Source organism: Eschrichtius robustus, chromosome X (assembly GCF_028021215.1).
Source record: "Eschrichtius robustus isolate mEscRob2 chromosome X, mEscRob2.pri, whole genome shotgun sequence".
Lineage (NCBI taxonomy): Eukaryota > Metazoa > Chordata > Mammalia > Artiodactyla > Eschrichtiidae > Eschrichtius > Eschrichtius robustus.
In genome coordinates, this window is record NC_090845.1 from 134,889,884 (window position 1) to 135,160,581 (window position 270,698).

Genomic DNA, 270,698 nt, shown 5'->3' on the forward strand with positions numbered 1-270,698 from the left:
GAGCTTGATGAATGGTGAGGCCCCCGCAGGTCATGGGTGCCTCGAGCCCCACTTGGTTACTCGGGGATCGGAGGGCTGGATGAACAGAGATAGTACAGGAAGAAGCTGCCCCCCACCCCCAGAGCCTGGGAAAAAGGGAGGGGGTTAACGTCATCTGCAGCCTAGAAGCCAGGATGAGGGGCCTTGAAGAACAGAGGCTGGATCTCTGAGGAGGGGCTGCTGCAGTCTCTCAGGGAAGGAGAGAGCAACAGCACCGGCTAAGAGGGGCAACGGGGCAGGAGGGGCAGGAGGGGCAGGAGGGGCAGGAGGGGCAGGAGGGGCAGGAGGGGATTTCCGAGGCACCACCTATCTTCCAGGTCACTGGTTCCTTCTTCGGTGGCATCCGATCTGTGGTTTGATTCATCTGTTGAGATTTTTATTTCAATGACTGTGGCTTTGTTTTTAACTTCTAAAGTTCTTTTTCAAATCGGCCTGGGCTTTTAAAATTAGTCTTATCTTTGTGATTCCTTCCTTGGTATCTTTGTTTTGTGTCTCGGAGGCTGTTGAAGACTTGGGGAGTTGGAGTAGCCTTCTGTCACAATAATGCAGACGATTTGTAAATACCCATGAGAACTGCTCTCTGATCTCAGGAGAATCCAAAGGTAATGTCAGTCTGTATTTCAAAGGCCCCCCTGATTAAGCCCAAGAGTAGAAGGCGTTTCTCTTTCTCACCCTCCTTCCTTTATGGGCTGGCCCAAGGCCGGGGCGGGGATAGTCACCAGGACTCACCTCCGATGCCTTCAGGGCAAGCTGATGTGCCACACGCACCACGGCCCAAGAGCCTCCCTGCGAGGGAGCGATCCAGGTGCAGCGCCTGGCCCGCAAAAGGAGGTCAGGCTTGGAGGCCAGTGTCCTTGATCCACACCTCGCCTCGGCCACCTGCTAGCTAGTGATTCAGAACAAGCTACTCAACCCTTCTGTGTCGTGCTGTCCTCATTGCTCATCTGGAGAATGGGGAGGACACGCTCCCAACTTCCTAGGGCCACCGCGAGGGTGGGATGGACGAGTCCAGGCACGGAGCAGACACTCGCAGCCCTCACCGAAAACTATATTATCTGGCCTCTGACCGGGATGCCCTGGGGACGGGACGTTGACAGGGCCAGTCTTCCGATGTTCCATGAGGGTGGGCGGTGTCTTCAATTTGAGATGGCAGACCCATCTTCGGCTGGGCCTCTGGGAGTCCCGAGGGGGAAGCCAGGGGTGAGGTGTCCCCGTCCAGGGAGCGACTGCTCTTCGGGGAGCCCAGCAGTACTACCACGATGGGGGGCGGTGGGCGTCCTCTCCCTCTCAGCCTGCGGTTCTCTGAAGCGCCTCTGTCTGCGGCAGTGGGGAGGGGAGGCAGCCCCAGCTTGTGGATGATGGGGCCAGGGGGCTCCTCTCCTGCTCACTCAGACCCATGCTGGGATGGACCCACTTCTTCTTACAGCCCTGTCCTTCCTTTTCACTGTGCAGGTGACCTTTCAAGAGCGCTGGTTTCAGGCGGATTCTCAGTTCCGCTCTCTCACCTTCTGCGGCCCATTAACTCTGAGCCCCTCGGAAAGCCCGCCCGCAGCTCCTCTCCCAGCCCCAGCCTCGGCCCCAGCCACCCCACTGATTCCACTTGTGGTTTCCCCCATGGATCTCCCTCGCTCCCCTGCGGGCCACCTATGCATTTAAATAATATAGCTAAACTCTTCTCGTTACACATTTGCTTGTCTTCTCCGCAACTGGACTGGCACCCCTGGAGGGCAGGGGCTGGGTGTCTGAGAGGCACTGCCCCCAGCCCCGGTCTACATAGCGTGGGGTCATGTGACAAACACCACCTTCCCCCCAATCTGCCCCCGCGCACGTGCGCGCGCGCGCACCCACACACACGCACACACATACACACACACACACACAGTGATGGGTCGGCAGGCCGACCCGCCAGCCAGGGTCAACGAGGAATTTGCTGTGGGGACTCAGAAATCCCCCCCGCCCCGCCCCCGGCAGTCGCATCACTCTCCTCACACGTGGGAGGAGGCCTTTGTGCCCAAGATACAAAACCCAGAAATCATCAACTGAGAGTTTAATAAATTTGGTCATATAAAATTGTATAGCTTCTTGACAGCCCAAACCAACTAGCCTAGTCTTTCAAGACAAGAGACAGACTGAGGGAAAATATTTACAACATATGGAACAAAGGACTAACAGCCCTAGTGTATGACAAGCAGGGTCTTTTGGGGAGGCAATTATGTAGTGTCCATTGAAACTGTAAATGCCCATAGGTTTTGACCTGGCAGGTCCACTTAGACGTAATTATTCTAGGGTGACACTGACACATGTTCAGAGCAGGTAGCAAAAACAAAGAAAAAGGAGAAGACGAAGAAGAAGAAGGGAAAAGGGAAAAGTTCATCAGTTGGGGATTTGTTATGTAAATTATAGGACGTGTACTCTATCAAATACCGCGTGGCCAGAGGAGAAGGAATGAGCTAGATGTTTCTGTACTGACATGGAAGAATTTCGAAGCTATATTATTGCTAGTTAAAAGAAAATCACAATTGAATGTACAGGGTTTGTGTTTTTTAAAACTGTGTGAGTAACTATGCTGCGGATTGCATACAAGAACATAGTTAGCAGTGAGAAACAGAACTGTTAACAGTCTTGCTTAAGATAATGTTTTGTAAAAATTTTCAGTTATGTGCTTTAAAAATATGCGGGTTGCTAACGTGTAAAATGGTCCAGCCACCGTGGAATGCAAATTGGCAGTTTCTTCCAAGGCTAAACTTCCACCTCCTTCGAACCCAGCAGTTGCACTGTTGGGCAGGCATGCCAAAGAAATGGAAACTTCTGACCACAGGAAAACCTGTACACGAACGTTCATAGCAGATTTATTTGTAGAAGCCTAAAAGTGGGAATCGGCAACATGTCCCTCAGTGGGTGAAGGCCCGAACAAACTGTGGCCGATCCACACCGAGGACGACAGCTAGCGATACAAAGGAACAACTAACTATTGATACCTGCAACCATTCCGATGGATGATGGATCTCAAGAGCAGTGTGTGAGTGAAAAAAAGCCCTGGTGGCTCGCGGGATCCTAGCTCCGGCCCGGAGCAGGGATGGAACCCCCGCCCTTGGCAGTGAGAGCGGGGACTCCTAACCACTGGACCGCCAGGGAAGTCCTTATGTAATGTCTTCAAATGACAAAATTACAGAGCTGAGAATAGAATCCGGTTGCCATGGGTTGGGAGGAGGAGGAGGAGGGAGGGGGCTGTGGCTATGAAAGGTCTACAGGAGGGGTCCTTGTGAGGGGACGGGCTGGATACTGATGGCAGTGGTGGTCACCTGAGTCCACACACACACACACACACACACACACACACACACACACAAACGGGGATAAAACCCGGAGCAGCTCTCCGCTGGCACCAATGCCCTTTCCTGGTGTGCGGTCCCACTAGCTGGGCAACAGGCTGACGCTGGGGGAACTGCGGGAGGTGCTCCGGCCTCTTGGACGTTTCCGTGTAACTTCCTGTGAACTTAATTCCTTCAGAATACAAGTTCACACCAAAAGCACACAAGCAGGGCTTAGAGTGTACACATCGGACCACTCGCGCGACTCTGCACGGACAGTCCCCGCTCTCCTGGTGGGGACACCTAGAGGCCGCAGCCGGCCCAGCCGGCGGCCGCGGAAAAACCGCGCGGGGGCAGAGCCGAGAGGAGCGCGCAAGGGGGGCTTCTTTTGATTGGGCAACGGAGGTGCCCGTCACACCAGAGGGGCCGGGCTTTCTGGGGGCGGGCCTCGTCACGAGTCGAGCTTGGTCATTGGCGAAGCCAGCCGGAAGGGGTGGGCAGGAAGGCGGTGCTCCGCGGCTTCCGGTGGGCGCGCTGAAGGGACGTGAGGAGGCCGGCGCGGTGGCGGTCAGGGCGGGGCTCGACGCGCCGGGACGGCGCCCCGGCCTTGTGGTCACCGCCCACCTTCCCCGGACTCCGCCCCCCGCCCCTCTGGTTCCTGGGCCTGGCCAGAGTCCCCGTTCCCCGAGTCCCCGGGAGCCTACGCCCTCTCCCGGGGAGAGGCCGAGGAGACGCCTCCATCGAGTCCAGGCCCCTGGAGACCTCGGGGGCTCCGTCGGGCGCCCCTCCCGCCGCTCCCGGCAGGATTCCCCGCACTGTCCTGAGGGCGTCTGGCGCTCGAGATGGCCAGGGACAGTGTGTTGGGGGTCCCCAGGGGCCTGGTGAGGGGGGGAAAGGAGGGCGGCGACCCCACCGGGATGGCAAAGGGCACGGTCACTCCGTCTGCGGCCCCCCCGCCCCAGTCCTGGCCTCTGAGGGCGGCCTTGGCTCCGCGCTCCTGAGAGCTTCCACCCTCCCGCCACCCCACCCCCTTGCCTGGCCCACTGTGTTCCAGCGCCCCTGAGTGTGATTCGGACGGTTCCCTGTGAAGCACGGCTCCTCCCCGCTCCACACACACGTGGTATCCAGGGAGAGGTGGGCAGAGCTGCGGCCGTGCCCGGAAACTTGGTGTCTGCCAGGGGTGTCTGTCCATGCTGCTGGAGGGGGGGACGGCACGAAGTAACAAAGTCTTCCCCATGTCACTTGACAGGTGTGGCCTGCTGGGAAGGAGTCCTGCCCAAGCGCGCCTGTCCTCCAGGACAACCTGTGGTTGCAGCCATCGGCCATCAGTGCCTGCCTGCCTGCCTCTCACCTGGGAGGTCAAGGTGAGCCCCGCAGAGAGAGAAAGCTCATGGCTTCTCTAGAAGAGGGTGCGATCAGGAACCGTCCATCCCGGTGGTGGTTCTCACGCTGAGAGGCGCGTAAGAACCCCTGGAGGGCGCGTTCAAACCTGGGTTGCAGGGCCCCACCCCAGAGGCTCCGATCTTGCACACCTGGGGCGGGGCCTGCGAATTTGCTAGTCCAGCAATCCTGGGGGGTGCTGCTGCTGCTGGCCCAGGGACCCCGCTGTGAGAAGCACTGCTCTAGAGGCCTGAGACTCCTAGGTGTGTGCCCCCTGCCCTACCCCACACTGGCTCCTCTGCAGGGTCCCCACGGGCCTGGGAAGCGCCAGGAGGGTGCTGGCTCTCGCGAGATCTGGGGCTTGCCGTTGAGCAGCCTTCACCCTTCCCTGCCTGAGGATGTGGTCCACAGCGCCCCGCTCCCCCTTCCTCCCCCCCCCACCCGCCCCGGCAGGATCAGGTGTCAGGTTCGTACACGTGCTCAGCAGTTCCCGGACTGGGGCTGATAACATCTGGACACTTAGGAGGGAGGGGCGGAGGCCTGGGCGTGGGGATGGGAAGAACTCTCTGATGAGGCAGAGGAAAAAGACCTGACCGCCTAGCTCAGAGATGGGAAAGGAACACGGGCCCTGAGACCAAGAGTGTGGATTTGGGGGAGCGTGGAGGCCAGAAAGGGGGTTGTCTGCCCGGGAACTGCCCTGACAGTTGTCTGGTCTGTGGGCGTGGCCAGCCCTCTCCAGCCGCCGCCGCCGCCTTTCCTGCCAAACGTTCCTCACCAAGAGGGTCTCCCAGCTCCTGGGTGACGCTGCCCAGACCTGCTCAACGCCCAGCGCCACCACCCACCGTTCTGGCCAGTCCTTGCGGTGGCTGCTCTTTGTTCGGCTCCAGGATGGCCCGCCTTCTAGTTGGAGCCGCAGAGCAAATGCAGTGCCAGTCACCAGCCCCCATGTGTGCCCGGAACCAGCAGCTCTGGGACCCCAACACCCGAGCACGTTCTGGCTGTGGGATCAGATGGGGGGGGGTAGCCTTTGGCTTGCATTTTCCGCGGCCCCCTCCTGCACCCCCTTTTCCTTTGCGTCGTTGGGCTTTCCTTGTTGACTGGTTCAAGCTCTCTATGCGTTAACGATATGAGCCCTGAGTCGCGTCTTGCTACTGTTTTTTTGCCCCGCTTTGTCACTTGTGTCTTGACTTTGTGGTTTGGGGTTTGTGTTTGGCCAGGCATACGATTTTAGTGTTTGTATCATCAGACTTTCCAGGCTTCTCCTAGTGGCTCCTGGGGCTTCTTGTCGGTTTGTTTGCTTCAGACTGACTTGGAGTGGTCTTCTCCATTTAAAATCATCGTGTATTAGTTACCCGTTGCTGCATAACAGATTACCCCAATCGTAGCACCTTAACGCAGCCAACCGTCGTACTCTCCTGCGTGTGTGAAGGACAGGATTCTAGAAGGCTTGGCTGGGGGCTTCTGGCTTGGGGTCCATCACAGGCTTCAGTCGAGGCCTCCGCTGGGGCCACAGCCCCCTGGTCTGCCTAGGGTGTGGGGGTGGGCGGGGGCAGCTCTGCTTCCAAGATGGCCTGCGTGGCTGTGGCCGGGCCTCGGGCCTCCCCCTCCCCCGGGCCTCTCCCTAGGGCGGCTCAGGGCGGGGCTTCGCCAGAGCCCACGACCTAGGACAGAGCAGCCCCGAGATCAAGGCCAAGGCCGCAGTGTTTCTCTAAGAACTTCAGCTCGAAGTGACACCCCCTCACCTCTGCTGTATTTTTATGGCTCACACGGGTCAACCCAGGAACAGCGGAGGAAGGGACGGTACCTGCTAGGGCGTAGCTTGTTTGCGTTCATGGCGGATGAGAAGGCTCCAAGGAGTGTCCTCGCTCCTGAATCTGGGTGCAGGACTCCTGGTCCGCACAGGCCCCTTGGGAATGCGTCCTTTGTCTGAGCGGGGGTGGCAGGTTCCAGCCCGGGACTGAGACAGGCAAGGCCTGTGTTTGTAAGGGCAGAGAGTGGCTTTTCACCTTTCAACGGTCGCAGACAAAACACACAAAAAGCCAGAGAAAGAGGGACTTCCCTGGTGGCGCAGTGGTTAAGAATCCGCCTGCCAAGGCCGGGGACACGGGTTCGAGCCCTGGTCCAGGAAGATCCCACATGCCGCGGAGCAACAATGCCCATGCGCCACAGCTACTGAGCCTGCGCTCTAGAGCCCGCGAGCCACAACTACTGAGCCTGCGAGCCACAACTACTGAGCCTGCAAGCCACAACTGCTGAGCCCGCGAGCCTGAACTACTGAAGCCCGCGCACCTAGAGCCCGTGCTCCGCAACGAGAGAAGCCACCGCAATGAGAAGCCGGCGCAGCGCAACTAGAGAAAGCCTGCCCGCAGCGACGAAGACCCACCTCAGCCAAAAATAAATAAAATTTTAAAAACAAAAGTTAAAAAAAAAAAGAGCCAGAGGAAAGAAAGAACATGTGACTGGACCCCAGCGTGGCCCACAAAGCCAGCGGTGCGTGCCCCCTGCCCAGGAGTTTGCAGCTCTGGTGGGAGTCCTGGCTAGTTGCGCTGCCGTGGGCGCGGGGGCCGGAAGCGCTTTCTCATCACAGCAGCCCATCCACTGCCAGGGCCATGCAAGTGCGCACCCAGGCCTGGGCCCCAGTGCTCTCCGACCTCCAAGGTCCCCACCCCCTCTCCTTCCCAGTGGGGTGGGGGCGGGGGCAGCTACCTTGCCTGAGGCTGGGGTGGCCTCTCTGTGCCCATAGGTGCAGGCCCTCCTCTCCCCGCTCCCCTCCCCACCCCACCAGCCTCCCACCGTGCAGCTGGGAAGTGGGTAGGGGCAGGGAGCAGAGAGGGGTGGGCCCCATTGTGAGGGTGCAGGCTGGCGAGCCCCTTGTCCTCAGTGACCATGCCAGGTAGCCCCGGGCTGGGTTGTGATGGCTCAGCAGTGGCAGGCGCCAGCCCGGGGTGGCAGCCGAGTGTCCCTTTGGTCCCAGGAAGGAGCTCCCACTGTGGCCAAGGGAGAGGTGCCCGCCGCATCCTTCTTGGCTGGGACTCAGACGTGACTCCCTGATGACACGCTTGGTGGCTCTGAATTTGTCACGCAGGTTCTGTGGGCGGTGAGTGCCTTTCCTGTTGGCTCTCGCTGCTGGGCAACGCCGGGGCCCTTGGCGACAGCTCCCCGGCCCCGTCCAAGGCCGCCATGCACTTCTTGAACCCCAGGACCGTGGGTGTCAGGAGAGCCGGGCTCTCTGTCTCCGTCCCATGAGCAGAGGCCAAGGCCGAGGCCGTGCTTGCTGGGCCCGGCCTCCTGGCTGTGGTGGTGGCTGCCAGGGACACCCTCCGGCCCGGATGGGGGGCCGCAGGGTCCTGGGGCTCCGGGAGATGCTCGGGCCCGCTGCAGCCCCACACTCCTGGGCCATCTGACTGTCCCCCTAAGTAGAGCCACCTTCCAGTCCCTCAGCCCTGGGCAGAAGGAACGACAAGGCGGGCCCGGCTTCCCTGCAGTCTTCCCTCTGAGGCGGCCTGCCCACGGGGGCCCAGGGCACTGCGTGGGCGCGGGTCCTGCCTTGCCCGGGGGAGCTCTTCCTAGCAGCCCGCTCTGTGGATGGGCATAATCAGGGCAGCAGCCAGGCCCTGTCCCCACCCAGCCGCTACCCCCCTGCAGTGCTCATCCTTGGCCCTCACCCTCTCTGCCCGCCCGAGGACCTGGGTGCCCCCCCCCCCCGCTGAGCATGGGCGTCTGTACCTGGCCCGTCCTCAGTAGGTGCGCCGACCCAAGGGCAGTCCCCCAGCCCTGCCCATTGTTTAGCGCTGTCCTCAGTCCTGCTCCCCTGGCTGCGGCCTCGCTGGGCTTGTGGGGACCTTCCAGACACACACACACACACACACACACACACTCCCATCACTGGCTTCATCGGGGTTCCTGGGGGGTGTGGAGGTGGCTGCCCTGGAGCGCCGTGGCCCTGTGCCCTGGAGTTGGGTGAGGCCGCCCGTGCTGGGGGCCTGCATGGGAATCCCAAGGGTCTCCAGACTAATGTCTCCCTTGTTGAAGTGCTGGGGCTCCCTCACTGTCGGGTGGGTGGCAGTCCCATCCTGAGGGGCCGGTGCTCCCCTTTCCTCAGCCGGGTCCCTCCCATCCTCCTGGGGGAGCGGGCAACAGGGAGGGTCGGGTGCAGAGGTGTGGCCAGAGCAGGGGTGGAGGCTGGCTGTGGGGTGTGGGTGGTCAGCTCCACCATCCCCCTGCCCTGCCTGGACTCAGGCCAGACAGGACCTGCAGGATGCGGGGCTGCTGCCAACTGGGGCGATCAGCCACCCCCTCCCCAGACTTAGTAGGTGAGATGGGGCCAGCCTGGGGGAAGGCGTGTGGCTGGGACCTCGTCTCTGCTCCTGGCACCTGCTGGTGAGCAGGGCTCGGGCGTGGGCGTGGGGCCTGTTGGAGCTGGGCCACCACCCCTGCTGGCTCTGGGTGGGTGGCCCGGGCTGGACACCCTGCGTGTGAACCTGGCTGAGGCCCAGGCCTCGCACTTCCCTGTCTCCTAGCGGCCGCGGTGTCCTCTGGGGGATTTGCTCAGTGGGGCCAGGTCCCAAGCCGTTTGCCCCCAGCAGGACGGGGTCTCGGTGGTCCTTTTCCTGGTGCCATCTGCCTGTTCCCCCCCGCCCCAGAAGCCCTGGCAGGGATGGCGCCCCAGTCTCGCTCCCTCCTGACCCCTGCCCGGGCAGGCCTCAGGCTCAGGCCTGGTCTGTCCCGTGGCCTCTGTCCTCAGGGCTGTCGTCAGGGTCCTGTTTCCCCCCATCCAGGGTGGCATCTTTTCCCCCGCTGCCGCCTAGCGTGCCTCATGGCTGCCTGGGTGTGATGTGGAGTCCGGGGCGGGGACGGAGCCTCCTGTTTAAGCTCAGCCTGGCTCTGGGGCCATTCTCCCATGGGGGCCCGTCCAGCAGGCGGGGTTCGGAAAGGACGGGAGACAGGACTGTCTCCTCCTGGCCGACTGGTACGGGGAGCAGGCAGGAGGCTCTGGGTGAGTCGGCGGGAGGGGTGCCTGGTGGGCCGAGGGGAGAAGGCGGTGCCCGGGGGGGACCACCTCTATCCCCCCCACTGGGGCTGGACTTCTCCAGCTGAGCAGCTTCCAGAAGCCTCCAGAGTGTGCCTGCCCCCCTCACCCCCCAGGCAGCAGGCATGGCCTGAGAAGTGGTGGGCCAGGGGGCGGGACCTGACTTTTTTCAGAGTCTCCAGCGATGGCCACCCTGAACTTAGGGCAACTGGCCAGCCCCCGGGGTAGTAACAGTGGCACTTTCCTGTCCTTTAGACCCTCGGGGCCTGGGGTGGTTCATCCTTGTGGATCCACAGGCTGTGCACCCCTTGGACTGTTCTCTTGGATGGACTGTCCTCTTCAGTGCGGGGACCCGCCCAGTAGCCACCCTCTCTAGCTCAAGCAGCCGGCTCCAGCACAGGGTGGGGGTCAAGGTAGGGGTGGACCTAGGTCTGCCCAACACTGTCTGCTGCTTATCCTGGACCTGACAGGGGGGTGGAGGTCAAGGGTGGGATCCTGAGCTAGGATTCCTGGCTCCACCCCCTGCCCCACCCACAGGGCCCTCCCTTCTGTGCTCCACCAGGGATGCGGCTCAGACCTCTGGTAGCAGCCACGCATCCAGCTCCATTGCAACCAGCTCCATTGCGTCATCCAGGCTCCTCCCTGCCTGGCAGGACCACCACCACCACCATTCTCTCCCCCCTCCGTTCTGCTGGCACCTACACAGCAGGGGAGGCACTGTCCCCTTAACCTTGGGCAGCTGCTACCCCCTGCTGTGTTCCCAGCACCACTGGAGCCCTTGGTGGGGGAAGGGAGGATGGCCTAAGCCCTGGGGAATGGAAATCCTCAGTTGCCCTGTGATGGAACTCCAGAGCCCTCGGGGGACTTTCAGGCAGCTGGGCCCCTCAGAGCTCTTGCTGGAGGTAGTCTCAGAGCCCTGGGAAGTGGGGCCACGCCTGAAGGGGAGTGCTGGGGGCCGTCCAGAGCCCTTGGGAGCTAGAACTCTTTGTGAGGGGGGTGTCTAAGAGCCCTGGGGCAGGAAGCTTGAAGCCACTCAGGAGCCAGCAGCAACCCTCCCTCTGGTGCATGGTGATCAATGGATGTGGTTGCCCTTGGGGAATAAATGAATGAGAACAGGAAGACTATGTCACTTGGGTGGGGACTCTCCTCTCTTCTATCAGACACCACAGTGGTTGCCAAGCACACCTAGCCTCCCCCTCTTTCCTGGAACAGATCAAGGACCTGAGGCCTGGAGAGGACCATTCCACCCAGAGGCCATGCCATCTCTCTCCCCTTCCTTGGGAGGGCCCAAGCCCAGCTCCCCTTGCTCCCATGCTGTCCCTTCTCTCCGCCCCAGCTACTCCACAGAGTATCAGCATGTCAACCTTACCACGTCCCTAGGCTCCTCTTGCCTCTCTGCCCAGACCTGGTGGGGCTCCAGCTGAACAGCAGTCCCAGGTAGTGTGAGCCTGTGGGGGAGCTGTATTCACAGGCTCGGTCCCTCTTCTCAACATACTTGATTTGGGATCCGTTGCTGAAGCAAGATGTCTCACCATGCCGCCCTGGAGTTCTGGTGCACTGGCAACCTGACTACCTCTTCTGCACCCCCACCCCCATTCAGGCTCACTGATCTGACCATCAGGCCTTATTGTCACCAATGAGGAGGCAGCACCCCCTGCCCATGCCCACCACCCACCATGAAGCAACCAAGTCTCATCTCAGCTCTTGCACTGGGATGGCAAGGGGCAGAAGCTGGAGACCTGGGGAGTCCATGCCACAGTTGGCTGGGTGCTGGGGGAGCCAGGTGGGAGGGGCTTGCAGCAAACAAAGGAGGCTGAGGCTGTGGGAGGGGTGAGAAAATTAGAAGCAATTTCTTTCATTCTTTTTTGTATATATTTTAAAATATTTTTAAAATATATATATTTTTTGGCTGCATCAGGTCTTAGTTGCGGTACAGAAGATCTTTCGTTGTGACGCTCGGGCTCTTCATTGCGGCGTGCGGGTTTTTCTCTCTCTAGTTGTGGCGTGGGCTCCAGGGCGCGTGGGCTGTCTCGTTGAGGTGCATAAGCTCAGTAGCTGTGGCACGTGGGCTTAGTTGCCCCACGGCATGTGGGATCTTAGTTCCCCCAGCAGGGATCGAACCCGTGTCCCCTTCATTGGAAGGTGGATTCTTTTTTTTTTTTTAATAAATTTATTTTTGGCTGTGTTGGGTCTTCATTGCTGCACGTGGGCTTCCTCTAGTTGCAGAGAGCGGGAGCTACTCTTTTGTTGCGGTGCGCGGGCTTCTCATTGCAGTGGCTTCTCTTGTTGTGGAGCACGGGCTCTAGGCTCACCGGCTCAGTAGCTGTGGCTCGTGGGCTCTAGAGCGCAGGCTCAGTAGTTGTGGCGCATGGGCTTAGTTGCTCCTCGGCATGTGGGATCTTCCTGGACCAGGGATCGAACCCATGTCCCTGCATTGGCAGGCGGATTCTTAACCACTGTGCCACCAGGGAAGTCCCAGAAGGTGGACTCTTTACCAGTGGACCACCAGGGAAGTCCCATCATTCTTTTTTGTTTATTTTAAATGCACAAAAAAGTATGTGTTATTTTTAAGAAAACACCCGCCCCCCCAGAAAAAAAAGTGGGGAGACTAGGATGCATCAGAAAGAAATGTCCAGGAGCTTTGGTAGGATGGTTCCAGCCCCAGCCCTGACCAAAGCTCACCACGCAGCCATAGACAGCCAAGAGCCCCCAAAGGCTCAAGAGCCCCCAAAGGCTCAGGATCTCATAGTGTACATGCAGGTGAGAGGCCAGGCCCTGCCAAGTCCTGCCACCTGTAGCAAGGAGCCGGTCAGAGGTGAGAGGGACTGATGCTAGGGCCCCACCCAACGAGGTAGCCCTTGTGGTGCCTGATTCCCACTTGTTTACACGGAGCCAGCCTCTCCACGCTTTACTGCCCTCTACTGGCAGTGCAGAGCCAGGACGCACAGCCTCTTGTGGCAGTCTACCCTTGGTTTCCTTCTTTGAAAATTATGAAATACCCACAGCAGAAAACCTGGCAATAAGAAAGAATATAGCCAGGTGAGGAACTGGTTTACCGAAAGGTGATGGAGCATTGCAGAGTACTGGGAGCCTTCCCCTGTAGCATTAAACAATCAGCTTTCCAGCAGAAATGGCCCACCAAGCAGACGCCTCGTTTCCTCTTCATCCCCCTACCCTTGAACACCAAGACTGGCGTCTGCTGGAAAGTTAAACACCCATAACTGACATCATGCAAGCAGCCTCACCTGCATTTCCAAGTGGGTTCTCCGTGTGACAGTTATTTTTATGAGTAGTTACAAGAGCTTTGGGTACGAGTCAGGGAGCAGACCCCAAAAGCAAAGCACAAATATGTCCATGGGTAGCATGTGATCCCTACCCCAAGCGCAAAGGAAGAAAAGAACCTCCAACAAAGCCAGATGGCAATTCTGGAGACCCAAGGCCTGGAGGGCCTTAGCAGGGGGCAGCCCAACCCCCCCCCACATTAAAGGCAAGAGCCCACACGTTAAAAATAAACAGTCTTTTTATTGTCCACGAAAACAAAGTCAGGGTGGCCTTTCGTTAATCCCCCCCAATGAGGTGACAATGAACAGGAGGCATGCAATGACGACAACCATGATCTCCTCTCCACGAGAAGGGTCTTGCCCTCCTAGGCCCTAAGGGTCAGAGGCAAGTAGGGCCAGGAGGCTCCAGAGGAACACCTGCCCAGGCCCACCATGCTGCAGAGGGCCCAGGCCTGCTGCCTCCTTGGCAGGACAAGGCAGGGGAAGCAAACATTGCCCCTGTCCCAGTACCCCCAAGCTAGAACACACAGAAAAGCCCCAACCCCCCTCCCCCAGAAAACACTGCTAAGGCAGTCAGCCAGGACTTCCAAGAGCAGCTGGCCCCAAGCCACCAAGCCAGACCCTCAGGGCCCCGCCCAGAAGGGGTTGCTATCCTCGGCCTGCATGGAGTAGTAAACAAAAAGCAGGAAGGCAGCAAAGACCAGGAACAGGAGCATCTGGCCCCAGAGTGGGACCTGGCGATCCTGGCCCAGACCAGCCCCAGGGGCCTGCTTTTCTGGCCGGATGGCACGGCGGGTGAGCCACGAAGGAGGAGGAGATGAAGATGAGGACACGGCAGAGGTGGAGGAGGTGGGGTAATAGGACAGGCCCAGGGAGCTTCTGGAGACGTTGGAAACAGGGCGGTAGTGTGCGATGCTCTGGTAGGCACTGTCCCGGCCATACACGGGGCGATCCCTAAAGCAAAGAGGAGAGCAGATAGGCCAGGAAGGCCTGAGCCCAGAATCAGCCCCAGTCCCTGGCCCTCCCTACTACTCACCTATCCTTGCCCTCCTCTTCAGAAGAGAAAAGATTGTCTTCGCGAACCTATAGAAGTGAATCAGGGTAAGAATACTGGCTGGCAGGGTCAGCGTGGCCCCGTCATACCCCTCAGTCCAAACTTCCCTGCCCAGCCTATTCTGAACACTGCTTCAAGGCCTGGGCCTTGCCACCCTCCAGCACCCTTCTTGATTCCCGGCCTTATGTCTGTGGGGCCTTGCCACTTGCTAAGTGACTGTCCCAGCTGCCTACACCCTACTTTCTGCCCCAGGATTCTCAGAAAGAGTTCAAACCTAGATCCCAGGCAAGGGTGCAGGGCATGTACCAGGCACTCTAGTCAAACAGTTCTGACAGCCCCTCCCCCCAAAAAAGGCACTGACCTGGCAGGTGTCTGCTGACCCCACCTCTCCCGGGAGGCTCTGGGAGCCACCATTTGCACCCAGTGGCCCCCTTGATTTATCCAAACCCCGCAATCACCCCCTCAGGTTGTACCCAAGTACAGGGTGCCCGACAGCCAGCTCACCTGGTGGTGAAAGGTGTCAGCATCTGAGAGTGAAGCCGAGGGCTGGCGGAAGCCCTTGGATGTGCCCACAGACTCAGGCTCCCCGTAAGTCCTGGTGGTCAAGTAACTCTCCTCATAGTAGTCATCATTATAGCCTTGGGAAGGGGGGGCAGCGGTAGCAGAGGGAGCAACGGTGTCCCCACCTGGCCAGACGGCCCTAATCTGAATCCCATTTTGGGGCCTGTGACTCGGTTTCTCCCCTCCAGGACTACTGTAGGACGGCGGGGGTTGAGATCTCAGGTTCTCCCTGACACTGGAACGAAGATGTCAGGGTGCCCACCCCACCCCTGCCTTACCCTTGCTCTGGTAAAGTAAGGCGTCCTCTTTCTTGGGCAGATCGTACATATCCGAGTCCACGGACGCTGAATCTAAGTCTGAATGGGGGAGGGGCCAGGGCCATTTGCCTCCAAGGCTCACCTCCCCTTTCCCCTGTGCCCCTCCCGGCCAGCGCCCCTGCCACACCATCGCGACCCCTTCCTCCCAAACCCTGTCCCCGAGGGCGGCCAGGTGGAGCCGTGGGGCGGGGGCCTCACCCGAGAACCGATAGGAGAAAGAGGATGTGGACGAGTTCGGGGGCGAGAGCCTCCGCCTCTGGGTCTCATACTCGAAGATTTTCTTTTCGTAGAGCTTGCGAGTGGAACCTGGCCAGACATGGGGCACAGGGCGGTCAGGGCGCGGGCCGCGAGACCGGGGGCGGCGCGGAGAGGGGTTAAGGAAGGGGGCGCGGGGCGAAGCGCGGGGAGGGGGCCCGCCGCCGCCGCGTACCCACGACGGGCCCGTGCGGGATGTTGTACTGGCGCAGCACGGCAGCCAGCTCGGCGTCCGACAGGACCGCGTAGTCGTCCATGGCGGGCGACGGGCAGCGGGCGGCAGAGGCGTGGAGGTGGCCCGGGCCTGGCGATACTGGCCGAGCTACGACTGCCTCAGAGCGCGGCAGGGGCAGCGCGAACGCCTCAGGAGCGGCTACGCCCGCGTCACGCCTGCGTCACGTTCGCGTCCAACCGCGGTCCCTGCGGGCCGCGCGCGCTGCGCGGGGCGGAGCCAGGACGCGGGGAGCCCCCGGCGCAGAGCGGTCGGGCCCTGGGAACGGGCGGGGCGGGGCTGGCGAGCCCATACGTCACAGGCTGACGGGATTGGCTAGAGGCGAAAGAGGGATGTAGGGCGCGCTAGAGCCGAAGAGCCGCGGACCGGTCGGGCCGTGGGAGAGGGCGGGGCTGTGCGTCCGGGAGGGGGCGGGGCCTGCGGGCCCAGAGACGTCACACGCTGGCGTGTTTGGGCTAGACGGGAACGAGGGGCGGGGCCTGCGCTCGAGGGGGACGAGCTTAGACCCGCCGGGACCTGGGAGCGGGGCGGGGTCGGCGAGCCAAGACGTCACCAGCTGGCCTGTTCGGGCCCGAAATGAAGAGGGGCAGGGCCTGTGGCCGTGGAACCGGCAGAAACCGGCCAGGACATAGAAGTGGGGCGGGGTCGCGCGCTGGCCGGGGCTCGCCCTCCCTGAGTCTCATGGACTCCGCTCGGTCCCCGCAGCCCCCCCTGCCGTCCACCCTCCGCTGAGCTCCGGCGCTTGGGGTTCCCTGGACGCGCCCCAGCCGGCCGCCCCGGCAGCAGCAGCAGCGGGAAGGGCCCCGATCTGAACGGCGAGACCTTGGAGAGCACGGGTCCGGGCCCGGACCCTAGGCCGCCCCCCCAGACCCCCAGACCCCCTGCCCCAGCCCGCCTTCCCGCTCTGCAGGGCCTGGCCTGCGCACCTGCGCCCCGCCGGTCCCCACCGCCTCCCTCCCTCCCCGCTCCACCCGGGAGGAAATGGGGCACTGGGCCAGGAGGCCACCGGCACTCCAGGAGCCAGCAGCCTTGGAAGGGGCCCGGGCGTGCCGATGCGCACTGGCACAGGGCGCCGTGTGATGCATGCAGAGACAGCGAGTGCCCGCCTCACCCACCCGCTGTCCACCTGGGGCGGGAGGGGCTTCCGCTCCTGTCGGAATGGCCCCTGAGCCCAGTGTGACCAGCGGCCGGGCAGCGGCGGGGGGGCGGGGGTGGGGGCTTCCAGACTCAGAGGGACCTGCTCCGGGGTTCCAGTAAGACTTGGTGGGCTCTGAGCACCCGGGTCTCGGTGGGCTTCGGGGCCGTGGTAGTGCAGAGCGGGCCCCCAGGACAGGGGGGCCAGGGGACCGAAGGGGGCAAACCACGGAAGGCTGCCAAGGCCTGCTGGGGAGCCGGGACTGTCACTAGGAGTTGGTGAGGGGCTTGGTCAGTAAAGAGCTGCCCTGTGGAAATTGGGAAGGAGATGACAGTCACGTTCTAAACGAAGGCAGCTGATGGAGTGTGGGGGCACTGAAGTGCTCCTCCCGGAACTGGGAGCCTGGGGAGGAGGTTCTCATAGATGACGGCTGGTACCTGGGGGAAGACAAGGCAGGAAGGCTGGCCCAGCTGGTGAGGGTCACAGACCAGTTCTGCATGGAGGTTCGTTCGTGGGGTGGAGAGAAGATAGGGCCCTGGTTTGACCACACACAAAGACCCTCAGAAAAGTTGCTGTAGGCTGGGTTTTAGAGTAAAGATGAGGCCTGCTCTGTCTCCCAAAATATGAGGGCCCCAGACATGCATGGCAGTACGAGGGGGCAGAGCCCTGGGCAGGGCAGGGTCTTGCTGCTTATCTCAGGGCAGGGAGGGAGATGGCGTTTGGGCTCTGGGCCGCTCAGAGTTGGCCTCATGGAATTTGGAGTTTTGGCAAGATCAGATTCCCCAGTACCTCTCCAAGCCTTCTGCAGTGCTGGCCCCTGTCCCAGAGGCTGTCCTCCCCATGCCACCCCTCCCCATACAGACCCAAGATGTTTCCTTATGAGGTCAAGGAATTCTAAGTTTGCCTTCTCCTCTAGGAACAGCCCCTCCCCCGGCACCTGCCCTGGCCCTCTGCCTTTTACTTCCCTCTCCCCCAGTTGCCCCGCTATGAGGTCCCACCATGGATGGCACCAGGAGTCTGACTTGCCTGCGCACAAGACCACCTGGAGCCCAAGTCCAGCCCCACTGCAGGCAGACCCGTCCCAGACCACCAGAAACCAAGCGAGCCCTTGACCATCAGAGCTGAGAGGCCCTCGGCACCACCCCGTCACATAGAGGAGGAATTGGGGACCCAGAGAGGGAGGAGACTTGTGCAAGGGCCCCGCGTGCAATTCATTCATGGATGTTCCCCCAGCCAGTACCTAGCCCGCGAGGTCCTAACCTGGACAGTGCGGCCCAGCGGGGGTTCTGAGTCAGCAGAGGACCTGTTAGGGGAGATCTGGGGCCTTGAGGGGAGTCTTGCTGGGAAGAGTGGGCTTGGAAGCCACCGATTCCAAGTCAAGAACAAGAAGACAGTTTCTCCTTTGAGAATGGGGAATGGATTCTAAGCAGTATATTCTATAACTTGTAATCCCAGCAACATCAAAAATTGTAAGGAAAAGTAATAACAACATGAATACATTTCTCAACAGTCAGGTCCAAGGAGACGATTATTCACTGAGCTATTAATGTTTTATTTAAGATAAGAACCTTAAGGGGACTTCCCTGGTGGTGCAGTGGTTAAGACTCTGCACTCCCAATGCAGGGGGCCCGGTTTCGATCTAGATCCCACATGCATGCCACAACTAAGGAGCCTGCCTGCTGCAAATAAGACCCGGTGCAACCAAATAAATAAAGTGTTACCAAATAAATAAAATAAATATTTTTTTAAAAAGATCAGAACCTTAATACTTTGGTACAATACAAAATTTAGTTTTTCTCTTCAAGGATGTTAAACATCCTGTGGGTTTTGCCTGGCAATCAAATACTTTAAAACATTGCTCAGATAGTAACAAAAGTCGTGAGATGGTGATTATTGTGAAAATTAACATGTGGAAGATTGTTCCAGTCAATATACAGCAGGGAATGGTTAGCTGACCAAAAGCCTCTCAATTAACACCTTGTGTTCCAGCCCTAGAACACATCCGTCCACCTTGGGACCGTTGGCACGACTAGCTGGAGAGTCAGCTTGCCTTGGCAGTGGGAATGGAGCCGGTTCTAGTGCTTTTCAGGAACCTTCAACACAAGGAGAAAAAGTCTTTATTATGGTCTCTACCAGGCAAGAGCTGGTGCTGTACAAACCTTCGTTCCCCCAGACCTGGAAGAAGTAGAGACCCCGAGATTTTTGTGTCTCAGGGGTGTGGGGGGAGGGGAGGGAGATAGTAGTGTAAAGAGAAAATTAAAATGAAGGTGTCTCCTTCCTGCTACCCCACCTCTTGTACCCCTGGCTCTGACTGCAATGCCTGTGGTAGGTGGGTTTCCCTCCTTGAAGGACAGCCTTGGCCATGAGCTCCAACACAGCCACCTCATGGATCTAAACTCAGGCGACTCATCTGTCAAGTGCGGATAACCCAGTGCTGTGGGGACGGGGTCCCAGTAGATGGAGAGACAAAGGCCAAGGCACTGCGAGGAGATCCCACCATGGGTCAAGGTGGAAAGGTCATTGCCAGCAGAGCCAGCATTTTAGCAGGTGTGACCAAACTTCTTCCTCCTTCCTCCCTCTTCCTTCCTTCTCCCTTTTTCCCTTCCTCCCTTCCTTCTTTTCTTTTTTTTTTAAAGGTATTTTTAAAAATTTATTTATTTATTTTTGGCCACGCTGGGTCTTCGTTGCTGCGCACGGGCTTTCTCTAGTTGCAGCGAGCGGGGGCTACTCTTCGTTGCGGTGCGCAGGCTTCTCGTTGCGGTGGCTTCTCTTGTTGCAGAGCACGGGCTGTAGGCGCACGGGCTCCAGTAGTTGTGGCACGCGGGCTCAGTAGTTGTGGCTCTCGGGCTCTAGAGCACAGGCTCAGTAGCTGTGGCGCACGGGTTTAGTTGCTCCTCGGCATGTGGGATCTTCCCGAACCAGGGCTCAAACCCGTGTCCTCTGCATTGGCAGGTGGATTCTTAACCACTGCACCACCAGGGAAGCCCCCTTCCTTCTTTTCTTTCTCTCTTTTTATGAAGTAGAATAGAATAGGAAATATCAGAGTGTTTTCAGGCAGTAAGGGAAAGTCTCATTTGGTGGAACGTTTGTTTCAGTTATTTGTGTCAATCTGTGTGTGCGTGCAGGTACTGGCTCAGGATGTAAAATGTAGTTCTTATTGAGGGTTGTGGGCAAAATATTAAGACACTGCTTTATGTGGCCTTCCCCAAGGAAGTAACATTTGAGCTGAATATGAAGCTACCAGGAAATGGGCACGTAGAAGAGGAAGAGGGAGCCTGGCAGTGCCAGGGCATGGCTGTGCCCACCCAGTTCACAGACACTTGGCTCCTCGGCGACACCCCACTGTACACGCCCAGAGCTCAGCACTGCACCTAATCATGCTCCTGAGAATTCAGAACATTTCTATTGCTCGCTCCCAGGCCAGGCCTGGCACCCATCAGAGGCCAACTCAGTGGCAGCCAGGACGCTGGCTCATCACGGGGCTCGGGTCCCTGCCCCAGTGCGGACTTCCGGGTGGTAGGCGCTCAGTGAGCACCTGCAAGCGCCTGTCGCCCCCCACCCCCAAGGGCAGAATCAAACTTGTCTGGACAGCCCAGGCTCGGGGCAAAGGCGGGGGGCCGTGACTGTGGGCGGCTCCCTGGAGGAGGTGGCCTTTGCTGCTGGGCTGAGACGCAGGCCCTGCAGACCCCTTGGGCGCGCCCCTCCCCTCGCTGGACGGTGAGCTCATCGGGGGTGGGGGGGCGTCGCCGGCGGCCCGGGCGCCTGAGCTCACGGCGCGCCCCCGCGGCGCCCCGCCACCCCCGCTCCTGGGCGATTTTACCAATTAAGGCTTTCTCGCCGGGCCGGGCCGGGCGCGGGGCGGGGGTGCGGCAAACAAGAAGGCGGGCGGCGGCGGCCCATTCGCGTGGAGGCGCGCGGCGCGCAGCGGACGCCAGCGGAGCCCCGAGGCGCTCGGCGCGGGCTGTAGGACCGGCCAGGCGCCACCCCGCGGTCGCCGGCCGCCCGCAGGGACAGCAGGTGAGGCCTCCGAGGCGGGCACCGAGTGGGACGGTCACCAAGCTGCTCGCGGAGCGGGAGCCCAGGGCCAGCTGCAGCCGGGTGCGTGAGCGCAGCCGCCTTCCCTGGTTTCCCTGGGAATCTATGTGTGTGCCCAGGAGTGTGGGAGCCGAAAGCCACGGGGGGTCCCTGAGAGAGAGGGTGTCTGAGCGTTTGGCAGGATATGGGCTCTCGTGGGTGCCCGTGAGCGGGTCACTGCATGACTGTCCAGGAAGGCAAGGCCCTGAAACCAGGACATTGTGTGGGCTGAGCGCGAGTGACCACCTGGAAGGACACTTCGCAGCCAGTATGCCCCCTGGGAGGGCGACAGTGGGTACCTCAGTGACACCAGTCCTCTGGGCACCAACTGCCTTGGGTACATGGGGGCTGGCTCCTGGGCTGCTGTGCTCCACGGGGACCCGGGTGGGAGGGTGGCCAGGCCAGATTCTCAGGCTGCGCCCTGTCCCAGGTTGGCTCTGAGCTAGATGTTCACACCAGCCAGGATGTGAGCGGCAGGGTCCCCAGATTCCCATGCCACCTGGTCCAGGAGAAGCAGGTGAAGTCCGCTGGCAGACCCACCTGCCTGTGCTCCAGGCAGCACTGTCGAAGTGGGAACTCAGGACTTGAGTGCTGTCACCTGCTGCACCTGGACTTGCCTGAGCAGCCCCTCCTGCCACTCTTCGGCTTTCTTCATCAGCCGAAGCACTCCTGTGGGAGGGCCTGGCCTGGAGTCTGAGGGCAGGAGTGGGGTGGGAGGCGGGGTGTGTCTAACATCCAAGAATCTACTCCAAATAAGGGAAAATATGAAAGAGCTGGATTTTGGCTTCCAAGGACTGCCCGATCTGGGGGCTTTGGGATGGGGCGCCACCTGGTGGTGATACTATGTCCCCTAGGGACAAGAACCCTCTACACCCCCATCACTTATCGCCCCCAAATAGGGAAACCCTAGGGCTGGAAGCCAGGGCACCCAGCTTCTGTCCCCCTTTCTGCTGGAGCCGGCTTCTGGTCGCTTACTCTGACTCAGTTTCCCTGCTCTCTGAAGATTAAGGAATGAACACAGACCCAATTGGATGGCAGTTATGGAGTGAAAATCAATTCTTGGTGTAATTCTGTCCTTGGGAACTTGCTTTCCAGTGGGGCAGGGGAATCAGAACAACTCTCACCCCCTCTTGAATGGGGCCTGGTAGGGAGGGATCCACACGGGTCCCCCTCTACAGCTCTCTCTCCCACCTCCATCCCAGTTCCCAGACACCGCAGTGTGGAGTTTTGTGCACGTGTGTCTGAAAGTGGTCAGGAGTGGACAGTGCACAGGAGGTGAGCCTCAGACTGAAAAACATCATTTGGACCCCATACCACCACCACTGGTGAGGAAAAACCAGTGGGGTGACAGGCAGCCCCTAAGCGAGCATGCTGGAGGGCAGGGGAGATGCCCGTGGGGACTGCAGCCCCACTGTGGGTGATGCAGATACCAGGGCTGTGCAAGAGTCAACCATATTTGGGCATGACGTGCTGGCTGACCCAGGGCCTCCTCTCCCACTGGTCTTCAGCAGATAACTTAATTACTGCTAGTCTGCGGGTCAATCTAAGAATCAAGCAGGAGGGACAGAGACATGCCTTTCTGGAAAAAAGATGTAAAGAAGGGAACATCCTGGAGAGGGGAGGTACACAGAACTGGGGCAAGTGAGTCCACTCTGGTGACAAAGCCATGAGTAAGCTGGCTTCTCTTCACTGAGAAGGGTGGCAGTGAATGTCCCAACAGGCCTCTTGCCCCTGTGCCTTTGCCGGTCAATGTCTCCCCACAGTGACCTCCCACGGTCTCCAGTTATCTACCAGAAAATTAATTTTGAGCAAATATCTCCCCATTGCCCTGGAGACACCATCCCGGCTCCCCAGCAGGCCTTGGCAGCCTTCCGTGGTTTGCCCCCTTCGGTCCCCTGGCCCCCCTGTCCTGGGGGCCCGCTCTGCACTACCACGGCCCCGAAGCCCACCGAGACCCGGGTGCTCAGAGCCCACCAAGTCTTACTGGAACCCCGGAGCAGGTCCCTCTGAGTCTGGAAGCCCCCACCCCCGCCCCCCCGCCGCTGCCCGGCCGCTGGTCACACTGGGCTCAGGGGCCATTCCGACAGGAGCGGAAGCCCCTCCCGCCCCAGGTGGACAGCGGGTGGGTGAGGCGGGCACTCGCTGTCTCTGCATGCATCACACGGCGCCCTGTGCCAGTGCGCATCGGCACGCCCGGGCCCCTTCCAAGGCTGCTGGCTCCTGGAGTGCCGGTGGCCTCCTGGCCCAGTGCCCCATTTCCTCCCGGGTGGAGCGGGGAGGGAGGGAGGCGGTGGGGACCGGCGGGGCGCAGGTGCGCAGGCCAGGCCCTGCAGAGTGGGAAGGCGGGCTGGGGCAGGGGGTCTGGGGGGGCGGCCTAGGGTTCGGGCGCTACGGGCTTCCCTGGCGTGGCGCACGCGCGCAAAGCGCTGCCAGCAGCGCCTGGCCCAGACCTGCGCTCTCCAAGGGCTCGCCCTTCAGATCGGGCCCCTTCCCGCTGCTGCTGCTGCTGCTGCTGCTGCTGCCGGGGCCGCCGGCTGGGGCGCGTCCAGGGAACCCCAAGCGCCGGAGCTCGGGGGAGAGGGGACGGCGGGGGGCTGTGGGGACCGAGCGGAGTCCACGTGACTCAGGGAGGGCGAGCCACCCCACCCCCCGCAGGGGCCTTGGGGAAGGAAAGTCCCTTGTATGGTGTGCCCGCTGGAAGCCAAGCGGTCCAGCGCCAGACTCTGCTAAGCCTTTCCTCGCTGCAGCGTTTCCTGCAGCGCAGGAGGGAGATCGCAGGACTTGAGCGCATCCTTGCCCGCTATGGGGCCCAACAACCCTTCCCGGAGCCTGGGGGTCGGGTCGAAATCGCCTAGGCGGGGGGACTCAGGGGGGCATTCCAACGGGTGGGGTGGGGCGGGGCGGGCACGGCCCGAAGCCCCACCCACGGCCACGCCCCAATGTGACTCCGCCTCCCAGCCCCGCCCCCGGCCGCATTTAAAGGGCTCGCTCTCTCCGCAGCGCAACCTCTGCTGTCTGCATCGCCCCGCGCTCGCTGAGGTGCCTGCGACTTTAATTAAAGGGCCGTCCCCTCGCTTGGGCTGCAGCACCGCCCCTCGGCTCCTCGCGCCTCAAAATGAGTAGCTCCCACTCCCGGGCGGGCCAGAGCGCTGCGGGCGCGGCTCCGGGAAGTGGCGCCGACACGCGAGACGCCGAGATGCCGGCCACCGAGAAGGACCTGGCGGAGGATGCGCCGTGGAAGAAGATCCAGCAGAACACATTCACGCGTTGGTGCAACGAGCACCTCAAGTGCGTGAGCAAGCGCATCGCCAACCTGCAGACGGACCTGAGCGACGGGCTGCGGCTTATCGCGCTGCTCGAGGTGCTCAGCCAGAAGAAGATGCACCGCAAGCACAACCAGAGGCCCACCTTCCGCCAGATGCAGCTCGAGAATGTGTCGGTGGCGCTCGAGTTCCTGGAGCGTGAGAGCATCAAGCTCGTGTCCATCGGTGAGGGCGCGGGCCGCCCGGTGGCGCTGGGAGGCGAGGGAGGGGGGCTCCGCGCGTCCTCCCATCTTCCCCGGGCTGACCCCTCGCAGACACCCCCCCCTAAGCTGTGGCGCTGCCCCGGGAGTCCCCGGGGCCGCCCAGCTCCGTGTGGGCCTCGAGAACAAAGGCTCGCAGGCCGGCGGTGCGTGCGGACCGCTACGCGCCCCCGCCCGCCGGTCCCCGGCTGGCCCACGCCCAGGCTGAGCTCACATCCTCCACAGGCCGCGCCCCCGCCGCTGCGCCCGCGGTGGGAGAGGGCCTGGGGGGGCGGGCACTGGCCAAGCTCTGGCCGTGCGCCTAGTGCCCCATCTCTAACGAGGGGGAGGCCGGGGCTCTCCACCCCCTACAGCAGTTTGGAGAGGGCCCTCTGGGCTTCAGGCACCCCTGTGGTTCCTTAAACAGGGGGTTGGAGCTTGTGGGTCCCATTGTCTAGTGCCCTCCAGTGAAGATGGCTCATACCCCAAGTTTAGATCTCCTTTCGGGAACTAGGGGGCCAGAGAGGGCCATAGCTAGCAAAACAGCACCTGAGATGGGTTTGGGCGCTGGCCAGTGAAGGGAGCTGGCTTGTAGTCACTTAGATACCCAGTTACTGTCGAGCTTGTGCCAAACGCTTGCCTCCATGTAGGACTTGCTTTCCTGCATCTAGAATATGCAGGAGTTGTTTGGGAGGTACTCCAGCATGTGCTGGGCTCGCTGCCAGCCCAGTGTTCGTGTCACCGGGCTGGTGAGGCTGGCCTTGATTGGGCCTACTGCATCATCCCAGGCACTTCGGAGATGAGAGCCACACAGGGACAGGCACCAGAGCTGGCGACTTCGGGGGGCGGGGAGACGCGACAGGGAGAGGAGGGGCATGAGCTTTCTTTCCTTCAGAATCGAAAGAGGCCTTCCAGTTGTCCCTACAGCCCTGGCCCGGTCCATGCTGAGCCTGAGAAAAGGAGGGACCGAGACTCAGGTGCCCCCAACCACTCAGGGCAGGTCTCAAGGGCCCCACCTCTTTCTCTGGAATGCAAGTCGAGGCCGAGGCCCACCCCCCAGTCCCAGCCTCAGTCTAGCCAAGCTGAGTCATCTCTGAGCCTTGGGTGGGGGGGCAACCGGATGTGGGGAGGCGGGCCACACCCCAATTGTCTGGGGGGGTCTCCTCCTCCCCCCCTCCCTCCTTCTCCTCCTCTTGTGAGCTGGCTGGAGCAGGCCTAGTTCCCAGAGCTTTGCCATATAAGGCAAAAAAATGTTGGAAAGCAGCAGTGATTAGGGGAGGGAGGGGGCAGGCTGGCCCCGGGGGCTGGGGAAAGGGGGTGGGATGGGGCGGGGCCATCCAACCAGTCAGTCTCTCAACTCTGAGCCCGGTCCTTCCCACCCTTTTTTGTGAGGTGGATGGGAGGGCCTAGGCCAGCCTCCTATGGACCGGGGGTGGGGGTGGGGGGGGGGAGGGCCCAGCCCCATGATGGCTGATGAGCTTGGCCTTGTGTTTCCCCTCGTGGGTCATAGTGGACCTCGGGCCTGCTGAGGGCTTGTGCTAGACTCAGGATTCTGCGGGAGGGAGCCTGGCGGGAAGGCCCGGCTGCCCCTGCGCCCTTGGTCTTGTCTGAACCTTCCCGTCACCCCTAGCCTGAAGCCCCCACTCCACCCTGCTACCTGCCATCTGGGGACAGTGCAAGGCAGTGGTGAGGGACCGGGACCAGCCCCAGTCTAGGAGCAGGAAGGCCGCTCTGCTTTGAGTGGCATTGAGCTGGTCCGCAAGGTGCTGCCCACTGGATTCAGAGGCTACCTGCCATTGATGGCCCTTTTGGTGGCGTCCATCCCCTTCTCCCCACCCCTAAGTTGACTCACTAGACAAGTATTTTCTACTGATTGTTGGGGAACGGTAGGTGGAACACGCCAGCAGGGATTCCAAAGATGAGCAGCCCTCCTGAGTTCTCAGAGAACCCCCCCGGCCCCCCCCATCGCTTGAGGAGGCTGAGACCCAGAAGGGCCTTGGGTGGGGCTCAGAGCCCAGAGGGATTGCCATGGTGATGGGGTGCAGGGTGCCCGCCCTAACCACTTCCCCTGTGGTGAGCTTGGCGGCCACCAGCCTGCAGCCCAGTGGCCCGTTAGGTGGCGAGGAGGGCGGGCAGCAGCTGAGCAGCCTCTGCTGAGGCAGCGGGACTTGGGGACCCCACCCATGACCTCTGCCACCCAGGCTCCCAAGCTGGGCCCTGAGCGCCCAACCCAGGCTCACTGGCTCCGCCCTCCCCCTTCGGGCTGGGTGAGGGGGCCCCTGGAATGTGTCCTGCCCGTCATCCTGGCTGGCAGGCCATCCCTGCCGGGCCCCAGTGAGTCAGGGCCATGCAGCCCAACCACTGGTTCCTTGGGGCTCCCAGCCCCTCCCCCTGCACCAGGGCTGCTGCCCAACTCCCAGCTTGGCTCTGTTGGGGGAGGGGGAGCACTAAGGCAGTGGGGGGGCGGGGCTCACACCCTCCACCCAAAGGGTCCTTACCCAACGCCTCCGCTTCCCCGGCCTCATGCCATCCACCCGCCCCTGCGACCCCAGGGCAGCAGCCGTATTTCCCAACCTCTCCGCCCGCCTGCCTTCCTCTTTCTCAGTGCCAGGTCAGGGGCCCTGGCGTGGCGTCAAGGGCCTGGGGCCCGGCTGCTCCTCCTACCCCTTTCCTGGAGATCCCTGGGGATGGGCGTTGGGCCCCTGCAAAGCACTCATCCCACTCACTCTCCAGAGCCACCTTTGGGGAAGGGCGCTCGTCCCCAGGCCTCCCCTGGCCCTGTCTGCTGCCTAGGTCTGTCTCCTGTCCTTCCTCTGGGTCCCCACGGCCCCAGGGCTTCCAGCAATGCCCCCTCATTGTGCTGTATTGTCACCATGTGTCTACAGGTGTTTGGCCTCTGAACCTCCTTCACACCCCCAAAGGGGCCCTGGGCAGAAAGGTCCCCGACCCACACCCCACCCTGCCCCACGGGGGCCTCCGCCTCCTCCCTGGGGCCTGCTGTGCTGCCACATTCCCCAGTGCCTGGGAGTGGCCTGACACCCTGAACGTGCACCACCCCCCAAAGCCACATGTGCGTGTGTGTGCGCGCACGCACGGGGACTCCCGGGTCGGCCCTGCCCACCCAGTGCTGCCACTCGTTCCCCTTACAGACAGCAAGGCCATCGTGGACGGGAACCTCAAGCTGATCTTGGGCCTCATCTGGACCCTGATCCTGCACTACTCCATCTCCATGCCCATGTGGGACGAGGAGGAGGACGAGGAGACCAAGAAACAGACACCCAAGCAGAGGCTCCTGGGCTGGATCCAGAACAAGCTGCCGCAGCTGCCCATCACCAACTTCAGCCGGGACTGGCAGAGTGGCAGGGCCCTGGGCGCCCTTGTTGACAGCTGTGCCCCGGGTGAGGGGCATCGGGGGGGCCGGGGCCGCCTGTAGGGGGGTGGAGGGGGTGGCCTGCAGCCGGTTCTTGTGGCCCCCCAGACTCATGGCCTTCCTTGCCTCGCAGGCCTGTGCCCTGACTGGGATTCCTGGGATGCCAGCAAGCCCGTGAACAATGCGAGGGAAGCCATGCAGCAGGCCGACGACTGGCTGGGCATCCCTCAGGTACGCTCCGCCGGGCCAACCGGGGCCGCCTGGGGGCCAAGGTCCCAGTGCGGGGAGGTGGTGCGTCCCAGGACCCTGAGGCTTGGAGGCCAACTGGCTGCTTTTTCTGCGCGTGACAGGTGATCACCCCTGAGGAGATCGTGGACCCCAATGTGGATGAGCACTCCGTCATGACCTACCTGTCCCAGTTCCCCAAGGCCAAGCTGAAACCAGGGGCTCCCCTGCGGCCCAAACTGAACCCGAAGAAAGCCCGAGCCTACGGGCCAGGTGAGAGAGCCGGGCGGGGGGTCCTCCTGCAAGGTGACCTCCTCCCTGAACGTGAGCTCCTGGGGAGTCTGCAGTCACGTGGCTGCCGGTTTATCAAATGCCCCCCGTGAGTCAGACAGGAGTGGGTCAGGGCTGGTCAAAACTGGCCACTGGCTCTGTGTTCCCCTCGCCACACCAGCCCGAGGCAAACTCAAGCCAGCGTTCTAGAAAACAGGCCCAGGCCTGTCCCACGGCAGGAGCGCAGCTGGGGCTGAAGGCCCGGTTCTGCGCGCTGGGGTGTACACCGAACTGACTCACCCCGTTCCGAACGGCCTGATGGGGCTGCGGTGGGGGTGTGTCAGCCCTCACAGCCAGCCTGTGGCTTCCCCCCCATCCCCGGGCAGGCATCGAGCCCACAGGCAACATGGTGAAGAAGCGGGCAGAGTTCACCGTGGAGACCAGAAGCGCTGGGCAGGGAGAGGTGCTGGTGTACGTGGAGGACCCAGCCGGGCACCAGGAGGAGGTAGGGCGGCCGGCAGGCAGGGCAGGGCGCTGCCGGGCCCCTGTGCGGAGGGGCCGCTCTGAGCAACAGCTCACGGACTCCTTCCCACCCTAGGCAAAGGTGACCGCCAATAACGACAAGAACCGTACCTTCTCTGTCTGGTATGTCCCCGAGGTGACGGGGACTCACAAGGTGAGCCCTCAGCCCAAGGGGAGGCCAGTGGCGAGGGCAGTGGCGAGAGCGCCCCAACCCTGCCCTCACGGTGCGCCCCTCCTGGGAACAGGTCACCGTGCTCTTTGCCGGCCAGCACATCGCCAAGAGCCCCTTCGAGGTGTATGTGGACAAGTCCCAGGGAGATGCCAGCAAAGTGACGGCCCAGGGCCCTGGCCTGGAGCCCAGCGGCAACATCGCCAACAAGACCACCTACTTTGAGATCTTCACGGCGGGTGAGGGGAGGGTGCCGAGGCCGGCAGGTCTGGGGAAAGAGCCGCGGGGGCGCGGGAGCGGCCTGGAGGCTCCAGGATCTGAGCCGATGCCTCCCGACAGGAGCGGGGACAGGCGAGGTGGAAGTGGTGATCCAGGACCCCGCAGGACGGAAGGGTACCGTGGAGCCTCAGCTGGAGGCCCGGGGCGACAGCACGTATCGCTGCAGCTACCAGCCCACCATGGAGGGCGTCCACACGGTGCATGTCACCTTCGCTGGTGTGCCCATCCCTCGCAGCCCCTACACTGTCACTGTTGGCCAAGGTAGGCCAGTCCCGGCCGCCCCCCGCTGGGCACGGCTCCAGCCCCGCGGTCTTGGAGGGGGGCAGCCGGGCAGGTCCCGTTCCAGCCCCCGCCCCGGCTCCCTGGGCTTCTGTACTTCCGCTGTGTGGGCGCACTCTTTCTGGCCCGGCTGGGACCCTCCTCCTCCTCCTCCTCCTCTCGCCCTCTCCATCTCTCTCTCTCCACGCTTTCACCTTCGGAAGAGCTCGCTCCAGCTGTCTAGAAACCTGCTGCTCTCTGCTCTGCCCACAGGGTCAACGGTACTTGGATCTGTCTTCCTAGGGGCGGGTGGGCGGGGGGCTGGGGGCTGGCGTGGCTGGAGCAGGTGGGAGGAGGCCTGCCATGTCCAGTTCTTTCTTACGCGTCCCTCACCGGCCCTGTGGGAGCAAGGGAGGGGTCGCCCGCGCCAGCTCCCCGCAGCTCAGCCAGCCCTCTGCCCACAGCTTGTAACCCAGGTGCCTGCCGCGCCGTCGGCCGAGGCCTCCAACCCAAGGGTGTGCGAGTGAAGGAGACTGCCGACTTCAAGGTGTACACGAAGGGCGCAGGCAGTGGGGAGCTGAAGGTCACCGTGAAGGGTCCCAGTAAGTTGGCCTGTGGCTGGGCTGGGGTGGGCGGTGCCAGTCCCCGGCCACCGCTGGGCAGGCCTGAGGCCCTCCGTTGTCTCCGGCAGAGGGCGAGGAGCGCGTGAAACAGAAGGACCTGGGGGATGGTGTCTATGGCTTCGAGTACTACCCCATGGTCCCCGGCACATACACTGTCACCATCACGTGGGGCGGCCAGAACATCGGGCGCAGGTGAGGCCCCGGGCTGAGCGCTCAGAGGTGGCGCGCTCCTCCCTCTGCTGGCTTCGGGCCGGCCCCCCTCCAAGATGGGGCCCCTTGGCACTCCCCTGGGTGGCTCTCTCCTTGCAGTCCCTTCGAGGTGAAGGTGGGCACCGAGTGTGGCAATCAGAAGGTGCGGGCTTGGGGCCCCGGGCTGGAGGGCGGCGTCGTTGGCAAGTCCGCAGACTTTGTGGTGGAGGCCATTGGGGACGACGTGGGCACCCTGGGTAAGTTGGAGGCTGCGATGTGGGCACCTGGGGGCAGAGGCTGGTGAGGGCCACCCTCCCGAGGCTCCAGGGCACTGACGGAGCTGGCGGCTGTTGTCAGGCTTCTCGGTGGAGGGCCCGTCGCAGGCCAAGATCGAATGTGATGACAAGGGCGATGGCTCCTGTGATGTGCGCTACTGGCCCCAGGAGGCTGGCGAGTATGCCGTGCACGTGCTGTGCAACAGTGAAGACATCCGTCTCAGCCCCTTCATGGCCGACATCCGCGAGGCGCCCCAGGATTTCCATCCTGACAGGGTAAAGGGCGCGGGCCGCTGGGCTGGGTCTCTGGGCTTTGGGGCCCTGGGCTGGCATTGCCGGCAGCGTGCTCCTGCCACTCTGTGTTTGGAGGCCAGCACTTGGTCCCCTGAGATCTGGGTGGCCCCCCATTAGGTGAAGGCACGTGGGCCTGGATTGGAGAAGACGGGCGTGGCCGTCAACAAGCCGGCAGAGTTCACGGTGGACGCCAAGCACGGTGGGAAGGCTCCTCTCAGGGTCCAAGTCCAGGTGGGGTGCCCGTCTGTGGGGGGGGGGCAGGGTGGGCAGGTGCCCAGACCCGGGCACTGACCAGGAGGCTGCCCGCGCCCGCCCACTTTCCAGGACAACGAGGGCTGCCCCGTGGAGGCGGTGGTCAAGGACAACGGCAACGGCACTTACAGCTGCTCCTACGTGCCCCGGAAGCCAGTGAAGCACACGGCCATGGTGTCCTGGGGAGGTGTCAGCATCCCCAGCAGCCCCTTCCGGGTGAGCCTGCCCTCTGCAGGCCTCAGACAGGCCTTTAGCCCACCTCCCTGGGCGCCTGCTTTGCTCTGGTACGGCCCTCTTCGATGAAACTCGCATACCGTACAGCCTACCCCTTTCAGTTAAACAACTCGCTGGTTGTGAGTAAGTTCAGAGTTGTGCGGCCATCACCACAGTCGAGGATGAGGACATTTTCACCGTCCCCCAGAGAAACTCCTCTACCCCCCAACTGCCCCCGGCCCGAAGCAGCCACTCACCCGCTTTCTGGCTGTGCGGTTTACCTTCTCTAGACATTTACTGGGGACGGACTCCCAGGCCCTGTGGCTTTTTGTGTCTGGCTGCTTTCACTCAACGTCGTGTTCACGTTAGTTCACCCGCAGCATAGCACGAGTCAGTGCCTCCTGCCTTTCCACGGCCGAATGGTGCTCCGTCGTACGGATAGACCACATGTTAGGCGTCCAGTCATTTGTTGATGGTCATTTGGGGTTTTTTCACCTTTTGGCTGTCGTGAGCAGTGCTGCCATGAACGCTCCAGTACAGGTGTTAGTGCAGACGAGCGATCTCATCGCTCTGGTTGGATAGGTAGCGAAGGGTGGCGGCATTGCAGCAGCGTGTGGTTGCTTTACACGTCACTGTTCACGCAGCCACCAGGCGACTCCCCAGGGTGGGCACGCCATTTTGCCCCTACTCCAGACTGGTTATGCCCCTGCACTTGCCCCCGTGCCCTGCAGGTAAATGTGGGAGCCGGCAGCCACCCAAACAAGGTCAAGGTGTACGGCCCAGGAGTGGCCAAGACGGGACTCAAGGCTCACGAGCCCACCTACTTCACTGTGGACTGCACGGAGGCCGGCCAGGGTAAGGCCCTGCCTCGAGAGCGCGGGTGGGCGAGTGGGCGAGGCGTCCCCGTGAGGCCCCAGCCTCCACTCCCTCCTCGCCCGCAGGTGACGTCAGCATCGGCATCAAGTGTGCCCCCGGCGTGGTGGGCCCCGCCGAGGCCGACATTGACTTCGACATCATCCGCAATGACAACGACACCTTCACGGTCAAGTACACACCCCGTGGGGCGGGCAGCTACACCATCATGGTCCTCTTTGCTGACCAGGTGGGTGCTGCCACTCCCGGCCCCTAACGCTGCTGGGTGTTGGGGTGCTGCTCTCCTCTCAGCCCTTCTCCTCCTGCCCCCTGCAGGCCACGCCCACCAGCCCCATCCGGGTCAAGGTGGACCCCTCCCATGACGCCAGCAAGGTGAAGGCCGAGGGCCCTGGCCTCAGTCGTACCGGTGAGGACAAGTACCCCATGGGGAGGTTGGGGAGCCCTGAGGGGCTGTGGGGCAAGCTGCCCCTACAGGGTAGCTGTGTCTCCTCAGGTGTCGAGCTTGGCAAACCCACACACTTCACGGTCAATGCCAAAGCTGCCGGCAAAGGCAAGCTGGATGTCCAGTTCTCGGGGCTGGCCAAGGGGGACGTGGTGCGTGATGTGGACCTCGTTGACCACCATGACAATACCTATACCGTCAAGTACACTCCTGTGCAGCAGGTAGCTACCTTGACCCCCTGTGGCCACGCCTGTCCATACACCTGCTGAGCCCGTGGGCCCCCTCACGTGGTGGGCTGGGTGGGCAGCTCCAGGGGGCTTCCCGCCCACTCTCGTTTTCCACCTGGGAGAGAGTGGGCATGGAAGTCCAGGGGGTGCAGTGGCAGAGAGAAGCCATTGTCTCTGAAGCCCCCTCCCCATGCCCAAGTTGGGAAGCCATGACCCACGACCCTGCCCTTCTGTACCCTTCCCAGGGCCCAGTGGGTGTCAGTGTCACTTATGGAGGGGATCCTATCCCCAAGAGCCCCTTCTCGGTGGCGGTGTCTCCAAGCCTGGACCTCAGCAAGATCAAGGTGTCCGGCCTGGGAGAGAGTAAGTAGTTGGGGCCTGTCACAGCCAGCCACTGAGCGTGCCCCGGGGCTGCCTGGGCCCGTGTCACAGTTCTCTCCTTCCTTTCATCGTGTCAACAGAGGTGGATGTTGGCAAAGACCAGGAGTTCACAGTCAAGTCGAAGGGTGCCGGTGGCCAAGGCAAAGTGGTGTCCAAGATTGTGGGCCCCTCGGGGACAGCGGTGCCCTGCAAGGTGGAGCCAGGCCTAGGGGCTGACAACAGCGTGGTGCGTTTTGTGCCCCGTGAGGAGGGGCCCTACGAGGTCGAGGTGACCTACGACGGCGTGCCTGTGCCTGGCAGCCCCTTTTCTCTCGAAGCTGTGCCCCCCACCAAGCCTAGCAAGGTAACTGGGGCGTAGGCGCCACCCCCTCTCTTCTCCAGACTCGCCCTCGCCCCTTCTCATTTTTGTCCTTTTGAGCGGTGGCCCTGCTCAGGCCTGCCTGCGCCCGTCTGGCGGGGGAGGGGAGCCAGAACGAGAGGAGGCAGGCGGAGTCAGGCTGGGGGTCTGAGGGTCGAGGGTCAGGGAGGTGGCGTGGCTTTGGCTCCTGACCTGCCCCTCCTCCCGCAGGTGAAAGCCTTTGGGCCGGGGCTGCAGGGGGGCAGCGCAGGCTCCCCTGCCCGCTTCACCATCGACACCAAGGGCGCCGGCACAGGCGGCCTGGGCCTGACAGTGGAGGGCCCCTGTGAGGCCCAGCTTGAGTGCCTGGACAACGGGGACGGCACGTGCTCTGTGTCCTACGTGCCTGCGGAGCCCGGGGACTACAACATCAACATCCTCTTCGCTGGCACCCACATCCCCGGCTCCCCGTTCAAGGCCCACGTGGTTCCCTGCTTTGACCCGTCCAAGGTCAAGTGCTCGGGCCCCGGGCTGGAGCGGGCCACCGCCGGCGAGGCGGGCCAGTTCCACGTGGACTGCTCGAGCGCGGGCAGCGCAGAGCTGACCATTGAGATCCGCTCCGAGGCGGGGCTGCCAGCCGAGGTGCACATCCAGGACCACGGCGATGGCACGCACACCATCACCTACATCCCCCTGTGCCCCGGGGCCTACACTGTCACCATCAAGTACGGCGGCCAGCCCGTGCCCAACTTCCCCAGCAAGCTGCAGGTGGAGCCCGCAGTGGACACCTCAGGCGTCCAGTGCTATGGTCCCGGGATCGAGGGCCAAGGTGAGAGGCCTCCCACCATAGGGCATGCGAGCAGGGAGAGCCGGGGCCCCTGGAGCCCCATTCTTCCTCTCCCTGCCCCCCTGCAGGCGTCTTCCGAGAAGCCACCACTGAGTTCAGTGTGGATGCCCGGGCTCTGACGCAGACCGGAGGGCCGCACGTCAAGGCTCGCGTGGCCAACCCCTCGGGCAACCTGACCGAGACCTACGTGCAGGACTGTGGTGACGGCACGTACAAAGTGGAGTACACGCCTTACGAGGAGGGTGCGTGCTGCGGCGCTGGAGGGATGGGCCGGGGGCGGAGGCAGGGCGACCTGGGCTCCTCCTGACCCAGCCTGCCCTCCTGCAGGACTCCACTCTGTGGACGTGACCTACGACGGCAGCCCTGTGCCCAGCAGCCCCTTCCAGGTGCCCGTGACCGAGGGCTGTGACCCCTCCCGAGTGCGCGTCCACGGGCCGGGCATCCAAAGCGGCACCACCAACAAGCCCAACAAGTTCACTGTGGAGACCAGGTGAGCGAGAGCCCCAGAGGCAGGGGCCGCAGTGGGCCTTGGAACCCAGGGGATAACGGGCTGTCTGTTTGGACCAGGGGAGCTGGCACAGGGGGCCTGGGCCTGGCCGTAGAGGGCCCCTCCGAGGCCAAGATGTCCTGCATGGACAACAAGGACGGCAGCTGCTCGGTCGAGTACGTGCCCTACGAGGCCGGCACCTACAGCCTGAACGTCACCTACGGCGGCCATCAAGTGCCAGGTGAGGAGGCAGGTCAGCTGGGGCCGGGCTGGGACCACCCGTCCGCCCTCCACTCTGTCTCACACAGCTGCCATCCCTCTGCCCGCCTCCAGGCAGTCCTTTCAAGGTCCCTGTGCACGATGTGACAGACGCGTCCAAGGTCAAGTGCTCTGGGCCTGGCCTGAGCCCAGGCATGGTCCGTGCCAACCTCCCTCAGTCCTTCCAGGTGGACACGAGCAAGGCCGGCGTGGCCCCGCTGCAGGTCAAAGTGCAGGGGCCCAAAGGTGAGTGTTCCTGTGCCTGGGAGCGGGGGTCAGGTCAGGAGAGTGTGGTCCTCTGAGGGAGGGGACCCAGCACACGGCGGGGGCGGGGGGCGGGGCCGGTGGGCAGGCAGTTGACGGAGGAGCCTCAGGTGACCCCAGAGCCAGTGCCCTGGGGCAGGGGACCAAAAGGAGGTAGAAGAGACAGGACTCGGCCACTGAGCAGATGTGGCAGGCGGGAGGCAGGTAGAGCGGGCAAGGGTCTGAGATGTCACAGGGGCTCAGGGCTGTTCTGGGGGCGGGCAGGTGAGGGCAAGTCGAGCCCCCCTGGGGTGAGGGCTGGGTGCGTGGCCCAGACTCGGCTTTCTAGTGTGGTGGGACTAGGGGCCCAGGGCACTGGCTAAGGCTCTGTCTGTGGGACTGGGGCCAGGCCTGGTGGAGCCAGTGGATGTGGTGGACAATGCCGATGGCACCCAGACCGTGAACTATGTGCCCAGCCGTGAGGGGCCCTACAGCATCTCAGTGCTGTATGGGGAAGAAGAGGTGCCCCGAAGGTAAGAGGCTGGGCCCTCTGCCTGTGGGGAGGGGCCTGGGCTGGGCACCAAGACCCTTCCTGACCGCTCACAGCATCCTGGCCCAACAGCCCCTTCAAGGTCAAGGTGCTGCCTACACATGATGCCAGCAAGGTAAAGGCCAGCGGCCCCGGGCTCAACACCACTGGCGTGCCCGCCAGCCTGCCTGTGGAGTTCACCATTGATGCAAAGGACGCGGGGGAGGGCCTGCTGGCGGTCCAGATCACGGTGAGCTGGCCGCGCGGGTGGCCGCCTGGTCCTGCTGTTTTGCAGCTCCGGGCACAGGGAAGGCGAGGGAGGGGAGGGGCCCAGGCTGGAGCGGGGTGCAGCGCGGGGTCCGCGGCCTGGGGCAGATGGGCCAGTCCGGCTCTCTGGTCTCCCTTAGGAGCCATGCCAGCCAGGGCAGGCCCCCCCGCCACACAGGCTTCCCCACGCACGCACTTGCTCACTTGTGATGTCACCAAAGCCCTTAGTGCCTCAGCTTTTCTGCCTGTAACATTCTCTGGGGCCAGGTATTAAGGCTAGGACTCTGAGATCTTCGGGGGAGCTCGTCCTAGTGCTGGGGCAGGCCCTGGGGTAGAGGATGGGAGCTGAGAGGTCCTCGTGGGGGTAAAGCAGGATGGGCGCCAAGTCCCTGGCCCTGCCTGGTATCACGCAGGGTGGGGAGGGGGGCACTGGGCATTTTGGCGCTTCCCTTCTGGACCTTGCCCGTGGGGAAGTAAAGGACAGTGGTGGATGCAGGCAGCCGTCTTGGGCCATGGTGGTTGAGCGGCTTGGAGGCTGCCCCTGCAGCAGTGGTGCTTGACGCTTGGTCCTTTGAGAGGGCCTGAGGGAACCCCGGGCCTGACTGGGCTTGGGCCAACTGCCTCCCCTGTGCTCTGCCACACAGGACCCTGAGGGCAAGCCCAAGAAGACGCACATCCAAGACAACCACGACGGCACGTACACGGTGGCCTACGTGCCAGACGTGACGGGCCGCTACACCATCCTCATCAAGTATGGTGGTGATGAGATCCCCTTCTCCCCGTACCGCGTTCGGGCCGTGCCCACTGGGGATGCCAGCAAGTGCACCGTCACAGGTGAGCCAGCCCGCCAGCGGCCACGGCGCTCAGCACGGGGCTTGGGTGTGCCTGTGTGCAAGGGCTCGCTGCTTGGGGCGGCGTGTGGGAGTGGGGGCCGCCCCCTTGAGTGACTCACCTGACCTTTCTCCTTGCTCTCTGCCCTCTCACCTCAGTGTCAATCGGAGGTCACGGGCTAGGTAAGCTGCTTGCTGGGGCCACTCCCAATGCCCCTCCTGCCCAGAGGGCAGCTTCCTTTCCTCTTCCGTGCTGATTCCCAGGACAGTTCCAGCTGCAGCTCTTGGCAGGGACAGAGGGGGGAGCTGGAGGGTTAGGGCCCAGGGGGGCCTCCGGAGCTGAGCATGAGCGCTCCGGCCCTCCCCCTCTCTGGGCCTCCGTTTCCCCATCTGAGAAGTCGGGTTGCAGCTGAGAGCTTTGGGGTGAGGTGCATCCTGAGAGGCACCCCCCTGGGGGCTCTGGGGTCTGGGGATCTTGGCTTCCCGGGGAAGTCCCGGGGGCGGGCAGCAGGCCCTTTCTTTTCACTTCCTCTTTCCTCGTCCAGGGCTCTCGCGTGGGGTCTCCCCCAAGCAGCGGGAGTCCCCGGCCCTGGCCGGATCCACAGACCCCCATCCCCACCTCCCGGGGGCCTCTGCGTCCCAGGCCGGGGGAGGTGCAGGCTGCATGAGTGGGTGGGGCTGGCTGGTAGTGCCGTAGCACCAGCGTTGACTGCTTGGGCGGCCAGCATGGCGGGGCCCGGCCCGGCCTCAGAGCCCCAAAGTGCACTCGGTGGCCCCCCTCCCCCCCTCCCTCCCCCTATTCCCCAAGCAGTGACGTTATTCAGATGGTCCCCAACCAGGCACGGAGGTTCTCCTGCTCAGGCATGGGAGGGGAGAGCCAGCCCCAGCCAGGGACACCAAGAAGAGGCAACGACTACACGGGAGCCTCTGAAGGCTGTCGGCCTGGACCTTGGCCGAGGCAGCCAGGGAGAAAGTTAGAGGGTGGCTGGGGCTCCACGGCAGGGGCTCGACGACTTTGGACAGCAGGCCTCGGGGTCTGAGATGCCAGCCCTGCGTGCCTAGGGCAGGGGGTAGGGCCTGGGGGGGCAGGGGCAGGGGCAGGACTGGGCTGAGGGAGTGGTCTCGGTTTACCTGGCCACCGTGTGCAGAATGGAGACAGGGCGCCCAGCTGGGGAACCGAAGTCACTTCTGGACCAGTCGGAGGGGTGGCTTGGGCTAGGCTGCTGGTGGTGGGGCTTGAGGGGGAGCCAAATTGGGGGGTTACTTTGAGGATGGAGCAGCTGAGGGGCTGGGCGCTGGGCAGGGAAAGCGGGGAGTCGGGGCTGACCGTGAGGTTGGGGCCCGAGCTACTAGCTAGGTGGCAGGTCCAGGTTCTGAGCCAGGGAGACCAGGTGTGGCTGTGTGCGAGGTGAGGCCTCCCAGGGCAGGGGGGGCAGCAGGGGGGGCCAGGTGTAGAGCTCAGGAGAGCCGCGGAAGGCCAGCATGGAGCCCAGCAAAGTGGGAGCCCTCGGCGGACAGGAGAGTTCAGTGGCAGGCTGGCCGGGGGACCCCCTTGCACTCAGCCCTCGAGCTGGTCCGGTGCTCCCAGCTGCTTCCCCGGCAGGGGCCGGGCTCCAGAAAGCACTCGCTGCCAGGCCTCACAGCCCACAGCCCCCCCGAGCCTCCACGGCTGAGCCCAGATCATAACGTCACTGTCCCTCCCCTCTCCTCGGGCACTCTGGGGCCCCGGAGGCTGCTCCGCTGCTCTGCTCTCGCCACCTCGCAGCCGCGGCTCTGGCTCGGGCCTCCTGCCCCCCTTCCCCCTGGGTGCTGCCACTGCCTGCTGCGCTGTGCTGCCTCCCTGCTTCCCTGCTCCCAGCTCCCTGCCTGCGCCGGGCCGCGCCCGGCCGCCCCTCTCTGCAAGCCTCCGGTCGAGCGAGCGTTCTCAGTTGTCAGGAAACTCCAACTTCACCTTCAGGCCCGGGGGGCGGGGGGCGAGTGTCACGTTCCCCACGCTGCAGCAGGACTCCGCCTCACCGCGTCCGCACACGGCACTGGGGGCCAGGGCCAGGCCGCGGGGGCGAAGGCAGCTGTGGGCCCAGCCGGAGCGCTGGCGCCGGTCAGCATGGTCCACGGCGCAGGCTGAAGCCAAGTGGGCGGGGGCGGTGGCAGCAAATGCTTGTGCCCTGATGGCGGCGGTGGCCTCGTGGGCTTCCTGGCCCTTCCTTCCTCTCAGACTCCTGGGTGCCACCCGTTGGGCCTTTCCCATGTGGGGGACTCCCCCGAGACAGGACTCCCAGGCTTGAGGTGGCTCGGGGGAACCTTTCCTGCCTTCTGAGAAATCACTCACCATCCCAGCTTGGGGGGGCGGGGGCGGGAGGCCTGGCTGTGCTTGGTGGTGGCAGTAAGAGGCCTGGGCGGGTGGCAGGTGGACAGGAGTGGCCCGAGCGCCAAGCTCATGCACTGGCCCCCCCTTTGGGGACCCACCCTGCCCCACCAGGCGCTGGCATCGGCCCCACCATCCAGATTGGGGAGGAGACGGTGATCACCGTGGACACCAAGGCGGCGGGTAAAGGCAAGGTGACCTGCACCGTGTGCACACCCGACGGCTCTGAGGTGGACGTGGACGTGGTAGAGAACGAGGACGGCACCTTTGACATCTTCTATACAGCCCCCCAGCCGGGCAAATATGTCATCTGCGTGCGCTTTGGCGGCGAACACGTGCCCAACAGCCCCTTCCAAGTGACGGTCAGGAGGGGTCAGGGGTGAGGCGTCCGGGCGGGACTCATCTGCGATGACAGAGTCTCCAGCTGTTGTGCGTTGCTCTGCAGGCTCTGGCTGGAGACCAGCCCACGGCACAGCCCCCGTTACGGCCTCAGCAGCTGGCCCCACCGTACACCTACGCCCAGGGCGGCCAGCAGACCTGGGTATGGCCTGGCCTACCTCCTCCCAGCCCTAGGGGACACTCGGGGACCAGCCAGCTGGGTGTCCCGTGAGGCCCTGTTCTGCCACCTGTTAGGAGGGACCCCAGATCCTCCCACGCGGGACTCCCTTCCCTCCTGCAGCTCCTCACTCAGGCCCTCTGTCTCCACTGCAGGCCCCAGAAAGACCCTTGGTGGGTGTCAACGGGCTGGATGTGACCAGCCTGAGGCCCTTCGACCTTGTCATCCCCTTCACCATCAAGAAGGGCGAGATCACTGGTGAGCGGGGGCGGGAAGGAGCTAGGGGGCCACAGAGGCCAGAGTGTGCCAACGGGCTGCCCTGACCCGGGCCCCACTGCCCTGCAGGGGAGGTGCGGATGCCCTCGGGCAAGGTGGCGCAGCCGGCCATCACCGACAACAAGGATGGCACCGTGACCGTGCGCTACGCACCCAGCGAGGCCGGCCTGCATGAGATGGACATCCGCTACGACAACATGCACATCCCAGGTGCGCCCCCCAGCATGCCACCACCACCTTACAGGGGCGTGGGGCTGGGGGAGGGGCTTGGGGGCAACACGAGGCCCCCATTCCACGTGGCCCCTCTTCCTGCCTCAGGAAGCCCCCTACAGTTCTATGTGGATTATGTGAACTGCGGCCACGTCACAGCCTACGGGCCTGGCCTCACCCACGGGGTGGTGAACAAGCCTGCTGTCTTCACCGTCAACACCAAGGATGCGGGAGAGGGTGAGCGGCAGCTCTCGTCTTGACCTGCCTGTGTGTCGCGGGCTACTGTCAGCCGGTGGGGGGCTGGACACTGGAGATGCTCCCCAGATGAGGCTCCCTGCCCCACCCCCGGCCTCTGCTTGCCCGTTGGGGCTTCTCCTCATTGGCGCAGTGTCCCTGGGCACAGTTCCCACCCTCACCCACAACTCTCTCCAGGGGGCTTGTCCCTGGCCATCGAGGGCCCATCCAAAGCAGAAATCAGCTGCACTGACAACCAGGACGGGACATGCAGCGTCTCCTACCTGCCCGTGCTGCCTGGTGACTACAGCATCCTGGTCAAGTACAATGAGCAGCACATCCCGGGCAGCCCCTTCACTGCCAGGGTCACAGGTAGGTGATACCCAGCGCAGTGACAAAAGGAGGCAGGTGGCAGGGTGGGTGCAGTCTCCCTCTGTGCCTGGACACACAGTGACCGTCCCCCGCCAGGTGACGACTCGATGCGCATGTCCCACCTGAAGGTGGGCTCTGCCGCTGACATCCCCATCAATATCTCGGAGACGGACCTCAGCCTGCTGACAGCCACGGTGGTGCCGCCCTCGGGCCGGGAGGAGCCCTGTCTGCTGAAGCGGCTGCGCAATGGCCACGTGGGTAAGAGGCTGGGGAGCAGGGCCTTCTGGGAAGGGGGGAGGCTGGGGGTGGGGGCATGCCTCTCCCCGGCTGACAGCCCCTCCCCGCGTCCAGGGATCTCATTCGTGCCCAAGGAGGCCGGGGAGCACCTGGTGCACGTGAAGAAGAGTGGCCAGCACGTGGCGAGCAGCCCCATTCCCGTGGTGATCAGCCAGTCGGAGATCGGGGACGCCAGCCGCGTGCGGGTCTCAGGCCGGGGCCTACACGAAGGCCACACCTTTGAGCCTGCAGAGTTTATCATCGACACCCGCGATGCAGGTAGGTGGTGGTGGTCTGGAAGCTGGGGTGAGCCCACTGTACTTGGCCCCCCGGCTCAGGGGTGTCCCTCCCGCAGGCTATGGTGGGCTCAGCCTGTCCATCGAGGGTCCCAGCAAGGTGGACATCAACACAGAGGACCTGGAGGATGGCACATGCAGGGTCACCTACTGCCCCACGGAGCCTGGAAACTATATCATCAACATCAAGTTCGCTGACCAGCACGTGCCTGGTGAGTGAGGCACCCACGCACCTTCCCCATGGCTGGGCAACCCTCCTTGCCATGCCCCGGGGTCCACCTGCAGAACGTAACTTGTGTGGGATGTGGGTTGTGCTTTCTTCCTGCAGGCAGCCCCTTCTCCGTGAAGGTGACAGGCGAGGGCCGGGTGAAAGAGAGCATCACACGCAGGCGACGGGCCCCTTCGGTGGCTAACGTTGGCAGTCATTGTGACCTCAGCCTGAAGATCCCTGGTAGGAGCTACAGGAGCCAGGGAGGGTCCCAGGGAGTCCTAGGTGCCAGCCCGAGGTGGTCCCAAACAGAGGGGTGGGCCCTCGGTCTCCTGCTCACCAGGCTGTCCCCCACCTACAGAAATTAGCATCCAGGACATGACAGCCCAGGTGACTAGCCCATCAGGCAAGAGCCATGAGGCCGAGATCGTGGAAGGGGAGAACCATACCTACTGCATCCGCTTCGTGCCCGCTGAGATGGGCATGCACACCGTCAGCGTCAAATACAAGGGCCAGCACGTGCCTGGCAGCCCTTTCCAGTTCACCGTAGGGCCCCTGGGGGAAGGGGGAGCCCACAAGGTCCGCGCCGGGGGCCCTGGCCTGGAAAGGGCTGAAGCTGGAGTGCCAGGTAGGCCCACTTCCCGCGGGGCTCTTGCCACTCCTGGGCGGGGGCTGGGGGGGAGGAGGGGGCTAGCAGCCATGCTTGGCGGGGGCCGATGCCAGGGGAGCAGCCCTCCGTGAGGACACACTGTACCTTCCTGCAGCTGAATTCAGCATTTGGACCAGGGAAGCTGGCGCCGGGGGCCTGGCCATTGCTGTCGAGGGCCCCAGCAAGGCCGAGATCTCCTTCGAGGACCGCAAGGATGGCTCCTGTGGCGTGGCCTATGTGGTCCAGGAGCCAGGTACTGAGATGTGGCTGGGGCTGGGAGGCAGCACCCGGGTTTGGGTGCTGGTCTGGGTCTACGCGGACAGCCCTGCCCGGCTCCCACCCTCCACCTTGAGGTCCCAGGGCCACTCAGGCTGTTTGTGGGAGGCGGCAGGCTCGAATGCTGACAGGTGGGGACCTCCCGGCACGCCCTCTGTTCTCTCTCCCTGCTCAGGTGACTACGAGGTCTCAGTCAAGTTCAACGAGGAGCACATCCCCGATAGCCCTTTTGTGGTGCCTGTGGCTTCTCCGTCTGGTGACGCCCGCCGCCTTACTGTTTCTAGTCTTCAGGTGAGGCACCGAGAGAAACCGCCCGCCTGGGGCTCCTGGGCCCGGCCAGACCAGAGCCGCCGCACAGAGCAGGCCTTGGCCCTGTGTCGAGTGACCCGCCCAGCCCAGCTCGGGGCGCCGGGCTTCTGCTCTGGCCGGGTGCAGCCCACGCTTGGGGTCGGAGGAAGTACCCCTGACCGTCGCGTGGAGTTTTTCTCGTGTCTCAGCTCTAAAGGCTTTGAACAGAAGCCTGTGCCCCTTGAGCACCAGGGCTGAGGTTTAAAGAGGGACAGCCTGCCAGGGCTGAGTGCTGCCCGCAGGGCGGGGCCACCCCCCTTCCTGCCGCCCGGTGTGTGACTGTAGAGCATGGGTCTGGGAGCGGGGGTGTGTGCCTGTAGCTTGCTGCCCCTCGAGAATCAATGGCTCTCCCTCTTTAAACCAAGCTGGACGCCAGATGGGTAAGTGCAACCCCGTGGGCCTCCTGCTTCTGGAGCCCTGCCTTCCCTTGCCCCGCCCCAGCCCCTAACCACATCTGCTGTGCTTCCAGGAGTCAGGGCTAAAGGTCAACCAGCCAGCCTCTTTTGCAGTCAGCCTGAACGGGGCCAAGGGGGCGATCGATGCCAAGGTGCACAGCCCCTCAGGAGCCCTGGAGGAGTGCTATGTCACAGAGATCGACCAAGGTGAGGCCCTGTCCCTTCCCGGCCACCCAGCCGTCTGCCCTGGCCCCACTGGGAGCAGTGGGCCTCCCCTGGGCTTGGCCCACTGGCTGGAAGCAGGCCGAGAGTACAAAGGGAAGGCACAGACTCCGGAAGCAGCTGAGACAGGGCCCAGAGGCCTGGGCTCCTTCAGCCGGGCTCCTTCAGCCTTCAACTTGTGACCCAAGCCCTTGGGGACCTGGCTCAGCAGCCATGCTGCTAGAAAGGAAAACGCCTTCTGCAGGCCGTATAGCGCAGTCTCTTGAGGGAGAGACCTGAAGTCCAGTGATGGGGGCTGCCCAGGCCCCTGGAACCTGGGGACAGGCCCAGGACAGCCCCGGGGGTGGGGGGAGCTGCTCAGCCCAGTTTCACTAGTTCACAGCCTAGTCCTGCCCCTTCCCAGCTGCGTGACCTCAAGCAAGTTCCTGCCTGTCTCTGGGCCCCAGTGAACACGTGGGGGATAAGGCACTCATGGTACCCTTTGGAGAAGGAGGCATCGAGGCGGGCGTTTTGCCTACAAAAGATTCCAGTCCGAATGAGTCCTATCAGTAGCTTGGGCATCTAAGCTTCACCCCTCAGGCTTCAGGACGTCTGTGCAGTGGGGTGTGGGTGCCCAGCACGGTCTCCAGAAAAAGCTGAGTGGGCCCCCTAGACCTGCTGGGCTCAACGCTGGCGGGCAAGGGAAGCCCCTCGCCGATGCCAGCTGCTCACTTTTGGAGGAGAGACCCCAGGCCCACAGCACGCTCCTCTGCTCCTCAGATAAGTACGCCGTGCGCTTCATCCCACGGGAGAATGGCATCTACCTGATTGATGTCAAGTTCAATGGCACCCACATCCCTGGAAGCCCCTTCAAGATCCGAGTTGGGGAGCCTGGGCATGGAGGGGACCCAGGCCTGGTGTCCGCTTACGGAGCTGGCCTGGAAGGCGGCGTTACAGGTAGGTCAGTGGGTGCAGCTTCCGGTGTGTGAACACAACTGCTCGGGTCCCTCCTCCGAGCTCTCAGTGACAACAGGAGACGTGCGGAGGTGACAAGGCTACACTGGGGGGCTGGGGTGGGGAAACAGGCCAGGCCAGCTCTGCCTAACCTCCCGTGCCCCCAGGGAGCCCAGCTGAGTTTATTGTGAACACAAGCAATGCGGGCGCGGGTGCCCTATCGGTCACAATCGACGGGCCCTCCAAGGTGAAGATGGATTGCCAGGAGTGCCCTGAGGGCTACCGCGTCACCTACACCCCCATGGCACCTGGCAGCTACCTCATCTCCATCAAGTACGGTGGCCCCTACCATATTGGGGGCAGCCCCTTCAAGGCCAGAGTTACAGGTGAGCCTTGTACCAGACTGCTGCTACCCAACCCAGTGCATGACACTCTGGCCACCTCTTAGCCCCACCTGCTCTGCCCTGCAGGTCACCGTCTGGTCAGCAACCACAGCCTCCATGAGACGTCATCAGTGTTTGTGGACTCCCTGACCAAGACTGCCAGTGCCCCCCAGCATGGGGCCCCAGGCCCAGGTCCCACCGACGCCAGCAAGGTGCTGGCCAAGGGCGTGGGGCTGAGCAAGGCCTACATGGGCCAGAAGAGCAGCTTCACGGTGGACTGCAGCAAAGCAGGTGGGCGTCCAGGCCGTAGCCCGCTTCCAGAAGATGAGGCTGGAAATAAGAGCAGACAGCCAGTGCCTGGGAATACGAGAAGGGGAGTGAGGGGGTGGGAATGCCTTTGGGAGCGGGCCACTTCCAGCCTTCTGGGCCTCCCTGCCGTCTCCTCTACCCTTCAGGAGAGTGCCCTGGAGGAGCTGGAGTTTCCTTTGCTGGTCTTGCCGGGCGGGTGCGGGGTGGGGGGTTGCTGGCAGCTCCTTAGGAAGGGCTGTCACCCCGAAACAGGTGACGAGGTGGGAAGGGGAGGAGACAGGACAGGAGAAGGGAGTCAGCGCAGTCACAGCTGAGGGGAGGGACTTGGGGCCTGGCACTGAGGCCCCTTCCCCCACCCCCAGGCAACAACATGCTGCTGGTGGGGGTACACGGGCCCCGGACACCCTGCGAGGAGATCCTGGTGAAGCACGTGGGCAGCAGGCTCTACAGCGTCTCCTACCTGCTCAAGGACAAGGGGGAATACACGCTGGTGGTCAAATGGGGCGACGAGCACATCCCAGGCAGCCCCTACCGCGTCCTGGTGCCCTGAGTTCTGTGTCCGTGCCAGCCAGCAGCTCCCAGGATGAGAAGTGCCCCTGCGCCCGCCCTCCGCCACCCAAGCAGCACCCGCCCCAGCCCTGGCCAGCCCTGGCCACCCTGTCACCGCAGCCGACCCTGCCCTGTGCTGCGCTCACCTGCCTCCACTTGGGCAAAGGAGAGAGGCGAGCAGAGGGAGGCTGCCTGTCTTCTTTGCTCCTGGGAGGGGTGAGGGGTGGGGGTCTTGTGCACAACTGCCCGCTAGTTCTCTTCTCTAGCCAAGAGGAATAAAGTTCTGCTTCCATTCTCCTGAGGGTGGCTCGAGCTCTCTGGCAAGGGTGCTGACACGGTAGACAGGCTGGACGGAGGCACGGGCCCAGACCACAGGCTGCTGGATCTCCAGGCCCGGCCCCCTCCCACTGCCCTGGCACCCAGCGGGTCCTGACTCGGGTCCCATCTGCACTGGCCTCCTCTCTGCCTCCCTGAGTCCAGACCAATGTGGGGCAGGGGGTGTGTCGTGCCTCCAGAACAGGGCCTGACGCTAGTGTGCTTATCCCAGACCCCACCAGCAACGATGCTGTCCCGGGGGAAGGCCAGGCCATGGCCAGGCTACAGGAGGTAAAATGCTGGGTGGGAGGACCAGATAAGCAGGACCTGAAGTCACAGCAAGCCCTGGCCATCCCGCAGACAGCTTAAACGCGCCACCATCCCCCGAGGAGGGACTGTCAGCAGGCCCCCCACCCGGGGGGCAGGCTGTGGGTCTCCAGGCCCCTCAGTGGGCAGGTGGCAGCAGGTGGACGCATTCCAGGCACTGGCCACAGAGTCCACCCCATCCCAACTCCAGCCTCAGGTGTCTGCGCCTGTCCTGCCCTACCTCCCTGGGTGGGCCCTGCCATGGCTCCCGCTTGCCATTGGTGCGCAGGGGCGATCCCAGCCACTCAGGCTCCTCTGCATCCCTGCTCAGAGCCTCCCTCACCTCTGTGCCCAGTGCCACAACCGTGCTTTTCCGCCCTCTGCACACAGCTCTGATGTCCCTCCCGCGGCCGCACAGCCACCCTGCTCCTCCCCTGGGCGGCGGCCAGCCTCGCCCCCTGGATGTAGGGAAGTGCCTTAAAGCCAGCCAAGGCTCAAGCTTTCAGGCCTCCTCTCCCAACTGGGCAGCTGGAAACATGCTGGCCATGCCCCCCTTCTGGAAGCACTTTCTGGGCCACCATGAGCCCAGATTCAGATCACAGTTGCTTCTCAGCCACAGCCCAGTAAAAAAAAAGCATGAGCTCAGGAAGGGAGAGGAAGAGGAGCAGGCAGGGGCCAGTGGCCAGCTCCCCAACACCCAGACCAAGGGCTCCACCCAGCCTCCAGCCCCGCCTCCCGAGCATGCAGGGAGCAGGCAGAGCAGGGGCAGTCACTGATCTGTAGGAAAGGGTCACGGTCCCCACTGCTACTGCCCCTGGGCTGGCCTGCGGCCAGTCCCTGGAGACTCTTCTTCTAGAAGCTGCTCAAGTGGAAAAGGGTCAGAGCCAGGCCCAGAGAAGTCCAGCCCCAGTGGGGGGGATAGAGGTGGTCCCCCCCGGGCACCGCCTTCTCCCCTCGGCCCACCAGGCACCCCTCCCGCCGACTCACCCAGAGCCTCCTGCCTGCTCCCCGTACCAGTCGGCCAGGAGGAGACAGTCCTGTCTCCCGTCCTTTCCGAACCCCGCCTGCTGGACGGGCCCCCATGGGAGAATGGCCCCAGAGCCAGGCTGAGCTTAAACAGGAGGCTCCGTCCCCGCCCCGGACTCCACATCACACCCAGGCAGCCATGAGGCACGCTAGGCGGCAGCGGGGGAAAAGATGCCACCCTGGATGGGGGGAAACAGGACCCTGACGACAGCCCTGAGGACAGAGGCCACGGGACAGACCAGGCCTGAGCCTGAGGCCTGCCCGGGCAGGGGTCAGGAGGGAGCGAGACTGGGGCGCCATCCCTGCCAGGGCTTCTGGGGCGGGGGGGAACAGGCAGATGGCACCAGGAAAAGGACCACCGAGACCCCGTCCTGCTGGGGGCAAACGGCTTGGGACCTGGCCCCACTGAGCAAATCCCCCAGAGGACACCGCGGCCGCTAGGAGACAGGGAAGTGCGAGGCCTGGGCCTCAGCCAGGTTCACACGCAGGGTGTCCAGCCCGGGCCACCCACCCAGAGCCAGCAGGGGTGGTGGCCCAGCTCCAACAGGCCCCACGCCCACGCCCGAGCCCTGCTCACCAGCAGGTGCCAGGAGCAGAGACGAGGTCCCAGCCACACGCCTTCCCCCAGGCTGGCCCCATCTCACCTACTAAGTCTGGGGAGGGGGTGGCTGATCGCCCCAGTTGGCAGCAGCCCCGCATCCTGCAGGTCCTGTCTGGCCTGAGTCCAGGCAGGGCAGGGGGATGGTGGAGCTGACCACCCACACCCCACAGCCAGCCTCCACCCCTGCTCTGGCCACACCTCTGCACCCGACCCTCCCTGTTGCCCGCTCCCCCAGGAGGATGGGAGGGACCCGGCTGAGGAAAGGGGAGCACCGGCCCCTCAGGATGGGACTGCCACCCACCCGACAGTGAGGGAGCCCCAGCACTTCAACAAGGGAGACATTAGTCTGGAGACCCTTGGGATTCCCATGCAGGCCCCCAGCACGGGCGGCCTCACCCAACTCCAGGGCACAGGGCCACGGCGCTCCAGGGCAGCCACCTCCACACCCCCCAGGAACCCCGATGAAGCCAGTGATGGGAGTGTGTGTGTGTGTGTGTGTGTGTGTGTCTGGAAGGTCCCCACAAGCCCAGCGAGGCCGCAGCCAGGGGAGCAGGACTGAGGACAGCGCTAAACAATGGGCAGGGCTGGGGGACTGCCCTTGGGTCGGCGCACCTACTGAGGACGGGCCAGGTACAGACGCCCATGCTCAGCGGGGGGGGGGGGCACCCAGGTCCTCGGGCGGGCAGAGAGGGTGAGGGCCAAGGATGAGCACTGCAGGGGGGTAGCGGCTGGGTGGGGACAGGGCCTGGCTGCTGCCCTGATTATGCCCATCCACAGAGCGGGCTGCTAGGAAGAGCTCCCCCGGGCAAGGCAGGACCCGCGCCCACGCAGTGCCCTGGGCCCCCGTGGGCAGGCCGCCTCAGAGGGAAGACTGCAGGGAAGCCGGGCCCGCCTTGTCGTTCCTTCTGCCCAGGGCTGAGGGACTGGAAGGTGGCTCTACTTAGGGGGACAGTCAGATGGCCCAGGAGTGTGGGGCTGCAGCGGGCCCGAGCATCTCCCGGAGCCCCAGGACCCTGCGGCCCCCCATCCGGGCCGGAGGGTGTCCCTGGCAGCCACCACCACAGCCAGGAGGCCGGGCCCAGCAAGCACGGCCTCGGCCTTGGCCTCTGCTCATGGGACGGAGACAGAGAGCCCGGCTCTCCTGACACCCACGGTCCTGGGGTTCAAGAAGTGCATGGCGGCCTTGGACGGGGCCGGGGAGCTGTCGCCAAGGGCCCCGGCGTTGCCCAGCAGCGAGAGCCAACAGGAAAGGCACTCACCGCCCACAGAACCTGCGTGACAAATTCAGAGCCACCAAGCGTGTCATCAGGGAGTCACGTCTGAGTCCCAGCCAAGAAGGATGCGGCGGGCACCTCTCCCTTGGCCACAGTGGGAGCTCCTTCCTGGGACCAAAGGGACACTCGGCTGCCACCCCGGGCTGGCGCCTGCCACTGCTGAGCCATCACAACCCAGCCCGGGGCTACCTGGCATGGTCACTGAGGACAAGGGGCTCGCCAGCCTGCACCCTCACAATGGGGCCCACCCCTCTCTGCTCCCTGCCCCTACCCACTTCCCAGCTGCACGGTGGGAGGCTGGTGGGGTGGGGAGGGGAGCGGGGAGAGGAGGGCCTGCACCTATGGGCACAGAGAGGCCACCCCAGCCTCAGGCAAGGTAGCTGCCCCCGCCCCCACCCCACTGGGAAGGAGAGGGGGTGGGGACCTTGGAGGTCGGAGAGCACTGGGGCCCAGGCCTGGGTGCGCACTTGCATGGCCCTGGCAGTGGATGGGCTGCTGTGATGAGAAAGCGCTTCCGGCCCCCGCGCCCACGGCAGCGCAACTAGCCAGGACTCCCACCAGAGCTGCAAACTCCTGGGCAGGGGGCACGCACCGCTGGCTTTGTGGGCCACGCTGGGGTCCAGTCACATGTTCTTTCTTTCCTCTGGCTCTTTTTTTTTTTAACTTTTGTTTTTAAAATTTTATTTATTTTTGGCTGAGGTGGGTCTTCGTCGCTGCGGGCAGGCTTTCTCTAGTTGCGCTGCGCCGGCTTCTCATTGCGGTGGCTTCTCTCGTTGCGGAGCACGGGCTCTAGGTGCGCGGGCTTCAGTAGTTCAGGCTCGCGGGCTCAGCAGTTGTGGCTTGCAGGCTCAGTAGTTGTGGCTCGCAGGCTCAGTAGTTGTGGCTCGCGGGCTCTAGAGCGCAGGCTCAGTAGCTGTGGCGCATGGGCATTGTTGCTCCGCGGCATGTGGGATCTTCCTGGACCAGGGCTCGAACCCGTGTCCCCGGCCTTGGCAGGCGGATTCTTAACCACTGCGCCACCAGGGAAGTCCCTCTTTCTCTGGCTTTTTGTGTGTTTTGTCTGCGACCGTTGAAAGGTGAAAAGCCACTCTCTGCCCTTACAAACACAGGCCTTGCCTGTCTCAGTCCCGGGCTGGAACCTGCCACCCCCGCTCAGACAAAGGACGCATTCCCAAGGGGCCTGTGCGGACCAGGAGTCCTGCACCCAGATTCAGGAGCGAGGACACTCCTTGGAGCCTTCTCATCCGCCATGAACGCGAACAAGCTACGCCCTAGCAGGTACCGTCCCTTCCTCCGCTGTTCCTGGGTTGACCCGTGTGAGCCATAAAAATACAGCAGAGGTGAGGGGGTGTCACTTCGAGCTGAAGTTCTTAGAGAAACACTGCGGCCTTGGCCTTGATCTCGGGGCTGCTCTGTCCTAGGTCGTGGGCTCTGGCGAAGCCCCGCCCTGAGCCGCCCTAGGGAGAGGCCCGGGGGAGGGGGAGGCCCGAGGCCCGGCCACAGCCACGCAGGCCATCTTGGAAGCAGAGCTGCCCCCGCCCACCCCCACACCCTAGGCAGACCAGGGGGCTGTGGCCCCAGCGGAGGCCTCGACTGAAGCCTGTGATGGACCCCAAGCCAGAAGCCCCCAGCCAAGCCTTCTAGAATCCTGTCCTTCACACACGCAGGAGAGTACGACGGTTGGCTGCGTTAAGGTGCTACGATTGGGGTAATCTGTTATGCAGCAACGGGTAACTAATACACGATGATTTTAAATGGAGAAGACCACTCCAAGTCAGTCTGAAGCAAACAAACCGACAAGAAGCCCCAGGAGCCACTAGGAGAAGCCTGGAAAGTCTGATGATACAAACACTAAAATCGTATGCCTGGCCAAACACAAACCCCAAACCACAAAGTCAAGACACAAGTGACAAAGCGGGGCAAAAAAACAGTAGCAAGACGCGACTCAGGGCTCATATCGTTAACGCATAGAGAGCTTGAACCAGTCAACAAGGAAAGCCCAACGACGCAAAGGAAAAGGGGGTGCAGGAGGGGGCCGCGGAAAATGCAAGCCAAAGGCTACCCCCCCCCATCTGATCCCACAGCCAGAACGTGCTCGGGTGTTGGGGTCCCAGAGCTGCTGGTTCCGGGCACACATGGGGGCTGGTGACTGGCACTGCATTTGCTCTGCGGCTCCAACTAGAAGGCGGGCCATCCTGGAGCCGAACAAAGAGCAGCCACCGCAAGGACTGGCCAGAACGGTGGGTGGTGGCGCTGGGCGTTGAGCAGGTCTGGGCAGCGTCACCCAGGAGCTGGGAGACCCTCTTGGTGAGGAACGTTTGGCAGGAAAGGCGGCGGCGGCGGCTGGAGAGGGCTGGCCACGCCCACAGACCAGACAACTGTCAGGGCAGTTCCCGGGCAGACAACCCCCTTTCTGGCCTCCACGCTCCCCCAAATCCACACTCTTGGTCTCAGGGCCCGTGTTCCTTTCCCATCTCTGAGCTAGGCGGTCAGGTCTTTTTCCTCTGCCTCATCAGAGAGTTCTTCCCATCCCCACGCCCAGGCCTCCGCCCCTCCCTCCTAAGTGTCCAGATGTTATCAGCCCCAGTCCGGGAACTGCTGAGCACGTGTACGAACCTGACACCTGATCCTGCCGGGGCGGGTGGGGGGGGGAGGAAGGGGGAGCGGGGCGCTGTGGACCACATCCTCAGGCAGGGAAGGGTGAAGGCTGCTCAACGGCAAGCCCCAGATCTCGCGAGAGCCAGCACCCTCCTGGCGCTTCCCAGGCCCGTGGGGACCCTGCAGAGGAGCCAGTGTGGGGTAGGGCAGGGGGCACACACCTAGGAGTCTCAGGCCTCTAGAGCAGTGCTTCTCACAGCGGGGTCCCTGGGCCAGCAGCAGCAGCACCCCCCAGGATTGCTGGACTAGCAAATTCGCAGGCCCCGCCCCAGGTGTGCAAGATCGGAGCCTCTGGGGTGGGGCCCTGCAACCCAGGTTTGAACGCGCCCTCCAGGGGTTCTTACGCGCCTCTCAGCGTGAGAACCACCACCGGGATGGACGGTTCCTGATCGCACCCTCTTCTAGAGAAGCCATGAGCTTTCTCTCTCTGCGGGGCTCACCTTGACCTCCCAGGTGAGAGGCAGGCAGGCAGGCACTGATGGCCGATGGCTGCAACCACAGGTTGTCCTGGAGGACAGGCGCGCTTGGGCAGGACTCCTTCCCAGCAGGCCACACCTGTCAAGTGACATGGGGAAGACTTTGTTACTTCGTGCCGTCCCCCCCTCCAGCAGCATGGACAGACACCCCTGGCAGACACCAAGTTTCCGGGCACGGCCGCAGCTCTGCCCACCTCTCCCTGGATACCACGTGTGTGTGGAGCGGGGAGGAGCCGTGCTTCACAGGGAACCGTCCGAATCACACTCAGGGGCGCTGGAACACAGTGGGCCAGGCAAGGGGGTGGGGTGGCGGGAGGGTGGAAGCTCTCAGGAGCGCGGAGCCAAGGCCGCCCTCAGAGGCCAGGACTGGGGCGGGGGGGCCGCAGACGGAGTGACCGTGCCCTTTGCCATCCCGGTGGGGTCGCCGCCCTCCTTTCCCCCCCTCACCAGGCCCCTGGGGACCCCCAACACACTGTCCCTGGCCATCTCGAGCGCCAGACGCCCTCAGGACAGTGCGGGGAATCCTGCCGGGAGCGGCGGGAGGGGCGCCCGACGGAGCCCCCGAGGTCTCCAGGGGCCTGGACTCGATGGAGGCGTCTCCTCGGCCTCTCCCCGGGAGAGGGCGTAGGCTCCCGGGGACTCGGGGAACGGGGACTCTGGCCAGGCCCAGGAACCAGAGGGGCGGGGGGCGGAGTCCGGGGAAGGTGGGCGGTGACCACAAGGCCGGGGCGCCGTCCCGGCGCGTCGAGCCCCGCCCTGACCGCCACCGCGCCGGCCTCCTCACGTCCCTTCAGCGCGCCCACCGGAAGCCGCGGAGCACCGCCTTCCTGCCCACCCCTTCCGGCTGGCTTCGCCAATGACCAAGCTCGACTCGTGACGAGGCCCGCCCCCAGAAAGCCCGGCCCCTCTGGTGTGACGGGCACCTCCGTTGCCCAATCAAAAGAAGCCCCCCTTGCGCGCTCCTCTCGGCTCTGCCCCCGCGCGGTTTTTCCGCGGCCGCCGGCTGGGCCGGCTGCGGCCTCTAGGTGTCCCCACCAGGAGAGCGGGGACTGTCCGTGCAGAGTCGCGCGAGTGGTCCGATGTGTACACTCTAAGCCCTGCTTGTGTGCTTTTGGTGTGAACTTGTATTCTGAAGGAATTAAGTTCACAGGAAGTTACACGGAAACGTCCAAGAGGCCGGAGCACCTCCCGCAGTTCCCCCAGCGTCAGCCTGTTGCCCAGCTAGTGGGACCGCACACCAGGAAAGGGCATTGGTGCCAGCGGAGAGCTGCTCCGGGTTTTATCCCCGTTTGTGTGTGTGTGTGTGTGTGTGTGTGTGTGTGTGTGTGTGGACTCAGGTGACCACCACTGCCATCAGTATCCAGCCCGTCCCCTCACAAGGACCCCTCCTGTAGACCTTTCATAGCCACAGCCCCCTCCCTCCTCCTCCTCCTCCCAACCCATGGCAACCGGATTCTATTCTCAGCTCTGTAATTTTGTCATTTGAAGACATTACATAAGGACTTCCCTGGCGGTCCAGTGGTTAGGAGTCCCCGCTCTCACTGCCAAGGGCGGGGGTTCCATCCCTGCTCCGGGCCGGAGCTAGGATCCCGCGAGCCACCAGGGCTTTTTTTCACTCACACACTGCTCTTGAGATCCATCATCCATCGGAATGGTTGCAGGTATCAATAGTTAGTTGTTCCTTTGTATCGCTAGCTGTCGTCCTCGGTGTGGATCGGCCACAGTTTGTTCGGGCCTTCACCCACTGAGGGACATGTTGCCGATTCCCACTTTTAGGCTTCTACAAATAAATCTGCTATGAACGTTCGTGTACAGGTTTTCCTGTGGTCAGAAGTTTCCATTTCTTTGGCATGCCTGCCCAACAGTGCAACTGCTGGGTTCGAAGGAGGTGGAAGTTTAGCCTTGGAAGAAACTGCCAATTTGCATTCCACGGTGGCTGGACCATTTTACACGTTAGCAACCCGCATATTTTTAAAGCACATAACTGAAAATTTTTACAAAACATTATCTTAAGCAAGACTGTTAACAGTTCTGTTTCTCACTGCTAACTATGTTCTTGTATGCAATCCGCAGCATAGTTACTCACACAGTTTTAAAAAACACAAACCCTGTACATTCAATTGTGATTTTCTTTTAACTAGCAATAATATAGCTTCGAAATTCTTCCATGTCAGTACAGAAACATCTAGCTCATTCCTTCTCCTCTGGCCACGCGGTATTTGATAGAGTACACGTCCTATAATTTACATAACAAATCCCCAACTGATGAACTTTTCCCTTTTCCCTTCTTCTTCTTCGTCTTCTCCTTTTTCTTTGTTTTTGCTACCTGCTCTGAACATGTGTCAGTGTCACCCTAGAATAATTACGTCTAAGTGGACCTGCCAGGTCAAAACCTATGGGCATTTACAGTTTCAATGGACACTACATAATTGCCTCCCCAAAAGACCCTGCTTGTCATACACTAGGGCTGTTAGTCCTTTGTTCCATATGTTGTAAATATTTTCCCTCAGTCTGTCTCTTGTCTTGAAAGACTAGGCTAGTTGGTTTGGGCTGTCAAGAAGCTATACAATTTTATATGACCAAATTTATTAAACTCTCAGTTGATGATTTCTGGGTTTTGTATCTTGGGCACAAAGGCCTCCTCCCACGTGTGAGGAGAGTGATGCGACTGCCGGGGGCGGGGCGGGGGGGATTTCTGAGTCCCCACAGCAAATTCCTCGTTGACCCTGGCTGGCGGGTCGGCCTGCCGACCCATCACTGTGTGTGTGTGTGTGTATGTGTGTGCGTGTGTGTGGGTGCGCGCGCGCGCACGTGCGCGGGGGCAGATTGGGGGGAAGGTGGTGTTTGTCACATGACCCCACGCTATGTAGACCGGGGCTGGGGGCAGTGCCTCTCAGACACCCAGCCCCTGCCCTCCAGGGGTGCCAGTCCAGTTGCGGAGAAGACAAGCAAATGTGTAACGAGAAGAGTTTAGCTATATTATTTAAATGCATAGGTGGCCCGCAGGGGAGCGAGGGAGATCCATGGGGGAAACCACAAGTGGAATCAGTGGGGTGGCTGGGGCCGAGGCTGGGGCTGGGAGAGGAGCTGCGGGCGGGCTTTCCGAGGGGCTCAGAGTTAATGGGCCGCAGAAGGTGAGAGAGCGGAACTGAGAATCCGCCTGAAACCAGCGCTCTTGAAAGGTCACCTGCACAGTGAAAAGGAAGGACAGGGCTGTAAGAAGAAGTGGGTCCATCCCAGCATGGGTCTGAGTGAGCAGGAGAGGAGCCCCCTGGCCCCATCATCCACAAGCTGGGGCTGCCTCCCCTCCCCACTGCCGCAGACAGAGGCGCTTCAGAGAACCGCAGGCTGAGAGGGAGAGGACGCCCACCGCCCCCCATCGTGGTAGTACTGCTGGGCTCCCCGAAGAGCAGTCGCTCCCTGGACGGGGACACCTCACCCCTGGCTTCCCCCTCGGGACTCCCAGAGGCCCAGCCGAAGATGGGTCTGCCATCTCAAATTGAAGACACCGCCCACCCTCATGGAACATCGGAAGACTGGCCCTGTCAACGTCCCGTCCCCAGGGCATCCCGGTCAGAGGCCAGATAATATAGTTTTCGGTGAGGGCTGCGAGTGTCTGCTCCGTGCCTGGACTCGTCCATCCCACCCTCGCGGTGGCCCTAGGAAGTTGGGAGCGTGTCCTCCCCATTCTCCAGATGAGCAATGAGGACAGCACGACACAGAAGGGTTGAGTAGCTTGTTCTGAATCACTAGCTAGCAGGTGGCCGAGGCGAGGTGTGGATCAAGGACACTGGCCTCCAAGCCTGACCTCCTTTTGCGGGCCAGGCGCTGCACCTGGATCGCTCCCTCGCAGGGAGGCTCTTGGGCCGTGGTGCGTGTGGCACATCAGCTTGCCCTGAAGGCATCGGAGGTGAGTCCTGGTGACTATCCCCGCCCCGGCCTTGGGCCAGCCCATAAAGGAAGGAGGGTGAGAAAGAGAAACGCCTTCTACTCTTGGGCTTAATCAGGGGGGCCTTTGAAATACAGACTGACATTACCTTTGGATTCTCCTGAGATCAGAGAGCAGTTCTCATGGGTATTTACAAATCGTCTGCATTATTGTGACAGAAGGCTACTCCAACTCCCCAAGTCTTCAACAGCCTCCGAGACACAAAACAAAGATACCAAGGAAGGAATCACAAAGATAAGACTAATTTTAAAAGCCCAGGCCGATTTGAAAAAGAACTTTAGAAGTTAAAAACAAAGCCACAGTCATTGAAATAAAAATCTCAACAGATGAATCAAACCACAGATCGGATGCCACCGAAGAAGGAACCAGTGACCTGGAAGATAGGTGGTGCCTCGGAAATCCCCTCCTGCCCCTCCTGCCCCTCCTGCCCCTCCTGCCCCTCCTGCCCCTCCTGCCCCGTTGCCCCTCTTAGCCGGTGCTGTTGCTCTCTCCTTCCCTGAGAGACTGCAGCAGCCCCTCCTCAGAGATCCAGCCTCTGTTCTTCAAGGCCCCTCATCCTGGCTTCTAGGCTGCAGATGACGTTAACCCCCTCCCTTTTTCCCAGGCTCTGGGGGTGGGGGGCAGCTTCTTCCTGTACTATCTCTGTTCATCCAGCCCTCCGATCCCCGAGTAACCAAGTGGGGCTCGAGGCACCCATGACCTGCGGGGGCCTCACCATTCATCAAGCTCTCCCCTGTGGTTGACTGGGAGGAAGGGCCAAGTGCAGCAAGTGCCCAGGGGAGCCGGACCGGCTGCTGCCCTGAACTGTCGTGGAGGGGACGCTGGGGAATCAAGGCTGTGCTGTGGGGTGACTCCAGAGTGTCCCCGGGAGGGCACAGAGAAAAAACTGACAAGGTCAGATTCCTTACCTCTCAGCTCAAGGCACAGTATGACAGCCAGAGCACTTCCATGGCAGCCCTAAAAATTCTCTTCCTCCTGTACCTGCAGGGCTGAGGGTGCTGGAAATCAAACACTACAAACACAAACAAAACCTGCATCATTGTGCAGAATCCCAAGGTCACCTGAATTCCCAGCCTCTCCATGTTTCTCGTGTGAAAGGTACGGCACTGGGTGGAGGAGTGGGACCTGAAACCTAGAATCGGGACATCTGGTTGCCCTCAGTGGGGGTTGACAGTCGGGAAGCCCGCAGTCCCCTTGAGCCTCCCTTGCGGGTGGAAGTAGCCTGCCCTCCCGTGTCTGGCAGGCTGGCGTTCTCTCCCTTGGGGACTGTGTCATCACCTCACCTGGCGCAGATGCCTTGCAAGGGGACACCCACTGTCCTCCACACCCTCTGCCACCACACCCTGTTGCCATTAGACCCGTAACTGGGGCCCAATCACAGCATGATCCAGGGGGACAGACCAAAGCCTGACCCTAGAGGAAACAGCTCATACGTCAATAAATATTTTCCATAAGGATATAAAAAAAATATTTTCCGGACTTCACCGATACCTACCAACTGAACTGTATTTGAACATTTGTGGTAGTAGGTTCTCAGGGTGTGCGACTCAGTAGGGGAGGTGGGCCGCTCGATGGGGTGGATTAACTGATAGTGTATTTACTAGAGGTTCCAGATTAAAAGTATTAGGACAGGGACTTCCCTGGTGGCACAGTGGTTAAGAATCTGCCTGCCTAGGGACTCCCCTGGTGGCGCAGTGGTTAAGAATCCGCCTGCCAATGCAGGGGACACGGGTTCGAGCCCTGGTTCGGGAAGATCCCACAGGCCGCGGAGCAACTAAGCCCGTGCGCCACAACTACTGAGCCTGCGCTCTAGAGCCCGCGAGCCACAACTACTGAGCCCGCGGGCCACAACTACCGAAGCCCGTGCACCTAGAGCCCGTGCTCCACAACAAGAGAAGCCACCGCAATGAGAGGCCCGTGCACCGCAACGAAGAGCAGCCCCCGCTCGCCGTAACTAGAGAAAGCCCGCACGCGGCTACGAAGACCCAATGCAGCCGAAAATAAATAAATAAATAAATTTAAAAATAAAAAAAGTATTAGGACATGCAGCTGGTGTGTAGTCTAGCACTCGCATGCTTGGCTTGGACCTACTACTGACCTGCATTTCATGGGTTTTGATGCCAGAAATGCCCTGACAGGAGGTGCAGGACAGAATCCATAAGCTTAGGGAGAGAGGAATTTGAGAGTAGATTCATCATATCCAGCCTGAACACTCCACCCCGCAACTGTGTTCCAGGGATAGGTCCAGAAGCAGCTCTTTTCAGCAAGGCGCTGAGAGAGCCATTAGAGCAGGAACACCAGCGTAAGGACTGAGGACCAGCCGGAGCCAAGGCCCCGACCCCAAGGAACAATCTGGCATGTTCCAGGAAAAGCAAGAATGGCGGGCTGGAGGCAAGCGAGCAAGGCGCAGAAAATGAGCCTCTAAGCAGGAAATAGTTGGGCAGCCTGCTACAGGATTGCTTGATGCGTATAACCCTAAACCCTCTAGTTCTGGGAGCAAAAACCTGACTTGAGTTGCCCCCGTGGAGAGTCACACCTTCTCACCCAGTTTCCAGACCCAGAGCCCCCCTGATGGAAGGGGAGGCCGTGTTCCCTGGGAGGGACCTTGTTGCAGCATTGCTGGAAGTGCACACCGCAAATCTTCCCAAGCCTCCCTAAAGGACCCATTCACTAAAGTGACAGGTCGTCCTGGAGAAGAACACGTGTGTCACACCTGTCAAGTGACATGGGGAAGACTTTGTTAACCTTCTTGCTGTCCCCACCTCTAGAAGCGTGGGCACCTCTGGCGGATACTTAGATCCCTGGTGGTATGGGTACTAGCTCTGGACACTTCTCTGGCAGCTATCCTTGGGCGGGCGGGGGAAGGACCCGCGCTTTATCTTAGAACATCTCAGAGGCACACTCAGGAGGCGCTGGAATTCAGTGGGCGGGGAGAGAACTGTGTGTGGGGGTGGGTGCCACATTCTGGGCCGTGGGAGGGTGGAAGCTCCCAGGAGTACAGATCAAGGCAGCTCTGAGAGGCCAGGACTGGGGCCCAGCCGGACAAGGAGTGACAGTGCTCGTTTGCCATCTGGGTGGGGTCGCCACCTTCCTCTTCCCCTTCTCCAAGTCACCCTGGGGAGCACAACGTCTCTTTTCTCTGCCGGGTCAGGGTGGGCCCAACGGTGCTCACGGGGTCTCCTGAGCCCTGGATCTTGGGGTCGGCTTTTTCTTGGCCTTTCTCGCGGGAGGGCGCAGACCCCACCCCGGGTCTCCAGGGAAGGAGGACTTCTCGTACAGCCCGCAAAGAAGAGGGCTCAGGACTCTTCGGTTATGGCGGGGGTTGGGGGGGGGGGTGCGGAGGCGGGGCCTATCTTTAATTTACCTGGCAGGTATTTTCTTCTTGTATTCCGGCCACATGGTTTACATGCTCAGAGCTAAATTAAGGAGTCAGCTCAGGGCTGGCTTTTCAGGCTGTATACTGTCCTCTAGTGGTGCATCTCCTGCCCAGTACCATTTCCAGGGCTTGTTAAGGGACATGGCTCTCTGCTGGTTTAGATAACAGCTCCTTCCTCATTTAGGATTTTGTCAAGGAGAAACCAAATTACACATACAAGGCACAAACGCAATAAAGCAGGTAGCCGGTTCTTAATTGCTTTATTAACATTAACTTTAACTAGCATGCTTAGCAGATGAGTACAGTTGAGATAACAGTTCGGGTTGGTCACTGGGCAAATGAGACACTTCTGAGATCTCACAGGAGAGTGCGGTGTGCAGACGAGAACAGGCTGTGTCCTCTCCGCGGAGCAGTCGCCACAAGCAGCACGGGACACACTAGGCGCAGCCTCCTCGCGGAAGAGAGGAGATGAAGGCAGACACCAGAGGAAGTTCCAGGGCAACCGCGCTGACACAGTACCTGGGAGGCTACAGGTAGGATGGCAGCAGGTGGACTGAGCTGGGACAGCGGTGCGCAGCATGGGGGTATAGCGCTGCCAAACCTGGGCAACTGCAGTCTACAATTCAATTCGCATTTTCTTTACTTATGACACACATTTAAGAAACTGTTACCTTATGTTGGTCCCCAGCCCAGTTATCTGTAGTCTCATCAGAAAATTTATTAGGTGGTTGTTTTGTTAGCTATTCTGTCACTTAAAACCTTGTCTTGTAACCCACATTTATGATTCAAAGGTGAAAGTTACTCTTGTATACGTAGTTATGGCTTAACAGGAAAGTAGTTAACTGGCTTTGCTTTTAAAAAGAATAAAGCGCAACAGTATAGATTTAAGTGATGGTTTGGCAATGAGCGTAAATGTAAGGTAAAGAGGCCAGTCTTCTAAGACCAAAGCCAACAGCTATTTTAATTCATTAAGACACACTTCACAGCCATTATGATGTGTCTGGCACTGATTCCAAACATACTGAGCAGCTCACTCGGCCTTCCGCTCCGAGGCACTCCTGACACTGCCAGCTGATGGACCAGGATGTCAGGCTCCATGGACACCGCTGCACAAACAGCCTCCCCGATGCCACCTGGGGAAGCAAGGGACATCAGGCTCTGTTCTGGAAACAGCTAGTCAGCCTTAAAACCCCATCACATAGACGCCTTTGAATTTGTGGTTCCCAGGGAAAGATATTTTTCACTGGCTGTTGATTCATAAACAACCATTCCCCGACTGACCAGAAGCGTTCTCGTTCAAAAGTGCGAGTCTCCAAATTGCTCCCAGCCTCACTTATGGCAGGGGCTCTTTCCACTGGGGCTCCACGGATGCAGGCGTCTGTGGAACTCAGATTCTCAAAGCTGTCAGGAACCTACGAACTGGATGCCGGCTTCGGAAGGGCCAGCTGGCAAGGCTGCCCCTGGGGTGGTGCCCGGGCAGTGGGCTGGTGCGAGTGCCCTGCATCGACGAGACACTTTCCCTACTGATAAGGGTGGTCCCTGTGCCTGGACTCTGGCACCACAGGGTGGTTTATGGGGCACACCTGCTTTCCCCTGGGAATCGGGAAGTTTGGCACGTGCCGGGCTGCGACCAGCCCTCAATGAAACCCGGGGCGCTGAGTCTCGAGTGGGCTCCCTGGGTCCCCAGGGCGGCATCTGTGACTGCCGGCGAAGGGAGAGTGCTCGGCTGGCCCCTCATGGGAGGGAGAGAGGAAGCCGAAGGGGTGGGGCTCTCCACCCCCGACCCGTGTCTTCTGTCCTTGGGGGTGCTGGCGTGTGCCCTTTCCCTGCCATCAACCTCAGCCGGGAGGGCGCTGGAGTGCTTTCCTGCAGATCACGGGGGTGCTCTTGGGGCCCCTGACACGCAAACACATGAAGCTCCCCACTCCCTCCTCTGCCCCACCTGACCTTCCCTGGCCAAACACTGCCCAGCCCCCTCTCCCTGGCCACACTTTTCCTGCATTTGCTGTGTTCTCTGCTTGCAAGGCACTATTGCCATTTTTCTGTGGGGGGCAAACTATTAATCATTCAATACTCAAGAGCAACTGTGAAGCTTCTTATGACGCCTCCCCTCACAATGCCAAGTTAGACACTCCTCTGCACTGCCACTGAGCCAGCTACCCGGCGACCAGGCACTGCACACTGCGCTGAGCACACACAAACGAGGATGGGCACGGCCCCACCCTTAGCCAGCCAGTGCAGGCGGGCAAGAGACCCTATACCCATACCGTCGCAAAGAGCAAGTAATACAGGTTGCTGGGTGAGTGGTTGGCTGGAGGTGCCGCCCACGATCATGGCACACCTCTGGTCAAGGAAAAGAAAAACACGCTGCACCAAAGCAGACTTTCAAAGTGGTCCCCAAGGCCTGCACACACCTTCTGAAGAGTGATCCTCCACTGTGATAATCTGGCCACCTGTGGCTTTTGCGTTGGAGATGATGGTGGCTGCATCCAGGGGTTTAACAGTAAACAGGTCGATGACGCGGATAGAAATATCTGGAGAACAGAGATAACCAGCTTGGTGTATGAAGCAGACTTAGAATAAAAGACAGATTGGGGCACACAGGCAGCCCAAGTCCTACCACTCCCAGCTTGAACTTCAGCATTCAGCAACAACCAACTGACCTTCTTGCTTAGAAAGATCATCGGCGGCTGCTAAGGCTTCATGCAAGGTCACTCCAGCTCCAACAACTGTGAGCTTGTCGTTGACACCGTTGCGGACGACCTGGTGTTGCACCCACAAAACAAAAATGCTGTGCTTACTACACACAGAGTGTGTCTCAAAGTGGAGGACACTCTGCTACACTGCTCTCCTGAGCCTACCAATTTCACTCCTTAATAGTTCACTATAAAAAAGGCCGAGTCAGCACACTGACCAACAAGGACATATTCTTTTTAATAAGCCCCACTTCATGTTTGTTTAACAAATTCACCTACTTTTCCTCATGATTCACGATGCCAAATTACTAAGTTCTTTTACAATACGTATGCAAAATGACCCTTTAGCAAAGCAGGTGCATTTCCAACTGGGATGTGAAAGGCTGAAGGCCAGAAGCGAGTTGTACAGCCCATCTGCTCCAGAGCACGGACTCACGCCCACCAAGGGGTCTGCAAAGGCGCCACCTCTGGGCTGCGTGAACATCTTGCTGGGGCACGCACACAGACTGGACTCCAATCACGAACACGCGAATGGGGACCATTTGGGGGCATTTTCGAGGTGCATGCCCAAGTGCCCTGTGAAGCCCATGCATTAGCGGGCCCCTTCTGTGGCTGTGGAAAGCAAATCTCAGAACAGGAGGAACTCGCCCAGGGCAGGGCTGAGACCAGCAGCCAGGCCCATCTGACTTCAAAGCCCATGCTCCCAACCACCCGCTATTCTGTAAGCAGACAGGGTTCTCTGCTCTTTTTTCCATCGTTTTGTTTCCTCCAAAGTCACCCAACCAAAGGCATCTGGAAGTCTGCATTGCATTCCTCTGTATAGCTTTTCCTGTGGCTTAAGAACCATTGCTGACTACAGATATTCAGGGCTTCAAACCACCCACCCCCATTCTTCGAGAATGTTCTAGTGTTTTCATACACACACACACACACACACACACACACAAATATACATGTATAGATACATACATATACACACATACATACACACACCTACGTCCCCCCTTGCAAATCCAGCCCTTGAATTATCCATGGCATGCATATTATCACACATGTTTTAACTCACATCAGGAAGTTTACTTCATTTTGTCAGGACAGGACAAACATCAGGGGGGGAAAAAAAAGAAGAGAGATATGAGAAAGCTTTGAAAACCATATAACTATCACCAAGACACACTCCCTACCACCCCCGGAGGCAAACATATGGCTTTGAGTTAAACGTGGGAGTCCAGGGAACAATAGTGTGAACGTGTAGTTCACACTGAAGTGAATAATACAGCTTTTCCATTCAGCAGAATGGAACTATGGGGGACTATTAACTGCTCTGGGTACACCTGCTCTACTGTGGCACTAAAGCCACCCAGCGCTCACTCACTCATTCTGAGCACTAGCCACTGTGAATTCTGGAGCAGCCTAGCCCTTAGCAATCAAGTTGGAAGTCACCTATTGCTCTTCAAGAGTGGCTATCAGTCTTTCACATACTTAAGGAGAGTATTAATGACGTTCTAAAAGGCTTATAAGATAAAGACAGGACATAAAACTTTCCTATGCAGTATGAGCTCAACTAAGATATACACATATATATACGTGTATATAGAAAAAGCCAGGAAGAAAACGCGGCCAAATGTCTGTAAGCCCTGCTCTCTAGGTGGTGGGCAGTCACTTATTTTCTCCACAGACGCTGCTGGTTTTCTGCACGCGCAGCTCGGACAGGCAGGCACACAGACGTCGAGCTGCCGTAGGGGCTTGAATCCTGGTCTTCCTGAACACCTTCTCTGGCCCTCATCTACAAAACATGGCTGGCTGCTAACAATCTGTGCTTCTAGGGCTTTCTCAAGGATACAGGAGATAGGAGGCACCTTGCAATGCCAGCCTTTATCAGCAGGCCTGGGGGCGAGGCCACAATCCATGTGCAAAACCAACCGCAGGGTCACACAATGGCCAGAGGCAAGATGGTTCATATTTGTTTGTTATATTCCTGGCCTTGGACCTGCAAAACCAGAACCTAACAGATATACTATTCATCTGAAATGGGTTCTATTATTTTGTTTAGCTTGAGGCTGTGATAAGGTACAGCAAAGCAACTCAAAAGCCTTCAAGTTGTTACCAGCTTATCTTTAAGGGCTCAACAAAGAGACTCCTTTCAGAAAGGAGAAAAGTTCAGTTCAGGCTGATATTGGCAGAATGTTCCTTCCTGAAGAAAAGCAGGCAAAGGTCATGAATTTTTTTTAAACTAGGGCAAAGAAAGAATGAAGCGTCAACTGTGGATGTCTCTAGCGCTGGCTTTAAGAACAGTGCTCTCCACGTGAACTGATGCTGGAAGACACTGGAGAACTTAAGGCCTTACCTTGGCCCGTCCAACCTCAAAGTTTTCGTATGCGGTGTAAATAACTGCAGTTGCTGGCCGACTGGTCCGAATGTAGCACATCCCCTAGGGTGTAAATGAACACCAGAGCCACAGTTTAGAAAATCAAACTAAATTTCCAACTAATAAACCTCAAAAAGAAGCGGGGGAGGACCTAACAATTCTTTGTACTAAAAACAAAATGTGCCTTCTGGAGTGAGGGCCAACTGTCACGGGGTCAGGTTACTACGAAGGACCCTGCTGGGTGCCCTGTGACGAGCTCTCCACACTGTCCTGCTCACCCGTTTAGGAAAGCTTTCTCAAATATAAATCGATCTGTTGTGTCTCCACAGAACATAAACGTGGAGCAGAAGCGCTGACTCACCTTGACTAGAAAGCCTAAAACACATGGGAAACAACTTTTGTCACAACAGCTTGTAATGAATGCTCCATCCTTAGAAGTACCTTAGACACCGGAATATAAAATGACTGTTTCTCCAATAAAAAGATGTAAATACGTTTTTTATCACCTTGAACATATAAACAGGAATGTAAATGAATACTCAAATGTCTAGTATTTGTTAATTTACATACATATTTAAATCGTACATGATAAACCCATACATTAATTTAGGAACACTGATTCCTTTTGTTCATTTACATGTTATGAACTAGTTCTATTCGGTGTATTTTTACAAGGTAAAATTTACTTAAGTGGAGCACGCCCCGAATTCTGATAAGTTATACACCATGTAACCATCTCCTGAGTCTGGACAGCATTTGCACCTGCCCAGAAAGTTCCCTCATGCCTCTCTCCTGTCACTCTCCCCACCCAAGAAGCAACCTCTATTCTGATTTCCGTCACCACAGCTTTGTCTCTTTTGAACTTCCCACAAATAAGATCCTGCAGCACACGAGATTGCACTGTACATGCAAGGACATAGAACAATGTCCCGGATATGGCACGTAGAAAAATCCAGAACAATGTGTGAGGCCACTTAGGTTTAAAGGAAAAAAGTAAAAGAAACTCATGTCTCTAACACGTTGGAAATGCTTGGAACGGAACTCGTACAACCCACCCCAACTGTGCCCAGGTTTGCCTGTGCAGGGGCATGGGTGCGTGCAGGCCTGGAGGGTGAGGTGAGTCTGGCGGCCGCTAGCTAGAATGGTTAGAAAGGTAAAGATTCTGTCCCCTAGCCTCTGCTGCGGCTGGGTTCTGGACAGGAGTTAGGTTGTGTCCATCTGATGCCCCTGGGTGAGACTTCAGGAGGGGCAGGCAGGGCAGAAGCCAGACCTGTAGCCTTCTAAGCTGTTTCTGAGGGCGGGACAGGGCTGGGGACCCCAGGGTTTGTCTGCAGTGGCCTCCCACTGGCAACTGTCCAGTTTTCTGATATCACGAGGTGGCAGCTGCACGGGCTGTGTCTAAGGCCAGCACATGATGGCTTGTCGCTGGGACCCACTTCCGTGGCCCTGCCAAGGGCTCCCTGTCTCAGAGCCCCAGAGCACCCCCTCTTCTTGACCCAAGTCCCACCCGATACAGGTCGTCAGGGGTTCGAAATTCTTCTGCACTGCTTTCTACAATGCAAACGTATTCATGTTCTTCGTGGTTCATCACCCTTTTCTGGGGCAATGGCTCTACTTTTAAAAGGAATCCCACAACCAAATTTCCTACAACGAATATCTATTTTCTTTATGCTGAGAAAAAAATGGGGAAAAAAAAATCAAGCCATCAGTACCAAAGCAGCATCAGAGCCCAGCAATGTTTTCTGTCGGCGCCAGTGCCCCCTTACGGATACCTCGGTGTTGGCCGCCAGGAGCACGGCGTGCTCCGTTGAGATGGCATCGCTCGGATAGAAAATCGTGCAGTTCGGAACCGCTCGGAACATGGCCAGATCCTCCAGGGCCATCTGGGAGGGGCCGTCTTCACCTGAGAAAGCAAAGCCACAGCCCAATGGAAAGGTGAGCCCTCCCCGTCAGCCAAGCACGCGTGCCACCGGGGTGGCCGCCAGCGCAGCGCAGGTCACTGCCACGCCCCGCCTGAGGCTCCCAACTGACGCTGCAAGCAACACGGCACAGGCCTCTTCTCGGCCCCAAGCCTCGCCAACCCCTGGCACACGGTCCTAGCGCTGCTGCCCTGAGCGACCCAACACTCGTCCCCGAGCACCAGGTCTCTGGCCCTGTGCACTTCTCCCTAGGAGGCCCCCTCAGACTCTGTCATTTCTTCTCTGCTCTTCTACCTTCTCCATCAAGAGACTAAAGTTTTCAGACTCAAATGGTCTCATTCATTTCTCATGGCCTTCAAAGTAGCTGAGAATCACAGAACATAGCCTTTGGGGTGCCCTCGGGGTGCTGCTGGAACTCAGAGGGCCTTCGTGTGGGGGGGAAAGAGACTCTGTGCAAAGAGAAAGCCCGATGTACACCAGGGCGGCCTAGCTCTTCCAGCTGGGAAGGGAACTGTCGCCGCGTACACCGCCTGGCCTGGGACCGCTGTCTCTCCTCAGAACCCCGGCTCCTCTGGGCTGGACCTAGAGCCACTTCTCCACTCAGCTGAGTCTAAAACTTACTCCTCACCCAGCCCGAGGCAGAGACCCCGGACCCCTGTCCAGGCCCTCCTCCCTCCTTGCTCTCTTCCCCTGCATCTGGCCATCCAGAGACTTCTTAGCCAGTCTTGCTCTCCCAGGAAGTCCCCAAGACGACACCCAAACACGCACGTCCAGCCCTCCCCTCCAGCATTCTGGCAGCAAGCGTAAGCTGCCACATCTACCTTGACCTGCCCCGCCACAGGAATGTCAGGTGCCCCGTCTCTCTAGACTCCCCATTTCTGTCATCCCGGACGTTTCCCAGGCAAGAAACCCCCGGGGACTGGGGTTCTGCTGTCCCTGCCGTCTGAGACTCCTCCTGTCAGCAACGCTGAAATCCTTCTTCAGGTTCTCACAGACTCGCCCGATTTTCTATCCACTGCTAACACACGCCTCGGTCCTCCTCCCGGCTCCCGTGTTTCCCCCAGCTTCCATGTAGCCCATCCACGGTTAATGCCCACGTGTTGGGCGCCTCGAGGTTTCCCATTCTGTCCAAGCAGGCTGCTCGGGCCGGGGGAGCCCTGGCAGGCTGTGCTGCTCACTCTGCTGTGCCCATGCAGCTTGTCCCCGCTTAGACTAAGGCGACCAGAGAGCAGTAAACAATTCGGTGATGCCAGGGTGACCCAATCTCTACCTAGTACGTGGCTTGACAAAGAAGAGGCACTCAGGACAGATAATTATTTCTCGATGACAGAAAAAATGGGCACTTTTCAGTAATACCAAGAGATCGGCTCAAAAGTTACCCAGAGTGTCTGGAACTTCTAACACATGACATGGCTTTTTTCAAAACGGAGGTTATGATAATCAAACATTATGGAACCTTAAGCACGCTGGCAGTTCAACCTCTTACAGGCTAATCTTTCTCTGTAAAGGAGGAAGGCGATTAAAATGACGGCATTGAGAACTCATATCTATGGATACCCCGCAGTGGGACCCAATGAGGTTGATGTTGCTTTGAGAGATGGCTCCCATCCGGATCTGATCAAATGCTCGGCTCAAAAAGGCAGCGAAGGTGCAAACAAAAGTAACAGTCCGACCACGGGTGGCGCATCCCAGAGCCACGCTCACCTGCAACACAAAGCAGGTGAATCAGAACACTCCCGGACACCACTGCCCCTTCCGTTCCCCAGCACAGAGTGTGGGGATCTCAGGGAAACCTCTACTCTGCACCCTCTCACCTTGCCACCCCTCCCCCAGGCACCTACCTGGGAAAACCCCAAACCTGGCAAATCCACGGTGTCCCCTGAATGCTGCCACAAAAGAGGAGCTGCAGTGCTGACCCTGCTCGTTCAAATCCAAGATGTGGAAGCTCGAGACACTCAAGGCTGCCCTGCAGTCACCGTGGGTCTCCTTCCTATTCTCTTCCCCTACCTTCTGTCCCCTCTCTCCCTGCCCCTTCACATGCTTCCCCTGCGCATTTCCTGGGGAAGAGAGGTAAACAACGGAGGCTCTCCCATCCCGTCCCCACGTCCCCGCCGTGTCAGTAGGAGACGGGGCAGACCGGTACCTACTTGAGGCCCACTTGCCCACCCTGCTGAACCTCAGCCTTCTCCTGCTTCCTCAAGGGCATCTCTGAATGGGCAATCATTCCCTCCCCTCCCACGTTCCCTCAGTTTCTCCCTCTCTGATCACTGAACTGTGTGCTACGATCTTCCATCTTCCCCCCTCACTTTCACCTTGTCTTCCCGCGCCAGATGCTGCCCTTCGTCTATGTTCTCCTTCACAGGAAACTTGGCACGCTTCCTAATTTCCCACTTTCTGCCCGTTTCCCTTCATCTAGGCTGCCATTCCGTGTGAGGGACCCAGAAGCTGCCAAACGGAGAGGACACCTGACCCTGCCTGCATCGAACCTGACCTCTCAGGAGCCTCCAGCACTACAGACCCCGTCTGCATCGTACCTGGCCTCTCAGGAGCCTCCAGCACTACAGACCATGCCTGCATCGTACCTGACCTCTCAGGAGCCAACAGCACTACAGATCCTGTATGCATCGTACCTGACCTCTCAGGAGCCTCCAGCACTACAGAACCTGTCTGCGTCGTACCTGACCTCTCAGGAGCCTCCAGCACTACAGACCCTGCCTGCGTCGTACCTGACCTCTCAGGAGCCTCCAGCACTACAGACCCTGCCTGCATCGTACCTGACCACTCAGGAGCCTCCAGCACTACAGACCCTGCCTGCATCGTACCTGACCTCGCAGGAGCCTCCAGCACTACAGACCATCCTTGCATCGTACCTGACCTCTCAGGAGCCTCCAGCACTACAGACACTGCCTGCATCGTACCTGACCTCTCAGGAGCCTACAGCACTACAGACCCTGTCTGCATCGTACCTGGCCTCTCAGGAGCCTCCAGCACTACAGACTCTATCTGCATCGTACCTAGCCTCTCAGGAGCCTCCAGCACTACAGACACTGCCTGCATCGTACCTGACCTCTCAGGAGCCTCCAGCTCTACAGACCCTGTCTGCATCGTACCTGACCTCTCAGGAGCCTCCAGCCCTACAGACCATGCCTGCATCGTACCTGACCTCTCAGGAGCCTCCAGCACTACAGACCATGCCTGCATCATACCTGGCCTCTCAGGAGCCTCCAGCACTACAGACCCTGCCTGCATCGTACCTGGCCTCTCTAGAGCCTCCAGCTCTACAGACCCTGTCTGCATCGTACCTGACCTCTCAGGAGCCTCCAGCACTACAGATCCTGTCTGCATCGTACCTGGCCTCTCAGGAGCCTCCAGCACTACAGACACTGCCTGCATCGTACCTGACCTCTCAGGAGCCTACAGCACTACAGACCCTGTCTGCATCGTACCTGGTCTCTCAGGAGCCTCCAGCACTACAGACTCTGTCTGCATCGTACCTGGCCTCTCAGGACCCTCCAGCACTACAGACACTGCCTGCATCGTACCTGACCTCTCAGGAGCCTCCAGCACTACAGACCATGCCTGCATCGTACCTGGCCTCTCAGGAGCCTCCAGCACTACAGACCCTGCCTGCAACGTACCTGACCTCTCAGGAGCCAACAGCACTACAGACCCTGTCTTCATCGTACCTGGCCTCTCAGGAGCCTCCAGCACTACAGACCCTGTCTGCATCGTACCTGACCTCTCAGGAGCCTCCAGCACTACAGTCCCTGTCTGCATCGTCCCTGACCTCTCAGGAGCCTCCAGCCCTACAGACCATGCCTGCATCATACCTGACCTCTCAGGAGCCTCCAGCACTACAGACCCTGTCTGCATCGTACCTGGCCTCTCAGGAGCCAACGGCACTACAGACCATGCCTGCATCGTACCTAACCTCTCAGGGGCCTCCAGCACTACAGACGCTGTCTGCATCGTACCTGGCCTATCAGGAGCCTCCAGCACTACAGACTCTGTCTGCATCGTACCTGGCCTCTCAGGAGCCTCCAGCACTACAGACTCTGTCTGCATCGTACCTGGCCTCTCAGGACCCTCCAGCACTACAGACACTGCCTGCATCGTACCTGACCTCTCAGGAGCCTCCAGCACTACAGACCATGCCTGCATCGTACCTGGCCTCTCAGGATCCTCCAGCACTACAGACCCTGCCTGCGTCGTACCTGACCTCTCAGGAGCCAACAGCACTACAGACCCTGCCTGCGTCGTACCTGGCCTCTCAGGAGCCTCCAGCACTACAGACCCTGCCTGCGTCGTACCTGACCTCTCAGGAGCCTCCAGCACTACAGACCCTGTCTGCATCGTACCTGACCACGCAGGAGCATCCAGCACTACAGACCCTGTCTGAATCTTACGTGACCTCTCAGAAGCCTCCAGCACTACAGACCCTGCCTGCATCGTACCTGGCCTCTCAGGATCCTCCAGCACTACAGACCCTGTCTGCATCGTACGTGGCCTCTCAGGAGCCTCCAGCACTACAGACCCTGCCTGCGTCGTACCTGACCTCTCAGGAGCCTCCAGCACTACAGACCCTGCCTGCGTCGTACCTGGCCTCTCAGGAGCCTCCAGCACTACAGACTCTGTCTGCATGGTACCTGGCCTCTCAGGACCCTCCAGCACTACAGACACTGCCTGCATCGTACCTGACCTCTCAGGAGCTTCCAGCACTACAGACCATGCCTGCATCGTACCTAGCCTCTCAGGAGCCTCCAGCACTACAGACCCTGCCTGCGTCGTACCTGGCCTCTCAGGAGCCTCCAGCACTACAGACTCTGTCTGCATCGTACATGACCTCTCAGGAGCCTCCAGCCCTACAGACCCTGCCTGCATCGTACCTGACCTCTCAGGAGCCTCCAGCACTACAGACCATGCCTGCATCGTACCTGACCTCTCAGGAGCCTCCAGCACTACAGACCCTGCCTGCATCGTACCTGACCTCTCAGGAGCCTGCAGCACTACAGACCATGCCTGCATCGTACCTGGCCTCTCAGGAGCCTCCAGCACTACAGACCCTGCCTGCATCGTACCTGGCCTCTCAGGAGCCTCCAGCACTACAGACCCTGTCTGCATCGTACCTGACCTCTCAGGAGCCTCCAGCACTACAGATCCTGTCTGCATCGTACCTGGCCTCTCAGGAGCCTCCAGCACTACAGACACTGCCTGCATCGTACCTGACCTCTCAGGAGCCTACAGCACTACAGACCCTGTCTGCATCGTACCTGGCCTCTCAGGAGCCTCCAGCACTACAGACTCTATCTGCATCGTACCTAGCCTCTCAGGAGCCTCCAGCACTACAGACACTGCCTGCATCGTACCTGACCTCTCAGGAGCCTCCAGCTCTACAGACCCTGTCTGCATCGTACCTGACCTCTCAGGAGCCTCCAGCCCTACAGACCATGCCTGCATCGTACCTGACCTCTCAGGAGCCTCCAGCACTACAGACCATGCCTGCATCATACCTGGCCTCTCAGGAGCCTCCAGCACTACAGACCCTGCCTGCATCGTACCTGGCCTCTCTAGAGCCTCCAGCTCTACAGACCCTGTCTGCATCGTACCTGACCTCTCAGGAGCCTCCAGCACTACAGATCCTGTCTGCATCGTACCTGGCCTCTCAGGAGCCTCCAGCACTACAGACACTGCCTGCATCGTACCTGACCTCTCAGGAGCCTACAGCACTACAGACCCTGTCTGCATCGTACCTGGTCTCTCAGGAGCCTCCAGCACTACAGACTCTGTCTGCATCGTACCTGGCCTCTCAGGACCCTCCAGCACTACAGACACTGCCTGCATCGTACCTGACCTCTCAGGAGCCTCCAGCACTACAGACCATGCCTGCATCGTACCTGGCCTCTCAGGAGCCTCCAGCACTACAGACCCTGCCTGCAACGTACCTGACCTCTCAGGAGCCAACAGCACTACAGACCCTGTCTTCATCGTACCTGGCCTCTCAGGAGCCTCCAGCACTACAGACCCTGTCTGCATCGTACCTGACCTCTCAGGAGCCTCCAGCACTACAGTCCCTGTCTGCATCGTCCCTGACCTCTCAGGAGCCTCCAGCCCTACAGACCATGCCTGCATCATACCTGACCTCTCAGGAGCCTCCAGCACTACAGACCCTGTCTGCATCGTACCTGGCCTCTCAGGAGCCAACGGCACTACAGACCATGCCTGCATCGTACCTAACCTCTCAGGGGCCTCCAGCACTACAGACGCTGTCTGCATCGTACCTGGCCTATCAGGAGCCTCCAGCACTACAGACTCTGTCTGCATCGTACCTGGCCTCTCAGGAGCCTCCAGCACTACAGACTCTGTCTGCATCGTACCTGGCCTCTCAGGACCCTCCAGCACTACAGACACTGCCTGCATCGTACCTGACCTCTCAGGAGCCTCCAGCACTACAGACCATGCCTGCATCGTACCTGGCCTCTCAGGATCCTCCAGCACTACAGACCCTGCCTGCAACGTACCTGACCTCTCAGGAGCCAACAGCACTACAGACCCTGTCTGCATCGTACCTGGCCTCTCAGGAGCCTCCAGCACTACAGACCCTGCCTGCGTCGTACCTGACCTCTCAGGAGCCTCCAGCACTACAGACCCTGCCTGCGTCGTACCTGGCCTCTCAGGAGCCTCCAGCACTACAGACCCTGCCTGCGTCGTACCTGACCTCTCAGGAGCCTCCAGCACTACAGACCCTGTCTGCATCGTACCTGACCACGCAGGAGCATCCAGCACTACAGACCCTGTCTGAATCTTACGTGACCTCTCAGAAGCCTCCAGCACTACAGACCCTGCCTGCATCGTACCTGGCCTCTCAGGATCCTCCAGCACTACAGACCCTGTCTGCATCGTACGTGGCCTCTCAGGAGCCTCCAGCACTACAGACCCTGCCTGCGTCGTACCTGACCTCTCAGGAGCCTCCAGCACTACAGACCCTGCCTGCGTCGTACCTGGCCTCTCAGGAGCCTCCAGCACTACAGACTCTGTCTGCATCGTACCTGGCCTCTCAGGACCCTCCAGCACTACAGACACTGCCTGCATCGTACCTGACCTCTCAGGAGCTTCCAGCACTACAGACCATGCCTGCATCGTACCTAGCCTCTCAGGAGCCTCCAGCACTACAGACCCTGCCTGCAACGTACCTGACCTCTCAGGAGCCAACAGCACTACAGACCCTGTCTTCATCGTACCTGGCCTCTCAGGAGCCTCCAGCACTACAGACCCTGTCTGCATCGTACCTGACCTCTCAGGAGCCTCCAGCACTACAGTCCCTGTCTGCATCGTCCCTGACCTCTCAGGAGCCTCCAGCCCTACAGACCATGCCTGCATCATACCTGACCTCTCAGGAGCCTCCAGCACTACAGACCCTGTCTGCATCGTACCTGGCCTCTCAAGAGCCAACGGCACTACAGACCATGCCTGCATCGTACCTAACCTCTCAGGGGCCTCCAGCACTACAGACGCTGTCTGCATCGTACCTGGCCTATCAGGAGCCTCCAGCACTACAGACCATGCCTGCATCGTACCTGGCCTCTCAGGAGCCTCCAGCACTACAGACTCTGTCTGCATCGTACCTGGCCTCTCAGGACCCTCCAGCACTACAGACACTGCCTGCATCGTACCTGACCTCTCAGGAGCCTCCAGCACTACAGACCATGCCTGCATCGTACCTGGCCTCTCAGGATCCTCCAGCACTACAGACCCTGCCTGCAACGTACCTGACCTCTCAGGAGCCAACAGCACTACAGACCCTGTCTGCATCGTACCTGGCCTCTCAGGAGCCTCCAGCACTACAGACCCTGCCTGCGTCGTACCTGACCTCTCAGGAGCCTCCAGCACTACAGACCCTGCCTGCGTCGTACCTGGCCTCTCAGGAGCCTCCAGCACTACAGACCCTGCCTGCGTCGTACCTGACCTCTCAGGAGCCTCCAGCACTACAGACCATGCCTGCATCGTACCTGACCTCTCAGGAGCCTCCAGCACTACAGACCCTGCCTGCATCGTACCTGACCACGCAGGAGCATCCAGCTCTACAGACCCTGTCTGAATCTTACGTGACCTCTCAGAAGCCTCCAGCACTACAGACCCTGCCTGCATCGTACCTGGCCTCTCAGGATCCTCCAGCACTACAGACCCTGCCTGCAACGTACCTGACCTCTCAGGAGCCAACAGCACTACAGACCCTGTCTGCATCGTACGTGGCCTCTCAGGAGCCTCCAGCACTACAGACCCTGTCTGCATCGTACCTGGCCTCTCAGGAGCCTCCAGCACTACAGACCCTGACTGCATCGTACCTGCCCTCTCAAGAGCCTCCAGCACTACAGACCCTGCCTGCATCGTACCTGAACTCTCAGGAGCCTCCAACACTACAGACCCTGCCTGCATCGTACCTGGCCTCTCAGGAGCCTCCAGCACTACAGACCCTGTCTGCATCTTACCTGACCTCTCAGGAGCCAACAGCACTACAGATCCTGTCTGTATCGTACCTGCCCTCTCAAGAGCCTCCAGCACTACAGACCCTGCCTGCATCGTACCTGAACTCTCAGGAGCCTCCAACACTACAGACCCTGCCTGCATCGTACCTGACCTCTCAGGAGCATCCAGCACTACAGACCCTGCCTGCATCGTACCTGACCTCTCAGGACCCTCCAGCACTACAGACCATACCTGCTTCGTACCTGACCTCTCAGGAGCCAACAGCACTACAGATCCTGTATGCATCGTACCTGACCTCTCAGGAGCCTCCAGCACTACAGACCCTGCCTGCATCGTACCTGACCTCGCAGGAGTCTCCAGCACTACAGACCATCCTTGCATCGTACCTGACCTCTCAGGAGCCTCCAGCACTACAGACCCTGCCTGCATCGTACCTGACCTCTCAGGAGCCTCCAGCCCTACAGACCCTGCCTGCATCATACCTGAACTCTCAGGAGCCTCCAACACTACAGACCCTGCCTGCATCGTACCTGACCTCTCAGGAGCCTCCAGCACTACAGACACTGCCTGCATGGTACCTGACCTCTCAGGAGCCTCCAGCATTACAGACCCTGTCTGCATCGTACGTGACCTCTCAGAAGCCTCCAGCACTACAGACCCTGCCTGCGTCGTACCTGACCTCTCAGGAGCCTCCAGCACTACAGACCCTGCCTGCATCGTACCTGACCTCTCAGGAGCCTCCAGCACTACAGACCCTGCCTGCATCGTACCTGACCTCTCAGGAGCCTCCAGCACTACAGTCCCTGTCTGCATCGTACCTGGCCTCTCAGGAGCCTCCAGCACTACAGACCCTGTCTGCATCGTACCTGGCCTCTCAGGAGCCTCCAGCACTACAGACCCTGTCTGCATCGTACCTGACCTCTCAGGAGCCTCCAGCTCTACAGACCCTGTCTGCATCGTACCTGACCTCTCAGGAGCCTCCAGCACTACAGACCATGCCTGCATCGTACCTGACCTCTCAGGAGCCTCCAGCACTACAGACCATGCCTGCATCGTACCTGGCCTCTCAGGAGCCTCCAGCACTACAGACCCTGCCTGCATCGTACCTGGCCTCTCAAGAGCCTCCAGCTCTACAGACCCTGTCTGCATCGTACCTGACCTCTCAGGAGCCTCCAGCACTACAGATCCTGTCTGCATCGTACCTGACCTCTCAGGAGCCTACAGCTCTACAGACCCTGTCTGCATCGTACCTGGCCTCTCAGGAGCCTCCAGCACTACAGACTCTGTCTGCATCGTACCTGGCCTCTCAGGACCCTCCAGCACTACAGACACTGCCTGCATCGTACCTGACCTCTCAGGAGCCTCCAGCACTACAGACGCTGCCTGCATCGTACCTGACCTCTCAGGACCCTCCAGCACTACAGACACTGCCTGCATCGTACCTGGCCTCTCAGGAGCCTCCAGCACTACAGACCTTGCCTGCAACGTACCTGACCTCTCAGGAGCCAACAGCACTACAGACCCTGTCTTCATCGTACCTGGCCTCTCAGGAGCCTCCAGCACTACAGACCCTGTCTGCATCGTACCTGACCTCTCAGGAGCCTCCAGCTCTACAGACCCTGTCTGCATCGTACCTGACCTCTCAGGAGCCTCCAGCCCTACAGACCATGCCTGCATCGTACCTGACCTCTCAGGAGCCTCCAGCACTACAGACCCTGTCTGCATCGTACCTGGCCTCTCAGGAGCCAACAGCACTACAGACCATGCCTGCATCGTACCTAACCTCTCAGGGGCCTCCAGCACTACAGACGCTGTCTGCATCGTACCTGGCCTATCAGGAGCCTCCAGCACTACAGACCATGCGTGCATCGTACCTGGCCTCTCAGGAGCCTCCAACACTACAGACTCTGTCTGCATCGTACCTGGCCTCTCAGGACCGTCCAGCATTACAGACACTGCCTGCATCGTACCTGACCTCTCAGGAGCCTCCAGCACTACAGACCATGCCTGCATCGTACCTGGCCTCTCAGGATCCTCCAGCACTACAGACCCTGCCTGCAACGTACCTGACCTCTCAGGAGCCAACAGCACTACAGACCCTGTCTGCATCGTACCTGGCCTCTCAGGAGCCTCCAGCACTACAGACCCTGTCTGCATCGTACCTGGCCTCTCAGGAGCCTCCAGCACTACAGACCCTGTCTGCATCGTTTCTGGCCTCTCAGGAGCCTCCAGCACTACAGACACTGCCTGCATCGTACCTGGCCTCTCAGGAGCCTCCAGCACTACAGACCCTGTCTGCATCGTACCTGGCCTCTCAGAAGACTCCAGCACTACAGACCCTGCCTGCATCGTACCTGACCTCTCAGGATCCTCCAGCACTACAGACCCTGTCTGCATCGTACCTGACCTCTCAGGAGCCTCCAGCACTACAGACCCTGTCTGCATCGTACCTGAAGTCTCAGGAGCCTACAGCACTACAGACCCTGTCTGCATCGTACCTGGCCTCTCAGGAGCCTCCAGCACTACAGACACTGCCTGCATCGTACCTGACCTCTCAGGGGCCTCCAGCACTACAGTCCCTGCCTGCATCGTACCTGGCTTCTCAGGAGCCTCCAGCACCACAGACACTGTCTGCATCGTACCTTACCTCTCTGGAGCCTCCATTACTACAGATACTGCCTGCATAGTACCTGACCTCTCAGGAGCCTCCAGCACTACAGACCCTGTCTGCATCTTACCTGGCCTCTCAGGAGCCTCCAGCATTACAGACCCTGCCTGCATCGTACCTGATCTCTCAGGAGCCCTCAGCACTACAGACCCTGCCTGCATCGTACCTGACCTCTCAGGAGCCTCCAGAAGTACAGACCCTGCCTGCATCGTACCTGACCTCTCAGGAGCCTCCGGCACTACAGACCCTGTCTGCATCGTACCTGGCCTCTCAGGTGCCTCCAGCACTACAGACCCTGTCTGCATCGTACCTGGCCTCTCAGGTGCCTCCAGCACTACAGACCCTGTCTGCATCGTACCTGGCCTCTCAGGTGCCTCCAGCACTACAGACCAGCCGTCTCACTGAACGCTGCTGACCCTGCCTAGGCCGCTTCTGCTGGGCGGCGCACCTAGACTGAGTCCTGGGCCTCGGGCCACACTCCTCCTCATCTGCCCCCTCTACAGGGAACCAGCATATGGTCCCACTGTGTCAGTCTGATGTGCTTGATGCTAACCACGCCTCTCTCTCTCTATTCTTCACCTCCGCTGGAAGGGCAGGCTCACATACCCTGGCAGGCTTCAAACTAGAAGATGAACATCTTGGGGTAAACAAAGACCGTCCAAGGGGCACATGGCTGTGGCTGGTCTCAACGTCAAGATCCTTGACTCCCATGTCCGTCTGCCAGCAAAAGGGCCCAGGGCCTACTTCCCGCTGTCTCCCTGATAATCGCCTCCCAGTCACTGACTGCCGAAAGGCGCTCTCTCACCCTCATCGGGTCCTTCAGTTGGGCAACACCCTGGAGTGTGAGAGCTCCGGATCAAAACAGAAAGGACAATTCGAAATAATCATAGCAGCCTTGAGAAACTACAGAACTCAAAAGATTGGATAACAAATTCTTTTTTAAGTCAGGGGTTTTCCAATTCTTTTAACAAAACTGAAAGAGAACCTAATGTAACTCTCAACCCTTTACAAATAATTTTCCACCAACAACTTAACATGAAAGATCACTGTGTGATTTTTGGCTTATAACTGGGAAGGAATTCAAATGAATTGAATGATGTTGCCACAACAAAACTCTTTCCCTTCCCATCACCTTATTTATGTAAACAAGGTTTCTTGGCACTTACATCATTAAAATACGAATAGATTTTGTTCTGAAACTTGTCTCATTCTAGCTTTAAGTGTACTTAACCAATGCTACACAAGCTAATAATTATAACTGTAGCTCAATCTAGAAGAAAACAAATTGTAATGCTCCAAGGCCTATGGACATAAGAAAATTTTTAAAAACTGTCAATGTATATGCATATTTTTATTGCAGAAAAGAACTGTCAACAAAAGGCTTTCATGCATAAATATATTTGGGGAAGCAGAACGGAAATAAGAATTCAAGTAGAAAAACGGATTTAATTTCTGACAAAGAGTGCCTTCATGTAATTGGATGATTTGAGTGTTAAAGTGTCACAAATGTCAATATACGGGAAATTATATCCTTTGCATCTACTTAAATCTGTGATGAAAAATTTAGATGTTAACTTAAAGCTAGGCAGAAAAAGATCTAGTTTAGAAAAACACATTCAGCAGTTTGGAAAGCAAACACATTTGGAGATAAATGATCTATCCTCTAAGCTACCTGGCACCCCCATCCCCAGTCTAACAGGTACCCTGACCCCCCTACCCCAGGGCCCAAAGAGAGCTCCTGACTGCGTTCCCAAAACCCATTCCTCCCCCAGTCTTGTCCATCTCAGGAAGCAACACTCCTCTGCTCCCAGGTGCTCTGGCCTCTGCCCTAGCGCCAGCCTTGGTTCCTGCCCTGACACCTACCCCATGGCATCCTGCCGACTCTCCCGGCAAAGCAGATTCTGGATGAGTCTGCTCCTCTCCAACCCCACAGCTGCTGCCCTGGTCCAAGTCGCCATCTCCTGTCACCTCCCCCGCTCCCCCCAGCAAGCTGTTCTCCACAGCGGCCCTCCCTTCTGCTCCCTGAACAGCTCAGATTTGGGCGTGCCACAGAGCTAGCTGGGCCCCCTGCTGGGAATACCGTCCCCCAAAGATCTGCGCATGACTGACTCCTTGTCACTTAAGTCTCAGCTTAAACGTCACGTCCTCTGAGACCTTGCTGCTGACTGGCCCTAGTCACGCTATCACTGTAGTCACCAGTTTCACCTGGTAGCCCTGGATGCTACCCACTTGCTGGCTGCTGCTTTATTCGTTGCCTTCAGTTGCTGACTGAAAGAATCAATGAGTTAGGAAGCAAGCTTTTTGATAGGTGGCTCAATTCAGAAAATTATGAATTGTATTTTTTTCCATTCAAAATGGAAACAGCTTAGCTTAATGAGACCCACAGAAAAATGTACATATTCTTACAATTGCAATGACCTACTTTACTGAACAGGGGGGCTTAAATTCCAACACTGACAGGGCCAGGGAAGCACCGTGAACAAATGAGCGGGCCAGCAGGACGCAGGGACATGGTGAGCTGGCTGTGGACCCCCATCTAAATGGGGCCCCTGCTTGGCTCCAGCTAACTGGTGGCAGGAAGGAAGGAATGTCGTCCCAATGTTGCCAGATCTTCCCATTCTTCAAGAGAATCCAGAAATTTGGATTCCATATAAAATTTCCTGACTTTTAAAAGCTGGCAACTGGGACTTCCCCGGCGGTCCAGTGGTTAAGACTCCGTGTTTCCAACACAGGGGGGCGCGGGTTCGATCCCTGGTCGGGGAACTAAGATCCCACATGCCACATGGTACAGGCAAAAAAAAAAAAAAGAAAGAAAGAAAGAAAGAAAAAAGCTGGCAACTAATTTAAAATATCTGTAAATACTACTTGTTCCAAATACAATCTCTCTGGTGGTCACGTAAGGCCTGCTGGCCCATAGATTTCTGGCCAGTGCTGTTTTTGGCCTCTACGATGTGAAGGTACATGTGCGCTGGCCTCTGCAGTGGCACAGAGCTTTACAAGTCAAGGCGTTTACTTGCACAAACTCCTTCCTCTCTCTCGAGGGGAGTGTGTGCGGATATGTGCATGCATAAGAGACTCCTGCGCTAATGTCATCCTGGGAAGAGACTGAAGCACAGATAAGCAGAACAGCTCTACCTAAGGCCACAGCACTACTGACATTCTTGAGGCTGCAATTAGGGCAACATTTGAATATCTAGGATATATTAGGCCCCATGCAACAAGGTGGAGAGAAAAACCACAGTCCCTTGTAGCTTTCAATCTATTGGCCTCTGGGATGTTGTAGGATTGCCTGGTTGTGGGATGGGCAGGGCAGGAAGAGTGGGGTCACCTAGAGCTACCAGGGAGCTGGGCATGCTTTAGGCCTGGAGACCTGAGGGCAGATGGCTGGAGCCCCTCCCTGCGGTCCTGGAAGTCACCCCTCAGACTCTGCCTGGCTGCTCTGTACTTGTTTCCCCCGACACTTTTTTCCTCCAGTTCCTTTGCTTTTATAAGTGGAAAGAAAAACTGTAACACAGCGCAGCCCTCCTATGTCTGGTGGGCCACTGTTTGTCAATGAGAAGACTCAAGATGGATGTCCCCAGCATACATACCATGTTTTGCTCAGCAATACAACACTCAACGAAGCGCTCAGGGTGTTCCTTCTTGAATATCTCAGAGAAGGTGGAGTTCTTGCTGTCACCGTCCAGCACAACGACTCTGTCATTTGCATGGCCCAGCTTAGCCAGAGCCAAACCACATGCTTTCCGAGTAGCTATCTGGAAGTTAAACAGTAGAGTTTCTTTTTTTTTTTTTTTTTTTAAAAAAACATAGTTTAAGTGATACTTTACAATACAAAAATAAGCATCCACAGAATGTTTATTTACTGTTTAAATTACTCCATATTTTCATATACCATGAACAAAAAATATTTTACCCCATACACAGTAACAGCAAACAAGTGCAATCTTTCAAACATTAAAATTTATAATCAAATCTGTACAACAGATAAATTTATACCTCTAACAATTAGCTTGTAACAAAACCAAAAACATACACTGCCCAAGGTCACCGGTTTACTTAAAATTCTACTTATGGTTATACATCTCAAACATAACTTGAATCTTTACTACACTGCACAAGTTTAGACTGATAAATATTTTTTTAAAAATAGGGGGGAGTAATCGGAAATACCAAAATGGTTATAAAGAGCTTCCAAACATTGGAAATAATATACAAAATTAATTAGATGGGGGAAAGCATATTCAATGGATCCACAGGGTAACTGGTATTACACTGGTATAGCTTAAAGAAAGGAAACAGGTGAATGTTTGGACTAGAAAGAAAATTTGGCCTTTTTATAAAAAGCTACAACAGTATCAATGACAAAACCCTGTCATGGAGCCTAGAACAACTTTGAGACAAAGTGTACAAAGATTTTAGGCTTATATACCTGAAAACCATAGTTAGGAAGAAAACTCATGTCAGGAAACATAACAATCAGAACATGAACACAGAAGACATACTGTTTGTCATTCCACATCATTGCACGTATAAGAAAACAATACTGCAGTCTTTCTTGAGTAAGAAAGTTTTCAACGAAATAGGAAGTTCCATGATGAATATAGGTGCATACAATTTTATTACCACAAATTTAGTAAATATCAAAACACTCAGTGGTGTCACTAAGCTAATTATCTGTATTTTTTTACTGGAAAGGTAATTATTTCCCTGCCTTCATATGTTAACTTAAAATCACTTATAAAAGGAAATACAGATCCAGTAGAAAAGACTTTTCACATGCAGTCCTATACAATGCACTCTGCTTCATCAATTTTCTTCAGTATTTCACATCGTATATGTACATTTCCAAAATATACAACCACACATGTTCAACAGATGTCACTGAGCTATCTTCTTGTCACACAAATTTTTATTTACATATACATTTGTATCTTCAGATAGATGCTGTTCTCCTCCAGGTAGACACAAAGTTAATCTGAAGAGTTTAAGGTTTTAGTATCCTAATGCCTTGATTTATCTTGAACAGATGATAAGATGAGGAGTCCACAAAAAAATGCAGCTATACATGCCAATCTTTTCAACAGAGATGAGTTATCTTTAGGAATAATAATCTGTGCAAGATCATTAGTGATCTGAGAAATTCCATGTGCCACACAAACAAATATGAAAGTGCTGACAATGATGTTGAGCATAGGGTTTCCAGGTATGAGTACCAAGATACCCCTTGTGTCTGCTGCCAGCCATATGTGATACTGGCAAATAAATAGCTCTAACGCAATTTTTCCAAACCAAGCAAAAAATGAACTGTAAACTGAACGGGCATATCCAGGGATATTCCTTATTAGGATGAAGGCTAAAATCTGTACCACAGAAACAGATGGGTGGAGTTCATTGCACTCTGCTTTGTTTTTACAACTGCTAGCCCAGATGGAATAGGTCAAGAAAGAAACTACTGAAATAAATAATAGAAAATTTGAAACTTTGTTCGAAAAAAGAGGTTCACCCTTTCCTTCAGAAAGTACTTGGTGCTTCTGTAAAGCCAGATAAATGAAAGCAAACAACATTCCGTGAAAGACTACGTAAGGGTCTAACCTCCATCTGAACCACCATTCATATACACTGCCTTTCAGTTCGAAACACTTGGACAATGGCCAAAGAGAAAAGATCTTCTCAAATGCACCCTGAGAATATGCCAGAAAACATATACATAACAGCAAGAATGCTAGTTTCAACAGTAAGCCAAAACGCCAGAAACAATTTCCGTTTGCTTTTTTTTGGATTATCTGTGGCCACAGTGCTAAAGTAACATATATGACCATGAACCATACAGTGACCAAGGGGACAAAGTAATAGAATTGATAAGGCCGATCCATTACTATACATAACACCACCACCAGGAAATTGAGACGAAATAAGACCTGACATACTCTATGGATTCCAAAGTCTCCTTTGATCCAAAAGTATGAGAAATGCCCATACCCTGTCTGAAATAGATACGCAGCAACCAGAACCCGAATGTGCATGTACACAGGCAAAAATGTACTTGCTCCAGAGATATGATAAATCAAAATCACAAGTTGCATCCAGCCTTTCCATTCATCTGTTTGTTCTCTATTTAACACTTTAGTCTCCTTAGTATTTTCATTGTAAAATACTCCCAAAACCAAGATGTAGATAATTGGAATAAAGAAAGTTGAATGTGTATAAAATTTGTTTTCCTTCATAAATAGATTTGCATGGTCACATATATAGAAATAAGCCATGATCAGGCCAAGTTTGCAGAAAGACTGTAAAAGTATTCCTAATGGAGACACTGGGGGATTGATAATATTTTTCTTTTCTTCTCCACTTTCCAAATCAGTACAAGGCTTATTCTTCCGATGAGCATTACGATGAATTATATAAAAAATTAAATATCCAATAATAGATAAAGTGAAAAAACAAGCAGCTAGCTTCTGTAGGAGAGTAAGAGGAGGCCGGGGTTGACAACAGGAACCATCTACAGGCTTCAAAATCTTATTGCAATACACGTTCGTAAGAATCATTGCACTAGTTTCTCTGCTTGATTCAGGAAGATGTAAGCCATCCAAAGATTCCATGATGGTTTCTTGAGCAATTAATTTGGAAACACTGAACATCTTAACATTCGATTTAGACTTTCTGGTGCTGCTATTCAAAATACTGATTGCAGCTTCATTGTAGGCATCTATCTTCTCATTAGTGATCATTTTCCTATTTTCACTTAATAGATCTTCATAAACAGGATTGTGGCAGCTCCTGCTACAACCACATGGGGCTTTGCAACAGAATCCTCAGTCCACACTTTGATACACTGTTTCATAGAACCATTAACCTCTGGATGCCACAGAAAATCCACTTTAACTGATGCAGTCTTGTCTTCAAAAGGAATGTTTTCATGCTTATTTCCTTCTTCTTTAAATTGGGGATTAATTATTTTTACAAAAGAATAAAACATTTGACGAATTCTGGAATCTCCAGTAAATGCAATATGTGTATCTACAAGGCAGTTCTTCGCTTCACTGATTTTGTACTTACGCATCATACAGCTGTGAGGTTGCCAAACTTTCTCTCCAAGAAATCTGCCACTTGAGAGAAGGTATTCACATGAGTCATTTCCTCGGTAGCGGCGAGAGGCGAGGTGGCACAGTGCGAGCAGCAGCACGGCCACCAGCGCCAGCACCTTGGCGCTCCTCACGCTGAAGTAGTGGTTGATCTCCCGCTTGCCCAGGTTGTAGGCCAGAGCCGCCATCTTGGTTCCTCCATGACAACAGCGCGCGGCGGAGCGGGGAAGGGGCGCCGCACAGGGGCAGCACTGGAGCTGCCGCCGCCGCAGCCAGGCGAGGAGCCGCCGCCAGCCCCCGCGGCCGCCACCCGCGCCGCCCGCCGGGGAGCCTGACCCCGCGGTGCCCCCGGCCTCTGCCTGCCCCTCCTCGGCCGCGACCGCCTCAGCGGCCTCCCCCCAGCCCCGCCGCCGCTCTACAGTAGAGTTTCTTAGAATGGGTTTAGAAGGAAGGTGAATTGGTAGAATTATAAACTGTCATCTACCTTAATGAAGAAAGCAAATTTGTGATTCACCAATAATCTCCTTTAGGGTCATAAAAAAGGACTGCTAGCCAATTTTAAATCCATACTTGGCTCACTGGGTATCAATTTCCCCCAAATAAATTTATTCTTCTGTCCCATTCCTATAGTTGATTTAAAAATTTACATTTCCCAAAATGCAAATGCCTCTGTGAGTGTTTAACTATAAAACTGATAATACTCACTGTAAATATTAAAATGTAGAACTTTAGAAACATAATACAAATAATAAACAATTCCATTAGGATATTGTTTGAGATTGGACTCAATCTATGGATTAATTTAGGGGAGAACTGACATCCTTACAATATTGAGTTTTTCTATTAAAAAAAACAAGGTTTGGCATTTCCTCAAAGAGTTAAACAGAATTACTACGACCCAGCAATTCTACTCCTAGGTATATACCCAAGAGAAAAATACATCTATACGAAAGGTTGTACACAAATGTTCATTGCAGCATTATTCACAATAGCCAAAAGGTAGAAACAACCCAAATGTCCAGCAACAGGTGAATGGATAAATAAAACATATGATATACCCATAAAATGGAGTACTGCCACCACACGGATGAACCTCGAGAACACAGTGCTAAGTGAAATAAGCCAGACTCAAAACTTTGCACATTATATGATCCCATTTACATGAAATGTCTGGAATAGGCAAATCCACAGACACAGAAAGTAGATTAGCAGTTACTAGGGGCTGGGTGGGAATAGAGAGTAACTGCTAATGGGTATAGGGTTTCTCTTTGGGATGACGGAAATGTTGTAAGATTGAGTGTGGTGATGGTTGCACAACTCTTGTCAGTATGCTAAAAACCATTGAATTGTACATTTCAAATGGGTAGATTATATAGAAATCTATAGCTTTATATAGCTTTATTATCTCAATAAAGCTGTTATTTTAAAAAAACAAGGTTTGCCTCCGCATTTGTCTTTGTTCATTCATCTAAACACTCCTAAAAATATTTTTTAAAACAGGCAATTCATGTAGATGAGTACAAAAGTCAGGTTATGAAAGGATATCGAGTGAAAAGGCCATCTTCCTCCTGCTCTCCCAGTTCCTCTCCCCAGAGGTAAGGGAAATGACAGGTTTGTGTGGCATCCTTTTGGCAATGGTCTACTCACAAATACTTGGTGAGCATCTCATGCATACAAGGCATGTGAGCTTCTTTTAGGGCTATAGTTTTATAAGTATCTTAACATAGACCTTATATACTTAAGTTTATTTTTAGTTATTTTCGTTTTTATTGCCATTGTAAAAGGGATAATCTCTCCATTTTATTAATATAAGAATCAATCTTTGTATATTAGTTTTGCTACAAGTTCTCGTTCTGGACTCCTCTTATTTCTAACCATTTTCTGTCGATTCTCTTGGGCTTTCCAGACATACAACTCTACCACCTGCAAATAGGCTTGCCTTTTCATCGTCAGGACTGAGTCTTTAATTGTTAATGATCATAATTTCCCCCCTCCTAATACTGGGGAATGATATGCATTACTAATTTGAACTTCACTGATTCATATACCTCTTTAAGGTACTGAGTTGAGACCAGCGAACATTTTATTTAGAATTTTTACATCAATATTCATAAGTGAGGTTGGCCTGTAGTTTTTTCCTTTGGGCTAGCATTATAACATTTCGGCTTCATAAATGGCTTTTTCCATATTCAAGAAGGTTTGAAACAGCCTAGGAATTAACCCATTCCTTGAAGGTTAAAATTAAGTCACTCTTGCAACTTAGTGAGCCTGGCACTTTGGAGGTACAACTCTTGGACAGTTTTCTCAAATTTTTCTATGGCTGTTGATCTACTTAAGTGTTTTGTGTCTTTTTAGTCAATTTTGGTATTTTATGTATTCCTAAAAGAGGTCCTTTTTTTTTTTTTTTTTTTTTTTTTTACAGGTTTTCATACCAATTAGCATAGTTTTCTCAAAATTCTGTTTTCCGCATCTGTGGTTATCTCCTCTAGTGACTAATTTTATTCATTTATGATTTTCATCTCTTTAAGTAGGCTAGATAATGGTTTGTCTACTGTATTAGTAATTCAAAGAGCCAACTCTTTGATTTGTGTATTAATGTGACTTCTTGTTCTTTAATTCATTAACTTTTTACGAACTGGCCTGTTTCCTTAATTTTTCCTATTAGTAAAATATATACACGTCTTTCAAAAAATGAAAAGCTCCCATAATCCCACCTACCTTCCAGACATAAACATTTCATCATAATCAATGCTGCAATTGACATTCATTCTATTCTGCACACTTGCACAGGTGTTCCTGTAGGATAAATTCCTGTGAGTTGCACTGCTAGTTTGAAGGGTGTGAACAGCTAAAGTGTTAACACGTATTACCAAAGTAGCCTCTGTTTATATGTACTTTTCCCTTATTAATAGCGTTCTTCTGCTTTTAAATTTGTTTTCTAATTTCTCAAATAGTCAATTCATTTATTTTAAACCCATATTACCAGGCTAAGACAACGTAAGTAACACTCAAAATGTCCCCAAATAAATAAGTACTTCCTTCCTCCCAGGCTCACCACCTTATTTCCTTAGGTTGTGAAGACCCTGCATACTTTGAATACAAAAATGGTAACAAAAAGCAGAAAGGTTTTATGTTCAGCCTTTAGTGCCTAATTTGTTTCCTTTTTGAAGAACTGGTCTTTGATGAATTGGTGTGTTTCCTTGTGTAATCCAGGGAATAAGCCCAACAGATCAATCCAGCCAGGCCCCCATCCTTTGAGTAGACACAGAAGCAAACAAAAGTTGCACAGCACTGGACACAAATAAGTAGTGACTGACTGGTAAGAAAATTCAGACCTGAGTTAAGTTTGAAATCAAAGAATAAATATCAGAAACAGTAAAAGAGAAGGTAAATCCATATTTATTGCTTATAATCTTTAGTTAAATACCACATCACCTAACAATTTGTTCATTCCTGGAGATCAGAGTAAACAGAGTCCTCTGTATTTAGGAAAAGCAGAGAAAAAAGCAGTTTGCCTACCATGTCACCAACATTGTAAGCAGGTGGAGAGATCATTTCTATATCTGTGATGTTGACTGGAGGCGAGTCTTCAACAGGGGGTTTTGGGTCAAGCTTCTTCTTGGTCTGTATCTGGCTCTCAATTAGTTTGATAATTGTATCCACTCTTTCTTTTGGCATTGGCCTTTCATGCCAATTTTCTGAATCCTCAACTTCTGCAACCCAATGGATAAAACACATTCATTCCCTAAGTATCTAATGAGCTCCTATTTGGTCATCTGAAAGACATCCAGATGGAAAAGATGTCAGCCACAGAGTAAAAAGCTGGCACAGGGGGCCTGACATGGTACTGCAGTCGCAGGAGACAGCCTTGACAAAGGCCGAGAGGCTCTTGAGGGGGCCACTGGCCCATGTGCTGGTGAATGGAGGGGAGAGTGAGGGAGATGAGGCTGGACAGGCAGAGCAGACCATGGAGGATCCTATGGGTATAAGGAGTCTGAGTTCTGTCCAAAGCAAGATGGGAAACCACTGACGGGTTTGGAAGGGGGATGGTGACTGATCAGATCCGTGTTGTAGAAAGATCACCACGGCAGTCATGTGGGGGCTGGCTTGGGGAGACTGCAGTTAGGGAGAGGTGACTGGGCCTGGGCAAGAGAGATGGAGAGGAGCGAACAGACTTGAGACGTACGTCAGGAGCAGAATCAATCAGAATCGATGAAAGACTGGGTATGTGTGTAGGGGGCACATAAGGGAGAGGTGGAGGCAAGGACAATACCCAGGTTTCTGCCAGGAGCAAACTGGTCCAGTCGTCATTTACTGAACGGGGGTACCAGAATAAGACTGTATTTTGAGAAGGAGTCATAGAAGAGTTTTATTCTAAAATGTCAACACGGGCTTCCCTGGTGGCGCAGTGGTTGAGAATCCGCCTGCTAATGCAGGGGACACGGGTTCGAGCCCTGGTCTGGGAAGATCCCACGTGCCGCGGAGCAACTGGGCCCGTGAGCCACAATTGCTGAGCCTGCGCGTCTGGAGCCTGTGCTCCGCAGGAAGAGAGGCCGCGATAGTGAGAGGCCCGCGCACCGCGATGGAGAGTGGCCCCCGCTTGCCGCAACTGGAGAGGGCCCTCGCACAGAAGCGAAGACCCAACACAGCCAAAAATAAATAAATAAATAAATAAATAAATAAATAAATAAATAATTCCCATTTAAAAAAATAAAAAAAATAAAATGTCAACACTAAAAACACACCAGGGATCACACCTACTGCAACTATTTGTACTTGAGATGAACAACTTCAGAGGTCCACTTTGAAATCTGCAAGAAGTTAAGACTTTCAAAACCCCCTCACTTCCCCGACCCTCAGTTCCACAGTTACCTTTCCCAGAGGCCCTGCTTTACTAGTGGCCTGTGTGTCCTCCCAGGTAGCGTGGGCACAGGCTAGGGCGCTCGCAGGCACGTACACTCATGTTTACGTATCTGCTCACGCTCAGCCCCCCTCTGGCTCTGCACTCCCGTGGAGATGGCTCCCTGCTGGTCCTCTAACTGAGGGACTATCCTCTCAGCCGCTCCCTTGCGCTCGCTTGCTGGGGGTCTGGGCTCCCTCCCCCTTGCCCTAACCAGATCTGCTATCTACAAGCATGAGAAAGAGCAAGAGCGCTGGGCGCACGTCACAGGCGTAATCACCGTGCGTGAAGTCAGCTGTCTGCCCAGCTAGCCTAAGCCTCCCTCCACCTCATATGCTAGGCAGAGGTTTTTGACAACCACAAGCAGAAAAGCAACACTTCCTTACGTGGCATGCCGTGGCCCCTGAAGGTCTTGGCAACTATAGCAGTGGGCTTGCTCTTCACTTGAGCCGCCTGCTGGAACACCTGGCACAGTGCCTCCACATCGCGGCCATCCACCACGAAAGTATTCCACCTGTCAACCGAGAAGTGGGCCAGGTTAGAAGGCGAAGGGGGGATGGGGCGGAAAGAAGGTGCCACAAAACAGGACAGTTACCCAAAGGCTTCACAGCGCTTCTGAAAGACGTCTGTGCAGTGCTTGAGGGGCAGGGTGCCGCTGTGGTACAGGCGATTCACGTCAAAGATGGCCACCAGGTTGTCCAGACTGTGGTGGGAAGCAAAGGCCATGGCCTCCCAGATGGAGCCATCCGAGGACTCGCCACCTCCAATGAGGCAGAACACCCGGTAGCTGGGGCAAGCCGAGAGACGTTAGGACCGTGCCTGGGGCTCCTCTGGGCAGCTCGAGCAAATATATTTCATGGAGAGAAACAAAGGAGGAGACAGAAGCAGCTGCTTCAGACCTAAGACAATTTTCCCTGTCAACGCTGCCCAAATTCCACAGCTGAGGAAACACAGCTTTAAAAGCTTGGGCCTCACGACATGGGCTGCACCTTTGGCTAGTCTTCTCATTCTAGCTGTAAAAGTAATTTCTACGTTCTTCTGCCACTTCCCTGGGCCCAACGAATAAGAGCGGATGGGGAGAAGGCAGCTCCCTTAAATGCCCAAACATTTACATATATGGTTTCTTGATAAGCTCCATGTTAAGCACTGCCACCTTCTATTTCTGATCTTACAAATTTATATACAATAATAACAATCAAAACATCCTACCTCAGGAGCGTATGTTCTGTTACAAATATTAAACTCCTCTGCAGCAGAAACATGAAATGTTTAAAGCACTAAAACACAACCCAGACCCCCAAAAAATGCTATAAATGAGGTATAAAAAAAGTGATTAACCACAGGATAGGGACTAACAGAGGCAACAGTGAGAGATGAAAAAGGTCAACAGTGGAGGAAGCACAACAAAGTGCCTCCAGAGGGGCCACCTGGGCTGGAACCTGGGACCGAGGGGCTGCAGACTCAGGCACCCTGGGTGAACCATGGGAGTAGAACATGCACACCATCATGGCCAACCCTGAGCCCCCCAGGATCCCCCATCTTGCTGCTCCTACATCAGCAGCACCTGGGCACACACCCCTGCAAGAAAGGCATGGATCTGCCTGTCTTCAGGAAGGTGGACCATTCCAGAAAAAGAGACCTTTGATTAACATGTAGGGGTCCCCAACGGAAAGGCAAATACACCATCTGTTCACTCTACAGTGAAGCTCACTGAGATATGGGAAACAGGAAGATGTCTCTCTTAGTAAAAACTTGAATCCTAGGACTTCCCTGGTGGTCCAGTGGGTAAGACTCCGCACTCCCAATGCAGGGGGCTCGGGTTTGATCCCTGGTCAGGGAACTAGATCCCACAATGCTGCAGCTAAGACCTTGCATACCACCACTGAAGATCTCGCATGCCGCAACTAAGACCCGGCGCAGCTAGCTAGCTAGCTAAATAAACAAACAAGTAAATAAATAAATGTTTAAAAAAAACTTAGACTTGAATCCTAATAAACTGTTTTCTTTCTTTTCAAAAATATTTATTTATTTATTTTGGCTGTGCCGGGTCTTAGTTGCAGCATGCGGGATCCTACAGTTGTGGCATGTGGGCTCATAGCTGCAGCATGCGGGCTTCTTACTTGCGGCATGCATGTGGGATCTAGTTATCTGAACAGGGATCGAACCTGGGCCCCCTGCATTGGGAGTGCGGAGTCTTACCCACTGGACCACCAGGGAAGTCCCTAATGAACTGATTTCTATACTGCAGGCAGCACTTAGAACCCAACAGGAGATGCTAGGACCGCTTCATGAAATATGATTTCTTTTTACTCCTTGAGTACTTGGTAACCTGAACTTTTAACACAATCACTGCCTTCCCAAACTAATAAGCGATAAATAAAGCCAAAGTGCTGGGGGTGGGGTGGGGTGGGAACAGTTAAGTGGTTTCCGGGTAAGCGCCTTACCTGGCCTTGTCAAAGTACTTGCCAGTATATGCCATCCCACACGCGACCCCCAGTCCTTCCCCCAGCCATCCAGTTGCCACATTAACAAACGACAGACTCTGTAAGAGAAAGCACCAAATGAATCTACACACCCTCATGCACCTCAAAGTGTCAGATCAACGTCACAAAGACAACAGAGTCACAGGTAATCCATGCAGCTGGTGAGGGCAACTGGAGCTCTGACAACATAGAAGTGGGAAGCTTCTGCACACAGCAGTCTAAACAGAGCCCAAGAGCAAAGCAGAAAAAAACATAAGCAGAAGTCTTGCCATTTCCACAAGACCTTTTATCTAGCTGTACACAGACCAGATGTTCAATGTTTTTGGAGAATATGGACTCTTAAACAGAAACTAGAAACACTGAAGATGATTTCAATTTCCCTGGTTTGTAAAACTCAAGTCAACTGAGATTTGGGAAGTGGTGATGTAGGAGGTTATGCTAGAAATAAGTCACTTTCTACCACCACTCCATTTATCCCCACTGACCTGCTTGTACGCACAGGCTATCACGGTCCCACGGAGAGAATGTGGCCCTCTGAGGGCCACAAGGTGGTGCCAGTGCCAAAGGTCTGCTGCACTGAGGCCTCACTCACTCCCAAGCTTCTGAAGAGATATCAAACTTATTCAACACTTCTGCTGCCACCATCTTGGCCTGGCCACAAACATCTCTTGCCTCTGTCAGAGCAGTGGCCTCCCTGCTTCCCTCCACAGTCGTTCTCAACACAGCCACCAGGCGGAGCACGATAAAACCGAAGCCCGCCCCTCAATCGCTGCGGAGAACTGTCCAAGGTCTTGTCATCTAACGTCAAGTAGAGCTCAAGTTCTTGCAGTGGCCTGTTCACTCCAGACCCCCATCACCTCCCACTGCTCCGGGTGCCTGGCCTCCTGGATGTCCTTTGAACACGCCACGCACATGCCTGCCTCAGGGCTTTAGCACGTGTGGCCCCCTCTCCCCCGAGTGCTCAGTGCTTGTGCCTAAATAAGGGCACAGCTCACTCCCTCACACCCTCCAAGTCTCTGCTCAAATGTCAACACCAAGGCTTTCCTGGACCATCTCTTTCACCTAGTACCTGCCCTCCACTTCCCTTGGATCTAGGATACTCAGCCCCATCTGACATGCTATTTCTGGGTTTGTTTCTTGTCTGCCCCCTTCCTCCATTCAGATGTCAGCTCCATTCAGAGACTGGTTTGTGTTGTCACTACCACGGATGAGTGGATGGTACCTGTTAGTCTCAGATCCCTCTCCTGTCTTGCTCCACCCTACTGTTCTGCTCTTCCTGGGGCTCTTGACCTTCCTTAACTTTCTCTACGTGCTTTGTGCCCTCACAGATTTGTTTTGCATCTCTAGCCCCGAGAACTGTCCCACTGAAGTCTCTCTTGACAACATCGCTAGCTTAGTCTTTCTCCCTACAGCTCCTATTTTACGCCTGTAACAAGCTCTGGCTCCCAGGTGCCTTACGTGCCCTTGGAGTGAGCCTGCGCTCTACACTCAGACCAACTCCACTTCCCCCCAGCTTTAACGCAGGGGACAAGTAAGCCCACTTCCATAAGGCTTTGCTCTCTGGGTACGATGGTGAGGAAAGCCCCGTTCAGGAAGCAAGAGGCTGTAGGATTAATTGAGAAGATTGGTGGGGCATCAGCATGATGTCTGGCATGGTGGAAGCACGCCCACATGGGTTCCCTTTCCTTTCCCAAGAATCCTTTCGCTGTGGGGGGGACACTCACAACTGAGGGGCCAAGAATAAAGATGCACACAAGCTGCTGAGGGCACCCAGGAAAGAAAGCTTTCTCTTCCAGGTGGTACTTCTCATCTTTGTTCTGACACAAAGTGTGCTTCAAGAACAAATTTACAAGAAGGCTTTTTGGTTACTTCCCAAGCCTCCTTGGCTAAAGAAAACAAAAGAGCTGATAAAACAAAAACTAAGGCCTGGGTGGTGGACGGAGAGATCATGAGCACCTCAGTCAGTGCCATGGCCAGGCCTTAGCAAGCGGCCTCCTCATGCAGCTGTCTACATAGACACTCCTGCCCCGGGAGCACGGATTATGGAGACCCTGGCTTCTCGGCCTCTAGCGAGTCCATTTACTCCATTCCCAACCAGAGCCAAGATGGACTATGCTCCTGAGTGTTTTTTTTTTTAAACTAAATTTATTTATTTTATTTATTTTTGGCTGCATTGGGTCTTCGTTGTTGCATGTGGGCTTTCTCTAGTTGCGGTGCACGGGCTTCTCATTGCAGCGGCTTCTCTTGTTGCGGAGCACGGGCTCTAGGCGCACGGGCTTCAGTAGTTGTGGCACGTGGGCTGAGTAGTTGTGGCTCGTGGGCTCTAGAGCGCAGGCTCAGTAGTTGTGGTGCACGGGCTTAGTTGCTCCGCAGCATGTGGGATCTTCCCGGACCACGGCTCGAACCCGTGTCCCCTGCATTGGCAGGCGGATTCTTTTATATATATATATATATTTTTTTTTAAATTAATTAATTAACTTATTTTTGGCTGTGTTGGGTCTTCGTTTCTGTGCGAGGGCTTTCTCTAGTTGTGGCAAGCGGGGGCCACTCTTCATCGCGGTGCATGGGCCTCTCGCTATCGCGGCCTCTCTTGCTGCGGAGCACAGGCTCCAGACGCGCAGGCTCAGTAGTTGTGGCACACGGGCTTCGTTGCTCCGCGGCATGTGGGATCCTCCCAGACCAGGGCTCGAACCCGTGTCCCCCTGTATTGGCAGGCAGATTCTCAACCACTGCGCCACCAGGGAAGCCCAGCAGGTGGATTCTTTACCACTTCGCCACCAGGGAAGTCCCCTGAGTGTTTTTTCTTGTCTTCAAACTTTATCTGCTGCGTAAGTCTGATGAACACACAAATCTGGCAAATGAGTAGAGCCCAGCCTGAGGCTACACGCCAGAAAGTCTCTCTATCCCTCTAAGGCCAATGACTCTGATTATATGATAGCAGCGGTTATGGGATAGTCTAGGCATCTTTTTTTTTTTTTTTTGGCTGTGCTGCGCGGCTTGCGGAATCTTGGTTCCCTGACCAGGGATTGAACCCAGGCTCCCAACAGTGAAAGCGTGGAGTCCTAACCACTGGACCACCAGGGAATTCCCACATCTTTCCCTTTTTTAAAGTAAAGCTCTAAACACCCATACTTTGTTTGTACACCTATAGTTATTCAGTTTTTATGATGAAGGAAATTCAAGCTTACAGAAAAGTTGTACGAATAGTACAATGCAGTTCCATATACTCTTTACCTAAATTTGTCAACTATTACTAATGGACTTCGTTTGCTTCATCTCTCTTCCTCTACACACACGTTTTATTTATCCTTTGCCAAACCTCATTTGAGATTATGTTTTAGACACCAAGGCAAGGATCATAACTACGGCTCCAGGTACTCTGCCTATACTCTGCCTTTGTCTTTACTTCCCGCTGCCCAGATTTGGGGTTTCTATTTGCACATGTCGTTCTACCAGTTGAGCTTTAAATGCTTTGCTCAGAACACAGCAAACTTTCAGACAGCATCAAAAGAGCTGCTTGTTCTTCTAGATCGACCTTGCTTTTAATATTTCTTTTCTTTCCTGTCCCCCAGTGTCATGAGGTTATCTCGTACTATAGCTAGCCTAATGAGAAACTCCTTATTGGTATCAGGTCAGATACGCAGAGAAATGGAAGAGAAAGCTGACTGACGGGTGGGACATCCCTCCAAATCAAGCTCAACGCTCCTCGAGCTCAACAAGTTGGATTCACTCATGTGGCCCTCCTCTACCCAGGTGGCAGAGGATCGGAGCAGCATGACCCTGACAAGGGGGGCTTTAGTGCTAGGTGGGGTAAAGTGAGGCACCATCAAAGGAAAAGAAGGACTGCCAGCTGCTGCAAGTCATCCTTCCCACCACGCAGTCCTCACTAGAACACCTTTTAGATCTTTATGAGGTGCCATGGTCTGAATGTTTGTGCCCCCTCCCCAAAATCCATTATGTTGAAAACCTAATGCCCAAGGTGATAGTATTAGGAGGTAGTGGTCTTTGGGCAGTGATTAGGTCATGAGGGCAGAACCCTGAAGAGTGGGGTTAATGCCCTTATAAAAGAGAGACCATTTCTCCTTACATCACACGAGGATACAGTGAGAAGTCTGCCACCAGGAACAGGGCCCTCACCAGAACATGACCATGCTGGTGCCTTGATCTTAGACTTCTAGCCTCCAGAACTGTGAGAAATAAATTTCTATTGTTTATAAGCCACCCAGTCTTTGATGTTTTATTATATCAGCCTGAACAGATGAAGACATGAGGCAAAGAGAGAAGCACCAAAAGGATAAACAGAGGCCATTTCAGGTCTTGTTGCCACATGGTGGCTTTTAAAATGAGTTCAGGAATCAAGTGTCTGAGCATGGGTTCCCATGCCAGCTTACCTTGGAGAGGACGAATCTGTCATTGTTCGGGTTCTCCGGGTCCATCTGTTTATACCTCATGATGTAGAAAAACAGCACAGACATGATCTCAGCAGCACTGCTGCACACTGTGGGGTGGCTGAAAGACATGGCACAGGTCGTTTCTCACAGGCAAGTGACTCACCAGGGACACACACAGTGCATGAGGAGGCCTTTCAGCACATGGTCTCCTCAAACTGGAAGCAGCAGTCATCTCTGCCAGTCCTGAAAGAATCCAGCCAAGGGAAAGGGATGCTGGGCCACTGCCCGCCAAGTTCACAGCTTGTAAGGATGCTTTCAGGCCCAGGAACCTCACAACTCCTCTCCCTGTAGGAAGCAAGACCTCACAGACCAGCCCCCTTCTATCAGTGGAGCACCGGCATACTTGGGGAAGTTCGCCTGGTGACTCTGTAAGCATTTGAGTGTCATTTCACTTGTCTGAATTCACCTGTGATATCATTAATCAGAAATTTCACAAAGCAGAAATAAACCCACACGTATGTGGTCAACTAATTTTTGATGAGGGAGCCAAGAATACTCAATGCAGAAAAAACAGTCTCTTCAACAAGTGATACAGGAAAAACTGGGTATTCACATGTAAAAAAATGAAACTGGACACCTACCTTATACCACTCACAGAAATTAACTTGAAATGGATTAAAACTTAAACGTAAGACCAGAAACCATAAAACTCCTAGAAGAAAAACATAGGCACTACGCTACTTGACCTGAGTCTTAGAGAGGGTTCTTTGAATCGGACACTAAAAGCAAAAGCAAAAAAAAAAGCAACAAAAACAACAAACAAAAACCAAGTGGGACTGAACCAAACTCTTCATGGCAGAAGAAACCATCAACAAAATGTAAAAGCAACCTACTGAATAGGAGAAAGTATTTGCAAATCACATATCTGATAATGTGTTTATATGGAAAATATATAAAGAACTCACATAATTCCATAACAAAACAACAAAAAATCCGCTTAAAAAATGGGCAAACGATCTGAATAGGCATTTTCCCAAAGAAGACATACAACAGGCACATGAAAAGGTGCTCAACACCATTGATCATCAGGGAAATTGCAAGTCAAAACCACAATGAGATATCCCCTCACACCTATCACAACGGCTGTCATCAAAAAGATGAGTTAACAAATCTGGCAAAGATGTGGAGAGAAGAGAACCCTTGTGCACTGTTGGTGGGAATGTAAATTAGAGGAGCCACTATGGAAAACAATATGGAGGATCTTAAAAAAAAACACCACCATATGATCCAGCAATTCCACTACTGGGAGTATATCTGAAGAAAATGAAAACACTATGTGGAAGAGATATCTGCACCCCTACGTTCACAGCAGCACTATTTACAATAGCCAAGCTATGGAAACAACCGAAGTGTCTGATAGATGAATGGACAAAGGAGATGTGGTACAGATATATAATGGAACATAATTCAGGCACAAAAAGGAAATTCTGCCATTTATGACAACATGGATGGGCCTTGAGAACATTATGCTAGATGAAGTAACTCACAGAAAAAGAAATACTGTATTATTACACTGTGGAATCTAAAAAAAAACCCAAACCCAAACTCACAGAAAAAGAGATCACCAGATTTGTGGTTACCAAAGGTGGGGGTTGAGGGGATGAGGAACTGGATGAAGGTGTCGAAAGTTACAAACTTCCAGATATGAAATAAATAAATACAGGGCTTCCCTGGTGGTGCAGTGGTTAAGAATCCGCCTGCCAATGCAGGGGACAGGGGTTCGAGCCCTGGTTCGGGAAGATCCCACAGGCCGCGGAGCAACTAAGCCCGTGCGCCACAACTACTGAGCCTGCGCTCTAGAGCCCGCGAGCCACAACTACTGAGCCCGCGGGCCACAACTACTGAAGCCCGTGCACCTAGAGCCCGTGCTCCACAACAAGAGAAGCCACCGCAATGAGAGGCCCGCGCACCGCAACGAAGAGCAGCCCCCGCTCGCCGTAACTAGAGAAAGCCCGCACGCGGCTACGAAGACCCAATGCAGCCAAAAATAAATAAATAAATAAATTTAAAAATAAAAAAAGTATTAGGACATGCAGCTGGTGTGTAGTCTAGCACTCGCATGCTTGGCTTGGACCTACTACTGACCTGCATTTCATGGGTTTTGATGCCAGAAATGCCCTGACAGGAGGTGCAGGACAGAATCCATAAGCTTAGGGAGAGAGGAATTTGAGAGTAGATTCATCATATCCAGCCTGAACACTCCACCCCCCAACTGTGTTCCAGGGATAGGTCCAGAAGCAGCTCTTTTCAGCAAGGCGCTGAGAGAGCCATTAGAGCAGGAACACCAGCGTAAGGACTGAGGACCAGCCGGAGCCAAGGCCCCGACCCCAAGGAACAATCTGGCATGTTCCAGGAAAAGCAAGAATGGCGGGCTGGAGGCAAGCGAGCAAGGCGCAGAAAATGAGCCTCTAAGCAGGAAATAGTTGGGCAGCCTGCTACAGGATTGCTTGATGCGTATAACCCTAAACCCTCTAGTTCTGGGAGCAAAAACCTGACTTGAGTTGCCCCCGTGGAGAGTCACACCTTCTCACCCAGTTTCCAGACCCAGAGCCCCCCTGATGGAAGGGGAGGCCGTGTTCCCTGGGAGGGACCTTGTTGCAGCATTGCTGGAAGTGCACACCGCAAATCTTCCTAAGCCTTCCTAAAGGACCCATTCACTAAAGTGACAGGTCGTCCTGGAGAAGAACACGTGTGTCACACCTGTCAAGTGACATGGGGAAGACTTTGTTACCTTCTTGCTGTCCCCACCTCTAGAAGCGTGGGCACCTCTGGCGGATACTTAGATCCCTGGTGGTATGGGTACTAGCTCTGGACACTTCTCTGGCAGCTATCCTTGGGCGGGCGGGGGAAGGACCCGCGCTTTATCTTAGAACATCTCAGAGGCACACTCAGGAGGCGCTGGAATTCAGTGGGCGGGGAGAGAACTGTGTGTGGGGGTGGGTGCCACATTCTGGGCCGTGGGAGGGTGGAAGCTCCCAGGAGTACAGATCAAGGCAGCTCTGAGAGGCCAGGACTGGGGCCCAGCCGGACAAGGAGTGACAGTGCTCGTTTGCCATCTGGGTGGGGTCGCCACCTTCCTCTTCCCCTTCTCCAAGTCACCCTGGGGAGCACAACGTCTCTTTTCTCTGCCGGGTCAGGGTGGGCCCAACGGTGCTCACGGGGTCTCCTGAGCCCTGGATCTTGGGGTCGGCTTTTTCTTGGCCTTCCTCGCGGGAGGGCGCAGACCGCCTGGAGCCGACGCAGGCCCCGCCCCGGGTCTCCAGGGAAGGAGGACTTGGCGTACAGCTCGCAAAGAGGGCTCAGGACTCTTCGGTTATGGCCGGGGGGCTGCGGAGGCGGGGCGAGGGCGGGCCTCCCGCTCCGGCCTCCCGGTCGACAAAGGAACGCGCGCAGAGCCTCCAGCAGGGCGCCTCCGTGTTGGGCTCTGGCGCGCAGGGGAATGTACAGAGGGCTTGTCCCAGGCTCCGCCATGCCCGAGAACACGCGCGCAGCCGCCGTAAGCCCCATTCGGCATTTTCCTTCTTTCAACTCTAGGAACATACGTCTTTCATAGTTACGGCAAAGCCTCGGGCAAGAGTACTACGCCCAAAATGGCCAGCCGGAAGCCGGCTTCTCTCGCCGATGTGGCGAAGCCCCATTCGCCAGCTGGCCGCCTGCGGCAGGGGACCCCCCCCGCCCCCCCCGCTCTGCGCTTGTCCCCAGCCACTCCCGCACGCAGGCGCAGAGCACCTCTGTGACTACGGTCCGGAAGTCTGATAGAGTGTCTATCCGCTCTCACCCGGACTCTATGGTTCCTACGCGTGAAGATAGACCGCCTATATAAGGCCTGCGCAGGCGTAAGAGTATCTCTTTCCGTTCGGCGCGGTGAGTAGTCGGTGTTTGCGGCTCGTGCGTTGCCCTTGCCATTTCTCTTTCCTAGTTTGAAGTCTGTCTTCGACTGGTCTTCCGACCTTGTATGTTTTGTTTCAGCCACTGAAGATCTTGGTGTCGCCATGGGCCGCCGCCCCGCCCGTTGGTGAGTGCCTGTTTCGCTGCTGGGGAAAGGGAGGGAGAATTGCATTTGGCTGCTAAAAGCAGTCGTGGGGTGGGGTCTCTCTAGTGCGGCTTTCCTGTCCTGGGAACGGACTCCGCGTATTCCCGAAGAACTTGCAGGTCGCTTTTGGTCTTAGTTTGTACCATTTGGTTTTAAAAATTCATGCTGGTGTTTACCGCTTCTCCCTTTTTGTTGGAGTGGCCGGTTGACCCAGGTCTGCATATGTTAGCTCCAGTTTAGGACTACAAGCGACGTACGCCTTGCGTCCCGCGTTCAGAGCTGAAAAGTCGCTTGCCTTTTAGGTTCGGTGCCCTCAGGGCCTTTGTGTCCCATTCCCGTTTTATTTCTAGGCGACGTGCCGTGTGGGCTCCTCGGACGCCAAGGGCAGTCCCAGAAAAGCGTGTTCAGCCGCCTCGTGTGCCCTGCAGGGGGCGCCCTTCACGAGGCTTGGAGGCCGACTTAATGCCACGTGCCCAAAGGTCTTTAGGTGGATGGCATGAAGTGTGTTACTCTTACGTGGTATTTAAATTGAGAAAGTCCGTTTCAGGATGTTAGCCTTATAGGAAGTTGAAAACACAACAGGGCATAGAGTGGTTTTTTTGTTTTTTTTACTTTTATAAGCTCCTAGCATAGGTATCCTAATTTCTGGCCACATCTTGTTTTAGCACCAATTTCCAGGAATGAAGACCAAGCTTAGAGATGACATGTGTCATCTCCCCCTCTCCCAACGCCCCTTTGGTCGTAGATTGAGGAAGCACTCAAAGTGCCTATTGTGGAGTTCTGCTAACTTGGGTTCCCCCCCTTCCCTGCAGTTACCGGTATTGTAAGAACAAGCCGTACCCAAAGTCTCGCTTCTGCCGAGGTGTCCCCGGTAAGTGGTGGGAAAGCTCCCAAACCGGTTTGGCTGCACTGACCCAGTTGCTATGGCACAGCCACACACTAACCAGTTTTTTTTCAGATGCTAAAATCCGCATCTTTGACCTGGGGCGGAAGAAGGCAAAAGTGGATGAGTTCCCTCTCTGTGGCCACATGGTGTCGGATGAGTACGAGCAGCTGTCCTCTGAAGGTGAGGCAGGTTTCCTTGTTAACCATTCCTGGGCCCTTGTATGTGCTCCCCCAGCCAGACCTAGAGCTCGCTGCACTGGAATTACCAGGTCATTAATCACGAGCACCCAATCATGAGCCTCTTTAACTAAACTCACGCAGCCACTACAGGTGTTCCCAGAGAACCATGGTAAGTGCTTCTGTGCCATTTTGTCTCACTCTGCTGCCTCCCCCACCCCAATAGCCCTGGAGGCTGCCCGTATTTGTGCCAACAAGTACATGGTGAAAAGCTGTGGCAAAGATGGTTTTCACATCCGAGTGCGGCTCCACCCGTTCCACGTCATCCGCATCAACAAGATGTTGTCCTGTGCTGGAGCTGATAGGTGAGCTGGGTCCTGAGACTCCTGGCCTTTTCAGATGTTTTCCCATATCTTAAAGCCTGGGCTTGATTATTTTTTCCATCAGTCAGGGCAAAGAGGTGGCCTCACAAAGACTCAACCACCCATAGCAAAGCCAGGCCAAAGAGCTAGCAAGTGGACTTCAGTGGACACTGAACAACCCAGAGTCCCAGAGACAAACACAAAAGGCGTCATGGCTCTGGGCAACAGGTAGAGGGAGCTGCTGCTGCGGGAGTAGCTCTTCTTTGAGCCTCATGACATAACCTGCAGGCAGGCAGGTTGCTGCCGTGGTCACAGGTTGGATGGCTTTCAGATGAGCCCAGTAGCACCTTGCAGGGACTCTAGCTAGTCTGTTTGGGGTACTCTGTGTCCTTTGCAGCCAGTTAAGCCGACCGTGCTCTTCTCCCCGTGGGGGCCCGGTGCGCAGTGGCTGCAGACAGCAGCCTCCTGGGTAGTGTATGCAGCCTGTTGCCTGTGTGGGTTGCCCTAAGGGACCTTGGAGACAGCCCTTTCCCGTGGACATTAATGACTGGCGTGCTGTCCCCAATCTAGGCTCCAGACAGGTATGCGCGGTGCCTTTGGAAAGCCCCAGGGCACAGTGGCCAGGGTCCACATTGGCCAGGTCATAATGTCCATCCGCACCAAGCTGCAGAATAAGGAGCATGTGATTGAGGCCCTCCGCAGGGCCAAGTTCAAGTTCCCTGGCCGCCAGAAGGTATGTAGTGCTGCAGCCTTGGTCTCACCTTTCCCTGCTCCTGTCTCCATGTCTCCTGACTCGGCTGTTTCTTTCTCTAGATCCACATCTCCAAGAAGTGGGGATTTACTAAGTTTAATGCAGATGAATTTGAAAACATGGTGGCAGAAAAGCGGCTCATCCCAGATGGCTGTGGGGTCAAGTACATCCCTAATCGTGGCCCCCTGGACAAATGGCGGGCCCTGCACTCGTGAGAGCCTTGGCGCTGCCCCCTGCCTACCCATGCCCACCAATAAACTCTATACTTTCTTGTCCCTGTCTTTGCATCTGGATTCATGGGGGGTGGGGAGCCTCTGGGAGCCCTAGGGTTGCTGTTCCTTCTCTTCAGAAAAAGGCTGACAACTAAGCTGGCCAGTTGGCACTTAGCAGGGCCAGCACCAGGACCAGCACTTGGACCTGCCTTAGATCCCAGGCAGTAGGATCACGAGTCCCCCTGCATGTGCATGGAGCACTTCCTTAGTAAAGCACCCACCCTGGGTGATGGAAAAGGGTCTCAGGCAGCTGTGGAAGCTCTTCCCCAAGGGTCCCAGACCAGGACAGGAACATTGTTGGACATGGGGAGGAAAGAACCAGACCAGACATGGTTCTGGCTGTATTTTCACCAGTTACTCCTGGAGTAAACATTTGTCCTGGGCCTAACCACATTTCCCTGTCCACAGAGTTGAGAAATCTCGTCACCCCGCCCCATCCTAAGCCTAACCCACTACCCCTCATAGGGCCTCACTCCCAGGGCCCTTTACTCCTGATATCAAGCTCCTATGGCTGAGATAGGGCTTGGTGACAAGAGACCTTTGGGCAAATAGTGTGCAGTGCCCTCTTTGGCCCAGGGGATCCTGGTGTGCTGTCTGACACCAACTGCCAGGGCCACCCTGCTGTAAGAGCAGCTGAGTCCCAGAGCTCTGCTCGGTGGGGGGGCGGCCTGAGGCTGTGAGCCCAGGAGAAGAGGACCCTAAAGGGATTCGGTTCCAGAGCCCAGCATAGTAGCCGGAGAGCCTTGCTGCAGTCTCGCTGTGACTGAATGCAGCACTCGGCCTCTCAGCCCCTGAGAGGCCTCTGGCATTTTGGAATCCTTAGTAACTGCCATTTCTAAAGTTTAAAACTACCTTTTAACCTAAAGTAGATGTTTCTAAATTATAAAAACATAACTTGCATTTAAAAAACGGCTCTGATGTCCTGCTAGCCATCTTTTTTTTATTTATGGCTGTGTTGGGTCTTCGTTTCTATGCGAGGGCTTTCTCCAGTTGTGGCAAGCGGGGGCCACTCTTCATCGCGGTGCGCGGGCCTCTCGCTATCGCGGCCTCTCGTTGCGGAGCACAGGCTCCAGACGCGCAGGCTCAGCAATTGTGGCTCACGGGCCCAGCCGCTCCGCGGCACGTGGGATCTTCCCAGACCAGGGCTCGAACCCGTGTCCCCTGCATTGGCAGGCGGATTGTCAACCACTGCGCCACCAGGGAAGCCCTCCTGCTAGCCGTCTTTAATGAGCTCTGTTCTCTGGGAAATGGAGCTGGGGAAGGAGGGGTTCTGTGATAACACTAAGTGGAGTCATTGTTACTTCAGCGTATGTTGTATCCTGTAGCCCTTTCCCCTGGGGGATCACATAGTCACATAGTAGCTATTATGGTTGCACAGTAACTTTTGTAGATACTATAACTGGTTTATGTAGCTACGTTGTGTGCACCTGTAGCCTTGGCAACCAGCCTCTTCCAGGCAGTGCCGACAGCATCCTGGGGGGTGGGGGCCAGACTGCATGGTGGTTCTGAACATGGACTTGAACAGAGGTGTCAGGGCAGCTAGCTGGGTTACAATGAACTTAAACATTTCCTGTTGACTAGTTACCGTGTGTGTGTGTGTGTAAACCGCTTATCTCCGTCCTTGTATCTAGTGGGGTCTTGATATTGTTGGTTCATATGAGTCCCATGTACGATAAAGATGACCCTTTGCCATGTCTGCTACACACACGTAATATCCCTGCAGTCTAGCTTTCTGTTCTCAGCGTGTATGGTCTTGTTATACAATAAATTTTTTTATTTCTTTGGCTGCATCGGGGTCTTAGTTGTGACACGTGGGATCTTCATTGCGGCATGGGGGATCTTAGTTCCCCAACCCCCGCCCCCCAAGCCCTGGAGCCTGCTTTTTGTCCTCACTCCTGACACTACCTGGGGGAAGAGTGGCACGGTTCCAGCCTCAGGGCCCCTGCCTTCCTCTTCCACATTCCGATGCCAAGCACAGGCCCAACCAAAGAACGTGAGGCAAAGCAAAGGCACACAGGAGTGGCAGGGCAGGATAGAAGGGGGCGGGGGTCTGAGCCCAGGAAACAGCACAGGCCTCACATCTGTGGGCAGCTGGTACGCCCTGGCTTCAGGCCACCAGGCCCAGCTGGGGGGACAGGAGTGGCAGGAGAAGCAGGAGTGACAGTGCCGGAGTGGCCAGGCTGACGGGCTGGACCCCGCGCACCGCACAGCTCAGCTCCACCTCCACCTCCACGGGGAAGTGATCGCTGACGTTGAGGGCCTGGGGGTGGGCAGCGGGACAAAGCATCAGTCTCAGGGCCTAGGGACTTCTCTGTGAGCCCATTCCTGCCTCAGCCCTTTACCTCCTCCTCGGTGAGCCCAAAGCTCCGGGGGAAGTCGAAGGCGGCTGTGCCGCGCAGCAGGCTCTGGAGATGCTCCCCGTGTAGCACTATGCGGTCGTAGGTGCAGCGGGTGCTGGCCCGCACCGTGGTGTCCACGCCATCAGCGATGGCCCAGTGGAAGGCAGCCTGAGTCCGAAGGACTAGGCCATCCAGGTGCTTTTTGGTCAGCGAAGCACAGTCAGCGTTGAAGTCCCCAAGCAGGATCACGTCCTGGAGAGGGAAGCAGCAGTCGGGCCTGGCCAGCTGGCCGTCCTGTCCCCTCCCTCCCGTACAATTGGCCCAGCCCTACCTCGCTCTGCCAGCGCTGGGAGGCGTCCAGAAACACGTGGTACAGGGCGTTCAGCTCCGTCTCTACGGCCTTCGGCGTGGTGTGCAGTGGGACCAGCACCAGGCTGGGAAGGACTGCAAGGCCCCAGGGACGGAGGGCTCCCAGCCACTCCTGGCCCTCCTCTGCCCAGCACCCCCCCCGGCCCCCCGTAGAACCCACCAGAGCCCCATTCCTGCTCCCTCATAACGGGCCACCCTTCATCCCTACCTACCCTTGCTGGGCAAAGAGAACCGGCACACAAAGGGCTCCCGGGCAAAGAGGTCATCCTGATCGTCGTACACGTAGGAATCCAGGACCTGCGTCTTGTGTGACCTGGTGGACCACAGGTTTCGGTTTGCAAGTGCCCACATCAGACCTGGCACTCAGGGAGGGGGCCCTCCACCAGCAGCTCCATTTCATGTAAGCACAGCCTGCCTAGCCTTTCTTTCTAGAACTTCTTTTAGATTGAGATATAATTTGCACATCGTAAAACTCACCTGTTTAAAATGCACAATTCAGTGGCGTTCAGTACATTCACAAGGTTGTGCAACCATCACCACAATCAATTTTAGAACATTCTTATCACCCCAAAGAAACCTCGCCCATGAGCAGTTCCCGATCCCCTCCCCGCCAGCCCCTGGCAGCCCCTGATCTGTCTTCTGTCTCTGTACATTCGCCTCTGCTGGACATTTCATGTGAATGGAATCCAATAATACAAAGTCTTCTGTGTCTGGTTCTTTCCCTTAGCACATGTGTTTCAGGTTCATCCAGGCTGCAGCCTGGCTCAGACTTCCTTCCTTCTTAGGCTGAATGATATTCCACTATGTGGAGAGACCGCCTTTTGTTTATCTGTTCATCAGCTGACGGACACTCGGATCATTTCCACTTTGAGATTGTTATGAGCGGTACTGCTGTATGGGCGTGTCTCTGTTCCCCCGTCATTTTGGAGTAAATTCTAGACATTATGTAATTTCATCTATGTATAGGAACAGGTCTCCTTCCCTGACTGCCACCCTTGCCCTCTCAATCCTGACCACCCCCCCCGCCCCGAGGCTATCCTCCCAGGGACTTAGGGCTGTTTCCGGAAACTGGGTCTGCCCAGGACCCACGACAGGCCCCTGGTAAGCCTCTTCCCAGAAGCTGCAACCAATCACTCCCAAAGAGGGAGCCAGCCTCACCCCGAGCCCCTGTGGCTTCCACAGGAGAGAGGCGGGGGGCCCCACTTCTGTGCTTGCAGAAGGCCACCTGCTGGAGGGACACATGGGCACTAAAGCTGTCTGGGGTAGAGGACAAGAAGACCCCAGGGTAAAACCACTGAGGAGAAAAAGTGTGATGCGGAGGTGAGGACCACCCTTGGGGCTATTGCGCCACCTCACACCGGGCCAAGTGTCCAGACCGCCCCGGTTACCATCTGCACTCACCGGTAGATATACACGTATTTCTCCTTGTACGTGCCACGCCCCAGCAGGAGGCTGCTCAGGAAGCTGTAGGGCCCAGAGTCATCAAATCTGCCAGGAAAGGGGAACCTCGGGTCAGCGGCCCTGAGGCTCGGTGGGGCCCCCAGTTTAGACCCCCAGAGCCCTCCTCACCGATTGAGTTCTCGAAGCAGGAGCGGGATGGCACTGCCAGTAGAGTCCACCACCTCCTGCAGCACTGTGATGTCACAGCGAGCCAGGATCTGCAGGACACCAGGAAGGCCAGCCCCACTCAGTGCCAGCCACCCTGGGAGAGGGGTGGTATCCCTGGGGACCTGGCACCAGCGCGGCCAAGAGTGTCATGACATGCTGGCTGCAGGCCAAACAGAGCAGCGAGGCTAGAAGGGACCCGGGAGAAGACTGAATGCCATCTCCACCAACACCACACCCACTTTATGGAGGAGGAGACTGAGGCCAGCGACAGGGAAGAACGGTGCTCCATGTCTCCACACCATGTCTCCTGATGTCCCCTCTTCTCTGGCACATGCCCCTGGTCAGGTAGGGCTAGGGGCTTTGGGTCATGGTCCTTAGGGGCACAGCTTCTCTGCAGTGATGAACCTACCCGAACTAAGGTGTCCAGCACAGGCTCCTTGGCCACCTTGTTGAGCGTCAGCCGCTGGGTGTTAAAAGCACAGATGTGAAAGGCCTCAGCCCCACCAGCCAGGAGGAGGAGCAGGAGCAGTGCATGGCCGTGTATGGGCTTCTGGAACCCTCCAGAGGAATCCAGGTTGCTCCAGGTTCAGGTCCCAGTCGGGCTCAATTCTAGTTCCAGAAGGACATGGTAATATGCGACAGAGAAAGTGATGCCATCCTGCTGCTGCCCAGCACCAGCCTCCCAGAGCTGCCAGCACCACACATTTCCTGCCTTTCTTCCTTGTGGACACCTTCCGACATCAGCATGTATGGTTCAATCTCATTCTTTTTAATTGCGGTCAAATACACATAGCATCAAGTTCACCATCTTAACCATTTTTAAGTTCAGTGGCATGAAGCACCTTCACATTGTTGTGCAACCATCCCCACCATCCATCCCCAGAACTTTTCCATCTTCCCAAACTGAAACTCTGTCCCCATTAGACACTAACCCCCACCCCCCTCCCCCAGCCCGTGGCCCCCCGTCCTGCTTTCTGTCTCTAGGAATCTGACGACTCTAAGCAGCTCATACAAGTGGAGTCATACAGTATCTGTCTGTTTGTGACCGTTTGATTTCACTGATCATAATGTGCTCATTTCATCCATGTCAGAATGTCCTTCCTTTTAAATTCTAAATAACATTCCACTGTATGGATGGACCACATTTTGTTCATCTATTCACCTATCCATGGACACTGGGTTGCTTCCACTTTCTGGCTACCGTCAATAGTGCTACTGTGAACGTGAGTGTACAAATATCTCTTCAAGTTCCTGCTTTCGATCCTTTTGGTTAGATACCTAGAAGTGAAATTGCTGGAACATATGGTAATTCTATATTTAATTTTTTTGAGGAACTGCCATACTATTTTCCACAGTGGCTGCCCCATCTTACATTCCCACCAGCAGTTCACAAGGGTTCAACCTTAGAGTTGATTCCAACTTTTCACCGCCATTAGCAACTAGAAGGACCATCTTCGTGCATCTCTGTCTCCTCACTTGGCAGACATTATGTTTAAGACAAACTCCCAGCAGTATAATTGCTGGATTCAAGGGCGTATGCATTTAGAATGATCTCGGATACAACAAATCACTACACTGCAGTGTGTGATGGAGCCCCTCTCCCCATCCCCTCTACCACTGGTGAGCCCTACTTGTTCATCTTACCAGCTGGAGCCCCCCTCTTCCTGAGTGTCTTTCTCAGTTTATCTTTCTCTCAGGCTCCCAGGCTTTGCCCTGTCCTTTGGGCTCAGGCCCTTGCTCAACTCCCTGTTGGTGTTGCCCTCATACAGCGACGTAAGTCCCTCTACTTCTGTCTGCCTGCTTTTCTCTGTTGCCTTGTCACCTTCCCCCTTGGTTTCACTTTCTGCCTGCCTGGGCTCCATGCCTGTTTCTCCCTAGCCACCTGCTCTGTCATTCATGCTAGTTTGGGTCCCCTGCCCTGGTATCTATTCTGGGATGTATGTAGGCCTTTAGGCAGCCCTGGGCTGGCGAGGGCAGGCTTGGAGGCTGTGGGGCCAGGGGCTCCCAGGTGGGCGGAGGAAAAGAACTAGAGAGTTCCTGGCCTCAGCCCAAAGTCGGTCCGGGCTCCCAACACCAGCCCTTAGCCCCAGCCCTGGGATTCCCTTCCCCTCTCGCCTTCCCTCACAGGCTGGGGGCAACTTCCTCCTTCCCTCTGGCCAGAGGGCTCCCATACCTGCACAGACCGGGTCGTCTCCACACCACCTTCCTGTGCTGTGAGCGGATCGCGACTCCCCACGGAATCACAGCGTCTGCCTGGGCAGAGACCGCAGACGAAAAAAGAGGTACAGGCTCTCAACTCTCCCCACCCGTCCGGGCTGGTTCGGCAGCCCCACCCTTCCCGGTGGGCGGGCCCGGCCCTGGCTCCGCCCCGGAGGCCGCAGGGAGGTTGGGCAGCTGGCCTGGCGCGGACCTGGCCGCCCACTTTCCCACCAGACCCAGCCTTCCCCGCCCGGGTGGGACAGGGCGCTAGCGGAGGCGAAGGCGGGGGAGGGTTTGAGCAGATGACCGAGCTGTGAGTCAGAGTTTTGCCTGGGCCCAGGGCGCGCGGCGAGGGGCTGCGGGCGCCCGAGCGCAGACTCCGTTCTGCGCTCTCCCAGGCCCGGCGCTCAGCCCCCGTCCCCGGCCGCCTGCAGGAAGGATACGGTGGGGAAGACTCCAGAGCTGGAGCGTGTGCCCGACAGAGGGAAGCCCCGCGGCGAGCCTGGGCACCCCCGAGGACAAGAGCCTTCTCTCCAAGTCCTCGGGCCGGGCCCGGTGTGGCTGCGCACTTCTGAGCGCTCTGAATACCCAAAGCGAGCGACAGTCGGCGCAGGAACTGGCCATGGTGGTGGAAGCCGAGGGCGGACTAAAAAACTGTACCTGAGAGATTAGAGCGCTGGCAGCTCAGTGCCCCGTGGGGGTCCTGCACTGTCGCTGCTGGGACAAGTGGGGGACTCAGGCGGTGTCTGCGGGCGGGCGATGGGTCCTTACTGGATGGTTGCAGTGCGGTCTTCGGGGCAATGTCCCCGTTGGCAGGACCTACGTGCTAATGGATTTGGGGTGGTGATGAGCCGAAGATTGGGAATTTTTTTATTTTTCCGCGTCTTGCTGGATCTTAGTTCCGGACCAGGGATTGAACCCAGGCCCTCCGCAGTGAGAGCACCGACTCCTAACCACTGGACCGCCAGGGAATTCCCGGGAAAAATATTTTTTAATCAATAAAATTATACTTTGCTTTAAAAATAAAAAATAGACTGCTTAACGACTACAGGGCTTTCTTTTTGGGGTGATGAACATGTTTGGACCTAGTTAGAGGTGGTGCTTGACAACACTGAGGGTGTACTAAACGATATAAAATACTGTAATATATATAGTATTTCCTATTGTATGTTATATGCCACTATATATTACATATTGCATCACATGTTACATTATATTACATACATACATTCGTATAGTACAATGCTGTAATATTGTGATTATATAAAATTGTAGGCCTTCCCTGGTGGCACAGTGGTTAAGAATCCGCCTGCCAATGCAGGGGACACGGGTTCGAGCCCTGGTCCGGGAAGATCCCACATGCCGCGGAGCAACTAAGCCATGTGCCACAACTACTGAGCCTGCGCTCTAGAGCCCACGAGCCACAACTACTGAAGCCCGCGTGCCACAATTACTGAAGCCCTCGTGCCTAGAGCCCACGCTCCGCAACAAGAGAAGCTGCCGCAGTGAGAAGCCCGCGCACCGCAACGGAAGAGTAGCCCCCGCTCCATGCAACTAGAGAAAGCCCACGCGCAGCAACGAAGACCCAATGCAGCCAAAAATAAATTAATTAATTTAAAAAATTAAATAAATTGTATGGGGACTTCCCTGGTGGCGCAGGGGTTAAGAACCCGCCTGCCAATGCAGGGGACATGGGTTCGAGCCCTGGGTCTGGGAAGATCCCACATGCCACGGAGCAACTAAGCTCGTGCGCCACAACTACTGAGCCTGCGCTCTAGAGCCCACGAGCCACAACTACTGAGCCTGCATTCTGCAACTACTGAAGCCCGTGCACCTAGAGCCCATGCTCCACAACAAGAGAAGCCGCCGCAATGAGAAGCCCGCGCACCACAACGAAGAGTAGCCCCCGCTCGCAGCAACTAGAGAAAGCCCGCGTGCAGCAACGAAGACCCAACGCAGCCAAAAATAAATAAATTAATAAATTAATTTTTTTAAAAAATAAATAAGTTGTATGTAGCTAATTATGTAAAATTACGTAATGTAACATATACAACATATAACATTACATATGTTACATACATAAAATAATGTATGAATATAAAATGCTATAAAATACTATAAAATGGTTAATTCCATGTTATATGAAATTAATGAAAACGAAGGGAGAAAAAAACTAAAGTAAAAGTGCTCCGCCAGTCCCGATCTTTTTTTTTTTTTTAAATAAATTTATTTTATTTATTTATTTTTGGCTGCATTGGGTCTTCGTTGCTGCGCGCAGTGCACGGGCTTCTCATTGCAGTGGCTTCTCTTGTTGTGGAGCACGGGCTCTAGGCGCGCGGGCTTCAATAGTTGTAGTACGTGGGCTTAGCTGCTCCGCGGCACGTGGGATCTTCCCTGACCAGGGCTCAAACCCGTGTCCCCCAGCATTGGCAAGCGGACTCCTAACCACTGCACCACCAGGGAAGCTAGCCCTGATCTTGCGTGGTGTCAGGTAATCGTGCTGCGCAGCCCGTGTTACTCACGGAGCCTTTACCAGGGAGGAACTAATCAGACAAAACGGACTTGCAGCCAGACGGCAGCCTCAAATCCGGACTGCTCCGGAGCGGGGCGGGGCCACGCGGCCCGCGGGCCCGCCCCCGCTGCCGTCAAGCGGCCCGGGCGCGTTTTGCGACAGACGGCGGTAGAGCCCGGCGCCGTCGCAGGCTCGCTTTCCGGCGGGTGCGGGGGCCTCGCGGCTGTTGCCCCCGTCCGCGCTAGGTCCTCAGTGCGCACCCCGTGTCCTGGCTCCAGGGCGGCTAGTGTGTGGCGAGAGATCGGGGCCGGGCCCGGTTCTGGCCTGACCCACTAGGTGACCTTGGTCGAGTCCCCTGTCGCGCCGAGCCGCGGCGCCCGTCTGTGGCGCGGGCCTGTTAGGGACCCATTCCCCGAGCGGTTGAGGACACAGACCTAGAGTAGCCCCACAGCCTGCCCCAGGGCAGGGGGAGCGCCGGGCCGCCGGGGGCGGTGGGGGAAGCTTGGTCGGGGGGGAGATGCCCCTACATGTGAAATGGCCGTTCCCCGCGGTGCCGCCGCTCACCTGGACCCTGGCCAGCAGCGTCGTCATGGGCTTGGTGGGCACCTACAGCTGCTTCTGGACCAGTGAGTGGACCCAAAGCCGAGGCAGGGTTGGCCACGGGTCTCCACGCCCAACCAGAGTTGGTGTTCGGGGTTGGGGGCGCTGGCAGGGGCTGGCTTGGCCGGGGGTGGGGGGAGCCCTGGGCTCCCCGGAAAGGAGGCCAAGATCCCGACCCTTCCCCTCTCCCGCCAGAGTGCATGAACCACCTCACCGTCCACAACAAGGAGGTGCTGTACGAGCTCATCGAGAACCGAGGCCCAGCCACGCCCCTCATCACGGTGTCCAATCACCAGTCCTGCATGGATGACCCTCATCTCTGGGGTACACGGGCCAGTGTGCTGGGTTTTGGGAAGCAAGGAGGGAACCTGGGACAGGGCCAAACACAAGCAGAACAAACTCACTCCTCACGGGCTGCTTTGCATAGCTCTGGCACTCCTGTTTCTGGGATGTCCTGCCCCAGGGATGAAAGTTTGATTTGTGGCCCCTTCAGCATCCTCCTAGGGAGTGTAATTTGGAAAGGGCCTCAGATATTTGGAGGGAATGGCTGCAGGGCAAGGTCTGACAGCTTCTTTACTCTGATGTATCAGGCCCAATGTGTCAGACCCTCCATTCTCTAAACTGTTGACGGTTCCAAAGAGCCTTGGGAATAAATCTGAGGACCACAGAGTGTCCTGTCAAGGCAACTCTGGGCTAGGGGCTGGAAGACCTGTGTCCTGTTTCCAGGTTTGCCCCAGGCTGGGTTTGTAGCCTTCCACCAGCCTCGTTTGGGAGCCGGCTTCCCCACCTAGAAGTTCCTGCTCTGCTGACTTCACAGGGAGTGGCTTGGCTCCAGTAACCCAGATGGCTGGTTACAGGGGTGCCCGGGGCTCCCACTGCTGAACTCAGGAGGTTATAGACTAGGAGGTAGAGCTCGTGGGGAGCCATTTGGTCAAATCAGAGCCTTTCATAGCTCACCCTTGCCGCCGGGCAGAGCATGGCCCGCAGGGTGCCACAGGCAGATTCCAGGAGACCAGGAAGGAGGCTCTAGAGCCATCCAGTAACCTGGACCAGGGGTGTGGCAGTGACAATGGGGGAATGGGTAGAAGAATAGGCAGCGTCAGAATGTATCGGGGAGGTAGGCAGACCAGCTGTGGTGACTAATAACACATAGGGGGTGAGAGAGAGGGAGGGTCCAGGGAGAACTTGGGGGTCCAGCCCAAGGGTCGGGAAGATGCCACTTTGGGCCGTAGGGAAATGGTAGTGCTGCTGTCCATGTCCCTCATTCCCCGAAACAGGGTGACAGAAATCGGCGCCCCCTAGGTACAAGGTAAGTTGGGGCATGAAGCCTTTCCTCTCCTTCTCCAGGGATCCTGAAACTCCGCCACATCTGGAACCTGAAGTTGATGCGTTGGTGAGGAGCAGTGGGCCCCTCGTGGTGGGCTGGCAGGCTTCACCCGTCTCTGCCCAGGTCTGCCCTCCCCCTACTGTGCCCAGGAGGAGCCTCCAGCAGTCCAGGCAGGGCACGGGGTGGGGCCCCGCAGGCCCCCCTGTGCCTCCATTCTGCACTGCCCACGATGTCAGGCCTCATGCTGGGAGCAGGGCAGAGAAGCAGGGTGCAGGGGAGGCCACGGTGACCGCGTCTGTCCCCGCTCCAGGACCCCCGCGGCCGCAGACATCTGCTTCACCAAGGAGCTGCACTCCCACTTCTTCAGCTTGGGCAAGTGCGTGCCCGTGTGCCGAGGTGAGGTGCTTCTGGGGGCTTCTCTGGCCTCCCTTGGGGCCGGGAGACTGGTGGCCTGTGCCTCTGGCTTGGCAGTGCTGGGAGTAGAGGGACCCTGCTGGGACAGGGAGCCGGGGGCCGCTGCCTCACTCGCGTGAGGCCCAGCTTCATCCTGCGGCGGGAGGGGTGGCGGTGGCTTCTTGGAGAGCACTCCATTCCCTGCGACTGCCTGAGGATTGTGTGCCCCCGGCTCCGGTGTTAGAAGTGGACGAGGCGTTATCCCCGGTTCCTTCTCTTGAGGACGTTGCTGAGAGAGACTCACTGACGGCAGTGTGGTGTCATCAGTGTGTGATGGTGGTGGCCTGTGCTGTAGGGTGAGGGGTGTGACGTTGAGTGATTACTCAGCACCTCTCAGCTTCCGGAGGTAGGACCCATTTTCATCCCCCTTCTCCAGACAAAGGGGCTCAGAGGGATGAAGGTGCTGGCCCAAGGTCACAGGGCAAGAGGTGGCAAAGCCAGGATTCAAGTCCAGGTTGCTTTTTCCTCTGGGGAAGCAGGGTTTTTCCAGGGAGAATATGAAAGGAAAGGCATCCTAGACACGGGAAGCATGTAGCAGACACTGGAGAGGTACGTGATAAAGGTAGAAAATGTGCGTTGCAGGCTGAAAGTGAAGGTTCTGGAACAATCATGTGAAGAATTTGGGCTCCGTTTTCTCATCAGGGTAGTGACGGGGCTTTCGAGTGTGGTTAGAGAGAGAGCCCCCGGCTGCAGTGTGCCTGGAGGGCAGAAGCGGGGTCGAGGATTGTAGCTGGGCCTCTGGCGGTCACCACGGAGAGCAGAGATGAGGCGGCTTTGGGATACGCTCTGGAGGCGGAGTGGACAGGACTTGATAGGTTGGGTGTAGGAGGGGGCGAGGAAAAGGAAATGCAAAGATGACACTAGGTGATGTCTGGAAACGGTGAGCCACTGGGAGGATGGGACTAGGGGAAGGCAGCATGGCGCTTGAGAGGGGCCTGTCACCTGAGGAGGCGAGCGGTCCAGAGACAGTGAGATGCGCAGCTCTGGAACTCAAAAGAACGCTTGGGAATAAAGATACCGGAACTCAACCGCAAACAAAGTCACAAACATACAACTGAGATCGTAGACGGGGAGAGCACGGAGAGAGCAGGGGCCCAGGACAGCACCTCAGCACAGAAGGAGACACGAGCCACCAAGACAGCAGAGAGCAGTGGCCAGAGAGGAAAGAAGCAAAGCAGGGCCCCTCGGTACTGTGGAAGCCTCCGGTGACCCTGGAGAAGCCATTTCTCTGGACTGACGGCCACAGGAGCTTTGGGGCGGGGCGCGGGGTGGACAGCGGGCTGGCCACTCCTCCCAGAGGTTGGGTTGTGAAGAGGAAGTAACCAAAGGGCGTTGGAGGTCAGGGAAATCTTACTTCTAGTAGATGGAAGTGAAACATGGTAAAATCCAATAAAGTAACCTCAAATAATAAACAAGGTTCTTTAACGAAAAGCTGCAGCGCCCACCCTCCAGATCCGCAGACCTGGTTACTCCCCAGAGATAGCCACCTGGAACACTTTCTCTTTTTGCTGCTTTTGGAGGCTGCTTCCTTTCACTAAAACACAAGCAGAGGCTACAACGTCATGGCAAGTGACCGTGGTGTTGTTTATCATGCACTGCTCTGAGAGGTGGCGACTCTGCTCGTGTACCCCATCCCTGAGTCTCAGTTCCTCCTTTCTGCGACCTCAGAGGCCTTCCATGTCCACTTCTAGTCTCATTCTTCTTTTTGACCCGCATCTAAGTTTTATTGCACAATAAAAGCAGCACGTGAAATCTTAATCCTAAGCGCCTTCTGGTGAGAGAAAGTGGGCAGGGACAAGCTGTTTCTCAAATGCGTTTGATATGCAGCAAAGATCTAACAACACGTATTGAAGCAAAGGAAGTATCTGGCATATGTTGCTTCTGTGTTCCAGAAAATTCCCCTTTCCCCCCAAGCATAGGCCTTGTGATAGGACGTGAAGTGTCAGAGTGATCTTGCACAAGCTATACAAGTGAGTAGAAGTAGCATTTGCAAAAGCTAAACATTATGAAGTGTTGCTCCCAAAGCACGGTATTTGTAAATTTTGATTCCAAGCTGGATGGCTCGGTTGCACCAGTGGGGTTTTGTAGAGCGGGAGCCTGCGCCCCTGCAGCCCACCCTTACCGGCTAATGCGAGCCCAGGTAGCGAAACTGCTGCTCTCAGCCGCGACGCCCTGAGAAACTGCAGTGGGTGACTGCTCCCCAGCTCCAGCCCCCGAGGGAGCTGCCGGGCCGGGTTCCCATTTGGGTTGGGTTGAGACTCCTGGATCCCTATCTAGCACCTTCCAAAGACTCCGCCTTGCACAGAACAGGTTGAAAGTCCATTTCTTAGTGCATTGGCCCAAATAGTCCCGGTGTCAGTCTGTCTGTCTGTCTCCCTCTTTGTGATGCGGCTCTCTACTCCTTGCTTGATAACATAAGGATATTTACCCCGCTTCTTCAACCTCCCCCCTCCTCTGTCTCCGTCCACTCTACGGACAAGGTTGACGAGTGAGGCTCTTACTGCGCGTGGGTACAGACTGCCCCCACGTGCCTCCAAGTCAAGAGCCAGCATGCGGCATTAGGCATTCATGTCTGTGTTGTTGCTGACCGCCGGGCCACCTGGGTCCAGTGTCGTGGTCTCAGGGCAACTTCAAGGCGAGTGTTGCTAGCATTGGGGGCGGCTCAACCCTGCTGTTTTCCATGTAGCAGGTTTGAGTTTTCCCCAGCTCTCAGTGACACTGTGTTCCGTCAAATGTTCTCCCGTGCCCGAGAGGCCTGGCTGAGGGTGAGTCTACTTTTCAGGGGGAGCCCTTCAAGGAAGGGGCCAGCAGGAGGCAGGGCCAGCAGAGGCTGAGGGCTCAGGAAGGGCTGGGGGGCCTGTGAGGAGTGGCTGCGGGAACTGGCCTGGCAGAGACCCCGGGGAAAGGGTCACTGTCCAGAATCTGGGGCCCACGTGAGGCTGGAAATCACGAACAGACTGGGCCAGAGGCAGCAAATGGTAGGCTCGCCCCAGGGGTGACTCATCCTAAAGCTCCAAGAGCCCAATCAGGGAGGCGGCTGAGCAGGCCCGAGAGGGACCGGCCTTGGAAGGTGTTCGTGTGGGCCGCCCGCTGGGGGATGGGGAGCTGCTGCTTTGCGCCCAGGGAGGGCGGAGGAGGGGCCCTGGAGGATGGAGACTGAAGGGAGGGACTGCCTCTTGGCAGGAGATGGCGTCTACCAGAAGGGAATGGATTTCATTTTGGAGAAGCTCAACCACGGGGACTGGGTGCACATCTTCCCGGAAGGTCAGTGGGGCTGGCAGGGCCGTGACCCTCAAGAATACGGGTGGGACTGCCCCCCCGCCACCGCCCGGCAGCCCCCAAGCCTCACCTCCATCCTGTCTCTCAACAGGGAAAGTGAACATGAGCTCCGAGTTCCTGCGCTTCAAGTGGGGTAAGAGCCACTGGCCCTCCCCGGCTGGGTTGGACTGTGGCAGCTGGGGCAGAGGAGCACGTTGGGGGCAGCGGGAAGGGCAGGCGCCGAGACGAGGGCTTGCCTTGCAGACGTGCTGGCCCAGGGCAGCTGCTGGGGGAGGGCAGGCGTGGCCCCGGCCGTAGGCTGGCACCGAAGCTCCGCTCATGCCACCATTCCTGCCTCTCCCTGGGGTAGGAATCGGACGCCTGATCGCTGAATGTCACCTCAATCCTGTCATTCTGCCGCTGTGGCATGTCGGTGAGCCAAGGCTGCGGCCCAGGGAGAGGGGCTTCGCTCGGTGGTGTTGGCGGGTGGGTCTCCTCTGGGTGGCAGAGAGGGGGTGCCCGGGCTGCCCTGCTCCACCCCACACCTGCTTCCCAGCCTTCTGTCTGCTGTGCTACAGGAATGAACGACGTCCTTCCTAACAGCCCGCCCTACTTCCCCCGCTTTGGACAGGTGGGTAGGGCTGCTGACCTTGTCTGTCTGTCTGCCATCTGCCCCGTGACTCCCACTCAGCACCACTGAGGCCAGATTCAGGAGGCTGCAGCAGGGGGAACGGAGTGAAGCGGGGTGGGGGGCTTCCTGGCACCAAGGCCGGGGCAGGGGCAGGCCTTGGGATTGGGACAGGACAGGATGGGATGACTAGGGCATGGACCCCGGCACTGCAATGGCCCTTGGATGTCACTGAGCCCAACTACCTCATTTTAGAGAGGTTAGAGTGGACCCGAGGGAGTACTCAGCAAGGTGGGGACAGGATTTGGCCTCTGGCTCCCCAGGGTGCTGGGGCTGTGGGCACCCCCCGCTCCTGTCACCCACCAGCAGCCCGTCTCCCCACAGAAAATCACCGTGCTGATTGGGAAGCCCTTCAGTGCCCTGCCTGTGCTTGAGCGGCTCCGGGCAGAGAACAAGTCAGCTGTGAGTTTCTCCCCCAGGCCATCCCAGAGCTGTCCTAGCCCATCCCAGTGCCCTTGGCCTCCCAGGGACCCTGGGCGAAGCTCCCTGAGGGCTGCAGGCCAGCCCCAGTCCTTCCCCTCAGGTGGAGATTCGCAAAGCCCTGACGGACTTCATCCAGGAGGAATTCCAGCGCCTGAAGAGCCAGGCCGAGCAGCTCCACAACCACCTGCAGGCCGGGAGATAGGCACCACCCCGCCCAGACCCTGCCCCGGCTTCCTCTTGGACTGGAGCGGGGGCGGGGAGGGGCGGCGAGGCCTGGGACAGAGGCAGCTCTGGGACCGAGTCCCAGCTGCCGGGCGATCGGTGCCGCCTTTGGGTTCTCGCCCTACACAGGGCTGGGCTGGGGGATGGACTGATGCTTTGAGCTCAGATACGGTTTTTTAGACAGATTTGTACAGAACCCTTAACGGGTGCCCTCTCCTAGTTGGTGAGCGTTCCAGCTCCTCTGTGGTTCTTCAGCTGAAAGAAGGGTCTCAGCTGCTCCTCCCACTTGGCCACGCAGGGAGGAAGACATTTAGGCAGGGGCCTCCTTCCTTCTTGCCTTCAAGGTGTTCTCTCCCAGGGCTGGGCACTGGAGGAGGGTAGTAGAAGCGGGGCGGTGGCCAGGCCTGGCTTCTACCCGCCTGCCCTGATCCAGGAGCTGCTCACCACTTCCTCAGGGATGGCCGTCAGCCACGTCTTCCTTCTGCCCGCGCTCCCCACAGGCGTGGGACCCTCGGGCAGGGCCCAGCCCTGGGCTGCAGGTAGAAGAGCTGCCCTTTCCCAGAAGTGGAGCCCAGCCAAGTGGAGCCTGCAGCAAGGGCCCAAGACCCGGCCCCTTGCCCCCATGCTGGGGCCCACCGACTTCAGACTTCTCCGTCCTTTCCGCCTCCCTGGCGTCACTTGAATCCCCTGGGGCCTGGGTTTTCATGTTTTATAAACAATAAAGCATCTGTGTTGTGCTCTTTTACATCTGGCCTCTCTGTAGGGGTGGGGGTGGGAGGTGACCCTCTGGACAGGAAGGCTGGACCTTAGAGCTCTGGGCACATCAAGAGCACTTGACCAGATGGGCTCTCAGTGTGTACCAGTCACCTAAGACTTCCGTCATTGTCTATAATCCCCATACAACCTTGCAAAAGTAGGGATTAATCTCATTCTGCAAAGGATGCAGAGCGAGGTTAATGGACTTGCTTCAAAACCCAAAGATTTGTAATACATGTAACCAATGCAGGGCTCACACCCAGCATAAATAAATAACTCCTATAAATCAGTAAAAGGATAAACAATCGGATAGAAAAACGGGAAGACTGATGTGAGCAGGCATTTCATAGAAGAGGAAACACAATGGCAGAGCTGAAAATACATGTACTGTATGAGTTTGCTGTAACTGCAGTAACAAAGCACCCTAAACCGGTAGGGTTAAGACAACAAAAGATTTATTCTCTCACAATTCTGGAGGTCAGAAGTCCAAGGTCAGGGTAACGGCAGGGTTGGCTCCTTCTGGGGGCTCTGAAGAGGGATCTGCCTCTCTCCTAGCTTCCAGTGGTGGCCAGCCATCCTTGGTGTTCCTTGGCTTGAAGACACAAGTTCACTCCAATCTCTGCTTCCAGCTTCGTATGGCCTCTTCTCTGTGTCTGTGTGTCTCTTTTTCTCTTCTTATAAGGACACCATTCGCTGGATTAGGGCTCACTACTCCACTATGACCTCATCTTAACTAATTATACTCACAAAGATCCTTTTTCCAAATAAAGTCACATCCTGAGGTTCCAGGTGGACATGAATTTGGGGGGACACTATTCAACCCAGTACATACACTCTATGACCTGATACATATACCCATTGAAATGCACGTATATGTGCACCACATACGTAAGTATTGGCAGCACCACTAGCCATGCTAGCTAAAGTGGGAAACCACTCAAATGTCTCTCAACACTGGAAGGGCTCAATGACTGGCAGAATATCTATCTAGGGGAATAGCCGTCATGTCACTGTTATGCAATGACTCACATTAACCTCCCAATTTTTTTTTAAATATTTATTTATTTTGGCTGCACCAGGTCTCAGTTGCAGCATGCAGGATCTTCGTTGTGGCATGCGGACTTCTTAGTTGCGGCTTGCGGGATCTAGTTTCCCGACCAGGGATCAAACCCAGGCCCCCTGCACTGGGAACGCGGAGTCTTACCCACTGGGCCGCCAGGGAAGTCCCTAACCTCCCAATTTTGAGCACAGAATCTAGATACAAAATGTAATACTGAATAATTCCATTTATATAAAGTCCGAAAACAGACAAAACAAAATCATCATATTGAGGGATGCCTGCTTATCTCGTGCGATGGCCTGGATGTTTGTGTCCCCTCCAAATTCACTGAAACCTAATCCCCTAATGGTATTAGGAGGTGGGGCCTGTGGGAGGTGCTTAGGTCATGAGGTCATGGGGGTGAGGTCCTCATGATGGGATTAGTGCCCTTATAAAAGAAGCTCCAGAGAGTTCCCTCACCCCTTCCACCAGTGAGGATACAATGAGAAGTCTGCAACCCGGAAGAGGGCCTTCCCCCACCCGGATGGCACCCTAATTTCTGACTTCCAGTCTCAGGAACTGTGAGCAATAAACTTCTGCTGTTTATAAACACCACAGTCTGTGGTACTTTGTCATAGCATCCTGGACGGACTGACACAATTGGTAAAATTATAAAAACCAAAGAGATTACCACAAAAATCAGGTTTGTGGTCACTTTGGTGGAAGGGAGAAGGAAGTGATGGGAGGGGGATGACGGGGTTTGGGGAGGTAGACATTTGAGTTCTTGACTTGGGTGATGCCAAGGGAGTGTTTGCCTTGCTAAGTCATTGTGCCGTACACCTGGATTTTGCAACTTTTCTTTTTTTGGCCAGCGTAGGGGTGGGGGGCAAGGAGTGTGTGGGGAAGGCAAGCCTGGGAGGGCTGAGCAGTGGTCTGGGTGAGCAGGCTCAGGGTGTGGACTCCACCTTGCCTGGGGACACACTCAAGATGATGTGGGATGCAGGGGTGAGGAGGTGGCGCCCTTCCCGCCCCTTCACCTGTCTCACACCCAGCATAGCATGGAGTTCAGGGTTTCAGCAGCAACGTTCCAGTGCCTAGTCACTTGCTGTGCAGGTGTTGTAACACAGGGCCCCTGGTGGTCTCCTGATCCCCGGATCCCAGCTACGGTGGGGTGCCCTGGAACCTGCCTCTTCCAGTGTGTCTCCTGGCTGGCGATGGGCAAGGAGGGGTGCTCCTAAGGGAAGGGGGAGACTGAATCACTGTGAACGACGGTGCCGCTTGCCACGGCCCCTGAGACATCTTGCGTTCGTAGGTCATGAAAAGCCTCCTGGCAAACAGGGCCAGTAGGGAGCACCAGCATCTGCCAAGGGGAGAGTGAAACCAGGGGTCGCGGAAGGCTCACCACCAGACTAGCAAGGATGGCACGATGCCACCCGCGTCCCCTGCGCAGGACTACGAGCAGGACGATGCCATTTCGTCAAGCTCAAGTATGAGCAGACTGAGCACTAGACTGTTTAGTGGTCAACCTGTAAGAGAAATAAAGAGAGAATGATAAACAGCAAATTCAGGGTAGCCATTACTTCTGGGCGTGGGGCAGGAAAAAGGGATTGGGGGAGACAGATTCTTGCCCAGGAACCGGCAGCGCTCTGTGAAGTCTGGGGTGGGTGATGAGGGCTCCTTTTATTGTATATTTCACATACAATAACGTATCACGTGTAACGTGTGTAAGACACAGGCCACACGTGTCTATGTAACATATGTGATCTATGTAGCACACAGATATTACACATATTTTGGGGTGTGTCCAATATTATATTAAAACAATTTAAGAAGACATGGAGATGATGAGGGCCCAGAAAGGTTTTAATGAAGAAATGCTTTTACTCTAAAAATGAAGCACCGGACAGAAGGTGCTTGTGGGCGCTATCAACATTTAGTGAGTGACTCAGCTTAGATGTCATCTTGTGGTCAAAGCAGACTCAGGTGGTGCCCCTCTTTGTGCCTCCCTCCCAGCCCTGTGTCTCCCCCTGTTGAACATCCATCACCCTGGGTTGTGACCCACTATTCTGCATCTCCTCCAGATCAGATTGTGAACTTGAGGGACAGGGTCCGAGTCTGACTCAGTGCCTGGCCCATAGCAACCGCTTCAGGAAGCCTCGAGGGTCACCACTCCAGGGACCTCCGGGAACTGAGGGAAGAAGAAAAGTAGCCACGGGACTTTCTCCCTTAAGGATGGTGAGCAAGAGACTGCTGGCCACCAAGGTCACACTTTTGAGAAAGTCTTTGCCTTGAAACTTTATTTAAATGGTGCCCTTTGTGTTCCTAAGTCTGCCCATGGCCATTGGCTCCTCTTTTTTTAAAAAATATTTATTTATTTATTTGGCTGCATCGGGTCTTAGTTGCGGCATGTGGGATCTTTAGTTGCAGCATGCGGGGTCTTTAGTTGTGGCATGTGGGATCGAGTTCCCTGACCGGGGTCGAACCTGGGCCCCCTGCATTGGGAGCGCAGAGCCTTAGCTACTGGACCACCACAGAAGTCCCATCAGCCCCTCTTGTCACCCTGTGTCACTGTTCTGATCCCTGGGGCCTCTGTCCCTTCCCTCGACAGCTTTCACTCCTGTGGCATCATTATAGAACTTTCCTCTCAAAATGTGTCCCTTGCCGGGTCTGTCCTGGGCCTGGAGGACTTTGACTTTACTGTGATGCCCCAATTGGGGGTCCTCATTTTTTCCCCCCCCAGGCGCTGGGCCGAGCAAGATTTCTAGGACTTTGGTGAGTGACGGAATGACAGACCGAGGGGATGCAACTGACCCCCAGGGCAGCGCGTGAGAGCAAGAGCAAGGCCAGGGAAGGACTTGAGCATGCGGGGATCTGGTTTCCCCACCCCCCGCTGGCTGCCCTGGCTTCGACCTCTCACTTCAGATGCTCCTGGGGCCCCTGCCCCACCATCATGCCACCTGGTCGAACCTCAGTCCCGCACCAACACTGAGGCAGCGACCTCTGCAGTCTCTTTCGCCTTCCCTCTCTGCCCCTCCATTACCCTGGCCAGGCCCCCATCATCTTTCTCCCAGACCATGGCGACAGCCTCCTCCTGGTTTCTGCTGGCACTCCCATCCCTATAATCTGCTCTGCTCCCACAGCCAGATCCGCCTTTTCAAATACAAATCAGATCGTGGCACTAGGACTTCCAACCTCTCCCAGGGTTCTGGGGACACAGCAAGCTCCAGCACAAACCCCTCCCCTCAGCTGGCCCGGACATGGCCAGTTGGGGGCCCCACAAACAACCCAAACTTAACTGTCCCCAACTGACCTCATCTCCCAGTCCCCAACTCAGAGACATCCAAGAGCCACCTTCAGCCACTGTCCTCCCCGACCATGGCAAGCCCACCTCCTGTCTTCAGCTCAACTGCCACTGTCTTAGTCCGAGCCACATGTGTGACAACCATGACTACAATCTCATAAGCAGTTTCTCAGACAAGTGCAGGTGATCAATGGTCTGTCAGCTCCGTGGGGCTGGGTGGGAGTCATTGTGTACACGGTGTGGCGGCTCCCAGCATCTAGTCCCCCTTCTGGTGTGCTTTCCTGTGCTGCATTGAGGGTTCCGCACGCAGATCGAATCCTGCCAAGGAGATGGTGTTTGAGGGGCAGGGGCAGCAGCAGCAGTGGCGGGGCACAGTGTCCCGGTGTCTAGTCACAAGTGCCCACATCTTTGCAAATACAAATGGCGCTGCAATGGATCTCTTTGTATGTGCATCTTGTGCTTGGCTGAGTATTTCTGCTGAATGGATCCCTAAGAGGGAGACTGCTTGGTTAAAGGTCATACACGTTTTAGTTTGTTAGATGCTGCCAAATTATCCTCCAAAAAAGTTCTACCAATTGATACTCTCACCACTGTGTAGGTGAGACTCTATTTCCTAACATCCTTGCCAGCAATGGGCCTGATTAAACTTTCATCTCTCTCTCTATATATATATATTTTTTAATAAATTTACTTATTTATTTATTTATCTTTGGCTGCGTTGGGTCTTTGTTGCTACGCGTGGGCTTTCTCTAGTTGTGGTGAGCGGGGGCTACTCTTCGTTGTGGTGCGCAGGCTTCTCATTGCGGTGGCTTCTCTTGTTGCGGAGCACAGGCTCTAGGTGCGTGGGCTTCAGTAGCTGTGGCACGTGGGCTCGGTAGTTGTGGCTTGTGGGCTCTAGAGCGCAGGCTCAGTAGTTGTGGCGCACGGGCTAAGTTGCTCCGCGGCATGTAGGATCTTCCCGGACCAGGGCTCGAACCCGTGTCCCCTGCATTGGCAGGCGGATTCCTAACCACTGCGCCACCAGGGAAGTCCCTCCCTATATGTTTTATTATGAAAAATATCAAACATATAGTGTGTTAGTTTCCCAGGGCTGCCATACAGATTACCACAAACTGGCAGGCTTAAACCAACAGAAATTTATTCTCTCCCAGTTCTGGAAGCTAGAAGTCCAAAGTCAACAGGGCTGTGCTCTCTCTGAAAGCTCTAGGGAAGAATCTTTCCTTGCCTCTTCCAGCTTCTGGTGGCTCCAGGAGTTCCTCAGTTGGCAGCTGCAAAACTCTGTCTCCATCATCAGTTGGCCTTCTTCCCTGTGTGTCTGTGTCTAAATTTCTCTCTTCTTGTAAGGACACTAGTCACTGGATTTAGGGCCCACCCTAATCCAGCATGACCTTATTTTGATCACATCTGCAAAGATCCTGTTTCCAAATAAAGTGACATTTACAAGTTCTGGATACACATGAATTTTAGGGGGATACTCTTCAACCCAGTACATGTATCAAGGTCAAAAAAAGCTTACAGTGAACACCCATATACTCACCCGCGAGATTTCAATGGTCACTAATATGAGAAACAAAAAATAGCACAGAAAGGGACTTCCCTGGTGGTGCAGTGGGTAAGACTCCATGCTCCCAATGCAGGGGGCTGGGGTTCGATCCCTGGTCAGGGAACTAGATCCCACATGCATGCCGCAACTAAGAGTTCACATGCCGCAGCTAAGGAGCACGCCTGTTACAACTAAGGCCTGGCGCAACCAAATAAATACATAAATCTTTTAAAATGGCACAGAAAAAGATGAAAGTCTCCCAATTTATTTGAGGTGGTATCTCTCATCTTCTGACTCTAGCTGTCGCTCTGTCTCTTTCCTCTCTTTAAGGCAAACTTCGAGAAAGGACAATCTATACCGTGTCTCCACTTCCTCACACTGACATCGCTCTCACCAAGCTGGTGTTGCTAAGTACAAGAAAGTTTTCTGTCCTCATCTTACCTGCTTCCTGGCAGCAGTCGAGAATGACGTTGTTAACCATGGTGTGCTCGAAACTTCCCTGGGTTTTCCCCTTCTCTGTGATGCCCCTTCTCCGAGCTCTCTTCTGGATCCTCCTCCTCCCTGCCCGTAGTAAGTGCTGGTGTTCCTCTGGACGCTATCCTGGGCGTCCTCTTCTCTCCTTACCTGTATAAAGGAGGGTCCATCTGCAGGAGAAGGTCCATCTGCAGGAGAAAGAAACCACTCTTGCTACTTTAAGCATTAAGAAGATTAAAACAGGGAAAGGGGAAGCTGTGCGTGTGGAAACCAGCAGAGCCCACTCCGCTCCGTTCCTTCTGCAGGGTTGGAACCCGCGGCGTCCGCAGAGGTGCAGGAGGCTGTGGGAGCCGGCGGAGCTCGGTTCCGCCCCCTTTCCTACTTGGAGCGTGCGCGCCTGGAGACACGTACAGCCAACCAGTGAAAAGGAGCGGCTGTGAGTGGCATCCACTTCGTCCAATCACCTGAGGGTATGGAAAGCGGTCTTGCGCCCGGGCCAATGGCGGCTCGAGGCGGAGCTCGGGCGGGGGCGACGGTCACCTGATCTGCGGCGGCCGCGGCGGGTCCAGGCAGTGGAGGCTGAGAGGTTATGATGGCGGCGACCGCGGTGGATCGAGTGCGGGCGGGGATACGGCGGGCCCCGGCGCTCTGGCAGATGCCATGGCTGCCGCTGGTGATGGTGGCGGCGGCGGCGGCGGCGTCGGAGCAGCAGGTGCCGCTGGTGCTGTGGTCGAGTGACCGGTGAGCGGGGCGGGCCGGGGCGGGCTGCGCTGCGCGCCGCGGCGGCTGAGGTGCCCTCGCCCGACTCCGGGGCTGTCCTTGGCGAGGGGCGGCGGGGCCCAGAGGGGGACTGTCCCTTGCTCGGCGGCTCCATAGCGAGTGGGCTGGGTCTGAGCTCTGGGCCCCACGCATCAAGCTGGGAGCCCGTGGGTTTCCGATCTCAAGCCATGAGCCCCCGCTTGACAGCACCTCTTCTATCCCCTGCCAGAGACCTCTGGGCTCCTGCGGCCGACACCCACGAGGGCCATATCACCAGCGACATGCAGCTCTCTACCTACTTAGACCCCGCCCTGGAGCTGGGCCCCCGCAACGTGCTGCTTTTCCTTCAGGACAAGGTGCGCCTGCCACAGCCCTCTCTCGGTCATCAGGAGGCAGGCAGGCCCCCCCCCCCAGGACACTGAGGCCCATTCCTCAAGAGAAGCTTCAGTGACCTTGTCCCAACTCTAGGGAGGTGTGGTTCCTCCCTTGGGAAGGCATGTAGGAGAACGTTCAGTGGGAATGGTGAGGGCCTTGAAATGGCACCCACTTGATTGGGGGAAGTAAAGGGTCAGAGGCCAGATGCCCAGTGAGTGCCAGACCCTTATCTGATCTACTCTACATGGTGGGGATGATGAACCCTCTTTACAGATCAGAAGAGTGATGCCCAAGGATGGCAAATGACTTACCCAAGGTCACACAGCTAATGGGTGGCAGAGTCGTGATTCTAACTGTAATCATCGTGAGGGAGAGAATCGCAGAATGATCACTTACTGAGTGCTTCATTCGCACTATGCTGAGCTGATGTCATTATCTTGGTTTTACTGCCAAGGAAGGATTGGCTGAAGTTGTGTGGCTTGTGCAAGCCACAGCTGGTTCCAGCCTGAGTCTGTTGGACACCCCTCCACCCCAGGTTTGTGCTCATATCCAGCACACTGTTTACCCTCCCATCTGGGTCTTTATGCTCCCAAAGCAGGCCTGTAGACCACAAGAAGGTTCGAGGGCAGTGTAGGATTGTCGTTTGGGAGGTTATCGAGCTTCTGCTTGTCTGTTCCTCATTGGTGGCCTGTATGGCTTATTCCCCTTTTGGTCTTGCTCTGTCGTTCTGTGGGCAGGTGGTGGTGGCTGTGCTGGCCTGTAGTCCTTCCAGGAGGTGGTAAATAATGTAGTTAGACTGGAACTCAGTTCTAGTTCTACTACTTACCGGCCTTTGGACACGTGAAATACTCTGCAAATGCCCCTTTCCGCATCTGTAAAATGAAGACACCACTGACATCAGAGGGCTGTGAGGAGCATTCCTCATAGGCCATGTAAAACGTTTAGCTGGCATCCCCACCCCGTCTTGTGGCATTCCTTCAATTCATTCATTTGTCAAATATGGACTACCTACTGTGTACCAGGTATTAAGTGTTGGGGACACAGCAGTGAGAATAACCCAAGCCCCTACCCTGGAGAAGCTGACACTCTCGTGAGGGTGACAGGTAGATGCTAAGTTGGTGTATGATACAATGTCAGTTCTGTAGTCCTTAGAGAAGGAAGCAGAGTAAGGGGACAGAGTGACTGGCAATGCTGTTTAAGATAAGGGTGACCAGGCAAGCGCTCGCTGGGGAGGTGATATCTGAGCAGAGACCTAAGTGGAGGGAGGGATGGAGCCGTGTGGCTGTGGGGGAAGGGCATTCCTGACAGAGGTAACAGCAGGTGCAAAGGCCCTGGGCAAGGAGCGCTCCTGGTGAGCCCGTGGAAGAGCTGGTGTGGCTGGAGAATAGTGAGCGAGAGAAAGGGGTAGGAGATGGTCAGCCAAGGAACCAGGAGACAAGGGGGGAAGACGTTGGTTGCAGTTCTAAATGTGGCAGGAAGCCTTGGGTGATTTCGAGCAGGGAGTGCCATGAGGACACAGCGGTGGTTCCTGGGCTTTCAGAATGAGAGCTTAGGTGGCCAGACAGGGTCAAGATTCCTGCCCAGAAGGGAGAGGAGGCCGGGCAAGTATGTATACTAAACAGGATGAGGTTAGGGAAGCTGATTAAGATCTCCTCTGGGCCTAACTGGGAAAAGCCAGAGGAAGCTGGGAGTTGGGATGGAGGAGCAGAGGTTGAAGGACACCTCTAGGTTGCAGAGGAAGAGGGACGGGCTTGGGGTTACTGTGGTCCAGAGAGCTCAGAAGACTGCAGTGCTTTCTCCAGCACGTTATGAGATCCTCACCTCTCTCTCGCCTTCCACCAAAACCAGGCAGGGAGGGGCACTTCTCCCCCTCCTTTGCAAAGGGTCTCATCCAGACCGGACGGACGCGGCTCTACCTGTGGCAGCTGGCGCGCAGGCTCTCCTTGTCTCTGACTTCTGCCCTGGGGGGCGTGCAGTCAGTGCTCCTGGCTGCCCCCCAGCTCCTCCCCACAGCTTCCCTCTTCCCTCCGCAGCTCCTCCTGTCTGCTTGCGGGGGGCGGCTGACTCTTACTCCCGAGGTTACCGTGAATCAGCTGCCCACAGACTTCCTTCCAACCCCGTGACCACCTTCCTTGTTCCCTCACCCTGCCAAGAGGGTGCCGGAGAAAAGAGAACCTTCCACCGCCCCACCCCACCCCTAAAATGTACCCTCGCTCACTCTTCGGAACAGATCAAATTTGACTCTAAATGAGATTTTGCTGGCCCTGCAAATGCACAGGGAAGGTGTCTGCCCCCTGCCCTGGCCCTAGCCCAGCGTTCTGAGGCCGTCTCCCTGCTTCCCTACTAGCTGAGCATCGAGGACTTCACAGCATACGGTGGCGTGTTTGGAAACAAGCAGGACAGTGCCTTCTCTAACCTGGAGGTAAGGGTCCTCTCCCAGCTGCAGGCCCTGGAGGCCATCCTGCTCCCCCTCTCCCAGCACAGTAAGAACCGTCCGCTCAGGAGCCAGAGATGCTGGCTGAAGGTAGAAAGGCCTTAGTGTCAGGGCCAGGGGTGTGGCGTGTTTTCTTTGCCACCTGGAATGAGAGCTGGTGTGGGTGTGGGCGTGGCTTCCCAGAGAGGTCTGGGAGGCTGGCCCGGGTCCCCTGGCCCCTTGCTAACTCATCCTCTCGCCTGCCCCTCTGTCCCCAGAATGCCCTGGACCTGGCCCCCTCCTCTCTGGTGCTTCCGGCCGTCGACTGGTACGCGGTCAGCACTCTGACCACTTACCTGCAGGAGAAGCTCGGGGCCAGCCCCCTGCACGTGGACCTGGCCACGCTTCGGGAGCTGAAGCTCAACGCCAGCCTCCCGGCCTTGCTGCTCCTCCGCCTGCCCTACACGGCCAGGTACGGCCCGGCCTCTAGCCTCAGGGCCCAGGCTCCGGTGGCGCAGCTCAGCCAAGGGGAGCAGTCCTCCCGTTAGCACCTTGAGGCCCTCCCAGAAGGTGCCTGTGTGGCCGGACGAGGCGGACGTGGGCCTTGCTGGCGGGGAGCCGGCCCGCCTAGCGGGGACCATACACGGGGCAGGTGGCAGGGACTTGAGCGGGACTCCGAAGCTGGGGGAGGAGGGCCGGGGGATTCCAGGCAGGGCTGTGAGGTGAGCAAAGGTGCCGGTGGTGGGAGTGAGCCCCCCCAGCTCGAGCGTGCTAGGTGGCGGGGCTACCAGGCAAGGACGGCGGCCCAGGGCGGCGGCGGCCATTTGGATTTGGGCGCCTCTAACGTTCTGTCTCTTCCCTAGCTCGGGTCTGATGGCGCCGAAGGAAGTGCTCACAGGCAATGGTGAGCGGGGGCGGGGCGGGGCGCGCTTTCTGTCCTCATCCCACCCTCGGCCGCAAGGAGCCCGCGCTCCTCAGCCCCTCCGCCCTCCCAGGGTGGCCCCCCTGCTTCTTGGCAGCAACCGGCCAGCTGAGCAGGGCCCCGCCGGTCCCCAGGCCTCGGCCCTCTCTGGCTGGGCCCAGCCTGGCAGAGCTGTTGGATGTCCAGGGGCCTTCTGCGTGCCGCCTGGAGCCAGTTTCCACTCAGGCGGCCTGAATCCTAGGGTTTGGGCTTGAATATACCAGCAACGTTTCAAAAAACAGTTCCGAGGACTGGTCTTCCTTTGGCCGTAAAGGACAGTCATTCCTCCTGGCAAAGTCACTGGACACTTTCCGGGGGTGGAGTTGGAGTTTTCTGTGTCTGTCTGTCTCTCCTCCTTCCGCTGAGTTAGGGTGTGGCATTAGGGACTCAGTGACTGGGGCCATGGTGGCCGGGGGAGGCTGGGGCTGGGGGGATGGTGAGAAGCGGCTGCTGGAAACAGCGAACACTAGTGAAGGTTGCGAGGGTCTCAGCGTCCCACCAGAGGACGTGCCGGGTGCTGGTGTGTGGGGACTGCGCAGGGCAGACGTCCGGTGCGCCCCACCTCGACACGGCGACCCCACTGAGCACCGTGCAGAGGCGGCGCCGAGGGGGTGCATGGAAGGGCCCAGCCTTGCCTCTGCCGCGCCACAGTCAGATGGGTTCTCGTGGGCAGGGGGAGCGTGGCCGTGAGTGGCCGCCTGCGACTTGCTTCTCTGCTCTCCCCGTTGCTCCTCAGATGAGGTCATCGGGCAGGTGCTGAGCATGCTCAAGTCGGAAGACGTTCCGTACACGGCGGCCCTCACGGCAGTCCGCCCTCCTAGGGTACGTGCCCTTGCCCGGGGCTCCGGGAGGTGTGGCCGGGGGCCTGGAGGGGGGCTGGCTTCTCCTCTGGGCAGATGTCGGGGCGGGGGGCGTGCATGAGCCGTGAAGTCCTGCTTCCTCCTTCCAGGCGGCCGCTGCCCATCTCACCCCAACAGCCTTACTGGCTGGCGTATTCGGACCATAAGTCCAAGTGTTCCTAAGGTGCAGAGACGAGAAACCTCACACAGGCTTAGGGGCCACCAGGGGAAAGCTTCCCAAAGGAAGCTTTGAGTGTGAGCGTGGCTGGTGGGACTTGCGATGGTGGAGAGAGTGCCCCGCGGGGACCGCGAGGGCAGGCCGCTTGGCTCAGGGCCTGCTGAGAGAACCAGGGCTGTTGAGAGAAGGCTTGTGGGCTCTTTCTGCAGGTGGCCCGCGATGTAGCCTTGGTGGCTGGGGGTCTGGGTCGCCAGCTGCTGCAAAGACAGTCGGCATCGCCTATGATCTTTTCCCCTGTGAGTTACAACGACACTGCTCCCCGGATCCTGTTCTGGGCCCAAAACTTCTCGGTGGCATATAGGGACCACTGGAAGGACCTGACCTCCCTCACCTTTGGGGATCAGGACCGCCTCAACCTGACCGGCTCCTTCTGGAATGACTCCGTTGCCAGGTAAGGGCGAAGTACATGCCACTGGGGGGGTATGTGTTGGGGGCTGTTCGCCGTGGGGATGCAGGTGGCATTGTGGCGGGGGGAGGCTGGCGGAGGGCTCCTGAGTGGGCGTTGTTCAGAGTTCTGCCTCCTCACGCCTTCTCGTCCTTGGCCCGACCTCGGTGCTTAACACCTTGGATCCTGCTGCTTCCCCCTTGAGCAGCCTCAGCAATCCCAAGGGGGAGCTGAAGGGAGTGGCCGTGGGTTCAGGGGAACCAGAGGGAGGAGCTCTCAGCTGGAGGTAGGGAACCTGTGTGCTGGCTGGTTCCTGACTTAGGGTGTGATGGGGCCTCAGTTTTCCTATCTGTCAAGTGGAGGCACTGCCTCTTCAGGTGGCTGTGAGGACCCCGTACAGCTTAGGTAGAAGGATACCTGAGGAACTTGCTCTAAGATGCTCAAGGCCATCCCAGAGCCTGATAACTCACCTCTTCCTCTGACTCCGCAGGCTTGTGCTGACCTACGAACAGCTCTTTGGTACCACGGTGACATTCAGGTGAGTCCGAGAGGCAGGTGCGGGTGGGCTCGTGCGGCTCCGGCCTCTCCAGCTGCCTGACACCTCCACGGCCTCCCCCAGGTTCATTCTGGCTAACCGCTTCTACCCGGTGTCCGCCCGACACTGGTTTACCCTGGAGCGCCTTGAAATCCACAGCAACGGCTCCGTCACCTACTTCAATGCGTCCCAGGTCACAGGGCCCAGCATCTATTCCTTCCACTGTGAGTACGTCAGCAGTCTGAACAAGAATGGCAATCTCCTCGTGCCCGGCACACAGCCCTCTCTCTGGCAGATGACTTTTCAGGACTTCCAGGTAGGAAGGGGGAGGGACCGCGCCTGGAGGTGGGGAGCCCAGGTTGGAGGTAGCCCAGTACTGGGAGGGGCTGGGGGAGCAGAGGCCTGAAGAGTCTCAGTGTCCTTTGGGTTGGGGTTAGGGCTTGGGAATGTAGTTGAGAGTCCTGTCCCCTTGGTGCTCCCACACCCTTACTGGGCCTCCCTGTGTGGGGCCACTCGGTGCTTTCTGCCCCTCAGATCCAGGCCTTCAACGTGACGGGTGAGCAGTTCTCCTACGCCAGTGACTGTGCAGGCTTCTTCTCCCCGGGCATCTGGATGGGGCTGCTCACCTCCCTGTTCATGCTCTTCATCTTCACCTACGGCCTGCACATGATCCTCAGCCTCAAGACCATGGACCGCTTTGACGACCACAAGGGCCCCACCATAGCTTTGACCCAGATCGTGTGACCCTGCGCCTGTGGGGGGTTGAGGGCGTGCTGGTGTCCAGGTCGTCGCGTTCCCACCAGAGGCATGCTGGGCAGGAGGGCTTCCCCTCTTCCTACGGTAGCATGACTCCTGGCTCCCCTCAGCCTGTCTGGCTCTCTGTTCCACCTGCTGAGGGTCTTCCCTGGGCTGCCCACTCCCCACCTCTATCACCAAGGTGTATGTATTCTGCGTAGATAGTAGGCACATTTCCCAGGCTTGGTCATTGTGAAGGAAGGGGCCGTGAGTTCTAGGGCCCGCCCTCCTCCCCCTTTCTCCTTATTTATTCTCATCTCTCCACCTTCGCCCCTTGCTGTTTATAGTGCTTTTGTGTAGCCGGTGCTCCCTCCCCAGGCTCTATGGGGCTCCTTGTAGCAGCCAGGAGCTGGAAGTTCCCTGAATTTGGGGGTGTGGAAGTACTATTTAACTGTCTGTCCTGCTTGGCTGGTGTTATTGTTTTTTGGTGATGTTGTGCTAAGGATAAGCAGTGCACTGGGGTTTTTTTTTTTTTTGGTCAGAGAAGGAAGGGACCTCCATGGCAGGGGGGCTGGGTGTGATCACTGGGTGCCTGGCAGGAGCCTGGGGTGCTCGCGGTTTCCTTCCTAATAAAATAAAGACGGGTCGCCATGCTTGGGCCTCTTGTTACTCATTTCTGCGCTGGGCACAAGGGAGGATGCGCTTGGCTGAGGGCTGCCGGAGGAGGCGTGCGAATGTACCCGTAGCCTAGCGCGACCAAGAGGGAGGCGGGAAGGTCTCGCACGGGTCCGTCCTGCGGGCTGCTTTTCCGGGGGCCAGGGGAGGCCGGGAGGGTTGTTAGCAAGCTGCGTCCCTAACCGACTAAAGGAGGGCGGGGGCGGTCAGCGCCCGGGAAGGGGCTGGAGACGGCCGCGACAATGGCCGCCCCCACGTCCCTAGGGGGCCGCCTCGGGCTGCCGCAGCGCCGCGCACCCAACCCGCGGGGCCGCGGTGAGCTTCCCGGGGGGCGGGGCGCGTGCGGCTCCCGCGCACGGATCCCTCGCGGACCTCAGCACCGGCTGCCGGGCCGCCCCGCCCCGCCCCGCCGCTCTCCCCTCAGGGCCGTTGGCGAGCGGGCGCTGCCCGCAGAGCCGCGCTGGTGCTGGGGCCCGGGCCCCAGCAACCCTCACGGGAGACAACCCGGGGAGGCGGTGGCCCCGGTCGGCGCGGCGGGGGCGGGGAGGGGCCGGGACTCTTTGATGCGGCGGAGGGGTCGGGCTACGGCCAAAGCGCCGCCATCTTTGGTCCAGTGCGGCGGCGGCGGCGGCGGCGGCGGCGGCGGCGGCGGCGGCGGCGGCGGCGGTGAAGGAGGAGGAGGAGGAGGAGCCGACGGGCGCTGACACCGAGGCCTGACCATGGACGAGGAATATGATGTGATCGTGCTGGGGACCGGCCTTACCGTAAGTGCGGCCTCTGGCGTCCGGGGCTCCGCATCGCCCTCTCCTCCCCGGGATGCTGCAGCCCTCGGCCCCATCCTCCCATCATTGCCATCGCGGCGCTGCCGCCCCCGGCGTTCGTGTCCCCGAAAAGACAGCCCCATGCCCATCCCCCCTCAACGTTGCTTCTACCCACTGCCATGGCCCATCTCCAAGAAGCGGCCCCTCTTCTGGCCGCCCCCCCCAACTCCCCGGGCCCCGACCCCTGGCCCCTCCCGTCCTCCCTATTCCGGCCGGCAGGGCCGGAAAACGCACCCCCGCTCGCCCCGATGTCTCCTGTTGCTCCCTGACCCCGCCCACCCGGCCCCCACCCAAGGCCAGCCCAGCATCACCTACCATCTTGCGCTAGTTCTGGTGGGGATGTAGTAGTACAAGGACCGCCGGTCAGGTCGGGGGACCTCACCAGGATGGGCCCTCATCCCGCCTCGGGGCCCGGGGACCCATGGAATGTTCCAGAAGGAGCAGCAGTGGGGGCAGTGACCACATTCCCGTTACCCCACCCCGGTTTCCCGTGGAGACCTCAGGCTGAGTTGTATTTGCAGCCTTTGTCCTTGGGCTGGTGACAGTGACTGGTGAGGGTGTTTACCCTCCCCCAGACCCCCTCGGACTGCTGCCTTGAGAGATGCATCCCCTTCAGTCGGGCGCAGAAGCCCCTCCCGTGGCTGGGAAGGCTCACGGTCAGGGGCTCTCCTCTTTGAGGAAAGAGCAGCCCAGGGTGGGGCCTGGGATTTCAGTACCATGCTAACTAAGCCTTTCTTCGCTTCCCTTTTGGGTCCCTTTGGCTGTGCAGCTAGGTCTTCCCTGTGGTTCATTGTGTTTTATCTGCTTTTCTGTGGGGCTCTACATAGGTAGATGATCTGCTTGGTATCTGGGTTGCTGGAAGACCGTGCGTGTGTCTGCTGGATACTGTCTTCCTTGTTCACCTTTTTGCCCAGCAAGGTTATGAAAGGAAACCGTGGTCAAATGAAGCACCACCGCCAATTTTAGGCAAGGCGACCAGCCACGGATGGAAGGAGCTGTCCGTTGGGGCACAGTCCTTCCAGCTTTGCTCTCGTCTCAGGGTTGGGGTGGGGAATACATAAGCGCTGCTGGTGGGAATGTGGGTGGGCAGGTAGGAGTGCAGTGAACGTCGCCCCTCGCCCAGGAATGTATCCTGTCGGGTATCATGTCCGTGAACGGGAAGAAGGTGCTGCATATGGACCGGAACCCCTACTATGGGGGCGAGAGCTCCTCCATCACCCCCCTGGAGGAGGTAGGGTGCTTGGGGCCCAGGCCCATCCCTTGTTAACCTCGCGCGTGGGGTGCAGAACGAAGCAGCTCCCCAGGTTTTCTGGGCGGGGGGTGGGGGCGGGAGGGGGGGGGTCCTTGAGGTGCATCTCTGTCTCTCTCTCCTGCCTGCAGCTGTATAAGCGTTTTCAGTTGCTGGAGGGGCCCCCTGAGACGATGGGCCGGGGCCGAGACTGGAACGTTGACTTGATCCCCAAATTCCTCATGGCCAACGGTGAGGGAGATGAAGGAGGTATTATGGGGGGTGATTGGGATGACCAGAGGAGGGTCAGACTCCAGAGAAGGGCAGCCAGACCAGCTAGAGCTTCTGGAGTGAGCCACGCTGACTCTGTTGCCTTGCCCACACCACCCTGCAGGACAGCTGGTGAAGATGCTACTGTATACAGAGGTGACACGCTATCTGGACTTCAAGGTGGTGGAGGGCAGCTTTGTCTACAAGGGGGGCAAGATCTACAAAGTACCGTCCACTGAGACCGAAGCCTTGGCTTCTAGTGAGTGCGGGTCCCCTGAGCCAGGGAATCGTGGGGGAGGGGGGCAGCTGTCCAGAGCAGGGCGCCCCTTGCCCAAGGTCACGTTCCTCACGCCGTACCAGAAGCCCCTTGCTCTGTCGTCCCTCTGTGCCCTGGGCCATGCCTCCCACTGGTTGCCAGGAGGGGAGTCCGCGTGCGGAAGGGATGTGGGGTCCTTGACAGACTTCAGGTTTTGACAGGGGCTCCATCTGATTAGTGAAACATCCCCAGGTGTCGGAGCCGGGAGGGCCCTCAGAGCCTGTCCAGCCCGACTCGCTCTTCGTACATATGGGGAAACTGAGGCCAAGAAGCACAGAGGGGTTAATCTGAGGTCACATGGGGGTCAGCAAGAGAACTCAGCTGGGAGCTAGGGTGCCCGCTTGCTCCGCCTGCTTGGTGGGATGGAGAGTTTCATTGTCTGTGGTGCAGTGATTGTTTTCACGTTGCCCGCGTAGATCTGATGGGCATGTTTGAGAAACGGCGCTTCCGCAAGTTCCTTGTGTTTGTGGCAAACTTTGATGAGAATGACGCCAAGACCTTTGAGGGCGTCGACCCCCAGAACACCAGCATGCGTGACGTCTACCGGAAGTTTGACTTGGGCCAGGATGTCATCGACTTCACCGGCCACGCCCTGGCGCTCTACCGCACCGATGAGTGAGGGGAAACCGGCATGGCAGAGCACCCCTCGTCCGGCCCGCACCCTGCCCTCCCTGCTCCTGCCTGCTGGCCTCTCGTACTCAGCCTCGTGCTCGCTTGCCTGTCGCCTTTTCTGTCTCTTCCCTACATTTGACCCGTGGTCTTCCCCGGGCCATTGAGGGTGGGTGGTGGGAAGGCTGGCCTGGTGCCTGGGTGGGGTGCACTGGGGGTCCTGCTGTTGGAGCCTCTTCTGACACCATCCCCCCAGCTACCTGGACCAGCCCTGTCTTGAGACCATCAACCGCATCAAGTTGTACAGCGAGTCCCTGGCCCGGTATGGCAAGAGCCCGTATCTGTACCCACTCTATGGCCTTGGCGAGCTGCCCCAGGGCTTTGCAAGGTAAGGGCGTGGCTTCGGTCGGTTGGCGGTCCCAAGAAGGACTGAGGCCAACGATGGAAACGGCCCCCTTGGGTATCTCCACAGCATTTTGTACTTTCCCACTGTGGTCCTAGTTCATTTCACACCATCCTTGAGTGATGGCACTACGGTAGGGTATTGACGTGCAGAGTTGAAGGACCACAAATGGGGGCTTGCTTGGCTCCTGGCCTGAGTCAGGCAGTGCTAGGACTGTGCGCGGGGCCTGGAAACCTCGAGTCGGATTCTCCAGAGCCCTTTGTTCTGTCCCCCAGAACATTTCCGTGAGGAGCCACCCTCACGCTAGCCCTTTGCAGAACACTCTGGCGTTAAGCTCCAGAGAGGAAGGAGCACTCCAGGTTCAGTCCTGAGTTTGTGGTGGTGACAGAGTTGGGAAGGACCACCAGGTCTCCTGAGCTCTGCCTGCCTGGGGCCGCCTTCTCTGCACCCTCGTGCTGGTAGGGGCAGGTGGTGCAATAGCACTGGTCCCCGTTTGTCCTGGGAGGGCGCCCTCACCATCACTCTCCCCACCACAGGTTGAGTGCCATCTACGGGGGGACCTACATGCTGAACAAACCCGTGGATGACATCATCATGGAGAATGGCAAGGTGGTGGGCGTGAAGTCCGAGGGAGAGGTGAGCCGTCCCCGCCGCGCAGGCACGCTGGTCTGGGCGGGGTTCGCCCCCTCCTTAGAGGCGCTCTTCCCAGTGACCCTGGCTCTGCTGGGTCTGCTGCTGCTCGGCTCTGAGGGCCTCAGGCTGGGGACCGGGGCTCCAGAAGAAGACTATGTAGCCGATCCTGTTGGCGGACATCTGCGTATCAGGGCCCCCCTCCCCGAGGTGCAGGAGGAAGCTGCACGTTGTGGGAGTGTCCCGCCTGCCGGAGCTGCCAACCCTCATCGTGAGTCCGGGCCCTGAAACACCGAGGGGTGTGATTAGATAGGGACAAGGCCTTTTGGTGCTTTCATAGGTGGCCCGCTGCAAGCAGCTGATCTGTGACCCCAGCTACGTTCCAGACCGCGTGCGGAAGGCTGGCCAGGTTATCCGTATCATCTGTATCCTCAGCCACCCCATCAAGAACACCAACGATGCCAACTCCTGCCAAATCATCATCCCCCAGAACCAGGTCAACAGGAAGTCAGGTAGGCCAAGCCCCATGTGACTTCCTCCAGCGTGTTCTCTTTGGTGTGGCTCAGGCCTGTCCCCCTCAGCCTGGGGGCTGGCTCTCTGCCAGATCCCTCCATGGAAGAACGGGGACCCACACTGCAGTCCCCATGACCTGAGGTTCTAGGGATTGGCTGGCTTGGCCTCTTCTCCTCTGGGAGGGCGGCAGCTCGGATGCTGCCTGCTCTGCAGGGCTGGGGAGGGAGGGCGGGCGGGCGGGCCGAAATTGAGCTCGGTCCCCCACATGCCCGCGTTAACCGAGCCCTTCCTGCGGGCAGACATCTACGTGTGCATGATCTCCTACGCACACAACGTGGCCGCGCAGGGCAAGTACATTGCCATCGCCAGCACCACGGTGGAGACCGCAGAGCCCGAAAAGGAGGTTGAGCCGGCCCTGGAGCTGCTGGAGCCCATTGACCAGAAGTGAGGGGCTGGGGGGCTGGGGCTGAAGCTGGGGGGAGGAAGGGAGCCAAGGAGCCGGAGGGTGGGCATCAGGGAGGGCAAGGCTGGTTGTGAGACCTGTCTCGTCCCTTCCATCTGCCCGTCAGGTTTGTGGCCATCAGTGACTTGTATGAGCCCATCGACGATGGTTCCGAGAGCCAGGTAAGCAGCCTGTCCCGGCCCTGGCTCCTGGCTGCCCGCCCAGGGCCCCTGCCCAACTCATCTCGGGCCCCGGGCGCTGGCTCTTTCCAGGTGTTCTGTTCCTGCTCCTATGATGCCACCACACACTTTGAGACAACCTGCAACGACATCAAAGACATCTACAAGCGCATGGCAGGCTCTGCTTTTGATTTTGAGAACATGAAGCGCAAACAGAACGATGTCTTTGGAGAAGCTGACCAGTGATTGCCGACCCCCGCCCCAGCCCCTGGTGCCCTCTGCCCCAACCTGAGCCTGTTCTCCTCAAGGGCTGGGGAGATGGGCGTGGCTGGGCACCCCCGTTTCCAGCATCCTCTGCTTCCCCCACCACATTCCTGTCACCCACCTCATTGATTCACTGACCAAATCCTTAACCTTAGTGATGGTTTGGGAGACGGCGGGGGGGGGGGGGTTGGTTAGTATCCTCTTTCTTGGCCCTTCCTTATTCTGGGAGAAGGGGGTTCCTCTCCTTGTGTGTGTCTCTCCCCCCACCCCTAAGTCTTCTGCTCTGTTCGGGAGGAACGTGGAGGAAAAGCTGACTTCTGCCCCCACCGCTCTTACCCCCGCTCTAGTGGCCTTTGGAGATGCCCCCTGCCTCCCCCCACCAGCTCTTGTGTGTTGGAGAGAAGGGGCCCTCCCAGCACAAAGTTGCAGTCCTTTCCCTACCCCACTCCCGTAATTTATTCTAATTTATTAACTTGGGCCCACCCTGTGTGAGAAGGGGGCACTGTGCCCCGTGGCCTCACGGTGCGGCCTGGGGCTGTGGAGCAGCTACCCTGGCCTGGCCTTCCTAACCCTGGCGACCCTGGTGCAGCCTGGGAAGGAAGAGGGCTTGGGTGTGGCCCCGTTGGAGGTTGATTTGGTTTTTGTTTCTTGTCTTTGTGTTTGCTGGTACTTGCTGAGAGAGAAAAGATGTGTGAGCAAAGCAGAAGGAGGTGGGAAAATGGATCCAAACCCCGTGTGCCCTGCCCTATTCCTTCCCCTTAGTGGTGGGAGACCCTTATCTCGCAAAGTGAATGTGTCCCCTTCCCCAGCCTCTAGTGTATTTCACAGAAAACAAAACCTCCCAATAAAACTGTGTTGAAACCTGAGCCCATATCGTTAGTTTTATTTCCCCAAAGCTGCATCTGGGGCGGGGCCTTGGCTCCCTGGGCTGTCCTGCTCTCCTACCCAGGCTTGGGACTGCGTGTGGCTTAGCTTTGCTCCTGATGGCTATAAGAGGTGACTTTCTTCATCAGGAAATTGCAGAGCCCCTGAACTGAAAGGGCCTATAGAGGAAACAGGTCACATCACCCTGCCCAAGGGGTTAATGTGAGAGGACTCGAGGGAGAGGGGTTTGGCCTGGGGTGGGGGCTGAAGTGGAGGAAGCAGAAGCGCAGGCCCAGCCTCGTGGCCTGGGGAAACGCGGGACTGGGGCCCCGTCTTGGGAGGGGAGTCAAAGCCAAGGAAGCAGGGGGAACCAGGGCGCCCTCAGGCGGGGAGGCAGCGAGGGGATTGGGGGGATCTGCCCTTAGACTGGGATCAACATCGAGGACGTGAAGGGCCCGGGGGCCCAGCCTTGGGGTCAACAGAGGGAAGCAGGACTGGGGACCCAGCCTCGTACCGGCGGTTATTGTTGAGGAACTGATGGGGAACCTATAAAGAGAGGGACCGGCGTTCAGCTTCCGGCGGCCGGCGGGGCGGGGCCGTGGGAAGTCACGTGCCGGGGGCGGGGCGCGGTGGCAGCGCTTCTCCCGGAGGCGGACGTCAGGGCGCTGAGGTTAGTTGACTAAAAGGCCGCCTCTGCAGCCGGCGCAGCCCCTGAGACTCGGCCGGACCGCTGTCGCCGCCGCCATGGCTCAGTACAAGGGTGCCGCGAGCGAGGCGGGCCGCGCCATGCACCTGATGAAGAAGCGGGAGAAGCAGCGCGAGCAGATGGAGCAGATGAAGCAGAGGATCGCGGAGGTGCGGGCCGGGCCGGGGCGCCTCGGCGCATGCGCGCGGCCCGCCGCCCGCGCTCTGCTCCCGCCGCCCGGGGGTCTCGCGGGGCCCCGGGGAGCGGGAGCAGAGCGCGGGCGGCGAGGGGGGGTTGGGACCGTTGCTCGCCGATCTCTGGCAAGGGGCGGAAATGAGCCGGCGACAGTCTGTTCATCTGTAAAATGGACGCAGAAGGCTGAGAGGAGGTAGGTTGTGACCAGCCTCCAGCAGGAAGGAGCCACACTCAGTGGTTACATTTTTGGCATTGGGGCGACCGTGGAGGGCACCGAGCATTCTTTCTCTGGCCCTTCAGCCCTGAGAGTCAGGCCCAGACTCAATGGATATCAGGAAGGGTGGGCCCCAGCCAATGCACCGGACTCATTCTGGAGCCCTTTCCACGGGACAAAGGCAGGCAGGAAGGTCTGGGGTGCTCGCGGTTCACTAAGGGCTTCAGTGAGTGGCCAATGGCAGTGGGCCGTCAGGAAGGAAGGCGCCCTCCACTTAGGCCTTTGGGGGCGACTCGGTGGAAGAGGAGGGACTCGGCGCAAGGGGAGAGCAGGCCTTAGGTGCTGTGGCAGCCGGGCCCAAGGAAGCGGCTGCATGCCGAGGCCTGGTGCTGCCTCGGTTTACACTCATGCCCCAGCCCCACCGTCTCAGTGCGAACTCAGTGGCGGGACGGAGGTACATTTCTCTGCTGGCCACCTCCTGTGGAGGCTGCTGGCCAGAGAGGGACCTGCTTGGTACCAAGTGGGATGGGACTGGGCTGGAGTGAGGAGGCCTCGTGGGAAGCTGTTGGCAACATCTGGGGCCAAGAGGGAGCAGCATTGCTCGGTGAGGGGCTCGGCCGTCAGCCACTCTCTGCTCCCCTTGTCACTCCTTGCCTTGGGTCTCCAGAGCTTCAGCTTAAGAGCTGGGCGTGAAGAACACCAACGGCAGGGAGGACCCACGGCTCCAGACCACTGAGTGAGCTCTGGTTCCCAGCGGGACCTGTGGAGGGGCCGGAGCAGCGCAGATGGCGCGGGGAAACGGCCCCACTTGGTCCCCTCGGCACTGGAAGAGCCTCTCACAGCCCCGTGGAGCCTTCCATCAGTCAAGGGAAGGGGACATGTCTTTCCCAAGGTCACATCATAGTGAGTCTAGGGACACACCTGGGACTAGAACCCAGGTCCCCACTTGCATGGTGGGGTGGCAGGTGGCCCTCACTGCTGCCTTCCCTCCCGGACAGGAGAACATAATGAAATCCAACATTGACAAGAAGTTCTCTGCGCACTACGATGCCGTGGAGGCGGAGCTCAAGTCCAGCACCGTGGGTGAGCAAGGCGCGCGTGTCCCCGCTCCCGGGCTGAGGCCGGCAGCGTGGCTGACTCTGGGTGACCGCCTCTTGCCCCCGCGTCTCCTCACCTCGCAGGTCTTGTGACGCTGAACGACATGAAGGCGAAGCAGGAGGCCCTGGTGAAGGAGCGGGAGAAGCAGCTGGCGAAGAAGGAGCAGTCGAAGGAGCTGCAGCTGTGGGTCGCCTCCTCCCAGCCGGCGGCCTCCCCCTCCGGGCGGGGGGCGGGGCTCGTGCTTGGGGGCGGGTCAGGCTGGTGCTGCACGTGGAAGGGGAGGGAGACCCTTCGTCATCATCAGAGCCCTGCCTGTGAACTTGAAGTGCCCTGGGCCAGTAGGACTCCTCTGGGCCTGCGCTGAGTGGGACCCGCACTGAGCACACAGGTGGCTCTGGGTCGGGGAAGGGGCCTCGGGGGTGGGGACGTGCATGACGGCCACCCATGCCTTGGCAGGAAGCTGGAGAAGCTGCGCGAGAAGGAGCGCAAGAAGGAGGCCAAGCGGAAGATCTCCAGCCTGTCCTTCACCCTGGAGGAAGAAGACGAGGCAGGCGAGGAGGAGGAGGAGGCGACCATAGACGAGGAGGAGCTGGAGAGGGAAGGTGAGGGCAGGCTGCGGACGGGGTGCGGTCCCGCTGGCAGAGCTCTGTCCTGGCTTCTGGCTCTCAAGTGGAGAAGCACATCTACCAACAGCCTCGACGGCCCGCCGCATTCGGGGTCCCGGACCTCACAAGTTGGGGCAGGAGGGAAAGGGCCAAGTCTTCACCACGGCAAAGTTGAGTGGGGGGCTCGCTTTTGGTGGCCGACTGAGTGGGAACCAGCTGTGCGGTCCCTGGGCAGGTGGGTGGGGCTCGTGTGGCTGGGCACCAAACTTAATTCTGTTTGAATAATTTCAGTGTAAATTGACCCAGCCGCAGAAAGTAAGCGGCTGCTCGCTGGACAGTGCAGGCCTTGCCCAAGGGAACAAGGGGCCACAGGAGCGACTCGGGAAGGCTGAGGCCACCACAGAAACCCTTGTGTTTCCTTTTGCTCCAGAGATCACCGCAAAGAAGAGGAAACTGGGGAAGAACCCAGATGTGGACACGAGCTTCTTGCCTGACCGAGACCGGGAGGTAAAGGCGGCCTGACCCCGACCCTGGCAGAGGCTTTTGCTCAGGAAGTGGGGCCCTGCGTGCCCCCCTGGGCAGCCCTGGGCCTCCCTCCTTTGCCTCTTTCTCTTCCAGGAGGAGGAGAATCGGCTCCGGGAGGAGCTACGGCAGGAGTGGGAAGCCAAGCAGGAGAAGATCAAGAGTGAGGGCTCCTGGAGCGGGATGCACGTGGCCCGGGGCTGGGAGCCACGCCCGCTCTCCTGCCAACGCTGCTCTGGGCAGTGCCCCGAGCCCCAGGGAGCTGGCAGGGAGTGGGGACACCGGGGTCTGGAGGCCAAGAGGCAATTCTGTTTTGTAGGCGAGGAGATCGAGATCACCTTCAGTTACTGGGATGGCTCTGGGCACCGGCGCACAGTCAAGGTGACGCTGCGGGGCCTGCGCCCCGTGCCCCATGCCCCTCGCCCTTCGGGCCCAGCCTCCTTTGGACTCGGTGGGAAGGAGCTGTCAATCCCGACAGAGCCCTCAGGCCCCTTGGTGTGGGTGGCCCCTGGGGGTTCGGGGGGAGCAGGGAGGAGGGTTCCGGGCTTCCGTCCTCCCTTCCCAACTCCTCGGTTGGTTTCCCCACACGGTTTCCCTCTCGCCTCTTCTCGGGTCACTCACACAGATGAAAAAGGGCAACACGATGCAGCAGTTCCTGCAGAAGGCCCTCGAGATCCTGCGCAAAGACTTCAGCGAGCTCAGGTGGGGCTGCGCGGGCGTGCGACGGGGTGCGCCGGAGTCTGCAGCCTCAGCCCTGGTGCTCGGGACCCCAGGTGGCAGCTGCTGCTCGCGGCACGCTGGGCGCCGCGCTCCTGAGAAGGGGGCCGGGCCCCCTTTCCCATCCCCCTCCCAGCATCGCGGGCCTCTGCCTCCTGGCTCTGGTGCCCCGGTGTCCTTGGCCACCTGCTTCCTGGTCCTTTCTCCCTCAGGTCGGCAGGGGTGGAGCAGCTCATGTACATCAAGGAGGACCTAATCATACCCCACGTGAGTCCCTTCTCTGTCCCTGCAGCCCCGCCCGGGTTGCGGGGAGGGTCTCGGGCTGTGGCACGCCCGGGGGCTTCGAGGGGGGCCCCGCCTGCTCTGGGTCTTCAGCTCAGGTGGGCAGGGCTGGAGCCCAGCTTGCAGGCGGCCGAGATGGCTCACCTGCCGTCGCTTTCCTGCCCTCTGCTCCTAGCACCACAGCTTCTATGACTTCATCGTCACCAAGGCGCGAGGGAAGAGCGGTGAGTGTGCCCGGCCCCGCCCCCCAGCCACTTGCCCGTGTCACAGGGCGGCAGCTGAGGGGGCCTGGCCTCTTGTCTCCTTGTCCATGCAGGGCCCCTCTTCAATTTCGACGTTCACGATGACGTGCGGCTGCTCAGCGACGCCACCGTGGAGAAGGATGAGGTACGGTGGGCGGGGGCGCCGCGCGGGTAGGAGGGGGCCAGCCGCGTGGCCCTGAGCCCTGAGCCGCAGCGCCCGGCCCTCCTCCCGTCCTCAGTCGCACGCGGGCAAGGTGGTGCTGCGGAGCTGGTACGAGAAGAACAAGCACATCTTCCCTGCCAGCCGCTGGGAGCCCTACGACCCTGAGAAGAAGTGGGACAAGTACACGGTACAGAAGCCCTCGAGCGCTGAGTGGGAGCTGGCCTGGCTGCCCGGCAGGAGGCCCGCCCGGCCCTGCTCAGCTCGCTTTTCCTTCTCTGTGCCCTGGTCCTGCACCAGATCCGGTGATGGGGCAACAGCGCGGCCCCAGCTCCTCCGGCTCCCTGCGGCCCCCTCCCTACGTCCCCAGGATTCCGGGCGCCCGGCTCCCCGCTCCCAAGACGTGACGGGGCCTGCTCAGCCCCTGCCCCTGGCGCTGTTGTTTACCGCCTTTTTCTTTTACGACAAAGAGATACACGCGTCAGAGCTGGAGCACCTGTTGTGCGTTTTATTTTAAAGATTTTTTTGTTGTTGAGGTAAAATTCACATAACATAAAATTCACCATTGTGACCATTTGAAAGCGTACCATCCAGGGGTACTTAGTGCGTTCATAATGTGAATCACCCCGAAAGACCCCACGTCCATTAGCAGCCGCCCCCCAGCCCCTCGCACCCCCTAGTTTACTTTCTGTCTGTATGGATTTGCCTATTCTGGAAGTTTCACATAATTGGAACTATACAATATCTCTGCTCTCTGTGTCTTGCAAGAAAGTGTGTGTTTGGCAGGGGTGGGAGGGTGGAAGGGATATTTGGGATCCACTGGGGCCTCAGCAGGCCCAGCTGTCCCTGCAGCCATCTCGTCCCCACCGCGGCACCTACATGGGTAGGAAGGGCATTCCCCCCCGTGCTTCCCGCCCAGGACTTTGGGCTCCTTTGTGTCTCCTAGCTGCCCGTTCTATAAGGGACACGGCTGTCCTGTGGCTCCCAGCCACCCTGTGTCCCTGTCACAGCATCTCTCCCCGGTCTGGACACGGGAAGGCCGCTGTGGGTGCCTGTACTCACGGCTTGCCCACCCCACCCACGGCCAGCTCTGCTCAGGCTGCCCTGGGGCTGGTCGCTGTCGCGGCCCCAAGCGGGGGAACCTGGCTTGGGGGCGCGTGCTCCTGCTTCCTGCCCCGCCTTGGCGGCCAGCTCCCCTGGTTCCCCTGGGCCCGGCTCCGGGAGGCTGAGGAAGGTAAGCTCGCCACCCCTGCTCCCCCCTTATTCCCCTTGCCTGAGACCTGGCAGAGGGGACGGGACAGACCCCAGCCGGCAGGGAGTGTCTCAGCTCTGGGTCCGGCCCACCTCCCTGGCCAGTGTGCAGATCTGACGGTGGTGGCGGGCTTTGCCGGGTGCACAGGCTCTTGTGCCTTCCTCCTCTGCGGCAGGGCCCTCTGTCCTGTTCAGCTGTGGCCTGGGGAGGCCCATCTGGCAGCTAGGAGCTGTCACTTGGGCTTCCTTACCCTGTGTCTGGGGCGGGGCCGTCCAGGGTCACTTGGAGGAGGGAGGAGGGTAGACTAGGCCTGGGCACCTGGGGCACAGCAGGGAGGGGTGGCCAGGCCTGACCCTCAGTCCTGGATGTGGGGAACAACTCTGAGGAAGTCGATGGGGCTTTTTGTTGGGTTCCAGGAACCCTGGGGAGGGGATCCTCTGGCCTGCGCCAACCCCCTCCTGCCCTGTTTGAGAAGCCACCAGAAGAGGAGGCTTCCTCGGGAGACGGAGCCCCTCAGCCAGCTCACCCAGGACTGGATGATTTGAGGGAGCCGCCTTTGGCCCGGCAGCTTCTGGAAAACAAGCCCCTTGAGGCCCAAATCTTGGGTCCTGTCAGGGAAGGAGCTGGTTTTTAGAAACAGCCCTAAGTTGCTGGGAAGTCAGGCTGGGAAGAAGGGAGACGTCTGGGGTCAGGGTCAAGGGGGCAGGGAGACTGTCAGGGGAGGAGACCCCCTTCCATGTGGCCATTGGAGGGATGGAAAAGACACCATGGTTGGCGGGGCCCAAGGGAGGAGCCCCTTATCCTAAGAAAGGGCTGCGGCAGGGCCAGCTTTCTGTTGGGCAGTCTTGGGCTCCCTACTTCTGCCTGGAGGCCAGCGCAGGCCAGCACTCCTGCCAGGAGGGGCACTGTCGTGCTGGGGGCCCTCTCCTCGGGACCTTGAACTCGTGTGAGTGTGGCGTGTAGGGGAGGGGTCTGGGGGCCGCAGAGGAAAGTTGGGGGCTGCTGGGACAGGTATTATCTGATGCTTTAGAACTACACGAGGTCACCAAGTCCATTGAGTGGTCACCAAGGCTTCTGGGGACTAGTGTTTGCGGGGGGGGGGTGGGCTAGGCGGTGAGAAGAGCAGGTGTGGCGACACAGGCAGGCAGGCTGGAGGTGAGTGGGGTGGAAGGGAGGGAAGGAGAGAGGGGAAGGCGGGGAAGGGAGGAAAGGTCAGAGAGGCAAGTGCCGGGAATGAGCGGGAGGGGCAGGGCCAGCTCTTCACCCTCCGGGTCCAGTTGCCCCAACAAAGCATCCGCGTTTGTCGCTTAACAATACATCCCCCAGCAGCCTACGTGTCTCTCCAGATCTGTGCATACAGAGCCTCCTCCGTTTTACATCGTTTTAAAATTTTTTGGCCGCGCCATGCGGCCTGCGGGATCTTAGTTCCCCAGCCAGGGATGGAACCCGTGCCGCTGCAGTGGAAGTGCCAAGTCCTAACCACTGGACCGCCAGGGAAGGCATAATTAATTTTCCAGACAGTGGCAGACTCCCCCCCCGGCCCCTCCCATTTTGCAGCACCACCACCAGGTGAGAGTCCTGGCTCCCAGGCTTCGCGCAGGGCGCACTGTCACTCCTCAAGGGGCTGGGGGACATATGCAACCTGAGATGGCACATGTGGTCTCTCACTGTGGGATTTTGTGTTTTATTTTCAATTTGTTTTTCAGCTGAGGAAAAATTCACATAACATAAAAATAACCATTAACCATTTAAAAATGCACATTTCGGTGGCATTGAGTATATTCGCAGTGTTGTGCAACCATCACCTCTTATCTACTCCCAGAATATTTTTATCATCTTAAAAGGCGAGAAGAAATGTCTATTGTTTTAGCCACTCAGTTTGTGGAACTTTGTTACAGCAGCCACAGGAAACTTATACGCCTTACTTAGAGCACACAGAAAAATGAGCTTGACGTGGGTTGTAGACCTAAAAGTAAAAGCTAAAACTAAAACTATATATAAATAAAACATGGGGGAAAACCTTTGTGACCTTGGTCTATGCGAAGTTTTCTTGGACAGGAGACAAAAAACAATCATAAAAGGAAAAATTGATAAATTAGACTTCATCAAAAATCCAGGGGCTTCCCTGGTGGCGCAGTGGTTAAGAATCTGCCTGCCAATCCAGGGGACACGGGTTCGAGCCCTGGTCTGGGAAGATCCCACATGCCGCGGAGTAACTGGGCCCACGAGCCACAATTGCTGAGCCTGCGCGTCTGGAGCCTGTGCTCCGCAACAAGAGAGGCCGCGACAGTGAGAGGCCCGCGCACCGCGATGAAGAGTGGCCCCCGCTTGCCGCAACTGGAGAAAGCCCTCGCACAGAAACGAAGACCCAACACAGCCATAAATAAATTAATAAATTAAATTTTAAAAAAAGATTTGAATACACAATGTCACAAAAGACGAATAAGAATGGCAATAGCAACACAACATTGTAAATCAATTATACTCCAATAAAAATTCTTTTAAAAAGGAAAAAAAAAAGAAACGGCAATAGCAAGTGAAAAGATGCTCACCGTCTTCATGGTGACAGCAAGCAGGTGGGCAGTCACCTGGGGCTGGGCGAGGGGCACCGGCTGCAGAGGAAACCCAGAGGGGCCTCTGGGCTGATGGAAACGGCCTGTATCTTGACTGGAGGGTGGTTATAAGGGGTATGCATTTGTCAAAACTCATTGAACTGTACCCTTAAAGTGGGGTCATTTATTGTCTGTAAATTATACCCCAATAAAGCTCATTTTAAAAGAAAAAAGGAAGAGAAGGCAACTAATGAAACTGGTTACCTAAAGGGGTAGGAGGGAACTGGGTGATAGGGATACGAGAGGGAGTGACGCTCCTCTGGATGTCTCTTCTGATGTAGTTTTGACTTCTGGACACATGTTGCTATTTTGCATACTAAAAAAAAAAAAAATCAACAGGATGGGGTGAAAAGCTAAAACTGAATACAAACAAATTCTCCCAAGTGTATTTCAAATGAATAACATAGCTATATTAAAAGGAAAGATTTTTCTTTTTTGGCCGTGCTCTGCTTGGCTTGTGGGATCTCAGTTCCCTGATCAGGGATTGAACCCGGGTCACGGCAGTGAAAGCCTAACCACTAGGCCACCAGGGAACTCCCATAAAGGGAAATTTTTTTTAAAAGCTACCCAAGGGACTTCCCTGGTGGTTCGGTTCAGTGGTTAAGAATCCATCGTCCAATGTAGGGGATGCGGGTTCGATCCCTGGTCTGGGAACTAAGATCCCATGCGTGGCGCGGCCAAAAAAACAAAAAACAAAACAAAAAGACAATAATGGATTACAGTCCATCGAATAAAATCCACATCCCCGAGTCCACACTGATAATGAATATACAGATAGATGAACAGAGGCGCTCTTGCTGACAGGAGAATGCCATGAATGAGTGTAGGAGGGATCATGGAGGGAGGAGAATCACTGTTTTGTAACCATCAGAGTAATCATTGACTTAGGCAAGAATTATCAATGACTTGGTGACATTTTGATAAGGAACAGAATATTTACCTAGTTTCAAAGTATCTTCCTACAAGCTACTTTTTAGTTACAAAGGGAAAAATAATAACTGTCCACTTGAGAAACTGGCAGTCACCACCTTAACCAAATGCTTAAAGTTAACATCACAGTGAAGGGACAAAACAAGAACACTTGCCTCCTGATAAGAAGCACAGAGAGGGCCTGGTAGCCTCCCAATACCACATAACCCAAATCGCACCCTGAGAAAACATCGGACAAATCCAACCTGAGGACGTTCCGCCAAACACCTGGCCTGCACTCTTCAAAAATGCCCATGTCATGAAAGGCCAAGAAAAGCAGAGGAATGTTCCAGATTAAAGGGAACCAAAGAGACATGAGAACGAATGCCACGTGGGATCCTAGACTGGATCCTGGATCAGAAAATACGTCATGAGGACAATTGGTGAAATTCGAATAAGACCTTAGATAAAATAATATTATCGTATTAACATTAACATTTCTGATGTTGATAGTTATACTTTGGTTATGTAAGAGTCTATAATAATTATACAGTAATTATGCTGTGGTTATGAAATACAGAATGAAGTATTTAGGGGTAAAGGGGTAAGCTGTATGCAACTTACTTAGACATAGTTGATAAAAATATTATTTTTATATATAATAAATACATATGCACCCACCCACAAGTGAGAGGGAGAGAGAGAGAATGAGAGAGAGAATGAGAAAGCAAATGGAACAAAATATGAACTCTTGGTGAATGTGGGATAAGGGTACATGGGAGTTTTCTGTACTAGTCTTACAGCTTTTTTCTAAGTCTGAAATAATTTCAAATTATAAAGTTAAAAAGAAAGCTACCGCTTCTATCCAACATTGACTGGAGGGCGTAGCCAGGGCAATTAGGCAACACAATGAAATAAAAGGCATCCAGATTGGAAAGGAAGAAGTAAAACTATCTCTATTCTCAGATGACATAATCTTGTATATGCAAAATCCTAATAAATCTTCTAAAAAATATATTAGAGCTAATAAATGAGTTCAGCAAAGTTGTAGGATGAAAGATCATTACACACAAATCAATTGTACTTCTATACCGTAGCAATAAACAATTTTGTTTATAATAGCATTATAAAGAATAAAATACTTAGGAATGAATTTAACAATAGAAATGCAAGACTTGTACACTGTAAACTGGACAATGTCATTGAAAGACAATAAAGAAAACCTGAATAAATGGAAAAATATTTATTTAGTTAAGGTTCTCCAGAGTAACAGAACAGGAGACACACACACACACACACACACACACACACACACACACACACACACACACGATTTATTTTGAGGAATTATCTCATGAGATTGTGAGGGCTGGCAAGGTGGCAAGTCTAAAATTTGTAGGGCAGGTCGGCAAGCTGCAACCTCAAGCAGGACTTCTACATTACAGTCTTGAGGCAGAATATCTATTTCTCCTGGAAACCTCAGTTTTTGCTTTTAAGGCCTTCAGCTGAGTGGACAAGACTCACCCACATTATGGAGGGTGATCTTTACTTAAAGTCAACCGATTGTCGATGTTGACCACACCTACAAAATTCCTTCACAGCAACACTTACATGAGAGTTTGATTAAATAACTGCAGACTACAGCCTAGCCAAGTTGAAATTAATACACATAAAGTTAATCATCACATCCCATGCTCATGGATGGAAAGAATCTTGTTAAGATGGCAACACTCTCCAATTGATTTACAGATTCAATTCAATCCCTATCAAACTCTTGCTGGCTTTTTTGCAGAAACTGACAAGCTCATCCTAAAATTCACATGGGGCAGACTGGGAGGACTGCTAAGGGGTATATGGGGGCTTGCTTCAGGGGTCATGAGAACGTTTTGGAATCTGGTAGTGGGGATGGCTGCACAACTTTGTGAATATACTAAAAGTCATTGAATGTTACACTTTACATGAGTGACTTACATGACAGATGAATTATAGCTCAATAAAGCTGTTTAAAAAGAAAAGGAAAAGGAAACCAAGGGAATGAAAACCTCCCTCCGATTCAGGGCCAGGGTGGCTGGCTGGGGAAGGGGCCAGGTGTAAATGGCCGACAGCCTTGAGTCCTCGTGCCGGGCATCTGCATGTTATTAGCCGCGGACCCTCCGGATTAAGGACCGTCGGGGGAGAGTGTCCTGAGCCAGGACCCCGAGTCCCCGGCTGGTGTGCGCCCTAAGGGTTGGGACAGGGGAGGCCGCGCACCGGCGGCAGGTGGCCCCGGGCGCGCCTCCGAGCGCCGGGGCGAGGTCTGCGCGCGCCCCGGGCCCTAGTGGGGGTGTGGCGCGGGCGCGCGCGGGTCCCAGGGTTGCGGGAGGCGGCGGGCCGGGGCGGGGGGTGGCGGGGGAGAGGCGCGCGCCGCGGACGCGGCCATTGCGCGAGGGGGGTCGGCTCGCTGGGTGGGGACCCGGGCCGCTCACGGGGTCCCGGGCTAAGCACTGGGCCTCTCCCGGCCCCACGGAGGGGCGGCCCCCGCCCGCGAGCCCTGCCGCTCGGCCCTCCCTGGGCGCCCCCGCCCGGCGCGGTGGTACGGTCCGGGTTTAAAAGGCCCTGGCGGCCGCGGGCCGGCCCAGTGTGTGGGCGGCGGCGGCGGCGCGGGCCCGCGGGGCGTAGGGAGAGGGGTGCGGCGGCGGGGGCGCGCGAGCGGGGCGGTGTGGGGCTCGAGGGCGCGTCCACGTGGCCGGCGGGCGGCCACCCGGAGCCAGCGGCGGCGGAGGGACAGGTAGGTGGCCTCCATCCCCCGCCGCCCGTGCGGGGCCAGCCTGCTCGGCGGCCCTGGGCTCCGGCAGCGCGGGGGTTCGTCTCGGCCTTTAAGGGGTCGGGCCCTGCCCCTGCCTCTCGGGCGCCGGCCTGACTGGTCCTTCGTGCCCGGCGCCGGTAGGGACCGTCCGTCCGCGGCTAGCCCCCCGGCCCGATGGGGACCCTTTGTGGCGGAGGAGCGGCCCCTGCAAGGACTGTTGCGGCGCCTCCATCCACTAGAATCCCCGTGGATCTGCCGGGGGGGGGGGGGGTCCCTGGTGGGGGCGGGGCGAGCCGGGCAGGCAGCACCGCGCGGGGCGTTGGGGAGCGGGCGCTAGAGCCGGGTCTCTGCGAGGGTCTGTCCCCACCCTCGGGCTCTGCTGGCAGGGCCGTAGCAGAGAGGCTGGGTGTGCCTGTGATGCCCGAGGCTCCCGGTTACAGGCTGAGGTTTGGGATGGGCACTTGGGCTGCAAATTCTGCCTTTCCAGGTCTCCCTCCCGACCTGTCCCATCCCCATTCTTAGGCCTGTATTCCTGTGCGGTGTGGAGGAGGTGAGGGTGGCATGAGGCCTCCCTTCTCCGTCTTCCTTTCTTCTCTGGCTCTTGCATTAAGGATCCAGGATGCGGACCTGACAAAAGAGCCCCAGAGATGATCAGCCTGAGCTGAAACTTTGCAGTTCCAAGCCGGGTCTTCTCCTTGTTCTAGCAAATGCATTTTTCCCCTTTTCCTTGGTTGCTGCCTTGGTTTGGTTCCCCGCACCCTCCCCAAGCTGGGTAACTTGTGTCTCCCTTGGGGCTTGGGCACTGAGAGGGTATCGCTGAGCCCTGCCCCCTTGGCTGCCACGACACTTCTCTGCTGTCTTTGCTGCCTGGAGCTGGCCGAGGGCTGGGTGTGGCCTGGGGGTGAAGACCCAGCCAAGCCCAGTACTGCTCCTGTGGTCCCCCACCCCATCTCCCCAAAGTCTGAGCTGTATTTCAGAATGTTGCTCCCCTTCCTTAGGGCTCCTTGGGCCCCCCTGCGTCTCCCCTTCCCCAGCTAACGTGTGGATTTGGAGGGAGAGCCGCGCAGGGCTGCCTGGGCATCCGTCTGGCTGTGCCTGAGCAGAGCCTGACTTATGTCTGTCTCTGTGCTTTGCTCTGGGGGCAGGCGACTCGGCTTTGTGTTGCAGCCGGTAGGCTAGATGGCAGGCTCCTCCTGGACGGCCAGCAGACGGAGGCCCCTGGGGCGAGGAGGCAGCCGGGGCCAGGAAGGTGGAAGTGGCAGCCCTGGTTCCCATCTGGTCTCAGGCTTTGACGCCTCAGACCTCTGTCCTGGGGTGGTGTCCTGACACCCCCCCACCAATTTGCGATTGTTCTCTCCCTACCTTTTCTCCTTTCCCCAACTAGGGTGGGAGGCACGTCTGTGGCCTTGGCTTGCCCACGGTTGGGTTGCTCTTGTGTGCGGCTGGCCACCCTCAGCTCTGGGATCTGGTGTTTGGCTTCTCCTTTCTGGAGGGCCTCCCACCCTGCCTTTCCTAGCATCTGGCTCTGCTGCCCCCTTGGGTGTGGCCCAGCTGAGGCGAGGCCTCCTGGCTCCTTTCCAGCAGTGGGTGGGGGATGATTGATGGCCCCCAAGCCTGCCTGCACTCGCTGCTCACTCGTGCGCCCTGGCGGAGGCCCCTCCTCTCTCCCAGCCGTGGTCGCCATCTGGGGCTCTGGCATGGTGGTGGGCGACTGGCCTCCACCCTCTGTGGCGTGGCTCTTGGCCTGCTGGGGGCCCTAGGCCAGGCAGGGCCGGAGGCGGCTGGGCGCCCTGGGCCGGGGGGCCTCTGACCGGCACTCCCTGTCTCTCCTCAGGCCCCCCCACCCCCCGGGGCAGCCGCCGGCCATGCCCGCCGTCGGCCTCCTCCTGCTGTTCCTCCTTGCCGTGGGGCGGGCCCTGGGAGGCAGCACACCCTTCCCTGCCTTCTCAGTGACGGACACCTCGCTCACCCACCTGGCCGTGCACCGGGTGACCGGGGAGGTGTTTGTGGGCGCGGTGAATCGCGTCTTCAAGCTGGCCCCCAACCTGACCGAGCTGCGGGTCCACGTCACGGGGCCCGTCGAGGACAATGCTCGCTGCTACCCACCGCCCAGCATGCGTGTCTGTGCCCACCGCCTGGCGCCTGTGGACAACGTGAACAAACTGCTGCTCATAGACTACGCAGCCCGCCGCCTGCTGGCCTGCGGCAGCATCTGGCAGGGCATCTGCCAGTTCCTGCGCCTGGACGACCTCTTCAAGCTGGGCGAGCCGCACCACCGCAAGGAGCACTACCTGTCGGGGGCCCAGGAGCCTGACTCCATGGCGGGTGTCATCGTGGAGCAGGGCCAGGGGCCCAGCAAGCTGTTCGTGGGCACCGCCGTGGATGGCAAGTCTGAGTACTTCCCCACCCTGAGCTCCCGAAAGCTCATCGGCGACGAGGACGACGCCGACATGTTCAGTCTGGTGGGTGAGCCCGCCCACCTGCTCGGCCGGCCCCCGACCCCTGCCCTCCCCTCCCCTCCCCTCCCCTCCCTTCTCGCCCCTCTGAAGAGCCAGCTCCCGTGCCCTCCTGCCTTCACTCTGTCCTGGCTCTGCGTCGGGAAGAGCCCTGGTCCCAGAGGGGGCAAGGCTGCTGAGGACGGGAGGGCGGGCCGGGTCCTGGGACGGGGCTGCTCAGCCTGCCCTCTGGAGCCTTTCTGGCCTGGGGTCCTGTGACCGCGCGGGTCGGGGGCAGGGAGGTTGTGGGGGAAGCCCCCCGGGGGCCATGTGGTGGGCGCAGGGCCAGGCTGGGTGGCGGGGGCCCAGGGGCCATGGTTGGGGAGGTCGAGGGTGGACCTAGGCCTCGTCCCAGGCTCTGTCCTCCACCCGCTCCCCAGGTGTACCAGGACGAGTTCGTCTCCTCTCAGATCAAGATCCCCTCAGACACGCTGTCCTTGTACCCAGCCTTCGACATCTACTACGTCTACGGCTTTGTGAGCGCCTCCTTCGTGTACTTCCTGACACTGCAGCTGGATACCCAGCAGACACTGCTGGACACGGCAGGCGAGAAATTCTTCACGTCCAAGATCGTGCGCATGTGCTCGGGGGACTCGGAGTTCTACTCGTACGTGGAGTTCCCCATCGGCTGCTCTTGGCGCGGCGTGGAGTACCGCCTGGTGCAGAGCGCCCACCTGGCCAAGCCCGGCCTGCTGCTGGCCCAGGCCCTGGGTGTGCCGGCCGACGAGGACGTCCTCTTCACCGTCTTCTCTCAGGGCCAGAAGAACCGGGCCAGCCCGCCGCGGCAGACCGTCCTCTGCCTCTTCACCCTCAGCAGCATCAATGCCCACATCCGGCGCCGCATCCAGTCCTGCTACCGTGGGGAGGGCACGCTGGCCCTGCCTTGGCTGCTGAACAAGGAGCTGCCCTGCATCAACACCGTGAGCCCTCACCCGCCCCCGCCCCTGCCCGCGGGCTGGGCCCTCTGCCCCTTCCTGGGTCTGCGGGGCTCGGTCTTGGGAACGACAGCTTCGCCCGGGGTCCCCCGCCCCCTGTCATCCCCTCCTTGCCTCTGCTGCTTCTCTTTCCTCCCCGGCCTGCCTTCCCCCCGCCTCTCTTGGTGGGTGTGCTCTCTGTGTGGACCACCCCCTTCTTCTTCCCGACCCTCCCCACCCCGGCCTGCTCCTGCCTGCTCTCCGTCCTCCGCCTCCCTCCTCAGCCCCCGATTTCCCGTGGGGTCCCCCCTAGGACGTGGGGTCTCATTGCCTCTGTCCGGCTGGTGCCCCCCAGCTCTGACTTGTGCGTCCTTCTCCTGTTTCACCAGCCCATGCAGATAAATGGAAACTTCTGCGGGCTGGTGTTGAACCAGCCGCTGGGCGGGCTGCACGTGATCGAGGGGCTGCCCCTGCTAGCCGACAGTACCGATGGCATGGCCAGTGTGGCCGCCTACACGTACCAGCAGCACTCTGTGGTCTTCATCGGCACCCGCGGCGGCAGTCTGAAGAAGGTGAGCCCCGGAACGCTCGGCATGTGGGTCCAGAGCGTGCGGATGAGCCCTGCAGCACCTTGGACGGGGCCTGGCCGCTGGGGGACGGGGGCCTTCCCAGGCTGGGCCCCAGGAGCCCAGCTGTGCTCCACGCACATGCTTGAGTGCCACCGCCCGCCGTGGCCTGAATCGCTGGCTTCCTGTGGCTCTGGGGGCAGAGCGGGCCTATCTCCGGGCCTCCCTGCCGGGAGAGCCGGAGCCGCCGTTGCTGGGTCCTCAGTCGAATGAACGAGGAGACAAATGTGGACCTAACCCTCTTTGCCCTCTTGTCCCCTCGTGGGCACGGGGGCTGCAGTGCCGGCAGGGCCGCGGCTGTTCCTGTTCCAGGGTGTTCTGAAGGGACAGGAGTCAGGACAACTGCCACATTCTCCTGCTCACCCGGGGGATGCGGGGCTGTCCCTGGGGGAGGTCGGGGGTGGCCGGGGGAAGGTTTGTGAAGGGAGCCACTGAGCTCTTGGGGCCTGTTCTGCTTCCCTCCTGGTCCCCGTTTTGCATTTGTCACAGCTTTATTGGGGTGTAACTGCCGTGTCACACTGCCCCCCCCCCACCCCACCCCCGTTTAAAGCATACATCTCAAGTGATTTCAGTAAGTTTGCGGAGTTACTCAAGCATAACCGCTATCTCATTCTGAGATGTTGCCATCATCCTAAAAATCCCTTCCCTTTTAGCTCTCACGCTTTCCCCGTCCCCCAACTCTAGGCAACGCTCATCTCTGTCTCTATGTCTTGGGAGGCTTTTTGGACTGGCTGTGTCACCCCCAAGGGCCTCCAGGGGGCAGCCTTGGCGTCCTCCTTCCCTGGTCTGTGGGACAAGGGGGCGGCGGGCAGGCTGGGTCCCTGGCTCGAGAATAGGATGCCCGGGCGCGTGGGGTGCTGCTGTGGCGTCAGGTGGCTGGTCTCGTGGCCCAGGTACGGGTCGACGGCTCTCAGGAGGCCCACCTGTATGAGACGGTGCCTGTGGTGGACGGCAGCCCCATACTCCGTGACCTGCTCTTCAGCCCCGACCACCGGCACGTCTACCTCCTGAGCGAGAAGCAGGTGGGCCCGCGGCAGGCTGGGGGGCGGGGGCGGGACGGGGGTGGGGCGGGTGCTGACACGGCTGCCCCCAGGTGAGCCAGCTCCCGGTGGAGACCTGCGAGCAGTACCCAAGCTGTGCAGCCTGCCTGGGCTCGGGGGACCCGCACTGCGGGTGGTGCGTGCTGCAGCACAGGTGAGGAGCCGCCCAAGTGCCCACTCCCCCCAGCTGCGCCCCTGTGGCCTCCCCCTCCCTGCCCTTCTACTTTCTCCAGCTAACGAGTGGAACCTCTATCCCAAGTGACATCCCTCGCTCGGACCCCAGGGGATGAGGCCGAGGCATGCGGTTGCCTGGTGCCGTGGGCTGGGCTGGCCGTCCCCTTCGTCCCCCCCAGGCCCCCGCTGCACTCCCGCTCCGGGCCTTGCTGGGGCAGCTGTGGGATGGGCCTGGCCTGACCCCGCGCAGATGCTGCCGCCATGGGGCCTGTCCAGGCGCCTCGGCCCTGCATGGCTTCGCCAAGGAGCTGAGCAAGTGCGTCCAGGTGCGGGTCCGGCCCAACAATGTGTCGGTGACATCGCCTGGGGTGCAGGTGAGTGGTGCGGGGGGTGCGGGTGTAGAGGCCCGTGCACACGTGTCAGGGGTGCGCGCAGCTCTGAGCCCTCTGCTTCCCCCAGCTGACCGTGGCCATAAGCAACGTGCCGGACCTCAGTGCGGGCGTGAGCTGCGCCTTCGAGGAGGTGACCGAGAGCGAGGCCGTCCTGCTGCCCTCTGGAGAGTTACGCTGTCCATCGCCTTCCCTGCAGGAGCTCCGGGCTCTCACCCGGGGGCACGGTCAGTGGATGGGCTGCTGGGGGCAGGGGTGCTCTCTGTCCGCGGCTCACGCGTCGCTCCCCTGGGCTCGCTGCAGGGGCCACGCGCACCGTGCAGCTGCAGCTGCTCTCCAAGGAGAGCGGCGTGAGGTTTGCCGGGGCCGACTTTGTCTTCTACAACTGCAGCGTCCTCCACTCGTGAGTACTGGCCCTCCCGACCCCCGTCCCCGTGTCTCTGTTGCTCGCGGTGTCGTGTGGGCCTCAGGCGGGCCCCGGTGCCTTTTGCCTTTGGTTCCCCGTGTGTCCCACAGGAGGGACGGTGAGGGGCCAGGCCCGGTCTTCTCCGTGATCTCTGAAGCCTCTCCCCTCCAGGTGCATGTCCTGCGTTGGCAGCCCTTACCCCTGCCACTGGTGTAAGTACCGCCACGTGTGTACCAGCCACCCCCATGAGTGCTCCTTCCAGGAGGGCAGGGTCCACAGCACCGAGGTGAGGCGGGCGCCACACGCGAGGGGGCCGGGTTCTGCGCGGGCCGGTCCCTGGCTTTTCTGCCTTCGGTCTTGGGGTTTTCTTGGAGCCCCCTTAACCGGGGGCCGGCCCAGCTGGCTGATGGGCGTTCTCCCCTCAGGGCTGCCCTGAGATCCTGCCCAGTGGGGACCTCCTGATCCCAGTAGGCGTCATGCAGCCTCTCACTCTGCGGGCCAAGAACCTGCCGCAGCCCCAGTCGGGCCAGAAGAACTACGAGTGCGTGGTCCGGGTGCAGGGGCGGCAGCAGCGGGTGCCTGCCGTGCGCTTCAACAGCAGCAGTGTGCAATGCCAGAACGCCTCGGTGAGGCCCACCCGCCCCGCCTCCCTCGGGGGTCCAGGCTGTGCAGGGCTGGGCGTGGTGCAGATCTGTGCCCAGCAGACTGTTCTAGAAGCCTCAGCTGACCGTGGCGAGGGGCCTTCTGAGTCTCCCGCTGGGGATTTCTGAGCTGGGGGAGGGGCGGTCTGCGCACCTTCGCTGGAGTCACGCGGGTCCCTCTCCCCCAGTATTCCTATGAAGGTGATGAGTATGGTGACACCGAGCTGGACTTCTCCGTGGTCTGGGATGGCGATTTCCCCATCGATAAGCCCGCTACCTTCCGAGGTGAGCGGCGGGATGGGGCTGAGGAGCTCGCCTCCTGGGGCGGAGAAGGCACGTGCTGGGGCCGGGCCCGCAGCGGGACCCTTCGTAGCTGCTCCCCAGCGGTGCCCTCTGTGCCCACAGCCCTCCTGTACAAGTGCTGGGCGCAGCGGCCCAGCTGTGGCCTCTGCCTCAAGGCTGACCCTCGCTTCAACTGTGGCTGGTGCATCTCGGAGCATAGGTGCCAGCTGCGGGCCCACTGCCCGGCCCCCAAGACCAACTGGATGCACCCGAACCAGAAGGGCGCTCGCTGCAGCCACCCCCGCATTGCCCAGGTCGGCCCCCCCGCCACCCGCTGCCCTCTGGGTACCCACTGCCTCGGCTCACCCTCCCGCCTCCCCTCCTGCTCCGCAGATCCACCCGCTCATGGGGCCCAAGGAGGGAGGCACGCGGATCACCATCGTGGGCGAGAACCTGGGCCTCACCTCCCGAGACGTGGGCGTGCGGGTGGCCGGCGTGCGCTGCAACTCCATCCCCGCCGAGTACGTCAGTGCCGAGAGGTGAGTGCGGCTGTGCGGGCGCTGGGCCTCCCCCCGGCCTGTGGCCGGGCGCCCAGGCCTGACCTCCGACCCGACCCGGCCCGACCCCTAGGATCGTGTGTGAGATGGAGGAGTCTCTGGTGCCCAGCCCGCCACCGGGGCCCGCGGAGCTCTGCGTCAGCGACTGCTCGGCTGACTTCCGCACGCAGTCTGAGCAGCTCTACAGCTTCGTGGTACGTGGGCTGCCCGCCCCCTTCCCTCTCCCGCTCCTTCCTGGCGGGGGCTGTGGCCCGGCCCTGCCGGGCGCCTGCTGTCTCCCCGCTCCCCTCGGGGCTGCTTCTCCCGTAGACGCCCACGTTCGACCGCGTGAGTCCCGGTCGGGGCCCCGCCTCGGGGGGCACGCGAATCACCATTTCCGGTCGTTCTCTGGACGCCGGCAGCAGAGTCACAGTGACCGTGAGAGACAGCGAGTGCCAGTTGGTGAGGTGAGTGCCGCAGATGGGGGCGGCGGGGCCGGCCGGCGGCAGCCCTGGGCGGCCCGCTCCAAGTCCCTGCTTGCTGACGTAGGAGGGACCCTGGAGTGATCGTGTGCATCTCGCCTGTCTCCACCCTGGGCCCGAGCCGGGCCCCCATCACCCTGGCCATCGACCGCGCCAACATCTCCAGCCCCGGCGTCCTCTACACCTACACCCAGGACCCCACCGTCACTCGCCTCGAGCCCACCTGGAGCATCATCAAGTAAGGCCCTCGGGAGGGGAGGCCGGGCCTCGCCTGGTGACCGGGTGACCCAGGGTCGGGGGGCCCTGGGCTCCCACGGCAGCCTCGTAACGCTCCAGGGCTGGGCTCAGGGCGGTGAGGAGGAAGCCTGAGGCCCCTCACCCCGTCCCTAGTGGAAGCACCGCCATCACCGTGAGTGGGACCCACCTGCTGACGGTCCAGGAGCCCCGGGTCCGGGCCAAGTACCGAGGCATCGAGACCACCAACGTGAGTGCCAGCTGCCGCCACCCCACCCCTGACCCCCCGCCTGCTGTGGCCTCACGTGCTGGGCTGCCCACCTTTGTCCCCACAGACGTGCCAGGTGATCAACGACACCGCCATGCTGTGTAAGGCCCCCGGCATCTTCCTGGGGCGGCCCCAGCCGCAGGCCCAGGGTGAGCACCCTGACGAGTTCGGCTTCCTGCTGGACCACGTGCAGACGGCCCGTTCCCTCAACCGGTCCTCCTTCACCTACTACCCCGACCCCAGCTTCGAGCCACTCGGGCCCTCTGGGGTCCTGGATGTCAAACCTGGCTCCCACGTAGTGCTGAAGGTGCCGGTGGGGTGGGTGCCTAGGGCGGGAGGGGCGGGGCGGTGGGGAGCCCTGGCCAGCAGCACTCTCCACCTGCAGGGCAAGAATCTGATCCCTGCGGCGGCTGGCAGCTCCCGCCTCAACTACACGGTGCTGATCGGGGGCCAGCCGTGCACGCTCACCGTCTCAGACACGCAACTCCTGTGTGACTCCCCCAGCCAGACGGGCCGGCAGCCGGTCATGGTGGGTAGGGGGCAGGGAGGCCGCCAGAGCAGCCTGGGGCGGGGGTGGGGGTCAGCTTACGGCGCCTGTCCCTGCAGGTGCTGGTGGGTGGCCTGGAGTTCTGGCTGGGCACCCTGCACATCACGGCCGATCGGGCGCTGACCCTGCCGGCTGTGGTGGGGCTGGCGGCGGGGGGCGGGCTGCTGCTGCTGGCCATCACCGCCGTGCTGGTCGCCTACAAACGCAAGACTCAGGATGCCGACCGCACGCTCAAGCGCCTCCAGCTCCAGATGGACAACTTGGAGTCCCGGGTGGCCCTGGAATGCAAGGAAGGTGCCTGCATGGGGCTGGGGGGTGGGGCAGGCGGCAGGGGCTCCCTCCTCCCTCGCCGCTCACTCTCCCTCACCGGCCCTCCCCAGCCTTCGCTGAGCTGCAGACAGACATCAACGAGCTGACAAACCACATGGATGGCGTGCAGATCCCCTTCCTGGACTACCGGACCTACGCCGTGCGTGTGCTCTTCCCGGGCATCGAGGCCCACCCAGTGCTCAAGGAGCTGGATGTGAGTGCCCCCTGTTGCCTGCCCACGCCCTGTCACCCCCGGGGCCACCTGCGCCCTCTGAGATGCCCTGTCCCCCACCCCGCCCCCAGACACCCCCCAATGTCGAGAAGGCCCTGCGTCTCTTTGGGCAGCTGCTGCACAGCCGCGCCTTCGTGCTCACCTTTATCCACACTCTGGAGGCTCAGAGCAGCTTCTCCATGCGCGACCGTGGCACTGTGGCCTCGCTCACTATGGTGGCCCTGCAGAGCCGCCTCGATTATGCCACGGGGCTGCTCAAGCAACTGCTGGCGGACCTCATCGAGAAGAACCTCGAGAGCAAGAACCACCCAAAGCTGCTCCTGCGCAGGTACCTGGGGCCCCCTCCGCCAGCCCTGCCCCTCCCCTGGGAGGCCCGGCCCTGCCCGGCCAGGGCCCCAGCACCCCTTTCACCCTAGGACCGAGTCGGTGGCCGAGAAGATGCTCACCAACTGGTTCACCTTCCTGCTGCATAAGTTTCTGAAGGTGCGTGCGCTCGAGGGGCAGGCGGGGGCGAGGGGGTGTGCGGGGGCAGCCGGCCGCAGGCGGCGGCAAGCTGTGTCCCGGCCCTGGCTGCAGGAGTGCGCCGGGGAGCCGCTTTTCTTGCTCTACTGCGCCATCAAGCAGCAGATGGAGAAGGGCCCCATCGACGCCATCACGGGCGAGGCCCGCTACTCCCTGAGCGAGGACAAGCTCATCCGGCAGCAGATCGACTACAAGACGCTGGTGAGCGGGGGGCCAGGTGGGCAGGGTATCGGGCCTGAGGGGACGCCTCACCCAGGACCCACCCTGCGGTCCCCCTCGCCCGCAGACCCTGCACTGTGTGTGCCCGGAGAGCGAGGGCAGCGCTCAGGTCCCGGTGAAGGTTCTCAATTGTGACAGTATCACCCAGGCCAAAGACAAGCTGCTAGATGCTGTGTACAAGGGCATCCCCTACTCTCAGCGCCCCAGAGCTGAGGACATGGACCTAGGTGAGGCCCCTGCCCTCTCCTCCTGGCCACCCCCCCCCCCCCCCCCGCCTCACCTCCTGTGGCCGCGTTACCTTGGCTGGCGTTCGCTCTCCCCACCTGAGCTCTGTCCTCTGAGGGCAGTGGGCCCAGGGTCCCAGGGGACGCGGAGCAGGACCTCAGAGCTGCCTGTGGCCCGCAGAATGGCGCCAGGGCCGCATGGCCCGCATCATTCTCCAGGACGAGGATGTCACCACCAAAATCGAGTGTGACTGGAAGAGGGTCAACTCACTGGCCCACTACCAGGTGAGGAGCCGGAGGTCCACTCACGCCCAGGGCCCCTGGGAGCCATGGCCCTGCCCCTCCCCTCTCTGGCCTCGGGGAGCCGTGGGAGCTGCCCCACACGTGCCCTGCCGGGCCGGGGTAGGCGGTGGCTCAGGCCCCTTGGCTTCTCGGCCTCCTGCATTGCCCCCCTCTCTGTCTCTGGGATCTGCAGGTGACAGACGGTTCCTTGGTGGCACTGGTACCCAAACAAGTGTCAGCCTACAACATGGCCAACTCCTTCACCTTCACCCGCTCTCTCAGCCGTTATGGTAGGCGTCCTCAGTGTGGGGTCTCTGCTGGCCCCGTGCCCTGCGAGGCTGTGTCGGCCGTCGCGGGGAACCCCCAGCCCCACCCCGTCTGAGCAGCCAGCTTGGCTCTGGCGGCCCCCCTGGACCCTGCCCTCAGGAGGTCTCTAGTTCCTTAGAGCCTAGAATGCGGTGGGCCCGTGAGAGCAGACGGGCCCCCTCGGCCTTGCAGGGCTCCCGAGATGGAGGGGAGCGAGAGCCACGGCGATGGCTGGTGTGGCCCCACTGGCCTAAGGGGCACCACCCTCTGCCCCAGAGAGCTTGCTCCGCACGGCCAGCAGCCCTGACGGCCTCCGCTCTCGGGCACCCATGATCACGCCCGACCAGGAGACGGGCACCAAGCTGTGGCACCTGGTGAAGAACCACGACCACGCCGACCACCGAGAGGGAGACCGAGGCAGCAAGATGGTCTCGGAGATCTACCTGACGCGGCTGCTGGCCACCAAGGTGTGGGCCTGCCCCGCGCCACCCTGGCCTTAGTGCACGTGCCTTCTAGCCCGGCCTTGGCCCTGGGGTTGGCCCGGGCTGCCTGGGGAAGGGGCCACTGGATTGTTCCAATCCCAAGGGACTTGCTCAACGCCTTTGCTACGGGAACTGCCACCCTGAGGTCGAGGCCAAGCTTGCCTGAAGGGTGCTGGCCGAGCAGGGAAGCCTTGCTCGTTGTCAAGCCTCTCCGTCCCCGTCTGTCCTGCCGCGGGGACGTCCCGCCCTGGCTCCCCGTCAGCTGGTGTCCTTGCCGCGCCCCTGCAGGGCACACTGCAGAAGTTCGTGGATGACCTCTTCGAGACCGTGTTCAGCACGGCGCACCGGGGCTCGGCCCTGCCTCTGGCCATCAAGTACATGTTCGACTTCCTGGACGAGCAGGCCGACCAGCGGCAGATCAGCGATCCCGACGTGCGCCACACCTGGAAGAGCAACTGGTACTGCCGTGCACCGGCCCTCGGGCGGGGGCGTGAGGGGGCGTGGCTGGGGCTCGGGGACCACGGTCAGGACGCCAGCGGGGGCTTGGCTGGTCACCCTGGCAGGAGAGGACAGCGGCCTGGCACTGGCGGTGCCGCCGAGCACAGAGAGCAAGTGCGTGTGATTCCGCAGGCGGGCTCTGCCGGGGCTTCAGGCGGCTGGGATGTGGGTAGGGTGGCCAGCACCCAGAGGTGCCCTTGGCCCTCAGGGCCTTGCTGCTCAGCTGGTGGTACCGCTGACACAGGGCAGAGATAACCGGAAGCCCGGTCCAGGGCTTAGCCGTGCGAGGGGGGCGCGTTGAAACTCACTGAGGACAGAAGACCGTTCACTCTGACTTCTCACCGCTTGAAGTCAGGCAGAAAATTCAAGAAAAGGCTGCTACCTCTCAGTGCGTCAGTCTTGCTGCCTGTGGGCCTGCGGAGGTGAGCGCGGACGGGAGGGTGTGCGCGGGGAGATCGGGGAGCTGCGGGCCTTTGTCCCTCTGTCCAGCCTGCCCCTGCGCTTCTGGGTGAACGTGATCAAGAACCCGCAGTTCGTCTTCGACATCCACAAGAGCAGCATCACGGACGCCTGCCTGTCGGTGGTGGCCCAGACCTTCATGGACTCCTGCTCCACGTCCGAGCACCGCCTGGGCAAGGACTCACCCTCCAACAAGCTGCTCTACGCCAAGGACATCCCCAACTACAAGAGCTGGGTGGAGAGGTTGGCCCCAGTGTGTGGGGGGAGGCGGGGCCGGGACCCCAGGGGACGCGGCTGCTGGGCGAGGGGGCAGGAGCTGCGCCGCCACGGGCTGGCTCCTCTTCGGGAAGGGCTGGCTTCAGGAAGAAGGCCCGGAGGCTGGCCTGGCAGCCAGGGCAGGGGCTTTGGCTTGTGTGGCGCCTGCTGGCACGACCTCCTCGGGGTCCCAACAGGTACTACCGGGACATAGGCAAGATGGCGTCCATCAGCGACCAGGACATGGACGCGTACCTGGTGGAGCAGTCCCGTCTCCACGCCAGTGACTTCAACGTCCTGAGCGCGCTCAGTGAGCTCTACTTCTACGTTGCCAAGTACCGCCAGGAGGTGCGTGCCGCCCCCTCCGGCCCCCTGCTCGTTGGCTCTGAGGGTACTGCTGGTGGCAGAGGCAGGGGCGTGGTGGGGGTCAGCGAGCCCAGCTCTTGGATTCCTCACAGTTCCTCCCCCAGCCAGGCCCTTAAGGTGGCACAGGTGACACTCTGTAGATGCTGGGATTTGAGGGACCCGCTAGAGAAGCCACTGGCTGGAGCGCAAAGCTCTGGTCCGGCAGAAGTTAGGGGCCGGGAGCACACGGAGGGCTGGGTTGCCGATGGGCTGGGGCCAGAGGTGGGCGGGGTCAGCCCACCTGCCTGGTTTGTGGCTGGAGAGTCGGCGAAGACAGATGCGCCCGCTCCAGGGTTGGATTCCTGGCTGGAGATAAGAATGGGTGGGCCCGGACAGGGCCCCGAGCCTGGATGAGCTCCCCAAGGGGGGCCACGGGCAGCTGGAGAGGGAGACGTGGCCCAAGCACTGAGCCCTGGGACACTCAAGAGGTGGCAGAGAAGAGGGGGGACCGGCTGCAGAGTCTGAGGAGGCTCGGGTGGGGCCCCCGAGTGCCAGACGGGTCCTGGAACACGCGTGAGGACCCCCCCCACCCCCACCCCCACCCCCGCCCTGGGCGTCAGGGAAGAGGGAGCGATGGGCTGTGTCAGGTGCTGCCCGTGGTTAAGGGAGGTGAGGCCCGAGATCGCGGAGACCTGGGTGAGAGAGGTCTGGGGTGTGGAGGTGGGGGTTAGGAGGGGATGGGAAATGGGGGCCTCCAGTCCAGACCACCCTTTGGGAGGCGCTGTGTGCCGGCCGTGGAAAGGAGGGGAAGAGGGCTGTGCAGTCGGAGGAGGGGTTGGGGTCAAGGAGGAGCTGGAGGCCCTTTCGGAGGCCAGAGGCTGGGCCCCTCCCACGTGCCCAGGGCCCCGGCGGGGAGGGGTACGCTGAGGCCCGAGGGAGGGGCGAGCCCACGCCGGGGAAGGGGGGGGCAGCGGGGGGGGGTGGGGGCTTGGCCAGGAGGAGCCCGCCCCTCAAGAGCCCAGCTCGGGGCCTCTTCCTGCAGGTTCTCACCGCTCTGGACCGAGATGCCTCTTGCCGGAAGCAGAAGCTGCGCCAGAAGCTGGAACAGATCATCGGCCTCGCGTCCAGCAACAGCTAAGGGAGGCGGACCCCGTGCGGAGGGGGCTTCTCAGTCCTGAGCCGTCCTCCCGTGCAGAGGGGCGTCTCCCGCCTGGGTCCCGGGGCTGAGCCCTGGATCGGGTGGCATGAGGTCACCGGGCCAAGATGCCCTGGGCACAGCCGGGCCCCCATCATTAGTGCCTTGCTTTGGGCCCTGCGTGGGGAGGGGGTGACCGGACCAAGCCCCCCGACCCGGCAGCAGCAATACCCCCGCCCTCCCACCCTCGTGCCGGGGGTTGTGGTCGCCCCTGCCCTCCTTGCTATTTATACCCCAACCACCTATTTATTTAATTTATCTCCACCTCACCGTCGTCTCCATCTGTAAATACGTGCCCCCTACTCCCCCGCCCCCCCCCCCCCCCCGGAGGTTGCCAGCCTCACTCACCTTCTCTCCTTGAGTCCTCCCGGCTCCCTTGTGACAGGGTCTCAGCCTTGGCCTAGCCTCTGGCCCCGCCCCCTTGCCCTGGCTGGCCCCACCCATGCCGAGGACGGGGCCTCGGCACCAGCAGCCCTTGGGGCGGGTGAGGCACCGAAGTTGCCCTCGCGACGGTGGCTCGGCCAAGGGGTCCCCCTGCGGCCACCGCAGCAGCCCCTCCAGACTTCTCGGGCCGGGACTGTACCCCCTCCCGGGGCCCCGATCTCTCTCAGCGCCTGGAGAGCTTGAACCAGGCTCCTGCCAGGGCGTGAGCTGGGCCTGGGGGCACCGAACTCCCCTTCTCCGGGCCCTGCTGCCAGACCCCCTCGGTGTGGTCTGCGTGTCCAGACCCCTCATCCTCCGCTGCCCTGTCCTGCGCCTGCCCCGAGGGGCAGAGGCGGCAGTGCCTTACTCCTTCGTCCTTCTGCCTCCTCGGAGGAATCTGGCCCCGGCCCGCGCTCCTGGAAACCCACTTGGCCCCTTTTTCTCTTTTTTGCATGAGGTTTTCTTTGTCCTCGTAATTTTTTTTCCTAATTAAATGTTGAGAAATGGACGCAGCGTGTGGCTTTGTCCTCAGGGCAGGCGGCTGCTCCCCGAGCGAACGTGGAAGCAGGCGGGGAGGCTGTCGGACTCTGCGTGAGCTGCTCGCCCTTGACGCGGGGGAAGGGTGACACGTTGCAGGGTTTCTGAGGGAGGACTTGAGGAGCTCCAGGGCCACGTCCAATCCATCAGTGAGTCCTGGTGGCTCCACCTTCAAGACACATGCAGAATCCGCCCCCTTCTCCCCACCTCCACTGCCCCCAACTGGTCCAAGCCGCCCTTGTCGCTTGCCTGGATGCCAGGGTCCCCATTTCTGCCCTGGCCGCCCTCAGCCTTTTCTCACCATGGGAGGCACTGGGACCCTGCCTGGTAACATACACAGCGGACCTTGTCCCCACTCCGTTCAAAACCATCCAGGGCTTCATGGCCGCAAACGCCTTCGTATCTGACAACTCTTTACTGTCCCAAGTGCACTGCGATCATTGTGCTCCTGCCTACCTCCTGCCTCTCAGCCTCTTACGCCGCACGCCTGTTCAAGTAATCCGGGTGGGGAGGAAGCGGGATGCGATTTTAAATAGAGCGGCCGGGAATGAGTTTCAGGTGAGCCAGGGGGATCCCCAGAGGAGAAGCGTTCCAGACTGAAGAGAACCAGTGCAAAGGCCTTGAGGCAGGAGCCAGCCTGGCATGTTTTGTTTTGTTTTTTTTAAATAAACTTATTTATTTATATTTTTGGCTGCGTTGGGTCTTCGTTGCTGCGCGTGGGCTTCCTCTAGTTGCAGCGAGCAGGGGCTACTCTTCCTTGCGGTGTGTGGGCTTCTCATTGCGGTGGCTTCTCTCGTTGCGGAGCATGGGCTCTAGGTGCGCGGGCTTCGGTAGTTGTGGCACGCGGGCTTCAGCAGTTGTGGCTCGTGGGCTCTAGAGCTCAGGCTCAGTAGCTGTGGCACACGGGCTTAGTTGCTCCGCAGCACGTGCGATCTTCCCGGACCAGGGCTCTAACCCATGTCGCCGGCCTTGGCAGGCGGATTCTTTACCATTGAGCCACCAGGGAAGCCCCTGGCCTGGCATTTTTGAACGGCTAAGGAAGCCAGTGCGGCTGAATCGGGATGAGCAAGCGAAAGGGTGGGAGTGGAGAGAAGATCGGAGAGGAAACGGGCTGGATCACATCTGGCTTTTTTTTTTTTTTTTGGCTGCACTGGGTCCTCATTGCTGCGCGTGGGCTTTCTCTAGTTGCGGCAAGAGGGGGCTACCCTCCGTTGCAGTGCACGGGCTTTTCACTGCAGTGGCTTCTCTTGCAGAGCTCGGGCTCTAGGTGCGCAGACTTCAGTAGTTGTGGCGCGCGGGCTCAGTAGTTGTGGCACAGGGGCTTAGCTGCTCCGCGGCATGTGGGATGTTCCCGGCCCAGGGCTCAAACCCGTGTCCCCTGCATTGGCAGGTGGATTCTCAACCACTGCGCCACCGAGGAAGTCCCTCACATCTGGCTTTTCAGGCCACCGTAAGTTCTTTGGCTTTGTCCCTAAGAGTCCCTTTTGGAGATTATTTTTAACAGAAGAGTGACGCAATCCGACTTATGTTTTAAAGCAACCTGGCAGCTTCACCAGTTCATCTGTCAGGCCAAGGTAGTAGGCTGATTCTGGGCTTTGCTGGGTGAGGGAGGGAGAATCAGATTGACGTCGGGCCCTAGAGCCTGGGGTACTGTAGCTCGGGAGCTGCTGGCAGAGAGGAGCCTGGGGAACTGCAGAGGGTCCCCCTGGAGTATCAGGGGGTGCTGATCACGCCCCGGGCCTGGGAAAGGGCTGCCAGGAAGGATTAAAGGTAACTATGCTCAGGGCTCAAGCAGGACCTGGATGAGCACCTGTCCCCACTGGCCAGAATGGAAACCTCAGAATTCGAGAGGCCTGAGGGAGGGCACTCAGACGGGTCTTGCCTCGGTAGCGGGAAAGTAATTAATTCTACACTAGAAGCTGCTCTAGCGCCATGTAGCAAATCTTAGAAGCAAGATTCTAAAGAATCAAACTGTCTCCAAGTAACCACAGCACCTGAGAACAAAGTTCGAGTATGTTTAGGGATACAAAAATACCCAGGACCCAAGGGAAAACATACAAGGTCTGCTATCCAAGCAAAAACACTTGGCATGAAAATAGTAGGTAAAGACCAGCCCATTAGAAGGAGATAGATAGAGCAATCAGTAAAAGGCAACCAGATTGGAAAGGAAGAAGTAAAACTTCCAAGATCGCAGGATATTTTAGAGGGAGCTAACTCCCCCTGCCCAGATCCTGAGCCAGGTGTGCCGGCAGTTTTCTTCACTGATCTGAAACAAAGCCAGTGAACTACAAAATTCCTAGCCTAGTGTTTCTGGGTTGCTTGCTCTTCTCACACACAGTTTTTTACTTTTGCGGGACACTAACCTAATGGTGACATAGATGTGGGGAAACCAGAATTGTGGTGGGAGGGCACAGTTTCTGGAGTGAGTAGAATAGAACCATTTGGGGAGGAGGCAGAGGGACAGTGGCGTGAAAGTGCTCAATTCTCATCTCCCCATCGATAATCAGAGTCTTAAAAATGGTTTTTAAAAAGGGAAGAAGGAAAAAGACCCTTGCTGTAGCCACCAGAGCTGCTGCGTGCCGGCGGGGGAGGTGCTCCTTCATCACCGTCATCGCCATGCCCACCGCCACCATCCCCAGCACCAGCGTCCCCCTCCCTCCAGCCCACGCGGCCAGAGCTCTCTGGGTTCTGTCCCGGCAGACTCCGCTCACGCACGTGCAGGAACAGGGACCGGATCTCCCCGCCACTGGCTGGCAAGAATCCCCTAAATGCAGCCAAAAGATATGAAACACAGGCTGTGAAGAAACTGGGCCTCAGGCGAGGGAGGACCCTCCGTGACCTCTGGGAGCCGAGACCCCCGAAGAGGTGAGCCGTGCAGCTGCCCCAGCTTGCTGTCTACACGGACTGTCCGGACCGAGTCCAGCCGCCTCCCCGGGTCTCGGGGGTGGATCGCAGAGCGCGGGCAGCCGGAGCTGGCGGGGGGAGGACCGGAGAGGACACAGCGGCACAGGGGGAGAACCGTGCCCAAGGGCGGAGGGTCCACTGGAGTGCGCTAAGGACCCCTGAGCGGCACCAGCGTGGAAGGAAACTCTGCGAGGCGGGGGACAGGGCCACCCGAAAGGATGGAAGGTGACTCTGCCCAGCGCTCGAGCAGGACAGGGGCTGGGGGCCGTCCCCACCGGCCACAATGCAAACCTCATAACTGGGGAGGCATCCGGAAGGGGGCTCAGAAGGCTCGCGCCTCAGTAGTGTGGGAAAAAAAAATGAATCCTATGGGACTTCCCCGGCGGTCCAGTGGTTAGGACTCCGCACTTCCAATGCAGGAGGTGCGGGTTCGATCCCTGGTCGGGGAACTGAGATTCCACATGCCACGGGGTGCGGCCAAAAACTAAAAAAAAAAAAAAAAAAAAAAAAAAAAAAAAAAAGTGAACCCTACACTGAAAGCTGCTCTGGTCCCACACGGCAAATCTTCAAAGCAAGACTCAAAAGGATCTGTCCCCAGTAATCTAACAGCATCCCAGAACAAAGCTCAAAAAATATGTCTAGGAATACAAAGATACCCAGCACCCAGGGGAAAAGGCTCAATATCTGACACTGAAGAAAAAACTACCAGGGATACAAAGCAGCCAAATCTAATCCTTAACCAGGAGAAAAATTCATCACTGAAAGGCACGCAGATTGGAAAGGAAGAAGCAAAACTGCCTTTATTCTGAGAAAACGTGATCAATGATGAAAATCCAATGGCATCTACCAAAGAGCTACTAGAATAAGTGAGTTTAGAAAGGCTGCAGGATACAACACCTTTTACAGGAAGCTAACTAACTCCTTCTAACTAAAGGCTTAAATGACTGTCCTAGCACTTTTTCTTCACTGATCTGAGACAAGGCCAGTAAGCCACAAAGCTCCTATTCGAGTGTTTCTCGGTTGTTTGCTCTTGTCATACAAACCCAGTTTTCAAAAAAATTTTACCGAGGAGACCCAGTAGTGACAAGGACGTGCGAAACCAGCGTTCTGGTGGGAGGGTACATTTTCTGCACAATTTGGAGAGCAATTTCACACACTGCAGCGTGAGAGCTTTACATATTTAACCAATTCTACCTCTTGTAGTCTATCTTAAGAAAACAATCATTCAGGCAAAGCTCTACATACAAGCATTCCACTGAATCATTACCTATAATATGGCAAAAATTGAAAATAATTTAACATTCAATAATGTATCTTTTATGTATCCATTCAATAATGCTTTTGAAGAATTTTTAGAAAAAGGTTCATGTTAGATGAAAAATATCAGGAAAAATGCTACACTTGCAAAATATTATTACTGTTACACACTTACTACATAAATACCACTATAAAACTAAGAAAATATTCCAAAATGTTGACAGTAGTTAATACTGAACGACAGACAGGACCTATCCTCTTCCATTTCTTAAACTGTCTTCAGTTACGTTGTACTACTTGAATATCTGAATCACAGAACCTCCCCTCCAGTCTAAGGACAAAGGCAAGAATATTTAAAGGTGCTGTAGTTGAAAATAAAGTCAGACATAGCATCGTAGCTCAGTTTTATTTTCAGTAGTTAAGAAACATTTAAGCACCAAACAAAGCAAGTGAACCCTCAGCACCCAAGGGCCAGTAGAGGCAAAAGGTGAGGCCCCCATAATAAAGTGGCAACTACTACAGGAATCACTGCCCTAGGAGGGATGCACTGTCTAGGAAGGGACACAAGTTTAGACCTTAATCCCTTTCTCTAGCCCTGGCTTAGCGTGCAACAGGGGGCCCAAAGCGCTGCATGGTCCGTATCACCAGAGAAAGCTGGTCAAGAAAGTTGACGATGGAAATTTGGAGGAGGTGGGAATCTTCAGCTCTCCAGTGGCTAAAAATGACGGAAAAAGAAAATCAAGGTGATGGTAGCAACCCCTCCAGTCCCTGGCTCTGCCCCTCTATGACACCGAAGCCGCTGCCATCTCCACTGGAGTGCCCGCTGGGGCGGAGATGGGTCCAGTGCACCGCGTCACCTCCCTAGATCCAACCCTGGAGTGTCTCCGAGTCTCCAATAGAGCGCCCTTGGGGGAGACTGGCCCGGCCACCTGCTGCCACTCCCAAGCAGCCCTCTCGAGAACTTACACCGCCAGGACGCTGCCGCTTACTGTGAGCTCCTTCCCAACAGCCCCATGGTGCAGTTCGGCATCTGGGGCCAGGGACCCACGGGCGATCTCCGCCTCCAAGGTGGACGGGAAAGGCACACTTAGGGCGCTGATGGAGATTCGGTTAAGGCACCATCCACACGGATTTGGTGCTTTGGGCCCTGTCTCAGGGCACCCTGGCCAGTCTCACCCCTTTCAGGACTGCTTCCAGCACCCTCCCAGACCACTCCTGGCCCTAATCCACCCCAGCCACCCCGCTGCCCCGTGCTCTCATTTCTTCGCCCCAGGCGCCCCGGGTTTCCTTCTGCCCTTATTTCTCCCCCTCAAGACCACCCGCCAGCAGCCCCCGACTCCCCCCTTCTCCCCTTCGCTCCCAGGCTGCCCCTGACTCGTCCGTCCCTCTGTCCCACCTCTCACCGCAGGCAGCCTGCAGCCCATTCCCCACTCCGCCCTCGGGTAGGATACAATACGTGCGGCCGGCTTCCCGGCCTCCTGGCCGTGGACGCGGGGTGTCCGCCCGGCCCCGGAGAGTGCTGTGCCGGCGCGACACACAGAGCTCCGTCGTTCGCAGCGGCGGCAGCACCCGCGCTGCGAGGGCCGCCCCGACCCCCCCTGCCCCCCTGGCTGCCCAGGCCTTCAGCGCCGCCCGCCATCCTGCCTGCGCCTGCGTCCGCCTCTGCCGCCTGCATGGCCGCAGCGCTCCGCCTCCGACTCCGTCTTCGGGCCGCCGGTCTCCCCATCCGCTCTCTCCGCGGTCGGCTGAGAGACGACGGCTCCTTCCTGAAGCTCCGCCCCCTCGCGCTGACTCCGCCCCGTGCGCCTGCGCAAACAGGCCCCGCTGAGGCCGAAGGGGTGCGCGGTGGGTTCCCGCGGAGCCGGCCCGCGGCGCGGGGGGGGGGGTGGGGTGGAGGGGGGTGGGGGGGGGTGTTCTCCAAGACGCCCTTGGCCGCAGAGAAACTGAGGCTCCCTCCCAAAGCCCTGGCCCTTCGCAAACTGTGTGACGCGATTTTAACTTCCTTTTTCTGTTTTCCTGCAAGTTTTTGACAGTGACCTTATACGACATTTTTAATCAAAAATAAGTTTTTAAACTGCCGTGAAATTTCCGATGGTGATAGTCCTGTTAGTTTTCTGTTTTCCTACTTTGTAATCATAAGGAAGGGCAACAAGCCGAACTGGGTCACCGAAGCCTGTTGGATCTCCCCGAAAATAAATCCTAAATCACCCCACTTCTCACCACACAGTAGAATCAGTTCTTAATTTTTGATATAAATCACATCATATCATGTCCTTGCTTAAAATCCTAAAACAGTTTCCCTTTGCCTTTGGAATCAAAACCAAACTCCTTCCTGTGTGACCTGGCTCCCGGCTCCTCCGCTCTCTGCCCCCACCTGCCTGCTTCCTCACTCTGTGCAGCCTCTAGGGTCTTTTCTCTGCTCCTGACCAAGGGTGGCCTGCCCCCGTCCCCCTTTGCACTTACTCTTCCTCTTTGGAAGCCTCTGTCCCCAGACTCCGTGGCTGGCTCCTTCGTGTCGTTAAGATCTTGGCTCCAGTGTCACCTCTGAGAGGCCTTCGGGATCACCAATCTAACATACTACCCCCAGGCGCCCTTCATCACATTTGCCCATTTCAGTTTGCTGCGTTTCTAATAATCTGAAATTGTAACTTTGTTTCGTTCACTTCCGTTGATGTACTGTCTCTGGTACACTCTCACTGCAGTTTATGCAGTAGGTGGTTTGTTGCTTGTCGGATGAAACAGAGTATTAAGCAAGTACAAAACTCAGTGTCTTGGGCCTAGCAATGCCACATGTAGGAAGTTACTTCACAAATATGAAACAACATATTTATAAAATTACTCATTGTAACATAACTGGTAATAGAAAACTATTGGACACAACACACATACCCATCAGCAGGGAACTGGTGAAATCAATTGTGGTTCATTCATACAATAGTCCTAAGCAGCAGTAAAAAGAATGAAAATCTCTAATGAAAAATGAAATGATTTCCGGGATATATTGTTATATGAAAATATGAGAAAAGCAGGGTGCAAATGACAACTGCACACACGCTCACAGACACACATGCTTATTGGGGAAAAAAAATAAGGAGGATGGAAAACCCTGAAACTAGTGAAAATTATCACCTATAGGGGGTTGAGATGGCTATGAGATTTCTTGTAATATACCCTTTTGTGTAGTTTTGACTTTGAACCATGCAAATATTTTATATGTTCAAAAATACATTTGAGGGACTTCTCTGGTGGTCCAGTGGTTAAGACTCTGTGCTCCCAATGCAGGGAACCAGGGTTCGATCCCTGGTCAGGGAACTAGATCCTGCATACTGCAGATGAGACCCAGCGCAACCAAATAAATAAATAAATAAATAAAAATTTTATATATATATATATATATATATATATTTGAAAGAGTGAAAAAAAGCTAAAATTGAGTATAAACAAAAGCAAAAAAAAAAAAAAACAAACAAAAAACAAATAAGCCTAACTGCATATCCAATTGATAACAGAACCACACAGAGAAAATAAGTCAGGGAGCTTCCAAATTCAGCCCTCTGACTGTGCTCCCTTCATGGGATACATTCTAAGGACAGAAAGACTCCACTCTATTCTCAGTATGTATGTTGTTGGCAATGATAGTGCTGAGGTGATTGTGAAGCTAGAGTCTAAGGTAGACTCTATCTGGTAGAGGACATGAGTAAATATATCCATATATGGATGTTGTCAGGAACATCACTGTGGGATGAGGGAAGGTGAGAAAGAACTGTACTGCCAGATTGGCATTGAGGACTGCAGTATGAACTCTTACAAAATAGATTTCCTAGTTTTGTCCAGTGAAAGAGTCTAGAAGCATTGAAACTCCAGTAGCAATGAACACACCCTGTACCCAGACCTTGGTTTCTCAATACCATTCTCCACTAAAAGGAACCAGAGGTCCTTGGAGAGGTGGAAGATTCTAGGTATGGGGCAGGAAAAAATACAAGATGAGCCTGGAGCACCTTGTGGTGCCAGAAAGTAAGGACATGCTTGAAAAGCAAAAGGATGAGTGAGGCATGTCAAAGGGACATGGGAGCCAACCAGAAAGAACCAAAGCTAGAACATTTGAGCATCCAAAAGGCTATTAAACCTTTTGGAGGAGGCACCAGGGAAGGTAACATATATGTATTCACTTTAAAATTCCATTGAGCTGTACATTGACGATTTATGCACATTACTCTATGCATGCTATAGTCCAATAAAACTCCCCCTCAAAATGACACTCTTGGATCCTAAGTTGTTGAATTAAAAAAAAAACAATGCGGGGACTTCCCTGGTGGCGCAGTGGTTAAGAATCCGTCTGCCAATGCAGGGCACATGGGTTCGAGCCCTGGTCCGGGAAGATCCCACATGCCGCGGAGCAACTAAGCCTGTGCGCCACAACTACTGGGGCCGCACACTGCAACTACTGAAGCCCGCGCTCCTAGAGCCCGTGCTCCGCAACAAGAGAAGCCACTGCAGTGAGAAGGCCACGCACCACAGTGAAGAATAGCCACCACTCGCCACAGCTAGAGAAAGCCCGCGCGCAGCAACAAAGACCCAACGCAGCCGAAAATAAATAAATCAGTAAATTGATTGATTGATTGATTTAAAAAACAAACAAAGAAACAACGTGTCCACCATGACAACTGTGAAAAGGGAAAGCTCTTTGTAGAGAAATGCCAACTAATAATTGTAGAAAGAAAGAAAGCATGAGAAAACCACCACTTTGCAGCCACCAATGCAATTCATCCAGTTGGGGGTCATCCTTGGATGGTAAAACCATTAGATAAAGGTTGTTGGGGAAAAGATAGTCACTGGGCCTCAAGGTGTCACCCAGATTACTTGTGCATTAGGGAGGGAAAATGCAAGTTTACAAGGGAGACACCAGGTGATCAAACCGAGCCTCCCTAACGGTGGGCAGCCCGGCCCCCTGCCCCTCCTCGCCCTGTGCGGGGAGGGAGGAGGACAGAGCCTGTCCTGGGCTGTGCTGTCCTCAAAACACCTAAGCTGAATCTAACCAGGAAGGAAGCGGGCAAATCCAGACTGGGACTTTCTACAAGGCGAGTCCCCTGGACTCTTCCAAAAATACTGTTGCCTGATTGCCCGTGGAGAAGGGAGGGTTGGGAGAAGCAAAGTCAGCCTCCCACTTCCTGTCGTTAAAAGCCTGGCCGATGGCGTTGCCCTTCGGTGCCAGGCACAAGTGCGGACGCAGGTGCCAGGCGGGAGGGAACTCCCCGTGCCGCCAGCAACTGGGACATGCACTAAAAGAATGACAGGAGGCTTGTGCAGGGGAGCCGGGCATGGCCTCAGAGTCACAGCCCAGAGCTGTGGTCTGAAGCTCAGAGACAGGGCTGGGATGAGCCACAGACATGGGTGCAAAACACAGAAACGGCGATGAAGGTGCACAGGCTCCCCAGGGAGCGACATGGAGAAGGGGTCCGGGGACGGAGTCTCGGGGCCCCCCGACAGTAAGAGGTGGGGGTTTGGGGGGAGAACCAGCAAAGGAGCCAGAGGAGTGAGCCACCAAGTGGAAGGAAAAGCGGAGAGGGCGGCAGCAGAGGTGGCCAGGGCCAGGTCCCCAGGAACTCGGGGAGGCTGCTCTGGCTGGGTCCTGGAGAGGGACAGGGGCGACCGTCTCTCCTGCAGGCTTTTCAAGGCCCGGAGGGCTGAGGCCGCCACGGCTGTCGCATCTGCTGCTGGCAGGGCCTGGCACGGCTGAGCAGCACCTGTCCCACCTACTGGAGCTGGTGAGGCCCGGTCTCGTCCAGGCCGGCGGGGAAAGCCTGCAAGGCGCCAGCAAATTGTGGGCACAGCCGATCTGTCGCCTGGGCGCTTCCAACTCCATGAGCCCCACCCCAAAAGAAACGCTGCTTTCCTCTGAGTCTGCCCCTCCTCCTGTGTGCCCGTGGGAGATGGCACCACAGGCATCTCATTCCAGGTGCCAGACCATTTCTGTCTGAGAGGCCACTTCAGCTGGGCCCTTCACTCATCCTGCCGTCTCCCAGCGGCATTGCGATCACCACAGGGACTGCGAGCTGCACCAGGGCCCTGGGGATCAGGGACTGTCTCGAGGCCCCTCCGCGAGGAGCGGACAGCGGGTCTCGGGGCCCTACAGCGGCCAGGGGCCAGGGGGTAACAGGTGGGTCAGCACCCACCTCCGGGGCGGACACTTGGCCCGAGGGGTACAGTGCCCGCGATAAACATTCCAGCCCCTGTGGAAGGATCTCAGCATTTGGAGCCTCCGGTGTACATGGGGCCACCCCGAGAATCTAAGGGCAAAGGCAGGGTGCAGCCTGCGGCCATTCCATCTTCACGTGCGGTCGCCCGTCTCCTCTCACGATGGCACGGGCCTGGACCGGAGCCTCCCTGGCCCCTTCCCACCTGGGCCTCCCACCTCTCACGCCGGCAGCATCTCCTCCCTCTCCATCTTCCCTCCCCGGCCCTGCCCTTCCGCAGCTACACCCTGCTGCGCAGACAGGCTTCCGGAAGCAGGGGTCCGCGGTCACCGTCACGGCCTCTTCCCCACGGCGCTGCCGACGACCTTCTTGCTACCGAGGCGAGAGGAGGCTCTGCCCTGCCCTGCCCTCCCTGTGCTTCTCGGCACCACTAGCCAACGCCCCCCCCCCCTTCCTGGAGGGGCGTTCTTGGCCTCTGACACCGAGCTCTCTCTGCGGCCTCCATAGCGTCTCCAGTTGGTGAAGTCCCGCACGGCCCAGTCCTCTCCTCTCTTTTTACGCCATGCTCCCAGGGAAGCCGTCTCATCCGTCCTTACGGCCATCTCTAGGACACCGTGTCCACAGGCCGCTCCCAAACGTCATGGAAGGCTGCACGGGGCTGTGGAATCAGACCCGGTCCGGATTGCAGTCAGTTCTGTCAGCGAGGCGCCTACCGTGCACCCTGAAGACGCCACTCCTGTCTCCCTGTCTAGCCTGATCTCCCCGCCGCCGACTTCCTGACCCCCCGGTCCAACTGCCCAGCAGATGGCTTTGTCACCCCCAAGCCGGGGGGCACTGGCACAAGGGACTCAACAACCGCCTCTAGGGTCTGTCTGCAGCATGCGTCTGCGGGTGTCACTGCCCTGCACTGCACCGGTCAGCCCTCCCCGAGGACCTGGCTTTCGCTGAGAATCTCCCTCTCCCGCCCAAGCCCACCCCACCCCCTGCCAAAATGATGGAGGCACCACCCGGTTCTGACCAACGAAAGGACAGCGTTTATTTGCTGGGGGCATCTGAGAAAGAAGCTATGCTACAGGTCGGGAAGGTGCTCCTTGCTGGCTGTGATCGAGGGATTTGGTGGAAGCTGCAGGCAACCATCTTCTGATCCTGAGGCAGAGGCCTGGGATGAAGCAGACGCTGCAGAGTGCAGAGGGGAGGTAGGAAGAAACTGGGTATTTGGTGAAACTGTTTATCTGCTGCCAATACCCCTGGACTGCTCAGCTTCGTAAACCAGTACATTTCCTTTATTGCTTTAAACCAACTTCCTCTACGGTTAAATCAATTACTGGAAACCAAAAGCCGCCCAGCTAATACAGTTCCTTTCAGATCAAAGTCTCACATTCACCTCTAGTGCGACTGGAAGTGTCAGTATAAACCTTCCTGACTGAAGAGAAATGAAGAGTGTAGGCAAGTCTATCACACAGGCCCTGCTGCTGGGCGGGGCCGGGGCCTTCCATCTGTTCTTCAAAGCCTTTGCCCGTCAGGCCTCTGTCCGTCCTCCCAGCCCGGGGACCCGGCGCTTACCCCACGAGGCCCAGGCGGGAGGGCGGCCCAGGCGCCCTCCTCCGAGGAGCAGGTGCCTCGATGATCTCTAGGGCCCACCCGCCAGCGGCTTCTGCCCCTCCCTGGCCCCTCGAGGTTCCTTGTCAGGCAGTGAGCGGCGTGCACAGCGAAAGTCCCTGTACACACGCAGCAGGGGAAGGGTCTACTTTCACACTGTGGGTGAGCGCAGGGTGTAGGGGCCTGGCTGAGTAACCTCGAGCCCATCACCTGTCATCTCTAAGGGTCGAGGACCGCCCGTGTCCACGAGGAGACAAGCAGAGGGGGTGCCCAGAGAAAAGCTGTGACACTAAGGGCCAGGGCACCCCATCTCTGGGCCACGCTCGGCCATCACTCAGCTTTTGGCCTCACTTTGTATCTGGGACACAAGGGGGAGGATGGCTGCAGACTCCCGACCCCGGGGGGTTGGGGGTAAAGGAAACTGAGGTTTAAGGAGTGGCCCTCACTGTGCAGAGTCAATGGCTGGGGACCAACATGGCACAGGGACTTGCCTAAGGTAACACCCCAGAGCTGGGTGACGTCCCAGACCCCCAACACGCTTTCCCTTCATCGAGTGCACACTGGTGACAGCAGCCTGAGGGGGCCCAAGGCTGGCTGTCACTTGACCTGCCAATGCCGGACCTGCCAGAGGCGAGGTGACAGGACTGGGCAGCAGGGGCCAGCTGCTTCCCCTTTCAGGCCTGGAAAGGTATTGCTCGAGGGTTTATCCTCAGTGGGCTGAACATGGAATGCCAAAGCCCACCCCTCAGAACCCTTCTAAACAACCCTCTCACCCCGAGGCACTTCTAGAAGCTGGCTGGACTCAGATTGTGGCTCTCCCACTTCAGCACTAGCGCCAAACGTGGGAGCAAACCCAGGTCAAGAGCCGGATACAGGTACCCGCGTACCCGCCAGCTAGTATTATGAGCCGAATTGCAACATGAGAACACATTTAATGCTACATGCAGCTTGTGGCCTGGCCCGGCTCCTCCCCACACTCCGAGAATCCTACTTGGAGAACCCCTTCTCCATAGCTTCAGTCACTTCAGGGTGCAAGAAACGGCCAGCCAAGCGTTCGATGTCATCCAGCGTCAGGCGGCTCAGGGACCTCTCATAATCCTGAGGAGAGAAGGCCAGGGGGATTCAGCGGCGCGGGTCGGGGGGCACACTGGGATAAGGGCAGGGGCTGCGAGCGGCTGGGTGGGACGTGGAAGTCCCGGGCCACGCTGCTCACCCTCTGGAGTTGGTCCAGGACTCTGCTGGCATCTGCGGCGCTGAAGTGACGGGCCAGGACTTTGGAGATTAGAGGCCAGGCGGCTGGGGGTGGGGGCGGGGCCTCGGCCACTGTCCGCTCGCTGCTTTCTTCCAGTAACACCTTCTCCAGAGGTTTGACCACTAGGTTGAGCTTGGAATTGGGCCCAATGCTGTAATCGGAGAGTCTTTTCCCATCTGCCCGAGAGAGATTGATGGAGCTGTGGCCCACGGTGGTGGGAAAGGCCTCGGGGAGGCCAGGCGGAGCGCCGCGGCACCCGGCTGAGGATGCAGCCTCCCCAGGGGTCAAGTGGCCAGAGCCCCCTCCACTCCACTGCTGCCCAGGCTCGGCCCGGACGCCGCGCCCCCTGACTTCCCTCGGGGCTCCCCGGGCGTCTCCTCTCCCCGGTTACCTGCTAGGGCCTTGCCCTTGAACAGCAGCCGCTGCTGGCGGACAGGGATGTTCAGCTTCTCGGAGACCAGATGTTTCAGCGTGGACACCAGCTCGTCCTCCGACACCTGGCCAGGCCGAGGGTGAGAGGCAGGCGGTGAGGCCGCAGCCCCCGCGGAGGGCGGCTCTCCTGGCTTCCCCGGCGCAGCCGGCCCGCCCGGTCCGTCCCCGCCCTCGGCCCGGCCCTGCGCCCGGGGGCCAACCGCGTGAGCCGGCACGGCGGCGGGGCCCGGCGACGCTACCTGCAGATCGCACTCGCGGCCCTGGAGCGCCTTCACTGTTAGCTGCATGGCGGCCGCGGCGGCGTCCACTCCGGCCGGCGCGAAGCCCTACAGCCCCCCGCCGCGCGCAGCCGCCCCGGGCGCGCGCCAGACCCAACCGCCGCTGCCGGAAGTCGCGCGAGGGGCGCGCCCGGCGTCGCGGCCCCGCCCCCCGTGTCGCGTTCCCCCGCCCCGGCGCTCGGGGACCGGCCCGGACCCGGGCCCCGCGGCGACTGAGCCGGGAAGCCCGCGGGGATGGGAAGGGGCGGAGGAACTAGTCGGGCCCGGTCGGCGGAGTCGGGTAGCTGGGACTCGGGGGAGAAGGCGGGCCAGGGGTTCGCTCGCCCCCGCTCACTGCCCGCGGGCGGAACAGGTCAGCGCCGAGGCCGATTCCCTGCCTCTCAGGAGTCCGCTGATGACCCGGCCCTGCAGAGCTCAACCCGCGGCCCGCGGGCCTCCTGCCGCCTCCTTTCTAGTCGGCCTGCGGAAAACCAGCTGAGCTTGGGAGCGGGCTGGGGAAATAGTCCTCTGCTCTCATCTTCCCACCGCTCCTTCTAGAACAGAGAGACCCCACTCTCAAGAGGGGACGCATGGGGAAGGAGGGCTGAGAGAGAAGGCCTGGGCAGAGGTCACCGTGTCACCCAAGCCAGCCCTCCACCCTGGCCTACACTTACCCAGCCACACCCTTCCTTCCCCCACCCGCAGGCCTCAGAAGGCAAAGACTGGGAGGGACCCGAGCTTGCTTCTCTCTTTTATTGAAATATATTTTCTAGGCAGTGCCCACCTACTGAAATCAGCGTGGCCTCTTTGGCACTGAAAGCTGGAGAATAAAAAACGAGTAAAAAAAATAAGCCTGGATTTTTCTGAGTGCATAGTGCATGAGAGAACTAAAGGCCTTTGGTACACAGGAACTGTGGGGACCGTGGGTGGAGGCTGGGGGCTAGGGGTGGCGAAAGCTTGCCCCGGGGGGGCCTCAGGGAACTGCACACACACTGCTATAGATGAAGTGGCCAGTAACTAAGGCCAGCATCTCTGAGGTGCCACTCAGTGCCACAAGGAAGGGGGCCTGGGAGGCATAGTCAGCCTGCAGGCGGCGGAGGGACAGCTGCAGCATGGCCAAGGCCAGCAGGCTGTTCTGCACCCCGACCTCGATGCTGACGGTCCGACGCTGGGCCACTGGCAGCTTCAGGCACGTGGCCAGGCAGTAACCCACCAGGAGGCCAACCGGGGGCACTGTGAGGCCCACCAGCACGATGGGCAGCCTGACGCCCGCCAGGATGAAGACCCCCATGTGGTAGGCCAGGAAGAGGCCGCCCAGGAGCAGCACGAAGCTGAAGGGCTTGATGACCTGCAGCAGCAGCTGCGAGAACTTGGGGAGCTTGGACTTGATCACCACGCCCGCTGCTATGGGGATGGCGATGAACAGCAGGGTCCCCAGGATCTTGGAAATGGGCACGTGGAGTGTCTCGTGGGTGCTGAGCAGGCGGCTGTAGATGGCCGAGGACAGCGGCAGGAAACCGGTGGCAGCCACTGTTGAGATGAAAGTCATGGAGATGGCCAGGGTGACATCCCCCCCGAGGAGGAGGCTGAAGAGGTAGCTCCCCCCGCCGCCGGGCGACGAGCAGGTGATGATGAGGCCCAGAGCCAGGGCCTTGGGCAGCATGAAGACCTTAGCCATCAGAAAAGCGTAGAAGGGCATAACCAGAAACTGGCCCAGGAGGCCCAGCAGCATGGGCTGGGGGCTCTGCAGGAGCCCCTTCAGAACCTCGAGCTCTACTTGGCACCCAAATGAACACTTGTTGACAAAGATAAGAGGCAGGAGCAAGTAGAGTACTGGGTTCTCTGAGAAGTGGACCAAGTCAGTGCCAAGGGTGGCAGGGGTGTCTTCAGCAGGTGAGACCTTGATGCAGAAATCCCTCCGCTCCTCAACCAGCGCGGGCGGGGCCTCACGGGGGTCCAGGAGCTGGAGGTGGAGTGGCGCTAGCCCAGGCAGGCCCGAGTGGATGCTCACCACGAAGCCACCCCCACCAGCCCAGGCTACGGCACTCACGTTCTTGATGGTCAGCACCTCTGTGTCCAGGGAGGTGACCCTCAGCACGGGGCTGGGCCCCGTCCCGTTGCCCTGGCCCGGGTACTGGCTTGAGACCACGATGATGCCCTCGCTCTCCTCTGGGAACTCAAACTCCGTCACGGAGCCATCCCCAATGCTCAAGTAGCGGCGCCCTGTCAGGGGCACGGTACGGCCCACAGCCGTGCTAAGACTGGCGCTGGCTGTGCCCCGCGCCCCCCAGAGCAGGCTGACAAGCAGCAGGCTGGCCCTGAGCATGCCTAGGGGGCCTGTGCAAACACTGCCCCCTCCCGGGCCCGGCCACCTCAGGGAGCTGCACCTGCCCCTCCTAAACACCATGGCTCCTCCTGAAAGATGGGGAGCCCGGGCCCCCTGCGGCTTAGGAGAGCAGCTGTGCGGGTGCCGTCAGGTTGTCCTGAGACGGGTCCATGGGCAAGGCCTGGCCCTGTGCTGCCTTTCTTGATGGCAGAGCTCTTCCTGAGGAGAGAAGGGACATAGAGAGGTAGGCGGCTGGTGAAGGTGAGCAGCTGCGAGCCCAGGAGCGCAGGATCTGGAAGCCCACTGCTGGGAGACTCGCCAGGGCCCCTTGCCGCAAGCCTGGGGGTGGAAACGGAAGGCCTAGTGCTGGCCCTTGAGTGCCATTCAGCTGTCCCCTCCCCAGTCACAGCTGCCTCAAGCTTCCCATCCCTCACCCAGAGGGGCCACCTACAGGTCGGAGTTCGCCTTCAGCCCGCTGATACGCGCTGATTTCCCTGGGTTTGCCCACCACAGTGACCATCTGGAGATGTCCCCGATACCAGAGGACCTGGGAGAGCCACCCTCAATCCTGTCACCACTAGCCTGTGCCCCACCTGCTTTGAGACGCAGCTGCAGCAGTACCAGAACCGGGACGAAATCTCTGAAGGACTGCCCAGGGATGCCAAGGAAGCAGGCCCACTGAGAGCAGGTTAGGGCATTTGAGTGTCATCTGCCAGGCAGAGAGCAGCCGGCAAAGGGTGAGGCAGTGGGTGACCACCAGGCCAAAGGCCCCAGGGGCTGATGTTCACCATTGACATGTGAACGGCGTTGCTGTGCATGGCCACCTGGCCTACCCTTCCTGCTGACAGGGGTGAGATGGGGGTTCTGGGAGGGAACAGGTCCCCTCTCCCCAGGGGAGTTGCCGGAAGGGGCAGCAGGAAGGGATCAGATAGGGCCACGTGTCCACTGGGGGGTTTCTCCTCCTTCTGTCAGAGCTCCCACTCCCCTGGCAGTCCCAGAATTTGCGCTCCTAGAGCCACTGTGCCACATCTGAGGGGCTCTGCTCGAAGTCCAGGGACTCCTCCCCTGCCCACGTGTGCCCCTAGCAGAGCCTGGAACTACCAGTGAGAGGAGGAGTGTTTCTAGGGGGGCAGGGCGCCTCAGGGGGAAAGGAGGACGTCTGTCTCCTTCCACTTCTCAGTTTGGGCAGCCAGCAGCCTATTGCCACATCACCTGCAGGAACCGGAGCAACCAGGATGAGGACACCGTGCTGCTTCATCATTACTGTTGATTGACTCACATCCTGCGCTGTCCCAGTCTCGGAAGAGGCCCCTGCTTCTCTAGATCCTATCAGGGTTGGGTCCTGGCCGCCCCCCCGCCCCCCCACCGATGCCGGGGGAGCAGGGGAAGTAGGTGGTTAAGTTCCGCTGTGCCACCCTGCGATGCCACGGCCTCTCCTGGCTTGGGGTTTGCGTCACTTACTCTGGAGGCCTTGATCCGGCCTCGAGTCCCACCACTGAAGAGGGAGGCAGGAAAACCAGAGGGAGTCACAGGGAAAAGATGAAGGCACCCAGTACTGAAGCCACCGGGGTGCTGTGAACCAGCTCAGAAGGGAGAGGAGGCGATGGGCCATCCACCCCGTCCTTCCAGTACCGCTGGCGGCTTTGAGTCACTGAGTCACTGCGTGAGGGGTCTGGCCCGGATCCCCACTATTTCTGCTTGAGGTATCGTTAGAGTTTGGGCAGATGCGCCCCTAGGCAGGCGACGGAACCCCGGGCCGGCGGCTTTTTCCATACGGGCCAAGCGTTCGGTGTCGGGGCAGTTGGCAGTGCTGACCCGGGTCGCCTCCCTACCTGGGAGTCCAGAAGTTGTCGGATTGGGCACAATCAGAGCTCGGGCAGGAATCGGGGAGGGAGGGGAGGAGGAGCGCGCCGCCGCCGGGTTCGCGCTGCAGCCCCGCAGCCGGCAAGCCGGCGACCCGCCCGGGCGGTCCCGGGGTCTCTCACGCCACTCCCGGTCCCCGCGGCCGCGCCAGGCCTCACGAACGCGCGGTGGCGGCCCTTCCCGGGCAGGGGCCAGAAGCCGCCTTCCAACCGCCCTTCCCGGACCGAGGCTCTCACCTGCCTCCGCGGCCCCGAAGCTGGGCGCCGGCGCCAGCGGCTGCCGGGCGGGCGGACGCCTCCGAGCTCGGCCCGCCGGGGGGCCCCGCCCCGCGCCGACGAGCCCCCGCCCCGCCTACCCCGCGGCGGCCTCCTCACCTCTGGCGGCCGGGGCGCGTCCCGACCGGAAGTGGCGTGTCTGGGAGCGACAAGGCGGCGCGCGCGCGCGCGCGCCGGCTTGGCAGCCTTCGGGTGGCGGTTGGGCGGCGCTGGGCGCGGACTCGTGTGGCCACCGAGCCGCGGGTCCCAGCCTTCTGTGGGCGCCGCCGGGGCGACTCGCCCCGGGTAGGCACCCCAGTCATTCCCAAACACGCTGCGACCTCTGGGGGCGCTGGGACACAGGCTTAGACGTTAGCCGAGCTCGGACGCCCGAGGGCTGCTGCTAGTGGCGGGAGACGGGGGTCAGGGTTTCGGCCACGTTCCTGCTCAGGGCGCCCAGCCCTGTAGCCCGCGAGCCGAGTCCGACCGACCCAGACTCCGGGCCCCAGGCTCGGCCTTGTTCCACCTTCCTTCGTCCAAGCGTCGACCGAGCGCCTGTTTCCACACTGTGTAATACCAGTGAACTTTTCGACCTCTCAAAACTATTTGGGGCCATCAGCAAGGTCCGGAGGCTTCACGGAAAAGGAATGCGCACACATGGCATAAGGAAGGGCAAAAAGGTGGTGAGGATGTAGAATGTGGACATGGGAAGACAGTAAGCAAGCAAGTGTAGAATCACGGGGATTTGCATGTTCCCAGAGGCTGCTGGGCAACCGCAGTCAGGCAGCGGGACGATGGCTACCCACTGCTCTGGAAGACCTCTTGTTGGGCTGTGATGGAGGCCAGTGGTGCCCAAACTTGCAGGTTCTTGCCCCCAGGAGGGTCATAAGACACATCGTAGAGAATGTCCAAAGAGACCCGTAGCATCTCTTCTATTTAATTTTTCCAATAACTAATAATTGTAATCATTTAATTAAAAACCTATTAATTTTAATTTAGCCTTATTTAAATACATTTTACTTATTTAAAAATTCTAGTTGTGTATGTGTGCTATAAAGTTCAGATTAGTACATGCGTGTGACATGTAAGCACACACATGGTGAGGGTACACACTCAGGGTTTGATTTATGTCAATGATCCAGAAACATTCAGAGGCCATAGCTCTAGGCTGTTCTTTAGTCTCAGCTCATAAGCCATTTGTGTGTGTGGACTTTGTGTCCCAGAAAGTCTGTACTGTCCCCCTCAAATGGGTTGAGGTGTCCTGATGGAAGCAGGCTGGCACAGGTGAGAGGGCTGAGCTTGGCACATGCTGTGTTGAAGACTGCAGTTTGCAAAAGAGCAGTGGTGCTGTCGCTGTCTGAGGATGGGGTAAAACTGGCCACAGGGAGAAGGGGGATGGGTCAGCTGGAAGAACTGGGGATGGAAAACCTAAAAGATGTGTTCGCTCTTGAGGAAACCTGCGTTTTTATATTCCAACTGGACGGGAATTGGTGCCAGGGGTCAAGGGGAGCAAATGTAGTTAGAAGGCTGCTCCCCACTATCATCAGTCCCTTCAGTCTTCCCTGAAAAGCCAGAGTGGGCGGGTGGGCTGTCCGACATGAGGGAATTTAGAGGCCTTCCCTGCAGGAAAAAAGGGGTGGCTAAATTAAAGACAAGAGAATGTTTGTAGTTAGTTTAGGGGATTCATAATTTACCCCAGAAGAGAAGGAAGGTCTCTACGAATCAGTCAAGGATATCTAGTTCCAAAAGAAAAGTCATCTGGACAGACAGAATAGATGGCACAAACGATAGTGACAGCTAAAACAACATCCGTGCACTTCAGATGGGAGACCTGCCACCGTCCTGCTAACAGGGTCACAGTGATGACCCTGAAAAGTGTGCCTACCTCCTGCTCTCCAGGCAGGGGCCTCCAAGTAGACCGTGTGATAAATCAGCACGCATGGAAGGCATACTCTATACAAGCACAAGTCCGGGATGCGTTTGGTATTTACCGGGAAATGTAGTGACAACTGGCGTTTTTGCATGCCCAGCAACAGGTCACGGCCCCCGAGTTTTCTTTGTGGGGCCATCCCTCCTCCATTCTCGGTACACAAGGTTTGCATGAGGATGACCCCAACACCGGCCTCTGGGGTGGGCACAGGCCCAGAGGTAGCCAATCAGAGCCACACAGACTGAGACAAGGATAAACCCATAATCCAATCTGGACCGATGAGAGGTAGTTCCGGGGGACTTGGGCTGGAACGACTGGCAAGGTGGGGGCTCTTTTCTTGCTGGGGTTGCTAACCTGGGACATCTACTGTTGCTCCCCCTGCCTGGGGAAGACAGCATGTTTGAAAAGGATGCAAACACAAAGAAAAGCGGAGCCAAGAGATGGAGAGCCCGTATCCCAAGGACATTACTGGAGCTGGAATCACCCGTAGGCGTTGGGGTCTGTTACAGGAACATTAAGCCTCCCTCCCCTGTCATTCTGTATTTATTTTTGCATATGCCAGTTGAGTTGGGACCCTGTCACTTGTAACTGACGGTGTCTTAACTCCTAAGGGTAGGCCTGGGGGACAAAACCCTGGCGGAAGGGGACTGCAGGATGTAGAAAGACGTACCTCTCTGCTTTGGGAGGTCGGGCGGGCTGCGTTCCACACCACTGCCAGCATCCTACCTGCGTTGGGCCACGTGGGGGATAAAGCTGGCCTGCCGTTTCCATCTGTGTGACTCTGGCGCACGCAGTGAAGGTCTGGGGCAGGTCAGCTGGCTCAGCAGTTGTATAAGAGGCACCTCCCAGCCTTGCGGTGCGGCCCTTCGCTGAGATGCGTTTCATTTGGGGCGAGCGACTAACCTTGCGGGGCCCTATTCATCTGGCTTCTAACCTCCCAGCTCCAGGGAACTTTCCTGAGCACACCAGGGACCATTTATCTTCCGTAAACGGGGCTCACCAGCAACCAGCAGCACTTGCTCGCTAGGGTTGATCACTGTGGCAGCCCCACTGGGTACGTCTAGATTCATCAGACTAGTCTCTCTACTTTGGAGGATGTTGAAAATGTCCATAGTAGAAGGTTTAAAAAATGAATACATGTATGATACTATAGTGGTAAGTACTCGTCATTATAAACACTGCCAAACGCACAGACTGTACGACGCCAAGAGGCGGCCCTGGTGCCCACCCTGGGCCGCGGGTGCTGATGGCGTGTCAGTGGAGGCTGGGTATGCGGGAGCTCTGGACTTTTCTGCTCAACTTTGCTGGGAACCTAAAACTGCTCTAAAACAGGAAGTCTATTTAAAAATGAAGACACGTAAAGCTCTCGGCACAGGGTCAGGCTGCGTTTCAGCTTCTGTGAACACCGTCTCCCAGGTAAGCAATCCGGGCCCTCCACACGTCTCCACTTCCTGATCCTTCGCAGCCATGGCTATGGCCTCACAACCACAGCTTCTCCTCCCGGGCCGTCCCTCGCCTCTCTCTCCTCTTCTGCCACCTCCTTAAATACTTTCATTTCCTGATGCCGTGTTCACACTCTCGCAGCACCTAAGCCCTAGAGGGGGGACCTGCGAGTCCACCGCCCCCGCCACGGCCCCCTTGAGCCTACCTGGCTGGCGCGCCCCGATTCCTCCGTCTGGGAAGTCCCAACCACCTTCTCTCCTTTTTGTGACCCCAGACCATTTCTGCACCCTCATGTGCTTTTCCAGAAAACTCCTTACAGTTTCTTGCTGGTTCTCACCCCTTGCAGGGAAATATAACTGCAATCTGCGAGAAATGCCAAATAGCCCTCGTGACTCGGCCTCTTGCTGGCCTGATTTCAAAGGCATCTAACACTGAGCACTGCGAGGGAGACACACGAGCTCCTGCGGGAGGCCGGGGGGAGGGGGAAGCTCCTGGGTTGGCTTTAATCCCCATCCCGGTCCCTATAGGCCTGTGCCGTGTCTAAGGGCAACGCTACAGGGATGCCCGCAGGGGAGCCCCTCTGCTCACCACCTGAGTCACATCTCAAGGACACCACCCCCCGACTCCCCTCTGAATGCACCTCATTCCATCGGGGGCCACCAGTTTATTAAGACGTCATTTAGAAAGCGGGCCCTCTGACAGACAAACCGCAGGAGCTGCCACCCGCCGCGCTAGGAACTGCCATCGGGCTGGCGGCCTCACTGCCCGGCCTGCCTGGCTCCCAGGCGGTCACCCCTTCCCGCGAGAGCAAGGCAGGAGGCAGCCAGGCGCCGGGAGTGGCCACCACATTCGGCTCAGCAGAACGAATCACACTGGAAACAGGACTGGCCTGCAGAGCAGCGAGCCACTCTGGGACGGAGAGGTTCCGGAAGATGCCCCGACCTGCCAGGCAGCTGCTATCAGACTTGGGGCCGCAGGCGCTTGGGACTTGGGTGGGTGTTGGCCAGCAGAGCAGCTTTAGGAAAAGGAGACGGGTACCTGGGGTCCCCAGACAAAGCGCCACGGGGCCGCAGCGCAGCCCCACCGCTGGGCCCGGTCTGGTCACTGGTCACCGCCTCGGAGCCCTGACGTGCTGGGGCGGAGCGCTCCTGGCTGGGCGTGGGGTCAGGCCTCAGCGCTGTGCCGGCGCCTCCTCCGGCTGGGTACACACAGCCTCACTTAGTCTGGTCCTCGAGCTTGGCCGCTAGCTGGCCGTGGTCCTCCTGGGGATGCAGCCTTCCATCTCCAGCGCCTCAGGCCAGCCTTCGTACTTATTGGTGTGCTTACTGTTCTTCACGTGCTGCGGGTCGGTGGGGGCAGGAAGGCACGGGCTCAGCCCTCGGGCACCAGGGCCAGACAGAACTCTCTGTCCCCCTGTGCTGGGGTCAACCAAGCGTGCAGCCTCGGGCACCCGCCACCTGTCTGTCCCATCGCCTCAGCGTTCTCATCTAAAGACGGCAGCAGCTGCCCTGGCCTGCCCCCTCGCAGGTGGGGGTGGGGGGGTCACCTTCTTTGAGCGTGGGTGGGCCTGGCGCGCGATGGGAAGGGAAGCAGGGGGTTGTGTCCCTGCCCTCACCAGCCCTCAGGGAGCCGCTGGAAGCTGCGGGAGGAGCAAGGCCACAGGGGGCGTTTCTCCTCTGGGGGCTGAGCTGCTCTTTTGGCAGCCAGAGCCTTCCAGAAACTGGCCGAACAGCCTGTTTGCCTTGTCCTGCTGTGGGGAGCAGGGTGTGCAGGGTGAACTGGGGTGCTGGGTTTTGGGGGGATGGGACGGCATGCAGGATCTTAGTTCCCCGACCAGGGATTGAACCCGTGCCCCTTGCAGTGGAAGCGCGGAGCCCCAAACACTGGACCGCCGGGGAAGCCCCAGGAGCAGCTTACAGACGTGTGGGCCGCTGTGTGTGTGGGTGCTGGGCGTGAACAGAGGGGACCTCAGAGGATGCAGGCAGGAGGGGAGGGCAGACTGGCCTGCGCCGGGCAGTGGGGGCCCCAGGGCCTGCGCCCATACCTGCTCAAAGGGGCTCTTGTTCTGCACACCCTTGGCCCCTACAAACACCCAGCTGTCCCGGAAGGCCAGGTCCTTGACATTCTTGCTGCCCAGATCGCTGAAAAGCTTCCTGGTCTCTTCATTCATCCTGCCCCACAGAAGGAAGAGATAATGAGCCGTGACCACAGAAGGGTGAGGCCTCGGCCAGCCTCGGCCATTACTTACTTGGTGGCTGGGTCATCGTAGGAAGCCACAAACACCAGGGTGCCTTCATGCAGTGGCCGGATAAACTTCAGTAGATCATTGACATCTGGGGGGACAGTTCCCGTGGAGCATCAGGCACCACTGAGCACCCCTCCCTCACCAAGCCCTGTTCTCCAGATGGGGAAACTAAAGTAGTGATCAAGCCAGGGACATGGCCCGGCCAGGGCTGCTGAGTGAGTGCAGGGACCAAATGGTACAAGAAGCCGGGGCCGAAGCCCTGACCGTACACCTGGCCTTCTCCCCGGCTTTTCTGAACCCAAGGAAGCGCTCAAGACGCCCCAGCGAGCGGACAGAGGGAGCAGCTTTCAGGGGGAAGATGCCGTCTTTCTGCCCACAGTCAGAAGGCGGAGGCCGCGGCTTGACTCACCTCCCGCCCACATGTCGAAGGCGCGGGCCTCGATGAGCTCTCCGCTTACCCCTGGTCGGAGGGAAGGATGGGTGCTGCTGGAAGCTTCTCACCTCCCCCCATATTCATGCCCACCGTGCCCCTCGTTCAGACCGCTGGGACCCACCCGAGGCCGTGGAGCTTCTGCTCAGCACTGGGGGCCCTCCAGGGGCTCCCCATGAAGCAGCCTCCCACCTCCTGGAAACTTCCAGTTCTTCACTGCTGCCACGCTCTCGTCCACTGGGTCACCTCTTCTGTGGAGCCTTCAGCTCGCACAGACCCCTTCCCAGGCCCCCCCTGGGAATCCCTGGTGGCGGGGTGGAAGGAGGGCGGCAGGTCACGGCTCAGCTTTGCCTCTCTGCTCCGTGGGCAACTCACCGTTCACCAGGGCGATGTTCAGTCCCCGGCCCACGTTGTCCTTGACACTGCTCATGAGCCTAGCAGGGGGACAGAGCCTTCCAGCGGCACGTCTACCCTGCTCGACTCTGGTCCTCGCAGACCCAGCTCCCCTCCCCACCCCCGCCCGCCTGAGGAGCTCACATCCTGTCCTCCAGGCAGATCTTGGGTCCAATGACGTTGGCAGCCCCGCTGACCATGCGGAAGGCCAGGTGCTCCTCGGGACACGGCTGAGGCAGGCCGCATTTGTACTTCCTGGCCCTCGGCTCTGGGTAGGGACAACAGGGGTGACCCATGGGCCTGGCCCTGGGGGCACCCGAGACCTGAGAGGGGGAGGTCCGGACCAGCCCATAGGGAGGAATGAGTGACCACAGACCAGGGGACTGGCGTGGGGTGGGGACGTGGCTCAGGCCAAGGAAGGGACACTTCCATGGACACTGTATCCCACCGGGGCTGGCCTCAGGGCAAGGTGACAGGGACCCCAGGGAGGCTCTTCGGCCACTGGTGGGAGAAGAGAAAGGAGGCAGGAGGGCTGGCCTGGGCTGTGGCCCCACCGGGAACAGAGGACAGGAGGGAAGGAAAGCCGCTGGGAGGGCAGGTGCAAGGACCCCGTGGAGAGGGCACGAGGAGGTTGGTCTCTATTACGAGGCGACCTGTGTCCCCACAAAAGATGTTCTCAAGTCCCAACTCCCAGGACCTCAGAACGTGATCCTCTGTGGAAACAGGGTCATTGAAGTTATAATTCGTTAAGATGAGATCATCCTGGAATAGAGTGGGACCTAAATCTAATGACCCGTGTTCTTACAGAAGACAGAAGAGAAGACACAGACATGGAGGAGAAGTCCTTGTGAAGATGGAGGTGGAGATGGGAGGGAGGCGGCCACAAGTCCAGGGACACCTGAGGCCACCAGAAGCTGGCAGAGGTGAGTAAGGGTCCTCCCCTGGAGCCTCTGGAGGGAGTGTAGCCTTCCAACACCTAGATTTCAGACTTCTACCTTCCGGAACTGTGAGAGAATACACTTCTGTTGTTTAAGCCACCCGGTTTGTGCTACTTTGTTATGGCAGCCCCAGGAAACGGATACAGATTCTGATACCAAGAAGTGGGGTGCTGCCAAAATAAAAATGTGGAAATGGCTTTGCAATTGGGTAATGGGTAGAGGCTGTAGAATTTTGAGGTGCATATTAGGAAAGGCCTAGATTGCCTTGAAGAGACTGTTGGTAGAAATATGGACATTATAGGTGATTCTGGTGAGGGCTCAGAAAGAAGAGAGAGGAGCAGTAGAAAGAGCTCCTACGGTCTGGGATGACGCACGTACCATCGTGACCAGGCTGTCGATGGAAATGTGAATGCTAAAAGTGCTTCTGGTGAGCTCTCAGACAGAAATGAGGAACATGTTACGGGACACTGGAGGAAAGGCCATCCTTGTCATAAAGTGGCAAAGAACTTGGCCAAATTGTTTTCTACTGTATTGTGGAAGGTAGAGCTTGTAAATGCTGAACTTGGGGATTGAGCTGAGGAGATTTCCAAGCAAAGTGTTGAGGGTTTCTCCTTGCTGCTCACAGTAACATGTAAGGGAAGAGAGACAAATTGAGGATGTAATTGTTAAGTATGAAGGAACCAGAATGTGAAGATCTAGAAAATTCTCAGGCTAATCATATTGCAAAAAATGAGAAAGCAGGCTCGGGAGAGAGCACCAAGGGTGTGGCTGGACAACTGTTGGTAAAGAGCTGGGCCGTGTGACCTGTGGACCAACTCAACCATGTCAGCGGAAGCCAGGAATGGAGAGATGAGGTTATCCAGGAAAGATCTGGAGGACTCTCTTGTCTTACAGCTTAGACCCTCATGAATTGCGCAGGAGATCAACAGAGTTTTTGAGAATTTTATACCAGTAGAAACACTGCCAGCCTGGACTGAAAGGGACAGAGAAAGGACAGAAGGGAGGAAGGATGATTCCAAGGGCAGAGCAATGGCTGCAGAGGCCAGAGTTGGCTCAGGCCCAGAGGGAGGGTAGGATCGTCCCCTACGTTCCAGATTCCCCCTACCCCCACCAAAGGCCCAGGGATTCTTATGTTTTGAAATCGAATGGATCTGCCCTGCTGGGTTTGGGACTTGCTTGAGACTGATGACCCCTTTATTCCTTCCAATTTCTTCCTTTTGGAATGGGAATATCTATCCTATGCCTGTCCCCCTAGTGTATTCTGGAAGGAGATAACTTGTTTTCTAGGCTCACGGCATGCAAGCAGCTCCAGTGGGCTGTGACGGCTAGTTTGGGGAGGGATGAATGGAGAAGAGAAACCCTGGAGGGCTGGGGACAGGCACGCGTGTCACAAAAGTGGTAAGCGGGGTGGGCGCAGGGGAGGAGCAGGGAGGTGACAGGAGCCTTACCTGCAGTCACTGAGTTCTCTGGGCCTGTGGGTACAGAGAGTTGTTTCTGTTAGTGTGGACCTTTCCCAGGGTCTGCAGCAGGGCAGCCTGCTCCTATACTGTGAAGTCAAGGTGGAGGGGCAGTCAGGTTCAGGGGCCAAGGGCTAAGCCAGGCTGACCTTGGCACGTACGTCCCTGCTCAAGTCTAAATGATGTTCAGATGCAAAGCTCTCTGCTCCAGGAAAAGGGTAGATCGGAATTGCAAAAAGTACTTAGGTGATGTGTCACCAGTAACGAGGTGTCGAGTCCCCTCCCCATCTCAGAACCCAGCGGAAAGCCTGCAGGGAACAACTCGGGAGTCGTCCCCAGCGTTCAGCAGAAGCCCCCCTGCCCCTCACGCGGGCCCCAGTGAACAAAGGATTCTAATTAGCGGGGATTGGCGTTTCCAGCCGAAGCAACTGGGTGGCAGGGGGAAGGCTGTGCCGGATGCCAGGAGGCGGACCGAGGGCAGCTACAGGTGCCCTGCCAGGAAGAGACAGCAAACCCAGGCCACCGCCACCCCCACCCCGAGCCTCAGGCTGCAGGCCCAGGCGGCCGCGCCGGGGACCTCGTAGCGGGGCGAGGGGGAGTCCCACACTCACCGGCGAAGAGTTGCTGGATGCGAGGGAAGCCACCGCCAGGCCCACCGAGGAGGATGCTGGCTACGAGCCAGGTGAGGCCCACGGTGATGACCAGGGCCACGATGCGGAGGGGACCTAGAGGCATGACAGACACGGGCAAGGCCTCCTCGGGTGCCAGCGAGCTCCCGAACGACCCCAGGGCCTCTCATGATCGGATCTCCCCAGGCGCTTGGGAAGAAGTGACGGGAGAACAGGAAGGTGGGAGCTCCTGGCGGGCGAAGGAGGAAGCTGAGCTCCAACCCCAAGGCTCAGCTTGGCTCTCCCTGGCGGTGTGGAGGGGCCCCCTAACCTCCTGCTTCTGACGCTACCAACGTCTTTTGAGTCCCTGCCATCCTGCCCCCCTTCCTCCTGTGACGGTGACGGAGGCGGTTTCTACTCCTTTGCAAGGCCAGGCAGATCCTCCCTTCCCCTGCTGTGAGCTGGGCGCCGAGCTCTCCGCCCTGCTCGGCTTTTCTTAGCGTAGCGGTCACTTTGTCTCCCTCTTTCCCCTCTATTTTCAACACCTCCCATCCTCAGAAAACGCGGGAGGAGAGGCCTCCTTCGGAATCACACCCGCAGCCAGCGGCGGGGCTCTGCGCCCTCCCTTCCTCTCCCTGCCGGCTCCTCCAAAGTCCTGTGCGCCGGCTCCTTCCATAGGCTTCCCTCCCCGTCTCGCAACCTGCCCCTCTCTGGCCTTGCCTCCATTACCCCCGCAGGACGGCTTGTGGCCAAGGCCGCCTGGGGCCTTCTTGGTGCCAGCGCCCCGGGTTACCTGTTGGCCCTAACGTCCCTTGACCCTCAGGTGGCCGCGCAGGCTGAAGCCCTCCCGCGGAAACCCTTCTCGGCTGGCTTCTGGGGCAGCACCCTTGAACCCCACCTGGATGCTCCTCATCCTTCTTGCTTAGATCGTCCTCCTTGACCCTCCCCTGGAAAGCTGGACTTTCCCCAGCTCCTGTCCCACAGTGGCCTCTCTGCCTTTACCCTACTCTCCGTCTCCTCTCCTGCCTCGACTCTACCTAGAGGTGCCCTGCTCTGCTCCCAGCCTTGAACTAACCCTCACGAGCACTGACTGTATGTTACCACTCCAGCCCTGACCACTCTTGAGGCCCCACTCTCCCAGCCAGTTCCTCGTGGGTCAGCTTTCCCGGGATACGTTCATAATGCTTCAACTTTAGCAGGTATGAAGTCCACCCCCCAACCTATCCGTCCCCAAGCCCCCTTCATCTTAGCTGTCCAGGCGACAGCAGGGCTGGCACTGGGTTCACATCCAAGCGCAGGGCCACCGTGGTCAGCTTCTCGTCTGAGACCACAGCCTCGCCCGGTCCGCCCAGCCGCCGTGCTCCCTGGAGCTCTCTCCCACAGCTCTGTTTCCAAACAGCGGCCAGTTATCCCATTTGGGAGAAATCTATTATCATAACCCTCATCTCACAGCTGAAAAGAGAGAGCTGGGAGCTGAAGTCCTCAGATGTGAAAGGATTTGCTCCAGGTCATAGAATGAGTGTTTCTGCAGAGTCCTCTGTTTCAAAAACCAAACCCAGGGACTTCCCTGGTGGTGCAGTGGTTAAGAATCCGCCTGCCAATGCAGGGGGCACGGGTTCGAGCCCTGGTCCGGCGAGATCCCACATGACGAGGAGCAACTAAGCCTGTGTGCCACAGCTACTGAGCCTCTGCTCTAGAGCCTGTGAGCCACAACTACTGAGCCCACGTGCCACAACTCCTGAAGCCCGCGCACCTAGAGCCTGTGCTCTGCAACAAGAGAAGCCACCGCAATGAGAAGCCCGCGCACCGCAGGGAAGACCCAACATACCCAAAAATAAATAAATAAAAAATAAATAAATGTATATTTAAAAAAACCCCAAACCCCAAACCCAGTGGTCCCACCACCCCCGGCCCTTCCAGACAGACCTCTGGACACCTGGGCCTCCAGCCAAGTCTCCTTTCCAACTCCCTCCGGTTCACTGTGGAAGCCACCCACCTGCCAACCTCATGTCCACTTCTCCCGCTGGGGTGGGGCAGCCGTCAGGTGCAGCGTTTGTGGACCGTGCGCTCTGGGGGGCAACAAAGCAGAAGAGCAGGTTTGGGTGGGGGTCAGGGATGACGAGCCCGTGCTGGGTCCCAGCTGTGGGGCGGGCGCGATCGGTGCACCGACTTGCTCGTCCAACTACCTGGCCAGGCTCCTCGGGAAGGCGGAGGGAAGCCCGGCTGGGACCAGAGGGGCCTCGGAAACCTGGAGGCTCACGATCGTGCCCACGGGAGCCTCTGGGCCTGGGAAGTGGAAGTGGTTCTCCCGGACGCGGGCGTGGGAGGCCCCAGCTCAGGCCCCCCCGCCGGGCCCCCGGGCCTGGAGGTCGGCGACGCGGGCCGGGCCGGCCAGAGACTTGCCTGGCGGTGGGGGGGGATGCGAGCTCGGTCAGGGGCAGCCCCGTCAGCCCGGCTGCCCCGCTCTGCTCGGCGAGGCGAGGCGAGGGAGCTCCGCGGCGCGGAGCGAGAGGCCCGGCAATGGCGGCCCAGGGCGGTAGCACGGCCCGCAGGCGCCACCCCCGCCATCGGTTGGGGCTGGGCGACCGGCCACCGGGTGGGAGGGGCCCGAGCCGGCCCCGCCCCCGACGCACGCTCCGGCGGAGCCGCGGGGTCGGCCTGCCAGGCTGCCAAGGGGAGGGGCCCTACTCAGCCCCGCCCCCGAGGTCTCCTCTGAGACTTCGTTCACGCGGGAGAGCCGAGCGTTCCCAGGCTTTGAGGGCAGGGCTATGCTCGTGCCCTAAGCTCGGATTTCTGAAGTTTAGGAAGGGGTGGATGGATCTGGGGGCGTAATTAGACATTGTTTCAAAGTTCAAATGTGTGCCTTTTCGAAGCCCGGAGGGACAGAAGCGTGTACGGGAAACAGCAGAATGCGAAGAGCCCGGGGTCAGCAGGCTCAGCCTTCCGCGGCCTCCCTTTCGCCGTCTTCTTTCTAGAGGGCAGCGCGCTCACACGCTGTCACCCCTGCCTGCTCCTCCAGCCTCCTTCACAAAGGCGCCCCCGACACCGCCCAGGGCACCCCGATCACCTCCCGCGCTGGGAGAGCTGGGGCCACCTCTGTCGCCTGGACCCGTCTTTCTGGACGGCAGCGGCCCTGCGGCTTGAGAACCACTGAAACATCCGTGCCCTTTGACCCAATGACACCACTTTCGGGAAACCTTCCTAAGGAAAGAACCCAGAATACAGAGAAAGTCGATAGAGCCAGGCAGTGACGGAGCTCTGGTTAGCCCCCAGGAGCTTCTACACTGGCATTCACAACACTCTCTCGTTCTCCCTAACAAGATCAAGGTGATAAGTTTCAGGCCCCTGTGCTGCTGTCACGGGTTGGTATTTGAGTTTTGTCATGGAATTTGGGACCAGAAATAGTGCTGACCATTTGCCAAACTCTCGCATATCTGTGAGTACCAAGCCCTGGGCACCGTGCCCTCCTTAGTGCTCTTCCCTGTAACGCTGGCAGTTGTGGTGCCCAGTAGGCGAAGCTCCTGCCGGGCACAGGGCAGCGGCCAGACGGCTAGTTCTTAGAGGACAGTGTTTACATCTTGCTCAGAGCAGGCATTTTGGAAAGACTGGTTTAATGAGCCCCCCTGAGGGCCCAGAGGCACATTCACCAACCCCAGGGGCACCACCCTCGAGAGGGCCAGGGGCCTGGGATTCATCCCAAGCCTTCTGTGCCTCAAGGGGCAGCTTTGTTTCTCCAGGAATGTTTTTCGATGGGGACTTGGAGCGCATGAGACCCGCCTGTCATAGACCCTCATGGCCCTGCCCCAGTGCGGGCACCCAGCGGGAGACGGCAGAGAATGTAGTGTCCCACAGCTGCGGCGCCAGTTCACTGTGTTTCCTTGGCTCCTTGTGTCCCTGCCTGAGTGTAGGCACCCAGAGCCCGCGCGCTCAGCTGATCCCTTGTTCCCCTCTCGGTGTAGACACCGAGCACGGAGTTGTCACTTGACAGTGCTCACGTGGGCCTGCACGCTCACGCCCCTGTGCCGGCACCTCCCGCCTCTACCCCGAGTAGGCACCCAGAGCTGAGGTGACGGGCGACTGTCCTATCACGGGACCTCTTGCCTATACCCTAGATTAGGCAATCGGATCTCTGGTGACAGCTGAATGCCCTCACCTGAGGCCACCTCTGCCACAGTGTAGGAACCCAGAGCCGAGGTGACAGTTAAATGACCTCCATGGCCCCTCACTCTCCGTTCCAGCGTAGCTACCAAGACTCGTGCTTGTAGTCGACTCACCTCACCTGGGCCCTCACGTCTCTGCGGCGTGGAGCTGTGCGGAGGTGAAGTGGCATTTGAGTGCCCCCTGCTGGGCCTCATGTCTCTGCCCCAGGGTGGCTGCCATCGCTGAAGTGCTACCTGTGTGCCCTCACCTGCCCCTCATGCCTTTACCTGAGGTTGGGCCTCTAAGCCTCGCCCTGGTCCAGGCATCCCACAGTTAAATGTGAGTTGAACGTCGAAACCTGGGCCCAATGCCTCTCACCCAGTGTAGGCACCCAGAGCTAAGGGGACTGTTGGCTGTCCTCGCCTGGGCCCTCCTCCTGCTCTGTCCCACTGTAGAGATTCAGTGCCAGTTGAAAGCCCTCAGCGCCAATGTTGCCACCCAGAGCTTAGGTGACAGGTGTCTTTCCTCACCAGTGCGTCGTGTCTGTTCCCCATCCTAGGGCCCCAGAGCTGTGACATTTGTCTCAATTCAGCGAGGCCCTAAGGACTATGTCAGAGATGAGGGGACCGTTGACTGTCCTCACGGGGTCCCTCATGCTTGTGGCTCCAGAATGGAGGTGACAGCTGAACGTCCTTACCTGGGACCTCATGCTTCCTCATTTCAGGCTCCTAGAGCTGAGGTCACAGCTACTGTCCCTCTCAGGTCTCTCACCTCTGTCATCACAGGCACCCGGTGTCAGGTGACAGCGGGGCATCCTCACCAGGGCCCTCCCGTCACTGCCACAGGGTAGCACCCAGATCGGAGGTGTCCGCTGATTGCCCTGGCCTGGGCTCTCTGTCATGGTGGGGACACTCAGACAGATGGGGAGGGTCCCCACCCCTCCCTCCCTTCTCACAGGCGGTTATCACATTTTGGGGGCCCGGGAGGAGCTGGGTCCCTCCTCCACTTCAGGCTCCTGCCCCTACATGGATCTTCTGTGCTGCTGAGTCCCCCCTCGGTGACGCCATGCCAGAAGGTTCCCCAAGGGGCCTGGGAGGACCATCCCCAGCACACAGCTCTACTGTAGAGCGTCTGTGGGGCTCTGTGAGGGGGCTCTGAGCACCAAGACCCCGGCGGGGTCAGGAAGGGCCCCCTGCGCCTCCGTTCATTTGGTTTTTATCCCGAAGGCTTGAGGTCATCCTCAGGCCCGGATTTTGAGGGTTTGAGGTCCCAGGACTGGGCCAGGGACTCGGCTGCCCCTTCCCCGGGAGCGGCACAGCGCCCCCTGGCGGTGAGCAGGAGGCCCGGCTGCGGCTCCTAGGACCCGCTCCATCGCGTTCCGGGCCACCATCTCGGGGTCTCGCGCTCTCGTGCCATCCTGGGCCTTTTGCAAAGCCTCATCTGCCCCTCACGGGCACGTGGCTGCACCACAGAGAGTCAAGGGCAGGACCCTCTGTAGCCACGTTGGAGCCAAAGCGTTACAGGGGGTCGCGTGAGTCCCTAGGCCCACACCATCAGCTCCCGGCGAACCTGGGCGACTTACGGCCCCTTCCCCAGGCCACAGGCATCGGGAGGACCAAGGCCACTGCCCCCCCGCCCCCAGGCTGAAGCCTGGCCTGTAGTCCTGTCCACGTGGGGCCTTCTCAGCTGCTCTGCGTGGACCTGGGCCAGGAGGCACTGCGGGATCCGGATTCCAGCCGCCCCTGTCCCAGAAAGCCCCTCCCTTCCCCGTTCACCTAGGTCTACGTGAACTCTGTGGTCTCCCTCCTGCACAAGCTGGAAGCGGCACGTCCTCTGGTTACAGGAGGGGTCGGGGAGAGCGGGGATGGCACCTGGGGATGCAGCCGGTGCGCAGGGTGGGACTCACCACCCTAGCTCACGGGACAGGAGGCGGCCAGCCCCCACTCGAGTTCCTTCTCGTCTACTTACTGCTCCTGCAGAGTCCTGGGTGGGAGCCGCCGCTCTGCCCCCAGCCCCAGGGGCCGTGCAGGGGTTAAGGAGAGCTGGTTGTCAGCGTCAGGCTGAGGAGAGGCCTCCGTGATGGGAGCGAAAAGCCCTAGACAGTTGCCTTCAACAGTGGGGGTGGGGACAGGCGGGCCACAGGCCCAGCTGAAGGGAGGGGCCACTGGCCAGGTTCTTGCCAGTGGCCTGAGGGCCTGGCCCCGCTGCCGCAGAGCGTCCCGTCCCGGGAGCCCTGAGCCCTGCCCGCTGTGAGGCCCTGGGGCGTGGAGTCCGCCTGCCCGGGGCACGCATCGGGCTGCTGGCTCGTTCCCTCCGTGGGACGTAGCAGCGTCTGGTTCGGGTCAGCCGCGCCTACCAGAACCCAGGCTGAGGGCAGGGACTGCACAGCCGGCTGCTGCTGTCCCCGGTGCTCGGTGAGAGCGGAGCCGGGGGGAGGGCAGGACAGACGCCCAGGGAGCGTGCTCCTATTCAGAAGTGGGCTGTGTGCAGACGTAATCAGGTTAAGGTGAGGTCATCCTGGAGGAGGCTGGGCCCCAAATCTAATATGACTGGTGTTCTCGTAAAGGGAAAACAGAGCGAGACAGACACACGGAGGAGGATGTCATATGAAGACACAGAGAGACCGGAGTGACGGGTCTACGTGGCCAGCTGAGCCCCTGGAGGGCGCTGGCCCTGGAGCTCAGCCTTCCGGCCTCTGGCACTGGGAGAGGATACCTTTCTGTTGCCTTAAGCTTCCCTGCGTGTGGCGCTTTGTTACGGGGGTCCCAGGAAACACAGGCAAGGGAGGCTGGTGAGAAGGCCAGCTGTGCACCTCTCCGCGGTGCCCAGGGTGCGCCCTGGACTTGCCCCTCCCCCTTGGCATCTGTTCCCAAGTCCCTTAGCCACTCCTTCCTAAATGCTTGTCGCCTCAGTGGGCCGGCAGTGCCCCCTGAGTGCCCTGGCTGGGGCAGGGGCACTGCCTGGGGAGGGAAGGGGAAATGAACGTGACCTGTTCTTGTGCCCAAGGTGGTGTCGTGACAAAGTTCTAGGGTGCGGGGCAGAGAGGAGGGGAAGGCCGGGCTTGGTCAGGACTGAAGGATACCCACGTTCCCGCCCGAGCCAGCGGCGGAGGGAAGTGGGTGGCGGGGAGAGGCGAGGGCTGGGGCCCGTGGTCGCAGGTGGCAGGAAACAAACAACCAGGGGACAGGCAGGCCCGTCTGCGGATTTAATGGCAGGGAACCGAGCGGGGGCATCCCACCTGCCGTTTCTGCTTTTCCAGTGGCGAGGGCACCACCTGAGGGTGGGGTGAGATGGGGCGGCCGTGGAGTGCTGAGTTAGGGTGGCCGCGGGAGCTGGGGGGGGGGGGTCAGAGGGCCACTCGGGAGGCCCGACGCAGGCACGCTGCTGGGCAGCACAGAGGCCCCTTCCAGTGGGGAGCCAGGAATGTCAAGTGGTGCTGAGACTGGGCCGCGCCTGCCCCCTTCCCCTGCGCTCCGAGGACCTTGCCCCCCTGCTGCCCACAGCTGCAGCCCTCCTTCTCCTTCCTCCAGCGGGGCTCAGTCTGGGGGGCAGAGGCTGGCTCGGGCGGGGACGGTCACAGTGCTGGGTGGCAGAGGAATGAGACTGGGCCCAGGGGCGGGTGGCGTGGCCCGAGCTCGGGCAGGAATGTGAGGCTGAGGGCTGTGGTCCCGAGTCCTCCAGAGGCGGGTCCTCCCGAGGTGGGTCAGGCGGGGGGGGGGGGGGGGGGGGCAGCAGGGGAGCACGGAGAGGTGGGGCGGGGGTGGGCCCGGCACAGGGTCAGAGCTTGTGCGGGTTCACCCACTTGTAGGTGCCCTCGTACTGGAAGCCCACTCTCTTCATCAGCTCGTCCGCCTCCACAGGGCCGCGGCTGGGAGGGGGACAGATGGGGGGGAGAGGTGAGGAAACCCTGAGCCCCAGGGTCCCCCTCCCCCATCACCCCCATCACCTCCCCGGCCGCCCCCCGCACCTGCCGTAGACGTAGGGGATGGGCTGGGCCTTCTCGCGTTCGATCTGGTGCAGCAGAGGAGTGAAGATCCGCCAGGCCTCCCGCAGCTCGTCACTGAGGGGACAGGGGGCGGAGATGGGGTGGGTGGCGGCCCAGAGGGAAGGAGGTGGGGGAGGAGGGAGGGAGGGGCCGCCCCTCACCTGCGCACGAAGTGCATCTGGCTCCCACAGAAGACGTCCAGGATGAGGCGCTCGTAGGCGTCGGGGAGCTTCACGTTCTGCCGGCGGACAGGCGGGAGGGAGTCACCGAGGCGCGCGCCCCTTGGAGCCCTGGCCGCCACCCCCTCCCTGCAGGCGGGCACCCACCTTGTATCTGTTGCCGTAGGTCAGGTCCAGCTCTGACTCCTCGGGGTTGAAGAACATGCCAGGCTTCTTGGTCATCATCTTGGTGTACACGGCCTCATTGGGCTGCACACGGATCACCAGCTCGTTGCGCTTGCACTGCTGTCGGAAGATGTCCCCGGCCACGTCGCGGAACTGCAGGCGCACCTCGGCCTTGCGCTCGTTCAGGGCTTTGCCGCAGCGCAGGATGAAGGGCACCCCTGGGGGGACAAGGCCAGCCTTGGGGGGCCGTTCGGGTGGATGAGGGGGCCAGGTCCCACCACCGCGGGCCCGGCGGCCTCACCTACCGTCCCACCTCTCGTTCTCCACGTAGAGGACGACGGCCGCAAAGGTGGCCGTGGTGGACCCACGGGGCACCGTGGGGTCATCCAGGTACCCTTTGGTGGCCTCTCCCTCTCCGTTGGGGTTCCCCACGTACTGGCCCAGGACCACGTTGCTCGCCTGCACCTCTGAGATACATTTCAACACCTTGACCTGGAGAAGAGCCAGGGAGAGGGGCCCCTTGGGTAACAAGGACAGCGGGTGCCAGGAACCATGTGCCTCCGAGGGGTGGCCTTCCTGGACGGGTGAGTGGCCTGGATAGTCAGGAGGAGGCTCTGCCACGCAAGGGCCCTCTGGGGCCACCTCAGCCCACCCTCACCGTTTCTGAAGGAGAAGCTGAGGCCTAGAAGGTCAGTTCTGGGACAGGACACCTCGGGCTCAGGACTGGTTGCTGCGGAAAGGGGCGGGGCCTGGGAGGGCGAAGCTCCACCCACCTTCTCATCGCGGACGTCATCCGAGTGGGTGGAGGCGGGCTTCTCCATGGCCACCAGACACAGCATCTGCAGGAGGTGGTTCTGCATCACGTCCCTGGCGGGAGGAAGGCGCGGACAGTGAGCTAAGGCCCCTCCTTGTTGGCCAGGTTCTGGGGGCTCAGGGCCTTAAACTGGGCTTGTTTCCTGGTCCCCAGTGTCTGCCAGGTCCCCTTAAGGCAAGGAAGAAGGCCGTGACCACTCCTGACTGCTCAGACACTCCTGCTGCCAAAACAGGAAGAGGCGACCCTGCAGGGTGGCGGGATGGCCCCCCGCCCATCTCCCAGGAAGGGGAACCAGGCTCTCACCGGATGATCCCAAATTCATCGAAGTAGCCCCCTCGACCCTCAGTGCCAAAGGGCTCTTTGAAGGTGAGAATGATGCAGGCGATGTTGTCCCGGTTCCAGATGGGGCCGAAGATCCTGTTGGCAAACCTGCAGGAGGGGCAGGGTGAAGGCTGGTGGGCGTCCAAGGGGGCAGCAGCAGGGCCCCCCAGCGCCCAGCCCTGGCCCCAGTCGCACCTCAGCACCATAAGGTTCTGGACCATCTCCTTGCCCAGGTAGTGGTCGATGCGGTAGATCTGGTCCTCGCGGAACAGGGATGCGATGTGGTTGGACAGCCGGTCGGAGCTCTGCAGGTCCCTCCCGAAGGGCTTCTCCACGATGATGCGATTCCAGCCTCTGCGGGAGGCCGGAGCTGGCGTCACTCCCGCACCCTCGCTGGGGAACAGGGCTGAGACCCTCCTCCCCCTCCACAGCCCCTTCCCCAGGGAGTGAGGGCAGAGCCTCCCTGCGGCCGCTCTGCGGTGAGATGAGCCAGCGGAGCTCTGCCGGGCTGGCCCTCCCGCGGCCTCAGCGCGGAGAGCACCTCCCCTCCTTCCCAGCCCTCAGCGCCGCGCTCAAAGCCTCCTCAGAAGCCTTCTGGGCTGACTGGCCGGCTCTGCTCCCTCCTGGTCCCCGAGGGTCAGGAGTGGCCCCGAGCTAGTGAGAAAACGGGGAGGGGATGCCAAAAGCAGAGCCACCTCCGTGGCTTTTAATGTGGGGAAAGACCCCTTATTCCTCGGAAGAGTTAATGTAGGACAAAGCGAAACCGACATGGCCGTGGCTTTGGGAAAACAACAGAGCGCTGAGCTGCTGCGGCACAGGCAGCAGGGTTCCCGTGGGCCAACGCCGCCCTCTGGTGGTGGTCGAGGGGACCCTGGGAAACGCCGAAAGCTAGAGTAAGCGACCGGCAGCCAGAGTTTCGTGGAGCAACGCTGCCACCTTGTGGTGCTAGCCGGGACTGCTGCCAGGGACACCGGGATTTCATATGGGGCATTTGGAAGGTAAACACGGGTGGTAGCATTTTCAGTAAAGGCCGTTAGAGAACTACTCTTACTCCTATTCCCTTCTTTGGAGAGCTAATTCATGGCAAGAACAAACACGGGACATCTATCTTTTTCAGACTCCCTAGGTCGGTCGGCCCAGGAGGCAGGAAGGGAGGGTGAAAGCGCAGCCTTACGTCTGGCTCATGCAGGTTTCGTGGATGTTCTTGGTGACAGCCTCATAGACAGTGGGGGGCAAGGCCAGGTAGAAGAGGCGGTTGGCCTGTGGCCCCTGGTGGAGAGCGTTCATGTGGCTGTTGAGGCGCTCATAGGAGGCCGCATCGTCGTACTGGCCGGCCACGTAGGAATTGCGGGCAAAGAACTCCTCCAGTTTGGGCTTCTCCTCCGGGGCAGCCTAGAAAATATGGACACAAGGATGTCGGCCCGGCCCCTCCCTCCCTCCCTGATCCCATAGGCAGGGTGGGCTTCCTGAGCAGTCAGCCATCCTAGCCCTGCACTGGGTTCACTCCCATCTCGTCGGCTTTGCACACCCATGGGGGCGGAGGCCGCATAACCTAAGACGGAAGCCAGAGTTCAGGAAACTTTGACCTGGAGAAAGATCTCTCTCCAAAGTCATTCCACCAAAGTACGGTATGTTGAGAAAAGTCAGGCTTGCAGCATTTCCACGGTGGAGGGGCCGCAGGGTACAGTGGGGAGGAACTGGTGAGCCCAAGTCAGACGGGGCTGGGAAACAGGGGTCTCAGGCTGGCATCAAGGAAGCGGTGGGAGCAGGTGGGGAGGAGTGCCAGGCTGAGGATCCCTAGGGAGGGAGTGGCCCCGGCACGGGGGGACAGGCTGGGCCTGGGGGCAGGGGGGAAGGGCATCTGTGATGGGAGGGGGGCATGGAGACCCCAGAAGCCACTCACTTTGAAGAAGGGCTCGCTCTGCTCGCGGATGTCAGCCACTGTGAGGCGGGAGCGGGCATAGCCCACGATGTAGGTGTCTTCGGGCAAAAGGCCATCCCGGAACAGCCACCTGAGGGCAGAGCACGGCTGTGGCGAGGGCGAGGGCAAGAGGGCCGCAGGGGGCAGTGAGCAGTGGGGGAACAAGCTTACCAGATGGTGGGGTAGATCTTCTTCTTGGCCAGGTCACCCTGTGGCAGAGAAAACGGGCATGGTTAGGAGCTGAGGACATGCCCTAGATCATCTCCCCCCAGGACACCCGGGTACCCTTGTCCTGCCCCTGTGTATAGCCTGAGCAGCTTGAACCAGAGCCCAGCCTAGCCCTTGACCCTGACCCGATAGTGCTCGCACACTGCCGGGGGCACTTCGAGGCAAACAGACCTCGTGCTGGCCAGGAGGCAACCACCAACCCGCTGGTTCCACGATCCACAGACCCCAGTCTCTGGTCGAGCAGGCAGAACCAAAGCCAACACAAGATGCCCGCTTCTAAACAGCTCACGGGCTAAAGAAAACCCTAAATTCCCTGGAACTGAATGGCAATGGAGGTAGCACACATCAAAACTGAGACGTGACCTTAAATGCTTAGGTTAGCAAAAAAGAACAGCTGGAAGCTGATGAGCTCCGAATTCAACTGAAGAAGTTAGAAAAAGGACAGCAGAATTTTAAAGCCAAACAAATTACAAGGCAGGGAACAATGAAAAATAAAAATGAATAAAATGGAAAACCAGCCAAAAGAAAAGATCAACAAAGCCAAAAGTTGGTGTTTGAAAAAGACTAATCAAAACAGACAGCCCTCTGGCAAGACTGGTTTTCTTAATTAATTAATTAATTAATTAATTATTGGCAGTGTTGGGTCTTCGTCGCTGCGCACGGGCTTCCTCTAGTTGCAGCGAGCGGGGGCTACTCTTGGTTGCTGTGCGCGGGCTTCTCATTGCGGTGGCTTCTCTTGTTGCAGAGCACAGGCTTCAGCAGTTGTGGCTCGCGGGCTCAGTAGTTGTGGCGCACGGGCTTAGTTGCTCCATGGCATGTGGGACCTTCCTGGACCAGGGCTCAAACCCGTGTCCCCGGCCTTGGCAGGTGGATTCTTAAACACTGCACCACCAGGGAAGTCCCAAGACTGCTTTTTAAACAGGCACCAAGAATTAGGAGTGCAGTGGGACAAGACTACCGACGGGAAAGACAGAAGAGGGGTTTATGAACAACCTTACTCCATGGCTGGCAACTTACGTGAAACGGACACATTTCTAGAAAAATCCAATATACCAAAACGGAGCAAGGGACCTGAGCAGGCAATGGTTATTAAGGAGACAGGATTGCAGCCACAGCCTTCCCACCAAGACAAGCCTGGCCCTGATCCTGGCACAGAAAGCTCTGCCAGCGGGTCTCTCAGGAAGAGAGAACGCCGGTCTGAGGCAAACCCTGCCTGGGAAGCACCTGCTGAGCCACGTGATGGGGCCCCAGAACCCTGTGGCTGGAACCTCTGAGAAATGCACACAGGAGGCCCCAAGCCCATCTTGTCCGTGTACACAGATGCAGATGCAAAATTTCTGCAGAAGATACCAGCAAACCCAATTCTGGAACGTCAAAAATGGAATATGTCAGAACCAAGTTGGGGTCATCCTGCAAACGAAAGGTTGGTTTGATGCTGAAAAGCGAAAAAAAAAAAAAAAAAAAATCACTGAAATTCACCACATTAACAGATTAAAGGAAAAACAGCTGTAAGAAATCTGTCTACTCCTTTTGATTTTTCAATCTAGCAACCTTGCTAAACGCAGAGGGTGGGGCCCGGGTAACCTGAGGTGGCTGCTCCTCGCGCTCGTCTGTTGACTTGTGTCCGCGTGAGACTTTCCAAAGTGAGAGCAAGGGTATGAACACACAGCAACTGTGGGCAACAATATGGCCATCCCACGGGGGCGACAGAAGACTCACTAAAAAGTCACCAAGTCCCTTCTCTCCACTCCAGTTCAGTCGCCATGGCCATGGCAACATGCGTTAATTTGCTGACCTGACAAAGGAATTCTCCACTCGGTGGAAGAGGCTTCGAGTGAGGGCGTGGCCTGGGGGGCAGAGGAAGCCTGCGGGGCACAGCAGGCCACCCTTTCATGCGCCCGCCCTGTAATCAGGGAGGGCCGCTGGGCGGAGGCGCTGGACTCACCCTGGGCAGGAAAACCACCTCCAGGGATAAGGACCCAAATCTTCACGGCAAAATGACCTTAGGAGCCACGTAACCACTGGACGGGTTCACGTCTATGAACCACTGCAGAACAGAAGCCACGTGACCAGAAGCGAAGCAATTCCAACCTGATTAAAATCCCTGCCCCCTAGACAGGCAGTTAGGAAGGCACTTGGGGGGCTCCTGGGTGGCGGTGGAGGTCGGGGCGGGCCACTTAGGAGACTCAAACGTTCGCGTTCCTCCTGTCCTTCGCTTCGGCCTCCACCTCCCAGGCTGAGCCGACCTCTGCATGCAGACAAGCCCAGGTGTGTTCCACCCCAGGTCACCACCTCCAGGCTCCACCGGGACCCCGACGGCCCGAAGTGGGCGGTTCCCAAGCCAGGGTTCCCCCTGCTGCTGCCGCCCCTGCCCATGTCTTGCCAACTGCTCAGAACTGATCCCCCACGTGCCTGCCACATTCCACAGGAGCCACGGACACAGCAGCGCATCAAGGTCCGGCTCCGACCCCCAGCCGCGGCCTCGAGCTGCTCCCGAGCCCAGTAGCCCCCAACTGCGGGCCCCTCCTGCCAGGGCCCATCGGCGCCTGCTTCCTGCTTCCCCATCACTGGGACCGGGCCGGTGGGAGACTCCACTCCGGTCCCCGGGGCTCAGTGGGCCCCGCCTGCTCCCGGGCTTGTCGGGGACTGGCCGGGAGAAACGACCAGCACCGCGGCCCACAGCCACCTTCCGCCTTCCTGGCCAAGTGGAATGTTTGCTTCCGATCAAATTCCAGCAGGCTGCCCGCCGGGCCCAGCGTCCTGCCTGCTGACTCACGGCGCCCCACACCCCACTGCTCTCGCCGGTCCCTTTGGGATTAACTAGCGATAGAACCTGCTCGCCTTGTTCAGCTCAGCCCTGCGACCAGTGGCCTGTCGGGCTCCGAGTCACCCGATGGAAAGACGAGGTAGGACCCAGGACAGTGCGGGGCAGGGGCCCGGGGAGGCCCACCCTCCCCACCAGCCTGGGCTGGACTCCTCTGCCAGAACCACTGTGGGAAGAGACCACGCTGCGCATGGTGGGGGCGATGATGGGGCTCCCGAGGACCACAGCGGGGAGGGACGTGCCTGGGGACACATGGTGACGTAGCAGGAGAAGCAGTACCTGATTCAGGTTTCCAGCTGTCAGCAAACGGCCGTGGGCCGCCACCTGCCTGTCACCGCCCAGGTCTGACCTCAGTCTCCAGTTTTATAAACCCTTGGTCTCGGTCTCGGAGGCTTTTAGGGTGGAAGGGCGCGGCAGAGAATGCAGAGGCTGGCTGCCAGCTGGAGGCCAGGCAGGGGTGGGCTATCCCTGTCCCCCTAGGGCCACCCGGGTCAAGGATTGCCCAGGTCCCAGGGCGGAGCGCAGCTCTGCTGGGGCCCAGCTGGATCTCAGCCACTGGGGTGAGACCCTGGGGCTGCTGAGGCAGGCTGGGCCGCAAAACCAACAAAAGGGCCTCCCTCCTACTCCCTGGGGCTCATGAATCATCAGGCCTTTGGGGGAGTGCCAGAGTCATCATGACACAGCAAGAATCTTATCGCCCTAAGAGGGGAGGCAGCCCAGAAACACCCCGAGGAGAGGGAGGGCTGAGGCTGCCAGGTCATGCCATGCACGGGCCCATCACTGGGATGGGACCTGAGCACCCACCGAGCGCACGGCCCTCGTGGTCCAGGTGGGGAAACCGAGGCCCAGAGAGGCGAGGGACGTGCTGAGGACCGTGCAGTGAGCCAATCCTGCCCGAGGGGGCTCCCAGTCCTGTTCTCCTTCTCTTGCCCCGAATGCTCTCTCCGCCCACTGGGGGGGAAAGTGGCTCCAGCCTGGGAGAGGACACATACGATGTGCCAGGCCCCAGGTTCCTCTCCCAGTGCTGGTCTATAAGGAGAAACTGAGCTCCTACATTCCAGAGCTCTCTGAACTGGGACAGTAAGTACCTCCACTCCCTTCCCGGCCGAGGGTGGGGGTCCTGAGAAGGGGGACAGCGGTCTCAGAGCAGGGAGAAGAGAGTGGCTGAAAGTCCATCGGTAAGGCCACGAGCCAGCTTCAGGACGCCCCCAGGAAGGAAGCTGGGCACGTGGGCGACGGCTGGGTAAGCGGGCCAGGGAGGAGAGGCGGCAGAGGACAGCCCTGCAGCCCAGCCTGCCCCAGGGGCTCTGCGTCCGCTCGTCCTTCTGAAAGGAAGGCTCTGTTCCGTGGCCCTCCTCGTGAGCCCTGGGAACACGAAGGCCTGGCGGTGTCTGCTGTCACATGCACTCACCTTCGGTCCCGGCCCCCAGCACAGTTCCCACGAGGAGGAGGAGGAGGAGGAGGAGGGAGAGGGAGGGGGCAAGCCTCCCAGCTGGGCTAGGTGGGAGCTGTTCTAGGTGCTGCCCACGCAGGGACACCCCCCGCCCCCGCACCAGGAACAGGAGGAGGGAGAGATACACAAGGGCTCTTTCTCAAGGACCCTCCTCCTCCCCCACTCTGCCCTGCTGGAGCAGCACTCCCCACTTCTGCTCTAGAAGCCTCTGGTTATTGCTCCCAGAGCAGAGGAGAGCAAAGGGGAACCCTACTGTTGGCAAAGAAACAAAGTTGCCTAAGCCCAAGCCCGCCCCACAGGAAGGCAGTGAAGTCACAGAGTCAGCTCCGCAGAGCCCAGGGCCCTCTGCACTTGTTTCCAAAGACCTCAGGTGCTAAGTGCAGACAATGAGGTTCAGAGAAGGAAAGACACCTGCCCCAGGCCACAGAGCAAACCTGGGTGCTCTCAATGAGGTATCTAAGTGTTGAGGGCCTGGGGCCATATGCCATTTACTGAGGCCTGGGACCCTCTGTTGGAGCATCCCGTGACAGGCCGGTATGGCGACGGGGGGAAGGAGGAAAAATAGTCCTCAGTTACTTTCTCCCCCAACCTATTTCTTGGACACGGTCCCAGGTGTGAAGGTTTCTGGCTCCTCTAAGGGGATGAGGCTGGGGCCAGGGTGGGGGCTAGGCCTGCTCCGTGTGCTCGTCCTGGGCACCCCCCAGTCTTGGGTGACAGGGGGTCAGGGGACAGTGTTCGGGGTGACCTTCCTTCCCTCCCACTGGCAGAGCCCTGCATTCTGGCTCGCTTTCCCAAGTTCTGAACAGAATCACAAAACTGGCAGGAAGCAGGCTGTGCAAAGCACGGTGGCGTGTTACGACACATGAACGAAGAACCAAGTTCCTCCAGAGCTGAGGGGACAGGGGTGTGGAAGTCACAGAGAGACAACGTCTGCCCCATCAAGAGCTGACTAGTTTGGGTAGAACTCTTGCTTGAGGTTTATGTAGTAAGTTACCAGCAAAGATGCTCATATCATGGGTAGCAGATTCTTGGTCAAGTCCATGGTGAAAAGTGAAAAGAGACCACTTTCACTTTGAGATGAAACCCTGACAGCTCCCCAGCCCCTGCTCACGTCTTACCACCGGGGACACCTTGTTTCCACATGGCACGCGGGGAGAGTGCTTCAGTCAGGGGTCATGGCTCTCCGAGGACCCACCCTCCCTCTCCTGTTCCCCCACCCCCATCACGTATGGTCAGCGTGCTTTACTTCTGCCTTTGCTTCTACTCTTTGGCCTTTCTGATCAGAGCAAAGTGGCAGTTCCACTGGCTAGACAATGGGGCTGGTCTCAGTTCCTCAGCAGGCCTTGGAAGCTGGGGCAAAGAGATCGCGTTTCAAGAAAGGTCGAGTGTTTTTCCTCAGGGAACTTGACGGTAGAGAGATAAGGTAGAGATTCGGCCTCGAATCCTACCTCTGGATCTAACTGTGTGACATCTGTCAAGTTAGAAACAGGTTTGGAAAACATACTCCCAGAATGAATCGCTTCCCCTGTTTGCATCTCAGTTTTCCCTGTGGAGGAGGAAGTCCAACCAGACAGTCTCTAAGGACCTCCCAGCTCCAGGACATAGGTCTACAGTCAATGGCTGCACACGGACTTCAGAAATGCCTCGCGGTGTGTGTATACTGGGTGGTGGCAGGAGGAGTGGCACATGAGCAAGAGCAACAGCGAGAGCCCAACCGAGCAGAGCCCGGGGGACCCGACAACAATCAGTTGGGAAAGCCCAGGTACCTAAAGGGAAGGGACCCGAAGCAACGTCATGCTCTAAGTCTGCTGCTTCTACGATGCGGGGCCTGGGGGAGACTCACCGATGCACCCATGATGATAAAGATATGCGTATCAGCCTGATGGAAGGCATCGCCCTGGTACAGCTCTTCCCGCAGGATCCCGCACACCTGGGTCCGGCTCAGAGCCACCTGCCCTGCCATGATGCTCTCTGGTGGAAGAAAAACTCGTTAACAAGGCAGGGGAACAGAAGAGCATTGAGAAGCTGGCCCCTTTCTGGAGGGGTCCTTTGGGCTCTCACCCAGCTGGTGCCTGATTATTGAAACCACTCACTGTGAATGGCTGGGGAGCAGGATGTTTGGGAGGTTAGAAACTGCTGGCCCTGGGCTCTGGCCATACTCTCTGGGCAACCTTCTTTCATGGTGTATGTTACAAAATTACCCAAAGCATTAGTGAATTCCTACTAGGGCCTCCGCTCTGGGGGACTGAGTAAAACCTTGCTGGAGCATCGTACGACCTGCTTAAGACTATCTCACCCGGGATTCAGGCGGAAACTCCACAATGAGCTGGAGCATGCTAGATTGTGCAGCTGATGGAGTGTAGCTCCAGCCCTCCTCCTGCCACGCTGCGAGACACCGACAAGTCCCGTGTCCAGTGTGGCGGGGGAGCGGGGATGCAGGGGACTGTGAGATCGGCTAAGACCCTCTCGATTTTGCCCTGTTCCCAAGTATGGGAAATCAAAGTGCCTCGCAGCGCCGCGACCGCCCACTCAGTTACCTGTGCTTCGACGCTGCCGCCCGTCGCGCTCGCACCCCCGGAGTTCCCGGCAGTTTCCGGGGGCTGCTCCCCGCCGGCCCATTTAACCGGCGGGGGCGGGCACCTGGTCTGAGCTGACCAGCCTCAGGCGAGACGCGCGGGTGGGGCCTCTGCAGGCCCCTCCCTCGAGGGGCGGGAAGGGCCGAGGGCGCGGGCAGGTGCGCGCGCATCCCAGGCCGACCCCAACCCCCCCCCCCGCCCCCCACCAGCAGACCCCGTGCGAGGGCCGAGCCCTGGCCCGCCCTGCCCTTTGAGCACCTGCGCTGGCCGCCGGGCCGCGAGCCGCCTCCTTTACCCGCCGCCGCTGCACCCTGTCCCCGATGCTTCGAGAGTCCGCGTGCTGCTCTCCACTGCTCGCCCGCGTGCCCATCCCCGGCCCGACCCCGCCCCTATAGTCCGGCTTTCTCGCGGGCCCTGGGAGGTCCCGCGCCCTCGCTAAGGACTCCACTTCCGCCGGCCGCGTGGTCACGCCCCTCGACCTTGTTTGTGGGCGGGGCCTTCAGCAGCCCCGTCCCCTCGCCGGACCGGTCGCCGGCTCAGGTCAAACCGGCCCTATTAGATGATAGCCTCGTCGTGGCTCCTCCCCTAACGGGGGCGGGGCGGCCAAGCGCCCTGTGGCTGGATGCCACCGACGGAGAGACAAGGGGGAATGCGGGTCGCGACGCATATTACTGGGGCGCGTCCTGAGGGCCAGCCGAGGCTGGCGGGCTCGGGTTTCGGTCTGAGGCAGCCTCCCTCACACCTCTCGCCGGCCGGCCGGGGTCGGGGCCTGAGTGTTTTACTTCCGGATCCCACAGCTACGACACCGGAAGCCGGAAGTGGGAATTTGGCAGCGGGAGAAAGGAAGGGCTACCGCGGAACCCGGACTTTCTCGGAGCATCGGGGTCCGAGGAGCGCTCGGGGCCCGCCACTCCCGCCTTTCTCACGTCGGACCGACTCTGCTGACAGGTGTGGTCCTCTTCTCCGAAGACAGGGTACCATCGGTGGGCGTTCCGCCGCCTCCGAGACCCCCCCCCCCCCCCGCCCCGGACGACCAGGCTTCCCCCTCCTGTTGGGCCCCGGCCGGGTTCTGCCGCCAGCTTCTAGACCAGGGGCCGAGGCCGGCCGATTTAGGACTCAGGTTACTTTGGCGGCGAGCGGGACTGTTTCTGCCTCTTCTTCCTCCACCACGGCGGAGTCTGACCACACCCCTAGTTTGTGAATGACTCTTCTAGTTCGGAGACATTTTCTGTTCATCAAACTTGACTGCATTTGAGGTTAAGTTCTTTAAAAAGGTCTCAAATATAACTTGGCAGCGAAGTATCTTAACTCATGTGCCTCATTTTGCTCCCTTTGCAAAAGGTGATTGTCTCCCGGACCTCATATCATTTCTGTGACTTGAGGATGAATGGGCCATCCTGGCATGTTCGAGGAACTCATTAAGGAGGCCACTATACCTGGAGTAGAGTGAGCGAGGGGAAAGTACTTAGAGTGGAAGCCACGGGGGACCAGATAGTGCACAGCCTTGTAGGCGGGTTGTAGGGACTTTGAGTTTTATGCGATGGGCAATGAGGAACCATGGTAGGGATCCGAGTAGAAGAGGATGTGATCAGAATCACCTTTTAGGCTGATTGTTCTGGCGCGGTGGGGAGAACAGACTGTAGGGGGCAAGGGTAGGAGCAGGGTGACCTGTTAGGAGGTGACTGCAGTAATCCAGGTGAGAGACGATGGTGCTCTGATCATTTTATTATGTAAAATTTCAAAGATGTTCGAAAGTAGAAAGAATAGTCTAGTAAATCCAATATACCCACTTCCCAGCTTCAACAGTTACCAACTCGTGGCTACTTTTGTTTAATTTATATCCCTCACAGTATTCTGTTATTTTCAAAAATAGCTTTATTGACATATAATTCACATACCTTACAATTCACCCATTTAAAGTGTACAGTTCGCTGGTATATTCACAGACTTGCACAACCATCACCATTAATTCCAGAACATTTTCATCACTCCAAAAAGAAACCCCATAAACTTCAGCCATCACCCCCATCACCCCATCTACCCCAGCTCTAAGCATCCACTAGTCTCTATGTATTTGCCTATTCTGGACATTTCACATAAATGGAATCATATAATATGTGATCTTTTGTGACTTGTTTCTTTCTCTGAGCATAATGTTGTAGTGTGGGAACATACTAGATTTTGTTTATTCATCAGTTGATGGACATTTGGGTCGTTTCCACTCTTTGGCTGTTAGGAGTAATGCTGCTGTGAACATCCCTGTGTGGACATGGGTTTTCATTTCTTTCAGGTAGATACCTAGGAGTTCCCCCATTATTTTGAACCAAATTCCAGACACCGTGTAATTTCGTCCGTAAATATTTCAGTGTGCATCTCTAAGAAATGACTTTGAAAGAAACATAACCACGACACCACTATCACACCTAAAATAATTACCATTATTTGCTTAGCATCATCAGATAAATTCTAAGATGCATTTTGACAGGATTTCCTGATGGATCCGATGTGAGCTGTGAGAGGCAGAGAGGACTCAAGAAGGACTCCTAGGTTTTGTCCTGCTAACTGGAGGATGGATTTGCCATCAACTGGTAATAAGGAAGGCCGTGGGTGAGCTGGCTTCTGGGGACTGTCAGGAGTGCCGTTTTAGAGACGTTAGTTTTGAGAGGATGACTAGATACCCAAGTGGAGATGTTGAGTTTGATGTGTTAGTTTGGAGTTCGGGAAAGAGTTCTGATTCGGGGCATCATCAGCATTAAGATGAGGGTTACAGCTTTGAGTACGGGTGGAATTAGTATTGGAGTGACTGGAGTTAGAGAAACGATCCCAGAACAGGGCCCTGGGCACCACCACGTGAAGGGCTGGGCTGATGAGGATGGTCCAGTGAAACAGCCTGAGCAGGAGCAGCCAGTGAGGTAGGAGGAAGACCCGGAGAGTGGGCTGTTCCGGAATCAGGGACCAGCGATCCGTCAGATACTGCTGATGGGTCAGGAGGGTGTTCAGGTAAGTATCAGTGTAATAGTGAAACGTCCAGGCTCATTCGGTGTTCAAGTCTCTGGCTGAAGCTCAGGCCCTACTCCTGGAAACTTCTGTTGGGATTGGCCTCCTCCTCCACGTAGTCAGTCTTCTCGGTCAGGACTTAAAAGGGCTCCGGGCTGGTGCTGTCTGGCATAGCCTCCCTCTCTGTACTCTAGTTCACAAGAGAACGCAAAGAGCTCAGCCTGTGTCTGCCACTCTCTCTTCGGCTGTGAGCCCAGCTCCCACTTTCAGATGCTTCAGTACATGTCAGATGCTAGATGTCCGCCTCGGCCCCTCAGGTCCAGGGAACACTCATCACACTCTGAGTGAAGCCCCTCTTACTTGGTGTATGGATTTCCTAGGGCTGCTGTAGGAGATGTCCACAAGCCAGGGGGCTTAAAACAACAGAAATTTATCTTCTCCCAGCTCTGGAGACCAGAAGCCTGAGATCAAGGTGTTGGCAGGGCCGTGCTTCCTTTGGAGGTTCCAGGGGAGGGTTCTTCCTGCCTCTTCCAGCTTCTGGGGGCTCCAGGTGCCGCTTGGCTTGTGGCCGCATCCCTCCCGTCTCTGCCTCCATCTTCACGTGGCTCCTCCTCTGCGTCTGTGTCTCTGCTCTTCTGTGTCTTATAAGGACCCTGCCATTGGATTTAGGGCCACTCTCATCCAGGATGATCTCATCTCCAGATCCTTAACTTTATTACATCTGCAAAGCCGCTTTTGCCAAGTCAGGTCACAGTCACAGGTTCTGGGGCTCAGGGCGTGGACATACCTTATTGGGGGCCATCATTCCACTCAGTACACTAGGTGAGGGGCCAGCACCCTCCACTCGTGCTTGGAGGTGTATGTGTCGGGGTAGGATTCCCGGCACACTGACACCTCCCTCCAAAAATAATCTTCTCTGTGGTTTCTCCTCTCTGGTGAAGTTCTTCAGGTTACAGCCTGGAGATAGTGCTAGGCACAGTTTACAACTAGTGCTGAACCGTGACCTTGCGAAGCGCCGCGTAAACGCCCGTACCTCCCTTTGGAATGGGAGTGGGTGCCACCTCTCAGCACCCTTTTCCGCTTGGCACAGTGGTTGTCAAAGTGTGGCGCCCGAACTCCTCGCCGGCCTGCCGGGTAGGAGAATGCTGCATGGGCCTCCTCATGTGACGCCTCTGCTGGCTCTCTGTTTCAGACCCTGACGTGTTGGATGAGCAGGCCCCCCTGGAAGAGTCCGCTGTGTGAGATGGTGCAGCCTAGCGGCGGCCCGGCAGGGGACCAGGACGTGCTGGGGGAAGAGTCTTCTCTGGGGAAGCCGGCCATGCTCCACCTGCCTTCAGAGCAGGGCGCTCCTGAGACCTTCCAGCGCTGTCTGGAGGAGAATCAAGAGCTCCGAGGTGAGGGAGGCGGCGGGTGTGTGGAGTAAAATGTCCGGGGACGCGGCACTGCTGGGGCAAGGGCTATCCCACTCACCTGCGCCTCTGCATTGACTCAAGCTCAGCCGCCCTTCCTCTTTGTTTCAGGTGGGATTCCCTGGAAGTGGACTTTGAGATACAGAGTGGCGTGCAGGACGTTTATTTACAGTCCTCTTAGGAGTAACACTGGGGAGGGGAAGGGCAGGGCAGGGCAGTGAAGAAGCAGGGGAGGGCGGAGGGAGAAGCCGGGCCACAGTGCAGGCCAGCCCTACCAGGAGCTCTGGAACGGGAATGACCCTTCTTCGTTGTCCCACTTGGGCCAACGCGGCCAGGCCCCCTCTGTCTCCGTACTGATCAGTCATTAAGCACTGGCTCTCCTGGGAAGGGGCGTGGCTCTCCTGGGAAGGGGGCGTGACCTGCTCCAGAAAGGGGCTGTGGTCTGCTCTGGGGATGGGCGTGGCCTCCCTGAGAAGGGCCAGTGGGCTGCTTTGGAAAAGGGGCGTCCAGGCCCTGTGCGCGGGGCATGAGCCCGGCGGGCCGCTCCCCGAAGATACCGGAGCTGAGGGCTGTCCTCCAGCAGCACCCACCCCCCAGGTGGCCGGGTTCGAGTACTTTCCGGGCCGCCCCCTCCCCATCTCCATCACAGCCCCACTCACTCACCCTCCATGTCCTCACCTGCATCGGGGGCAGCTTCTCCAGGCCCCAGGGGCCGTCGCATCGCGCCCCTCAGCTGGTGTGGCTGCCCTGGGGTGTGACCCACTCCTGCCCGCTTCGCGTGGGACGGCCCTCCCCCCTTGGTGGTCGTGCCCCGGGGGCTCCTCGTCTGGCGTGCCGCTCCTTGGGTACGGTAGCCCCAGTTGCCCAGGCGGCGCCCCTGGCTTCTCACTCAGTGAGACTCTTGTGTTTTGTGCTGTGAGGACCTTCTGCACTGCCGAGCCCAGAGCTACAGGTGGGGATGGGCGGCACAGACTCCCCGGGTGGGTCACGGGGAGTGATGGGGCACGTGGCCACTTTTGCTTCATCCTGGTTCCTCTTGGCAACTCAGGGCTTATAAAGGTCGCAGCCTTTGTGTACACCGTATCCCAGAGGACGGGGCCTGGGTTGTTTTCACTCAGCCGTCCACTGTCCAAGCTGGCGGGCAGGTTGGCATGTGACATAAGCAGTGGAGGCCACAGTCATGGGGCCACTCCCCCACCCCGCTGCTGGACAGTGCATCCTCTGGTGTGATGGGATGTCATGTGGGGCCCTGTGCTGACGAGTCACGTGCCCTGTAGGCCTCAGAGACTGGTGTTGGCTGAGGCCCTCCAGGCAGGGACCAAACTTGTGCCTAGAATATGTGTCTCTTCTTCTGTGAAGATGAGTCGCCTTCTCTTGCAGGATGGAAAGGGTCCAGCGTGGTCAGCCGGCCACTTGGGGGCTGCTTTGGAGACAGCCCTGACGCGCGCACAGAGGGCCGGGACCTACCTGCTTGAGGACAGGGTCCTCCCCCTCAGCGCTCAGACGTCTGGAGGCTGTTCTGGGCACTGCGGGGTGTCGGGCAGCATCCCTGGCCTCTACCCACGAGGTGCCAATAGCACCCCTTCAGTTAAGACAGCCAGCAATATCCCCAGATGTCATCAAATGTCTTAGTGTGTTGGGGCCACATAGAGCTGGCAGCCAGGTTGAGGGGCGGGGGGACAGCTCCCCCTCCATAGCTACGTGCGTAGTCTCTGCTCATCCCCAGGACAGCGCTCTGGCAAAGGGGACTCGGGGGTGAGAGTGTGGCAGGCTGGCCAGACGGGGCCTATGGACCCCCAGCTGCCCCCCAGGGAGCTCGGGCTCTGCACGTTTCTGCTTCTACGGCTGCGGTGTATCAGGCCCTGGTCCAAAGTCCCGGGGCCCGAGGTGTCTGCCCGTGTGATGCTTGTGATCGTGTCCATGGAGGAGGGGGCAGGAGGGAGGACGTAGGATTTGCTTGGAGTATTTGTGGGGAAGCTTCATGGAAGAAGTCGCTTCTACCTGGTGTAGGAGTCCATTGATGTGGTGTGTCCGGGAGAGGTGAGTGTAGAGAGAGAAGCGTGAGTGGGCACCAGGGTCCGGGGCCAGAGGGGAAGTGACTGCCAGTGGGTATGAGGTTTCTTTTGGAGGATGGAAATGTTCTGGAGCTAGATAGAGGTGATGGGTGCACAGCTTGCTGAATATACTATAGCCGCTGAGTGACTGTATACTTTAAAATCGTTAAAATAGTGAATTTGGTGTTCTGTGAATTGCACCTCAGTTAACAACAGAAGTCGCGTGTGAGCTGAGCCGAGGCTTGGTGGGGGCTGGTGAGGAACCTGAGGCAGGGGACAGTGGGGTGCAGAAGGTGGCTCAGGAGCCACTGTGGTTCCAGCGAAGGAATGTTCCGTCAGCAGGCACCAGTTAGCTCTTTGGGGGTTTTGACCAGAGGGGGGCCTGAAGCTACTGCCTGCCCCCCTCTTGTCCAGCTCTGCGGTGGCTAGAACCTTTGCATGCCACGGATCAGTTCTGTCACCCCCAACGGATTTCTGCTGCCTGGGGTGTCCCCGGGTGTGTGGCTGTCCTTTCCTTAGGTCCTGCTGACTGCCCGGGGAAAGGAGGATGGGCTGGTTCTTGAGGTTGTCTTGAAAACCAGGCACTTGGCTGCTGTTTTGTTTACCCTTCCTCATCCTGTGAGATGGGTACGCTTGTCCCCATTGAACATGTATGGGGATGGTGAGGCTCAGAGAGGTGGCTAAGTGGCCTGCTCCAGGGCTTCTCGCCCGCCCCCCCAGGTCTGTGGCCAGCAGTGCCACGGGCAAGTTTGTTCTGGTGGCTGTGCCCCCGAGTCTGATCCCGAAGGCAGTGACCCAGGGCCCCAGGGCGGCCCACCTCTGACCCATGCAGAGGGCAGATGAGTTCCAGAGTCACTTGCAAAGAGAGTGGCATTTGACATGTGCTTTTTTCTTTTTTTCTTTTGGCTGCCCCGTGCGGCTTGTGGGATCTCAGTTCCCCGACCAGGGATTGAACCCACGCCCTGACAGTGACAGCCTGGAATCCTAACCACTAGGCCACCAGGGAACTCCCGGACACATGCTTTTAAGTGAAGCTGACGTGGTTAACATCTTGGAGACACTGGGGGCACGTCATTTGCGTAGTTGACTTCGAAAGCGCTTGGCGAAGTGAAGGGAGTGTTTGGAAGCTGTCAGGGTGGGAGAGACCGCGGGGTGGTGGAGGCCGCGGCCGCCGGGCTCACCTGCCCCCTGCCACCTCTGCAGACGCCATCCGCCAGAGCAACCAGATGCTGCGGGAACGCTGCGAGGAGCTGCAGCGTTTCCAGGGCAGCCAGAGGGAGGAGAAGGCCTTCCTCATGCAGAAGTTCCAGGAGGCCCGGGACCTGGTGGAGAGGCTGAGCCTGGAGAAGTGGGAGCTGCACCGGCAGAGGGAGCAGGCCCTGCAGGAGGTGGAGCGCCTCAAGACATACCAGCAGGTAGCGGGCCACCGCCGCCCGCCCCGGACCCGCAGGGACTGCGCTCGGGGTCGCCGGGGCGGTGGGGGGGGCTCCCGGAGTTGGGAAAAGCCATTGTCCTCGTGGTCATGGCTTAGTCACCCAGGAGGGATGCGGGTTGAAATCGGCAAAGGTAAAAGGAACAGAGGGCGGGTCCAGGAGAGGCTGGGCCACGTGTGATGACACGCACGGGTACCACCACCAGGGAAGCTCCCCTGAGTGGTGCGGTCCGGGGACTTGAGTGGGGGTCAGTCCTGGAGGCCTGGGGCGCCCACGTGACTGACCTTAGTTACTGGGTCTCTGCGCCCCGCAGGTCAAGCTGGTACATGTGGCCTGGGGCCCCGCCCCAAATCACCCTGGTGGCATAGACTGCCTGGTGGGGGCCCTTGGGGAGGTGTGTTAGGTTCCTGGAGCTGCTGTAACAAAGTACCACAAACCAGGTAGTTTTAAGCCACAGAAACGTATTGTCTCCCAGTTCTAGAGGCCGGAAGTCCAAGATCAAGGTGAGGGCAGGGTTGGTTCCTTCTGAGGACTGTGAGGGCAGGATCTGGTCAAGGCCTCTCCCCCAGCCTCGGGTGCTGGCTGGCAGGACTTGGCGTTCCTTGGTTTGCAAGCACACTGTCATGTGGCCTTCTCCCTGTGTGTCTGGGCATCTCTCCTCCTCTTATGAAGACACTGGTGTCAGAGAGCGGCTCAGCCGGCCATTAGGTAAAGGGGTAAAAACCGGTTTTGTTTGGTAACTACCGACAGCAGGGGAAGGCGCCGAGCACCCTTCTGATGGGCACAGAGGTGCTGGCGATTTGAAGGGAGAGTGAGGTGGGGGCAGCGAGCAGGGGCTCAAGTGAAAACCCACGTGGGGTGGCTCAGTGTCAGTGCGGTGAGGTCAGCGGCATCCACCCCGGGAGTCAGTTCTGGAAGTTAGGATTCCATCCCGCGCAGACACGGGCAGACCGAGGCCCTATCCTTCCTGAGGATTCCGTTTCAGAGGAATGGCTCTCAGGTCCCCGAGAAAGACTCCTGGGTTGTCTCAAAGGGACAGAGGAAGGATTCACAAGTTGGGAGCCCTCTTAGGAAAGGCTCTGAGGATGGTGGGGGGCTAGGTCAGGTGTTGGCTGGAACAAACAGTACATTCTTTTGCCAGCCCTCTTTTCTCAGACAGGAACTCAAAAGGGGGCTGGGCCGGCCCAGGGTCGTGAGCTTAGGCTGCAAGAAGCCACTCTAGAGTTTGCTCGAGTGTCCGAGTCTTTTGTAGTTCTCAGCAGGCACTGGATCAGGGGCCCACCCTCCTCCAGTACGATCTCATCTTAAGTTGGTCACATCTGGAGAGACCCTGTCTCTAAATCAGGTCCCATTTACAGGTACTGGGGGTTAGGCCGTGGCCACGTCACTTTGGGGCCATCGGTAAAGCCACTGCAATCCTGAACTCGGCGCAGAAGTGAGAAGGAGAAGGCTGCTGTTCTCAGGCTGCCTTCAGAGCATCCGCTTGCCCCGTGCTCACGTGATGGGATGCTGGCTTCACGGTAGCGATCAGAGCCACTGCCAAAGCCCGATTTCTAGCTGACAAGTCTGACAGTAGCGGGTATTGGAGGGGCCATGGCTTCATGTTGCTGGTGGCAGCATCAGTTGGTGCCACTGCTTTGAAAAACTATTTGGCATTTTCTCTTCAAGTTGAAAATTTAGGTCACCCCCAACTCATCAGTTGCACCCCAGGTATACGTAAGAGAAACTCTTGCACATGGACAACAGGTGATGGGGATAAGACGGTGACCCCAGCAAAAACCTGGGCATAGCTGAGTGCCCGTCCCTGGAGAAAGTGGTAGAGCCACAGGCTGGAGTTTTTTCCAACAGCTTTTCCGGGATAAAACTCAACATACCATGAAATTCACCCCTTGAAAGTGTAGAATTCAGTAGTTTTTAGTATAGTCATAGAGTTGTCCAACCATCACCTCCATCTGCTTCCAAAACATTGTCACCATCCCAAGGAGAAACCCCGTCCCCACGAGCAGTCACTCCCTCCCCAGTCCCGCCCTCCCCAGCCCCGGGCACACGCTCATCTTCCTGGCTGTGTTGGCCTGTTCTGGGCATCTCCTGTGAGTGGAATCCACCGTGTGGCTCTCATGTCTGGCTGCTTTCACTCAGCATCACGTTTTTTGTGTTTTTTTTGATAATATTTATTTGTTTATTTATTTGGTTGCACCAGGTCTTAGTTGTGGCAGGTGGGCTCCTTAGTCATGGCATGCGAATTCTTTTTTTTTTTAAACATCTTTATTGGAGTATAATTGCTTTACAATGGTGTGTTGGTTTCTGCTGTATAACAAAGTGAATCAGTTATACATATACATACGTGCCCATATCTCTTCCCTCTTGCATCTCCCTCCCTCCCACCCTCCCTATTGGCATGCGAATTCTTACTTGCAACATGCCTGTGGGATCTAGTTCCCTGACCAGGGATCGAACCTGAGCTCCCTGCATTGGGACCTCAGAGTCCTAACCACTGCGCTACCAGGGAAGTCCCAGCATCATATTTTTGAGGTTCATCCATGCTGTAGTCTGTCCAAGTACCTCATTTCACTTTATGGCTGGATGATATTCCAGTGTATGGAGAGACTACGTTTTGTTTATCCAGTCGTCATTTGATGGACATTTGGGTCGTTTCCACTCTGGCTGTTAGGAGTAATGCTGCTGTGAACATTCCTGTGTGGACATGGGTTTTCATTTCTCTCAGGTAGATACCTAGGAGTTCCCCCATTATTTTGAACCAAATTCCAGACACCGTACAATTTCATCTGTAAATATTTCAGTGTGCATCTCTAAGAAACATAGGAACAATACCACCGTCACACCTGAAGTAGTTACCGTTACCTGCTTAGTGTCATCAAATAGATTCTAAGATACATTTTGACAGGATTTCCTGGTGGATCCGACGTGAGCTGTGAGAGGCAGAGAAGACTGCAAGGTTTTGTGCTGCTAACTGGAGGATGGATTAGATGGGGAAGGCCTCACTGGGGTGCCATCTAGTCAGGACTGGAATACATGTGGGTATCTGGGGAAAGACTGTTTTAGAGGTGGGGAAAGCATGTGCAAAGGTCCTGAGGCAGGAGCATGCCTGTGATGTTCAGGGAAGACCGAAGAGGCAGACATGGCTGGGGCAGAGTGGATAGGGGCTGAGGAGGGCAGAGTCATGGTGGGGCTAATCATGTGGGATTAGTAAGCCAGTGAAGGATTTGGGCTTTGATCCTGAGTGTGACAGGAGCCGTGGGAGGGTGCTGTGCTAGTGTGAGACATTATCTGGATTCCTGTCTAGTGTAGGGGGTGTTATGGGTTGAATTATGTTCCCCCAAAAGAAATGCCCATATCCTAACCCCTGGTACCTCAGAATGTGACCTTATTTAGAAATGGGGTGTTTGCAGCTGTAATCAAGTTAAGATGAGGTCACACTGGCTTAGGACGGGCCTAAATCCAATGACTGGTATCTTTAAAAGAAGAGAAACAGACACCCAGGGAAGATGGTCACGTGACAATGGAGGCTGCTACAGCCAAGGGCCCTCAGGAGGAACCAGCCCCGCCGACACCTTACTCTTGGACTCCCGGCCTCTAGAAGGCAATCCGTTTCTGTTGTCTTAAGCCCCCTGCTTTGTGGTCCTTTTGGGGAAAGCTTACCGCAGCCTCCGGGCCTCGATGTGGAGAAGCTGGGCAGGCAGTTGGGTAGCTAAGCTGGGGTGCCGGAGAGAAGTCTGTCCTGGAGGGAGGAATCTGGAAGCCCTCAGCCCGTGGAGGGTACTGAAAGCCTTGAGACGGAGCAGGTCATCGTCGTGCGCGTGTAGCTGGAGAGGAGACGCGGCCCTGAGACTGCCCTTGAGAAGGATGGTGGGCGGGGCCGTGTGTGTGGCCGGGAGCACAGGGGTGCTGGTTACTACCGAGGGGTTACTGCGGAGGGGCCGGGTATGCAGAGGACCGGCGCTGCACCCTGGGCTTGAGCAGCCTGAGGTCTCAGGGGACCGGGATCTGGACAGTTTGATGACGGAGGCACACAGACTCCTGCTGGGCTCAGCCCTCGTGTCCTGGTTGTCAGCCTTGTGAGACTCGAGGCACCTCTGTGCTCCCGTGTCCCTGGGTCTCCTGTTGCCCCATCTGCAGGGATGAGGAGGGGCTGGGAGTGGGGGCTCATGGGACTCGATCCCTTTCCACCACTTCAGTTGCCTCGCTGGAGGCGGGGGGGGGAAGCTTCCAGAGGTGAGAGGTGAGATGAGTGAGGGTGCTGAGGGCTCGAGGGGAGACCCTCGGGGGACCCGTCTCAGTGCTTTCAGCTGCCCTGGGGCTTGGGGCTGCCAGGGGTGAGCAGCTGGTAAGGAAGCATCGCCGACAGGAAGTGGCTTTTTCTCATGCAGCAGATGGCCGAGGACAAGGCCTCAGTGAAAGCCCAGGTGACATCCTTGCTGGGGGAGCTGCAGGAGAGCCAGAGTCGCTTGGAGGCCGCCACCAAGGAGCGGCAGGCTTTGGAGGGCAGGTGAGTAGGGAGGGAAAACCAGCCTGGAGGCCGTTGTCAGGGTGCCCGAGAAGAATGAGGCCATTCAGGGGCTTCCAGAGAGTTCCTCTGTGACGGGATGGGCGGGAGCACACGGTCGTGGGGCAGGTGTGTGGTGGGGCTGCGGACTGGGTGTCCAGGACCTGAGTCCCAGCGGCACTTCTGGCCTCTCTGACCTTTTGCTGGAGTTTGGATTATTTCCTGAGGGGGCATTTGCCGGGCAGCGGGGAAGAGCGCCCCCGTGATCTGCAGGAAAGCACTCCAGTGCCCTCCCGGCTGAGGTTGATGGCAGGGAAAGGGCACACGCCAGCACCCCCAAGGACAGAAGACACGGGTCGGGGGTGGAGAGCCCCACCCCTTCGGCTTCCTCTCTCCCTCCCATGAGGGGCCAGCCGAGCACTCTCCCTTCGCCGGCAGTCACAGATGCCGCCCTGGGGACCCAGGGAGCCCACTCGAGACTCAGCGCCCCGGGTTTCATTGAGGGCTGGTCGCAGCCCGGCACGTGCCAAACTTCCCGATTCCCAGGGGAAAGCAGGTGTGCCCCATAAACCACCCTGTGGTGCCAGAGTCCAGGCACAGGGACCACCCTTATCAGTAGGGAAAGTGTCTCGTCGATGCAGGGCACTCGCACCAGCCCACTGCCCGGGCACCACCCCAGGGGCAGCCTTGCCAGCTGGCCCTTCCGAAGCTGGCAGCCTCAGGCCCGCCAGTCGCTCTCTCCTGCAGAGGGAGGTTCCTGTAAGTGGGGTCACTGGGTCAAAGGGCACGGATGTTTCAGTGGTTCTCACGCCGCCGGGCCGCTGCCATCCAGAAAGACGGGTCCAGGCGACAGAGGTGGCCCCAGCTCTCCCAGCGCGGGAGGTGATCGGGGTGCCCTGGGCGGTGTCGGGGGCGCCTTTGTGAAGGAGGCTGGAGGAGCAGGCAGGGGTGACAGCGTGTGAGCGCGCTGCCCTCTAGAAAGAAGACGGCGAAAGGGAGGCTGCAGAAGGCTGAGCCTGCTGACCCCGGGCTCTTCGCATTCTGCTGTTTCCCGTACACGCTTCTGTCCCTCCGGGCTTCGAAAAGGCACGTGTAATTTTTAGGGCACTTTTGGGTCTTCCCCGCCTATCTTTTTTTCTATGCACGTGAAAGAAGCCGACTTTGGTCACTTAATGACCCTGCAGGGGCGTTACTCCAGCAACTGTAGGCTCTTGGGCACCCTCCTTTCCTGTCCCCCGCCCCCGTCTCCGTGGCTGAGCATGTACGTGCTGAGCTGGACGGCTTGGGGCAGGAAGCCTGCCTGCATCTCGCATCATTCAGCGTGGCCATTTAAGTGGCCTCAGACTTAATGCACGTGGCTGCCCTTTGAGCCCTGGCCTGTCACATGCTGATGACAGTGGCAGCCGCTAAATTTTGTCGGCTCACAGATGGGGAGCTGTGTTCAGTAGATTTGGATAGGCGCGTGCACAGAGGCGCGCGCACACGGTGAGACCGGAGACCATCCCCAGTATCCTCCCCCACTGAGAAGCAGCCGCTGTCGCCCCGCAGGGAGCTGTGTGGACATAGGGATGTCGAGTCGGGAGATCGCGGGCTGGGGCGGATGTAGCTGAGGAGAGCCGAGCCGTCACGGCGCCATGGCGCAGGGCACCGGGAATTCTCTGCTGAGGCTGCTGCTATCTCCTGGGTGGGCAGGTGCGAGGCTCTTCGTGCAGGTGTGGACCCCGGGGTCCAGACGGGCCTGCGCCTCCTCGCCACTTCTGGGGCAGTGACTGGTCGGCAAAGAGCCTCTGAGCACTGCCCCTGCCTGCCCTCCCCCTCCCCCCGCCCTGCCCCATTTCTCAACTTCTCCCTCTCCGGCTTCCAGAAAGGCTGTCTTTGCTGGCTGTCTCCACCTGCTTTCCTCCCAGTCCCTCCCAACCCATCCACTGAGATGGCTCTGGCCAGGGGCCCCAGCACCCACGTGTCCCAACCCAATGGGCAGTTCCCTGGGGCTCCTCTCCCCTGGGACCACCTCCTTCACCTTCAAAAGGGCTTCTGTGGGGGCCGCCATCAGCCCAAACCTGCCCCCATTCGGCTGCCCTGCAGTTGTCCCTGTTTCCAGTGATAGTGCGTCCACCGTGACGCCTGGAGGACGCCCTTGGTCCCACTGCTCTGTGACTTGTCCCTGCCTCTGCGCAGCGTGGCAGGGATGCTGGGAGCACAGGAGGGTCCTGCTGTGGGCCCTCCGTGACCTCCCATGCCCTCGCCAGGGTCCGGGCCGCCAGCGAGCAGGCCCGGCAGCTGGAGAATGAGCGCGAAGCGCTGCAGCAGCAGCACAGCGTGCAGGTGGACCAGCTGCGCCTGCAGAACCAGAGCGTGGACGCCGCCCTGCGCATGGAGCGCCAGGCTGCCTCGGAGGAGAAGTGAGTGGCCCGCTGCCTGCTGGGAGCCCTTCCAGGGGCCGGCCGTGGGGGAGGGCCCAAAGCTGTCCCTTACCGTTGTCACACCCCAACAATCCGGCTTTCAGAGGGTGACGTTATTCGCTCTCCGGTCCACATGTTAACAGCGTCCCATCTGGGATCCTACCTTCTCCTTGTTGGCGTGTCTTTTGAGTCTTCTTTAATCTAGAACAGTCCTCCTGCTTTTCTCTGTTTTTCTTGAACTTGACTTTTTTGAACAGTACAGGACAGCTCCGTTTTATTATAAACATTTCTTTGTGTACATTTTGAAATGCCAGATTGATGGAAAATGATATGAAATAGGTAGCAAAGCCTGCCTCAGAGCTGACGGCCTTCAAGGCACACAGGCGCCCTGAAAGCCACATTCTGGTCTGTGGCCGTGACGAGAAGGAAGAGGGTGGAGTTGGAAGCAGTAAGAGCTGTGGCTGGGTCAGGACGAGGTGCTTTCTGCAGCCTAAGCTCCTTTTCCTTAGGAGGAAGCTGGCCCAGCTGCAGGTGGCCTATCACCAGCTCTTCCAGGAGTACGACAGCCACATCAAGAGCAGCATGGTGAGCAGCGAGCGGAGCCGAGTGAGTATGGTGGAGGCGTCTTCTGGGCCGTCAGCCTGGGGCTGGCTCCCCTCAGTTCAGGGATATTGGAACTCAAGGCCCTACCTTAACAGACTCACAGAGTTGGCTTTGGAGACGGATACTCGATTCGACCTAGAGCTTTGTCACGGCTGTGGGGTGATGGCTCGGGACAGGCAGTGGGGAGACGGGGACGCTTGGGCTGTGTTGTTTGCAGCCCATGTTGGACTGGGCGGCGCCTCCAGATGCTCCGCCTGCGGGCAGGACCATGCTCGTCTCCGCAGCTGGTCCCTCCTGCCAGGCGTCCCCAGATTTCCTTGGGAATGTTTCCATACCAGTGTTGAAGGTGGCCGATACCCCTTTTCTAGTTTGTCCTCATCAGACTTATACTGAGTGCAGTTTCTAGTGATCACATTTTAAGAGGGATGTAGTCAAACCTGAACATACCTGGAAGAGACTTTTAAGGGTAAAGCCTGAAAGTGGGTCACATGAGGAAGAGTTAGTTATGACAGCGTGGCCCTTTGATCTCCAGAGGGAAGGCTTGGTGGTGTGTGTGTGCGTCTGTGTGTGTGGGGGGGTGGGGGGGGGCGGGGCATCCGTGAGGGACCAGCAGACCCTCGACCAGGTGGCAGGGCGGAAGGACCGATGGGCCTCGGCTTAGCGGGCACGTGGTGGAGCATTAGTGAATGAGGCTGGCTCAGTGTGGAGCACATGGCCTCAGGAGGGAGTGTGGCCCCCGTCCTTTGAGGGGTTGGAGGACTGTCCATTTGGGAAGGGAATGTCAGCCTGGGGGGCGGTCGTGCCAGATGACCTCAGAGGCCCCCGCCAGCCTCCGCCTTTCCTGGGCCCTGCACAGCATGGGCTGGCTGGGCCCGATCTCTCGTTCCTCTTGGTTCTGCTTTCCTGGAGCAGCAGCCGGCCTGGGGGCAGCCTGACCCCAAGGCTGAGCCAGATCGGGCTCCGTCAGCTCCCCGTCGCCCACATCTAGGGATTGCAGCTGGAAGAGCTCAAGCAGCAGCTCAAGCAGGCCGAGGAGGCCCTGGTGGCCAAACAGGAACTGATCGACAAACTGAAGGAAGAGGCTGAGCAGCACAAGATTGTGATGGAGACGGTTCCGGTGCTGAAAGCCCAGGTGAGGGCTCTCCTCTGTGGCCTGCGTGTGGGTGAGCAGATCGGGCCACTGGCGCCGGGGCCTGGCAGGTCTCTGGCGTCATCTTGCAGTGGCTTCTCGGAAGCTCTTTGAGTCCCTCGCCATGTTCCTTGAACTCTCAATGCCTTTGGGGTGACCGTCCTCATGCCGTGGGCTCTGGGAGAGCAGGAGCGGGCTCTGCCTTCCCCCGGCCCCCCGTGGCTGGCATGGAGTGTCCAGTGCGTGGCTGACGGAGCGTGGGCACTGCCCCTGTCTTGGCTTTGCCAGGCGGACATCTACAAGGCGGATTTCCAGGCCGAGAGGCAGGCCCGGGAGAAGCTGGCTGAGAAGAAGGAGCTCGTGCAGGAGCAGCTAGAGCAGCTGCAGCGGGAGTACAGCAGGCTGAAGAGCAGCTGTCAGGAGTCGGCCAGGTGGGCATTGTGGCGCGGGGCCCGCGGGGGGTGGCACTGGGCACTGGGCCCGTCAGGTCAGGGGGAGCTGGCCTCCCGCTCCCCGCCTCGCGCCCCGCCCTTCCACCAGCTTTCTACGTGCTGGAGATTGACTCATACGTATTGATTGGACGCTTTCTTTTCTCAAAGGATCGAAGACATGAGGAAGCGGCATGTAGAGGTCTCCCAGCCCCCCTTAGCCCCTGCCCCAGGTGAGGGAGCTGCAGGGGGAGGGCTGGGGAGGGCAGGGTGGCTGGGAGGAGGTGCTGAGGACCGTGGAGCCCAGCGGAGGGAGCTCCAGGGAGCTCGCACCAGCCCCTGGCCCCTCTTCCCCAGCGGTACCGCCCCTGGGGGCGGGGCTAAAGGGGAGGCGCTAGCGGTGGGGACCCAGGTCACTGGAACCAAGGTGTCTCAGCACTTTCTGCCTTGGCCCTTCCCTGCAGTTTGTGCAAGGGGACACACAAGAAGCCCGCCCCCACTGGTGCCTATTCTCTTTCCCCAGCTCATCACTCCTTTCACCTGGCCCTGCCCAGCCAGAGGAGAAGCCCCCCCGAGGAGCCGCCCAACTTCTGCTGCCCCAAGTGCCAGTATCAGGCTCCTGACATGGACACCCTGCAGATACACGTCATGGAGTGCATCGAGTAGGGCTGCCTGCCGACACCCAGCCCAGGACAGTGCAATCTGTTGCTTTCCTCTCCTGTCTGCCTGGTCCTGAATTAGGGGCTGGGTGACAGAGGGTGGGCCCCTTCTCTGAGCCCCGAGAGCTAGCCACAGGGCCTTACGCTTCTGCGCCCCCGTCCGCTGGTTCACCTCTTTTAGGGCACACGGAACCCCAGATAGGCCTGATGCTCTGCTTTTTTTGTTCGTTCTGTCTGCTTGAACTGCTTGTCTCCGGAGTTCGCTCTTCTTCCACCTGCGCTGGGGAAGTCAAGAGCCAAGGCCAGGGCTCCCAGACAACTGCTTCCCAGGCTGAGACAGGCAGAACCTTTCGTCCCGGCCGCCTGGCACAGTGCGGCACTGCTCTCATGGGCTGTGTGCTGTTCCACTGGCGGCTGCACCACTGTGGATCGAACTTGTCTGCTGCTGATGGACGTTTGGGCTGTTACTGGTCTTTTTACTGTCATAAACAACACCACGGTGAAAATCCTTGTGCATCCATCATATGTACCTTTGGGTTGGATCCCGCAGGAGCGGCACCATCGAGCAGGGGGTAGACAGTGCCGGCGCTCCCCTCCCCTGGGCGTGCTTTCCCGCTTCCCCCTCACTCCCCATAGCCCTGCCGCAGATGACGGGTGTCCAACCCGTGGGCTTCTGCCATCCACCAGGCGAGCCGTTCTCTGTTAAGAGAGAGCTTGAGCATCTCTTCAGAGCTTGAAGGGTCCTTTTCAGTTCTTCTGGTGTACACAGCTTGTTTGTATTTTTTGCCCATTTTTCTACTGGGCTGTAAGTCTTTTGTTCCTTGACTTACAGGAGCTCTTTGGTCATTAGTGGGATCAGCTCTTGTGTGTGATAGAAATTTCGGTTATCTTTTCCTCCTGGCTTGGTACCGGTGTGTTTGGACTGGAGCTTGTCATCTTTGTAGTCACGTTTATCCACTGCTCCTTCACGGCTTTGGGTTTGGAGTTGTTGTGACCACTTGTTGGCCTGGTGAGGGGCGCGTCCCACACGTACACTTTCCCAGTCCTTGCCCTGACACTGCAGTGCGTGCTTGTCCTCCCCAAGTGCGTTGCCACCCAGCGTGAGGAGTGGCGGCCGTATGTCATCACGTTCCAAAAGTTAGTGATGCCGTTCCCCACGCCAGCCGCAAATGCCCCGGCCTGGCCAGCAGAAGCCACTCAGCAATCTTGGGCAGATTACCAGCACCAGAGGACTCTTCCTTGTTGTTTTGCAAGATTCTGGATATTTCCGAGGATGTGAAAGCTGTGGGCACTACCCCTGCAACTGTGGTTTATTCCTCAGTGCCCAGCCTCTTCCTGCACCCCGTGGGCTGCCCTGGTTGGGAATGGGATGTCACAGATACGTCCCTGGGTTTTGTCCAGGCCTCGCTGCTGTGTGGCAGTGACAGGGTGGGCTAGGATCAGGGTATAAGTCTCCTGCTGGGAGACGGCCCAGCCAGCATCCTGTTCCAAAAACAAGCCTTGGCTGGGGGCTTTCTTGGCATCTGCAGGGGTGGGAGGGGCTGACCCACTTCCTGAAGCCCAAGTATGTGGTCGCAGATGGTCCTTCGGGAACACGTTAAAGGCACAGATAGGTTCTCTGCTCGTGGGTGCTGCGTTTCAGTCCACATCCTGCAATTTTTCTACAAGAGCACTTTCTGTTTTGGGGGGAATGTGTTTGTTAGTTTCCTGTTGCTGCTGTAACAAATGGCTACAAACTTGGTGGCTTAGTCTTCTCTGCTTCTGTCTGTGTCCTCTTTCTTCTCTTCTAAGGCTACTTGTCATTGGACTTGGGGCCCACCTGTGTCATCCAGGATGACCTCATCCGTAGATCCTTACTTTCATCACATCCCCAAAGACCCTTTTTCCAAATAAGATCACAGTCGCAAGTTCTGGGGGTCAGGACACGTATATCTCTCTTGGCCACCATTCAGCCCAGCACAGGGCCGTCTTCTGGAGCCCACAGATTAGGACAAACGCAGTCAAAGGCAGGCGTCTCCAGGAGCTGCAGCTCTGTCGGAGGGCTTGTTCCCCAGGGTGATGGTGGTGAGGAAAGCTGGAGTTGGGGGTGGGTGGGCCCTTGCAGGCTTGGGGAGTGTCGATCCTTAGGACGTCTTGTCTCCAGCTGGACACCGCTGCTGGGGCCGACGGACGTGGCCGGGAAAAGGGGGCAGCGCCGTTGGGCCACCTGCAACCTGTGCTGGCTCCTGGCTGTGTAGGGATTGGCTTCGTGCATCTAACAGGGTGACAGGGGCGCACAGGAGCCCTTCTCTGATCAGCTCCCTTTTCTGAAAGGGGGTTGGAAGAAGGGGAGACCCTGGAGTGGCGCGAGGCGGACGTTCTCCCGCCCAGGAGTGCGCCTGCGGCTCGGCGGTGACCCCCATGCAGGCTGCACGGCGGCAGCGGCGAGAGCTTGACACACGTGCTGCCCGCGCCCCGGACCGGCTGAGTCGGGGCTGGGATGGGACCAGGCGCCGGCCGGGAACCACTGCTCTTCGGAATCTTCTCTTCCTGGAGGCTGTCTTGATTACTACTGTAACTTTGGAATATAGTTAGGGAGCCTGATTCCTCCTGTAGGGCCGACTGGACCTGAGAGACCGAGGGTTTTAAACCAGGGCTTCCACTCTCTGGCTTCCGGAACAAGTGGCTGGATTCCTCCCGTGAGGGAAGCAGCCTGCCTGTAGGATTAGCTGTGGCCCCTTGATACTCATGACCCTGGGATCGGGAGGTAGAGACAGACAGACAGACAGACAGACAGACAGAAGCACATCCCTGTTGTCATTCCCACACGCCCCACTTCGTTACCTGCTTAAGAGGAATCCAGATGAGCCATAAAATAAGCACCATGTGAAAGGTTTTCTCCCTCACGAAAGACTAAAACAACACAGACTCAGACTACACAAAAAGTGATGTCAAAATAGCAACAAATGAAGACTTCCAGTGCCCTGCTGACAAGGCGCAGGGACCCCCTTCCGTGGGGGCCAGTCAGGCGGGGTGACGACTTGGGCCTGTGCAGCCAGCGCTGCGGACCCCTCATCACCTGGAACACGCTCTGTAGCACCTTGGTGTGAAAAAGCCCATAGACGCAATTACGTATAAAGTGCGACCCCCAATAAAAGAGTAAAAGCTGCCGTGCACACCCGGCTACCATTTGGATGGATGTGGTGGTAGGATTACCAGTGATTAAGTTTTCCTTATGTGTGTATTTTCTAGATGCCTATCATTTGCATGTATGAGTTTGATACATAGAGGATGTACGTTACTGCCCTGGGGCGGGTGCAGCAGGGAGGTTTGACTGCAGGTGGCTGGCAGCAGATGGTGTGAGGGCCGACTTGACGCTTCCATGCTGCACACACTGGATGGGGCAAACGGCAGAGACGTATCGTCTCCCAGTTGTGCAGGCCGGGAGGCCAAGATCCAGGGGCGTGGGCAGGGGCAGTTCCTTCTGGGGACCGTGAGGGAGGGTCTGTTCCAGGCCTCTCTCCCGGGCTTGGAGTTGCCGTCTGCTCCTTGTGTCTTCACGTCGTCTCTCCTCTGTGCGTGTGTGTGTCTCCAAATGTCCCCTTTTTATAAGGACACCAGTCCCATTGGATGAGGACCCACCCCAGTGACCTCACTTTAACTCGATCACCTCTGTAAAGACCCTGTCTCCAAATGCAGTGGCATTCTCATGTCCTGCGGGTGAGGGCGCCCATGTATCTTCTTTGGGGGGACACATTTCAACCCATAGCACGTGGGGCACCCAGCCGTGTTTTATAGGAGGCCCGAGACAGCAACGAGTCTGCTATTTTCTGTTAGAAAATGCAGCTCTGCCTGCATTGCGAGTTGGATGCCTTTGGTTGCCAGCCGACCACTGACACGTTAGAAGGGGGACGGGGCTGAGCAGGTTCCCTTGGCCGCAGCAGGATGTTGCCCATCTGAACGGACAGAGCTGACGCGCCCCTGTGCGGGCTTTGCTGAGGAGCAGAGAGCAGCAGCGGCTCCTTGGGGAGGAGACGGGCCCGGACGACGTCTCCCTGGGCCCGTCTGCTGTTTGATGGTGGCCTGGTGATTTTACCTCTCTGAGCCTCAGGCTCCTCATCCATAAAATGGGACCATCCAACTACTGACTTCCATTTGAGCAGGTTGTCCTTCGCACACTGTTCGTGCATGGTGGATGGAGAAGAGGAAACGAAATAGCACTGCAGTAGCAGCACTTTGCGGGTGGGCAGTGTGGGGTGTGGCTGCTTCATGGTGTCTGCGACCTCATCCCTTACTTATTGGAGAGTCTCATGCCTTAGTGGCGGTGAAGCCATGGCAAGGGCGGCTCTTGAACAACCTTGGCCAAGGCAGAGCTGAACTGTGGCTGAGGTACAAACCACAAGCCTCCGAAGCGGACATCTCAACCTACGGTCAAACTGCGCACTGCACCATGGGTGGGTGGGTGGCGGAATGTCCCCAAATCCGTTGTGTAAAATGGGGAGCATGTTACTGCCGCATCTGTGAGGTCAGCTGGGTGGGCACGGTCGTGAGCCTTCACTGTGTTTCCTCATTTATTTGCAAAAGACCTCTCTAGCCCCATCAAGGTAACCAGTGTGTAGATATTCAGAAATGGAATGAGAAAACGTGCTCGGACAGATAGCTGCACACTGACCCGTGCTTGTACCTTTCCCGCTGACCCTGACATCTGAGAGCAGTTAAGTGCAACCAACTGAACATCGGGTGGGAAGCAAAACTGATTTCATAAGAACATAGCGGGACTGTTGGGCTGACACAGTTGTTGTAAACGCGGTGCTCCACGGCAGAGGTTCCGGTGTTCTTGGTTGGATTAGCTGCTCTGCTAACCACAGGGGTGGCCAAGCCCGTGTTTCACTCAGGCATGAGGAGCTGCTGCTTTAGGAAATCAGGAAGAAGTAAACAGCGCATCTAAGCCTGATTCTCGAGTGTGGTAACACAGCTTATGAACTGCTGACAGACCCGGGGGTTTGTTACATAAGTGCTTCTGTTACCCAGTTGCTGGCAAGCACTGACTTCCTAACAGCTGGGCTTCTCTGAGCACATCCCCAGCAACTGCATGGTGTTGCTCACAACAAACCAGACACACACACACACACACACACACACACACACACACACACACACACACAAACACACTGACTGCTAACTCTTCGTTGATCCCTGGCCTGCCCAAGTGAGACATCGAGGTGTCTGCACTGCTGCCCACTTATGCTCCCAAAGCAACTTCAAACATAATGGAAACCTAAGAGCACATAATTCCAAACTGCTAATGCATTTTTAAAAAGCTGATTTTTTAAAACATCTTTATTGGCGTATAATCGCTTTACATTGTTGTGTTAGTTTCTGCTGTATAACAAACTGAATCAGTTATACATATACATATATCCCCATATCCCCTCCCTCTTGCGTCTCCCTCCCACCCTCCCTATCCCACCCCTCTAGGTGGTCACAAAGCACCGAGCTGATCTCCCTGTGCTATGCGGCTGCTTCCCACTAGCTAGCTATTTTACATTTGGTAGTGTATATATATCCATGCCACTCTCTCACTTTGTCCCAGCTTACCCTTCCCCCTCCCTGTGTCCTCAAGCCCATTCTCTAGTCCTGCGTCTTTATTCCTGTCCTGCCCCTAGGTTCTTCAGAACCATTTTTCTTTTTAGATTCCATATATATGTGTTAGCATACGGTATTTGTTTTTCTCTTTCTGACTTACTTCACTCTGTATGGCAGACTCTAGGTACCTCACTACAAATAACTCAATTTCGTTTCTTTTTATGGCTGACTAATATTCCATTGTATATATGTGACACATCTTCTTTATCCATTCATCTGTCGATGGACACTTAGGTTGCTTCCATGTCCTGGCTATTGTGAATAGACCTGCAATGAACACTGTGGTACATGACTCTTTTTGAATTATGGTTTTCTCAGGGTATATGCCCAGTAGTGAGATTGCTGGGTCATATGGTAGTTTTATTTTTAGTTTTTTGAGGAACCTCCATACTGTTCTCCATAGTGGCTGTATCAATTTACATTCCCACCAACAGTGCAAGAGGGTTCCCTTTTCTGCACACCCTCTCCAGCATTTATTGTTTGTAGATATTTTGATGATGGCCATTCTGACTGGTGTGAGGTGATACCTCATTGCAGTTTTGATTTGGATTTCTCTAATGATTAGTGACGTTGAGCATCCTTTCATGTGTTTGTTGGAAACCTGTATATTTTCATCAGAGAAATGTCTATTTAGCGCTTCTGCCCATTTTTGGATTGGGTTGTTTGTTTTTTTGATATTGAGCTGCATGAGCTGCTTGTATATTTTGGAGATTAATCCTTTGTCCGTTGCTTCATTTGCAGATATTTTCTCCCATTCTGAGGGTTGTCTTCTCATCTTGTTTATGGTTTCCTTTGTTGTGCAAAAGCTTTTAAGTTTCATTAAGTCCCATTTTTGTTTATTTTTGTTTTTACTTCCATTTCTCTAGGAGGTGGGTCAAAAAGGATCTTGCTGTGATTTATGTCATGGAGTGTTCTGCCTATGTTTTCCTCTAAGAGTTTTATAGTGTCTGGCATTACATTTAGGTCTTTAATCCATTTTGAGTTTATTTTTGTGTATGGTGTTAGGGAGTGTTCTAATTTCATTCTTTTACATGTAGCTGTCCAGTGTTCCCAGCACCACTTATGGAAGAGGCTGTCTTTTCTCCATTGTATGTTCTTGCCTCCTTTATCAAAAATAAGGTGACCATAAGTGTGTGGGTTTATCGCTGGGCTTTCTATCCTGTTCCATTCATCTATATGTCTGTTTTTGTGCCAGTAGCACACTGTCTTGATGACTGTTGCTTTGTAGTATAGTCTGAAGTCAGGGCGCCTGATTCCCCCAGCTCCGTTTTTCTTTCTCAAGATTGCTTTGGTTATTCGGGGTCTTTTGTGTTTCCATACAAATTGTGAAATTTTTTGTTCTAGTTCTGTGAAGAATGCCATTGGTAGTTTGATAGGGATTGCATTGAATCTGTAGATTGCTTTGGGTAGTATAGTCATTTTCACAATGTTGATTCTTCCAATCCAAGAACGTGGTGTATCCCTCCATCTGTTTGTATCAACTTTAATTTCTTTTATCAGAGTCTTATAGTTTTCTGCATACAGGTCTTTTGTCTCCTTAGGTAGGTTTACTCCTAGGTATTTTATTCTTTCTGTTGCAAAGGTAAATGGGAGGGTTTCCTTAACTTCTCTCAGATTTTTCATCATGAGTGTATAGGAATGCAAGAGATTTCTGTGCATTAATTTTGTATCCCACTACTTTACCAAATTCATTGATTAGCTCTAGTAGTTTTCTGGTAGCATCTTTAGGATTCTTTATGTATCGTATCATGTCATCTGCAAACAGTGACAGCTTTATTTCTTCTTTTCCTATTTGGATTACTTTTATTTCTTTTTCTTCTCTAATTGCTGTAGCTAAAACTTCCAAAACTATGTTGAGTAATAGTGGTGAGAGTGGACATCCTTGTCTTCTTCCTGATCTTAGAGGAAATGGTTTCAGTTTTTTACCATTGAGAACGATGTTGGCTGTGGGTTTGTCATATATGGCCTTTATTATGTTGAGGTAAGTTCCCTCTATGCCGACTTTCTGGAGGGTTTTTATCATAAATGGGTGTTGAATTTTGTCGAAAACTTAAAAAGCTGATTTTAAAATTTTATTTCCAAAGGTGTTCTCCAAACACTTCGTGATGTGGGTGTTTTTATAAGTTGTAGTAAAATACACGTAAGATTTACCATCTTAACCATTTTTAAGTGCACAGTTCAGTGGCATGAAGCACCTGCACAGCGTTGTGCAACCATCCCCACCATCCATCCCCGGAACTTTTTCATTCTCCCAAACTGCAGCTCTCTCCCCGTTAGACACTAACCCCATCTCCCACCCTCTCAGTCCTCATCTCTCTCCTGTGTCAGCAGCGTAGGACATGCAAAGAGTGGTTCAGCCGGCCGTTAGGTAAAGGGGTAAAAACAGGTTTTGTTTGGTAACTACCGACAGCAGGGGAAGGCGCCGAGCACCCTTCTGATGGGCACAGAGGTGCTGGCGATTTGAAGGGAGAGTGAGGTGGGGGCAGCGAGCAGGGGCTCAAGTGAAAACCCACGTGGGGTGGCTCAGTGTCAGTGCGGTGAGGTCAGCGGCATCCACCCCGGGAGTCAGTTCTGGAAGTTAGGATTCCATCCCGCGCAGACACGGGCAGACCGAGGCCCTATCCTTCCTGAGGATTCCGTTTCAGAGGAATGGCTCTCAGGTCCCCGAGAAAGACTCCTGGGTTGTCTCAAAGGGACAGAGGAAGGATTCACAAGTTGGGAGCCCTCTTAGGAAAGGCTCTGAGGATGGTGGGGGGCTAGGTCAGGTGTTGGCTGGAACAAACAGTACATTCTTTTGCCAGCCCTCTTTTCTCAGACAGGAACTCAAAAGGGGGCTGGGCCGGCCCAGGGTCGTGAGCTTAGGCTGCAAGAAGCCAGACAGTGTTTGCCACCCCTGAGTGCCAGGGGTTGAATGGAATGTTCCTGCCAAGAGTTCTTGTAGTTCTCAACGTCACCCTCTTCCCCTTCCTCAACTGTGTCTTTAGGCCTTTGTCCCTGCTGGCCTCCCCACCCCCTCGTGGGGAATGCCCTTTTCCAAATCTTTGCATGGCTGGTTTCTCTTTTGTTGTTCAGCTTGAAGTTGAAACATCACCTCCTTCATCTATAGTCTCCATCCTAAATCCATTGCCCTGTTTGAATTCCCCATCTTTTCTGGTTTGTTTTCCATCTCTCTCCACTAGAGGGCAGAATCCCCTGGAACAGTGTGCATATAGAAGGCGTGAGCTTGCCTTGAAGCCCCATCAGTATCCCTCTGTCCATATTTTTGCAGACATCACCCCATCCCGATAAATGGTACTTGACAGAAATGTGTGTTAATGTGCTAGAGATGATCACACAGAAAACCTCTTTTAGGGAGCATGTGACTTAACTTGGGTGGGCCTCTTATAAGCATCTGTATTTTTTATTGATATTTTTCTGGAACACGAATGGGTAGATCATGTTGGCCATGTACAGGCAGGAACACAGACCCTGGGGTCACCTGGACAAGTCACAGCACTGCCCCTTATTTTATTTTATAGTAATCTTTTATTTTTTAATTTATTTTTATATTTATTTTTGGCTGTGTTGGGTGTTCATTTCTGTGCGAGGGCTTTCTCCAGTTGCGGCGAGCGGGGGCCACTCTTCATCGCGGTGCGCGGGCCTCTCACTATCGCGGCCTCTCTTGTTGCGGAGCACAGGCTCCAGACGCGCAGGCTCAGTAGTTGTGGCTCACGGGCCTAGTTGCTCCGCGGCATGTGGGATCTTCCCAGACCAGGGCTCGAACCCGTGTCCCCTGCATTAGCAGGCAGATTCTCAACCACTGCGCCACCAGGGAAGCCCTGTAGATGTATTCTTGATGCATTTGTGGGGAGAGGTGAACTCCACATCCCCCTACTCCTCTGCCCTCTTGGTTTCCTTCATGATTACTGTTTTTGATATCATATTTTACACTTAAGTGTTTTGTGTAGCCCTTAACTGCTTATTGTGGATACAGATGATTTTAATACTTTTGTCTTTTAACCTCCCTACTAACTTTGTGTGTGTGGATGATTTCCTACCTTTACTGTTTGCCTTTACCAGTGAGCTTTTTCATTCCATAATTTTTTTGTTTCTAGTCGTGACCTTTTTTTTTTTTTTCACCTAGAGACGTTCCTTTAACATTTGTTGTAAAGCTGGTTTGGTGGTACTGAATTATTTTAGCTTTTGCTTATCTGTAAAGCTTTTGATTTCTTCATTAAATCTGAATGAGTGCCTTGCTGGGTAGAGTATTCTTGGTTGTAGGCTTTCCCTTTCATCACTTTAAATATATTGGACCACTCCCTTCTGGCCTGCAGAGTTTCTGCTGAAAAATCAGCTGATAGCCTTATGGGAGTTCCCTTGTATGTTACTTGTGACTTTTCCCTTGCTGCTTTTAGTCTTCTCTCTTTATCTTCAATTTTCATCATTTTGATTACAATGTGTCTTGTTGTGTTCCTCTTTGGGTTAATCCTGTATGGGCCTCTTTGGGCTTCCAGGACTTGGGTGACTATTTCCTTTCCCAGATTAGGGAGGTTTTTGGCTATTATCGCTTCAAATAGTTTCTTGGGACCTTTCTCTTTCTCTTCTCCTTCTGAAACCCCTATAATGTAAATACTCGTGTGCTTGATGTTGTCCCAGAGGTCTCTTAAACTGTCCTCATTTCTTTTCATTCTTTTTTCTTTTTTATGTTCTTCAGCAGTGAGTTCCACAACTCTGCTTCCTGATGGATGGTCTTCCTGCTCACTGATCCGTTTTTCTGAATCATTTAGTCTACTTTTGAGTCCTTCTAGTGTATTTTTCATTTCATTTATTATATTCTTCATCTCTGTTTGGTTGTTCTTTATATTTTCTCTTTGTCAAAACCTTCTAACTTCTCACTCTGTGCATCCATTCTCCTCCCAAGTTCTTTGATCGTCTTTACAATCATTACTCTGAACTCTTTCTCAGGTAGATTGCCTATCTCCACTTCACTTAGTTCTTCTAGGGTTTTAACTTTATCCTTCGTCTGCAACATATTCCTCTGCCGCCTCATTTTGTCTAAGTTGCTATTTGTATTTTTATGTATCTGGTAGGTTAGTTATGTTTCTCAACCTTGGAGAAGTCACCCTCTGTAGGAGGCATCCTATGTGTCCCAGCAGTGCACTCCCCTCTAATCACCCAACGTATATGCTCTAGGGGTTCCCCCTAAGAGGGCTGTATGGGTCCTTTTGTTGTGGTGGGCTGACTTTGTGGGTGGCCTTGTAGGCTTGGTTGGCCCTAGTCTGGTTGGTTGCCAGGTTCTGCCTTGTACTGATGCTGCTGGCTGCTGTTTAGCAGGGCCCGATCATGAGGTGGCTCATTGAGGAATCCTAGAGGGCCCCAGGGCTAGTGCTGGCTCACTGGTGGGTGGAGCCAGTGTCCCAAAGCCTCTGGGGCTATTGCTCACCCATTGGCAGGTGAAGCTAGATCCTGGGGTTAGTGCCACACTAGTGGCAGGCAGAGCTGGTTTCTGGAGTCTGTCTGCAGGGCCCAGGGATCCCAGAACTTGTTTCAGATCATTGATGGGGGAGGGTGGTTCCTGACACAGTTGGGTATGGGGCCCGGGGTGTCCTGAAAGTTGTGTAGGCCTGCTAGCATGCAGGATCAGGGCCCAGCTGGCACTAGGGTAGGGTCTGGCCTGCATGGTGGGATTGTAGTTTTCTTACTTCTGCTGTCTACCCCCTGGTGGTTGAGGATGGTCCAGAGGCTTGTGTAGGCTTCCTGCTGGGAGGGTCTGATGCCTGCCCACTGCTCAGTGGAGCTTGATCTTGGCACTCTGGTGGGCTAGGCTGTGTCTAGGGGTGTGCCCAGAGGTGGCTATCGGCTCTGTATCCTCTAGGCAGCCTGTCTGCTGATGGATGGTGCTGTGTCCCCACCCAGTTGGATGTTTGGCCTGAGGTGTCCCCGCACTGGAGCCTATAGGCTGTTGGTTGGCACCAGGTCTTGGAACTAATGAGCCAATATGTCAGCTGCCAGGAGTGTTCACAGGGTTGAATATTCCCCAGTATGTCTGACACCATGTCCATGTCCCCAGGGTGAGCCACAGCCACTCCCCCCCCCCCACCCCGTCACCTCTACAGGAGACTCTCCAAGCCCAGCAGGTAGGTCTAGCCTAGGCTCCTATCAAGTCAATGCTTTTGTCCTGGTCCTGGCACATGTGAGATTGTGTGTGCCCTTTAAGAGTGAAACCTCTATTTCTGCCAGCCCTGTGGGGCTCCTGCAATTAAGTCCCATTGGCTTACAAAGACAAATTCTGGGGACTCGTCTTCCTGGTGCCAGACCCATGGGATGGGGAGCCAGACGTGGGGCTCAGGACTCTCACTCCTGTGGGAGAACCTCTGCAATATAATTATTCTCCAGTTTGTGGGTCGCCCACCCATAGGGTATGGGATTTGATTATATTGTGAATACGCCCCTCCTACCCATCTTGCTGTGGTTCCTTATGTCTTTAGTTGTAGAAGATCTTTTCTGGTAGGTTCCATTCTTTTTTCCATTGATGTTTTTTCTGCAGATAGTTGTGATTTTGGTGTGCTCATGAGAGGAGGTAAACTCAGGGTCTTTCTACTCCACCACCTTGGGTGCTCTCCTCGACCCTGGGTTGTTTCTATGTCTTGCCTATTGTAAATAATGAACAATGTACTGTGAACATTGGGGTACATGTATCTTTTCGAATTAGTGTTTTCTTTTTTCTGGATATATATCTAGGAGTAGAATTGCTGTATCATATAGTAGTTCTATTTTTAGTTTTTTAAGGAACTTCCATATTATCGACCATAGTGGCTACACCAATTTATATTCCCACCAACAGTGTATGAGGGTTCCCTTTTCTTATTGGTTTGTTAATTTCTCCTCACAACAGACCTGTGAGGTAGGTATCAATGTACCATTTTATAGATAACCCACTATAGTGTCACACAAATCTACTTAGAGGCTGTTGTGTAATCCCACTGCTCCTTGAAGAATTTATGTGTATAAAAAGAATGAAAGGACATATAGGTAGCTTTCATTTCCTGCTTACTCCTGCATCTACATCTCATTTCTTTATTAAATGTGAATTAGGTGTCTACTGTGTACCAGGCATGGTCAGTCCAATTCCACATCTGCATCCCATACCTTCCCCCTCCTGATCAGTAGACCTGGGTAACTAGAGACATCCACAGGCAGCAAGGTGGACGTTAGTGCGCACGCCATAGGGTGGTGAGGTATGACCTCAAAGGGACTCCATTCCAAACAAGTTTAGTTCAGGCTTCACCCTGAGTCCTGGAAACCTGGCATCTAAACAGGAAATAATGCAGTTGAGAGGGGAGAGGTTGTACTTGGGAAACCGAGGCAACTCGTAACCCACACCTTTGTTCTCTTGAAGAGCCCTAAGAGGCTACTACTTTCTCCTGACAAGATTTCCCTCCCAGAAGGACAGTGAATGTCAAGGTAGTAACACTGTGTGGTTTCAGTCTTGGTTCTGTCATGGGTGCGAGCTAGAGGGTTATTTTCTCTTAGCTCTTGGCCAGGTTGCATGATAGATGTCGAGAGTGATTTTGTGTCAGTCTTATCCCTAGGAGGGTGGTCCCTCCCATTTAGTTATCTGAGGGGTCCATCAGAGGTGACATGGAGTTTCTTCTTCATTTAGGACCTTGTCTCCCAGTGGTGGGGGCCTGGACCCAGATCCACAGGAGACAGAAAGCATAGAGACCAAGTTCTCAAAGACAAGCCCAGACCAGGACCCTGATCTGCACATCTAAGTCTCCTGATTTAGTGGATAGTTTTCACAGATTTCTCACAAGATGGACCTCCCCTCTGGGTTGCTCTTATGCCTGACATGTCCACCAACAGAGGGCTGGATGATCACCTATGGTCCATCTACGTCTGGTGGATTATGCAGTTATAGAAGCAATGAGGACTCCCTCTCTGTACTGGTATGGAGTCATCTCCAGGATATATTGTTCAGTGAAAAACCAAGGTGCACAAAATTGTGTAGACCTGCTGCTGTCTAATACAGTAGCCACTAGCCGTACTTAACTATTTAAAATTTAATTAGATTAAATTAAATAATTTAAAAATTAGTTCCTCAGTCACAGTAGACACATTTTAGGTGTTCAGCCTCTTAGGTAGCCAGTGGCTACTGTGTGGGACACACAGATACACAGCATTTTCATTTCTGCAGAAATTTCCATTGCACAGCACTGGAGTAGAATATGCCACCTTTTATGTATGAAAAGGGGAGAAAACTAATATACATGTTATAATTGATTATATTTTTTGGAAAGGTTAAAACAAAACTGATATGAATGATTTCTTATAGGTGACAGAAGAGCAGCCCAGGATGGAAGGACATGATATATAGTCTCATAACAAATATAATACGTATTTACCAGCTCCATGCACTTAAAGGACAAGAAACAAGACCAACCCAGTAGCAATGAGCAACTCTTGTCCCAGACTGAATGTTATAAAAACATTGCCCACTAAAAGGAACCAGGCTTCCTTAGAGAAATGGCTGATACCAGGTCTGGATAGGGATTGTACCAGATGAGTCTAGACAAGATTCCATTACCAGAAAGTATGTCAAGGACACAAAAGACACAAAAGATGGGGGTTACAGAGACTGAGGAAGGAAAAATTTGAACACCAAAAACATTAATGACTGCAATGTATTAAAACATGAAATATATGAACATCTATGAAAGAACAAATAAAACCAACTCGCTGTTCACCTTTGGAGGATCCCAGGGAAACAAATCACTATTTTTGAAAGTGGAAATAGTGTAAAAGAATTAAACATTCATCCTTCCCTTCTGTGTGGACCAGACCTCAAGGTAACCTTGTAATTAAGGAGGGGAAGTTTGTTTTACAGAAGAATTCTAGCTAATAAATTATTAAATTAAAACATCATCCTTTACAACCACTAATGAAATGTAGATCTAGGCCATAATCTTTAAGGGGCTACAAAAGCCATGAGTCAAAAGGCAGATGGGAAATTTCATAATGGGTGGACCAGGATGATAACACCTGGACCCAGTGATCGGTCTCAAGGGCACAGGAGGAAAGACAGCCTGACATGATGAGGCTCCTGACGTAGGGCTATAGGAAGTACAACACCACTTCTCAGGTACTCTTTCCACCAACCTGAATCTGAGCAAGCCTCTATATGTACAGTAATTACCAATTTAAAGGAAGTAGGATGGGCCAGAGGAACAGAACCAACAGCACAGTAGAGATACAATCAGCATAATCCAGAATGCAAACTTTCACATGAAAAAGATCCAGTTGAAGTAAATAAATGGAAATTAAAAGAAGACGAGGGTATTTGGATGTAAAGAGACTTAAGATTTTAGAGAAATTAAACTTTAAACCACAAAATATTCCACCACGTGCCTACAAGAACAAACAAAAAAAAAAAATGAGAAAGATGGAAAAGAGCAAGTGTTGGCAAGGATATGGAGCAGAAGAACTCTCACACACTGCTGGTTGGAATATTGATGGGAATCAATCACTGTGAGAAACCATTTGGCAGGATCTACTGAGCTCAACATACAAAAACCCTATGACTTAGAAAAGCCATTCTTAGGTACAGGCCCAAGAGAAAGGAAATGAAATGTCCATTCAAAAGGTATATACGAGATCATTCATAGGAACATTATTCATAATTAGTCAAAGCTGTAAAAAACCCAAATACTCATAATGGATGGCTATATTACAAAACACCCACATGATGTAATACTGTATACCAATGAGAATGAACAATCTACAGCTGTGGACAACAGTGATATAAAACACACATTATGTTCAGGAAAGGAGCCATACTGAAGAGTATATGCTGCATGATTCCAAGAATTTTTCTTCTAATCTACCAGAAGAGTTTAGGGAAAGAGAGGAAAATTAATACCTCACTTCCTTTTATTTGAAGGTACTTAGTGTCTTCTTATATTACCTGCTGGTTAACCTCAGAGAAGCGTGTATCCTCTGAGCCCTTGAAAAGTGATTCACTACACATAGGAACATAGGCTAGTGCCATGTATAATGGACAGAAGACTGGGTAGTAGACAGGAGACACACCTGGCCCAAGGGCCAGACCTAACCCACTGCGATGGTCCAGCCACCGCAGAGGGTCTTCCAGGTCCCGACGGAGAGGGGCAAGGGACTGAATAGCACCGCGAGTATGGGATCAGAAGGACCAAGACAACTGATGGTTGCAAGGCACTTTATTTAGAATCTACTGAATCTTATATAGACAGAAGAGGAACCCATTATCAGACAATGAACCCGTAAAATTGTTTATCGTCTCAGTTCAATCCATCACCACCACGGACGTCAGCAAGTTTACAACGATCATTCCTGAACAATAACTTCCCTTAAGCAGGCACGCACAGCCCCCAGCCATAAGGAACAACCAGGACCCTCAGTTCCCTGAGGTCTCCTGGCTTGAGATAGCTTCGCTAATCTCTTTTACATCCCTCAGGCCTGGAACAAAGAGTGCACTCCAAGTCAAGGGGGCAAAGCCCTTAAGTGACTTGGCTTTTTGTGAGAGACATACTGTCTCCACCAGGAGTTACCTCCGGCTAAGACTGCATGCCTCCCACAGGTCCCCCTTTTTTCTTTTTTAAAGCATGTTGTTGTAAACGCAAACCATGGAGCTCAGTACTGAGATGAACATATCTTTGCAGAACAAATTTTACAAAGCATGGGGTAATTGCCAACATAAGAAAACACATAATGGCTAGAGATAAGCCACCCTGAATCCAGTTTTGGGGATTGAGCCAATGTAGTTGACTAACCAACCCTTTTATAATTTCTGTTGGATGATTTTCATCTAGATGTGATTCTTGTATAGCTTGAATTTCTGCATTTAATTTACGTATATCTAAACTAATCTTGCTGTCAGACCATACACTAAGAATATGCATTTTGATTCTTTCCCAGTCCCAGTCAGATTCATTGTACTTATGCGCCGTTACATAGATCCAAGTAGAATTACAAACCTCAAAACTTGACTGAGGAAAAGCAGTAGGGATCAATGAAGGCAAAAGACCCGGCGAATGCCGGGAAAACACGGTCACTTGATGACCCACCAGTAAGGTGCCTTGCCCTCCTGTAGAAGTTTCTACACATAGATAATGTCCAGAATCAGAAGGTTGTAAATTCTTAATAAGTATAGAATGATTAAAAGGATCTTTAGGGTTAACTCGGGTAATACGTTCCTGAATGTTAATTAATTGATGATCTTTATACCAATACACAAATGTAGATGAATCTCCTCGTTTTACTATCTGCCTACAATATAAAGTAAGAGAAGAACCAGTAAAGCGATACGCAACTCTGTTATTAGTTGCATGTTGTGATTCTGCCTTTCCAGCGTATTGCACAGTATGTTCGAAAGCTATAGCTTTAACACATCCTGATTTCAAATTTAGCGGACTTAAACATACAGGAAAATAACTAAACCAATTGGAATAATTCACAGACATATATGCCATCGTAATATTTCCAATAAAATCCCCCCAAATGGTATCATTATAAAATACAGGGGCTTCCCTGGTGGCGCAGTGGTTAAGAATCCGCCTGCCAATGCAGGGGACACGGCTTCGAGCCCTGGTCCCGGAAAATCCCACATGCCGCGGAGCAGCTGGGCCTGTGAGCCACAATTACCGAGCCTGCGCGTCTGGAGCCTGTGCTCCGCAGCAAGAGAGGCCGCGATAGTGAGAGGCCCGCGCACTGCGATGAAGAGTGGCCCCCACTTGCCACAACTGGAGAAAGCCCTCGCACAGAAACGAAGACCCAACACAGCCATAAATAAATAAAAATAAATTTAAAAATAAAATATAAAATAAAATACAGGGAAATCGGCATCCATCCAGGAAACAGGTTGTAGCAAAGGGGGGTCAGGAACATAAGCCCAGTATAAATCATCAGCTTGAACAGAAGAGGTAGAAAGAACAGCCAACATAGCCAAAACCATTGTCATAGGGGTAAAAGGAGTCCTTTGAGCAGTCACTAATTCCTGAGCTTGAGCCACCAATTTCTTCAATTGACCCCAAGTCGGAGGATCACTTTGCCGAGTCCTTCGTGCTGGACGCTTCCTTTTCCGACCTCTTCTCTTGGAATCCATCCCTGGAACAGTCTTCGCATTCAGCGAGAGGCGCCGCATCTTCCGAACCAGCTGCGGGGTCTTTCTTGTCATCTATCTGTCTAACAAGACGTTCAGGAAGCCACCGAGGGGAGTCAGCACTTCTAGGAAAAACACAAACATGACCTCGACCCCAGATTAAAACTGGATCAGGTCCGTTCCATATATTTGTCAGAGGGTCCTTCCACAGCACCTGTGCCGGAGCTCCTTGAGCTGTGGAAGCGGCCGTCAGACGTTCAAAAGCTGTGTTACCTGCTCGATCAACTGTCAAAAAATTTAAAATAAACAAGGCATGATTTAATAAGGCATGGGGTGTCTTAGTATATTCCCCCTTTTGTATTTTAGAAAGAGTGAGCTTCAGAGCTTGATTTGCACGTTCAACAATGCCCTGTCCTTGAGGATTATAAGGAATACCAGTAAGGTGAGTGATGTTAAAAGTAGCACAGAAAGAAGCAAAAGAGGTACTAGTGTATCCAGGGGCATTATCCGTTTTAAGTATTTGGGGAATTCCCATGAAGGCGAAACAATGAAATAAGTGGGTAATAACGTGCTTTGTGGCTTCTCCAGTCTGGGCAGTAGCACAAAGGAAGCCAGAATAAGTGTCAATAGTCCCATGAACAAACTGAAGCTTTCCAAAGGAAGAAACATGAGTAACATCCATTTGCCATATATGAGCAGGGCGAAGACCGCGAGGATTGACTCTGCAATGAGGAACTGGGAGATGTGGAGCACATTGGGAACATTGTTTAACAATTTGTCTAGCAGCCTCTCGAGAAATAGCAAATTGTTTTTGTAACGTGGCTGAAGATTGATGATGTAAAGAATGAGAATTTTGAGCGTGTTGCACAGCAGCAGGCTGGGTCACAACACCTGCTAAAGATTTAGTGAGAGAATCAGCCAAAGTGTTACCAAGAGTCAATGGTCCAGGCAGGGAAGAATGTGCTCTGATATGAAGCACCGTGACGGGACCTTGATGTGTGCGAATTAAATGCTGTAAAGTCATAAAGGTATGAAACAACTGAGCATCATTAGTATGGCCAAGTGTGGCAGTTTCCAAAGCTACTAGGACCTCAACTAAATAACGACTATCAGAATATAGATTAAAAGATACCGTGGAAAATTTTTGAAAGGCCATAATAATGGCATGTAATTCAACTCGCTGAGCAGAGCGCAGGTTAGTGTGTTCTGTAATTTGGATGCCAGTATCTGTGATTATAGCTGCAATGCCATTAGATGATCCATCTGTCAAAACAGTAAAGGCATTTGGTAGAGGGAAACGTTGAATAATTGTGGGGAAAATGTAAGGAGTAGTGAGACTAAATTGTATTATTTTATCAGCAGGCTAATGGTTGTCTATAGGGCCAGAATAACCACAAAAGGCTAGTCCCCATAGATCGCTGTGTTGTAAGAACCAAGTGAAGCGTTCTGAATTATAAGGCAAAATTATGTGCGTAGGGTCATAGCCAAAAAGTTGCATACATCGAGTTCTTCCCATCTGTACTAAAGAAGCAATCAATTCATAATAAGGAGGAATAACTTTGGAAGGAGTTACCTTCATATGAAGCCATTCAAGAATCCCCACAGGTTGCCACAAAACTCCCGTAGGAACATGTGGAGTAGGACAAATGATTAATTTTACAGGCAAATCTAAATGTACACGAGTTAATTGAGCTTGCTGTATAGCAGCACTGACCAATTGTAAGGCCTTGGCTCCCTGAGAAGTCAGTGTACACGGAGATAAAGGGTTAGAATCGCCTTTTAAAATATCAAACAAAGGTTGTAACTGGGCAGTAGTTAATTTTAAAGAAGGTCTCAGCCAATTAATGTCTCCTAAGAGTTTTTGAAAATCATTTAACGTATGTAACTGGTCAGTACGTATCTCAATTTTCTGTGGAATAATTTTCGTGGCATTGATAAATTTTCCCAGATAAGCAAAAGGGGATGTTTTTTGAATCTTATCATCTGCTATTACTAGGCCAAAACTTTGAAGTGATCTTTGTAGTTGTTCAAAAGCATGTTGTAACATAGTAACATTAGAATGAGCTAATAATATATCATCCATATAATGAATTAAATATAAGGCAGGAAACTGAAGACGGACAGGTTGCAATGCCTGAGCAACACATTTCTGACATAGGGTAGGACTATTAGCCATACCTTGAGGTAATACCTTCCACTGATATCGTTTCATAGGCTCTCGAAAGTTAACAGCAGGCACACTAAATGCAAAACGCTTTTTATCTTCAGGACGTAAGGGAATAGTAAAAAAAACAATCCTTTAAATCTATAACAATAATATGAAAAGTATAAGGAATGGCCGAAGGAGAAGGAAGACCTGGTTGTAATGCTCCCATAATTAACATAGTTTGATTGACGGCCCTTAAATCTTGTAATAGTCGATATTTTCCTGACTGTTTTTGTATAACGAATATTGAAGTGTTCCAAGGACTAATAGAAGGTTCTAAATGTCCTAATGATAATTGCTCATTGACCAATTGACGAGCAGCTAATAATTTCGCCTGAGTCAGGGGCCATTGGTCCACCCACACAGGTGAATCACTCAACCATGTTATGGGATCAGCAGTGAGTGGAGGAGACTCCAAGGCCCCTAAGAAAAACCCAGTCCCTGTCTATTAGTGAAAGTCCTTGGAACAACAGGTTCAGCAATTCCCTGTTGATTAATGCCTAAGCCTCCATTAGGAAGAAAACCTTGGTTTAATAACATATTAGTCACAGTAGAGTTAGGGCTACACAATAACACTCCCATATCTTTAAGTATATCACGGCCCCATAAGTTAATGGGTAATCCAGGAATCATGTAAGGTTGAAAATAACCCATATGTCCTTCTGAATCCTGCCATTTTAACAATTGAGCACTTTGTAGAGGAGCCGTTGTTTGCCCTATTCCTTGTAGCTCCGAAATGGATGAATGAACAGGCCATTGTTTTGGCCAATGGATTTGTGTCATAACTGACACGTCAGCTCCAGTATCCAAGAGCCCCAAAAACCGTTTACCATTAATCATCAATTGCATCTGTGGGCGTTGCCTTCCTATTTTTTGAGCCCAATAAGCTGCATTAGAGGAGCCAAAAGCTTTAGTTCCCCTCTTCTGATGTTGTAATATGTTTCCCTCAGGCACATACGGAAACGGAATAAGTTGAGCAATCTTATCACCTGAGTTAATAGTAATAATTTTCTTCAATGTGTAAGCCATAATTTTAATTTCTCCCTCATAATCAGCATCTACAATTCCTGGCAGGATAGTTAATCCTTTCATAGAAACACTACTCCGGCCTAAAACAAGGCCAGCTGTCCCCGGAGGTAAAGGCCCAAAAACTCCTGTAGGTAAAGCTTGAGGCTCCATTCCAGGTGTTAATACATATCTGGAGGAGGCACTGAGGTCCAATCCTGCGCTATCAGGCGTGGCTCGGAACAGGGAGGAGATACCGGGCCGAGATTTTGCTTCATAAAACTCTTGGGTGTAGTCTGAGGAGGACAAATAGGCAGGTTTCCTAGACTCTTGGGGACACTCTGTGGAGGGCAGATGGTCATTGCCCCTACTGTTTGGCGGGGCCGGGGAGGGCCCCGCAAGAAGTTTTCCGACAGAGGAGTTCCATCTGTATGGGTCTGAGATCCACGTTCCTTAGCCCAATGTTTTCCTCTCTGACATCGAGGACACAAACCAGGTGCCCTGGGTCCTGTAGGCGCCTCCACCCCTAGGCCAGCCTTGGCACCGGGGGGAGCCCTACAGTCTTTGGCAAAATGACCAGGTCTGCCACATTTAAAACATGGACCCCTTTTTCTAGTAGGTTGGACTATGCCGGCTTTTGTAAGTGCGGCAGCAATAGCAGCTCCTTGTACATAAGCAGGTCCAATATCTGAGCAAAGGCGAATATAATCCTCTAGGGTTCCTTTGTTTCCCCCAAGGTCTAATAGCCGCTTGGCAAGCACTATTAGCATTTTCGACAGCCAATTGTTTCACTATAATAGTTCCAGTAGGGCCATCCACTCTCAAGCGCCCCACTGCCTGAAGCAGCAGAGCCACAAAATCTGCATAAGGTTCATCGGGCCCCTGTCTAATCTTCGAAATATCTTCTGTTTTTTGAGTGGAAGGCAATTTTCTCCGGGCTTGTAGAGCTAAATGATTAATTTGAGGACAGGCCATTGCTGGATAAGTGAGCTGATCTTGCAAAGATATATATTGTCCTTCTCCTACCAACATGTCATGACCAATAGGAATATTGTGAGCAGCGTTCTCTTCAGCGTGCTCAGCAGCCCTCTCATAAAAGTCTGATTTCCACATGAGATAATCCCCCCCCCATTTAAGCAGGCTCGTGCAATAGATTTCCAATCCGAGGGAGGTAAAGCCTCCCCGGCTATAGTATCAATCAGAGCTGTTGTAAAAGGGGCTGTAGCCCCGTATTGGGCACATGCTGCCTTTAGGTCTTTCAAAACTTTAAAAGGGATAGCCTGATGTTCCCTAATACCCTGCTGAGGATTATTAGGATCCGGTCTTTCAATAACTGGGCAGCAAAACAAAGGATCTTCTCCTCTCTGCATTGCCCCTTGAACAGCCCTCTGCAGCGGGCTCAAAGGGACAGCATCATGTGACTTACTCACATTCAATTTTTTAAGAGACTTTTCCACCAGAGCTAATAAAACATCATCATTAGGATATTTATTCTTTTCATATCGTGCAGCTTCCTCAGCAAGATCAAAAGGCACATCCTCATCTGAAAATGGAGGGCTGATTGCAACCTCCGCAAGTGGCGGAGCAGAAGAAATAGGCTTAATGTGTTTCCCTTCATAAAGGGGTTCCAAGCATTCCTTGATCAAATTCCATATACTAGAAGTCATAATCGGAACTTGAGCTGGGCCATTGGCCTTATAATGATTGCAAAGATCTTCCCCTACTTTCTCCCATATAGCGGCATCTATAGAACCTCCCTCAGGAAACCAAGGAGAAACCTCATAGACATGCTGTAAGAACTCAGAGATCTGTGAGGTAGATACTTTTGTGCCCCGTGCCTTTAACATAGACAACAGCACTTGGGCGAACAACTCACGCTCCTTTAGAGCCTTTTTGTCCCATCTTATTTTACTTCTGACTCTATCTGCCTTATGCTTCCTGTTTCACTTATTATATTCGTGGCGGCCACTTACTCTTCTATATTCTGCATAAGGATCCGCTTACCTCTTTTTCTGTACTTCCTCAGCCGTCAGGTCCCTGTGCGGGCGCCACTTGCGATGGTCCAGCCACTGCAGAGGGTCTTCCAGGTCCCGACGGAGAGGGGCAAGGGACTGAATAGCACCGCGAGTATGGGATCAGAAGGACCAAGACAACTGATGGTTGCAAGGCACTTTATTTAGAATCTACTGAATCTTATATAGACAGAAGAGGAACCCATTATCAGACAATGAACCCATAAAATTGCTTATCGTCTCAGTTCAATCACCACCACGGATGTCAGCAAGTTTACAACGATCATTCCTGAACAATGACTTCCCTTAACCAGGCACGCACAGCCCCCAGCCATAAGGAACAACCAGGACTCTCAGTTGCCTGAGGTCTCCTGGCTTGAGATAGCTTCGCTAATCTCTTTTACATCCCTCAGGCCTGGAACAAAGAGTGCACTCCAAGTCAAGGGGGCAAAGCCCTTAAGTGACTTTGCTTTTTGTGAGAGACATTCTGTCTCCACCAGGAGCTACCTCCGGCAAAGACTGCATGCCTCCCACACCCACTAACTCTAGGTGACCTTGAGTAAGTCACCACACCTCTTCTGCCCTCACCTATCAAAGGGGGTCAGACCATCCCTGATGCCCAAGAAGGGAGGCCTCAGACACAGAGCAATGAGATCCCATCTGAAAAGCACTCTGAGTTCATGACAAAAAGAATTCACCAGGGGAGTCCAAGACAATTTTTTAATGAGAAAATTATCTAATGCATAGAAATTATAACAGTTAATACCTTTTTGCTTTATAATTCTTATCTTTTCATTTTTCTTAAATAAATACCCCCATGTGTGTGGGAAAATGCCCACTGATACATAGTTTCCGCTAAAAGAGATAGGGCCCTAACTTAACATCACTGTCCATGGGCTGACACAGCTCAGCAAATGTCTCTTTCATCTTCCTAGGTGTACCATTTAGAAGTGAGGGCTCTGAAGACAGATAGGTCCAAACCCTATTTCTGCCACTTACAAACTGTGTGAGTTTGAATACTTTTACTTCACTTTACAGTCACTTAAATTGTCTCATCTGCAAAATGCAGTTCTACAATACAGTACTGACCATAGAAGAAAAAAGGTTAGAAGAAAAATCTTGCCTAGTGTTTTGGTTTTTACAAGGATGAATGGTCAGGAATCACATCATTTAAAAAACTCTACTATATAAGATATTGATGAAGAAAATTGAAGATAATACAAATAAATGGAAAGATATTCCATGTTCCTGGATTGAAAGAAAATTGTTAAAATGTCCATACTACCCAAGGCAATCTACAGATTCAATGCAGTCCCTATCAAAATACTGTGGCATTTTTCACAGACCTAAAACAAATAATTTTAAAATTTGTATGGAAACACAAAAGACACTGAATAGCCAAAACAATCTTGAGAAAGAAGAATGGAGCTAGAGGAATCACACTTCCTGACTTCAGACTATACCACAAAGCTACAGTAAATGAAAACAGTATGGTACTGGCACAAATACAGACACAAAGATCAACGAAACAGAATAGAGAGCCCAGATATAAACCCACTCACCTATGGTCAATAACCTATGACAAAGGAGGCAAGAATATACAATGGAGAAAAGACAGCCACATGAGACAGAAGAACAGGGATAACACCATGTGACGATGTAGGCAGAGGTTGGAGTTACACAGAACCAAGCTAAGAAATGCAAAAATTGCCAGCAATCCACCAGAAGCTACAAAGAAGTGCAAATAGATTCCCCAACTGGTTTCAGAGGAAGCACGGCCCTGGTAATACCTTGATTTCAGGCTTCTTGCCTCCAGAACTGTGAGACAATACATTTCTATTGTTTACGCCACTCAGCTTGTGGTACTTTGTCATGGCAGCCTTAGGAAACTATCGCAGTCCCTCCCATATAAAACACTGAGTATTACTGAAAAGAAAGAATTGTTCCCTTTGTGACCCACTGAGAGGAGACACAGATATTTAAAGCCAAGTTGCAGATAAAATTGACACCAAAGATAGACATTAAAGGATTCAAAATTATATACATACTACTATATATACAAATAGATAACGAATAAGGACCTACCGTGTAGCACAGGGAACTCTACTCATTACTCTGTAATGGCCTATATGGGAAAAGAATCTAAAAAAGAGTGGGTATATGTATAATTGATTCAGTTTGCCGTACACCAGAAACTAACAAACACAACACTGTAAATCAACTATACTCCAGTAAAACTTTTTTTACAAAAGGATTCAAAATTGTAAGAACACCTTCTTGCAGGGACTTCCCTGGCAGTCCAGTGGTTAAGACTCCATGCTTCCACTGCAGGGGGCATGGGTTCAATCCTTGGTCAGGGAACTAAGATCCCGCATGCCACGTGACATGGCCAAAAGAAAAAGAAAAAGAAAAAAAAAAAAAAAAAGAACACCTGCTTGCAAATTCACAGCAGTGCCTTTCAAACTTGGATGATACCACAACCAACAGGAGAAATTGTTCCAACATGTAGACTCCTCCGAATGCACCTCCCTCTTTTGGATTCAGCAGACCTAGAGTGAGCCCAGGAATCTGCTATTTTAACAAGTACCCGCTGATGATTTTGATGAGGTAGTTCATGGACCACTTGGAAAAATCCCGACTTAAACATGGTGATGTTTGATTAACATTAATTTAATGCCTACCATGCAGAGTTCTATGATATCCACAGTGTGTCTGTTAATGTAATTACTGGAAAGTGCACTGGTTCTTCAACCCACCTACAACCACAGGTTGCTTTCCCACATGGGATCACACTTAAATCCACAATATTCCTGGGTGGTTGGGAGCATTGGGTACTGTTAGCCTGTTGTATAGATGAGGCATGGGAAAAGGTAGTGAGGTACCTGAAGCGTCCCAATGACGGGGCCCGATCTCTTCACTCTTGCTCCAGGAACCCGTCTAGCAGATTCAACATCACACTTGGTTCTTCTCTATCGGCTCTTGTTTCTGGGGCTCAGTGTCCACATCCTTCTCTGATGTTCCACTGCAGGGAAGAGTAAGGGGGAAAGACAGCACATGGAATAGAGAGGAAAGTGAAAGGAAGGGAAAGCACATGAAATACAGGGGGCAGGAGTGAGGATGTACTTGCCTGTCCCCGCTCAATTCACTGGAAGCTGTGCAGTGATGCTTTTCCTCTTCCCCAGCTCCATCACACAGCCCCCTCCACACACAGCAGTGACACTGAGGCTCTCACATCATGGACATGCGGGCTTATCCCTGCTGTGTTACATGTCTAAGTATTCTCTCTGGAGGTCATGCTATTATGGTAATGTCAGAGGCATCACACTAAACAGGATGAAGGAGGTAAAGTTGGAAAGGGAAGCTTAAATTTTTGAGGGACTACTAAATGCCACACAGTGTAGGTTGTTCTTTTCCGCCTTTTTCTCTCTAAATCCTCAAGGTAACGCTCTGAAGTGGACATCATTACCTCCTTTTTACAGGTTGGGATACACTAGGCTCAGAGAGCCCAGTACATGCTAAAGAATTCTAGAGAGGCATTAAATGGACACAGAAGCCAACTTGACGGGTCTAACACTGGCCAGTTCTGGGACAATTTAGCATCGAAATACGTAATTATAATGATAGATGGTAACTCTTTGAGGAAAATAGGAACCTGTGAGCCATACTCATAAAATAAATACATGAGTAAATAAATAAGTGATGGGGTGAAGAGAAACTCCACCGTACATTTGAATGTCTATTAATCTAGAAGGGATGACAGAATTATAAAAGCAACACTTAACAACTAACATAGTCATGATGGATTCAGGTAAGAATCAGGAATGTATTTTCAGTCTGTACCAAATCCTATAGCAGTCACTGAGTCACCATGGTAACCATGCTGACCAAGGAAAGCTGGGATAAAACAAACAGCAACCATCCTGATTTGTTTCCTAACATGTGCCCAGAACTGAGCAGGACTGACATAACACACAGTAATTAACCTCAAATATTCCTCACAGTAAATATTCCTCACAGCTTCACCAATATACACACACATACTCACAAACACACACGCGCACATACATGTGTACCCACATTCATAATGCTCTCTCCCACTTTTTCTTACCACCCAACAACCCAAGAATTCATCGAGATGGATTTGCTTGAGGATAAAGAAGAAAACTCCACAATTCAATTCTAACCACACAGTAAAGTTGAAAGCTACTAAACTATTTCATTTTAGTGACTGATTTTCTGGAGATGACCTGTAGAATTTTCTCTCAGACATTTTCCTCCCTAGTTTAAATACATTGTCAGTAACATCCAACAGCTGATATGGAAATATAGGCATTAATATTGTGGTTGTCAATTTTACGTGTCTAATTGACCAGGGTCACAGTCTCCGGATTTTGATCACACATTATTCTGGATGTTTTTGTGAGAGTGTTTTGGGATGAGATGTTACTTGTTTTTTAATTGTATGGGGTTATTTTTTTGTTTTTTTTTTCTGGCTGCGTGGCTTATGGGATCTTAATTCCCCAAACAGGGATTGAACCCGGGCCCCAGCAGTGAAAACACTGAGTCCTAACCACTGGACCACCAGGGAATTTCCGAGATGTTACATTTAAATATGTAGACTTTGAGTAAATCAGTTAGACCTCCATAATGTGGGTGGGCCTCATCTAATGAGCTGAAGGCCTGAATAGACCAAAGGGCTGATCTCCCCTAAGCAAGAGGGAATTCTGCCAGGAGACTGCCTTTGGACTTCACCTATAAGATCGACTCTTTGTGGCTGATCAGCAGACTGCCTTCAGATTCCAACTGTATGTAAGTCTTTCCTGAGTCTCCAGCCTGTTGGCCTTCCTCATCAGATTTTTGACGTGTCGAGCCTCCATAGTCTCATGAGTCAATTCTATAAAATAAATATCTATATATAAACATCCTATTGGTTCTGTTTCTCTGGCGAACCTTGACTAATACAGGTGTTAAGCATCAAGTATCTTTTCTGTCCTACAGTAAGCCTGTGCTTTCAGCCAAAAAGATTCCCCAGCAACAACTGGCTACTGAAAGTTCAGTGAAAATATATGGCTACTGAAAGTTCAGTGAAAATATAACACCTGGAAATTGTATAAAAAATACAATGGAGAAAAGACAGTCTGTTCAATAAGTGGTGCTGGAAAAACTGGACAGCTACATGTAAAAGAATATTCGAACATTCTCTAACACCATATACAAAAATCAACTCAAAATGGATTAAAGGCCTAAATGTAAGACTGGATACTATAAAATTCCTAGAGGAAAACATAGGTAGAACACTCTTTGACATAAATCGCAGCAATAGGTTTTTGGATCTGTCTCTTAAAGCAATGGAAAGAAAAGCAAAAATAAACAAGTGGAATCTAATAAACTTAAAAGCTTTTGCACAGCAAAGGAAACCACAAACAAGACAAAAAGAACCTATGGACTAGGAGAAAATATTTGCAAATGATGCGACCAACAAGGGATAATTTCCAAAATATACAAGCAGTTCATGCAGCTCAATATCAAAAAACCAAACAACCCAATCAAAAAATGGGCAGAAGATCTAAATAGACATTTCTCCAAAGAAGATATACAGATTGCCAACAAACACATGAAAGGATGCTCAACATCACTAATCATTAGAGAAATGCAAATCAAAACTACAATGAGGGGGCTTCCCTGGTGGCGCAGTGGTTGAGAATCTGCCTGCTAATGCAGGGGACACGGGTTCGAGCCCTGGTCTGGGAAGATCCCACATGTCGCAGAGCAGCTGGGCCCGTGAGCCACAATTACTGAGCCTGTGCGTCTGGAGCCTGTGCTCCGCAACAAGAGAGGCCGCGATAGTGAGAGGCCCGCGCACCGCGATGAAGAGTGGCCCCCGCTTGCCACAACTAGAGAAAGCCCTCGCACAGAAACGAAGACCCAACACAGCCATAAATAAATAAATAATTTTTAAAAAAGTCCTCCCCTCTTTCACTAGTGTCTTAAAAAAAAAAAAAAAACTACAATGAGGTATCACCTCACACTGGTCAGAATGGCCATCATCAAAAAATCTACAAACAATAAATGCTGGAGAGGCTGTGGAGAAAAGGGAACCCTCTTGCACTGTGGGTGGGAATGTAAATTGATACAGCCACTATGGAGAACAGTAAGGAGGTTCCTTAAAAAACTAAAAATAGAAGTACCATACAACCCAGCAATCCCACTACTGGGCATATACCCTGAGAAAACCATAATTCAAAAAGAGTCATGTACCACAATGTTCACTGCAGCTCTATTTACAATAGCCAGGACATGGAAACAACCTAGTATGCTTTTCAAAAAAAGAAATTGACAGGTTTATTCTAAATGTCATGTGGAAACGCAAAGGACCTAGACTACGAAAACAACTCTGAAAAGAAGAACAACATTGGAGGATAAGCACTATCTTATTTCAAGACTCATTTTATTTATTATTTATTTTTTGTGCAAGTACTTTTTGTTTAATTTTTATTTTATATTGGAGTATAGTTGATTTACGATGTTGTGTTAGTTTCAGGTGGATAGCAGAGTGATTCAGTTATACATATATATATATCCATTCTTTTTCAGATTCTCTTCCCATATAGGTTATTACAGAATATTGAGTAGAGTTCCCTGTGCTATACAGTAGATCCTTGTTGATTACCTATTTTATATATAGTAGTGTGTATGTTTTTTCTTCTTCATTATAACTTTATTTTTTAGTTAGTAGTGTGTATGTTAATCCCTAATTCCTAATTTACCAACACCCCCACCTTTCCCCTTTGGTAACTGTTTGTTTTTGAAGTCTGTGAGTAAAGAGTCATTTTAAATCTACAGTAATCAAGACTCAGTGTAGTATTGGGATGAAGGTAGAAATGTATATCAAATGTATATCAAAGAGTCTAGAAATAGGTCCACACATATATAGGCAACTTATTTTTGACAAATCTACAAAGGCAGTTCAGTGGAGAAATGATATCTTTTCAACAAGTGGTATTGGGACAAGTGGGTCTCCATATGCATACAAAAGTAAACTGTATCCATATAATGTACCAGATACAAAAGTCCACTCAAAATGAATCACAGACCTAAATATTAAACCTAGACTATGAAACTTCCAGAAGAAAACACAGGATAAAATTCTTGTGACTCTAGCTTAGGAGAAGATTTCTTAGTTATAACATCAAAAGCAAAATCAAAAACATAAATGAACAAATTGATACACCAGACTTCCTCAAAATTAAACACTTCTATTCTCCCAAAAACACAGTTGAGGGAATTAAAAGACAAGCCATTGACTGGGAGAAAATATTTGCAAATCAGCTATCTGATAAAGGATTTGTATCCAGAATTTAAAAGACTCACAAGGGTCAGTAAGATAAAACAGACATGGCAATAAATAAGTAGGCAAACAATTTGAACAGATCACCAAAGAAGATATACAAATGCCAAATAAGCACATGAAAAGTTGCTCAACGTCATTAACCATAAGGTAAATGTAATCCCACTACACCCCTCTGAGAAGGGCCAAAATTAAAAGGGCTGACCATTCCAAGTCTTGGCAAGGTTTTGGAGGGTGGAACGCTCATACACTGCTGGTGGCAGCGAAAAATGGTGAGAACACTTTGGAAAACAGTTTAGCAGTTTCATATATGTTAATCTTACAACTACCATGCAACCCAGCCATTGCAGTCCTAAGTATTCACCCAAGAGAAAGAAAGCGTATATCCAAGCAAAGGCCTAACACGTAAATATTCGTAGCGGCTTTTTTTTACAAGAGCCTCAAATTGGAAACAAATATCCTTTACCAGGTGCATGGATAAAACAAAGTGTGGTATATCCATTTGATAAAATAGTAGTCAACAATAAAACAGAAGGAACTAGTCATACATGCAACAAATGGGTAAATGTAGAAATGATTAGGTTGAAGAAAACAAGACAAAAGAGAATATAGTATGATTCTATGCACATAAAATTATAGGAAAGGAAAACTAATCTACAGTGACAGAAGATCACTGGTTGCCTGGGAAAGGGGTAGGGTGACATGGAGAAGGAGGCACAAGGGGGCATTACAGAGGGGCACAAAGGAGCTTTTTGTTCATTATCTTGACGGTATGTTCATTATCTTGATGGTAGTATTGGATTCACAGGCGCATACATGTATCAAAACTTATTAGAGCACACAGTTCAAGTATGCACTGTATTGTATGTTAACAAACCTCAAGAAAGAGTTTGAAATATATATATATATTCGTAATTCTTCAATGCAGTTAATCATTTGAAAGATTCCCAAGATTATGCCTTTGTAACACTGACAGATCCACATGGTCTTGTCAAATTGGTCCATACTACATATACCCAAAATAGAAATAATCACTTGCAAAGAAATATATCCAAATATTTAGAGAAAGTTGATTTCTATTTCCATCTGAAGTACATGAATAAAAATATTATATCCTAGAGAAATAATCATAATGATGTTAAGAGTAAGTGGTTTTTTAAGGGAACATGGCTGAGTACCACTATTATAGGGTAAACTCTAGGGTAAAAAACATTTTTTTAAATATTAAGATATTTAAAATATTAAGATCTAGTAACTGACATTTTTACCTAACACTTGGAAACTTGGAAACTAGCTCTTTAAAATTACCTTATATAATGGAAAAGAAAATGTGGTCACCAGGGAAGAACTACATTACAATGCCAGATTGCTAAAAGAATAACCAACTGCATATTTGCATCCTCATCTGAAAGATACACGGGAATCACTGATTATTATTTATACAGTGAGAACAAATTAGGTATATTTATTGCAAATGCATGTTAAAGCCCAGTTTCCTTCTCCAACTGGACTAGTCATTGCTTTTTGGCAAAAAAAGTCTTCTTTAAGATGGGCCTCAAGGGCTACTACAAAGCATGTAGCTGCTGATGGAATGACATTCCACCTGCTAAACCTCTTCTTCCACGATGAGATCAAAGTAGCTTGTCTACTTTTCGGTTAGTTTATGAACCTCAAGGAGCTATTCCACAACATGCTTTTGTTCAGATCAATGAACTCACTTGAGTCAGGTGTCATCTCCAGCTGAAGACGCAAAGTGTTGTGGTCTCCTGGAATCTGCTGCCCTTGAACCTGGAGTAGAAGCTCCAGCAGCCATCAGGACACAGATCCTTAGAAGCTGCCTCCTTCAGACACCTGATATGAGCAAGGCCATTGGCATGAGGAGCTGCACAGGGAGAGACAGATCCAGCAATTACCATGCTTTACTGGTGTTAACTGTGGGCCCCGCACCATGCTAGGCAATGGGTTAGTGACAATGACACTGAAACAACTGGATAGAGCTGCGAACGAGGAAAAGGTACAATGAGCTTCCCACCAGGGCCTTTTTCTTCTCCTTTCCTCATATGTCCCCTAAGAACAAAGTGGGAAATGGAATAAGAAGTGGCCTGAATTCATACAAACATTCATGATCCCGGAATAACCACAGGGCCTTCGGCTTATTCATGTGTTATCACTGAATGTTCACAGTGACACTGTGGGGAAAGCGTTCTTATCCCCATTTTACAGAGGGGAAAGCTGAGGCTCAGAGAGAGTCGTTACCTGTCTCACCTCCCACGCACCTGCCTTTAGAAGGAAAGTGGCTCGGGGACACCCCTGGAGCAGGACACCGCACCCACTGGGGCCGGGCAGGACCCCAATGGCTTTGCCTACGAGACAGCCCGGGCACCGAGCCCCCAAAGCGGGAAAGAAGTGACCTGGATGTGGATCCCTTTGTCTCCCCACACTGCAGGGTGGTCCAGCCCCCGTCGCGGGTACCCACTCTCCCAACTCAGTTCCAAACACCTAAAGGAGAAACCTGCTCTCCTTGCCAGGCCGCTTCTGTCTCCATTAAAAAGTCGTCAAGGTCGCCTTATTGACGTCACGTTTCTATAGTATATAGTAACCGCCTGGCTCAGGCAGGTCCTCCACCACCTTAAATACCTCCCCACCCTCCTCCACCCCCTTGTCTTTAGCTTAAAGCAAAACACCGTAGCTCTTCAGGCTGCCACTTGGAAAACATACTAATTTGAAGCACTAGACTGGGACCCTGGCAACTGGCAAAAAAATCTGTCCAGTTTCGTGGGACAAAACATGTGCTTGTCGTCAGGAATTGTGTTTGCTTTAAAGAGACAGTAGGGGTGTATTATCAGAACACAGAGACCCAGGGAAGTATGTAGGGTTCCTGCAGATGAGTTAGCCCTCCCTCTGAGGGTGAACGTGTACTATCACAGCCCATGCTAAGCAGTTAGCCATCTGTGGCAGAGAACTAAGAACTCTCTATAATCATGTAACCCAATGATCTTGATACATATGCAAAAATGTCATTTGCAAATCTCAGAGTTATTCCAGGGAGGCAGGCCTAAAACATCATAGTCACTTAATAGGCAGAAACCTGGGTCAATTGAACGATACATTGTTTTTTCCTGGGGAATTCCTCGCCTCCATGCCCAATATTTTCTTCCACGTGGAGGGACAGCCACGGCCAAACCCATGTAACCGCTCTATACACTCACTCCTCTATCTAGGGAATCACTTAGCTGATTAGTGAGGTTGGTTGAACAAACAGGTTGCACAGCCCAGGCCCTCTCCCTTCAAAGTTCTTGAACCAACCTGCCCTTATGGAGCACATGTTTACTCTGCCCTCAGGAGTGGGTCTACAAATAGATCCACAGCTCCTTTCCCTTTTCTGTGTCTCGCCGGGTCCCAAACTATTCCTATGGTCTTGCTCTAAAATGACTGAGTCTTTAAGGGGCCTTGAAAATACACCCCTTCTCCATATCTTGACTCTAAACCAACTAAGAAATATGAAAAATAAGGTGAAAATACATCAGCGTTATTCCTTATAAAGGTGATACTGTAGAATGTGGCTCAGATTTCCACAAGGGTAGTGGTCTTCGTATTAACGAACCCCAGAACTGCACAGACGCATCCACCCAGCAGTGCTGCACTGGGACAGTCAGAAAGGACCAGGACTGCAATGCATATGTCTCTGAGGTCTGGTGAAGGCATCCTATGTGTACTCAAGAAGAGTGGCTTCCTTGCAAGGCTATCCTTGTAGCAGGAGAAAGTGTTTCAGGACACCGTCTTTGAGAAACCCTTCGCGAAATGAGTAAACAGCCCTTGTTCTGACAACGTACTCACCAAGGCACCTTCTGAGGCTACGGCTTTCCATGTGCCTCAGGGAGCAGTTTGTAGCAATACCTCTCCATCCCTTCACAAGCGTGACTGCAGTGGAGCCTCGTCTGTGGAAAGGAATTCAGGAATAAATTTCTAAAATTCCAAGAGTATGATGAAAATCGTACATCGTGAAAATGTATCTTGGGAATCCCAGAAGGAACTGAGGAAATTTCAAAATCTATACCCACATATAAACCCACACGGAGACTATAGCCAAAATTATCACGACGTCCTATCGAACCTTCAAAGAGCAGCAAGTCCCTATCTTATCCAAAGATTACAGACTACAGAAAAAGAGAGTTCACCAAAACTACATGGTTCAGATATCCATTTCTGTTTAACAAACACCACCAAAACAATAGCCATTTTTTAATTTCTCGGGATAATGTGGGTTGACTGGGTTCAGCTGGATAGTTTTCTGCTCCATGTGGTGTCTCACCTGGGGCTGCCATCAGCTGGAGGCTCCGTTAGGCTGGTACATCTGAGAGAGCTCACTCACAGGGATGAGCATGGGTTCTGGCTTCTGCTAGGGGCTCAGCTGCGGTTGTTGACTGGAGCACCTTGGTTCCCCTCCAGACCCCTCCATGTGTAGGGTTACCAGGTTATATTTAAACCATTTACACTTGAATTTAAAATAAACAAAAAATCCTTTTTTGTGTAAATTTGTCACATGCAATATTACTTTGTTCATCTGAAATTCAAGTTCAGCTGGGCATCCAGTATGTTTTATTTGCTAAATCTGGCAACCCTAGGGGAGGAGCCTGTGAATTTATAACATCAAGGACAGACCTTCTGAGGTGACTCTTCCACTGGGACTGGTCTGGAAGAAAGAAGAGATCATATTTAGCAATAAAGACAAAAGCTGTTCACAACTGATGCTGGTGGAATGAAGGGGAAATGGACACTGCCACACACTACGGGTGCCAAATGGGCATATCTGTTTTTTAAGGCCCATATTATCATGGCTGAATGACTTGGATGGCTTTTGATACAGAAGCCCTCTTTCCACCACCAAGGGAAATTCATATGAGGGTTTAGAAAAAGATCCCCAAGGTGATTCTGACCTGCAATCTGGTGAAGGGGCCCCCAACTGAAGGGGCGGGTGAGGACCACATGAGCTCTCTGATTGACGGAGGAAAGGGCTACTATTTATGAAGCAGGTTGTTTAGAGGGGCCCAGATCTAGGTTCTTCATGTTAGTGACTGGATTTAATCTCACAACAGCCCCACTAGTGATGTATCACTATCCTCTCTTCATGGATGTGTGTGACTACAAAGCAAGTGCTCTTGAGCACAGAGACAAATGGCAAAGAGGTTGTTCCCCACGCCAACAGCCAGAGCCAGGGGTGGGACCTGGCAGCCTGGTCCCCTTTAGTTGCTGGTGGCAGATCTTTAGCAAAGGTATCAGGACATGTACTGCTGAGGTGGTTAATCTCTGTTCTCCCTGTGTTAACCCTCCCAGCAGCAGGAAGCCAAGCCTGGTGTTCCTTCCCCCTGCCGCATGGGAAGTTTGTGACCAGGCTGGAAGCAGAAGCTGTCCGAAGCCAGTGTTTCTTCTGTCCTTTGTGAAAACTTATGGAAATGATTAGGCTGCTTGTACCTGCTAGGGAGGAAAGGGCATCTGAGGACACAGAGAGGAAAGTGAAATTTCTCCCAGAGAGGGATGAGGGTGGCTCCATGGATGGTCTATCAAGGCTGGGCATCTAATCATGACAGATTTTCTAGTGTGGATCGAGGGATGTATGGAGCAGGAATGGGATTCCAGCTTTTGCCCTCATCACAATATACCATGCATTCTCAACAGATGACATCACCCCCAAGAGGTCAAAGATTGGTTCTTGAGGTTAGGGTTTTCATAGATATTACAGCGGTCTGTGAGCTTCCAAAGGACCACCGTACATAAACAGATAAACTACATCTGGAGTATTAACAATTTCACATTCCGCTGGGGAGTGGGGTTGGGGGTAATTAGGCAAAAAATGTCTGAAAGGGCTCCTGGAGGGTGATAATGAAAGAAGACTGACAAACGCTTCATATACACAGTGACCTCTTATGCAGATGTTGGTGTTGGTGATGATGATTGATGATGATGAGAATTAAGTATGGGGATTATGTGAATGACTGCTTTCTAAGATGGTGGGTAGAAAGGGATCAGTCAGAACAGACGTCTCCTCTGAGAAAGATGATATGGAGGGTAGGAAATGAATGTAAACAAATGGTACTCTAAATTGTATCTCCTTTACTCTTAACACTTACTCAGTTACCTATTTAATCCTATAATTTAAACATTTCTTTTAATTTATGTATTTATTTATTTAATTTTTGGCTGTATTGGGTCTTCGTTGCTGCGCGTGGGCTTTCTCTAGTTGCAGAGAGTGGGGGCTACTCTTCGTTGCGGTGTGTAGGCTTCTCATTGCAGTGGCTTCTCTTATTGTGGGGCACTGGCTCTAAGCATGTGGGCTTCAGTAGTTGTGGCATGCAGGCTCAGTAGTTGTGGCTCATGGGCTCTAGAGTGCAGGCTCAGTAGTTGTGGCTCATGGGCTTAGCTGCTCCAAGGCATGTGGGATCTTCCTGGGCCAGGGCTCGAACCCATGTCCACTGCACTATCAGGCGGATTCCTAACCACTGCACCACCAGGGAAGTCCCTATTTAATCCTATAATTTAGATAAGGGTAAGAAGTCAGGAGAGGTGAAGTAAATCAGGGGAACTGCTATGGGTACCCCCTCAGTACGTGAGCTTGAAATTACTCTAAAGCTTTTCCCGTTGTATCCTGAAGCCACCAGGGCTCTAAATGCTCTAATTTCTCTGGACACTGGCATTCAATGCTGTCCAAGGTATTGCTTAATTTATTAATAATGACCTATATTACTTTTTTTTTTTTTTACTGAAGTATAGTTGATTTCCAATGTTGTATTAATTTCTGGCGTACAGCAAAGTGATTCAGTTATAGCTATATATACATATATTCTTTTTCATGTTCTTTTCCATTATAGTTTATTACAGGATATTGAATACCGTTCCCTGTGCTATACAGTAGGCTCTTGTTGTTTATTTTACATATGGTAGTGTGTATATGTTAATCCCAAACTCCTAATTTATCACTCCCTCCCCCGCTTCCCCTTTGGTTACCATAAGTTTGTTTTCTATATCTGTGAGTCTGTTTCTGTTTTGTAAATAAGTTCATTTGTATCATATTTCAGATTCCACATGTAAGTGATATCATATGGCATTTGTCTTTCTCTTTCTGACTTCACGTAGTATGATAATCTCTAGGTCCATCCATGTTGCTGCAAATGGCATTATTTCATTCTTTTTTGTGGCTGAGTAGTATTCCATTGTATATACATACCACCTCTTCTTTATCCACTCATCTGTCGATGGACATTTAGATTGTTTCCATGTCTTGGCTATTGTAAAGAATGTTGTTATGAACAGTGGGGTGCATGTATCTTGAATTAGAGTTTCCTCTGGGTATATGCTCAGAGAGTGGGATTGCTAGATCATACGGCAACTCTATTTTTAGTTTTTTAAGGAACCTCTGTACTGTTTTTCATAGTGGCTGTACCAATTTACATTTCCACCAATTTAGAATTCATGGAGATCTAGGGAGAAAGTGAATATGAAGATGCAGCTGAATGGGTTTCCAAAATCATGGTAAATAGTGGAAAATCACAGCAAAATATAACATTAACAGATGGAGTTTTCAATAAAGTAGCTATAGTAGGTATCTATGTAGATTTCAGTGTAGTTATAATACATAAGGCAAATGTAATGTAAAGGGGGGAGGGTAAGGGGATCCATTAAGGTGAGGTTTCTACATATCAACTGAAGTGGTAACATAATGATTCTGAGTACTGATTCTGAATAGACTGTGGAAAGTTAAGTAGGGAGTTTGTAATCCACAGAGCAACCACAAAAATATTATACAAAGAGATATATTCAAATTCAGAATAGAAAATTAAAATGAAATACTAAAAGGCATTCAGATAAGCCAAAGAAAGGGGAAACAGGGTAACGAAAAACAGAGAGGACAAAGAAAACATGCAAAATAAAGTGGTAGATCGAAATAGAAACATATCAATAATTAATTGTCAATGGTCTAAATACATAACTAAATGACTTAGATCGTCAGAATGGATTTATA

The 270,698-nt window shown here is 56.3% G+C and overlaps 18 protein-coding genes, 1 non-coding gene and 1 pseudogene across 42 annotated transcripts; 9 read left to right on the forward strand and 11 right to left on the reverse strand.

Moving 5' to 3' along the window:
* Positions 1-161: 161 nt before the first annotated feature.
* Positions 162-4,582, reverse strand: LOC137756483 (uncharacterized; the record flags this gene model as incomplete). Its single annotated transcript, XM_068532722.1, has 3 exons — positions 162-257; positions 769-825; positions 3,455-4,582. Coding segments are annotated over 3 exons (1,281 nt in total), but the record flags the coding sequence as incomplete, so codon positions are not given.
* Positions 4,583-13,261: 8,679 nt separating this feature from the next.
* EMD (emerin) lies at positions 13,262-15,646 on the reverse strand. The gene is made up of 6 exons (XM_068533122.1): positions 15,403-15,646; positions 15,171-15,278; positions 14,934-15,011; positions 14,599-14,732; positions 14,077-14,123; positions 13,262-13,994 (listed from the first exon to the last, which is right to left on the reverse strand). The coding sequence occupies exons 1-6, from the start codon at positions 15,482-15,484 to the stop codon at positions 13,664-13,666; spliced, it is 780 nt and encodes a 259-aa protein (XP_068389223.1). The 5' UTR covers positions 15,485-15,646; the 3' UTR covers positions 13,262-13,663.
* A 4,863-nt stretch (positions 15,647-20,509) lies between these two features.
* FLNA (filamin A) lies at positions 20,510-45,988 on the forward strand. 2 transcript variants are annotated; one of them, XM_068534169.1, is made up of 48 exons: positions 20,510-20,611; positions 23,669-24,156; positions 27,320-27,568; positions 27,674-27,771; positions 27,891-28,038; positions 28,422-28,540; positions 28,634-28,711; positions 28,803-28,965; positions 29,066-29,266; positions 29,728-29,865; positions 29,955-30,078; positions 30,196-30,332; positions 30,433-30,626; positions 30,762-30,875; positions 30,969-31,112; positions 31,841-31,964; positions 32,051-32,211; positions 32,298-32,388; positions 32,476-32,645; positions 32,897-33,014; positions 33,113-33,375; positions 33,601-34,198; positions 34,285-34,458; positions 34,544-34,706; positions 34,784-34,944; positions 35,037-35,207; positions 35,614-35,737; positions 35,827-35,983; positions 36,645-36,834; positions 36,990-37,013; positions 39,310-39,557; positions 39,641-39,736; positions 39,907-40,009; positions 40,097-40,237; positions 40,346-40,474; positions 40,670-40,843; positions 40,940-41,101; positions 41,195-41,398; positions 41,475-41,627; positions 41,744-41,866; positions 41,985-42,251; positions 42,388-42,525; positions 42,724-42,839; positions 43,366-43,498; positions 44,273-44,449; positions 44,614-44,832; positions 44,917-45,120; positions 45,501-45,988. In XM_068534169.1, exons 2-48 carry the CDS (start codon positions 23,784-23,786, stop codon positions 45,686-45,688), a joined length of 7,944 nt encoding a protein of 2,647 aa, XP_068390270.1. In that variant the 5' UTR covers positions 20,510-20,611; positions 23,669-23,783; the 3' UTR covers positions 45,689-45,988. The 2 variants fall into 2 exon arrangements, with proteins under 2 accessions (XP_068390270.1, XP_068390271.1); XM_068534170.1 differs by lacking the exon at positions 36,990-37,013.
* Positions 45,989-49,796: 3,808 nt separating this feature from the next.
* On the reverse strand, positions 49,797-54,098 carry LOC137756484 (uncharacterized). Its single transcript, XM_068532723.1, has 5 exons — positions 54,085-54,098; positions 52,791-53,131; positions 52,538-52,617; positions 52,308-52,422; positions 49,797-51,562 (listed from the first exon to the last, which is right to left on the reverse strand). The coding sequence occupies exons 1-5, from the start codon at positions 54,096-54,098 to the stop codon at positions 51,195-51,197; spliced, it is 918 nt and encodes a 305-aa protein (XP_068388824.1). The 3' UTR covers positions 49,797-51,194.
* A 5,906-nt stretch (positions 54,099-60,004) lies between these two features.
* Positions 60,005-96,791, reverse strand: LOC137756627 (transketolase-like protein 1). Its single transcript, XM_068533041.1, is given in 15 exon segments — positions 60,005-60,195; positions 60,691-60,801; positions 62,083-62,202; positions 62,332-62,431; positions 64,712-64,795; positions 66,505-66,635; positions 68,193-68,355; positions 81,394-81,558; positions 88,405-88,598; positions 90,172-90,299; positions 90,381-90,572; positions 92,230-92,325; positions 95,935-96,027; positions 96,029-96,048; positions 96,660-96,791. Coding segments are annotated over 15 exon segments (1,896 nt in total). The 5' UTR covers positions 96,789-96,791; the 3' UTR covers positions 60,005-60,025.
* LOC137756876 (N-acetylneuraminate 9-O-acetyltransferase pseudogene) lies at positions 82,804-85,166 on the reverse strand (annotated as a pseudogene).
* A 3,780-nt stretch (positions 96,792-100,571) lies between the features above and the next one.
* RPL10 (ribosomal protein L10) lies at positions 100,572-103,202 on the forward strand. The gene is made up of 6 exons (XM_068533522.1): positions 100,572-100,734; positions 101,565-101,623; positions 101,711-101,818; positions 102,041-102,179; positions 102,747-102,909; positions 102,990-103,202. The coding sequence occupies exons 1-6, from the start codon at positions 100,712-100,714 to the stop codon at positions 103,140-103,142; spliced, it is 645 nt and encodes a 214-aa protein (XP_068389623.1). The 5' UTR covers positions 100,572-100,711; the 3' UTR covers positions 103,143-103,202.
* Positions 102,568-102,702, forward strand: LOC137757511 (small nucleolar RNA SNORA70). Its single transcript, XR_011072356.1, has one exon. It is a non-coding gene; the product is annotated as a small nucleolar RNA SNORA70 (small nucleolar RNA).
* A 1,748-nt stretch (positions 103,203-104,950) lies between the features above and the next one.
* On the reverse strand, positions 104,951-113,050 carry DNASE1L1 (deoxyribonuclease 1 like 1). Its single transcript, XM_068533114.1, has 10 exons — positions 112,791-113,050; positions 110,375-110,540; positions 109,689-109,768; positions 107,925-107,978; positions 107,477-107,565; positions 107,309-107,395; positions 106,120-106,220; positions 105,870-105,982; positions 105,542-105,790; positions 104,951-105,459 (listed from the first exon to the last, which is right to left on the reverse strand). Exons 1-10 carry the CDS (start codon positions 112,815-112,817, stop codon positions 105,307-105,309), a joined length of 1,119 nt encoding a protein of 372 aa, XP_068389215.1. The 5' UTR covers positions 112,818-113,050; the 3' UTR covers positions 104,951-105,306.
* On the forward strand, positions 112,407-119,942 carry TAFAZZIN (tafazzin, phospholipid-lysophospholipid transacylase). Of its 3 annotated transcripts, XM_068533113.1 has the most exons (10): positions 112,407-112,852; positions 113,022-113,150; positions 114,174-114,219; positions 114,464-114,549; positions 117,790-117,870; positions 117,977-118,018; positions 118,235-118,297; positions 118,443-118,495; positions 118,877-118,954; positions 119,076-119,324. In XM_068533113.1, exons 1-10 carry the CDS (start codon positions 112,744-112,746, stop codon positions 119,175-119,177), a joined length of 789 nt encoding a protein of 262 aa, XP_068389214.1. In that variant the 5' UTR covers positions 112,407-112,743; the 3' UTR covers positions 119,178-119,324. The 3 variants fall into 3 exon arrangements, with proteins under 3 accessions (XP_068389214.1, XP_068389212.1, XP_068389213.1); XM_068533111.1 differs by having other exon boundaries at positions 118,877-119,942; XM_068533112.1 differs by having other exon boundaries at positions 117,793-117,870; positions 118,877-119,942.
* A 6,908-nt stretch (positions 119,943-126,850) lies between these two features.
* On the forward strand, positions 126,851-134,203 carry ATP6AP1 (ATPase H+ transporting accessory protein 1). The gene is made up of 10 exons (XM_068533596.1): positions 126,851-127,051; positions 127,299-127,425; positions 129,792-129,866; positions 130,136-130,329; positions 130,721-130,761; positions 131,555-131,640; positions 132,045-132,286; positions 132,771-132,818; positions 132,900-133,131; positions 133,350-134,203. Exons 1-10 carry the CDS (start codon positions 126,900-126,902, stop codon positions 133,557-133,559), a joined length of 1,407 nt encoding a protein of 468 aa, XP_068389697.1. The 5' UTR covers positions 126,851-126,899; the 3' UTR covers positions 133,560-134,203.
* A 673-nt stretch (positions 134,204-134,876) lies between these two features.
* Positions 134,877-140,766, forward strand: GDI1 (GDP dissociation inhibitor 1). Its single transcript, XM_068533565.1, has 11 exons — positions 134,877-134,989; positions 136,170-136,277; positions 136,427-136,526; positions 136,669-136,803; positions 137,277-137,475; positions 137,726-137,857; positions 138,409-138,508; positions 138,843-139,014; positions 139,315-139,459; positions 139,585-139,639; positions 139,730-140,766. Exons 1-11 carry the CDS (start codon positions 134,945-134,947, stop codon positions 139,880-139,882), a joined length of 1,344 nt encoding a protein of 447 aa, XP_068389666.1. The 5' UTR covers positions 134,877-134,944; the 3' UTR covers positions 139,883-140,766.
* A 621-nt stretch (positions 140,767-141,387) lies between these two features.
* FAM50A (family with sequence similarity 50 member A) lies at positions 141,388-146,235 on the forward strand. 3 transcript variants are annotated; one of them, XM_068533907.1, is made up of 13 exons: positions 141,388-141,619; positions 142,857-142,941; positions 143,040-143,139; positions 143,413-143,558; positions 143,992-144,068; positions 144,180-144,246; positions 144,403-144,464; positions 144,709-144,785; positions 145,013-145,067; positions 145,258-145,306; positions 145,399-145,469; positions 145,564-145,674; positions 145,785-145,976. In XM_068533907.1, the coding sequence occupies exons 1-13, from the start codon at positions 141,509-141,511 to the stop codon at positions 145,791-145,793; spliced, it is 1,020 nt and encodes a 339-aa protein (XP_068390008.1). In that variant the 5' UTR covers positions 141,388-141,508; the 3' UTR covers positions 145,794-145,976. The 3 variants fall into 3 exon arrangements, with proteins under 3 accessions (XP_068390008.1, XP_068390006.1, XP_068390007.1); XM_068533905.1 differs by having other exon boundaries at positions 145,564-146,235; XM_068533906.1 differs by lacking the exon at positions 141,388-141,619 and adding an exon at positions 141,747-141,837 and having other exon boundaries at positions 145,564-146,235.
* A 6,712-nt stretch (positions 146,236-152,947) lies between these two features.
* PLXNA3 (plexin A3) lies at positions 152,948-168,335 on the forward strand. Of its 5 annotated transcripts, none has more exons than XM_068532787.1 (33): positions 152,948-153,024; positions 154,877-155,504; positions 155,918-156,457; positions 156,841-157,023; positions 157,971-158,099; positions 158,171-158,271; positions 158,542-158,665; positions 158,751-158,907; positions 158,984-159,083; positions 159,258-159,372; positions 159,512-159,712; positions 159,916-160,012; positions 160,133-160,323; positions 160,403-160,548; positions 160,640-160,760; positions 160,876-161,012; positions 161,095-161,265; positions 161,418-161,511; positions 161,597-161,836; positions 161,915-162,058; positions 162,136-162,370; positions 162,457-162,599; positions 162,689-162,945; positions 163,034-163,100; positions 163,194-163,340; positions 163,426-163,585; positions 163,764-163,867; positions 164,058-164,154; positions 164,447-164,637; positions 164,941-165,110; positions 165,502-165,852; positions 166,062-166,212; positions 167,252-168,335. In XM_068532787.1, exons 2-33 carry the CDS (start codon positions 154,908-154,910, stop codon positions 167,345-167,347), a joined length of 5,757 nt encoding a protein of 1,918 aa, XP_068388888.1. In that variant the 5' UTR covers positions 152,948-153,024; positions 154,877-154,907; the 3' UTR covers positions 167,348-168,335. The 5 variants fall into 5 exon arrangements, with proteins under 5 accessions (XP_068388888.1, XP_068388890.1, XP_068388889.1 ...); XM_068532789.1 differs by having other exon boundaries at positions 165,640-165,852; XM_068532788.1 differs by having other exon boundaries at positions 159,916-160,323; positions 165,640-165,852.
* A 4,577-nt stretch (positions 168,336-172,912) lies between these two features.
* On the reverse strand, positions 172,913-174,311 carry LAGE3 (L antigen family member 3). The gene is made up of 3 exons (XM_068533382.1): positions 173,977-174,311; positions 173,492-173,620; positions 172,913-173,240 (listed from the first exon to the last, which is right to left on the reverse strand). The coding sequence occupies exons 1-3, from the start codon at positions 174,249-174,251 to the stop codon at positions 173,126-173,128; spliced, it is 519 nt and encodes a 172-aa protein (XP_068389483.1). The 5' UTR covers positions 174,252-174,311; the 3' UTR covers positions 172,913-173,125.
* A 5,419-nt stretch (positions 174,312-179,730) lies between these two features.
* On the reverse strand, positions 179,731-182,380 carry UBL4A (ubiquitin like 4A). 2 transcript variants are annotated; one of them, XM_068533196.1, is made up of 5 exons: positions 182,242-182,380; positions 181,962-182,067; positions 181,532-181,746; positions 181,310-181,416; positions 179,731-179,895 (listed from the first exon to the last, which is right to left on the reverse strand). In XM_068533196.1, exons 1-5 carry the CDS (start codon positions 182,287-182,289, stop codon positions 179,784-179,786), a joined length of 588 nt encoding a protein of 195 aa, XP_068389297.1. In that variant the 5' UTR covers positions 182,290-182,380; the 3' UTR covers positions 179,731-179,783. The 2 variants fall into 2 exon arrangements, with proteins under 2 accessions (XP_068389297.1, XP_068389298.1); XM_068533197.1 differs by lacking the exon at positions 179,731-179,895 and having other exon boundaries at positions 181,231-181,416.
* A 618-nt stretch (positions 182,381-182,998) lies between these two features.
* SLC10A3 (solute carrier family 10 member 3) lies at positions 182,999-186,864 on the reverse strand. Of its 4 annotated transcripts, none has more exons than XM_068534062.1 (2): positions 186,823-186,864; positions 182,999-184,804 (listed from the first exon to the last, which is right to left on the reverse strand). In XM_068534062.1, the coding sequence occupies exon 2, from the start codon at positions 184,664-184,666 to the stop codon at positions 183,233-183,235; it is 1,434 nt and encodes a 477-aa protein (XP_068390163.1). In that variant the 5' UTR covers positions 184,667-184,804; positions 186,823-186,864; the 3' UTR covers positions 182,999-183,232. The 4 variants fall into 4 exon arrangements, with proteins under 4 accessions (XP_068390163.1, XP_068390162.1, XP_068390164.1 ...); XM_068534061.1 differs by lacking the exon at positions 186,823-186,864 and adding an exon at positions 186,685-186,771; XM_068534063.1 differs by lacking the exon at positions 186,823-186,864 and adding an exon at positions 186,418-186,671.
* A 3,860-nt stretch (positions 186,865-190,724) lies between these two features.
* Positions 190,725-198,736, reverse strand: FAM3A (FAM3 metabolism regulating signaling molecule A). Of its 3 annotated transcripts, none has more exons than XM_068533258.1 (10): positions 198,550-198,735; positions 198,143-198,215; positions 196,150-196,263; positions 195,530-195,553; positions 193,288-193,411; positions 193,126-193,184; positions 192,730-192,780; positions 192,324-192,408; positions 192,120-192,246; positions 190,725-191,414 (listed from the first exon to the last, which is right to left on the reverse strand). In XM_068533258.1, the coding sequence occupies exons 1-10, from the start codon at positions 198,712-198,714 to the stop codon at positions 191,319-191,321; spliced, it is 918 nt and encodes a 305-aa protein (XP_068389359.1). In that variant the 5' UTR covers positions 198,715-198,735; the 3' UTR covers positions 190,725-191,318. The 3 variants fall into 3 exon arrangements, with proteins under 3 accessions (XP_068389359.1, XP_068389361.1, XP_068389360.1); XM_068533260.1 differs by lacking the exon at positions 198,550-198,735 and adding an exon at positions 198,333-198,425; XM_068533259.1 differs by lacking the exon at positions 192,730-192,780 and having other exon boundaries at positions 198,550-198,736.
* Positions 198,737-203,478: 4,742 nt separating this feature from the next.
* Positions 203,479-215,155, reverse strand: G6PD (glucose-6-phosphate dehydrogenase). Of its 3 annotated transcripts, none has more exons than XM_068532792.1 (13): positions 215,011-215,155; positions 214,020-214,147; positions 207,843-207,880; positions 207,654-207,762; positions 206,925-207,142; positions 205,946-206,104; positions 205,733-205,858; positions 205,389-205,482; positions 204,921-205,107; positions 204,598-204,833; positions 204,433-204,509; positions 204,254-204,346; positions 203,479-204,154 (listed from the first exon to the last, which is right to left on the reverse strand). In XM_068532792.1, exons 1-13 carry the CDS (start codon positions 215,120-215,122, stop codon positions 204,064-204,066), a joined length of 1,668 nt encoding a protein of 555 aa, XP_068388893.1. In that variant the 5' UTR covers positions 215,123-215,155; the 3' UTR covers positions 203,479-204,063. The 3 variants fall into 3 exon arrangements, with proteins under 3 accessions (XP_068388893.1, XP_068388894.1, XP_068388895.1); XM_068532793.1 differs by lacking the exon at positions 215,011-215,155 and adding an exon at positions 214,714-214,818; XM_068532794.1 differs by lacking the exons at positions 214,020-214,147; positions 215,011-215,155 and adding an exon at positions 210,312-210,586.
* Positions 210,684-232,876, forward strand: IKBKG (inhibitor of nuclear factor kappa B kinase regulatory subunit gamma). 7 transcript variants are annotated; one of them, XM_068532802.1, is made up of 10 exons: positions 210,684-210,805; positions 218,942-219,143; positions 222,416-222,627; positions 227,037-227,152; positions 229,399-229,551; positions 230,061-230,136; positions 231,143-231,286; positions 231,572-231,714; positions 231,883-231,944; positions 232,235-232,876. In XM_068532802.1, exons 2-10 carry the CDS (start codon positions 218,957-218,959, stop codon positions 232,375-232,377), a joined length of 1,236 nt encoding a protein of 411 aa, XP_068388903.1. In that variant the 5' UTR covers positions 210,684-210,805; positions 218,942-218,956; the 3' UTR covers positions 232,378-232,876. The 7 variants fall into 7 exon arrangements, with proteins under 7 accessions (XP_068388903.1, XP_068388902.1, XP_068388897.1 ...); XM_068532801.1 differs by having other exon boundaries at positions 210,688-210,805; positions 227,034-227,152; positions 230,061-230,157; XM_068532796.1 differs by lacking the exon at positions 210,684-210,805 and adding an exon at positions 211,635-211,803 and having other exon boundaries at positions 227,034-227,152; positions 230,061-230,157.
* The last annotated feature ends 37,822 nt before the right edge of the window (positions 232,877-270,698 follow it).

Excerpts from the sequence above, each read along its gene's own strand:
- EMD (XM_068533122.1), bottom strand. The coding sequence starts at position 15,484 with ATGGACGACTACGCGGTCCTGTCGGACGCCGAGCTGGCTGCCGTGCTG. Across the intron at positions 15,279-15,402 it reads CCCGCACGGGCCCGTCGTGG|GTTCCACTCGCAAGCTCTAC; the intron begins GTACGCGGCGGC and ends ATGTCTGGCCAG. Across the intron at positions 14,733-14,933 it reads CTTACTTTACCAGAGCAAGG|GCTATAATGATGACTACTAT; the intron begins GTAAGGCAGGGG and ends CCCCTTCCCAAG.
- FLNA (XM_068534169.1), top strand. The coding sequence starts at position 23,784 with ATGAGTAGCTCCCACTCCCGGGCGGGCCAGAGCGCTGCGGGCGCGGCT. Across the intron at positions 28,712-28,802 it reads AGGTGACGGGGACTCACAAG|GTCACCGTGCTCTTTGCCGG; the intron begins GTGAGCCCTCAG and ends TCCTGGGAACAG. Across the intron at positions 32,646-32,896 it reads AGTACACTCCTGTGCAGCAG|GGCCCAGTGGGTGTCAGTGT; the intron begins GTAGCTACCTTG and ends TACCCTTCCCAG.
- LOC137756484 (XM_068532723.1), bottom strand. Across the intron at positions 52,618-52,790 it reads TGGGGGTCCCCAGGGGCCTG|CGCCCCTGAGTGTGATTCGG; the intron begins GTGAGGGGGGGA and ends ACTGTGTTCCAG. Across the intron at positions 52,423-52,537 it reads CACGTGGTATCCAGGGAGAG|GTGTGGCCTGCTGGGAAGGA; the intron begins GTGGGCAGAGCT and ends GTCACTTGACAG.
- RPL10 (XM_068533522.1), top strand. The coding sequence starts at position 100,712 with ATGGGCCGCCGCCCCGCCCGTTG. Across the intron at positions 101,624-101,710 it reads CTTCTGCCGAGGTGTCCCCG|ATGCTAAAATCCGCATCTTT; the intron begins GTAAGTGGTGGG and ends GTTTTTTTTCAG. Across the intron at positions 101,819-102,040 it reads CGAGCAGCTGTCCTCTGAAG|CCCTGGAGGCTGCCCGTATT; the intron begins GTGAGGCAGGTT and ends CCACCCCAATAG.
- TAFAZZIN (XM_068533111.1), top strand. The coding sequence starts at position 112,744 with ATGCCCCTACATGTGAAATGGCCGTTCCCCGCGGTGCCGCCGCTCACC. Across the intron at positions 114,220-114,463 it reads AACCTGAAGTTGATGCGTTG|GACCCCCGCGGCCGCAGACA; the intron begins GTGAGGAGCAGT and ends TCCCCGCTCCAG. Across the intron at positions 118,496-118,876 it reads ACTTCCCCCGCTTTGGACAG|AAAATCACCGTGCTGATTGG; the intron begins GTGGGTAGGGCT and ends GTCTCCCCACAG.
- DNASE1L1 (XM_068533114.1), bottom strand. The coding sequence starts at position 112,817 with ATGACGACGCTGCTGGCCAGGGTCCAG. Across the intron at positions 106,221-107,308 it reads AAATACGTGTATATCTACCG|GTCACACAAGACGCAGGTCC; the intron begins GTGAGTGCAGAT and ends GTGGTCCACCAG. Across the intron at positions 105,460-105,541 it reads TTGGGCTCACCGAGGAGGAG|GCCCTCAACGTCAGCGATCA; the intron begins GTAAAGGGCTGA and ends GCCCACCCCCAG.
- ATP6AP1 (XM_068533596.1), top strand. The coding sequence starts at position 126,900 with ATGATGGCGGCGACCGCGGTGGATCGAGTGCGGGCGGGGATACGGCGG. Across the intron at positions 132,819-132,899 it reads GGTACCACGGTGACATTCAG|GTTCATTCTGGCTAACCGCT; the intron begins GTGAGTCCGAGA and ends GGCCTCCCCCAG. Across the intron at positions 133,132-133,349 it reads TGACTTTTCAGGACTTCCAG|ATCCAGGCCTTCAACGTGAC; the intron begins GTAGGAAGGGGG and ends TCTGCCCCTCAG.
- GDI1 (XM_068533565.1), top strand. The coding sequence starts at position 134,945 with ATGGACGAGGAATATGATGTGATCGTGCTGGGGACCGGCCTTACC. Across the intron at positions 136,804-137,276 it reads GACCGAAGCCTTGGCTTCTA|ATCTGATGGGCATGTTTGAG; the intron begins GTGAGTGCGGGT and ends TTGCCCGCGTAG. Across the intron at positions 139,015-139,314 it reads CCAGGTCAACAGGAAGTCAG|ACATCTACGTGTGCATGATC; the intron begins GTAGGCCAAGCC and ends TCCTGCGGGCAG.
- FAM50A (XM_068533905.1), top strand. The coding sequence starts at position 141,509 with ATGGCTCAGTACAAGGGTGCCGCGAGCGAGGCGGGCCGCGCCATGCAC. Across the intron at positions 143,559-143,991 it reads GGAGGAGCTGGAGAGGGAAG|AGATCACCGCAAAGAAGAGG; the intron begins GTGAGGGCAGGC and ends CTTTTGCTCCAG. Across the intron at positions 144,786-145,012 it reads AAAGACTTCAGCGAGCTCAG|GTCGGCAGGGGTGGAGCAGC; the intron begins GTGGGGCTGCGC and ends TTTCTCCCTCAG.
- PLXNA3 (XM_068532787.1), top strand. The coding sequence starts at position 154,908 with ATGCCCGCCGTCGGCCTCCTCCTGCTGTTCCTCCTTGCCGTGGGGCGG. Across the intron at positions 160,549-160,639 it reads GAGTACGTCAGTGCCGAGAG|GATCGTGTGTGAGATGGAGG; the intron begins GTGAGTGCGGCT and ends CCCGACCCCTAG. Across the intron at positions 163,586-163,763 it reads AGCTGAGGACATGGACCTAG|AATGGCGCCAGGGCCGCATG; the intron begins GTGAGGCCCCTG and ends TGTGGCCCGCAG.
- LAGE3 (XM_068533382.1), bottom strand. The coding sequence starts at position 174,251 with ATGGGGAGACCGGCGGCCCGAAGACGGAGTCGGAGGCGGAGCGCTGCG. Across the intron at positions 173,621-173,976 it reads GGAAGCCGGCCGCACGTATT|CGCCCTAAGTGTGCCTTTCC; the intron begins GTATCCTACCCG and ends AATCTCCATCAG. Across the intron at positions 173,241-173,491 it reads AGCGGCAGCGTCCTGGCGGT|CCACTGGAGAGCTGAAGATT; the intron begins GTAAGTTCTCGA and ends CGTCATTTTTAG.
- UBL4A (XM_068533196.1), bottom strand. The coding sequence starts at position 182,289 with ATGCAGCTAACAGTGAAGGCGCTCCAGGGCCGCGAGTGCGATCTGCAG. Across the intron at positions 182,068-182,241 it reads GCCGCGAGTGCGATCTGCAG|GTGTCGGAGGACGAGCTGGT; the intron begins GTAGCGTCGCCG and ends CGGCCTGGCCAG. Across the intron at positions 181,417-181,531 it reads TCCTGGACCAACTCCAGAGG|GATTATGAGAGGTCCCTGAG; the intron begins GTGAGCAGCGTG and ends TTCTCTCCTCAG.
- SLC10A3 (XM_068534062.1), bottom strand. The coding sequence starts at position 184,666 with ATGGTGTTTAGGAGGGGCAGGTGCAGCTCCCTGAGGTGGCCGGGCCCG.
- FAM3A (XM_068533258.1), bottom strand. The coding sequence starts at position 198,714 with ATGGCGGGGGTGGCGCCTGCGGGCCGTGCTACCGCCCTGGGCCGCCAT. Across the intron at positions 195,554-196,149 it reads CATCCAGCAACTCTTCGCCG|GCCCAGAGAACTCAGTGACT; the intron begins GTGAGTGTGGGA and ends CTGTACCCACAG. Across the intron at positions 193,185-193,287 it reads ATCTGCCTGGAGGACAGGAT|GCTCATGAGCAGTGTCAAGG; the intron begins GTGAGCTCCTCA and ends TCCCCCTGCTAG.
- G6PD (XM_068532792.1), bottom strand. The coding sequence starts at position 215,122 with ATGGGCACGCGGGCGAGCAGTGGAGAGCAGCACGCGGACTCTCGAAGC. Across the intron at positions 205,859-205,945 it reads CAGAACCTTATGGTGCTGAG|GTTTGCCAACAGGATCTTCG; the intron begins GTGCGACTGGGG and ends CCCCTCCTGCAG. Across the intron at positions 204,347-204,432 it reads CAGATGCACTTCGTGCGCAG|TGACGAGCTGCGGGAGGCCT; the intron begins GTGAGGGGCGGC and ends CTGTCCCCTCAG.
- IKBKG (XM_068532801.1), top strand. The coding sequence starts at position 218,957 with ATGAGCAGGCCCCCCTGGAAGAGTCCGCTGTGTGAGATGGTGCAGCCT. Across the intron at positions 222,628-227,033 it reads GCCTCAAGACATACCAGCAG|CAGATGGCCGAGGACAAGGC; the intron begins GTAGCGGGCCAC and ends TTTCTCATGCAG. Across the intron at positions 231,945-232,234 it reads CCCCTTAGCCCCTGCCCCAG|CTCATCACTCCTTTCACCTG; the intron begins GTGAGGGAGCTG and ends CTCTTTCCCCAG.